The sequence below is a fragment of the Monodon monoceros genome, unplaced genomic scaffold (genome assembly GCF_005190385.1).
Source record: "Monodon monoceros isolate NGI ecotype Baffin Bay Population unplaced genomic scaffold, NGI_Narwhal_1 Super_Scaffold_18, whole genome shotgun sequence".
Classification (NCBI taxonomy): domain Eukaryota; kingdom Metazoa; phylum Chordata; class Mammalia; order Artiodactyla; family Monodontidae; genus Monodon; species Monodon monoceros.
In genome coordinates, this window is record NW_021703774.1 from 105158930 (window position 1) to 105379608 (window position 220679).

Genomic DNA, 220679 nt, shown 5'->3' on the forward strand with positions numbered 1-220679 from the left:
GGACTTAGTTTAGTAAGGTCACACGGCATTCAGTGCCAAAACTCCAGGCGGTGTCTGCTCCGCGGGCTCCCAGTCCCTGGCTACTCACCTTTGTAACAGTCGACATCTGAATGTGTGCATCTCTTCAAGGAACAGTGGGAGATAAAGCCTGAGCAAGAACAGACGTGTGTTTCATCACTGTTGGTGAGAGAAGGGTCCACAAGAGTGCATTCAAGGTAGAGATGCTAATGGCTTATTAGGAACTCGCAATTCTTACCACCTGGACGTTAATGGCTGCAATTAGTTATCCACCATGGCCTGACCCTCGGAAAATCTTTCAGGTGCTGTCCTGCCCTACAGAAACCACTTTGCTGCCAAAGAGAAAAGGCCATCCCTTGCCACTGAATTCATAGAGAGGGAAGCAATTCTTTCTAATAGGTCTGGAATCTGAACTTCCATAAAAGGCACCTTATCTCCCCGACTTTCTCATATGTCTCCATCTGTTCCATTGACTCTCTTTGATGGAATTTACCAGCAGGCACTGCAAAGTGCTTTTTAATACCTTAGTAAACAGTTGAGAGAAGAACCTCATTACAGATAAAGTGAGAAGGAAAGTTGGACAGCCCATTTATCTTACATGAAATAAGGGCTATTGTTCAATTAGGCTAAAATAAAATCTCTCATATTTCCTTCCTAATGTCTTGTTTGGGGACAGCGGTATGGGGGTGGGGGAAGTGAGTGGCAGAATGAGTGAGCTTCTGAAATATTGCCCAAGAATGTGACAACAGAAAAATATTCTCTTTTGAGGAGGAGTGATGGGCTTTGGAGGGAGGGGAACGGGCCTTGGCAGCTGCTCCTACAGAAGTTGCTTTGCTTTAGTTTCGGCCGGCGTGGCCAATTAGGAAGCAGGGGCGTGAGATAGTTAGGGAACCAGTGGGAGAGAGCCTGCTCAAGTCCTTCTTCAGTGTTGGCTGTGGAACTTTAATTAGCATGCCTCAGAGAGGAAGAGGGAGCAGCAGGGCGGATGGCCAAGGACTATTGTTGGGGCTTTAAGAAGGAGGACTTGAGAGTCTATTTGATCCTAACCTAAAATGTAAGAAGACTGTACATGTGTTCTCCTTTAGCCATTAACCATAGCAGCTTTTTTTTTTGCTGATTTTTAACGGGGATGCGGGGGGGAAAAGTGTTGGGGTGGAGGGTGGTGTGCAGGCACCAGGAAAGGATGAGAGTTGGAGAGAATTAAAGCTTGGCTTGTCGGCCACAGCTTGCACATGACTTTCTCAGCTGCTGTGCCGATTAAGAGAATGCTTTCCTTATCTTTTCCCCCTCAGATTCATGTTTATTCTCAAAAACTGGAGGAAAAATCCTATTTTTGCTTTCAGACTGTTTATCTGGTGGAAGGCTAAGATCACTGCTGGGATATACCTCTCCCACAACCCCACAATCCCCACTCCTGACTTTTTCTACTTTGCTCGAATCAGATCAAATCTAGTCTGAGGTATCTGTTACATAAAAAAAAAAAAAAAAGGCAGCCAGAATGAAGGTCCAAGTTCTGGGTCATTCATTGGATGTTTCAGACTTTCCAGGTACAAATATCCCCCTCCTGCCCTCAGCACTAATCTTGTTTTAATATGATATGCAGGGTCATAAATACCGGTATTCAATTAGCAGACATTTTGTCCCGTCCAAAATGTCCATGGGGGCATTTGGTCCACGCCAAAATGACTTTGATATTTGGTCCTGTCCAAAACCATCTGGCATGGACCAAATATGCTTATGGACATTTTGGATAGGACCAAATTTCAAAGACCTTTGGCATGTACCAAATGTATTATGGATCAAATGTCTTATGGACATTCGGACAGGACCAAATGTCCTGCAAGGCTGGTATTCTACTCTTTGTACTATGACTCCAGTGTTTTTTTGTTTTTTTTTAATTTATCTAGATAAAAAAATACAAACTGTTCAACCGTTTCTTCAAAATTTTCTTGTTAGCCTTAGAGAGTCACGCATGAATGTATTGCCAAATGGTGTTTTGATTCAGTTCCCGATTAGGTTCTTAAAATAAGAGGATTTCACTTCCTCAAGCCTTCCTCCCTTTCAAAGGGTAACCAAGCACCCCTGGTTGGAAGGACAGCAGCCTCCCTGTCAGCTGGCCCACAGGACAGTGAAAACAAAAGCAACTGTCACCACATCAAAACCCAAGTCCAGGTCACCTCCCTATCCCAGAAGCTCCAGAACCCTGTCCCAAAGCTGCCTCTCTCAAGTCTTCAGGAAAGACAAAATGCTTCAGAAATCACTTGGGATACTTTACTCATCATGTATAATAGAGGAGGATGAAAAATATGGACTTGGTTTATAGAATGGTAAAGAAATAGTAAGCTGTTTTCAGGATAGATTAGAGTTTAAGTTACCAGGAATGTGCTATGAAGTAACGCTAAGAGACAGCTGTGAAGTCCTTCAATGGAGTAATCACCTTTTGAAGGGAAAATTCAACTATTCGGCTGTTTGTTGGGGTGGGTAGACCTGGGCAAGAACCAGACAAGACCCAGAGAGTGAAGTCAAGTGGCCAACACACAGTGCCTCTTGAAAACCACTTTTAATTTTAGAAAATTTTACCACCTTGGGAAGGTGGGTAGAGTAGCAGCCATTATAACTGCAATTGTATGTATGGATCTCAGCCTTACCTACAAACTATGAGCTTCTTGACAGTAGAAATCCTGTCTCTTTCATTTATTTATTTAGTAGGTGCACAGAATGTAATAAATGTGGCTGAACTCACTGGATGGTTTGACATGTCCCACTGCTGTAGACTATAGCAGATACAGCACTTCCTACTTTTCTAGCAAGTCCAGTAGGAAAACTTCATAAAATGGAAGGCTGAAAATCACCCTGGAACAAGAAGCATATTTTCCCGTAAAGAGTCCTATCTCTATAGAGGGGCATATGGTCTGTGTTCCGGCAGCAAAAGTTACTCAGGCTTTTCCACACTGCATCAGATAACTTCAGATTCATCAGTTATTTGACCATCCTTCGTAAGGAAGACCACCCAACTACAACTTCAGTTTCCATGCTCACCAACTCACCCTTAGATTGCCAGGGTGGTTTTCCAGACAACTTTCAACCAGGAAGGAGATGCCCCCATGAGGATTTTCTTTTTCAAGGGGAGAAGAGGTGAAGCTAAAATAATGTTTCATCAGCTTTTTTTTTTTTTTGCGGTACACGGGCCTCTCACTGTTGTGGCCTCTCCTGTTTCGGAGCACAGGCTCCGGACGCGCAGGGTCAGCGGCCATGGCTCACGGGCCCAGCCGCTCCGCGGCATGGGGGATCTTCCCGGACCGGGTCACAAACCCGTGTCCCCTGCATCGGCAGGCGGACTCTCAACCACTGCACCGCCAGGGAAGCCCTCACCAGCTCTTTATTCAAGAAGTTTAGAGCTCCTTTCAGGAAACAAAATGAAAATAAGCCACAGTTAATGGGAAACAGAAAACCGAGGAATTAAGCATATAACCGGGAAAGTTTCCTAAAACTAAGATGTGGATAAGAAAGCTCTAATACGCCCAAGTTCATGTGTTGAATTAGACTTTGGGCCTCCTCGTAGAAACTCAGGATGGTGGCATACAACCCAGGAAATGCCTACCCATTGTAGAACAAGTGATTTTACATGAGGCCCTTAAATTAACTTTAAGGGTATCAATTTCTAGATCCTCAATTTCCAACTGTACTCTTTCCTAAAATTGACCTGCCGAGTCTGTGGTCTGCTGCTTCTTCTTACCTCTCCTTTTAAATCCCTTTCTTTAAATAAGGTCAAACCGCTCACTCATCCTAAATCTTACAAAAGTGCATTGCCTCAGGGCACCAAACACGGGGACCATTCCAGGATGCCTTGTTCTTGCAGGGAATCCTATGAGTGCCAGCAAGAAATATTGAAGGGAGCAGTCCCTTAGTTCATCTAAGAGACAAACTCCTGAATGAGACAAACTCAGAGCAAGGCTCCATCCATCCATCCATCCATCCATCCATCCATCTATCCATCCATCTTTTAGTTAGAATTCAAAAGTGAGATGGTTGTCACAGGAGTGAGCACTAACATGCTTATTTGAGTTGAAAAGTGAAGTGAGACCTTTTCTGACTGAAAGTGAGTCTGATTGGGATGATTGATTTGACAGTAAGAACTGAGTTTGCCAAGTTACGTGGTAGATACTGTCTACAAATTGAATCATATAAGTATGCAGCTTCAAGATTCTGACAAAAAAAATACATTCAGAGCCCACAGGCATCACAGAATATGTTGGAAGTTAAACATATGATGAAAATTTTTTGATATCAGCTCATACATGTTTTTCAAAAAATTGTAAGGAAATATGCAAGGAAATTTGAAGGCAACTGCTCCGGGGATTTAGTGGGGAATAGGCTAGGCTGGAGCCATCTGAGGAGGTTTGTTAAACTGGAACTGGGCTGGCTGTTAGAGTATGCTAGGATGGCTCAACGTCAAAAGCAGGGAAAGGATATCTGGTCATTTGTTCATTGTTGAGAGCATGTGCAAGGACTTCGAAGTTGTACTAACTGTGTCCAGGGGTGGGATGGTAATATGACCAGCCTCCACTTGAGGACAGGAACCAATGGAATGGCAGGGACAACAACTTTGGTCACCTGTCTCAGCCTGAAAATATTTAATATCTTTCTTGCTGGGGAGCAGAAGGAGAGTAGACCAGACAGGTGAATGGGCAATAAGGCAGTTTGGAAAAGGCTTTGAAAGCCTCATGAAGGAATCTGGATTTTAAGCCACATGAACAATGAAAGATTGAATCAATGTTCATCTCTCCACTTTTCTAAGCAGGGTATGTTGCTCTTCTGAATTCCCATAAAATGATTTCCATTCTCCTATTATATGATGTCTCCCTTGTCATGGCAATGGTTTGTTTACACATTGGTCTCCTTCATGATTAGTCTGTGAACTCTTAATAACATGGATTGTATCTTATGTATCTTGGTAACCCCAGTGCCTAACGCATCTTCCCTCAAGTGACAGGATCTTAGTAAACTGTTTTTTAAATAAATGAAATAATGCACAAAAGAAATCCAAAAGGAAAATGAAGAGGGATGAGAGAGGAGAAGAGGACTAATACTGCTATGTGGTCCTATATACTAGGGACTGTGCTCATTCTCCTAAATCCCACAGCTGGAAGTAAACACCTTCTCCTCTGAGCAGCTGTTGTGCTCTGTCCACAGCTTTGCACTTTTGACTTGATGCATGATCACTTATTTGTCCCTTATTACCACTGCGTTGCTGTATATATAAAGTCTAACATATGTAATTCACACATAGATGACATGAAGTAGTTAAAAAGCAACACTTTAAGGAAACAACTAACAGTTTAAAAACTTTTTCTTTTAACGATTGGGTCACTGCAGATGACAAAGAACATCTGAAAGCACAGTCCTAGAACTAATAATTTGTTTCTTTTATTTAGTACTTAAATTATTTCCATGCTAAGAGTCCATACTATCTATGAAATCTTTCATGATGGACACTATTTGTTGCATACCCAGTACCCACTCCTTGCTTCCTTGCTATGAGAACACTGCTTTTCTTTTCAGGTATCTACTCTTCCCCTACATTACTCAGCAGATTGCATCCTCAGCTTCTAGAAATATCTTACTGGATCCTAAGCTAATTACGATAATCCCATTCCACTCGCTGGTGCTTGGGTTATAAGTGACCGGAGAAAGTTGAAACAGAAGTGTCCTTGTAAAATGGGACTTACTGCAGAAATGATGGAATCTCTTTAATCTAAATACAATTTTAAGGGAAGGGAGAAGATCTTCTTTAGGGCACTGACCAGACATTAGGTAAAAGCAGAGATTTTTTTTTTTTTTAAGCCAGTGAGGTCAGCAAGGATCTTAATTTATTTCTCACGCTTTGCTTAGACAAGATAATGCACTTAGTACTGCTTGGTTGGTCTCAAATGCTTGGCTGGCTCTCAAAGAGCATTTGATTTGGGGAAAGGATAGAACAGGGCGTTCCCAGCCAGCCTTATCAGGACCAGACAGTACTTAGAACTGCAGCCCCAATTGTGTGTGTGCCCTTTTGTGAAACCTTTAAAAGGCTGGATCTGCTTACAGAGCCATTAACTACAGGGTCCCAAAAGTCACCTTACAGGGATGGCTGCTATCCCTCTCCTAAGTGTACACCAGTCATTAAGCAGGACCCTTTCATTCTTAACCATTTCCACCCTATAACATACTTAATAGATGTAGGGAGAGTTACCAAAACAGCATGGAAATTAAACGTTCTGTTAATTTTGCTAACATATTGTTAACCCTGAAATGGGATGGTCAGAGGAGGCAACTTAAAGGAAGTGAGAATTTTCATCCATTCATTCTCTCATGAACTCACATTTTCTCAACCAGGGTTCCTCATTTGAACCACAGCACACAAAAAGTGCTTTGAGTGACTGTTTTCTCAAATACTTTCTCATTCCAAGAATGGTACATAGCTAGTGCCATTCTTGATGCATGGGAGATAAATTAATTCATAGAGTGGATAGGGGGCCATTAGGATCTAATCCTCTTATGGAACTGCAGTTCATTTACTCAGTATATTAATTGTGTGCCTACTATGTGCCAAGTGTCGCTCTTATAGGTGTCGGTTATACAGCAGTGAACAAAGCAAAGTCCCTGCCCTCATGGAGCTTCCACTCTAGTGGAGGATTCAGATTCAGGATATATGTAGATATAGGTAGAGATATAGATATAGATATATAATGTATATGCTATATACCTGGGTCTTGAAAAAAAGATGAACTCTGAACAGTAGAAGGGAGGGGGAGGTCATTTTACATGGCCAGGGGAAGCCAGGCCATTTCGAAATGAGTTCAGCAATCTCTTCCTCCAAAAGAAAGGGCTAAAAAGGCAGGCTGTCCCCAACTCTGACCACTGAACCTCATAATTCTTAAGCCGCCTTGTCCTCAGGACCATGGTCAGACTGCACTTTTAAGGTGGCAGATGGTCCTGGAGTCCGGTGTCACTTAGGATCAATCCCTGCATAACTAAGACATACCCCTTTCTTTTTTTTGCTATATCACTAATAGCTTGGTTTCTTAATTTAAGTTTTTCCAAAAGCATAGCCCAAATCAAACATTAATAGAGAATTGTAGTTATTTGGGAAGTGATTCTAAATAATTCCCTGAGGGGACAGGGATTATGCACTGGGAGAAGGAAACAGTCAATAAAGTGTGCATTGTTGAAGTCACTGCTTTAGGCAACAGGGGCTCAACTCCACAGGGACCACGGAAGCCTACAGAATGGCTTCCAGAATTGTCCATCCATCAGATAGGAGGTTAGGATGGCTCCCATTCCCCTTTAGTTGAGAGTTGTCCCTGGGGTCTTAAACTACTCCTTCTTCCAGGAGAAACTGTGTGTGGGTTGAGTGGGCTCCTGTGGTTTTAGAGAAAGCCTTGAGATGGAAGAACAGAGAAAGGCAGGGGTACACCTGAGGTGAGACTACATCACAGGGGCAGCTGTGGCTTAGAGGATGTAATGCTATGGAGACACATTTCTATCACTTGCAACCCTGAGTTCTGACTAACCTAATAGTTTAGGATGAGTCAAGGGGCATGGGCTCCACAGTTTTAGTCTTGGCACTGTGTGATCTTGGGCAGGACCCTTCAGATCTCCTCCTTTGATGGATGAGAGAGGTGGACCACACAAGTTCTGAGGAGTCCCCTAGTGAATATTCTATGACTTGACCCCAACTTTCTATTTACCATGATAATACTGAGTATGAATTTCAGCATCACCCACATTGCTATCCACTCCCTCCCCTTTTTAAACAGCTCCTCAAAGGCCACACAGATGGTAAGGGTGGCCAGTCCTCTGCCCCTATTCTTCTATTTCTAGCTGGGGACTTAATATGGCAGGTCGTATTTTCCAAAGATAGCTGTAAAAGATCTCTCACTCCACTTGCTCTTCTTATAATGTGACTCTGACACTCCTCTCACTCCTCTCATCAAGAGTTGGAGACTTTGCTCCTTCCCTCTGAATCTGCGTGGGTTTATGACATTGGAAAAAATGATGTTATTTGACTTCTGAGGCTACGTCATAAGAGGTGATGCAGCAAGTAGGGACTCTGACAGATATCTGCACACCCATGTTCATACCAGCATTCTTCAAAATAGCCAGGAGGTGGGAACAACCCAAGTGTCCATCAACTAAGGAATGGATAAACAAAATGTGATACATTTACATTTATATGATGGAATATTATTCAGCCTTAAAAAGGAAGGACTTACATGAAGCACTTAGAATAATCAAATTCGTAGGATAGGTTGTCAGGGGCTGCAGGGAGGAGAAAATGGGGAATTCTTTTTTTTTTTTTTTTTTTAATGCAGTACACGGGCCTCTTACTGTTGGTGGCCTCTCCCGTTGTGGAGCACAGGCTCCAGACGCGCAGGCTCAGCGGCCATGGCTCACGGGCCCAGCCGCTCTGCGGCATGTGGTATCTTCCTGGACCGGGGCACGAACCCATGTCCCCTGCATCGGCAGGTGGACTCTCAACCACTGCGCCACCAGGGAAGCCCGAAAATGGGGAATTCTTTAATGAGTGTAGAGTTTTAGTTATGCAAGATGAAGATGTTCTGGAGATTGTTTGTACAGCAATGTGAATATACTTAACACTACTGAACTGTACACTCAAAAATGGTTAAGATGAAAGATTTTAATTTGTTTTTACTATAATTGAAAAGGTGATACAGCTTCTACTTTGCTTTCTGGAAAACTTGTACTAGAGTCCTGAGCCACCATGGAAGTGGTCCAACTGCCCTGAGGTCACCAAGCTGTGAGGAAGCCCAAACTTGTGTATGTAGAGGTACCACATGAACAAACGGGACACTACAGGAACAAAGAAAGTTACCTGGCCAGCCTCAGCTACTCTAGCCAGCCACCATCTGACTACAGTCTCATGAGAGATGCTGAATCAGATCTGCCTAGCCAGGCTCTCTCCAAATTCCTGACCCACACAGCCCGCTGCTGCCATCTTGAATTGAGGTGTGGAGCACGGCTTTTGCACATGGCCTACCCAACTGAGGTGTTGGCGCAGCGATTTTGCATCAGGAACTCTGGTCTGAAGTGTGAAGTGCAAGCCCTCTGCACACAGCCCTCTATGAGCAAGTGAAACTAGACTAAGCACAGAGGAAATAAAGGTACTATGCTAAGTGCTTGATGTGTATTACCTCAGAAAATCCATCCACAGGACATCTATATGAGAAAAGACATTGGTTCAAGATGGCAGAGTAGAAGGACGTGCACTCACTCCCTCTTGCAAGAGCACCAGAATCACAACTAACTTCTGAACAATCATTGACAGGAAGACACTGGAACTCACCAAAAAAGATACCCCACAGCCAAAGACAAAGGGGAAGCCACAATGAGACGGTAGGAGGGGCACAATCACAGTAAAATCAAATCCCATAACTGCTGGGTGGGTGACTCACAAACTGGAGAACACTTATACCGCAGAAGTCCACCCACTGGAGTGAAGGTTCTGAACCCCACGTCAGGCTTCCCAACCTGGGGGTCCAGCAATGGGAGGAGGAATTCCTAGAGAATCAGACGTTGAAGTCTAGCAGGATTTGATTGCAGGACTTCGACAAGACTGGGGAAAACAGAGACTCCACTCTTGGAGGGCACACACAAAGTAGTGTGCGCATCGGGACCCAGGGGAAGGAGCAGTGACCCCATAGGAGAATGAACCAGACCTACCTGCTAGTGTTGGAGGGTCTCCTGCAGAGGCAGGGGGCGGCTGTGGCTCACTGTGCGGACAAGGACACTGGCAGTGGAAGTTCTGGGAAGTACTCCTTGGCGTGAGCCCTCCCAGAGTCCACCATTAGCCCCAGCAAAGAGCCGGGTAGGCTCCAGTGTTGGGTCGCCTCAGGCCAAACAACCAACAGGGAGGGAACCCAGCCCCACCCATCAGCAGACATGCGGAGTAAAGTTTTACTGAGCTTTGCCCACCAGAGCAACACCCAGCTCTACCTACCACCAGTCCCTCCCATCAGGAAACTTGCACAAGCCTCTTAGATAGCCTCAACCACCAGAGGGCAGACAGCAGAAGCAAGAAGAGCTACAATCCGGCAGCCTGTGGAACAAAAACCACATTCACAGAAAGATAGACAAGATGAAAAGGCACAGGGCTATGTACCAGATGAAGGAACAAGATAAAACCCCAGAAAAACAACTAAATGAAGTGGAGATAGGAAACCTTCCAGAAAAAGAATTCAGAATAATGATAGAGAAGATGATCCAGGACCTCAGAAAAAGAATGGAGGCAAAGATCGAGAAGATGCAAGAAATGTTTAACAAAGACCTAGAAGAATTAAAGAACAAACACCTAGAAGAATTAAAGAACAAACAAACGGAAATGAACAATACAATAACTGAAATGAAAAATACACTAGAAGGAATCAATAGCAGAATAACTGAGGCAGAAGAATGGATAAGTGACCTGGAAGACAGAATGGTGGAATTCACTGCTATGGAACAGAATAAAGGAAAAAGAATGAAAAGAAATGAAGACAGCCTAAGAGACCTCTGGGACAACATGAAACACAACAACATTCGCATTATAGGGGTCCCAGAAGGAGAAGAGAGAGAGAAAGGACCCTAGAAAATATTTGAAAAGATTATAGTCGAGGGCTTCCCTGGTGGCGCAGTGGTTGAGAGTCCGCCTGCCGATGCAGGGGATATGGGTTCGTGCCCGGGTCCGGGAAGATCCCACATGCCGCGGAGCGGCTGGGCCCGTGAGCCATGGCCGCTGAGCCTGCACGTCCAGAGCATGTGCTCCGCAACGGGAGAGGCCACAACAGTGAGAGTCCCGCATAATGCAAAAAAAAAAAAAAAAAAAAGATTATAGTCGAAAACTTCCCTAACGTGGGAAAGGAAATAGCCACCCAAGTCCATGAAGCGCAGAGAGTCCCAGGCAGGATAAACCCAAGGAGAAACACACTGAGACACATAGTAATCAAACTGACAAAAATTAAAGACTAAGAAAAATTATTGAAAGCAGCAAGGGAAAAATGACAACATACAAGGGAACTCCCAGAAGGTTAACAGCTGATTTCTCAGCAGAAACTCTACAAGCTAGAAGGGAGTGGCCTGATATACTTAAAGTGATGAAAGGGAAGAAACTACAACCAAGATTACTCTACCTGGCAAGGATCTCATTCAGATTCGATGGAGAAATCAAAAGCTTTACAGACAAGCAAAAGCTAAGAGAATTCAGCACCACCAAACCAGCTCTAAAACAAATGCTAAAGGAACTTCTCTAAGTGGGAAACACAAGACAAGGAAAGGACCTACAAAAACAAATCCATAACAATTAAGAAAATGGTAATAGGAACATACATATCGATAATTACCTTAAATGTAAATGGATTAAATGCTCCAACCGAAAGACACAGGCTCGCTGAATGGTTACAAAACCACGACCCATCTATATGCTGTCTACAAATTCCTGACCCAAAGGAACCTTGAAAGAAAATAAAATAATTGCTCTTTTAAGCCACTAAATTTTGGCATAATTTGTTACACAGCAAGATCTAACTAGACTTCTTGCCTCAATCTCTCAATCTGACCACAGGCAGAAAGGGATAAAGGATCTCTAGCCCATTACTGTGCAATGGCTGATGGCATGGCATGCAGATTCAAAGCCCCTGTGAGTGAGGAGCGCCCTGTGTTCATCACTGTAGTAGTTATAGCCCCATTCCCCAGCACAGTGCTTAGTATATTTCATCTCACAAATATTTACGAAGTACCCACTCTATGCTAGGGACTGTGCTAGAACTAAATGTCTAAGGTATGCTTAGACATCATTGCTCTTGCTCTTAAGAAATGCAAGAAGAGACAAACATTAGACAAATAAATTGTGGTAAGTTCGATGAAGGAAAATAACCAGGTACATTTACGGAGAATTTAACAGAGGGACATAATTTAGATTGGAGGAGAGTCAGGGCAGGGGTCTCTGAGAAAGTGACATGTAAGTTGAGACTGGAAGGATGAGAAGGCATTAGCCTTCCACTGGAAGAACACAGGGAACAGCAATTCAGGCACAGGAGATAGCACCTGTGGAGGCCTTGAAGCCCCAAAGAACTTGCTATGAATAATATACTCACACACTGTTTGCCTGCCTCGTTTTGCTCAGTGCTGTAGGTGTGGTCCACCAGTCTCTCGGCCTGTTTGAACTAGTGCCACCCCGGCAGGCTCTCCTCCTGCTGCCTGGCAGAAAGCCCAACTGTGCAAACACATCACAGCCCCTGCTTACGTGCCTGCTAGCATCCCATTGGACAAAGCAGGTCACATGGTCAAGCCCAACTCAGTAAGGGTAGAGGAATACACTCCTCCCAAGGAGATGAGGGGAGGGGGTACACACACTTTTGGGAACAATCCTTTATGTCGGTCAAATGCCCTGTATCCTCAACTATTATGACTATTGCCTGGGCTCCCTCCTTTTATCTATGCTAGCACCATTGTAGATGGTACTGACACCAGCTAAACTGTTCTTCCTGACACTTTCAGCTCTTATATGCCCCCTCGCCTGTTCCCTCCAACCTTCCACATCCATCAACCGTCCCAACCCAATGCCTTGTTTGATTCTCCGTCCTCATCAGTCTGCCCCATTCCACAGCACTGAACTGCCTGTGCCAGCTGTATCCGGCTATGACAAGGAAATCTGATGAAAATGTAGGGTGCTGGCGAAAAACATTTCATGGAGATAAATTAAAATTGCCTAGGCTGATTAAAGCGCTGAAGAAGAATTGAATTGGAACGGGATAATAAAACTCATTTATAGAGATGCCATGAAGATTAGCTAGTCAGTATTCATGGTTTGAACACAAAAGAAAAATTAGCTAGTCAGTATTCATGGTTTGAACACAAAAGAAAAATTGTTATTGATTTACATATAACGTGTCCATTGTGTCTTCCAAAAGCCTCCTCAACTAATACATAACAGGGGATGGCAAAACCAAACGTTAAGTTTAGGATTCATCCATCTTGGCTTTACTTTATATATATATTTTTGCCAGTCAAAGAATAACATCCGTGGTGGCAAAGATAGCACCACCTCTCCCGGCAACAGGAAGGAAAGAAGCAGAAAGAGCTGGCTTTGGACCGAGACATTTTAAAGCATTGCAGGGTAGATCATAAAACACCATTGCATTCATGAAGTATGGTTCATTAGAGTTTTGATGGAACGCTTCAAAGGGCGTCTGTTTCCCCTTCTCTTCTCCCCCGCCCCCCGCCCCCAAGCCCATCACCATTAGAGACCGTTTCAGGGTAAATGGTGGCCTGTTCTCCAGTTGATTATTCCGGGCCTATTTGGCATGGCTGCCTTCTTCCTCCTGCCAACCGGCGTTCCTCCATCTCTCCGCTTCTTAAGCCCTGACCTCTGAGAGCACAGGGGCAGAAACAGAGAGGAGGGACTCAAGCCGATGTATTGTGCCTCTCGGCGGTGGTGCTGGTAGGAGATTAGCGGGGAAGGAGAGCGGAGTTCCGGCCCCCTTAGCAGAGGCGGGTCAGGGTGCAAGGGCCTGCAGCCGCTCAGCACCATGTCACGTTTAGGGACAAAACCTCCTTGCCCTCAAGCCTGCCTTTGCAATGTTACTGAGAAGGGCTTTCCAGTGGGTTTGGAGTTTTTTCAGAGTTAAACGATATCATGCTGTAATAATAATGGTCATAATCATAAGAGGATACGTTCAGTGAGAGCGTGCTAGGCACTGTGCAGAGTTCTTCGGTGAATGTTCTCATTTAATTTCCACAAAGATCCTAGAGGTGGGAACTGTTACAGTGCGTATTTTACAGAGCAGTAACGAACTTGCCCAGGGTCACGGCGCAGAGCAGGAGCAGACACTGTGGAGAGAAGAGCGACGTGTTCTCCGTCACCTCTTGGGGCTGCCGCACCGACCCCTCCTCCCCCGGGGCACAGAAGCTCGTGTGCTTGTCCTGACCACCCTCTTTCCCACCTCTGTGGAGGGATTCACCAGGGCTCCCAGCCAGTCACTCCCCACCTGCTTGCTTGTGCAGTTTCCCGGCGCCTATCATGGCAGCTGCCTACACAGCAGAGCTACGCTCAGCCTCTCTCCAGCCCTCAGACAGCAAATAAAGGGCCCCAAAGTAACACAGCGCACTGGTTAGTCACACTGGTTTTGGATCCACACTGTCTGCGCTCTGTTCTTGCTCCTATTGCTTATGTCCTCTGTGACCTTGGGAAGTCACTCAGCTTCTCTGTGCCTCAGTTTCTGGAGGCTAATAGTCATGCCTACTGTCTAAAGCCGCTGTGGAGGTCAAATGAGAAGATGCATTTGGAGCAGCGTTAAACACATGTTAAATGCTCAATAAATACTAGCTATTATCAGCCGCACAGCACAGGGAGGTCAGCTCGGTGCTTTGTGACCACCTAGAGGGGCGGGATAGGGAGGGTGGGAGGGAGACGCAAGAGGGAGGGGATATGGGGATATACATATGCATATAGCTGATTCACTTTGTTGTACGGCAGAAACTAACACAACGTTGTAAAGCAATTATACTCCAATAAAGATGTTAGAAAAAAATACTAGCTATTATTATTTCCTACTGCATACGTGCCACCGACCTGGGACTAAAGGGGCGCGAAAAAGCCCGGGATCAAAGAAATTTGGGGGTCTCCAGCAACCCTATACTGTTCTGGGATGCTCTAACCATCAATACTATTTCAGGCACGTATATTTAGGCTAAAGAGATTTTGGTGTGCTAACTTGGGACCCTCATCACCATTGACAACATATAATGTGTTCTGAGTTTCAAAGACCTTTTGGAAAGCCCAATTACTGAGGTGAGCTGAGTAGTCTGGGGACAGAATAGGAGAGGCACTCATTTCTTCCACTAATGATGAGACTAGCAAGGGCCCCTGCTTACCCTGAGAGAGGGGCTTTCTCAGCCCGTTGGAAGTACCGAGATGGTGGGCACCACATGAAGTTAAGGAACAGGAAGAAAGGGAAAGCATTCACTGGGCAGGAACCACCAAGCTGTGCTCGATTGTTTGTCCAGCTGCATTCGAGAAGTTGCATTCTATCTTGGTAAAACAATGGATAAGCCTCTGTTCCTATCCATTTAAAATATTGGTTAGGCTAAGTGGTGTCATAGTTCATTGGGGGAACACTCAGGGTGGAAATCGAGAGCAAGGCTTTTGGAATTAGGGAGCCCCAGGTGAAAGACCAGGCTCTGCCACTCTATCAGCTGTGTGATTTAAGAGCCTTCATTTCTCCTTCTGTAAAATGGAGATAAGAGTGGTACCTACCTCACAGGTTGTGAGAATGAGACATGGGTGTAAATCACTTTCGGCACAGTGCCTGGCATGCAGGAAGTCCTTAAATCATGACAGCTATTATTATATCAATTCTTGGTAAAGTTGCAAGGTCTCTGCTGACAGGACTTTTGGGAGAGAGGAAGCTGGGAGAGGGATGGGGAAGACCAGCAAAGCAAATCCACCTGCCCATGACCCTGGTTTATGTGATCAGTGATGTGAAGCTACCTCAATGAAGCAAGTGACTGCAAATGGAAAGGGGTCTTTCCACTGCAGCCAGGTGGGTTTCTAAGGTAAACACATGGGGACTTCCCTGGTGGTCCAGCGGTTAAGCCTCCATGCTTCTAATGCAGGGGTCACGGGTTCAATCCCTGGTCAGGGGACTAAGATCCCACATGCTGTGTGGTGCTGCCAAACAAACAAAAAATTTAGTAAGGTAGACACATGGCTGCTAAGAGCTGAACAAGTTTCTGAGTCAGTACCAATATTTGTCCATTACCAAACTAAGGGAAAATTTGTTTGCTTTTTTGCATTGAAATGTATGCACCATCAGTGGATATATATTCTCTATTTTAGGGAATTACAGACATGACCCGTCGTTCCTCCAACTCTGTAGTGAGCAGACAACTGAGCTACATCTTCAGCAAGCTCTGGAGTATAGCATTGTCACAGCAGTAAAGGGGTCACTGTTCTAACAAAACAATACACCAAGTTAACCCAACCCATTTAGTAATTTGCATGCCAGTTTTGCTATCTGGCAGTGAAGCAGCTATGATAAGCTGCATATACAAATGATCATACTTTTCCCGAGTTCCCTATTGACCAAAAATATTTTTAATTGTTCGCTTTGCCAGTTGTTTAGTATCCCTCTGTTCAGTATCACTGTTGACACATTTCCCCATGTTAAGTCATGCCTTCTCCTCCTGCCGTTCTTCCTTTCCCCACCGGGGAGGCGTGGGGCGGGGTGGTGGCATTCCTCACCCTCCAGCCCCCATGGGCCCTTAAGTCTCAGCAGCCCTCTTAGGTCAGCTGTCTGGGAGTTGGAGGGCTACGGTTTGCAGAAATTGGGCTTAAAATTAGCCACAGTGGGCACTGTGTGGGAGTTAAAGGAAAAGTGGGAATGGGCTGAGAAAGAAGGCCTAGGGCACTGGTTTCCTGTTTCTGACAGTCTTAGGAGTAAAGGAAAGGATCAGTGTTAGAGCAGAGGGAGAGGAAAAGGGGATACAGCTTAGGGAGTTTACTGTCTCTAGAGACTCCAGGACCTTAAAATGAGCATAGCAGGTTCAAAACTTTACCTAAGCTTTGGTTTTCCCATCTGCAGAGTGAAGACAACCATCTCCACCTCACAGTGTTGTTACAAGAGTGAAATTAGAGAATGTGTGTAAAATGCTCGATACAGTGACTGGCTTATTGTAAATGCTAATGAATGACACTTTTTTTTTTTTAATTGGTGTGCTCTTGTCCTGCCAAACAGGGTATATAAGCTCTTCAGAGGAAACCAAGACTCTGCTAGAAAGAACAATAAAGATTGTATAGATTTGTTACCTCGATAAGAGACACATTTGTAGAACATATTCCCTTATGGCTGAATTTTGGAATAAGCTTTTCCAATCCATGAGCTCTTTCCCCTATTCCTGGCAAAATGACACTCTAAACATTTTCACTTGTTCATCAAATTACTCATTAGTAATGGCCTACTTAACTGAAAAGAGTCAGTAAAATGGTATTGTATTTCAGCTTAATAGCTTGCAGTAATATTTTGAGGACTGTCATTATTCTTTTATTGTTACTACAGATGAGTCAGCTTTAAAGTGAAAGACAACAAGGTAGTTTTACTCTCTCTGCTTTATTTAAACATGCGCATCAGAATCACCTGGAGAGTTTGTTGAAGCACAAGATGGCTGGGTCCCACCTCCAGAGGTTCTGGGGGTTGCACTTTGAGAACTTATGTAAGTCAAGGCTGATTTCTCTGCACTTTCAGCTGTGACAGGTAGCAGGGCTGAAAGATTCCCCACTTGGCTTGCTAAACTTGGTAGATTTTTTTTTTTTAGTTGCTTAAGCAGTGATTTACAGCTACTTTATGTTAGGAACTTTTTTTTTTTTCTGCCCCAAGAAAAGTTACACAGAAGGAGTATAGGAAATAATGGGACATTGACCATATTTTCGGGGCACATATAAAAAAATGTGTGTTACACATGGATTAAGAGCTTGGGCTTTAGAGTTGGGAAGACAAGGAATCAGACCAGGCTCTGCCACTTTCTGGCTCGGTGGCTCTCTAAACTGTTTCCACATCTGTGAAATGGGGTAAAAAAATACCTATGTTCCTGCCAGGTTTAAAAAAGGAAATGCACATAAACTGCTTAATAAATGTTAGCAATTTTTTCCAAAGGGATGTAGAATCTCAATAATGCTTAAGACTGTGAGTGCCACTGTTCATATTTGTTCATTAGAACCCTTCAGAGAGTCTGAGCATAAGTGGATCATTTCCCTCTGAGGTCTAGGTCAGTTAGGTCTGTCAGTCCAGGTAGAGGGATTTCTAAAGGAATCTCTTACAAGTTTTCATTCAGTCTTTTCTAGAAAATTCAGACTGAAGAGTTTTGTTCTCTACAATTAAACAAACAACAAACTCATTGTCTACCTGCCAATAGACTGTGTGTGTCATTTAAGTTAACTAATAATTTGGGGTTTGTCATTAGTTACTATTAAAACACGAGCAACTTTGCCTTGTTTAGACCATCTTAGGATGCAAGAACTTGAAGGACTTTGGAGATCAGTTGGTTTAATCCTTTCATTTTACAGATAAGAAATCTGTGGGCTTTAGAGGTTAAGTGAATAATTTGCCTGAGGACATAACCACAAATTTAATTTCTACTGGACTTGCTATCTAAACGCTCTCAGAAAGAATGGCTTATGATGAACTATTCTAAAACAATTGTTTTAGTCTCCTGCAATATGTAATTGGTTTATATCTAAACACCCTACTGGAAGGTAAATTCATTTAGTTTCCAAGGGTTACATTATGAAACAAATTTCTCTTGAGGCACTCATCAAAAAGTTCCATGGAATAAAATTAGACATTTTATAAGTGCATGATTGAAACTGTTTCATAACCACAACACATAATTGGTAGCAAATGCTTTGAAAACTTTCAGGTCACAATGATCACGGAGTTTCAATGTCTCATTTCTCCATATATACGCATACACTGGACTGTTTTCTGAGGAAAATCTTGACCCTTTCTCCAAGTGCTCCTTTTTGCGGAGAGAGAGTCACTTTCTCTACAGATTTCAACTGGTTAATTTTTGGTAAAAATAATTTCAATTCATTTTTTATGTGATTGGTTAAAGTATAGGGATTTGTACTCCACATTCTCATCAGAGGACTTAACTTCTAGCCTTCAGCTGCCAACCTCTTATGAAAAGCTTGATAATGAGAAATATATATGGAACTTTGCCTGAAGGGTATGTAGTTCATTCATTACCTTAGAAATACTGATAGTGGTGATGATGATGGTGGTGGTGACAATAACAACAATAATGATAGAAACTAGATGTGCATCTTCTGATCTTGCTGTCCAAAGGTTGCAATGTTTCTTAGGGCAAACACACGTAACAGCACCAAGTCTGAATCATTAAAGATCGTTTGTAGAAATCAGAATGCTGTTAGCAGCTACGAGGGCTGCTGAAACTCAGCTTTAGGTGTGCTAAGAGTTAGGGGACACAAAGTCCCTGTCCTTGAGCTCAGCTAGGTTAGCAAGTAATTGCAATTGAAGGCAATACATGCCACAGTTGAGTTACATTTATATATGTGAATAATTAATTCTGCCTGAGGGAATCCAGAATATCTTCGTACCAGAGGGAGCTTTTGAACTTACTCTTAATAAGTGAGGGTCTTCAGGTAGAGCTGAGTAAACTATATACCAAAGGCAAACAAGTATCAAAGCATATGGTTGCTGGGGTTACCTATTATACCTTGTTTCATACGACTTCACTAGAAAATGGGACTGGGCAGAAACATGTACCCTTAACCCTAGGTCATCAGGCTTTCAGAAGAGTTGCTGAGAGTTGTAGCCCCTCTTCTTTCACCTCATAATTATTCATTTAATTTGTTTTGTTCTCACAAACCTAAAGCTTCCTGTATAGCCTTCCTTCCTTACATCCCCTATTTTAAGTTCTCTTACTACTCATTTTTTATTGGCTGAGTAGTTCTGAGTTATAATCAACAAACTAGATGCTAATTTCAATGTATCTGGTTCATCCAAATTTGAAAATGGGTTGGTCTCTGGGGAGCTGTCTGCTATGATTACTGGAGATGTTACCTCTGGGACATCTATCTTTTGGAAATACTGCTGAGCAACTTTTACAATTCAGATACTTCTCTAAATAAATTTACTTCATTATCAATGAATCAATTGTGTGTTCTCTCATCCTGGGGATGCTATTGAGACTTAACTGGTTATCACTACCTTTATTGAGCTGAGCCCTCCGTGTCAGGTTCTCACTGGTGGAAGGCAAGCCATCCAAAGTACAAAGATCAGCTGTAGGTCAAAGGTGGCGTTTCAGTCAGAAGGGGAAGTTTGGCATGGCTGACATGTCCAGCTCACCATTTTAGAATAATATGATTACCATTTTGATACACTGCCATAAAAGCATAGCAGTTGAAATGTTCCATTAGCTACCTGTCTGGGAGTTTTATCTGGTTAGGTTACTTGTGTGGAGAAAATGAGACACCCTTTAAAAACTAGATTTTGTAGGTAGGATGTACAAGGCAATGTTCATTTATTGTGACACCTTTCAAGGAAGATTCTATTTGGCAATGGCAGTGATATTTACTCCACTGAGGTAGATAATAGCAACTGCTCTAACATACTTAGGTGGAAATTCTATTAAGTTATTATCTACTAGGTGCCAGGCACTTTGCCCATAATATGATTAATTCTTTCAACCCTACAAGTTTATACTATTCTCATTTCTGCAGATGGGCAAACAGGCTCAAAGAGGTTGACTGACATAAAACTAGGCAACCAAGTGGGAGAGCCAATGTTCTGCCTACCTTCCAAAGTTTCTACTTTCCCCATGATGTCCATGCTCCCTAAATGCAACAGTAAGCCTGCATCAAAATTATCCAGTCCGTTTAGGATTGTTCTCCTACCATTTCGGCAAAAGTCAGAAAAGTCAGTGCTTCCAGGAGACTGAATAAAAGCAAGGGGAAAGCCAGTATTACAATCATTCCCAAAGTAACACAAAATACATAATAGAAGGTAGAACAGTAAATGATGTCATGTCAGAATAATTTAAGACTGATCTTGGTTTTAATTTTGCAGGGTCTTTTTATCTTCCTTTTACCCTTTATTTTTAAACTGAAGGTTCTAAGAACATTCAGTTGGAAGCCCTCCAAAAAGAAATAGTATACTTTCTTATACTGCCGATAAAGTGTAAGCCGATAAGTTTTCTAAGGGGCAAAGTGGCAGCGACAAAAGCTTTTATAAACTGGCATACTCTACACTAGCAATTCTACTTCCAAATATTCACCTTAAGGAAATATTAAGAACACATAAAAGAGTTAACACCACAATATTCTTTTAAGCAGTTTATTAGCGAAAAATTGGAAACAACCTGAAAACAGTAGTTTAATAAAATGTGGCACATAAGATGAAATACCATGCAGCCATTAAAAAAAGATATAGAAACATTTTTGACATGGCAGGATAGTCATGGTATTGTCAAGTGAAAAAGTTACAAAACAGTATGTACAACTTGATCCCACTTAAAACAATCTATAAAAGCACAGACGAATCTGGAAGTCTATGCACCTAAGTAACAGTAGCTCTCCCTGGATGGTGGAATTATAGGTGATTTTTATCTTTAAACTATATATTCTTTTTTTCCCTTTTTTACCAATGCATCTATGACTTGTAGTATTAAAAAAAAGCATTAACAATTCTTAAAAAGTCTCCTTTGAAGTAGAGAGAGTGGAGTTAGCAACCTGAGCACCGGGGTGTACACGTTAGTCTGATATAACTTTAATGGTTTGTCAGGGAGCTTTCATGTCAAATTGTGACTGTGCTGAGTGGAAATGTGGGTGGTGGTAGTGCTTACCCTTCTTCAGACTAAGGGATCCATCCCTAGAAACCCTCCACAGCAACCAAGTACTGGCATTCCAAGCAATATTTCCCTTTCTTACACTAAGCATACCTTATACCTTCACACCCACTTGTAATACAGCCCAGCAATGTTCCTCTACACTTGAGAGCAGTGTTGTTGGTATACAGAAGGCAGGGAGAATTTTCAAGCGATGTCAAATAGCACGTCTGAAGGTAAAAGGCACGATTTCTTTATTCTACTGAAGTGGGTCTCAAACTTGAGTGTAACAATCACCTAAATGGCTTGTAAAAACAGAATGCTGGGCCCTACCCCCAGAGTTTGATTCAGTAGAGCTTGGATAAGACTTAAGAATTGCATTTTTTCTTTCTTTGACAAATATTGAGTACATACTATATGCTAGGTCTCCTGCTAAGAGTTGGGAATTTAACTGTGATCAAAAGAATTAATAGTCTCAATCTCAGGGAGCCTACACTCTAGAGTGACAGATACATACTAAACAAATAAATTATTAAAAGTAACTATATAATTATGATTAGTGCTAGAACACAGTAAAGAGGATCAGAATTTAGTTTTTGTCTTGAAATATTTTAAAAAATGTTACATGGAAGAACTAAGACTAGTTTTATAGCCCCTTGAAGACAACAAATAAGTACAAAAAAAAAGGTTCTTGGAGATACGAATTAACATTTTTAACAAGTTCCTACGTGATGCTGACATTGCCTGTCTTGGGGGTCCCACACTGAGAACCACTGCCCTGCTGAGCTGACTTTCTCGTTAGGATAATGTGGGAGAAAGGGCAGTTCTGCTGTGGACGACCACCAGACAGACCCCCATTTGAGTCTCACCATGAGGTAAGAGCCACTTAATCATCTGGAGAAGGGGTTGAAGCAAAGCTGGCTGTAGGTCAAATTGCAAAGTCTCCTATCTATTATTATGGCTTCTCACCCAGACTTGAAGTGCCACATACTAGGGCAACATATTTCAAACTTTCGGGTGTTTGGGAGCTAGGGAAGATATTTTTAAGGAATACTGTCAACAAAGCATGAAAGTAAGCCAGGCCTCTCTGGGTAGACAAAGATGTTGATTTTTGTCCTGTGATCCTTCATCTTCTGCATGTCCTCCCAACACCAGCTCCTCCATTCTCATTCTGTTCCTTTGTTCTGGTGAGGATAACAGCAGACTATGAGGATAGACTCTAACCCACTAGTGACCCTGGACTCAGGTTTCTTATTTCTTACATTACTCAGAGTGAGGCTCATTCCCATTTCTGGGACCTAGTCTCCTACAATATGAATTTTTCTCATTAGCACCATAAAAAACAATTTAATGCAATGATCTTTTAGGTTAATTACCTTCAGGACAAACACAGAAACAATCCAATCACTTTTTTTCTGTTTGTAAAAGGAGCCTACAATTATTTCCAAGTTTACTACTTCATTCATAAATGCATCCTTCACATTACTATCCCTTTAGATTAAGCTCAGGGGCACAGAGATTATTTAAATAATTCTGAATTGCACCATGAATTAATAGGCTTCCAAAGCTCTTCTTCCATGCCTAAGAACCTATGGGCCTTTACCTGAGTAAAAATTAAACCTGTGACTTTATAAAATAAGCCCAAACCGAAATAAAACAAACGAAAAACCCCCCAACCAACCAAACAAAACCCCATTAAAATAAAAAACAATAAACATAAGAATAAGCCCACATATTGTGGCAAATTTGTGGTGGACAAAGGCACAAAATAACCTTTGAACCCTCACATTACTGAAGGCTACTGTACATTATTGGGTTACTATAATCAACATTCATTTGATGGAAAGCAGAAGGTTCTGATAAAAATGTACACTGGCTATGGTGAGGTTAAACCTAGATCTGGGTCTCATTTAAAGAGGGTGGAGGATAGAATTGATAAGGAGTAGAACAGCATTGCAACAGATGTCTGTCTGGTACATAGTCATAAACAAGGCCAACCGTCTGGATAGGTCAGGAAGCTACAGGGGCTAACAAGGGGAAACATATTCACAGCATGTTTCTACTGTGCCAAGCCTTTCCCTAAAAATTATCTAACATACAAGATAGTTAGAAATCTATAGTTACAGATTTTATAGTTATTTTATAACTGCTTTTAACACTATTTTTTGCTATAAAATCCTCACAATAACCTTAAAGTGGCATAACTGTTATCCCCATTTTGCTAACAAGGAAATGGCAGTTTATATGACATCTAAGTCGAAGCTCAAAGAGCACAGTATGTGAGGAAGACTGGATTTGAATCCAGGACAATTTCACTCCAGTACCCATACTCTTTCCCTTTTACTACTCTACTTCTCATAAACCTAATTTATAGTTGCTATTAAAGTTGACCTGATTTTTTTGTATGATCTTTTAAAGCCTAAATCTTGATTTATATAACATAACAGATGGTACTCTAGGCTGGCCACAGAGCTTCATTTCTGGGGGAAAAAGCTTCACTCAAGTGGTTCTAAGCTAACTAACCAGCTTGAGCAGCTTTGGGGGTTAACAGTATGGCAATTCACAGTGTGAATCAGAGCATCTTGTATAACTATAAAACTGCAGAGGAATTTGTCTCACAGCACAGAAATGTAACAACTACTGTTAAAATCTGAACTGTAAATTAAATTACCAACATGTTTACCAAGCTCTTATTAGGAACTCTTAAACACCATTTAAAAATATCCTTTTGTGCTACGTGTTCATTTTTTAAAGTACCAGAAAAATATCACTTTGACACATTAACACTTCCTGAAGAAATTAACTACACCTTTACACTTCATGCATAAGCCAGACTGAACTGCTTTTAGCTTTAAGAATGTGCTACATTCTCTTAGCTCCAGGCCTGTCACAACTTCTTCCTCTGCCTAGAACACTTCCTCTCCAAACCATCTCCCACTCCCAAAATCTGAATTAGGTGACTCCCAAAACTCTGAAACATACTAACCCTGTTATTTCTTCTATCATGACACCGATTCTGTTATATGACCATTGCTTACTTATTTTTCTGTCTCCACCACCAGTCTTTAAGATCTGTAGGGGGAAGAACTGTGTGCATCTTGTTCAGGGTCGTATTCCCAGTTGATCAGCATAGTGCATGGCCCCCAACAAATGTTTGACGAAAGAATGAATGAATGAAAATGAGAGCAGAAGTCCTGACATGGAAATAATCTGCTGATTCATAGCAGTGGTCTAAATAGCAATTTTCTGATTCCATGTATATCACCAATCATTTCATTAGTATGTGTTTCATAACTAGAGAGCCTGATCAAGATAACCTAAGTTCATTAGTAAATTTTCAACATTTTATTTGTAGGCTCAAAGTAACCAAAAGTGTATTCTGTTTGCATACAATTTACTCTATAAGGAACACAGTTGTGCTAATCCATTTTTATAAGGATTTGTTGTTCAATAAGAACAAATTCTCTTTACTGCAGTATCTTCTTAACAGATCCAATTCTGATTATGGATTAAACAGTACCAATTGAACAATCTTAAAAACATTATTTAGTGAACTGAATTTGTCCCAGATGTTTTAGAACCTTAAATGCAAATGTACTAGAGAAATACGGTAGTACTTCTCAAGGACTAGTTACGCTTAAAAGAAATCATTCAGTAGTGTTTAATAAAACAAAAAACCCTCAAAATAACTCACTGAACTAGAATATTGTAATCATTCCATGTCTGCTGGAAAACAAGGTAAAAACATGGTATAACTGCATTTCTGTTTATGAAAACATTCAGAAACATTATATTTTTTACAAAAGAGGTGTACGTCCTAGAGCTCTTTTTAAACCAACAGTTAAAAACAAATTTTAACTTTATTCTTTGGCTATTAATTATACCTAATAAATGAGTCACGTATCAATTCACAATAAATTTATTTTATGTAAAAGAAAAAGCTTGCCATTAATGAAAAATTCAGTAGAAAACAGTTATGCTTTAAGTTGGGGCTCAAAAGTAGAAGCTACTTATTAGTGAAACCTCAGTAGAAAGAGAATTTTGTAAGAAAACATTCTTGGCATGAAAGCTTTAACATAAATTCTGTAATGAAATATTTACCATGCAATTTTGTTGGCAGAAAGGCCAGTTTCTGATGGCTAGTATTTTCTTTTCAGTCTCTTAAGACATTAACATGAAAGATACTTAAACCTGCTTTATTAAGAGTTAATTGTATATAAATACGGTGTACCTTTTCATAGTCCACCTATTTAATTGAGCAGTTCTAAGTAGGTAATTGGCACCCTGCCCTTCTGGTTTCCCCTTTCCCCCATTAGCCAGTCTGAATCCATTCCAATGACACTGAAAACAGTGATTACCTACAAAATAAAACATTTCCAGTTATTAACTATGTTAATAAACACACAGAAAACTAATCAGACTTAATTTGTTTAAAGTATAAATTATTCACTATCAAAGAATTTAAACATTATCAATTTGGTGAAAAGATAAAGGATTTTATTAGAGACAGTTTTAGAAATCTAGTGATTTAGCAGTTAAAAGATTTAAATATTTGTGATGTTCTATTTTGTTAAAAAATAGTAGTTAAAAAATTATAAAATGTTAATATAACCAGCTGTAATCTATGAAAACATTCATAATAAACTATTTCCAAATAAGTATGAGGAATTTGCATTTTATTATACTGGAAGGTAAGTCAATCTATGATATAGTTTTCCTTTTATACCCACATTGCTCACCTCATCTGCCAGAAGTGATAATTCAGCACTGTTTGCAGCATCATAATCATACAGAACCCTGGCCTTCCTGCTGCCACTGCACTCCTTAGGGTCAGTGAGGTTGGAAGGAGAGGTGATTACTAGGCCACTTGTTGAAGTCAAGGCAGAAGAACCAATCACATTTGATGAAGCAGATGGTATAGGTGCCACAGAAGTCTGGTTGTTGTTACAATGATAAATGGATGGAAAACTGTTGAAAAGAAAATGGCCAATTATCTATTTGCAAGTGACCAAAGTTCCTGTATACCACCACTTGGGGGCAGTGTTTACCTTCTACCAACCTTCACTTTGGCTAAAGATTTGAGGATGCTAATATTTTAATGACAAAGTACGCTATCCAGCTCACCCCTCTAGGGTCAATTACACTAGAGAAAATGCAGGTTGTTTTTAAATATAAAATCTTTGAAAGTTTGTTTCAAAGTCATCTTTACAAGTATAAACTTTAAAAAGTTTTTAAAAAACACAATGGTTTTCTTTTTCCAGAAAAATGAGTTTATGATATTTCCAACAACCTTCTGTAAGTATGTTCCATTAATCTTTTCCTCCCTTTATGAATTGTTAAATAAAAATACCAATGAAAGACTTACTTAAATGTTAGATACTACTACAAGAGTGAAGTTTTCTCAAGTTAATTCTTTGAGAAATATTTGAGTAACTGAACTGTTTTTCATAAAATCGATCCAATCACATTTTCCTGTTCATTCAAGTACTTATTGAGTATCTACATGTCCAACATCACTACCACAAGCTGAGATATAAACATGAAACAATGCCATTCCTTTATGGACATGTAGATAAGTGAGGAGATGGACATTCAAATAATATGTTATGACTGATAATTAACATAATGAAGACTCAATGGGAGAATACGGAAAATGTCACAAGTTCATTTTGTCTTCTATTTTTTAGGGGAAAAATAAAAGTTTTATTAGGAATTAGTGAAATCCCTGTGATCAATGTGCTTATAAATAGTTTAAAGATAATTTTCAATTTATTGTAAGCCTACTGTTTCTCCAATAATACTCAACGGAAAACAGCATAAGATGGCTGGCCTATAATCATTCTAATCCAACCACTTCTAAGGTTGAAAAAAATCCTATGAAAATTCATATTTAAGTTTAAATAAATCCATTAGTTAAAATATAAAATGCTTCATCTGGTAGGGTAGGTGAAATTAATCCCTTCATAAAATAGTTTTCTTCTTTATGACTCCTGTGCCATCTGGAAATCAGTCAGCCAGCAGCAAAATTCCCTGTATCCTTAACCTCTTCTCTAACCCTTCCATTCACCTCCCGATGCTTGTGTTTAATCTCCCACACTCCCTTTATCATTGAGTCTAGAGGTGGATGTTGAAGGAGTTGCACGTTCCTCATTACCATTCCTATACTCCTTTCCCTAACCAATCCTACCTAATCTTTGAATTTCATGTTATTCAACTATATACTACCTACCATCTCTTGTTGCAATCATCTACAGGCATCTCATTCTTTTCCCTTTATTTCTGGATTTTAGCTCCTGGCTCACTAACAGTGGATCTTAATTCTCGGTGGTTCTAATAGCCATGTAGACAATTATTTGAACACTTTGGCCTGTCAGACCCGTGAGCTCTTCTCTTCCAGTGATTCTGTGACTGACCTAGTTCAGCCACCCACTCCCAATGCCTCATCTAGACCATATCAATTCCAAAAACTATAACCTTTACAATAATCAATTTCCAACATCCCATTCTCTGACCATCATCTTGTTTCCCCTAGTACTCTCATTTCAACAAGCCTATCCTGGATCTATAGTCCTCCACAGACCTACCATCTATCATCCTACCAACACGCCCTTCGTGTCCAAGGTAAATTATTATAATCACCTCCTTGCACATGCCTTCATATCCTTTGCCCTTTACTTCATACTACTCGTTTGGTATAAATCTAATTATCTACTCAGTATCCATGTATGTACTATGACAGTAAAAAACTACAAAACCATGTTGTCTGGTCTCACACTCAATGAATGAGTAGGAACCTAAAGTGGGTCCACAATGCTGCCTGGCAACTACACTACATTTCTCTAGTCTACCCACTTTTAACACTCTGCTCATGACTATTTCATACCCCTTCATCCATCCTCAAAATTCCAGCATTTCTCCCCTAACCTTTATAATCAGCTGCTAAGTTGTTTTCTTTTTTAACTGAGATGAGAAAAAAACAATCAGGAAACTTCCATGCTTGGGTCATCTCTCCTCCTACTACAGATGAGCTATCTATGCTCTTAAGATTAATTTTTTTAAGGTTAATTTTTCCACCTGTGTACAAAATCTCCTCTCAAGGATATCACACTACCAATTCTTCCCTTTCTTTCTAATATTATATTTTCTCCATTTACTGTGTCATTCTTATCAGAACACAATCATGCTCTTATTTCTCCTATCTTAAAAAAAACCCAAAAATGTGCTGGACTCCACTTTTTCCTCTGGCTAGTGCTTCATTTCTGTTTCTCTTTACACTAGAACTCCTTGAAAGACTTATCTAAACTTACTGTCACAGCTCCTCTCCTTCCATTCCCTTACAAACAAGCTTTTGCTCCTACTGTTCCACTAAAACTACCCGTCAAGGTCAGCAATGTTCAAAATCCAAAGGTCCACTAGCAGTTCTCTTTCACTTGACCTATCTAGTGGTCACAGTGGACCACTCCCCTCACTTTTTACAGCTTATTCCAAGGCCACACTTGGTTTACATCTTACCTCAGTGCTCATTCCTTACCATCCTCCTTAGCTGGTTCCTCAACTCTTTGTTGGAGTACTTCAGGGCTCAGCCCTTGGTTCTCTGTTTTTCTCTACCTGTACTTAACTCCCTTGGTAATTTCATCTAGTCTCACAGATTTGAATATCCTTGATATTGCTGACAACTCTCTAATTTATACCTCTAATTCACCCCCACCCCCAATTTCCAGACTTGTACACCCTAAAATTGGGTATCTCCACTCAGATGTTTCATAATCTCAAACTTAACATGTCTAAAACTGGGCTCCTGATATACCTCACATGCCTTCCCCACCCCAACCTGCTCCTCCTGGGGCATTCCCCATTTTAATTGACCAAAACTCCATTCTTTCAGTTGCTCAGGCCAAACACTTGCAGTAATTCTTGACACCTCTAAGCCTCATATACAGAAAGTTTGTCAGCAAACCCTGCTGGCTTTACCTTTAAAACACACCCAGGGTTTGAGCACTTCTACCACATCTATCACAATTACCCCGATCCAAGCCACTGTCACCTCCTGACTGGATTATTGACCGAGTTATTGCAGTAGGCTCCGAACAGGTCTGTCAGCTTATACTCATGACCTCTAACATCTATCCTCAACAGAGCAGCAGGAATGATCTTGTTAAAGGTTAAAATCAAATCATGTCACTCCTCAGCTCAAAATCCTCCAGACTTCATCATCTCTGAGTACAGCCCGAAGTCCAAAGAGTGGCTTCCAAAGCCCTACATATCTTCGCTCCCTGTTTCCTTGATTAATCTCCAGCCAAGCTCTCCTTGTTGTTGCCTGAACATGCAGCTATGTTCCTGCTTTAGAGTTTTTGTACTTTGTCTCTGGAGCATCTCTAAGATTCCTGCGTGCTTTGTTTCCTCACATCTTTCCAATCTGTCTTCCCTGACTACTGTAAACCTCTACTCTAACCAAGGTACTTCCCTGTTGTATTTTTCTCCATAGCATTTATCACCTTCTAATAGACTGCGTAACTCATAGACATTGATTTTCTACTCCCTTCTACCCCTAAATAGAATGCAGGATCCATGAAGGCAGGGATATGGTCTATTTTGTTTACACTGTATCCTTGATGCCTAGAATAGGGCATCTGTAAAAATTAAAAGCAAATGTTTCTCTGATGGGTAAAAGGGTTCTAATGATAAAAAGAAATAATTTCTAATTCAAGTTTCACTCTAAAGTTAAGAACACATTTCCTAGCATCCTTTCCTCAGTGAACTCGGCAGTGATTAAATATATACATTTCTGAAGAGAAAAAAAAAAGATAAGTTCTCTCTCCCTACATATGTGTGTGTACACACACACGATTTTTAAAGTCTTTAACCATGTACTTTACTTTCAAATTTACTAGTATAATTAGCTTTTGTTTAGCCACTGAGGTCTACCTATGTCAACTTTGGGAAATTAATGGTAAAAAGAAAAACAACAAAACACCAAACCAAACAAAAAAACCCTGAAAGGCCATCTTCAACTTCTAAGAACTTTTACTGATAACTTTAAAAAACTCTAGACTTCCTGCCACATAGCTCAATATGTTAAACTTTCCAATTATTTAAAAATAAAACACATTTACTAATCTTATAACTAGCTCTTCTGTTTCCTTATCTGTATGTGGATAATAATAATACCTACCTCAGCACATCAATGACTAGATTTTGTGTGAATGGCTGAGTTCCAAAGCATTTGTATGGCCTTAAGCAGAATTCAAGAATGAATGGTTTCAACAGCAACCCCTCTGCTGCACTGTGAGAGTATCAGGACAAAGTGAACAGGAAGTACTAAGGCTTCCTGGGCTTAAAATACTTTTAATGATGTGGGGATAGAGTAGTATTCTGATTTCAGATATTAATACCAGTAACAAAACTTCAAATATGTAAAAGTATAAATACTTTTGTAAATCCTATTAGAATAACCAGTGGTATTAGACTACAACTCATTTTTAAGATCTAAAATTGGTTTTGTGGATGTGCCTAATTTTGTTCTAGGTCTAGTTTTGAAGGATTAATATGCAGAAAGGAAGACCAAAGTGATGGGTTTTTTTTTTCTCCTTATTCGTTGAAATAACTTCTCTTGATATTCCTCCTTCAAATATTATATATCACTCCCCTGCTTTAATGGTTCCTCACTATGTAAATTCCAAACTCCTTATCATTACTTATTTTAAAGGGCATTCATGACATGACTTGGCTTCATTATTCTAGCCACATCTACTATCCCATTTTAAATTTGAACACTATGATCCAACCAGAATGAACTATTGTCAGTTTCCTGAACTTGCCACACTCTTTTTCCTCTGGCCCTTTCATATACATATTCCTCCTCTGCCTGGAATATTTGTCCCTGCCCCTTTCTTGTTCTAGATTATTCCTACTAAAATAATTTCATCTGTGAATCTTTGCTAGACTCACTTGAGTCACAGTTAGATGTCCCTTACAGTAATCTGAACTTCTCTTTCCACTTATCACATGGCCTGTCCACCTATGGCCTGTACTTCTACCTAGGCTTTAAGTGTTCGTTGTGAGAGCAGAGACCATGTTTGTCCTGTACATCTTTTATTTTCAGTGTCACCTTACAACGTTAGCTCCATAAAGGTAAGCAATTTTGCCTGTTCTGTTCGCTGATATAATCCCAGAGTATAGAACAGTGCTTGGATACGACAGGTGTTCAATAAATATTTGAGAACGAATGATTGAGCTGTGTTGCTTTACATGTGTGCTGTAAAGTATATTACCACACTCAAAATAATAACATCAATGGGCTTGAGGTCTTACAGAATATTCTAAAATCTTTTTAACAGTGAACAAGTAATGAATAAGTACAAATTAGTTTACCTCTAAGGGCAACTAAGTGTCAATATAACTATATCTTCCTCAACCACCTGCAAAGGTATTCAAGAGAAAAGTGATCTTCAAATGCTTTTTGAAGTTCTAAAAAGGTATTCACTTGAATTATCTAAAAAGCACTAAAAAGGTATTCACTTAAATTATCATCTCACCCCTGTTAACATTTTTCTCTGCCAGAAGAGCCCAAAATGTCTTTGTTACCACAAAAGTGTGATAATCACTTTCCTTAAAAAAAAAAAAATCTGATTCTAAGTAATCTAATAAAAGCCTTTAATTCTTCTATTTTTCACCTCTATTACTAGTTCATATGAAAAAATCTGAATTTCTTCTCTTATCAGGAGTTTCATGTATGAAAAGGAAATTGCCACCTTCCCAGTTGCTTTTGGAGGTCTAACATGTACTGGTAACATTGTGCGTAGTAAGTCATCTGGGCTTCTACAAAGTCATTCAGACAGCGGAGGTGATGGGCCTGTAAAGGAAAGTTACAGTCACTTCTTAGCTCTATAATCTACTTAAAGTGGCACACGCTAAGGGAAGACAGAGCACAACACTGTACTCGGGGTAAATCATCAGTATCTATCATTTTACTACAATTTACAACAACAAACTGTTTAGCCAAAAAAAACCAAAAAACAAAAAACATCAAATGGACTTGACGATGGTGGGAGAACTACCTCATCAGGTGATGAGGTGTAAACAAAAATTTAAAATATTTCTTCATGTATCTTGAAAAGTGCTACAATTTAAATATCTTGATAAATGACTGAAAAGGAAGCTCAGTTTTTCCTCCAAGAATTTCCCTAAGACTATCAAAGTCTTTTGTTCCAAATGAATTTCCAATGAATGAACACTCACATGTGTACTGCTGATTCCCTCTAGCAGAAGTCTGGTAATCTCTGCTTGACGGTCAAATTCACTTTGAGTTATTCTTAATTCCTGTTCAGACTTAAATTGGAACACAGTTTTAGAATCTCATTAGAAGACTTAGTCCATTTTATGTACATTCATTTAGACAGTTAAAAAATCCCCCAAACAGAAGCAGCCACATAGCACAGGGAGATCAGCTCAGTGCTTTGTGACCACCTAAAGGGGTGGGATAGGGAGGGCGGGAGGGAGACGCAAGAGGGAGGAGATATGGGGATATATGTATATGTATAGCTGACTCACTTTGTTATAAAGCAGAAATTAACACACCACTGTAAAGCAATTATACTCCAATAAAGATGTTAAAAAAAAAAATCCCCCAAACAAACCCCAAATGATAATCTGGCAATTCCCTGATTCTGCTTTGTATCTAAAGTGGTCCCTGGTTTCCAGAACTTAGCTTTTCTATGTTACTTAATCTAGACAGAACTGACTCCTTACTGGTACTTAACTCAAAAGAATCTATTAAAGCCAAAGCTTAATGACATAAACATAAAAGCCTAGGAAAACTACTATGGGACTGTCAATCTATTTTCATACATTTTCTAGTATCAATTTTGCTAATTTGTAACATTTTATGAAACCGTAAGATTACCAGTTTACTTGTATAAATTATTTCAAAAAATTCTCAATTATTACTGTAGCTACTTTACTTTGAAGTTATATAGGCTTCAATCTCAAATGAAAAAACTTCAGAGTGAAGCTAGGACTTTAACCTCATGGGTTTAGTTATCAAGCATACACTTGTTTCTAGGGACGTAGCTCTTAGGTTCCCTCAAAGGATTCTTTATCCTACATAAATGTCTTTTTTAGTTTTCTTTCCAAACTTTGCATAGAATATGTCTTAAGCAGAAATATTATCTATAAGATATGCTAGGGTTTTTCTGCAAGTTATGGGTGACCTTTAATCAATGGTGTGCTGGTAAACTGGCTCTCCAGGGGGAAAAAAGAGCTCCAATGTGCTGAGTTTCAATGGTATAAATACTCCTACCACAGCTGATTTCAAGCTACCAAGGTGAAGTTACTGACCTCAGAGCTAGAAAGACATGTGCATAATAGCACACCACTACTAGCTTCAACTATCTGATATAGGTTTAGTGCTGGGAAAAAACAGTTCACCGAAAAAAGAAAAAATCTAAAAATAGTTAAGTACTGGCAAAAAAAACATCCTCACAAACCTTTAGTCAGAGTTGCCTGGTAGTGAGGAGGAAAAAATAAAATCTCACAGGTCACTCAAAATAGTTAGCTTATCCCCCACTGGGAATTACTATTGGTGATAATATCACTATAATGATATTTCCCACTACCTCTCCAGGATAAATTGCTCCCCTGCCATCCAAATAATTACAGTATTTCCAAGACTGTAGTAAGTATATAAACAAGGTGTGAACTTTTTCCTTTCACACCCCATCTCCCTCTCCTTCACCCTTTGGTGGCAATAGCTAACCCAGTGAAATAGTCAACAATGAGGTAGCAGCAAAAGAGATAATCAGTTGCTATAATCATTCTCATACCATTGGCAAAAGATATGGCAGAGAGGGCTAAGACTTGACCACTAGACTGGATTTATGGAAATAAGCTTGAATTATTCAATAAGTCAAAAGTTAAAGTTAAATTTACTTGATCAAAATAAGAATACATGGTGTTTTGATAACAGGGCTTCATCTGGAATCTAGTATGCAGCAGAAAAAAGTCACAGGGGAATAAAACAATCAATGTTCTTCCTAAAAAAGTATTAAGGAAAACCAATCCAGTGTTACATTTGCACTATTTACTGTTCTGCTTGGTTGAAAGGTTCTGATTGATAGAAGTAACCATAGCAAACCAAAAATAAACGCATTCGGAAACAAATGAGGCTAATTCCATATAGGTTTGATTGTGAAAGTACAATTTGATTTAACAGCCTTTAGCAGAAATGGCAGGAAAGTCTACTAAATGGCAATATTTCTGTACAAGGTGTAAGTAAGCTAGGTAGCAGATTAAAAGTGACTAGGAAGCTTGAGACTGAAATAGAAATAATGTTTTTAAGCTAAAAACACTGAATAGCAACTAGCCCGTGCACCACAACTACTGAGCCTGAGCCTAGAGCTCGTGAGCCACAACTGCTGAGCCCTCGTGCCACAACTACTGAAGCCCGCGCGTCTAGAGCCCGTGCTCTGCAACGAGAAGCCACCGCAATAAGAAGCCCGTGCAACGCAATGAAGAGTAGCCCCAGCTCGCTGCAACTAGAGAAAGCCCGTGCGCAGCAACGAAGACACAACACAGCCCAAAATAAAAAATAAATAAATAAATAAATAAATTTGCTTCCATGTCCTTGCTATTGTAAACAGAGCTGCAATGAACACTGTGGTACATGACTTTGAATCATCAAAAAATCTACAAACAATAAATGCTGGAGAGGGTGTGGAGAAAAGGGAACCCTCCTCTTGCACTGTTGGTGGGAATCTAAACTGATACAGCCACTATGGAGAACACTATGGAGGTTCCTTAAAAAACTAAAAATAGAACTACCATGCGACCCAGCATGGGCATATATCCATAATTCAAAAAGAGCCATGTACTACAATGTTCACTGCAGCACTATTTACAATATCCAGGACATGGAATCAACCTAAATGTCCATCAACAGATGAATGGATAAAGATGTGGCACATATATACAATGGAATATTACTCAGCCATAAAGAGAAACGAAATTGAGTTATTTGTAGTGAGGTGGATGGACCTAGAGACTGTCCTACAGAGTGAAGTAAGTCAGAAAGAGAAAAATACCGTATGCTAACACATATATATGGAATCTAAAAAAAAGAAAAAAAAAGGTTTTGAAGAAGCTAGGGTCAGGACGGGAATAAAGACACAGACGTAGAGAATGGACTTGAGGATACAGGGATGGGGAAGGGTAAGCTGGGACAAAGTGACAGAGTGGCATGGATATATATACACTACCAAATGTAACATAGATAGCTAGTGGGAAGCAGCTGCATAGCACAGGGAAATCAGCTTGGGGCTTTGTGACCACCTAGAGGGGTGGGATAGGGAGGGTGGGAGGGAGATGCAAGATGGGGGAGATATGGTGATATATGTATATGTATAGTTGATTCACTTTGTTATAAAGCAGAGACTAACATACCATTGTAAAGCAATTATACTCCAATAAAGATGTTAAAAAATAAATTTATAAAAAAAACACTGAATAAAAAATGACCTCATAAAGGACAAAGGATCAGTCTTCTATGTTTGAGCAAAATTTAATTATTTAACTGTGAAGAAAGCACCATAATACAAAGCCTAGGAAGTCATTCTTTTGTACAATCTAGACTTTATATTTAGAAAAGGTAAATGACAGGAAGGAAACAAATCTTGTTTCTTGAACAAGTTTCAGTGTATGTTTGGGATGGCCACAAACAGTCTCATGTCCCAAACCACCTCTACTTCTGACACATGTAACTGATCATAATAATTAACCTGAGAGGCTGAGGTAACTGAAATTAGGTTCAGCATAATTAATTTCCTTAGGAAGAAAATAATCCATTTTAGAAAGATAAAAAGGGTTTAAAGAAAGACAATGAATTTAAAGAGTTTTTATTCTGTCCTCCAGAAGATCTCATTCCCCAACTTAATTTTACAATTAAGACAGAGTTCTAGGCAAAAGATCTTCTACTGCTTAGAACTACTGTTACTGGGCTAGCTGATCTGGAGCATAGCTTGGGTTAGAGAAGCAAGAAGAGTTCTTTTAGGATGTAAGCTGGAAAAAGGGCAAGAATGTGTTGGTTTGTTTTATCAGGACTGGGCAACTTATTTTAAGCCAGAAATTTTGGTCAAGCTTCTGAGGCATTTGCTATGACAATCTTGGTCAGTGTTACCTTTTTCTAGGGGCTTAAATCTTAAAATATTCCAGGAATATGCATTTTTTATTTATTTTTATTATTTATTTATTTATTTATTTTGTGGTACACGGGCCTCTCACTGTTGTGGCCTCTCCTGTTGCAGAGCACAGGCTCCTGACGCACAGGCTCAGCGGCCATGGCTCACAGGCCTAGCCGCTCTGCGGCATGTGGGATCTTCCCGGACCAGGGCACGAACCTGTGTCCCCTGCATCGACAGGCAGACTCTCAACCACTGCACCACCAGGGAAGCCCTGCAGTTTTTAAATTATACATTTTTAAATTATAAAAATGACAGAAGCGAGAATAGAGGAAAAATATATCCAGAAATCCATTTTGATATATTTTAAGCTTTTTTCACGTATACAAACATAATGTTTCATGAGTTTCTTGCCATTATATCAACTATTTCCAAAATTTGTAGAAACTGCAGAATCAAATCAGAAATTTTTTGGTGTACCTGTATGCTAACCAAAGTGGAAGAAACCCTGGCTTTCTTGATCAACCTATTTTCTCTTCTACGTTACTCTGCCCCCTTTTCACGCTAGACATTCAGGAAGAAATCAGAGGCCAGGGTGTAACCATAACTAAGTTGATGAATGGATTCCACAAAGGGGGGTGAGAGCATAAGTCAAGAATTTCACATTGGATTTCCAAGTTATGCTCCACAACCTATTCATGAAACAAGGCTGTATAGTTAGCAATCCTACAAAGTCAGAAAATAAGAAGTTGAAGTTTGTAAAACTACTTAATATTCAGGGGCCCAATTAATACCTGCCCTCAATCCCCAGCACTGTCCTCAACTCACGGTCAGATTCTGAACATGAGAAGTAAATTAAAAATGCTTCTGAAGACCTCAAATAGCACTTGAAACAAATCTGCACTAAAGTCATAATTTTATTCCTTATTCCTTGCTTTAGGTATTCTCCCAGCCAAGAACAGATTAGAAATGGTAGCACAGGCAGAGAGACTGGCAGTAGCAGTAATATGGACAGCTTCTAAAAGTGACAGTCTGACACTGAGGGAGGAGACAACATACTTCAAAAACAAAGGATCCAACGGTTGCACAGTACAATAACGGATATTCATAATAATGACTCTATAATGAAGTTAAATATATGCTATCCTGTATTTAATTTTTTACAAATATTTTCAACTAAAATGACAGAAATATTAGCTTTAGTGCTGTAGAGAACAAGCTTCAGTTACCTTGAAAATTCATTTGTGTGACATGATATATATTCACTTCTCTGAAGATACAGGACATTGTGTTAACTATATTTTATATAATTATCATATGAATAAACCAAGTATTATATGAAACTGTCTTCTGACAAGGCGTTGTAAGGATTACCACTTAATATAACAGCTATCTAGTATTTATTAGAGTGTATGCAAACCACATCTCTGCAGCATTGTTCTATTACTCTGTGGAACTACTACTAGCCAAACAGATCTAAGCTTTCCATAATAATTTTCAGATTTTATAAGATACAGTAACAAAGACTGTGATTGGCCCCATAGTTGTTGCCCAATAAAGATTTACTGAATAAATGACAATTAAATTCTTGTTTCATAATTCTGTAGTTTAATGATTTACTTACTTTTGTCACTTCCTCTGCCCAAATCTAGCCAGCATTAAAAATTAGAGAAAAATATAGAGCATGAAAGTTGGAATTTAACATTTTCTACAACTTACTATAGAAAAATGTAAATATTTTAATTTACATGGCATACTCTCTTTTTCCAGAATCACATTAACAGATTAAACACAGTAATAATTAAATCAGTAGAGCTTAATATACTGTGAAAGTATGCCTTCATATGTATCAATACTATTGATGTTTGAATCTTATACTAATTCTATAACTTAATAACAGTTTTCCAAAACTGGGAATATTTAATGCCTCAGTTCTAGTATTCTCATCAGTAAAATGAGAGGTTTAGAGTATATGATTTCTAATTTCTCATTTAGGTCCAAAATTCTGCAGTTTTAGTAAGTTATAATAAAGCAAGGATAAATGGACACTAAATGTTGATTTAGCCATGGTGGGGGGCACAATGAACTTGAGATATAATGAACTTAAAATTACCAGAGTTAAATACATCGTACTATAAGTAGATGGCCTAACTAGTAAAACAAATGCCTAATAAATGAAACAAAGTCTTGCTAACTGTTTAGGGTATTTTTACCTAAGATTAAAAAAAATATATGATTTATATGCTAAATTACCAATGACTGAAACAGTTTCACAATTCTCATTTACCTACATACAGATAGGACAATGGAAATAAATGAATGCATTCTCTTGCTATCTAAGGAAAGCTCTAATTTAGCCAGGGCTTCAATAATTATAGTAGTTTAAAAAAACAAATGCATTTTACATATTCTGTACAATAATCTTTTCTATTACATGTTTTTTTCCCCTCCTTTGAGTTCAGTGCTAATGAAATAAAAGTAGTCAATTGATTTAACAAATAAAAACTGTCAATTATTTATTACTTATACGGCAGAGTCTATGCTACTTCTATGGCAGTAATACACCCAGGAGTATTATACCAAACACTGTATCTATAAATCTTTATTGGCTAACATTTATGAATTTTGGGACTATGTTCAGATTTCTATCTTGTTAAAAAATTAAAAACACTTAACATCTCAAAAATTTCCTCAAATCAAGCTCAGTAATATACAAAAGATATTACAGAATAATTCTCATTCCCAATTCAAAGCTATCACTATTCTGCAACTCTCCTAAATGAATTAACACTGGACAGGCTTCCACACTACAGAAATACTTAAACTACTGGGGTTTGTCTTGGCCTGGAATCACAGAAGAAATTAATTCTATGCTGAATTTGGGTGAAAATTAAGGTAAACACTGAAGGTACTGTGAAGCAAAGTAAATCTGTACATCTTATACATTTCTTTAAGTTAAGTAAATTTTGTTAATTTTTTTTGCCAACAGTGAAAATATTAAGTGCCAGCTAAATTAACATCTTTTATTATGTATAAAAGGCACTATATATTTATGTGTAGTATAAATACATGTAAATATTTATGTATTTGTGTATATATTCAGACTCTAATTTGGCACAGCCGAATTTGGCAATTAGAACACAACTTCTTTTCTTCAAGTTCCAATATTTCTTCAGCTAGTATTCTCTGTATTTTTTGTTAGACTAATGAATGCATGGCTTCAACTACTTTAGACTTTATATGTAGATAATAGCAAGAGAAGGCACTTTATTCAAGATGTAGAAAACACGGTAGGCCAACAAACCTTCAGCCATTTTACATGCAGGAAGTTGAGCATGTAAGAGAAATTTACCATAATGTTATCTCCTTCAAGGCGTGCTGAGTTTAGTTGCTTAAGTGCATAGGTAAGAGACAAAGAACACATTATACCAATGAACACAGTAAAACAAGTTACTTCTGCACACTAAAGAACACACAAACAAGTATTAAGAACCGATAAAATGGTCTTCTACTTAAAAAAAAAATCCAACTACAGAATTTCATACAATGGTACCTGTTCAATTTTTTCAAAAGATTCAATTTTCAAAGATAAAAAACATGGTTGATGCTTGATTTTAAATTAGAATTATTTAGGGAAAATGCATCACTTTAAAAACTGCCACAATTTCCTAAATTTTTATTAAATTTTCACCTATGAAAGCCATTCTGCCTACCCACAATTTCTCTATTCAAAGATCATTTCTATTTTATTAATGTATGATGCCTTCAACCATGTTCTCTTTCAATCAGTCTCACAGGTCTTAGCATACCCTGAAGAGATATATGAAAGGCATGTCAATCCTTGTATTTTTAATAAACTTTAAATTCTAATATATGTACATTTAAGTTAAGGTTATATGATGGTGCTATAAATTCACTCAGTTTGCAGATTAAAGACATAGAATGCTGTGGAAATGCTTAAGCGGGCAGAGGGACATACTTGTTATGTTACTTGAAAATGTATTTTCCATCATGTTTGGATACCCAAAAGTAACAGACGTCTAAACCTCTCAATATCAGAGAGCTTTGAAACCAGCTTTGATTTTTTTCTTCACATTAACAACACTCTAAAATGATTTTTTAAAAAGTTTATATAGACTAAGTTAGGTTAACAAATGTCAGTGCTTTATAACTTAAATGCATAAGTTATATTTGTTTTTGCTTCTCTGATGTAAGTTTTATACTATTTTCAAAGCTGTACTTTATTCATTGTAAAATATTCAGGGAGGTTTTCTCTTTTCTGCTCAATTGGTATATTTTTGAGAAATGTCTTTGATGTTGCTTTACCATTCTTCAACACATTAACTAATAGAACAGATTAGTAAAGTAGCAATATTGAATATAGGCAGAAATATTTTACTGGTATGGCAAAATCACCAAAAAATTCAATCTACTATAGCAGATTGTAAACTGAGGGCAGCAGAGATTTTGCACTATTTATATATGAACTCCTTCTCAGCAAAGCACCTTGTACAAAATTAGCATTCAGTAAATCTAGAATTTAAAAACAGGTCACAAGAAACTAGTAAACAAATTTTTAAAAAAGTGCTGACATGCACAGGTCCCAAATCTTACAGAGGAACAACTAGTCACAAAACAATCCGAGGAAATTTACAAAGAACTAAAATCAAAGAAAGTCTGAGATTAGAGTAACCTCCTCAGCCACCAACTAGGAGCAGGAAATGTGTCAAAGAAGAAAAAAAAAAGGAAAAACAAACTCTTAGTGGTTTCAATTTTTCTGTATTCTTCAAGTAAACGGAAGAGAAATACAGAGAAAAAAAAATCACAAAATATAGGCATGCCTCAAGGCTTTATGTGATAACAAACTAAGAGGGCTTTTCCTTTCCAAAGTATTTCAGACTTACTGCTATAAAGTTTGAAGAAAAACAAGTTGGTTATCTAGAGGGAAAGAACACAACTAAAATCAGGAAATGTGAATTTTTGTCTAGACTAATATTTTTAATATTTGGCTACAGTTAAATTTTGTTTAATGCAATATATAAATTCTAGAAAAGCTGTGTACAAACATAATTGTTGAAAAATTCATTTGTATAAACTTTTATTTTTAAATGTAAATTCTCATGGAAAAAATTTTGTCCTCAATAACACACAGCACAGAAAATCTGTCAACATCTTTCCTGGATATATCAAAAGGAATTATCTCTCAAAATTTGTCTACTATTATATTTGGTTCCTACACATTTTAATAGCAGTGGTAAAATAATTTAGAATACATAGGACCTGGTATACTGTTAAATTTATGAACTCTCTGGCACTTTTCCAAGTAAAATGTAGACTATCATTATTCTGTAACAGTGTTTGTTAAAGAAAGTTTTGTATTCTTATTCCATAATCACTGGGCACATATAAACATTTCAAATAAAGATATTCTGTTCTAACATTTATTTCCAAATGATCCTTATTTAACATTTTTTCTGATTATGAAATTTGTATCTTAAAAACCAATTCATATTTTGCTATATAAGTTTATTGTTAGCAACTTAGAAATTCATATCCTAATTTAGAGTCTCTTGCCATCTATGGTATTCATCTGTAAAGTTCTAATTCTGCAAAAAGCTTGTTTAGGGAAGTTAAGCCGTTCTTTATGATGATGTCATCATAAATTCTGAGGTGAACTAGCCAGTGATTTTGAAATTAATGTCTTGTCAAAGACAGCTCTTCTCCAGCAGTTGCTAATACAGAATCTCCAAAAGGAGAACTGTCTAGAAGAAAATAATTTATTCTGCTCATATAAGGTGTTGGGTAATCTCATAAGACAACACTGTCCAACACCAAGTTACCAGTTTTAAATTTCACTCTAAACCAAGTCTCAACCTTTTCTTTCCCAAAACAAGAGAGCCACAATAGACTTCTACCAGCACCGTGGTAATATGCTCCTAAGGCAATGATTCTTGACGATAGTAGTGGTAGTGAGTTGGGAACAGAAGGCAGTGGGAATGTCACGTCTCTTAACAAAACATATCCCTTAGCTCAAGAATGAACTTGTTAGCTTCATCTAATAAATTCATACTTGTTTATATTGTACTATCTTAAAGGTGCTCCAATTCAAGCCTGATTAATCTCTTCAAACTTTGGAAAAGAGATATAAACTATATAAATATTACATTAAATCAGAAGCTTATAAATAAAATCTTTAAAGTTATTAAAGTTATATATATATCCTCACATATACATATATATAAAATCACTGAACTACTATATTTAATATATACCCACTTAGTCTTAAAAGACTACTCTGAGATTGATTTTTATAAAAAATATACCAGAACTTATTTATCCAAACAGGTTTCCTCCCCCTTCAAAATAGCCACCTGGGACTCCATGTTGCCGCTATCTGAATAGTTTTGGAACTATTCTTGGTGACAACTCCTTCAGTCAGTTTGAGTCCCATGTGGAAAGGGAGTCACATCTAATTTTTAAGCTACACATAAGCATTCTCAAACTTGATTCATTCTTATCTTAATTACTATCTGTTTTTCTATTTCAAATATAATAAATCTATTTCCAGAAGACTTATTTTCCATCACCGCTGAGGTTATTCAAAAAATATGACACAGCTTTAGGAGCTCTTATAAATTTTGTTTTTTAGCAACAAGTGTATCACTAAAATAAGAATATTGCCTCTTGATATGACTACTTTTCACTGATTTGAATGTATTAAGTTCTGAAAAGTTTGTTTAAAAACACAAAAACAATACCCTAAAGTCGTATTCTAGTCTTAATGATAGATTACAGCTTGCATGTTATATGAGTGAAACCTTTTACAAGTCTTAAAGTTATTAACCTCAAATACTCTTCTATTAAAAAAAAACACTACTTACTGATGCTCTAGTTTCTGCAGCTTTTGCCTTTTTTAGTCTGGTTTTTGCAGCATCCAAATCCAGTCTCTTATTTTGTAATAGTTTCCTTTCTTTCTATAAATATAGGAAAGAAAAAAAAAGCCTAATGATGCTAAAAATCCAGTAAGAGCATACACATTTAAGGTATTATTCTCCATTAAATATATGAATCATCTGATAAAGATCTATGATTACAAAATTGGCTATAAAGTGACGATTCAGGTATCTGACTCCATTTTCTCACTATTTCCAATTTTAAAATGATAGAGACATTCTAGATATCTGGGAAAGATGGCAGGTGATGGCAGATACAAAAGAATATTAGTTTTAATATTCTGTGATTTTGCCCCTCCAGGGAACATTTGGCAATATCTTCTTGGTTGTCACAATTGGGGGAGGGATGTTACTAGCATCTACTGGGTAGAAGCCAGGGATGCTGCTACACATCTTATAATGCAGTATTGCTCCCACAACAAAGAATTATTCAACAGATAATCTAGGAAGCGCCTATGGTGAAGAAGGTAGAGGGCCCAGGGCAAAGCTCCTTGAAACTCTGTGCCACAGCAACAAAAGCAACTCTATTACTACGAAAACAGAATTTCAAATTTATAGAATGAATAATGAACAAACATTAGTATGATATCTTAGAATTAGTACGATATCTTTGAATTCCTCATGGGAACATCAAGCTTCTTTATAACAGGTAAGTTTATAAGAATTCACTGTTTGCTTTATTAGTTCTTAGAATTCATATATCAAATATCATCCTATTGACAATCTAATATCTTTTCAATTGTATTTCATCTTTGTGGTTTTTCCTTTGTCTCAGGCCAAACACTTTTATTCACAAATTCATTGTAAACATATTGAGTTTCAATAATATTTTGTAATAAGAAATCTTCAAATTAAGTTTGAAGTAGTATTTACAATAAAGAGCAGTCTTGCAAGAATCTTAGGAAAAGGATATTCACCTAGAACTCCACTCTCTATCACTTAAAAAACAAATTAAACCAAAAAAAAATAGATTAACAGATTAGGTTTGGGAAAGTGATTTTTTTTTCTTTATTTCAGCAATAAAACACAGCTGTGTGAAAAGAAGATAATAGACTTCTAGGGATACAAAAAGACAGAAAGGCTAATAGCCAGAAATATAGCTTCCAGTAATTGGGATTCTGGCTCCCAGTTTAAATGAACAGCTATATGGCTATACTGTGGTGATAAATTGTGCCGTATTTTAATAATCATTCCAGGAACTTCTCTATAGATTTTAGTGCTGGTAACGAACAAGAATGGATGTAAAGACACCTCAGTAACACTACAGGGACACAAAAGTGGAGTCCGTATCATTAATAGTCCTTTATTTCGGTTAGTTTTGTGTTCTGCTGGAATATGCATCTAACTAGATTATTTAATTTTTCTAATCTGCTACATCTACAAAGTCATTAAGAGGGCAAATTATTCATTAAAAACTAAGTATATACCTAAATTATTTTACTAAAAAAATGAACATTTTCCAACTCACAGCAATTGTTTTGTAATCTCCTTCTATAAAGTTTCTTAAAGGAGTGAGAAAATTTAAGGCTGATGTTTGAATCAGCTCTCTGTCTGCTGTTCCAATTCGTTTTTGTGTTTCTCCACATTTAATAAGGGCATTACCTGCAAAGGAAAAAAGTTTGGTTTTTTTTTTTTTTTTTTTTTAACCATTGTCTGGTAATGTCAGAAAATCATGTTAAGATAAATCAGCAATTTGATCTGCCTTAAAGTTAGTTGTTACTTGTTTACTTAAGTAAAAATCAAATAAAATTAACTGTAGTTAAGGTAGTTTTATTTTGAAAGTAAATTTAAGATTATAAATATCAAAATGAAAATGACAAAGGTGAGCTCCTTATCATATCATAGTTAATTGTACCAACTCTACCAATGGGACAAAAGAGGACAGATACACTAAAAAATACTTACGGTCACAGCTCAAATAGTGTAGATATATTTATAAAAGTATAATTCTTAAAATATTTTAATAAGTAGATAAAGTCAAAATTCTTTTGTTTCTGTATTTATGCACTTACCTCGTGTCTATAAATAAGAGTATATACTTGTATCTTAAGTTAAAAAAAAAACAACCTATGTTTTGCAGCACATATACCCTAATATTTAAATAGGACAAATTCAGTAGAAAATAGAGAAAAAGAAAGAGAACCACAAGATTGGTTCTACTTCCAGTTCTATCTCTAATAAGCTTTAGTTCTGTGGATCTTAATTCCTTCATGCTCAGATAAAATTAGATCTGATTGATAAGGAAGGTAATAATATAATGTAGTTAAGAGCTCAATTTCTGGATACAGATCTACATTTGAATTACTAGCTGTGGATGAACTATGTAACCTCTCTAAGACTCAGTTTCCCTGTCTTTACACAGAGATAATAGAATTTACAAGTAGGATATAAGTGAGGATTTACCAATACATATATTGTACAGTGTTTAGCCCAATTCCTGAAATATTCAATTACTAATACTAATTTATTACTAATACTAACCATCTATTACTAATACTATTATCAATTATTAATAAATAGATTCACAAAGCCCAATTCAAATAATCAGGGTACATTCAATGGAATTATTAGAAGTGCAAACAGGTTAAGCAGGTTAAAAAGGAAAAAATTTAGAAGGTTTCTGAATGTTCATGCTCCACTAGGTCTTCAGCTTGGTGAAGGAAAGGGCTGGGTTTTCACGTACCTTTATGACCCCAACATCTAACTGAGTCTGGCACAAGAAGGCAATAACAAATCTGATCGATATATAAAGTTTTTGTAAAATTTATAGTTAAAATTTAGAAGTCAAAGTATAGAAATTTTAAGCATTTTCAGACTTCTGAAAGAATTATATTTTGAAGAACACAATGTAATAGTTTCAAAGTTGTACAGCTATAAGCCAGTTAATGGATTAATAGCATTCATTACACAGTACTTAGGTTATTTCCATCTGACATAAATACTACTAAAACTAAGTTAATTTAGTCCCAGAATTTATGTGCTATTTCATAAATCAGGACTATATACGTAGAAAATCACTTAATTTACCTATCATTTCATATCCAAATAAGGACAAATTTCTTGCAGAAGTCTTAATAAAAAGAATTATTAGCCATGAAAAACAGGAAAAAAGCTATAGAAATCTGAAATGGTCTTATGTTCTGAGAAAATTAGATTTGAGGGGTAATGATATATAACTGAGCTTCAGAGTTATACATTAAAAAAGTCACTACAGCAACTAAAAAAAGCTGGCATAACTGTGAAACGTAATAGAAAATTTAAAGTATATGAGGAAAATAGAAATAAAATGTCATCCAAACATCGAGAGATAACCACTGTTAACATTTTTGTGGTACTGACATTACTTGGGTAACGAAAGCACTAGTTCAAATACTTAGTATGTGCCAGGTACTTTATTATAGAAATAAATCCTCAAGAAAGCTTAAAAAAGAAAAATCAACTAGAGGAGACATATATAAACAGAGACTGCAATATATCACAAAAAGTACAACAGAGGTGCTGCAAGATTCAATGGGAATACCTATTTAGACATAAAAAGATGTGAATTCTCAGAATATATGCTTAAATATATTAAATACTAAGTTACACTGTATATATTTAGTGGTCACCTACATTTGTCACTGCATCCAAAATTTTAAGACAAAAAAATTGAAGTTAAAATTGATTCTACTAATATTAGGTAAATGTTAATGATGTCTCTAAGTAGTAAAAATCTAAGAGTAAAGATATCTCTTAGCAGACCTTTTGCCTTTCACTTACCATAAGCTGTTCCAGGGCCAAACTCAGTCCCTGCATCAATCATATATTGTCCCAAAAGTTCTGGGTTGTTTATACGACTTGGAGCTTTTCTATCCAGTTTCTCATAAACAAATTCTTCTATCCTGGCATCTAGGAAAAAGGTTTAAAATTACCAATGATTTCAAAAAGCTAAGCTATTTGAAAGATTGTTTTGTTCTCCTACTAGACATTTATTACCTTGTAAAATAAACATGAAATTAGTATGCTTTCAAGTATATATCTTAATATATAATTTTTCATTTGCATGTTAAGAGTATTACATAACTCTAAGAAACTTATATTTTAAAAATCTGATAAAATATTTTGGCACAAAAATATTTAAAATAAAGTAAAACTATTATGAGTATTTTATAGGATTTTAAGTTCCAGAAAGGGTTGGTATTCCTTTAATATCAAGTGAAGTTGCCTTTGCCCCATTCATATACTGTCTAACTTTTAACTTTGAATATACGTACACAATTTTAAAATCGGGGTTTCCAGCTATAAAAATATGGATATAAGGTACCTAGAAAAATCAAAGAATCACATACTTCTGCCACTATTATTTTGCTTTAGTTTGCTCATATGCTCAATCTCCCTCTTAGAGGCTAAATATTGGGAGTTTAAGGAATGGAACAACAGGATTTGGAATAGTCTACAGAGATCAGCAATATGATTCCTTGGCTTAATTTTATTTAATTATGTTTAAAGTATATAAATATCTGAGCACTCAAAAGATTTTATCATTAAAAATAAGTTTAAAATACAAAAGGTTAAAAGCAATAATAGGAATTAGCATAAATAAAAAGGAAAAAACATCTGTAAGATCTGAATAAACACTTGGCTATCATAATATTTAAGAAATTCACATTTACACACTGCTGCCCAACAGTGAGATATTTCAGAGACAAATAAGAAAAAAGTCAAAGTTCCAGACTTTTCAGAAACAATGATTAAACATAAAATTACAATCCAAAAAGAATCTCAGTTAAATAGGTTCCTTCTAAGCACCTCACATAATTCCTCCACAAGTGAAAGTGTCACACAGTACACTGAAAATTTCAAAAATAAGCTGAGGGCTTCCCTGGTGGCGCAGTGGTTGAGAGTCCACCTGCCGATGCAGGGGACACGGGTTCATGCCCCGGCCCGGGAAGATCCCACATGCCGCGCAGCGGCTGGGCCCTTGAGCCATGGCCTCTGAGCCTGCACGTCCGGAGCCTGTGCTCCGCAACGGGAGAGGCCACAACAGTGAGAAGCCCGCGTACCGTAAAAAAAAAAAAAAAAAAAAAAAAAAAGCTGAACCAGTAACAGAAACACTTCAGGAGTTGGCAAAAGTGCTAATTTTCATACATAAAACAGGCTGTTGGAACAATACTCGCTTTTGTGGTAGACTCTGGTGCAGCATCAGAAGAGTTTTTAAGCAGGAATTTAAAAACCTTTCAATTAGTTAAAATCAAAATGAGTCAGTTCAAAACATAGCCACTGAGAAGATATTAACTTAATCGCAGAACTTCATTTTCTGACGTGAGAGTGATTCTTATCTTTGCCATCTATCTATTTGGTCAAAAATTTAAAGTTGAATCCCATGTTGATTTCATTCAGTTAAAAAAAATTGGTATATTTTAAATAAATGTTTCATTTCAATAGGGCATTAAAAGGTCATCATAAAATCTTAACAAAAAATGCAGGCAATTCTGCTATAATACAATGTATATTTCTGAAAAATCCTAGGATCTGAAAAATCATGCACTAAAAGTAACATGGCTTACAGGAAAAAGAAGGTTGGGTCTGACTACTCAAAATCTGTGTAACTTTATAATGAGAGCATAAATAGAACACACAAAAAATTCTGTTACTACTTTAGACTTAAAACACTAATGTAAAACTGTATATGAGCCATTGTAACTCCCTTCTACCGACATCATTCCCGTTTACCAGTTGAGTGTGAGCTTATTTGCCAATCACAAAAACATGTTGTAGAACAGACTATATTATTTAAGGAACTATGGATAGAGCAAGAAACAAAAGGAAAAATGTCTACTACTTTCTTTTCTCTTTCTTTCTTTTTTTTTAAGATACCATGGTATATTATTTAAGTAGTCTTAAATGAATAAGAAATAACACATAGTGTCCAAAAACAACAGGCCTCACTCAAAGTGTAAAAGGACTATTTTAAAAAGTCACCACAATTTAACTAAAATAGCACAGTATTACTAATATTTTGTATAGTGCTTGAGGTTTACGTAATAGCAACAAAGTTTAAAGCTTGGAACTTTAAATTAGTAACAAAGTAAGTTTATGGCATTTCACAACATGGTCACAATAACACTGGGGAAAAGGGGAAGGAAAGCAGGCATTGTTATTGCTGTTTTTGTCCTTCAGTTTTGATCTGTAAAACTCAGGGTGTCAACACACCTGGTTCTAGTTCAAGTTCCACTTCTAATTAGCTATGCTACACTGAACAAAATGCTAACTTGTGAGTTTCAATTAAAACAATTATTATGCACCTTATTTGCCACATTATTCACTTAGGTGATCTGAAAAGCTTTATGGTGTTGTCTGAAAATCAAACGGAATAATTTATGTAAAAATGTAAAACTTAACATAAACATAAATAGTTGGTAACTACTTAAGTTTCTATATAATTTGCCCTTAATTACTAGGGACAATTCTCCCCTGGATGAGAAAGGAAGATTAATTTATCTACACAGGCTTTCATAACTCTTAAAATTCAAACTCACTGCCTGAAATTGAGTTTTCAAGAGGATTCTACAGAGGCCTGAAAAATGTTACTTGTCAGTTTGTTAGAGGGTATACAATGACATGTTTATCACCCTCTTCTTCACCAAAAGCACACACACAAAATAATTATAGACCCCAAAGCCATAACCAAAAAATGTTTTCCAAGAGCCATTAAAACTTTTTTTAAAAAACATTAAAAAAAACCTATTAACAGTACTTTTTAATAAAATTAGTCAATAATGGAGACAAAAGGTAAAAAATTTCTTACTTGGATTTGGCTGCAATAACACTTCAGTTTGTTTCATTATTTTTTCTGTCCACATTTTGGTACATTCAGCTTTGCTAAGGAGGTTCTCTAAGTGAGCATCCAATTCTGTCTTCTCTGCCTGGCCAAGCTTTTCTTCTGTGAACTGTTATTGATTATACAGTTAAAAAAAAAGTTAAATATACCCCCAACACATTTTAGGAATCTGTATTAAAAAGAAAACTCAAATCCAAACAATCCCGGGCATACAAATAATTGTCTGTAAACTGTTGTATATGAATGCTCCTTTTTGCCCCTCTGGTAATTTATCCATACCTCTTTTGTGGCACTTAGGATAATCCTATTCCATAGTTAACACATATCCTTAGTTCTGCTGAAATGTATGGTGTGAATGCTATAGAAAATCTAGCATACTGTCCTATATATAAAGTATATAAATATTTCTTACATTATAAAGGTAGGGTAACATAGTGGTAAGGAGTAAAAGTTTTGAGCCAGCTGGATCTGAATTCAAATCCTGACTGCACTGCTAACTGTGTGACCTGAGCAAGCTTTTGAATATTTTTTCCTTAGGTATCTTCCATCGCAAAAGAGACAATACATATATTACGGTGTTTTAAGAATTAAGTAAAGGTATGTATGTAAATCACTTTGTTCAGTGCCTGATAATTATTATTTTGAATTTAAAAAGGGCTATTTATGTTTAACGTGGCTTTGTATCATTGGCACTTTAATCGCACCTAGTGAGATAGGCTTTTATGGGATGTTCTGGGAAACTATCATTTTAAGTTGTTTCTTCAAAATATGTTCCAGCAACTGATTTATGGACTAACTTTTGGAACATATCCTATTCATACTACTGAAGCATCTTTTAAAGGTCATAAATGTAGTTAAATATACTCACAACATATCAGTTTTTATTATCCTTAGTGGTTTTTGAGGAAAGGCAGCATTGCCCATACAATAACAAAGAGGTAAAAGTATTTCTGTGTAGATTTTATAGAGACTTCTGGACACTTTTAATTAAATACTAGAAGCAATGACTCAGGCTGTTTATCATGCATAATTTTCCTCTAGAATATGTGGTTTCCCATCATAACACAGGTATATCACTAGCACTAATTCTATACTCATTAGTCATGACTTATTTCTGGAAAACAAAATAGAATGTTCACCTTTAAAATATCTTCTGCAGCTCCATTTTTCTGAACTTTATTATCTGTTTCTTTCAGCATCCTTCTTGGTCTAATACTTTCAATTGATTATCAGTTAGCACTTATAGCTTTCAGAATGTTTTTCTTAGACTTCTGGTACACCCCCACTAAAGGTTTTATTCAAGGCCTAGAAATAGCTTCAATAGCTTTTGTAAAGCTTTAGGTCTTTTAAAGACTGGCCTGGAGCCAAACCCTGACCCAATGGGTGGAACTGAGAATAGTAGTTCCAAAGCTATTGCCTAAGCCTGTAAACTTGCAGTGTACTGTAACCAAGGGCAGGAGAGGCATTGGGAAAAAGATCAAAACTCTGACCCCAAGGTCAGCTGGATAACTATGCAATCTAATTCTTAAGAGAGAATGCTGATATTCTTTACAGATCCCTGAAGATTCTAAGCTGTAGACCTGCCAAAGGTATACATTAGAATTTTAGAGGTTCCAAGTCTAACCTCCCTTGGTTAAATAGATTATTTCCCAGATAATGCGAGTAGTTCACCCAAGTGAACATCATCTATAAAGGATGATCTACCAGTAGAGAAAAATTCTCCACTTAGCTCCTTAGTAAGCAAGTATATCTATTTTGTTTGTTCATTCCATTCATTCCTTCAACAAATATTTATTAAGCACCTACATATGTGCTAGGCATTATTCTAAGCACATGGATTTCAGAAGCCAAAAAACAGACAAGGTTTCTGCTCTAAGGAAGCTTACATATTAATGGAGAAGACAGACAACAAACAAGTAATTTGACAATAAGGATACAAAGATAAAAAGATGGTGGACAGAGGACCAACACAGATGGTCCTATTGTTTCTTGATCCAGTGACTGAATGATTAACTGAGTGAATTTATGGAACCCTTAAGTATGAGTGAGATAGTTTGATTATAGAAAGCCTGTTCAGAAAACAGTTCTGTAGGAAGAACCACATGAGCAATTTATTTAAGTACCAGTAATAAATTCTGATGTTTACTTGCATTTTCTGAGAGTAAAAAACAATTGCTGTGCATTTTGTATCATGTACTCAAAAACATCTTGTTACACAGGTAAGAATCATAAATTTAGTGATGAAGCAATTGAGGCTCAGGATGGTTTAAAATTTTGCCCTAAGATGTCAGTGCTGGGATTCAATCTTGTATCTGTTTGAATCATAGTCTTATTATATACTATGCTATCCTTCCAGTAAAATACTTGCTGATTTCAAGCAATTAATATTTTCTATCACCATTACCTAAACACACCTTGTGCTTCTCTGTCCCTCTTTCTTTGTTCATAGCACTCTGATGAGCTGTATCCTATAGCCCACCTCTGCTTCCTACCTGATATTCAATCATTATCAAATTAAGGATAATAACTTCAATCCTACCTAAAATAAACAATAAAAGGGTGGGAGGGGACATAAGAACATTTCTAATGTTATATATTTAAGTTGAAATCATAAATTTAAATTTTATTATTTCAATGTGTAATTGTAAAAGATATATTTCCCATGATTTTATCACTATGGGGATTTAAAGATTTTTTCCATTGTTAATCACAAGGTATGATATATTAGGTTAACGAACTAGTACAACACTTAATACATAAATTTTCCTCTAAACTACAGAAATGATGAGTTATATCAACTAAATTAAGGAGAATTATTAATCAAAGATATTTGTGGAGAATACATACTTTTTCTTCAACTGTATGTGAGATATATATTTAGCATATGACATGGTTCTTGCCCTCAAGGATTTTATGATCTTAACAATATTGCTTAAACACAAACATAAAATTATGATATCTTTGTCAGAAGAACAAAAGACTTATTCTTTCTTTAAAAAAAAAGACCCCTTTCCTAATTGCCAAAAATTTTAAATTTTACCCTAAAAATTTTAGTTTTCAACATCTTTAAGTCCAAAATCATTACTGACTTTGTAGTCAATTAGTGCTGATAGTTGTTCATTATAAACTGCATTTGATTTTAAGCATATATATATATATTTTTTTTCTTTTTGCGGTACGCGGGCCTCTCACTGTTGTGGTCTCTCCGGTTGTGGAGCACAGGCTCCAGACGCGCAGGCTCAGCGGCCACGGCTCACGGGCCTAGCTGCTCTGCGGCATGTGGGATCTTCCCAGACCAGGGCACAAACCCGCGTCCCCTGCATCGGCAGGCAGACTCTCAACCACTGCGCCACCAGGTAAGCCCTTAAGCATGTATTTTAATGCATGTATAGCACTACCATTTAATAATTAAAAACTTCTGTGAAAACAAGCTACGATGAATGTCAGAATGCAAAGAAGTCATAGAAATCCAAACCCAATGTTCTCTAAAGTGTAATTTGATGTACTATTCTTTCATAATATTTCATTAGTAACCCAGTAAAATGACCTGAGAAAAGAAAGGTTAATCCACTCTTTATATATTTTCTCTAAACACTGCTTTAAGAAAAAGATTGTCTTTGAGTCAGCCACATTATGCCAGGCACTGCAATCCTTCCTTTACTACAGGATAGACATGCAGGCTACAGTATGAAATAAGAAGCCTGGATTCCATGCCCTGATTTACTAGAGAGAATAAAGGACTACAAGTAAAAAGTCTGTGTGATCAAAGACATCTATTTAATATAAACTCTAACCATCAATTCTTTGATTGGGTAAAGTAATAGTTTAAAAGTATTCTAAACTTCTTGGGGGCAAACGTATAACACAAACTCTGAATATATTAGTAAACTGTAAAGTAGATTCTCCTCAACTGGTTCTCAATTTTGGCTGCTCTTTGGAATTGGGGGAGCTTTCAAAAATACTGATGCTGAATCCAATTCCAAGGATTCTAATTTAACTGGACTGAGGTGCAGGCTGTAAAGATTCCTTGGGTAATTTTAAGTGTAGCTAAGACGAGAACTACTGTTCTAAGCTCATACACAATTATTTTAATATCAGGTTAACAAAACATGTTCTATCTAGCTGTTTACTAAATTAATGCCAACAGCACCAAAGGGTGTGAACACAGTTTTGGGTAACACTAAAGGTGAAGAGTTTTTACAGAATGAGAAAATGTATGGCCTTTGAATGGGATATATTTATTAGAATTTCAGAGACATGGTGAAGTTACTGCAATTTAAATTCTATAAAAGAAATGGAATTTCAGGAGGACCTGAGAGTGAGTGGAATTGCATCCAGACAGGATCCGACAGGAGCTGGTGGAGGCCAGCATCATAATTCATCTTTACATCTCCAGCTTAGATACACTATTGTGCTTGTTAAATTAAATGGGAAATAAAGGCCAAACCCGCAACTAAAGTTTAAAGACCTCTTCCCCCCCAGAAAATAGCTGGTGTTCATGAAGTTCATAGTGTAACTTTAGGAGTCAGTTCAAAGAAAATGTTAGAAAATTAAAATGAACCCCCTTCCCTCAGTAATTTAATTTGAAAATATTTTTTTAGAGACTATATATCATTTTAACAATGGTGAGCAAAGTTTTGCTTCAATATCAATTCTGAATTAAAAATGCGCCCACTTGAAAGATTTATCAAATGAAGAACAGTAATTCACAAAATGGCTATTTACTACAAAGAATATTTAATTATGATAAATTGAGAGTAGATTATGAAGTCCTTGAGGGCAGCAACTGGCTCTCATTCATTTTTGTATCCTTCAATACCAAGCACCTAGGAGATACTCAATAAATATAGGTTCAATTAACGAGTCTGTTTCAGACTAGCATTAATCAACTTCAAGGTCAGCAGATATAATGTTAGAAAAATACTAAAAAAATAATTATTTAACATGCTAAATGATTCAAAGAGTAAACTTTGCATACGGATACTACTTTCTTGGCTAAAATGACATAAAAATTAAAACAAAAACCAAACAGAAAACCATATTGGATATTGTGAGAGGGGAATAAGAAAGAGAGTTGGGGACTTCCCTGGTGCCACAGTGGTAGAGAATCCACCTGCCAATGCAGGGGACATAGGTTCGAGCCCTGGTCCGGGAAGATCTCACGTGCCTTGTAGCAACTAAGCTGTGCGCCACAACTTCTGAGCCTGTGCTCTAGAGCCCACAGGCCACAACTACTGAAGCCCGCGTGCCGAGAGCCCGTGCTCCACAACAAGAGAAGCCACCGCAGTGAGAAGCCCGCGCACTGCAAGGAAGAGTAGCTCCCACTCGCCGCAACTAGAGGAAGCCCACGCGCAGTGACGAAGACCCCAAACAGCCAAAAATAAATAAATAAATAATAAATTTATTAAAAAAGAGTTGATTCCTTTAGACATACAATCTTATTAATGATGCGAAAGCCACAGAGTGACAGAATTTCAGAGTTCTAAGAGACCTTACATAATAATTCATTACAAGAAAAATGCCACATGATCATACAAAATTGAAAAATGACACAGGAATTGACATAGGAATTGACATCAAGATTCTGTGGTCTGAGATGGACTTGAAGTTATATCTTGAGGTAAGGAAAGGCCACAGAAAGGGAGCAGAGAGCATTCAAGATGAGTTTAACTGTATGAACAAAAATCTAGAGTTAGAAAAGTACAAGATATTTTTGAAATTAAAAAAATAATTTGATAGGAATAAAGTATTTATATATGAGTAAGAGAAAAGACAAGGCTGGAAGGGAGTATTTAATTCTCAATTAAGGAATCTGGACTGAAAAGGTAGGATTTGAATGGTTTTTAAGACGTTAATAAAGTCAACAATTTATCAAGGATATATTACCTGATCCTTTTGTGTTCTACTGAAGGCATCACGAACAACAAAAACACCAAAATGGATTGTTAGGGAATGAATACTCCTATTCATTTATACATTTTACCTTAATATTCTTTTTAAAGTACCGAGGTATATAAACACATTTTAGAAGACTGAGAGTGGAGTAATGGGACACATTTATATGATTTAGTAGTTTGATTTTACTTTTTTTTAAAAAAGGGAACATGTTTAATTTTTAAGTAAAATGAAAAAATGTATAGCAGCTGTCTAACCAGAGTGGCCTATTCCTTAAGGTATAATTTGATTTGAATAGAATTATTTAGAAATATCAAAGCTAAATTCCATTCCTACTGTTTTTATTGCTTATAATGAGTAACTGGCATAGCTCTTACACTATTCTTAGCATGAAACTTGGCACTTTGGCACTACACTGATGTCAACTCAATTTAGAGTAGGAACTCAGTTATCGACTAAATACAGAAATGAGAAAGTGGTGTTCTGTTGAAAATTGCCACACAGCATTCCAAATTTCACATTACATTTTGGAACCATCCTTTTTTTCCTTACATATTTTATTTTAAAGAATTGTGGGGGCTTCCCTGGTGCCACAGTGGTTAAGAATCTGCCTGTCAATGCAGGGGACATGAGTTCGAGCCTTGGTCTGGGAAGATCCCACATGCCGCGGAGCAATTAAGCCTGTGCGCCACAACTACTGCCTGTGAGCCACAACTACGGAGCCCGTGTGCCACAACTGCTGAAGCCTGTGCGCCTAGAGTCCATGCTCCGCAACAAGAGAAGCCACCGCAATGAGAAGCCCCTGCTTGCCGCAACTAGAGAAAGCCCGGGCGCAGCAACGAAGACCCAATGCAGCCAAAAATAAAATAAAACAAACTTATTAAAAAAATTGTGGAAAATGTCAAACATAAAAGTATAATAGTATAATAAAACCTCATGAACCCATAACCCAGCATCGGCAAGTATCAACCTTCTGCCAATGTTGTTTCAACTACCCATCTTTATTTCTTCTAAAATATTTTAAAGCAATTCTCAGACATGATATAGTTTATACATAAATATTTCAAAATGTACCTCTAACAGATACAGATGTAATATAAAAAGTCACATTAAAGAGCCTGTTCATCCTGAAATTCTTCCCTTCTTAGTAAATGGCTCAAGCCAAAACCTCACAGTCATCCTTGACTCATCTTTCTCTCATACTCCAGAGCCAATATGACATGCAATACTGGTTAGATTCTGAACCTCCCCTGCTATGCTATCATTATTTAAGTCATAACACCTTTTGCCTGTCCTCTGGCCACAGCTCCCTAACTGGTCTCCCTAGCACCCCTGTAACCTCAGATTCTGCACTTGTTGCCTCTGCCTGAAATGCTTTCCCTCCAAAAAAAAACTGGGAACTGTCACTTCCTTGAGGTCTTTTCAAATTTGATCCTATTAGAAAGGCTTGCCCTTACCATCATGTCTATACAACATGGCCACAACCATCACCCCTGCCCTTAACCTATCCCCTTTGGCCGTCTTCTCCATCACCACCTGATGTATTTACTATTTTGTCTTATCCTGTTAGACTGTAAGCTTCAGGAGGGCACTGTGTTGATTTTATTCACTTTTGTATCACTTTGTATCACTAGTGTCCAAAATTGTAGTGACACACAGACATGGAGTAGGCACTTAAGTATTTAAGACTGAAAATTATTTGATAACTAACAGATTATAATTTTAAAACTTCTTCCTAGAGAATTTGAAACAATAATCGAAATTCATTTGGGAAGTACATCTTGGAGAGCTCTGTCTCAAGATTTTTTAAATCAAGTCTATCAATTATTTAAATCAATTTGTAATATATGTGTCCTATTTAAGCAGTGCAGATTATGCACCTTGAAAACATATCTAGATGTTTGTATGTATGTATTTATTTTTATTTATTTACTTATGGCCCCGCGGCGTGGCATGCGGGATCTTAGTTCCCCCACCAGGGATCCAACCCCTGCAGTGCAAGCCAGGAGTCTTAACCACTGGACCACCAGGTAAGTCCCTCTAGCTGTATTTAAAAGAGTGGCATTACTTAGTGTCAAATCTGCATTCAGCATCTAGAATCACATGGAATCAGCACTAAAACAACACCAAAGCTCACGATATAGGCAGCCATTATCTTGCTCTAGTTCTATGATTCTTTGCCAAAAATAGTGCAATGTAAGATCAATCAACTATGCCAATAAAACCGGGGTAAAGGAGATAAGGAAAGCAGTGATGCAATACAAATGATTTATTTCAGTATCAATTTGGTATGTTATATTAGAAAATTATTTTTGTTTTCTCTTTACAAAAGAGAATGTTGTTGCTACTATGTCTATGCCATCAACTTAAACACCAGACTGTTTACAACCCATGTTGTGGTGAAATTTACATCTGTTCGTAGATTTAACTGAGTTGGCATAATGTGGGTGATGACTGTAGAAAACTGTCCAAGTTCCCTAGTACTGACACTTCCTTGATTTCTGAATACCGCGAGACGGTCAACTTTTCCCCTTAAAGTGTATTTGAAAAATGTCCCTGTGACTATAAGCACAACATCAATCTTCCCTTTCTCTCGCACTGCCCTACTGTCAGTGCTTCCCATTTCCAAAATGAGTGGGAACCCCCCTAACTCAGTGGCCCCGGCAAAGTCTGGAAGCCAACTGGGGATCTCCATTTCTCCCGCGGACTGCCAAGCCCAGGGACCGGACGGGGTGAGAGAAGACTGCAGGGAACTGTGCTGGCAGCTCTCTGGGTTGAGGGGCAAGGAAAGGAAACTTCCTTCTTGGACTCGGCGAGGAGAGTGAGAAAGACGAAATGAAAGGGTGGGGGTGGTTCAACAACGGTCTGTTACGCCGCGGACTCGCAAGGCCTCCGCCAGCCCCGGGAGGGAGGTCACACGAGCACCGGCGTCGTGAGGTCAGAAAGGCGGGTGGTGCTGTGCCTCGGCCCGAAGCCAAAATCAAGACGACCTCCAGAGGAGGGAGGAAGCTCCGGGCCCCGTCCCCACTCCGCCTCGCTTCCCCGGGAGCGGCGGCTGGGCAGGAGCGGGGAGGAAAACGGCCGCCGGGCCCAGAGGGGCACCAGGCCGCGCCCATCACCCGGGCCTCCGGCCGCAGCAGGCCCGCCGGGCGGTCGGCGAAGCCCGGTGCGGAGGGCGCGGCCGCCTCGGGCGAACCCTCCCTGGCCCCTTCGGGAGTCGCCACCCCTTCTTCCCGCCGCGGTACCTGAACTGCACGACTGAGGAAGGTGCCCGCGTCGGCCGCCAGCTTCTTCACGTTGAAGTCCATGATGTTCATCCTGGGAGGAAGCCGGGCGGAGCTGCCGGCTGACCTAGCGGGGAGGCTGAGGCGCCGCGGCCGGGCTGGGGCGCCGGGCGAGTGGCGGGGTCAGACGTGGTAGGTGGAGGGAGGCGGCGCCAGTCCCGCCGCCGCAGCTGTCGTTTCCGTGAAGGGGGAGAGAGAGGGTGGGGCGAGGGGAGAGAACTAGCGCCTCGGAGCCGGTCGCGCGCCCAGGCGGCGGCGGCGGCGGCCGAGACACAGGGCCTGTCCTGCCCGGAGTGCTGCCACTAACGTCAGCAGGGGCCGCGGTGGGCCTGCCGAGGACTACCGGGCAACCCGGCCGTGAAAGTCCGGGTCCCGAACGTAGAAAAAGAGCGCGGGCCGCGGGGCGGAGCCTTTGTAGAGGTTCTCGCGGGAACAGCGACCCCTTCAGGATCGCCGCGGGGCGCGCCGGGAGCTTGGCCAGTTCCGCCTCGGGGAGGGTCGTGTTCGTTGTCAGGTGCGCGCCGGTGGGCGGCTGAGGCGCTGCGTGTTTGCAATTAAGCCCCTGAGAACCAAGAGCAGAGACAACCCAAATACCCCCTTTTTGTTTTAAGTGAAAATGTGGAAGTTGTAGCATAAAATTACAGTATCTGTGAAATTAGAACCACCAGCTCCCTGTCATCTTGTAGCACCCGCGCCCCGCTGGTCCCTGACGCCTGGATGGCACTTGGCGAACGTTTGCAGTATAGGGTCGAATTTAATGTCCCCACTGAGCCTGTTGTTCATTCATTCAGCATTATTGAATATCTGCCGTGTACCAGGATTGAATCATGTGCTGGAGATACCACGCTGAACAAGACTGTCCCTGCCCTCAGGAAGCTCTCAGTTTGGTTACTTGACAACCTTCAGAGACACCCCCTTCCCCCTGCTCCAGTTTTGTTTCTATTTGCTGCCACAAGGATTTTGTGACTGCCTAACGTGCTGGATTACAAGATCAACACTAGGTGCATACTTGGTGCGAAATACGGTGCCCAGGACACCAAGTGCCGGGTGGAGAACGTATAAGATGGTGAGTGAGATAGAATAACCCTTAACTATTCAGCGAGGCGAATTTTAATAACTAATGAAAATATGATGTGAATTTTAATAACTAATGAGAATATGATGTGAAATCTGTTCAAAACCCGGTAATTCCAAATGGCTTCTAAAGCAGTCTTCAGGATACAGCCTATGCTTGAACTAATTTAAAACAGGTGCAAGAACGGAGGGAGAGACATTAGTATTTCAAGAGTAAAAAAAAGCTGTATGTATTTTCTGTCTCTGTGCCTTTGTGTTACCATAGGACTGGAAAAATGCAGGCCCGGCAGGCAATGAAATGAGCTAACATTCATGCTTCAGTGTTGTACTGAAGCAGCGGTCACAGCAGTAGGAGCTATGTTAAAGGCACAAAGATTAGTTCCTAAGGGTATTATAAGGAACAGCAGATAACATAAATACTTGTGTTCTTTGTGATGGTGACAGAAGCAACCATTTCTTTCTAAGGTAACTACGAAAGGAAGAGTCGACTCCATCTTCTCATTTTTCCAGAAATATGGAAAAGGAAATATGTAATCAGTAATTTGTTCTTTACTGTCCATTTTAGATTTTTATGTGGAAAACATTTTATCTCCAGATGTCTGTCTTCACAAGTATATTTGTCATAATCTATGTCTGTTTCTACAAAAGGAACACAACAGCGCCGTCACCATTAGAGGAAAAAACTCTGGATCCTCTTCCTCAAACTTGTAGATCTCCTGATTTGAAAAAAAATCTTCACTTGTTCCTGTTGAGCCCTCTATAGCTGTAATACTGATTCTTTTGTTTCACTGACAAATTCATAAGACTAGTGTGTTGTCTCTATTTCCTTACCATCTTAGAATTTCCTGCCTAGTTTCATGCAGTTGATTTCCACTTCTGTAACTATACCTAAACAGCATTCCTGAGGTTGCCAGTTATCTTCCTGATAAATCAAACGGCCTTTTCTCAGACTTCCACAGTGACTCTACCCAGCTCCTTCCCACAACACACCTCTTTCCAGGGCCTTATTGTTTCCTGGTTTCCCTGCTACCTCCTGGACTTTCTCACTCTATTTTGCTGGCACTTCTGATGACTTTACTGTAAGTATTCCTTAAAGCTCAATGTTTAGTACTTATTTATTGTTGTTGTTTTCTTTGATTAGTTTCTTAATTGAAACTTCAGTTATACTACTTCATTCTTTCATTCATTCATTTAGTAAATATTTTTTGAACATCTGTGTGCCACATGGCATTGTTCTTATGACTGGGAATATAGCAGGCAACAAGACAGACAGCGCTTGCTCTCATGGGAGTTTATAACTAATCCCGTAAAACAGAAATTGAATAAGTAGTCATAAGTATGATAAAATGCCTAGGGGAGTCCAGAGTGCTCTTAAATGTTCACCTCCAGCCTGTACCTAGTAACCTGAATTTTAATTTGGAGGCTTGGTCTTTCTGTAAGTGTTCCAGATCACCTTTTAAGTCTTTCTTTTTCTGTCCGCCGTACTAACTTCTTATTCCAATAGTTCAAGGTATTAGGAAAGCAGTCTTTTAAAGTTCATATAAAGTGCTGAATATCTGAAATTATCCCCGAAGTTTTTAGCTTAAAAAATAAACAAAATTTTTATAAAAATGGCATTTTAGGTAGTATATATTTTAATGTTTTTTTTTTGTAGTGGCTGACAAAGTGTTCATTACCTTATGTTTAGACCAATGACATCGAAAGTGGAGGTATGTAAACTTCATGGGTGTGCAAGATGATGCACTGGGGCACATAAAGATATATTAGAAGTTTGGCTTGCGTTTACTTTTATCTAATAAATAGAAAAATTTGTTTCATTAATTTTTTAAAAATACGGATTGACACTGGTCTCCCCACCTTGTGTTTATCAGATATACACACATCACAAACAAACAGTAAATGAAGTATCCTAAGGGAAGAGTTGGAATTCCACAACTTGGAAGAGTTGAAATTAGTACTTTACTTTGATTATGTGCTTCAGCATATGGTTACATAATACATTGTGACTGGTTCCATGTCTTTGCAGATTATATTATCTATCTAGCTTTAACTGAATAAAACTTCACAGTAATGGACAGGTAGCCTAAAGAGTTTTCCCCAAATAAATCATCATTAAAAGTGTTGATACAAGCATAAGCAAACAAGAAATGCCAGAATCAATACTTCTACTTGCTGCATTTATCAGGAAGATTGTTGAAATATGGATTAAAAGATGATAATACTTGGTTCCAGCTTTCAGGGAACTCAGAATCTAGTAGGGGAAACAAACTTGTAAAGCAGTGTGTGAACAGTACCTGTAAAAGCTTGTTTAAGATTGGGCAAGGGTGAGAAAGTGTAGAGGAGGTGGGTATTAAGTTACCAGAATAGGGGAGGTGATAATTAGGACTTCTTGAGCTGACTTTTTTTTTTTAAACATCTTTATTGGCGTATAACTACTTTACAATGGTGTGTTAGTTTCTGCTTTATAACAAAGTGAATCAGTTATACATATACATATGTCCCATATCTCTTCCCTCTTGCATCTCCCTCCCTCCCACCCTCCCTATCCCACCCCTCTAGGTGGTCACAAAGCACCAAGCTGATCTCCCAGTCTTTTGATGGAGTTCATCTGGCAGATTGAGGCATGAGGGTGGGGAGAGATGATCACACTTCCAACTTAGAAATATCAGGTTTTGGGCAGTGTGGATAATGGGTTGGAGAGGGGCAAAGACAGGTAGCAAGAGTGATTAGGTATCTATTGCCATACTCACCCTGTACTCTGCTATCTTTAAATCTTGGATTTGGAAACTTAGTTTTGACCAAAATTCCCCCTCCTTTGATCTCTGACTTCTTTACTCATTTGAGTGTGTTTTCATCATCATCAAGGCCTGCAATCCCATGCCTTGTTTTTATTTGTCCTATTTTTAACTTTCACCAGCACTCTCAGTTCCCTTTATCCTTCTGACCTATCAACCTACCTTCCTGGTTGAATGTTTTCTCTGTGCGTACTCTCAAACTGGGAGAGTTGTACAAACTTGTAGATGGATGCTTGTACCAATGCATGATTGCTAACTTCCACTGAACCTTTACAACTACCTAAAATGCTTCTGCTTCTTCCTAATTAACTCTTTTTCACACACTCTGCAGAGCCTACTGCAAAATTTTGCCACTCTCCTAAGATGCCTGCCTTATTCTCATATACTCTTATTTTTAGCCTTTGATACTGTTTCTCTGCAGAGAAACTATGAATCATCAAGCTATATGGAGGGAGCTCCTTCAATAAAATTCTCTTATTTCTACCTCTTATCCTTCTCCACACTCCTCCCCCAAATACTGCCAAATATTTCAAAGGAAGTGTCCTAGGTGTTCTCTTCTGATTTGAGCTACTGCTTTCTTAATCTTGGCTGCATATTGGCATCACCTGGAGAGTTTAAGCATCCACTGATGCCTAGATCACAACCCCAGAGCATGGACCGGGCATTGGGGTGCTCAGAAGTTCCCACAGGTGATTCTAATCTGTGGCCAAGGTTGAGAATGTAAGTATCATCCTCTGAGAACTTGGTCTGCCAGTCTCTACCCTCTGCCTACAGATACATTACGTTTCTCATCTTCTGGGCAGCAACCATTTCTTGTTCATTTTTATATTTTTATGGTCTACGTTCCTGGCAACATAGTGGATTCTCAAATACTCTTGTTAAATGAATAAAGTAATCAAATAAAGCTGCATACAGTTCTTTTGTGACTCCCCAACCTAAATTTCCAACTACAGATTCAGTATTTCCAGTGCTAAGCCTGTTGTAGTTTACTCTTTCTGAAAGTTACTTTTCTTTTTGGGTTTCCTATAACTTTAAGTTGAATTATATGCACCAAGTCACCTAAGCTAGAAATCTGATCCCCTTTGATTATTTCCTCTTATTTCCCATGTCTCATTGATCGAGTCCTGGCAGTTTTTTTCCTCTGAACTGTTTCTTGTCTTTATCCTCTTTTTTAAAAAATTGAGGTATAATTGACATTTAACATTATATTAGTTTTAAGTGTACGATGTAAAGATTTGCTGTTTGTATACATGTGAAATGATCACCACGATTATTCTAGTTAACATTAGTCACCTTACGTAGTTAAAAAAATTTTTTTTCTTGTGATGAGAACTTCTAAGATCTACTCTCTTAGCAACTTTCAAATATTGAATACAGCATTAGTAACTATAGTCACTAGACTGTATATTACATCCCCAGGACGTGTTTATTTTATCACTGAAGGTTTATATATTTTGACTCCCGTCACCTATTTCTTCTTGTCTCTTTCCCCCTCTGGCAACCACCAATCAGTTCTTTGTATCTATGAGCTAGTTTCTTTTGTTTTTATTTCTGTTTAGATTCCACATATAAGTGAGATCATATACTATTTGTCTTTGTCTGACTTACTTCACTTAGCATAATACCCTCATGATCCATCCATGTTGTTGGAAATGGCAAGATTTCATTCTTTTTATGGCTACATAATAGTCCATTGTGTATATATACCACATTTTCTTTATCCTTTCATCCATTGATGGACACTTAGGTGGTTTCTATATCTTGGCTATGGTAAATAATGCTGTAATGAACATGGGGGTGCAGATATCTTTTTGAGTTAGTGTTTTTGTTTTCTTCAGATAAATACTGAGAAGTGGAATTGCTAGGTCATATGGTAATTCTATTTTTATGTTTTTGAGGAATCGCCTTACTGCTTTCCATAGTGACTGCACCAATTTACATTCCTACTAACAGTGCATGTCCCTTTTTTCCACGTCCTCACCAATACCTGCTATTTGTTGTCTTTTTGATAATAGCCATCCTGACATGTGTGAGGTAATATTTCACTGTGATTTTGATTTGAATTTCCCTGATGATTAGTGATGTTGAGCATCTTTTCATGTACCTGATGGCCATCTTTATGTCTTCTTTGGAAAAATGTCTATTCAGATCTTCAGCCCATTTAAAAAATTGGATTTTCTTTTTTTTTGCTGTTGAGTAGTATGAATTCTTTATATATTTCAGATATTAACCCCTCATCAGATATATTACCTGAAAGTATTTTCTCCCACTCAGTAGGTTGCCTTTTCACGTTGTTGGTGTGGTGGTTTCCTTTGCTGTGCAAATGATTTTTAGTTTTATGTAGTTCCATTTGTTTATTTTTGCTTTTGTTGCTTTTGCTTTTGGTGTCAGATTAAAAAAAAAATCTCTGGATATATGCCCAGTAGTGGGATTGCTGGGTCATATGGTAGTTCTATTTTTAGTTTTTTATGGAACCTCCATACTGTTCTCCATAGTGGCTGTATCGGTTTACATTCCCACCAACAGTGCAAGAGGGTTCCCTTTTCTCCACACCCTCTCCAGCATTTATTGTTTGTAGATTTTTTGATGATTCAAAGAGTCATGTACCACAATGTTCATTGAAGCTCTATTTACAATAGCCAGGACATGGAAGCAACCTAAGTGTCCATTGACAGATGAATGGATAAAGAAGATGTGGCACATATATACAATGGAATATTACTCAGCCATAAAAGGAAATTAAATTGAGTTATCTGTAGTGAGGTGGATGGACCTAGAGACTGGTAGTGAGGTGGATGGACCTAGAGACTGTCATAGAATGAAGTAAGTCAGAAAGAGAAAAACAAATACTGTATGCTACACACATATATGGAATCTAAAAAAAAGAAGATTCTGGAGAACCTAGAGGCAAGACAGGAGTAAAGACGCAGATGTAGAGAATGGACTTGAGGACACGGGGAGGGGAAAGGGTAAGCTGGGATGAAGTGAGAGAGTGGCATGGACATATATACACTACCAAATGTAAAATAGATAGCTAGTGGGAAGCAGCCGCATAACACAGGGAGATCAGCTCAGTGCTTTGTGTTCACCTAGAGGGGTGGGATAGGAAGGGTGGGAGGGAGACACAAGAGGGAGGAGATATGGGGATATATGTATATGTACAGCTGATTATAAAGCAGAAACTAGCACACCATTGTAAAGCAATTATACTCCAATAAAGACGTTAAAAAATAACATTTAAAAAATTAAAAAATTTTTAAAAATTAAAAAATCTCCAAGACTTACCTCAAAGAACTTACCACCTATGTGTTCTTGTTGGAGTTTTATGATTTCAGGCCTTATGTTCAAGTCTTTAATCGATTTTGAGTAAATTTTTGTATGTAGTATAAGATAATGGTCCAATTTCATTCTTTTGCATGTGACTGTCCAATTTTCCCATTACCATTTATTGAAAGAGACCATCTTTTCTCCATTGTATATTCTTGCTTCCTTTGTCATAAATTGACCATATAAATGTAGATTTATTTCTGGGTGGTCTGTTCTGTTTTATTGATATATGTGCCTGTTTTTATGCCAATACTACACTTAAAAAATTATTTTAGCCCTGTAATATAGTTTCAAATCAGGGAGCATGATGCCTCTAGCTTTGTTCTTCATTCTCAAGATTGCTTTGGCTGTTCAGGGTCTTTTATGGTTCCATACAAATTTTAGGATTGTTTGTTTTATTTATGTGAAAAATGTCATTGGAATTTTGATAGGGATTGTGTTGAATCTGTAGATTGCTTTGGGTAGAATGGACATTTTAATGATATTCATTCTTCCAATTCATGAGCATGACATATCTTTCCATTTATTTGTTCCTTCAGTTTTTTCCACTAATGTTTTGTAGTTTTAAATATACAGGTCTTTCACCTCCTTGATTAAATTTGTTCCTAGGAATTTTATTATTTTCAATGCTTTCTTCATTTCTCTTTCTGATAGTTCATTATTACTGCATATAAACAAAACAGATTTTTGTATATTGATTTTGTATCATGCAACTCTACTGACTTTATTTGTTCTAACAATTTGTTTTGGTGGAGTCTTTAGGGTTTTCTGTATCATGTGATCTGCAAATAGTGATAGTTTCCTTCTTCCTTTCTAACTTGGATGCCTTTTATTTCTCTCTTCTTGCCAAATTTCTCTGGCTAGGACTTCTAATACTATGTTGAATAAAGTGGAAAGAGTTGGCATCCTTGTCTTGTTCCTGATCTTAAGGGAAATGCTTTTAGCTTTTCATCTTTGAGTATGATGTTAGCTGTGGGCTTCTCATATATGGCCTTTGTTGTGTTGAGGTTTTTTTAAATAAGAAATGGGTGTTGGATATTGTCAAATGCTTTCTCTGCAACTATTGAGATGATCATATGATTTTTATCCTTCATTTTGTTAATGTGGTATATCACGTTGATTGATTTGTGGATATTGAACCATCCTTGCATCCCTGAATAAATCCCACTTGGTCATGGTATATGATCTTTTTAATATATTGTTGAACTCAGTTTGCTAGGATTATATTGAGGATTTTTGCATCTATGTTCACTAGGTATATTGGCTTCTAATTTTCTTTTCTCGTGGTATCCTTGTTGTGAGGTTTTTGATTACTGATTCAATCTCCTTCTAGTAATTAGTCAGTTCAGATTTTCTGTTTCTTCCTGATTCAGTATTGGTAGGTTGCATGTTTCTAGGAATGTGTCCATTTCTTCTAGGTTGTCAAATTTGTTGGCTTATAATTGTTCATAGTGCTCTTTTATGATCCTGTGTATTTCTGTGATATCAGTTGTAATAGCTCTTCTTTCATTTCTGATTTTTTTATTGAGTCCTCTCTTTTGCTTGGTGAGTCTAGCTAAAGGTTTGTGAATTTTATCTTTTCAAAGAACCAACTCTTAGGTTCATTGATCTTTTCTATTGTCTTTTTAGTCTCTATTTTATTTATTTCTGCTCTAATGTTTGTATTTCTTTCTTTTTACTAACTTTGTGCTTCATTTGTTCTTCTTTTTCTGATTCCTTTAAGTGTAAAGACAGTGTTTATTTGAGATTTTTCTTGTTCTTGAGATAGGCCTGTATCACTATGAACTTACTTCTTAGAACTGCTTTTGCTGCATCCCATAGATTTTGGAATGCTATATTTCTATTTTCATTTGTCTCAAGGTATTTTTAATTTTCCCTTTGATTTCTTTGTTGACCCATTTGTTGTTCAGTAGCATGTTGTTTAATCTCCACATATTTGTGATTTTCTAGTTTTCTTCTTGTAATTAATTTCTAGTATATTATTGTGGTTGGAAAAGATGCTTGATATGGTTTCAATCTTAAGTTTAAGATTTGTTTTGTGCTCTAACATATGATCTATCATGGAGAATCTTCCATGTGCACTTGAGAAGAATGTGTATTGTTTCAGGGTAGAATGTTCTGTATGTCTGTTATGTACATCTGGTCTAACATGTTATTTAAGGCTGATGTTTTTTAATTTTCAGTCTGGATGATCTATCCATTCATGTAAATGGGGTACTAAAGTCCCCTACCATTGTACTGCAGTCTATTTCTCTCTTTAGGTCTATTAATATTTGTTTTATATATTTAGGTGCTCCTACGTTGGGTGCATAAATGTTGACAAATGTTGTATCTTCTTTTTGGATTGACTTCTTTATCATTATGTAATGCTCTTTGTCTCTTATTATAGTCTTTGTTTTAAAGTCTATTTTGTCTAATATAAGTATGCTACTCTTTCTTTGGTTTTAATTTTCATAGAATATCTTTTTTCATCTTTTCATTTTCAGGCTGTGTGTGTCCTGACATCTGAAGTGAGTCTCTTGTAGGCAGCATGTATGGGTCTTGCTTTTTTTGGGTTTTTTTTTTTTTTTAACCCATTTATCCACTCTATGTCTTTTGATTGGAGAATTAAGTAATTTACATTTAAAGAAATTATTGAAAGGTATGTACTTATTGCCATTTTGTTAATCGTTTTCTGGTTGTTTTGTACTTCCTCTCTGTTCCTTTCTTCTTTGCTCTCTTCTTTTGTGGTTTCATGAGTTTTTAGTGGTATACTTATATTTCTTTCTCTATCTCTTTTGTGTATCTACTATTGATTTTGCTTTGTGGTTATCATGAGGCTTACATATAACAACTTATACCTATAACAGTCTTTCTTAAGTCAGTAACTTAAATTTGATTGCATCTAAAGTTCTCCATTTTTACTCTACTATTTCCCCATTTTATGTTTTTTTTAAATTTTAAACATTTTATTATGAAAATTTCAATCACACACATACTTAGTGAGAACAGTATAATAAATTCCCATATTCCATCACCCAGTGTCAATAATTATCATTTTAACAATCTTTCAACTTTTTTCAAAAATAAGAACTACTTGAGTCATATCTTACAGATATCCTATTCAGTTCCTTGCCTAGTCATTTCTATTCCTTATAGACTTTAAGACACCTCATGTTAATTTCACTAGATTTTCTTATCTCTTACTTCCCTGAGAAGATAGGCTATTCAGTTTGAGATCTGCCATTTTCCCTTCTCTACACTTCAAAATATCTCAGAATTCTGTTCTTCTTTTTTTCTCTATCATTTTTAAAATTTTATTTATTTCTTTATGCGACAGGTTCTTATTAGTCATCAATTTTATACACATCAGTATATATATGTCAATCCCAATCACCCAATTCATCACACCACCCCCCTCACCGCCCTGCTGCCTTCCCCCCTTGGTGTCCTTATGTTTGTTCTCTACATTTGTGTCTCAATTTCTGCCCTGCAGACCGGTTCATCTGTACCATTTTTCTAGGTTCCACATACATGTGTTAATGTACGATATGTGTTTTTCTCTTTCTGACTTACTTCACTCTGTATGACAGTCTCTAGATCCATCCATGTCTGAACAAATGACCCAGTTTTGTTCCTTCTTATGGCTGAGTAATATTCCATTGTATATATGTACCACATCTTCTTTATCCATTCATCTGTTGATGGGCATTCAGGTTGCTTCCATGACCTGGCTATTGTAAATAGTGCTGCAGTGAACATTGGGGTGCATGTGTCTTTTTGAATTATGGTTTTCTCGGGGTATATGCCCAGTAGTGGGATTGCTGGATAATATGGTAATTCTATTTTTAGTTTTTTAAGGAACCTCCATACTGTTCTCCATAGTGGCTGTATCAATTTACATTCCCACCAACACTGCAAGAGGGTTCCCTTTTTTCCACACCCTCTCCAGCATTTGTTGTTTGTAGATATTCTGGTGATGCCCATACTAACTGCTGTGAGGTGATACCTCATAGTTTTGATTTGCATTTCTCTAATAATTAGTGATGTTGAGCAGCTTTTCATGTGCTTCTTGGCCATCTGTATGTTTTCTTTGGAGAAATGTCTATTTAGATCTTCTGCCCATTTTTGGATTGGGTTGTTTGTTTTTTTAATATTGAGTTGCATGAGCTGTTTATATATTTTGGAGATTAATCCTTTGTCCATGGATTCATTTGCAAATATTTTCTCCTATTCTGAGTGTAGTCTTTTCATCTTGTTTATGGTTTCCTTTGCTGTGCAAAAGTTTTGAAGTTTCATTAGGCCTCATTTGTTTCTTTTTGTTTTTATTTCCATTACTCTAGGAAGTGGATCAAAAAAGATCTTGCTGTGATATATGTCAAAGAATGTTCTTTCTATGTTTTCCTCTAAGAGTTTTATAGTGTCTGGTCTTACATTTAGATTTCTAATTCATTTTGAGTTTATTTATGTGTATGGTGTTAGGGAGTGTTCTAATTTCATTCTCTTACATGTAGCTGTCCAGTTTTCCCAGCACCACTTACTGAAGAGACTGTCTTTTCTCCATTGTATATCCTTGCGTCCTTTGTCATAGATTAGTTGACCGTAGGTGCGTGGGTTTATCTCTGGGCTTTCTATCCTGTTCCATTGATGTATATTTCTGTTTTTGTGCCAGTACCTTATTGTCTTAATTACTGTAGCTTTGTGGTATAGTCTGAAGTCAGGGAGTCTGATTCCTCCAGCTCTGCTGTTTTCCCTCAAGACTGCTTTGGCTATTCGGGGTCTTTTTTGTCTCCATACAAATTTTAAGATTTGTTGTTCTACTTCTGTAAAAAATGCCGTTGGTAATTTGATAGGGATTGCATTGAATCTGTAGATTGCTTTGGGTAGTATAGTCATTTCCACAATACTGATTCTTCCAATCCAAGAACATGGTATGTCTCTCCACCTGTTGGTATCATCTTTCATTTCTTTCATCAGTGTCTTATAGTTTTCTGCATACAGGCCTATTGTCTCCCTAGGTAGGTTTATTCCTAGGTATTTTATTCTTTTTGTTGCAACTGTAAATGGGAGTGTTTCCTTAATTTCTCTTTCAGATTTTTCATCATTAGTGTATAGGAATGCCAGAGATTTCTGTGTGTTAATTTTATATCCTGCAACTTTACCAAATTCGTTGATTAGCTCTAGTAGTTTTCTGGTGGCATCTTTAGGATTCTCTGTGTATAGTATCCTGTCATCTGCAAACAGTGACAGTTTTACTTCTTCTTCTCCAATTTGTATTCCTTTTATTTCTTTCTCTTCTCTGATTGCCATGTCTAGGACTTCCAAAACTATGTTGAATAATAGTGGTGAGAGTGGGCATCCTTGTCTTGTTCCTGATCTTAGAGGAAATGCTTTCAGTTTTTCACCATTGAGAATGATGTTTGCTGTGGGTTTGTCATATAAGGCCTTTATTATGTTGAGGTAGGTTCCCTCTATCCCCACTTTCTAGAGAGTTTTTATCATAAATGGGTGTTGAATTTTGTCAAAAGCTTTTTCTGCATCTGTTGAGATGATCATATGGTTTTTATTCTTCAATTTGTTAATATGGTGTATCACATTGATTGATTTGCATATTTTGAAGAATCCTTGCATAGCTGGGATAAATCCCATTTGATCATGGTGTATGATCCTTTTAATGTGTTGTTGGATTCTGTTTGCTAGTATTTTCTTGAGGATTTTTGAATCTATATTCATCAGTGATATTGGTCTGTAATTTTCTTGTTTTGTAGTATCTTTGTGTGGTTTTGGTATCATGGGATGGTGGCCTCATAGAATGAGTTTGGGAGTGTTCCTTCCTCTGCAATTTTTGGGAAGACTTTGAGAAACATGGGTGTTAGCTCTTCTCTAAATATTTGATAGAATTCACTTGTGAAGCCATCTAGTCCTGGACTTTTGTGTGTTCGAAGATTTTTAATCATAGTTTCAACTTCATTACTTGTGATTGCTCTGTTCATATTTTCTGTTTCTTCCTGGTTCAGTCTTGGAAGGTTATACGTTTCTAAGAATTTGTCCATTTCTTCCAGGTTGTCCATTTAATTGGCATAGAATTGCTGGTAGTAGTCTCTTAGGAGGCTTTGTATTTCTGTGGTGTCTGTTGTAACTTCTTTTTCTTTTCTAATTTTATTGATTTGAGTCCTCTCCCTCTTTTTCTTGATGAGTTTGGCTAATGGTTTATCAATTTTGTTTATCTTCTCAAAGAGCCAGCTTTTAGTTTTATTGATCCTTGGTGTTGTTTTCTTTGTTTCTATTTCATTTATTTCTGCTCTGATCTTTATGATTTCTTTCCTTCTACTAACTTTGGGTTTTGTTTGTGCTTCTTCCTCTAGTTCCTTTAGGTGTAACGTTAGATTGTTTATTTGAGATTTTTCTTGTTTCTTGAGGTAGGCTTGTATAGCTATAAACTTCCCTCTTAGATGCTTTTGCTGCATCCCATAGGTTTTGGATCATCGTGTTTTCATTGTCATTTGTCTCTAGGTATTTTTTGATTTCCTCTTTGAATTCTTCAGTGATCTCTTGGTTATTTAGTAACGTATTGTTTAGCCTCCATGTGTTTGTGTATTTTATGTTTTTTTCCCTGTAATTCATTTCTAATCTCATAGCGTTGTGGTCAGAAAAGATGCTTGATATGATTTCAATTTTCTTAAATTTATTGAGGCTTGATTTGTGACCCAAGATGTGATCTGTCCTGGAGAATGTTCCTTTCACACTTGAGAAGAAAGTATAAAATGCTGTTTTTGGATGGAATGTCCTATAAATATCAATTAAATCTATCTGGTCTATTGTGTGATTTAAAGCTTCTGTTTCCTTATTTATTTTCACTTTGGATGATCTGTCCATTGGTGTAAGTGAGGTGTTGAAGTCCCCCACTATTTTTGTGTTACTGTCGATTTCCTCCTTTATAGATGTTAGCAGTTGCCTTATGTATTGAGGTGCTCCTATGTTGGGTGCATATATATTTATAATTGTTATATCTTCTTTTTGGATTGATCCCTTGATCATTATGTCATGTCCTTTCTTGTTTCTTGTAACAATCTTTATTTTAAAGTCTATTATATCTGATATGAGTATTGCCACTCCAGCTTTCTTTTGATTTCCATTTGCATGGAGTATTTTTTCCATCCCCTGACTTTCAGTCTGTATGTGTCCCTAGGTCTAAAGTGGGGTCTCTTGTAGACAGCATATATAAGGGTCTTGTTTTTGTATCCAGTCAGCAAGCCTGTGTCCTTTGGGTGGAGCATTTAATCCATTCACGTTTAAGGTAATTATCGATATGTATGTTCCTATGACCATTTTCTTAATTGCTTTGGGTTTGTTTGTGTAGGCCCTTTTCTTCTCTTGTGTTTCCCACTTAGAGAAATTCCTTTGCATTTGTTCTAGAGCTGGTTCGGTGGTGCTGAATTCTCTTAGCTTTTGCTTCTCTGTAAAACTTTTTATTTCTCCATCGAATCTGAATGGGATCCTTGCTGGGTAGAGTAATCTTGGTTGTAGGTTGTTCCCTTTCATCACTTTAAATATATCATGCCACTCCCTTCTGGCTTGTACAGTTTCTGCTGAGAAATCAGCTGTTAACCTTATGGGAGTTCCCTTGTATGTTATTTGTCGTTTTTCCCTTGCTGCTTTCAATAATTTTTCTTTGTCTTTAATTTTTGCCAATTTGATTACTATGAGTTTCGGCATGTTTCTCCTTGGGTTTATCCTGTATAGGACTCTCTGCACTTCCTGGAGTTGGGTGGCTATTTCCTTTCCCATGTTAAGGAAGCTTTCGAGTATAATCTCTGGAAATATTTTCTCAGGTGCTTTCTCTGTCTCTTCTCCTTCTGGGACCCCTATAATATGAATGTTGTTATGTTTCATGTTGTCCCAGAGGTCTCTTAGGCTGTCTTCATTTCTTTTCATTCTTTTTTCTTTATTCTGTTCTGTAGCAGTGAATTCCACCATTCTGTCTTCCAGGTCACTTATCCATTCTTCTGCCTCAGTTATTCTGCTATTAATTCCTTCTAGTATAGTTTTCATTTCAGTTATTGTATTGTTCATCTCTGTTTGTTTGTTCTTTAATTCTTCTAGGTCTTTGTTAAACATTTCTTGCATCTTCTCGATCTTTGCCTCCATTCTTTTTCCAAGGTCCTGGATCATCTTCACTGTCATTATTCTGAATTCTTTTTCTGTAAGGTTGCCTATGTCCACTTCATTTGGTTGTTTTTCTGGGGTTTTATCTTGTTCCTTCATCTGTTACATAGCCCTCTGCCTTTTCATCTTGTCTGACTTTCTGTGTATGTGGTTTTTGTTCCACAGGCTGCAGGATTGTAGTTCTTCTTGCTTCTGCTGTCTGCCCTCTGGTGGATCTAAGGGGCTTGTGCAAGTTTCATGACGGGAGGGGCTGGTGGTGGGTAGAGCTGGCTGTTGCTCTAGTGGGCAGAGCTTAGTAAAACTTTAATCCGCTTGACTGCTGATGGGTGGGACTGGGTTCCCTCCTTGTTGGTTGTTTGGCCTGAGGCAACCCAACACTGCAGCCTACCGAGGCTCTTTGGTGGGGCTAATGATGGACTCTGGGAGGGCTCACGCCAAGGAGTACTTCCCAGAACTTCTGCTGCTAGTGTCCTTGTCCTCACGGTGAGCCTCAGCCGCCCCCCACCTCTGCAGGAGACCCTCCAACACTAGCAGGTAGGTCTGATTCAGTCTCCCCTGGGGTCATTGCTCCTTCCCCTGGGTCCTGATGTGCACACTACTTTGTGTGTGCCCTCCAAGGGTGGAGTCTCTGTTTCCCCGAGTTCTGTCAGAGTCCTGCAATCAAATCCCCCTAGCCTTCAAAGTCTGATTCTCTAGGAATTCCTCCTCCTGTTGCCGGACCCCGAGGTTCGGAAGCCTGACGTGGGGCTCAGAACCTTCACTCCAGTGGGTAGACTTCTGTGGTATAAGTGTTCTCCAGTTTATGAGTCATGCATCCAGCAGTTATGGGATTTGACTTTACTGTGATTGTGCCCCTCCTACCATCTCATTGTGGCTTCTCCTTTGTCTTTGGATGTGGGGAGTCTTTTTTGGTGAGTTCTAGTGTCTTCCTTTCGATGACTGGTCAGCAGTTAGTTATGATTCTGGTGTTCTCACAAGAAGGTGTGAGAGAACATCCTTCCCCATTTTATGTTTTGGATGTCAAATTTCCATCTTTTTATTTTGTGTCTCCCTCAACTAATTATTTTAGTTATAGTTATTTTTCTTTTACTACTTTTGTCTTTTAATCTTCATACTAGCTTTATAATTAATCCACTACTTTACTGTATATTTACCTTTCTATTGAGATTTATTCTTTCATGTTTTCATGTTACTAATTAGTACCCTTTCTTTTCAGCTTAAAAAGGTCCCTTTAACATTTCATGTGAATTGCATTTAGTGATGATAGACTTTTTTAGCTTTCCCTTGTCTGATAAACTCTTTCTCTCTCCTTATCAATTATCATTCTGAATGATAATTTAGCTGGGTAGAGTATCCTTTTATTTTTTTTTTCGGTATGTGGGCCTCTCACTGTTGTGGCCTCTCCCGTTGCGGAGCACAGGCTCTGGACGGGCAAGTTCAGCGGCCATGGCTCACGGGCCCAGCCGCTCCGCGGCATGTGGGATCTTCCCACACCGGGTCATGAACCTGTGTCTCCTGCATCAGCAGGCGGACTCTCAACCACTGTGCAACCAGGGAAGCCCTGAGTAGAGTATTCTTGGTTGTTAGTTTTTCCTTTCAGCACTTTGAATGTATTATGCCACCCCGTTTGGCCTGCATAGTTTATACTGAAAAGTTTAATACTGCTCATAGTCTTATGGGGGTTACCTTGTGGGTAACAAGTTATTTTTGTACTGCTGTTTTTAAGATTCTCTCCTTGTCTTTAACTTTTAACATTTTAATTATAATGCCCCTTTGTGTTTGTCTCTTTGTATTCATCTTATTTGGAACTCTCTGGGTTTCCTAGGTCTGGATATCTGGTTCCTTCCCCAGGTTATGGAAGTTTTCAGTCATTATTTCTTCCAATAATTTTTTCTGCCCTTTTCTCTCTTCTTCTTCTTTTGGAACCCCTATGTGAGTGTTTATCTGCTTGATGTTGTCCCATAAGTTTCTTAAGCTATCTTCACCTTTATTCATTCTTTTTTCTTTCTTTTTATATTTTAACATTTTTATTGGAGTATAATTGCTTTACAGTGTTGTGTAAGTTTCTGCTGTATAACAAAGTAAATAAGTTACATGTATACATACATCCCCATATTCCCTCCCTCCTGTGCTTCACTCCCACCCTCCCTATCCCACCCCTCTAGGTGGTCACAAAGCACCAAGCTGATCTCCCTGTGCTATGCAGCTGCTTCCTACTAGGTATCTATTTTACATTTGGTAGTGTATATACGTCAATGCCACTCTCTCACTTCATCCCAGCTTACCCTTCCCCCTCCCTATGTCCTCAACTCCATTCTCTATTTCTGCATCTTTATTCCTGTCCTACCCCTAAGTTCATCAGAACCATTTATTTTTAGATTCCATATATATGTGTTAGCATATGGTATTTGTTTTTCTCTTTCTGATTTACTTCACTGTGTATGACAGATTGTAGGTCCATCCACTTCACTATAAATAACTCAATTTCATTTCTTTTTATTGCCAAGTAATATTCCATTGTATATATGTGCCACATCTTTATGCATTCATCTGTCAATGGACACTTAGGTTGCTTCCATGACCTGGCTATTGTAGATAGAGCTGCAGTGAACATTGTGGTATATGACTCTTTTTGAATTATGGTTTTCTCAGGGTATATGCCCAGTAGTGGGATTGCTGGGTTGTATGGTAGTTAAATTTTTAGTTTTTTAAGGAACCTCCATACTGTTTTCCATAGTGGCAGTATCAATTTGCATTCCCAACAACAGTGCAAGAGGGTTCCTTTTTCTCCACACCCTCTCCAGCATTTATTGTTTGTAGATTTTTTGATGATGGCCATTCTGACCAGTGTGAGGTGATATCTCATTGTAGTTTTGATTTGCATTTCTCTAATGATTAGTGATGTTGAGCATCCTTTCATGTGTTTGTTGGCAATCTGTATATCTTCTTTGGAGAAATGTCTGTTTAGGTCTTCTGCCCATTTTTGGATGGGCAATATAGTCATTTTGCTTTTTTGATACTGTGCTGTATAAGCTGCTTTTATTTTTTGGAGATTAATCCTTTGTCAGTTGCTTCGTTTGCAAATATTTTCTCCCATTCTGTGGGTTGTCTTTTCGTCTTTTTTATGGTTTCCTTTGCTGTGCAAAAGCTTTTAAGTTTCATTAGGTCCCATTTGTTTGTTTTTGTTTTTATTTCCATTACTCTAGGAGGTGGAGCAAAAAAGATCTTGCTGTGATTTATGTCGAAGAGTGTTCTGCCTATGTTTTCCTCTACGAGTTTGATAGTGTCTGGCCTTACATTTAGGTCTTGAATCCATTTTGAGCTTATTTTTGTGTATGGTGTTAGGGAGTGTTCTAATTTCATTCTTTTACATGTAGCTGTCCAGTTGTCCCAGAACCACTTATTGAAGAGGCTGTCTTTTCTCCATTGTACATTCTTGCCTCCTTTATCAAAGATAAGGTGACCGTATATGCGTGGGTTTATCTCTGGGCTTTCTATCCTGTTCCATTGATATATTTCTGTTTTTGTGCCAGTACCATACTGTCTTGATTACTGTAGCTTTGTAGTATAGTCTGAAGTCTGGGAGCCTGATTCCTCCAGCTCCATTTTTCTTTCTCAAGATTGCTTTGGCTATTCAGGGTATTTTGTGTTTCCATACAAATTGTGAAAATTTTTGTTCTAGTTCTGTGAAAAATGCCAGGGCAGTTTGATAGCGATTGCTTTGAACTGTAGATTGCTTTGGGTAATATAGTCACTTTCACAATGTTGCTTCTTCCAATCCAGGAGCATGGTATATCTCTCCATCTGTTTGTCTAATCTTTAATTTCTTTCATCAATGTCTTACAGTTTTCTGCATACAGGTCTTTTGTCTCCTTAGTTAGGTTTTTTTTTTTTTTTTTTTTGCGGTACGCTGGCCTCTCACTGTTGTGGCCTCTCCCATTGCGGAGCACAGGCTCCGGATGGGCAGGATCAGCGGTCATGGCCCAGCTGCTCCGTGGCATGTGGGATCCTCCCAGACCGGGACAGGAACCCATGTCCCCTGCATCGGCAGGTGGACTCTCAACCACTGCGCCACCAGGGAAGCCCTCTCCTAGGTATTTTATTCTTCTTGTTGCAATGGTAAATGGGAGTGTTTCCTTAATTTCTCTTACTGATTTTTCATTGTTAGTGTATAGGAATGCAAGAGATTTCTGTGCATTAATTTTGTATCCTGCTACTTTACCAGATTCATTGATAAGCTCTTGTAGTTTTCTGGTAGCATCTTTTGGATTCTCTATGTATACTATCATGTCATCTGCAAAGAGTGACAGTTTAATTTCTTCTTTTCAGATGTGGATTCCGTTTGTTTCTTTTTCTTCCCTGATTGCTGTGGCTAAAACTTCCAAAACTATGTTGAATAATAGTGGTGAGAGTGGGAAACCTTGTCTTTTTCCTTATCTTAGAGGAAATGGTTTCAGTTTTTCACCACTGAGAATAGTGTTGTCTGAGGTTTGTCACATTTGGCCTTTATTATGTCTCCACTTTCTGGAGAGTTTTTATCATAAATGGGTGTCGAATTTTGTCACAAGCTTTTTCTGCATCTATTGATATAATCATATGGTTTTTATTCTTCAATTTGTTAATATGGTGTATCACATTGATTGATTTTCATATATTGAAGAATCCCTTGCATTCTTGGGATAAACCCCACTTGATCATGGTGTATGATCCTTTTAATGTGCTGTTGGATTCTGTTTGGTAGTATTTTGTTGAGAATTTTTGTATTTATGTTCATCATTGATATTGACCTGTAGTTTTCTGTTTTTGTGACATCTTTGTCTTGCTTTGGTATCATGGTGATGGTACCCTTGTAGAATGAGTTTGGGAGTGTTCCTCCCTCTGCTGTATTTTGGAAGAGTTTGAGAGGATAGGTGTTAGCTCTTTACTAAATGTTTAATAGAATTCACCTGTAAAGCCATCTGGTCCTGGGCTTTTGTTTGTTGGAAGATTTTTAATCACAGTTTCAATTTCAGTGCTTGTGATTGCTCTGTTCATATTTTCTGTTTCTTCCTGTTTCAGTCTTGGAAGCTTATACGTTTCTAAGAATTTGTCCATTTCTTCTAGGTTGTCCATTTTATTGGCATATAGTTGCTTGTAGTAATATCTCATGATCCTTCGTATTTCTGCAGTGTCAGTTTTACTTCTCCTTTTTCATTTCTAATTCTGCTTTTTGAGTCTTCTTTTTTTTCTTGATGAGCCTGCGTAATGGTTTATGAATTTTGTTTATCTTCTCAAAGAACCAGCTTTTAATTTTATTGGTCTTTGGTATTTTTCTCTTCATTTCTTTTTCCTTTGTTTCTGATCTGATCTTTATGATTTCTTTCCTTCTGTTAACTTTGGTGTTTTTTTTTTGTTTTTCTTTCTCTAATTGCTTTAGGTGTAAGGTTAAGTTGTTTATTTGAAATGTTTCTTGTTTCTTGATGTAGGAGTGTATTGCTATAAACTTCCCTCTTAGAACTCTTTTTGCTGCATCCCACAGGTTTTGGGTCATCATGTTTTCATTGTCATTTGTTTCTAGGAATTTTTTCATTTCCTCTTTGATTTCCTCAGTGATCTCTTTGTTATTTAGTAACATATTGTTTAACCTCTATGTGTTTGTGTATTTTACATTTTTTTCCCTGTAATTCATTTCTAATCTCATAGCATTGTGGTCAGAAGAGATGCTTGATATGATTTCAATTTTGTTAAATTTACTGAGGCTTGATTTGTGACCCACAATATGATCTATCTTGGAGAATGTTCCTTTCACACTTGAGAAGAAAGTATAAAATGCTGTTTTCGGATGGAATGTCCTATAAATATCAATTAAATCTATCTGGTCTATTGTGTGATTTAAAGCTTCTGTTTCCTTATTTATTTTCACTTTGGATGATCTGTCCATTGGTGTAAGTGAGGTGTTGAAGTCCCCCACTATTTTTGTGTTACTGTCGATTTCTTCTTTTATAGCTGTTAGCAGTTGCCTTATGTATTGAGGTGCTCCTATGTTGGGTGCATATATATTTATAATTGTTATATCTTCTTTTTGGATTGATCCCTTTATCATTATGTCATGTCCTTTCTTGTTTCTTGTAACATTCTTTATTTTAAAGTCTATTATATCTGATATGAGTATTGCTACTCCAGCTTTCCTTTGATTTCCATTTGCAAGGCATATCTTTTTCCATCCCCTGACTTTCAGTCTGTATGTGTCCCTAGGTCTGAAGTGGGTCTCTTGTAGACAGCATATATATGGGTCTTGTTTTTGTATCCATTCAACCAGTCTGTGCCTTTTGTTTGGAGCATTTAATCCATTTACTTTCAGGTAGTTATCCATATGTATGTTCCTATTACCATTTTCTTAATTGTTTTGGGTTTTTTATGGTAGGTCTTTTCCTTCTCTTGTGTTTCCTGCCTAGAGAAGTTCCTTTCCTTTAGCATTTGCTGTAAAGCTTGTTTGGTGGTGCTGAACTCTCTTAGCTTTTGCTTGTCTGTAAAGGTTTTAATTTCTCTGTCGAATCTGAATGAGATCCCTGCTGGGTAGAGTAATCTTAGTTGTAGGATTTTCCCTTTCATCACTTTAAATATGTCCTGCCACTCCCTTCTGGCTTGCAGAGTTTTTGCTGAAAGATCAGCTGTTAACCTTATGGGGATTCCTTTGTATGTTATTTGTTTTTTTTCCCCTTGGTACTTTTATTTTTTTTCTTTGTGTTTAATTTTTGGTAGTTTGATTAATATGTGTTTTGGCATGTTCCTCCTTGGGTTTATCCTGTATGGGACTGTCTGCACTTCCTTGACTTGACTGACTCTTTCCTTTCCCATATTAGGGAAGTTTTCAAGTATAATCTCTTCAAATATTTTCTCAGTCCCTTTCTTTTTCTCTTCTTCTTCTGAGACCCCTGTAATTTGTTGTTGGTGCGTTTAATGTTGTCCCAGAAGTCTCTGAGACTTTCCTCAATTCTTTTTATTCTTTTTTTTTTATTCTGCTCTGCAGAAGTTATTTCCACTATTCTATCTTCCATGTCACTTATCTGTTCTTCTGCCTCAGTTATTCTGCTATTGATTCCCTCTAGAGTATTTTTAATTTCATTTATTGTGTTGTTCATCGTTGTTTGTTTCATCTTTAGTTCTTCTAGGTCCTTGTTAAACTTTTCTTGAATTTTCTCCATTCTGTTTCTGAGATTTTACATCATATTTACTATCATTGCTCTGAATTTTTTTTCAGGTAGACTGCCTATTTCCTCTTCATTTGTTTGGTGTGGTGGGTTTTTACCTTGTGCCTTCATCTGCTGCATATTCTTTGTCTTCTCATTTCGTTTAGCTTACTGCTTTTGGAGTCTCCTTTTCGCAGGCTGCAGGTTCATAGTTCCTGTTATTTTTGGTGTCTGTCCCCAGTGGGTGAGGTTCATTCAGTGGCTTGTGTAGGCTTCCTGGTGCAGTGGATTGATGCCTGGTGTTCTGGTGGTTAGGCCTATATCTTGTCGTTCTGGCAGGCAGGGCTTTGTCCAGTGTTGTGTTTTAGTGTGTCTGTGAATTTAGGATGACTTTAGGCAGCCTCTCTGCTAATGGGTGGGGTTGTGTTCCTGTCTTGCTAGTTGTTTGGCATGCGGTGTCTAGCACTGTAGCTTGCTGGCCATTGTGTGGAGCTCAGTCTTAGTGTTGAGACAGAGATATCTGGGAGAGCTTATGCTGATTAATATTATGTGGGGCCATGAGGTCTCTGGTGGTCTAATGTCCTGGACTCGCCTCTAGCACCTCAGAGGCTCAGGTCCGACACCTGGCCAGACCCTGCCAGCCACACGAGCCACACGGCTCAGAAGAAAAGGAAGAAAAACAAACAAACAAACAAATGAACAGATAGAACGCCAAAACAAATGGTAAAAGCAAAACTAAACTGACGTCACACAAAGAAACATACACGTACACAGTCATAAAAAGAAACAAACAAAAAAAAACAAAAAAAACCAAACAGACAGAATCCTAGGACAAATGGTAAAAGCAAACCTAAACAGACAAAATCACACAAAGAAACATACACATGCATGCTCACAAAAAGAGAAAAAAGCAAAAAAAAAAAAAAAAAGAAGGAAGAGCAACCAAACCAATAAAAAAAAAAAACCATCAGTGATAATAAGCACTAAAAACTAAACTAAGATAAACATAAAACCAAAAACGAATCAGATGCAGAAAGCAAACCCCAAGTCTACAGTCAATGTCCATTGACTCAATTTTGGGAACATTCATTGTCTATTCAGGTATTCCACAGATGCAGGGTTTATCAAGTTGATTGTGGGGATTTAATCCACTGCTCCGGAGGCTTCACAGAGAAATTTCCCTTTCTCTCCTTTGTTTGCACAGCTCCTGGGATTCAGCTTTCGTTTTGACCCCACCTCTGCGTATAGGCCACCTTCAGGTGCCTGTTTCCCACCCAGACAGAAGGGGGTTAACTCAGCAGCTGATTAGGGCTCTCTTGCTCACTCAGGCTGGGGAGAGGGAGGGGTACGGTAGTCATAATTGGAATACGGGGTGAGCCTGCGGAGGCCAGCATGACACTGTAACAGCCTGAGGCGCGCCGTGTGTTCTCCCGGGGAAGTTGTCCCTGGATCACGGGACCCTGGCAGTGATGTGCTGCACAGGCTCCCGGGGAGCTGTGGGTCATTACCTGCGCTTGCACACAGGATTCTTGGTGGCAGCGGCAGCAGCATTAGCAGTCCATGCCTATCTCTGCAGTCAGAGATGAGAGCTGTGACTCGTGCCCATCTCTGGAGCTCACTTAGGCAGTTCTGTGCTGTCTGTGGGAACACAGAGCAGGAATCCCCTCTCCTCACGCACCCCAAAACAATGGTTTCTTGCTTCTCCAGTAGGTCCAGACTTTTTCCTGGGCTCCCTCCCAGCTAGCTGTGGTGCGCTAGCCCCCTTTAAGCTGTCTTCATGCAGCCAGCCTCAGTCCTCTCCCTGGGGTCTGACCTCCAAAGCCCAAGCCTCAGCTCCCACCCCCCACCTGCCCTGGTGGGTGAACAGAAAAGCCTCTCAGGCTGGTGAGTGCTGGTCGGCACTGATCCTTTGTGTGGGAATCTCTCCACTTTGCCCTCTGCACCCTGTTGCTGTGCTCTCCTCTGTGGCTCCGAAGCTTCCCCCCCATCTCCCCTGTCCCCACTAGTGGAGGGGCTTCCTAGTGTGTGGAAACTTCCTCCTTCATAGGTCCCTCCCAGAGGTGTGGGTCCCATCCCTATTCATTTGTCTCTGTTTTTTCTTTTTTCTTTTGCCCTACCCAGGTACGTGGGGAGTTTCTTGCGTTTTGGGAAGTCTGAGGTCTTCTGCCAGCATTCAGTAGGTGTTCAGTAGGAGTTGTTCCACATGTAGAGGTATTTTTGATGTGTTTGTGGGGAGGAAGGTGATCTCCACATCTTACTTCTCTGCCATCTTGAAGGTCTCCTCTCTTCTTTTTTCTTTCTGATGCTCTGATGGGGTGAGTTCTTCTGATTGGGTGCCTTGTCTTCGAGTTGACTAGTCTTTCCTTCTGTTTCATCTAGCCTGCTGTTTAACCACTCTAGTGTATTTTTCAGTTCAGTTATTGTATTCTTCAACTCTGTGACTTCTGCTTGGTTCTTTCTTGTATTTTCTAATATTTTTTGAAGTCCTCACTGTGTTCATCCATTTTTCTCCTGAGTTTGGTGAGCATCTTTATGACCATCCTTTGAATGCTTTATCAGATAAATTACTTATCTCTATTTCATTAAAGTTTTTTTTCTGAGGTTTTATTTTGTTGTTTGTTTTGTTGTTTGTTAACTCTTTCTGTTGGTTTCTATGCATTTGATGAAATAACCACCTCTCCCATTCTAGAAATAGTGGCTTCATGTAAGAGATGAACTTTGTCATTCAACCCTGCCCTAGGTGTTGGTTGTCTCTCAAACCTTTGTGATTATCCAAGGAGCCTATTATATTTTAAATAGTTCTCAGTAGTCAAGGGTGTGCCAACACTTGTCAAAGTCCCAGAGGGGAGGATCTCAGTCAGCATGTAGGTTCAGGCTGATTGGAAGCCAGACCCTCAGACAGCAGCTTTTAAAATATGCAAATATACACAGTCCTGTGGGACCACAAGTGTATGCCCCGCTGGTCACCAGAACCAGGTAATCTGGAGGTCTCCCCTGGTGGCAGTCATAAAAATCAGGGCTCTAGACAAGTGTATAAGCTCTTTTCTGTGATACTGGTGAGACATAGCGAGGCAGAGGGAGACCACAAAGATGGCATCCTTTGGGCCATGTTCTCTGAGAGTAGCTGCATAGGCCCTTAGGTGTGTGCCAGACCTGAAGCTTGCCCATCTGGCCAAAGCTCCAGGACAAGAAAATAGGCCTCTTTCACAAAAAGCCTGGGAATGTCTGTCTGTTGTCTGTGTAGTACCTTGGGGATAGTAGCCTGTCAAGAGTTGTGTCTCTGATTGGTACATACAAGTCCCCTGCCACAAGAAGCAAGCAGTCAAGGGGTGTCACCTGGACAGTATCCTCAAAAACTGGGTACTAGACATAAAAACCAAGGGACCAGATATGTGTAAGATTTCCCCTCTAGGAGATACTAGCAGTCTGGTGCATAGCAGAGAGAGAGTGCGAAGATAGCAGTTGCCCTCTGAGGTCTGTGGCAGGGATTACAGTCAGCCCTTACATGTGTGTTTAACTAGAAGCCTGCTTCTAGGCTGCATGTATGATGATTAGCTAATAGGCCTCTTTCACAGAGACTGAACTTTGTTGCCTCTTTCTGTGCTCTGGGGGTGGTATCTGTTTAAGAACTCTTTTTCCGTTTATTACAGTCTTGTGTGACTTGCAAGCAGAAGCTCCACTGGCCACCAGAGCCAGGCCATGTAGAGGTGTCCTGTGTATAAACTGCAAAAATTGGGGTATATGACAAAGGTATATGTTCCTTTCTGGAAGATACTGGTGATTTGGAGTAAGGCAGAGGGACTGTGCAAAGATTCCATCCACCGGCCTGTATTCCCTGCGAGCACTTCCTTAGGCCACTAGATATGTGTCAAGGCAGAGGCGTGCACCTCAGGCTAAAGCTCCTGGACTAGCAAATAGACTCCTTTCACACACTTGGGGTTGTGTTTCAGTCTGCTGTCTGGACAGTGCACCAGGGTGGTAGCCTTCCTAGAACTGTCTCTCTGATTGTTACAGTCCCTTCAGGCCCAGGAACACAAACTCCCCTGGCCTCCAGAGTCAGCAATCAAGGGGCATCCCCTGGGCAGTAGCTGTACAAATCAGGCTTGCAGACATGTGTAAAAACTCCCTTCTGGGAGATACTGGTACTCTGGAGCACTGTAGAGGGACAGTGTGAAGATGGTGCCCACTGACTGTGGTGAGGCAGAGGGGGGAGAATAAAGATGGTACCCACTGGAAAAAGAAAAAAAAAGAGATTGTGGTGTCCCCTAGGGGGCTAGAGCAAGGCAGAGGGAGAGTATAAAGATGGCATCACCAGTCTCTGTCCCCAGGAAAGGTTTCAGCAGTCTCCTACATGTGTGAGTTAAATTAGATGCCTGCCCGTCAGGCTAATGCTTTAACATAAGTAGAGTGAGCCTCTTTCACTTTGTTATTGTCTGTCTCTGTGCTGGGCCCTGGGGAGGATGAGTCCTAGCACTCAAGCCTTTTAAAAGCCAATTCTGAGTCTTGTGGGTTCGGTGAATGCAAGCCTCATTGGTTTTCAAAACTAGATATTTTGGGGGCTCATCTCTCAAGTGCAGGTCTTAAAAGCTGGGGTGCTGGATGTGGGGTTCCAACCCTGCGCTCCTCAGCTCTGGGTTTGAATTCCCTCCTGATTCTGGATTGCATGCTGGGGGTGGAGTTTATGGTGAGATTGTGTCCCAGCCTCCCCTACCCATTTCAATGTGTTTTTCTTCTCATTTTCCTGATGTGTAGTCATTGTTCAGCCAGCCTTTAGGGCTTTTTTTTTTTTAAAGAGGAAATTGTTCCATATGTAGCTGTAGACTGTATGTCCATGGGAGGAGGTGAGTTCATGATCTTCTTATATTGCTGTGTTGAACCGTAACCCATCCTCTTTTTGAAAACATTTTTTAAAAATATTGAAACAGTTTCAAACTTACAAAAAATGTTGCAGTGACCAATTTTTATATGAATTTCTTTCTGGACTTAGAAGTTCTAAGATCATTCAGATATGGTAAATTTGAAACCCTATCAGTAGGAACACAAATCATGATTATAAATTCTCTTGGGAGACCTTTCTCTCCGCCCTTTTCAGAGCTTACTCCATGACAGAAAATCTTCCTTGTCATCTTGCTGTGGCAGGGATTGACTTTTTCGCTGAGGGTACAGAACTTCCCAGATCTTTCTATGGGGGGAGGGCATGAGGAGGGGCTCATAGTTTCTAATTTCTGCGTGCACCAAGGGCCCAAATTCTTATCTCCAGCTACCATATGAGTTTAAAGCTACCTTCCTCATCCAACCCCCTTCCCACTCAGGATAGGATCATACTGTGTGCTCAGAGTTCCAGTGTTCAGTTCTTTATTTCTGACACCTAAGTATTTCTCTCTTTTTTTGCAAACTCAAATATGTATTAAAAAATTTTTTTTTCACTCTACATAGCATTACTAGCTGTTTGTAATGGAAGAGCTTTCATGTTATCTGGTCTGACTGTATTAGTTAGGAATTGATTGTGTTCAGCTTAAGTTACAGAAACCTGGGTACAGTGACTTACTAAAATAGGGATTCATTTTTTCACCTGCTAAGAAGTTCAGAGGTTGGCAGCTTTCTATGTTTCTATTTTGCTATTTGTAGCATGAAGCTTTCATCCCCATATCTCAGGATGGTTCCTATACTTCTAGCCATTACATATGTCTTAAAGGCAGAAAAAAGATGAAAGGTGAAATCAAAAGGTACTTGCAACTGAGTCTGCTTTCTCTTTTTCTTTTTTTAAATCAAGAAAATAGCATTTTCATAAGCGCCACCTAGTAAACTTTTATTTGCATCTCTTTGACCAGACGTGGGTCATTTGATTCCTTCTAAAAGCAATAGAGTTTGATAAATGCAGTGTGCGCTGTTGAAAAATACCCATTTTTTTTTTAACAAGGCACATTGTCATGCTGAACAAGACGGGGGTACTGTTAGCAAAGAAGAAGTGGAGAAGAGTTATAGGACAAGCAACTATCAATATCTGCCATGCTTCTGTGCGGCAAGAACTGAACGTCTCCTGTGTTCTTTCTGCTGCACTGCAACTTCCTTTCAGTTTTTAGACTGAACAGGGTAGGCAACATAACTCGCAGGGCAGAGTACAAAATGGAAGTATAGAACTCCTTGTTCAAGAAATAGGAGAAAAGTGTCAAAGGTACAAAAGTAGAAAACTTTTTCCTTTCTTCTGTGGTCTCTCAACTTTCATAGTGTTTTTAATTTGCTACTTAATGTCATTCAAAGCAAAAAATAAATAAATAAAAATTTAGATTATTAGCATGAATTTTACCTTGCATCTTCATATTGTAAATGCCAGTTTTAAAACGCAAATATAAGACCATTTAACATGTATGCATAATCATTGAAATTACACAATTTGTAATTCTTAGTGTGTCCATACATTTCTATTTCATTCTTACCAAAGTAGTAGAAATGCTGTACAAATCTAATTCAGTTTTTAAAATTTCATTTCTTGATATATGCACATTCTACCAATATTCTGTACCTTTGGCTTAATGATGAATAAGGAAGGACTGAAAGGAAGATGAACTATAGATTGCCCTTTCCTTCTCTCATCATTTTCAGTGTCATTGGTTGGAAGCTTCCATATAAACTTACCTTATTCTCTCATTGGTCTGCTGGAATTCTTTATTCATGAAGTGTTGTTAACACTATGTGAATGTGGCAGCAAGGACTGGCAGTGAATATGTGTATCTGAAAGTGCTGATATGGAAAGATTTCTAAGATATAATAATAAAAAAAACAACATGCGGAACAGTGTGTGAGTCTGTGTAAATAAAAAATGAATGTGTTTGTTAAGTATATATAAGTACTTTGTATATGCAATAATTTTAAGAAACTTTTTTTCAGTGGTTATCTTTGGGGAAAAAGTACAGTGGGGCAAGGAGTGGGAAGGGTTGAAGTCTTTCACTTTTCATTTTGTATCTTTCTTTACCGCTTGGATTTTCAGCCTGTGTGTGTCTGTTTGCTTGTGTGTGTGTGTGTGTGTGTGTATACACGCTTATATATAACATTTCTTTCATATTTTAATTTTTTAGTTTTAGAGTACTCTAACAATTTTATTGATTTAATAAATATGATGCATGCTCATTAAAAATATTGAAATGGCAAAGCAATGGACAAGGAAGAAAGCAACCAGCAACCCAGAACCACCACCCAGAAATAGCCAGTGTAAACATTTGGTGAAAATCTCTTTCTATATAAATACAGATGAAGAATGAGTGAGAGACACAGAAGGAAAGATAAAAAAGAGAAAGGGACAGTTATAAAAGGCATTAAATTAAGTTTACTTGAATTTAACAGAAAAAAAAAACTAGAATGAAAAATGAATAGCTAAACTTCATTATTTTTTTCTGCAAGAGGTATTAGATCCTAAAGGACCCCTCTTGGAGTCATTGGAATCTTTTTGTATGAGTTTTTTTTCCCCCCCTCCTTTGACTACTGGTTTCAATCTTAGACATTGTCTATTAACTTATTATATGAAAGATGAGATAATGAGAACTCATATTTTTTTACCTTTCCTTTGTCTCCCTACAAACTTATACTGCTTTTATTATTTCTAATTTTCAGTAGAGAATTAAACAGAGAGTCAGGATTAATGTTCAGTGTCACTAGAGGATGTAGGAAAACAAGTACTCTCATATAGTGTTGAAGGAAGTTATACATTGATAAAGACATTTGGGATGATAATTATTTATCAGCATATGAAATGTATAAGGTCTTTGACCCAGCAATTCTACCTGTAGGAATCTATCCAAAGACATGTTTGTACAGAGATAAGTATACAAAGATACTTTTGTAACACTGTTTTAATACTAAAAAGTTGGAAACAACTTAAATATTAATCAGTAAGGAAATAGTTTTATGACTTATAGTGCATTCATAATTTGGAATAGTATACACTTGTTAAAAGAATGATGGAGATAAATATGTACTAAAATGGAAAAAAAGTCTCAATTATGTTGTTAAGAGAAAAAAAGCAAGTCATATATTATACCTACAGTGTGGTTCCATTTATTTATTATAAAAGAATATATATATTTATACATAAGCGTAAAATTTACATACCCACATTGGTACAGAATGGTACACGTAGAGAAAGAGACAAAGAGGAAGAGACTGGGTGGATAAAGAGGAACTTTAACATTTAACTGTATATACTTAAAAACTGCTTTAGTGTTTTACAATAGGAATGTATATGTTGTATAAAAGATAGAGAGGGGGCTTCCCTGGTGGCGCAGAGGTTGAGAGTCCGCCTACTGACGCAGGGGACACGGGTTCGTGCCCTGGTCCAGGAATATCCCACGTGCTGCGGAGTGGCTAGGCCCATGAGCCATGGCCGCTGAGCCTGTGCATCCGGAGCCTGTGCTCCACAATGGGAGAGGCCACAACAGTGAGAGGCCCGTGTACTGCAAAAAAAAAAAAAAGATAGGGAGGAGAAAAAAGAAAAAATAACTAGTTTCTTCTCAAAAATTTAATATTAATATGTGAGAGTAAGATACCTAATTAATTTTGTCTAGTAATTCATATTTAAGGATTAATATGATCATTAAATCTGCATTATATTTCAAGTGAAAAAAACAAAGCAGCTTCTGACACAATCCACATGACTTGCCATAGATATTGGCCAAAAAGTAAAAACTTTCCCTCATCTCAAAATGACATAATTTCTCTCCTGTTATGCTTAGGATCTTGGAATAATTTAATTTGCCACCTTCTTTGTTCCTGAGTAAAAGTGCTAGGTTAACAGCAATGTTATTCTCTTTCAAAGTATTTCTAGAAATATCTTGGTCTTTATGCCCAAGTTTTCACTGGAAGAACTGAATACTCATTCCACTCATTCTGCTTGATTATACTTTTGTTTTATACTTTAGTTAATGATACTACTTTGTGACTTGAGATGAAATCTAAAAGAAAGAGTAAAATAACAGGTTGACCCACATTGTTGTAATTTAGGTTAATATGACTCTTACTAGCAATAAACTTCCTATACTGAAAGGTACATATCAGTTATTCACTGATGCTTTGAAGTATGGGAATAAGGAGACAATATCATCAAATGCAGTGGTGTAAGTTTAAACTCTTAAGTTACCAAGGAAAATTTCAAAAAGACCCACTTACCTGTTGCTTACCAGTCAGATCAACTAACAGACACCTATTATGAGCAATCCCTAACAGACACCTATTATGAGCAATCCCTTTGGTAAATTCAATACAGTACACCAACCAATATAAGATTGCCCCTTCTATCAAAGGACAGACCCACATAAGATTTTATGGAAAGTCAAATCTAAGAAAGTCTAGTTTTGAATGCATTCTAGTGATTGTGCTGGAGTTAAGGATATCCACAAGTCTTACTCAGAAGCACAAAATGTGATCCTTGTGCTCCGAGGGCATATAATCTAGTTTTGTTCACATGCAAAGAAAACCTACACTGTGAGGTTGTGTGATGCCAAGTATTAATTGAACAGAACAGATAAGTGTTATAGAAAGTCACAGAAAGGACACATTATTACTCTACTACACATAGAGTAGTCAGGTAAACCCTAGAGCATGAGACAGGAGACATCTAATAATGTTTAGAAGGCAGTTGGAAATATGTAACTAAAGCTTGGGAAAGAACACCAGGTTAAAGGTACAATTGTTTGAGTATTTGCGTAGATGTGATAGATAAAATTTCCATCAGGAGATATACAGTGAGAAGGAAAGGAAGGTTAAAGCTTGAAGAAAAGAGTAAGACACTGTGAAAATAAGAAAAGACAGATTTTAAAAAATAGTAGAACATTTGGAAATTTAAAATACAGTCATTAAAATAAAAATCTTATGGACTGATTAATAGCTTATTAGATGCAGATGAAGAGATATTAGTAAATGAAGATAGTTCTGAGGAAATTATACAGAAAGGCAGCATGAAGAAATAAGGAATGAAAAGTATGAATTAAGAAAAATGATAGGGTGAGAAAGTTCAATATATTATCCAATAAGATTTCCAGAAAGCAAGATAAGAAAGGAGACAGACAAGTTTGATGAGATAATGGTTGATAATTTCAAAACTTTGAAAGAATTGATGAAATAATGTCTCAAGGTCAATAATCAGAAGTCTCAAGCAAAATAAAAAGAAGTATACTCTAGGCACATTGTAGCAAATTGGAATACTGCAAAAAAAAAGATAAAATCTAGAAAGGAATCAGATATAAAAGATAGGTTACTTGCAAAGAAATAACTATTGGATTAGCAATAGAGTAGCAACAGATTTCTCAAGAACAGTGGAAGCCAGAAGTTAATTAAACAGTATCTTCAAGGAGCTGAGGAAAAACCAATAAACTTAGAATTTAATACACAACTAAAGTATCGCTTAATAGTTCCAAATAATGACACTTTTCAGACAAAGATTGAGAAAATTTACCTCTCACAGATTGTCATTGAAAGACTAAAATATCCACATTAATTCTGTACATTGTTTAAAGATATATTCATATGTCTTACATATGTATCATATACAGTACATGTAAATGGTAAAATTATATAAACAAGCATATATGGGGATATATATATACGTATAGCTGATTCACTTTGTTATACAGCAGAAACTAACACAACATAGTAAAGCAATTATACTCCAATAAAGATGATATAAAAATAAATGAAAAATAAAATAAGGGAAAAAAATAATAAAAAAAATAAAAACAAGCATGGGAATGAAAAAACACCTAATTCAAAATAGTGTTTATCTGTGAGAGGAGAGAAGAGAATGGAATTAGAGCTTCATTTGTATTTTTTAAGCTAGTTATACAGGCATTCATTCTATTTTTTAAGGCATTTTTTGGTCTACTTGAAATATATTTAAAAAGGGAGTAGGGAGTTTTAAGAAAAGGAATGATCTACAATATCAAATATTGCATGAGAAAATGAGAACAGGAAATTCCACAGATTTGGATACTTAAAGCCCACTGAATACGCTCCAGAGAATTGTTTTCCTAGAGAAGGGAGAATGAAAACATCCATTCCAGTCTGCCTACATGTGTTCCTATCATTTCTCCCCTCCTGTTATAGTAAAAGAGATGTCCCTCTGCCCATCAAATATCAGTCCTTTCCCTGTGTGTTCTGGATCCTACCTCTCCCACCTTTTTAGGGTCCATATATTTACCCCTTTCTTTCCTATATTTTCATTTTCTCCCTTTCTACAAGTTCCTTTCCAATATTTAAACATGCTTAGGTCTCTCCTTTTTTTAAACTCCTCTTCCCCGATTGCTGCGAAACCAAATACTGCCTCTTTCCACTCTCACAGTCCTATTCCAACCACTGCCTTTTTTATCTCCTTCCCATGTCAAACATCTTAAAAGAATTATCTCCAATTAGTGTCTCAATGTCTGTACCTCCCATTTACCTCTGAAACCACTCTAATGTAACTCCTCCCCCGACCCCCATTCCACAAAAATTATTCTCCTTAAGGTCACCAGTGATTTCTCTGTCTTGACCTCTTACCATTACTTATTCCTCACTATTTCCTTCTTATCCATCATCATAATGCAGTATTTACTGAGCATTTACCATATGCCAGACACTGTTTTAAGCACTTTATGTGTATTATTTCCTTCTTGAAACCTCTCTTCCTTTGGCTTCTATGACATAACACCCCTCTGATTTTCCTTCTACTTCTCAAGTAGATACTCTTTGGTTTCTTTGCTCATCCTCATCTCTTCATCTTTAATAGATGAAGTTCCTCAAGGCATCATCCTTATTCCTCTATTCTTCTCACTTTATACCACAGATATTGCTTCCACTCATATATGTCTATATATACACAGATGACTTTCAATTTTATTTTCATTTCATCCACTAGTGTTTCAGTATGTAATTCTTTAAGAGATAAGAACTCTTTTTTTTTTTTTGGTTAAACGTAACCACAATACTATTATCATACCCAAAACAAAAGTAATAATAATTCCTTAATATTGGCAAATACTGGGTCAGTGGCAACTTTCCAATTGTCTCATAAATATCATAAAATTCAGATTCTAATCAAGTTACTTGATTGCAAACCTTTAGTGGTTTCTCAATATTCTTAGAATAAAGAACAAAATCTATAACCTGTCCTACAGATCTTGCATGATTTTTCCTTGTTTATCTAGTCAGCCAGATCAATAGAATTGAATCTAGAGACCTAAAATGTTATTTCACATCTATTATCTTGAGTTGACATCTAATTGATAATAATAAGTCAGAAAAAGGAACTGAAACACTCATGGTGAAATTTTTGTCTTTTGGAGTTTGTTTTGACGAAAACCAGGGAGTTGAGAAATACTCATTAGAGAAATGATGCAGGCCTGGCTCAGCTAAGGTAGAGATGCTAATGGAAGGGTCTTGATAGACATTACCCTTGGACAGCCTGCCACATATGCGTCACAGCAAACTCTCAGGGTTTGGGGAAAATCCAATACAATTTAAATTGTTTTTTTTGTTATCCCTGGACAACCTTCACAAGGACAGACTGCCTAGATGGACCTCTTTGCTGTCAGCTAATTAGTTTACCACTAAAGATGTGCAAACACAACTCAGTCTTCTGAGACTGCAGTTTTTTCCTCATAAGTACAGTTTTTGCCCTTGTTCCTGGATAGCAGTCTAATGACTGTATCCCTGTATGTTAAAAGTTTTGTTTGTAGGTAAATAACTAAATGTCTCTGAGTTGTTCTTTGATAATAAAAACTTAGTTGTACTTGCAAATTTGTTCTTTCTCTGCTCTTTCTCACCTTAATACCTCAACCAGCTCAGTTTTTCAAGATGGAAATCTGGGAATATTTTCAATGCTTTCTTGTCCCTCATGCCTGGTTCCTTCCCAATATCCAATTCATAACCAAGATCTGAATCTGCTTTCACAATACATCTTGACAGCAACCACTATAGTCTGAGCCCAAACCATGTATTGTTTGGGCTATTTAAATACTTTCCTAATTGGCCCTAATTGCTTTCCCTACATTCACATTCATCTCCTTCCATTTCACTTCCCCAGGGAGTCAGAATGTTCTTTTAAAACCATATATCTTATCACATATCTTTCCCTGTTTAAATACTTCAAATTGCTTCTATGATACCTATGATAAAATGATAAATCCTGAATTCGGTACATGGCCTATTCTTTCACAAGGCCCTGCTTGATCTGGCCCCCATATACACCTGTCTAATCTAATCTGGTACTGTTGTCTCCCTTACAACTATAGCTACACTGACCTTCTTTCAATTCTTTTGGCACTAAACCTTTTCCCACCTCAGGACCTGCACTCATGCTGTCCCTCTGTCTTAAATCTGTCATGGGAATATGTGAACCAACTTCTAAAGAATAAGAAGATGTCAGCCTAACCTAAAAAATTAATTGTTATGAACCTCAAGTATTGTGCATAACTCCAGTGTTCAGTTGAGCTGTTAGATGATTCCTATATATATATATATATATATATATATTTTTTTTTTTTTTTTTTTTTTGCGGTACACGGGCCTCTCACTGTTGTGGCTTCTCTCGTTGCGGAGCACAGGCTCCGGACATGCAGGCTCAGCGGCCATGGCTTACGGGCCCAGCTGCTCCGCGGCATGTGGGATCTTCCCGGACCAGGGCACGAACCCGTGTCCCCTGCATCGGCAGGCGGACTCTCAACCACTGCGCCACCAGGGAAGCCCGATACCCATATTTTTAAAGAATAAGAAGTTGGTTCACAAATCACTTCCTCAGAGGGTTAAGGATTCTCTTCTAATGTCCTTCATAGCTCTAAACACAATTTATAATTTTATTAATTTATATAATTGTTTGATAACTCATCCCTATTAGTCTGTGAACTCTAAAAGGAAAGGGATCATATCTACTTTTTAAAAATTCTGTATAATAATTGTCTAGCATATAGCAGATACCAAACACTTTGAACAAATGAGTGAGTGAGATGTTTGGGGAAGCATTTAGTTCAGTGCCTGGCAAACAATAATCAACTTGATTTTCCTTTTTCATTTTAAACATTTACATTAGATATTGGTCTTTTATTTAATGGAATGTTGCTAGGGGTTTTTTTTTTAAAGTATGTATTTTAAATCTTTCGGATGGCTACAGATGTCCACTAGATGTCAGCCTAACTGAAAAAATTAATTGCTATGAACTTCAAGTATTGTGCATGATTCCAGTGTTCCGTTGAGCTGTTAGATGATTCCTATATTTTTAATTAAATGAAGATATAATGTTTTCGTAAATACCTTTGAATTTGAGATGGTGGATGCTCCATGATTGTATATTGAGTACTGAGAATATAATTCTCTTGTGTTGTAAAACTCTATTAATAGTAAAATATTTATGAAATATAATAATAAGGTAATAAAAGCTGCTAATATTTATTTGGCTTCAACTACATGCCAGACACTTTGCTAAATGCTTAAATGTTTTATCTCATTTAATCTCAATTTATTTCTAAATTAAGACAGTAACTAAAACTATCTCAAATGATTAAAAAATCCTGTGAGATAAATAGTATTACTAACACCATTCAAAAACTGGAGTTTAAAGAGGTTAAGTAGCTGTTCTTAAAAACTCCAAAAGAGATAGCATAATGTATCATAATTACTTATTTATTAAAAATAAACACTTATTTATAAAAAATAAAAAATTTAAAAATACTTCTTTGGTCAAGAGGTTGTTATTTAATTTTATTTATTTTATTATTTATTTTGGCTGCACTGGGTCTTAGTTGCGGCACGTGGGATCTTTTAGTTGCAGCATGTGGACTTCTTAGTTGTGACATGCATGTGGGCTCTAGTTCCCCGACCAGGGATCGAACCTGGGCCCCCTGCATTGGGGCCCCCTGGAGTCTTACCCACTGGACCACCAGGGAAGTCCCAAATATGTTTTAATAAAGGGTGACTTGTCAACATTCATTCCCACTTGGAACTGAGGATTTTGTTTATATTACAGCTAAATAAATGATGCTGTTTAGTGGAAGAGATTAGGATGGTAGTGGAAAGAGCACAGATTTGGAATTACACAGACTTTGGTTTGCATCTCAGTATCACCATTTACTAGCTTTACTCTGATGTTGGGCAGGTTATTTCCTATCTTTGAGCCTCAGTTGCCTTGTCAGTTAAGAGGGGTTATAATGTAATGCCTGCTTTACAGTGCTGAAGTAAAGGTTAGATAGGAAAGTATATGGAAAGTGCCTACCACAGTGACTGGCATGTAATAAGTCATAGTTTTTATTATTTTTTTAATAAATGTCTCAATCTGAGAAAAATAGATATTAATTTTGTGGATACTATGGGTAAACAAACCCTCATATTTTTGTGATGGTAGATGAATATGCAAAATACCAATGCCAAGTTCATACCCAAATGACTTAAAATTCATCTATGCACAGTTACATACAAAAATTATTTAACTTGCAAAATTATTGATAATATTTTTATTGAGGAGCTAAGGATTAAGATCATATATTTTGTACTCAGTTGACATTTTTCAAGTACCTTTGGTGTTTGGGTATGATGATGAAGGAGGTAGAAATGAGATTCACTATCTTCTTTCCATGTTTATCACTACTTACCATTTACTAATATAGTACATTACTTCTTCCTTAGATTCCTTTAATAGCCTCCCAAATCATCTCTCCATTTCAGTTTCCTTTACACAAGTTGGAAAGATGGATACTCCCCAAATTACAGCTCAAACCATGTGACAGCTTGCTCAAGCATCTTCAGTCTCCATTGCCTACCAATGTAAGTATACACTAATCTTGGTTGGAGTCATATTGTAGACTGTTTCCCCATTTTTACTTTACGATATGCCCCGGTGTACATCCAGAGCCAGATCAGGATATATGAGCACAAAAACTAACAATTAAAAAAGTACTTTACTTATCTATGTTTATAAACAAATATAGTATGTTTTGTGTGGTTTTAATTTATGTACATGGTATCATACTGTGCCTATAATTCTGTAGTTTTCCTTACTCAATATTATATATATGAAATCTGTTTAATATTGATTAGAGGTAGGTAGACATGATCTATTTCTTTTGGCTGTTGTATAGACCCATCTTACGAATACACCACATTTTGTTTGTCCAGTCCGCTACAGGGGGATAGTTAGAGTGTTTCCAGTTTTCACTGTTAAAAATCATGCTGTAGTGAACATCTTCATGTATCCTAGAACACAAATATTAAGTTTCTTTAAGAGGTCTACATATAAGTGTCTGCATATTTTTTATTTTACTAACTACCACCAGTTGCCTTCAGCAGAAAGTTCCTATTTCCTCCCATTTTAACGAAAGCTTGATAGATATTATTGGGTGGAAATAGTATCTTCTGGGCTTTTTTTTTTTTCAAATGTGCATTTCTTTGGCTGACTTCAAGATTGAGACTCTTTTCCTAAAGTGATTGGCCTTTTAATTTTCCTTCCCTGTGCATTGACAATTTGTGTCCTTTGCCCATTTTGTTGTTGTTGTTGAATTGTTGACATTTTTTTCTTTTTTCCCCCCTCTTTTTTTTTACTGAATCTAAAAATATCTGCTTCTCATTTGTCATAAACCTTTAGTGTCTTTAAATTATTTTTTTTTACTATCTTAAATTTATATGTAATTAAAATTCAAAGAATTGAGTATTTTAGTACATGAATATGATGTATTTCTTCATTTTTTTCAGCTCTTTAATTACTATTATGAATTTATTTGCTTATAAATAGTAATATAATTAAATTTCATACATTGAATTCTTATATTCCTAGAGTTTTGGTTGCATCTCTCAGGATTTTCTATGAAAATGATTATGATTTTCAAATAATGACAATTTTGTCACTTTAAAATACTCATACTTATTCATTATCGTGCCTTTTTGCATTGGTTAGGGCCTCCAGTATAATACTGACTAGGAGCAATGCTAGCAGGTATCTTGGTGCATTCCTGACTTTAATCTGCATGCTTCTAATGTTTCCTATAAATTATGATGCTTGATATAGAATTGTCTAGATACTTGCTAAAGTTTCTTTTAAATCCCAGTTTTCCAGATTTTTGTTTCTTAAAAATCATGAATAAGTAGTTGAACGTATCAAATGCCTTTTCTGCATTTATTGAGATACTTATGTTTTTCTCCTTTAATCTGTTAATATGGTAAATTGCACTGTTTTTATTTTTTGTCATTATTATCAGTTTTGCTTTTTTATTATTCCAGTTTTTTATTATTATTAGTTCATTTCATTTGGAACTCAGATATATAATTTAATTAATAATTTTCCTCAGTTGATGATACTCTGTCATCATTTGACCATATCTCCTCTGCTGTATCATTTTACTTATTTCTATTTTCATTATCCACAACTCTGTTCCATTTCTTCTACCCACACTTTTACTTTAATGTGTTTGTTATATATCCTGATACAATAAAGTGTTTTTTTGTGTGTGTGTCTATGCATTAATTTATACAAATGTTATTGGTTTATAGCTATTGCTTTGTTTCAACTTTTTTTCACTCAACACTGTATGTTTAACTCTATTTTGTTGCTATCTATGCATCTGCTGTATTGTTTTTAAGTATAGTATAGTATATTAGTAATATATAGTATAATATTTCAGATTATGTACGCTTTGCATTTACTTATCTATTCCCCCAGAGATGGGCACCTAAAGTAACTTTCAACTTTCTGCAACTATAAAATAACACTGTGATAAATATCTTCATGTAAGTTGCTTTTTGATTTGTGCCCTGGTTTCTTTGATGCTTATACCCAGGTATGTGATTGTTGGAACATGAGATAATTTGTACATTGATTTTATTAAATTCCACCAGATTATTTTCCATAATACTGCCTCAGTTACACTCCTGCCAGTAGAGTAGGAGAAATCTTATTTCTCTACTTTCTTACCTACAATTGCTGTTATCTGATTTTTTTTTTTTTTTTTGTCTGCGTTGGGTCTTCGTTGCTGTGCTCAGGCTTTCTCTAGTTGCAGTGAGTGGGGTCTACTCTTCGTTGTGGTGTGCGTGCTTCTCATTGTGGTGGCTTCTCTTGTTGCAGAGCACAGGTTCTAGGCGCACGGGCTTCAGTAGTTGTGGCACATGGGCTCAGTAGTTGTGGCTTGCAGGCTCTAGAGCGTAGGCTCAGTAGTTGTGGCGCACGGGCTTAGTTGCTCCGCGGCATGTGGTATCTTCCCGGACCAGGGATCAAACGCATGTCCCCTGCATTGGCAGGCGGGTTCTTAACCACTGCACCACCAGGAAGTCCCTGATTTTTAATTTTTATTAATTTGATTAATGTTAAAGTATATATCAATGTTGAAATTGGCATTTCTCTGATTCTAGTGTGTTTCTCTGATTTCTATACTTACTTACCACTGAGCTTCCTTTTATTTTTATTTTTTTAAAGTTTTATTTATTTATTTTTGATGTGGACCATTTTTTAAAGTCTTTATTGAATTTGTTACTATATTGCTTCTATTTTATGTTTTGGTTTTTTGGCCATGAGGCATGTGGGATCTTAGCTCCCCAACCAGAGGTTGAACCTGCACTCCCTGCATTGGAAAGCGAAGTCTTAACCACTGGATTGCCATGGAATTCCCTGGGCTTCCTTTTAAATGATTCACCTACTTACGTCCTTTGCCTGTTTTTCTATTGAGGTTTCCTGTCTTTTTCTTATTCATTTGCAACTGTTTCTTATACATGCCATATATTAATTCCTTAGCAGGTTTTAAACACTAAAAATATTTTCTTTGGTCTGTCAACTGTCAGTTTTGCCTATGACGTCCTTGTGAGCAGAAGTTCTCAATTTCGATGTATATAAATCCATTTTTTAAAAATGTTTTGTGTTTTTAGGTCTTGCTTGAGAAGTCCTTTCAACCCTAAAATCACTCAGATATTTCCTTTTATTTTCTTCTGTTAGCTTTTAAAATTTGCCGTTTACACTTGAGACTTTATTCCAGATGGCATTCCCCTGTGTGTATGGCATAAATCAGGGAATACTACTTTATTCTTCTGGATATATTGAGCTAGTTTTCCTAACACTATCTGGAAAGTAATCTATTTTTTTCTATTGATTTATGGTGCTGCCTTTATCAGACATCAATTTCTGTTTCTGAACTTTCTATTCTGTTACATTGTGTATTTGTTTCTGTGTAATTGCATAGTACATTTATTACTATAGCTTTGTAGATTGTATTAATATCTGGGAAAGAAGTTCTTCCATTTTACTTATCTTTTTCAAAATTAGATTAGTTTTTCATGAACCTTTATTTCATGTAATTTCAATGATGTGATTGTTAAATCTTCTAGAAATTTTATTGAAATCTGAATTAGTTATCTATTGCTGTATAACTAATTACTCCATAACTTAGTGGCTAAAACAACAATAAATATTATCGCTCAGCTCTGTGGATCAGGAATTCAAAAATATCTTAATTGAATGGTTTCTGTCTTGAGGTCTCTCATGAGATTGTAACCAAGATGTCAACTGGGGCCACAGTCATCTAAAGGCTTGACTTGGTCTGGGGGATTCCTCTCCAGGTAGGTTCACTCACATGGCTGACAAGTTGATGTTGACAGTTGGCAGATCAGTTCCATGTCACATGAATCTTGTGACAGAGCTTCTTGAATATCCTTACAACATGGAGGCCGATGTATGCTAGAGCAAGTGATCCAGGAGATAGCAAGGTAGAAGCTGCAACGTTATTTATGACCTAGTCTCAAAAGTCACACTCCAACATTCCTGCAATATCCTATTGATTGCACAAGACAGCTCTCCTCAGTATGAGAGGTGACTACACCAGGAAGCAAGAATCACTGGGGGCCATCTTGGAGGCTGAGTACCTCAGTTCACCCTCTGGCTGCCAATAATTAATGTCGCTCTCACATGCAAAATAGACTCATCCTTCTCACAAGACTCCCCTAAATCTCACCCCACTACAGAATCAGCTTGAAGTCCAGAATCTCATCAAATAAGGTCCAGAGGTGATGAGGCTTCTTGGGTATAGTTCCTTAAGTACAGTTCTTTGAGTACAGTTTCTTTTGATCTGAAAACTTGTGGACTTAAGAGAGGGAACCAAACAATGCCATGTATATCAGGAGGCAAGAATCACTGGGGGCCAGTCTTAAAGGATGGCTACCACAAAATTTCATTTAACATTTCTTATAAGACAGGTCTATTGGAGACAAATTCCTTCAATCTTTGTTTAAGAAAGTATTTCTCCTTCACTTTTTTGTTTTGAATGAAAGATTCTTTAAATTCTGTGGTGCGTTACAATTTTCAAAAGTGTCACGTACATGATTTCATATAATCCCATAATAAACTTTCTTTAACACTCTACCACTATATTGCCTCATACCCTTTCCCTCTCCCCTCTAGTAACCACTAGTTTGTTCTCTATATCTGTGAGTTTGCTTCTTTTTATTTTTTATAATTTTTTTAAATTTATTTTTATTTTTTTTAAACATCTTTATTGGGGTACAATTGCTTTACAATGGTGTGTTAGTTTCTGGTCTATAACAAAGTGAATCAGTTATATATATACATATGTTCCCATATGTCCTCCCTCTTGTGTCTCCCTCCCTCCTACTCTCCCTATCCCACCCCTCCAGGCTGTCACAAAGCACCGAGCTAATATGCCTGTGCCATGCGGCTGCTTCCCACTAGCTATCTACCTTACTACGTTTGTTAGTGTGTGTATGTCCATGACTCTCTCTCGCACTGTCAAAGCTCACCCTTCCCCCTCCCCATATCCTCAAGTCTGTTCTCCAGTAGGTCTGCGTCTCTATTCCCGTCCCACCCCTAGGTTCTTCATGACATCCTTTTTTTTCTTAAATTCCATATATATGTGTTAGCATACGGTATTTGTCTTTTCCTTTCTGACTTACTTCACTCTGTATGACAGACTCTAGGTCTATCCATCTCATTACAAATAACTCAATTTCGTTTCTTTTTAAGGCTGAGTAATATTCCATTGTATATATGTGCCACATCTTCTTTATCCATTCATCTGATGATGGGCACTTAGGTTGTTTCCATCTCCGGGCTATTGTAAATAGAGCTGCAATGAACATTTTGGTACATGACTCTTTTTGAATTTTGGTTTTCTCAGGGTATATGCCCAGTAGTGGGATTGCTGGGTCATATGGTAATTCTATTTGTACTTTTTAAGGAACCTCCCTACTGTTCTCCATAGTGGCTGAACCAATTCACATTCCCACCAGCAGTGCAAGAGTGTTCCCTTTTCTCCACGCCCTCTCCAGAATTTATTGTTTCTAGATTTTTTGATGATGGCCATTCTGACTGGTGTGAGATGATATCTCATTGTAGTTTTGATTTGCATTTCTCTAATGATTAATGATGTTGAGCATTCCTTCATGTCTTTCTTGGCAGTCTGTATATCTTCTCTGGAGAAATGTCTATTTAGGTCTTCCACCCATTTTTGGATTGGGTTGTTTGGTTTTTTGTTATTGAGCTGCATGAGCTGCTTGTAAATTTTGGAGATTAATCCTTTGTCAGTTGCTTCATTTGCAAATATTTTCTCCCATTCTGAGGGTTGTCTTTTGGTCTTGTTTATGGTTTCCTTTGCTGTGCAAAAGCTTTGAAGTTTCATTAGGTCCCATTTGTTTATTTTTGTTTTTATTTCCATTACTCTAGGAGGTGGGTCAGAAAGGATCTTGCTGTGATTTATGTCATAGAGTGTCCTGCCTATGTTTTCCTCTAAGAGTTCGATAGTTTCTGGCCTTACATTTAGGTCTTTAATCCATTTTGAGCTTATTTTTGTGTATGGTGTTAGGGAGTGATCTAATCTCATACTTTTACATGTACCTGTCCAGTTTTCCCAGCACCGTTTATTGAAGAGGTTGTCCTTTCTCCACTGTACATTCCTGCCACCTTTATCAAAGATAAGGTGTCCATATGTGCGTGGGTTTATCTCTGGGCTTTCTATCCTGTTCCATTGATCTATCTTTCTGTTTTTGTGCCAGTACCATACTGTCTTGATTACTGTAGCTTTGTAGTATAGTCTGAAGTCAGGGAGCCTGATTCCTCCAGGTCCGTTTTTCGTTCTCAAGATCGCTTTGGCTATTCGGGGTCTTTTGTGTTTCCATACAAATTGCGAAATTTTTTGTTCTAATTCTGTGAAAAATGCCAGTGGTAGTTTGATAGGGATTGCATTGAATCTGTAGATTGCTTTGGGTAGCAGAATCATTTTCACAATGTTGATTCTTCCAATCCAAGAACATGGTATATCTCTCCATCTGTTTGTATCATCTTTAATTTCTTTCATCAGTGTCTTATAATTTTCTGCATACAGGTCTTTTGTCTCCTTAGGTAGGTTTATTCCTAGATATTTTATTCTTTTTGTTGCAATGGTAAATGGGAGTGTTTTCTTGATTTCACTTTCAGATTTTTCATCATTAGTATATAGGAATGCCAGAGATTTCTGTGCATTAATTTTGTATCCTGCTACTTTACCAAATTCATTGATTAGCTCTAGTAGTTTTCTGGTAGCATCTTTAGGATTCTCTATGTATAGTATCATGTCATCTGCAAACAGTGACAGCTTTACTTCTTCTTTTCCGATTTGGATTCCTTTTATTTCCTTTTCTTCTCTGATTGCTGTGGCTAAAACTTCCAAAACTATGTTGAATAAGAGTGGTGAGAGTGGGCAACCTTGTCTTGTTCCTGATCTTAGTGGAAATGCTTTCAGTTTTTCACCATTGAGGATGATGTTTGCTGTGGGCTTGTCATATATGGCCTTTATTATGTTGAGGAAAGTTCCCTCTATGCCTACTTTCTGCAGGGTTTTTATCATAAATGGGTGTTGAATTTTGTCGAAAGCTTTCTCTGCATCTATTGAGATGATCATATGGTTTTTCTCCTTCAATTTGTTAATATGGTTTATCACATTGATAGGTTTGCGTATATTGAAGAATCCTTGCATTGCTGGAATAAACCCCACTTGATCATGGTGTATGATACTTTTAATGTGCTGTTGGATTCTGTTTGCTAGTATTTTGTTGAGGATTTTTGCATCTATGTTCATCAGTGATATTGGCCTGTAGTTTTCTTTCTTTGTGACATCCTTGTCTGGTTTTGGTATCAGGGTGATGGTGGCCTCGTAGAAGGAATTTGGGAGTGTTCCTCCCTCTGCTATATTTTGGAAGAGTTTGAGAAGGACAGGTGTTAGCTCTTCTCTAAACGTTTGATAGAATTCACCTGTGAAGCCATCTGGTCCTGGGCTTTGGTTTGTTGGAAGATTTTTAATCACAGTTTCAATTTCAGTACTTGTAATTGGTCTGTTCATATTTTCTATTTCTTCCTGATTCAGTCTTGGCAGGTTGTGCATTTCTAAGAATTTGTCCATTTCTTCCAGATTGTCCATTTTATTGGCATAGAGTTGCTTGTAGTAATCTCTCATGATTTTTTTTATTTCTGCAGTGTCAGTTGTTACTTCTCCTTTTTCATTTCTAATTCTATTGATTTGAGTCTTCTCCCTTTTTTTCTTGATGAGTCTGGCTAGTGGTTTATCTATTTTGTGTATCTTCTCAAAGAACCAGCTTTTAGTTTTATTGATCTTTGCTATTGTTTCCTTCATTTCTTTTTCACTTATTTCTGATCAGATTTTTATGATTTCTTACCTTCTGCTAGCTTTGGGGTTTTTTTGTTCTTCTTTCTCTAATTGCTTGAGGTGCAAGGTTAGGTTGTTTATTCGAGATGTTTCCTGCTTCTTAAGGTGGGCTTGTATTGCTATAAACTTCCCCCTTAGAACTGCTTTTGCTGCATCCCATAGGTTTTGGGTCGTTGTGTCTCCACTATCATTAGTTTCTAGGTATTTTTTTATTTCCTCTTTGATTTCTTCAGTGATCACTTCATTATTAAGTAGTGTATTGTTTAGCCTCCATGTGTTTGTATTTTTTACAGATCTTTTCCTGTAATTGATATCTAGTCTCATGGCGTGGTGGTCAGAAAAGATACTTGATACAATTTCAATTTTCTTAAATTTACCAAGGCTTGATTTGTGACCCAAGATATGATCTATCCTGGAGAATGTTCCATGAGCACTTGAGAAAAATGTGTATTCTGTTGTTTTTGGATGGAGTGTCCTATAAATATCAATTAAGTCCATCTTGTTTAATGTATCATTTAAAGCTTGTGTTTCCTTATTTATTTTCATTTTGGATGATCTGTCCATGGGTGAAAGTGGGGTGTTAAAGTCCCCTACTATGAATGTGTTACTGTCGATCTCCCCTTTTATGGCTGTTAGTATTTGCCTTATGTATTGAGGTGCTCCTATGTTGGGTGCATAAATATTTACAATTGTTATATCTTCTTCTTGGATCGATCCCTTGATCATTCTGTAGTGTCCTTCTTTGTCTCTTTTAATAGTCCTTATTTTAAAGTCTATTTTGTCTGATATGAGAATTGCTACTCCAGCTCTCTTTTGGTTTCCATTTGCATGGAATATCTTTTTCCATCCCCTTACTTTCAGTCTGTATGTGTCTCTAGGTCTGAAGTGGGTCTCTTGTAGACAGCATATATAAGGGTCTTGTTTTTGTATCCATTCAGCCAGTCTGTGTCTTTTGGTGGGAGCATTTAGTCCATTTACATTTAAGGTAATTATCGATATGTATGTTCCTATTCCCATTTTCTAAATTGTTTTGGGTTCATTATTATAGGTCTTTTCCTTCTCTTGTGTTTCTTGTCTAGAGAAGTTCCTTTAGCATTTGTTGTAAAGCTGGTTTGGTGGTGCTGAACTCTCTCAGCTTTTGCTTGTCTGTAAAGGTTTTAATTTCTCCATCAAATCTGAATGATATCCTTGCTGGGTAGAGTAGTCTTGGTTGCAGGTTTTTCTGCTTCATCACTTTCAGTATGTCCTGCCACTCCCTTCTTGCTTGTATGGTTTCTGCTGAGAGATCAGCTGTTAACCTTATGGGGATTCCCTTGTGTGTTATTTGTTGTTTTTCCCTTGCTGCTTTTAATATGCTTTCTTTGTATTTAATTTTTGACAGTTTGATTAATATGTGTCTTGGCGTATTTCTCCTTGTATTTATCCTGTATGGGACTCTCTGTGCTTCCTGGACTTGATTAACTATTTCCTTTCCCATATTAGGGAAGTTTTCAACTATAATCTCTTCAAATATTTTCTCAGTCCCTTTCTTTTTCTCTTCTTCTTCTGGAACCCCTATAATTCGAATGTTGGTGCGTTTAATGTTGTCCCAGAGGTCTCTGAGACTGTCCTCAGTTCTTTTCATTCTTTTTTCTTTATTCTGCTCTGCAGTAGTTATTTCCACTACTTTATCTTCCAGGTCACTTATCCGTTCTTCTGCCTCAGTTATTCTGCTATTGATCCCATCTAGAGTATTTTTAATTTCATTTATTGCGTTGTTCATCGTTGCTTGTTTCATCTTTCGTTCTTCTAGGTCCTTGTTAACTGTTTCTTGCATTTTGTCCATTCTATTTCCAAGATTTTGGATCATCCTTACTATCATTATTCTGAATTCTTTTTCAGGTAGACTGCCTATTTCCTCTTCATTTGTTAGGTCTGGTGCATTTTTATCTTGCTCCTTCATCTGCTGTGTGTTTTTCTGTCTTCTCATTTTGCTTATCTTACTGTGTTTGGAGTCTCCTTTTTGCAGGCTGCAGGTTTGTAGTTCCCGTTGTTTTTGATGTCTGTCTCCAGTGGCTAAGGTTGTTTCAGTGGGTTGTGTAGGCTTCCTGGTGGAGGGGACTAGTGCCTGCGTTGTGGTGGATGAGGCTGGATCTTGTCTCTCTAGTGGGCAGGTTCACGTCTGGTGGTGTGTTTTGGGGTGTCTGTGGCCTTATTATGATTTTAGGCTGCCTCTCTGCTGATGGGTGGGGTTGTTTTCCTGTTTTGCTAGTTGTTTGGCATAGGTTGTCCAGCACTGTGGCTTGCTGGTCGTTGAGTGGAGCTGGGTGCTGGTGTTAAGATGGAGGTCTCTGGGAGATTTCCGCCGTTTAATATTATGTGGAGCTGGGAGGTCTCTTGTTGACCAGTGACTTGAAGTTGGCTCTCCTACCTCAGAGGCAGAGCCCTGACTCCTGGCTGGAGCACCAAGAGCCTTTCATCCACACGGCTCAGAATAAAAGGGAGAAAAAGTAGAGAGAATTAGTAGAAGTATGAGGAAAGAAAGAAGGAAAGGAGGAAAGGAAGGAAGGAAGAAAGAAGCAAAGAAGGAAATAAAGGAGGGAGGGAGGGAGGGAGGAAGGAAGGAAGGAGGGAAAGAAGGAAAAAAGACAGAAAGAAAGAAGATACAGTAAAAATAAAATAAAGTATAATATAGTTATTGAATTAAAAATATTTAGAAAAAAAAAGGGACGGATAGAACCTTAGGACAAATGTTGGAAGCAAAACTATACAGAGAAAATCTTACACAGAAGCATACACATACACCCTCATAAAAAGAGGTAAAGGGGGAAAAATCATAAATCTTGCTCTCAGAGACCACCTCCTCAATTTGGGGTGATTCGTTGTCTAAAGGAGGGAAGGAAGGAAGGAAAGAAAGAAAGAAAGAACGAAGGTAAAGTATAATAAAGTTATTACAATTAAAATTAATTATTAAGAAAAAATTTTTTAAAAAAACCATGGACGGATAGAGCCCTAGGACAAATGGTGGAAGCAAGACTATACAGACAAGATCTCACACAGAAGCATACACGTACACATTCACAAAAAGAGGAAAAGGGAAAAAAATCATAGATCTCGCTCCTAAAGTCCACCTCTTCAATTTGGGATCATTCCTTATCTATTCAGGTATTCCACAGATGCAGGGTATATCAAGTTGATTGTGGAGCTTTAATCCGCTGCTTCTGAGGCTGCTGGGAGAGATTTCCCTTTCTCTTCTTTGTTCTCACAGCTCACAGGAGCTCAGCTTTGGATTTGGCCCTGCCTCTGCGTGTAGGTCGCTGGAGGGCGTCTGTTTTTTGCTCAGACAGGACGGGGTTAAAGGAGCCGCTGATTTGGGGGCTCCAGCTCACTCAGGCCGGGGGTGGGGGGGGAGGGAGGGGCACTGCGTGCGGGGCGGGCCTGCGGCGGCAGAGGCCGGCATGACGTTGCTCCAGCCTGAGTCGCGCCGTGCGTTCTCCCGGGGAAGTTGTCCCTGGATCCCGGGAACCTGGCAGTGGCGGGCTGCACAGGCTCCGCGGAAGAGGGGTGTGGAGAGTGACCTGTGCTCGCACACAGGCCCCTTGGTGGCGGCAGCAGCAGCCTTAGCGTCTCCCGCCCGTCTCTGGGGTCCGCGCTTTTAGCCGCGGCTCGCGCCCGTCTCTGGGGTTCGCGTTTTTAGCCACGGCTCGCGCCTGTCTCTGGAGTTCCTTTAAGCAGCGCTCTTAAACCCCTCTCCTCGCGCACCAGGAAACAAAGAGGGAAGAAAAAGTCTCTTGCCTCTTCGGCAGGTGCAGACTTTTCCCCAGACTTCCTCCTGGCTAGCCGTGGTGCACTAATCCCTTCAGGCTATGTTCAAGCCGCCAACCCCAGTCCTCTCCCTGCGCTCCGTCCAAAACCGAAACCCGAGCCTCAGCTCGCAGCCCCGCCCGCCCCGGCGGGTGAGCAGACAAGCCGCTCGGGCTGGTGAGTGCCGGTCGGCACCAATCCTCTGTGCGGGAATCTCCCCGCTTTGCCCTCCGCACCCGTCGCTGTGCACTCCTCCGCGGTACCGAAGCTCCCCCCTCCGCCTCCCGCAGTCTCCGCCCGCGAAGGGGCTTCCTAGGGTGTGGAAACTTTTCCTCCTTCACAGCTCCCTCCCACTGGTGCAGGTGCCGTCCTTATTCTTTTGTCTCTGTTTTTTCTTTTTTTCTTTTGCCCTACCCAGGTACGTGGGGGGTTTCTTGCCTTTTGGGAGGTCTGAGATCTTCTGCCAGCCTGCAGTAGGTGTTCTGTAGGAGTTGTTCCACGTGTAGATGTATTTCTGGTGTATCCGTGGGGAGGAAGGCGATCTCCGCGTCTTACTCTTCCGCCATCTTCAAGCCGTCCTCCGAGTTTGCTTCATTTGTGTTTTATTCACTAGTTTGTTGTATTTTTATGATTCCATATATAAGTGATATCATACAGTATTTGTCTTTCTCTGTCTGACTTATTGCACATAGCATAATGTCCTACAAGTCCATCCATGTTGCTGCAAATGGCAAAATTTCAGTCTTTTTTATGGCTGAGTAGTATTCCATTGTAGGTGTATCTACCACATCTTCTTTATCCATCATCTGCTGATGGACACTTAGGTTGCTTCTATACGTTGGCAATTGTAAATAATAATGCTATGCGCATTGAGGTGCATGTATCTTTTTGAATTAGTGTTGTTGGTTTTTTTGGATATATACCCAGGAGTGGAATTGCTGTGTCATATGGTAGTTCTATTTTTAGTTTTTTGAGAAACCTCCTTACTGTTTTCCACAGTGCCTGCACCAATTTACATTCCCACAACAGTGTATGAGGGTTCCCTTTTCTCCACATCCTTGTCAACATTTGTTATTTGTGTTCTTTTTGATCATAGCCATTCTGATGTGTGTGGGGTGATATTTCATTGTCATTTTGATTTGTATTTCCCTGATGATTAGCGATGTTGAGCATCTTTCCATGTGCCTGTTGGCCATCTGCATTTTCTCTTTGGAGAAATGTCTATTCAGTTCTTCTGGCCATTTTTTAATTGAGTTTGTTTTTTTGATGTTGAGTTGTATGAGCTGTTTATATATGTTGCATGTTAACCCCTTATCAGTCATATCATTTGCAACTATCTTCTCCCATTCAGTAGGTTGTTTTTTTGTTTGTCGATGGTTTCCTTTGCTGTGCAAAAGCTTTTGAATTTAATTAGGTCCCATTTGACTATTTTTGCTTTTGTTTCCTTTGCTTTAGGAGACGGATCCAAAAAAACACTGCTTCAGTTTGTGTCTAAAAGTGTTCTGCATATGTTTTCCTCTAGAAGTTTTATAGTATCCAGTCTTACATTTAGGTCTTTAATCCATTTTGAGTTTATTTTTGGACAGCTACTTGTAAAAGAATAAAATTAGAACATTCTCTAATACCATATACAAAAATAATCTCCTTTGCTTTTGAAGAATAATTTGGCTGGATAGAGAATTCTAGGTCGGTGGTTTCTCTTTCAGCACTTTAAATGTATCACTCCACCCTCTTCTTGCTTGCAGGGTTTCTGAAGAGAATTCTTATCCTGTTCCTTTGTAGGTAAGGCGTTTTTTATTTCCAGCTTCTTTCAAGATTTTTTGTCTTTATTTTCTGCAATTTGAATATGATATGCCTAGGTATAGATTTTTTTGAATTTTATTATACTTGTTCTCTGAGTTTCCTTAATATGTGTTTGATATTTGTCATTAATTTTGGAAAATTCTCAGCCATTATTCATAATTTCTTTTCCTTTCTCTTTCTCCTTCTCCTGCTACTCCCATTGAATTTTTGTAATTGTCACATAGTTCTTGGATATTCTATTCCATTTTTTCTCTTCTTTTTTCTCTTTGCTTTTCAGATATTGACATATCTTCAAGCTTACTAATTCCTTTATTGGCCATGTCCAGTCTACTGATGAGTCCATCAAAGGCATTCTTCATTTCTTTTACAGTATTTCTGATTTTTAGCATTTAATTTTGATTCTTTATTAAGGCTTACATGTCTCTGCTTATATTACTTACCTGTTTTTACATGTTGTCGATTTTTTATATTAGAGCCCTAGGATATTTATCATAGTTATTTTAAATTCTTTTTTAAAATTTTTATTGGATTATAGTCGATTTACAATGTTGTGTTAGTTTCAGGTGTACAGTGAAGTAAATCAGTTATATATATATATATATATATATATATATATATATATCTCCACTCTTTTTTCGATTCTTTTCCTATATAGGTCATTACAGAGTACTGAGTAGAGTTCCCTGTGCTACACAGTAGATCCTTATTAGTTATCCATTTTATATATAGTAGTTTGTATATGTCAATCCCAATCTCCTAATTTATCCTTCTCCCCTTTTCCAGTTATTTTAAATTCTTGATCTGATGATTCCAAAACTTCTTCTCTATCTAAGTCTGGTACTGATGCTTTTGGTCTTTTCAGACTATTTTTTTTGCCTTTATCATGCCTTGTAATTTTTGGTTGAAAGCCACACATTGTGTATTGGGTGAAAGGAACTGAGGTAAATAGGCCTTTCATCTGAGGTTTTACACTATCTGGCTATTAGTTAGGGTATGCTTGCTGCTGTAGCTTTAGGTGTCAGAGACAAAAATTTCCTCTAGTGTCTATTTTTGTCTCCTTGGATGTTTTGGGCTTCCCTAGAGACTCCTTCTTAAATTGGTTCTGAGGCTTCCAGTTCTTCTATCTGTAATCCCCTGTTATTATACTGCAGCCTTATTCATGTGATGATGAGGTGTGAGGGAAGGGGAAGCATCTTATAGTCCTATAATTAGGTCTCATTTTTTTAGTGTGCTTGTCCTCTGTGCTGTGACCTTCACACATTTTATAGATTTTTTTTTCCTTTGATAAGACAGGAAAAACTAAATGGCTCTGGAGTTGGGTATTTCTCTTCCTCCATGTGGAAGGCTAGTGAGGGTTGGGTTTGGGTATTTTCCTCTCCCCACATGGAAGTCTAGGGGAGATTGGAGTTGAGTATTTCTCTTCCTCAAAGTTGACTGGGCTCTTGTAAAACCCAAGCTGTATGGTTAGGTAATATTGTTTCCCTTGAGGACAGCCTTTTGTTAAGGAGAACAGAATGCTCTGGGCATATTTCAAAATGATTACTTTTCCTTCTCCCCCTGCTAAAAATATGAAAGAAGTTTTCACCAGTTCTCACTTCTGAGAACCTGGTGGGGCTCCTGGAGCAAAAGCTCAGGAAAGTGTGGAGGTTCGTCTAAGGCCCCCTGGAGTTTTTAACTCTTAAGTTTAGCTGCACTGAGCCTCTTGCAGTTCATCATTTATAGTTTGTGTTCTGTTGGTGCTGGCTTCAGTGGCAATGTTCAGCTCCTGGGCTTCTGTTCTTGGTAAGCTGTGGTTCTCTATATTAATGGGGCAGCAGATAGTGATGTGGCCTTAATTCTTTGATGGATCTAAGAAGAATTGTTGATTTTCAGTTATTCAGCTTTTTTTCTTGGGAGGGTGGTAGTGATGACATCTAGCTCTTTATGTGTCAGACTGGTGCTATTGATTTTTATGAATTGATCTTGTGTCTGGTAACTTTACAGAGCTCTCTTACTAGTTTTAATTATTTGTTAATTCTGTTGGATTTTATATGTCACCTGAAAGTAATTACAGTTTTGTATCTTTCTTCCCAACTATTGTATCTTCTATTTTTTCTTTTAACTGCATAGGAATCTTACTTTTCTCAGTGACTGTTAAAGCTTTGTAAATCATTTCTCAGTACAGTGGCCAAGTAGATAGAATAAATTATTCCTTGACCCTTTGAAGACTTTCATAATCAACAGTAATTTTTTATGATTTATAGACTCTTAAGTGATTTGTTTTCCTCAGAATTTAGAATTCTTCCTCTTTTGTGTCTAATTTCTCATCCCTACTTGAAGATTTAATGCCCTCTTTTAAAATTTTTTTAATGATTAAGATTGGACATTAAAGTTCATAGTATCAGGTTAATAAAGTTTTCAAAGGTTTCATTTTTAATGAATAATGGTGGTTGAATTATAATATAATTTTATATGTGTATTGAAATGACAATATAGTTTCCCTTTTTAATCTATTAATGTGGTAAATTACATTGATTTTCTAATATTAAACCATCTTTGGATTCCTGGGATAAATTCAACTTGGTCATAAATTCAACTTGGTTATTATTTTTTATATATTCTTCTGGATTTGGTTTGCTAATGTCTTATAATTTTTTCCAACTTTTCCAGATGTATCATATAACTTCCTCCTTTCAGACATTCAAAGAGTTTTTGAAATATTCCTGCCTGTAAACAAAGTATTTTCCTCTAATATATCTGTTACTCTGTCTCTCTGTCTCTTTCTCCCTCAGAAAAAAATCACACTATTGCTATATTCATAGCTTAATTTACATTTTATTAGGTAGTTTATAAGTTCTATTGACATGATACAGTTAATTTCCTGAAATGCTATGTGTTGTTTCAGATCACTATTATTAAGTGGTTAGTTTTCATTATATCAAATCCTTACAATACCATGTGCACATGATATCTTGTGGATATTTTTTGATGTAATTGGTCAAATTTGAATTTCTTTGATGGTATGAAAATTTTCATTAGTTTGTTTTCATGAATATTTATTGAATATCTAGTATGTGTCAAGTACTATTCTAGATGCTGAGGATACAGCAGTCAAAAAAAGATCCCTGCCTTGATGGAACATCTTGGTGATATTCTTAGGACCTAATAATAATGGTCTCAGAATATAAATGGGACTTTAGTGATGTTCCACAATTCATACAAAAAAAATTATTCTTGTTGTCTAATGGTCATTTCATGCCTAGGGTCAAAGCTTTGATAGACCACTTTGTTTTTTTTTTAACATCTTTATTGGAGTATAATAGCTTTACAATGTTGTGTTAGTTTCTGCTGTATAACAAAGTGAATCACCTATATGCATATGTATATCCCCATATCCCCTCCCTCTTGCATCTCCCTCCCACCCTCTTTATCCCACCCCTCTAGGTCGCAAAGCAACGAGCTGATCTCCCTGTGCTATGCAGCTGCTTCCCATTAGCTATCTATTTTACACTTGTCACGTCAATGTTACCCTCTCACTTCGTCCCAGCTTACCCTTCCCCCTCCCCGTGTGATAGACCACTTTTAATCAATGATAAAAAACAAATTTGACCTTCTTACTGCTTTGGACCATATTTCATTGAAAAATTATACTCTTTTTGATTATAGTTTATATTAACATGAATTATTCATTCATAATAAAAATGAAACCTAAATAATTCTACCATAAAATTTTTTCTATTGTGGATTCATAAATATTTTTCAAATGGCTTGGATGAATTTTGATTTTGTTAATATACAATACCAAATGAATTTTTAGCACACTTTGAAAATGTTTCTTAAAAAGCCCGCAGGTAGGGAGTTCCCTAGTGGCTTAATGGTTAGGATTCAGCTCTCTGGCGTGGCCGGGGTTCAATCCCTGTTTGGGGAAATAAGATCCCACAAGCTGCAAGGTGCGGCCAAAAAAAAAAAAAAGCCAGCAAGTAAATCTGTATTTTATTTTATATTGAGTTAATAAATGGAATTTTTAAAAGATAGGAAATGGTATATTCATTTTGCTTACATTGAGACTAATTAGAACTATTAAACTCAAGTACTTAGGAAATTTACTACTTTTGTACATTCACTTGTATATTTCAAAGAGCTTTATAATAGACAATGAATATACCAAATTAAATTCTAAATAAACGTTTACCAAATATGTATAACATTGAATTTCAGTTCTGATACAATTCCTAGTTTAAAATACAGATAAAATCATAATACAAAATAATGTACAAACTAATACAAAAATTGCCAAGCTGATTGCAGAAATTTTGGTACCCAGAGCAGGGACACTGTCTTCTGACAGAGGAATAAGCTTGGCTATTTGTGCAACATTAGAAACCTCTGAGGTGATATTGGCTTCATTGATGACTTAGACTGCAATATAGGTAACATTTTCTATTTTAAAAGGTTCTGACTTAAATTCAAAATTTTCTATTGAGCTGGCCTCCTTAGGTATTAGACTAGAAGTATTCACTAAAGCAGCATTGTCAAAATCTTCTCGGAGATCCAGGAAACTCTTACTTATTCTTATAATGTACCTATTGGCTGGAAAACAAACAGATATTTCATGTATGTTAGAATCACTAAGATGCCTTATTGCTACCACATTGCCTTGCATTTAGGGGCCTATCAGAAATGCACACTGGGTTTTTTGTCTGGTTATTCCATATTCTTTATTTTAAGAAAAAATATGGGAACAGTTTTTTATCTAGTTATCTAATCACAAAGAATTAATTCAAAATTGTATAGGACAAAAAATGGAATCTCGATTTCATTTTAGAAATAGAAATATGAAGAACTGAGTCCACTTTTAATTTAGAACAAGGAACACAGTAATGTTTGAGTATAGTAAAGATATTCAGTACTCTATGCCTGTATTATTTCTCATTAAGCTGAGAGAGAGAGTAATGGGACGGGTGAGGAAGAGAGCAGATAAGTAGAGTGGGAGCCAGGGATAAGGATAAAGAGCAAAGGGAGGCAGAGAGCCTGGAATGTGTACCAATTAAACATGTTTAGGAGCTAGGCAGACTTTGATTAGCACCTTAGTTCTACTATTTTCTGGCTGTAACAAAGAAAAATTTATTTACTCCTTCTTACCTTTAGTTTTCTTATCTGTAAAATAGAGAATCGGTCATTCAGTTCATTCAACAAATATCTACGGAATGCTAGTGATGAGAATTATATGTGATAATGCATGAAAAGTATTTAGCACAATGGGAGTTAATAAATGTTTGAAATATTAGCTATTTTTACTGTTACTTTATCAAGAAAGGAAAGAAAGATGCTGACAAATGTTTCATTTCAAAATGGTTTTAGAATCTACAAGGGCCATCGATATAGAAATATATTCTCACATTATGAAATGCCATGAACAATAAAACATCAGATGTCTTTTTTGAAGTGAAGACTTTATTTTTTTCATGAAGTGTTGAAGATGTTTTAAGCATGTGGTGAATAACTTCAATTTAGTGTTTTTTTTTTTAAATTCAGGCCCTGTGCCTTAAAATTCTAGTCTTTCAATAAATAGGCCTTATTGATCTGACCTATTCCCCTACTCTTTACATCCTCTCTGCATTCCATTTACGTCGATCTATCTATCTATCCATCCATCACTTACTTTATTTTATTTTATTTTATTTTATTTTATTTTTTTTAACATCACTTACTTTAATTCAAATATTTCATTGTGAAATTTTGCTTTCTTGACTTTGATCATATTATTTAGTTCCTTTTTTCCCTGTCATGACTCCCTGGAATGTGCCTCCCTCTCCCTATCTATGCAAATTGTACTCATTCTTCAAGGTCCAACAGGAGGTCCAGTTTCTTCATGAAGTCCTGGTCATGTATTTCATCCCCTTATGACTCTCTTCCATGAACTCTTATTGCATGGAAAGGAGTTTTCCAGTTTTATAGAGGTTCAGTTTATCTTTTCAATTTGAACATATTATTCTTGAGAGCAAAAGTATGTTTTTGTATGAACTAGAGTATTCTTTTTGTATGAACTAGAGTATCTGATACTGTGTTGGGCATGTATTTGACCTCCTTAATTACTTCTAGGCCCCAACAGACACATGAAAAGATGCTCAACATCACCAATCATCAGGGAAATGCAAATCAAAACTACCTTGCACCTGTCAGAATGTATTTTATCAAAAAGACAACAAATAACAAGTGTTGGTGAGAATGTGGAGAAAAGGGAATCCTCTTGCACTGTTGGTGGGAATGTTGGTTGGTGCAGCCACTATGGAACATGGTATGGAGGTTACTAAAAGAATTAAAAATAGAACTACCATACAATCCAGCAATTCTACTTCTGGGTATTTTTCTGAAGAAAACAAAAACTCTAATTCAAAATGATATATGCACTTCGGTGTTCATTGCAGCATTATTTTCAATAGCCAAGATATGGAACAACCTAAGTGTCCATTGATAGATGAATGGTTAAAGAAGATGTGGTATATATACACAATGGAATATTACTCTGCCATAAAAAATAATGAAGTCTTGCCTTTTGTGACAACATGGATGGAACTAGAGGGTATTATGCTAAGTGAATTATGTCAGACAGAAAAGGACAAATACCACATGATTTCACTTATATGTGGAATCTAAAAAACAAAACAAACGAACAAACATAACAAAACAGAAATAGACTCATAGATACAGAGAACAAATAAGTATTTGCCAAAGGGGAGGGGAGTGGGGGGAATGAGTTAAATAGGTGAGGGAGATTAAGAGGTACAAACTTTAAAAAAATAGATTAGTCATGGGGATGAAATGTACAGCATGGGGAATATAGTCAATAATACTATAGTAATTTAGTATGGTGACAGATGGTAACTAGACTTAAAGTGGTGATCATTTTGTATTGTATAGATATATCAAATCACTATGTTATGCACCTGGAACTAACATAGTGTTGTAGGTCAATTATACCTTAATAAAAATATTACTTGTTGAACAACAATAGAGATATTCAGTTGATGCCCAAAATGACAAAATTACAGGATCATAAAATATTAGAATTACATCTACTTGTTTTAGTAATTCTAGGTCATCTAGTCTGATTTGCATATTTGACAGGTATGGAAATTGGGTCCCAGAAAATTTAAGGTTTTTATTCAAAAATATATAGATATTTATTTTTTGAGATACTTCTACTACCTCCTTTTGCAATGCCTAAGGGTAAAATTTGATAGCAACTACAGTATCTTCCTATTTGTCACAAGGAAAGAGGACGATCAGATCCCACCTATTTGAGGCATTTGAGGTTAAACACAGTGAAGTTTTTTTTGTTTTTTCTCTCCCAATGTACGTATGAAATACTTTCTTCCTTCTTTTAGTTCCTATAATCAGCATAAGGGACATTTATTATGAAGCCAATCATGAACTGAAGGCTTGGTCTTAACTGAATTCAATTCAGAATTAAACATTTGGTCAGATAATTTCATTTATGGCTTTTTCAGTGGAAGTTTCTTTTTAATTTCACCGTATTTTTAAGGGTCATAATGTATTTCAGAGCTGTCATGATAAGAATCTCAATATTGAAGTACAAAGAGCACTTCATGGGTATTTTATGTTTCATTTGGCTTTAGAATGATTTTTTTTCGTTGTGTAATAATGATAAAAAGAAATATAGCTACATGGGAAATGAAAGATTAAAAAGCATCATTTCTTTTCAGAGCATATAGTAAAGGGTTTATTATAACCCAGGAGAAATAGCATTGAAAGTGGCTTTTCAGCACTGACAACCTCTGAGATATGTGTCTATTGATATGCATATTGCTTTCATTTTACCACCTTAAAGGGAAAATAGCAAGATTGGCTTTACCCCATAAGAATCTACTAGTTTAGGGCTTCCCTGGTGGTACAGTAGTTAAGAATCCACCTGCCAATGCAAGGGACATGGGTTCGAGCCCGGGTCCAGGAAGATCCCACATGCCGTGGAGCAACTAAGCCTGTGAGCCACAACTACTAAGCCTGCTCTCTAGAGCCCCGAGCCACAACTACTGAGCCCACGTGCTGCAACAGCTGAAGCCCGCGAGCCTAGAGCCTGTGCTCCACAACAAGAGAAGCCACTGCAATGAGAAGCCCGCTCACCACAATGGCGAGTAGCCCCCACTCGCCGCAACTAGAGAAACTAGCGTGCAGCAACGAAGACCCAATGTAGCCAAAACTGAATTTAAAAAAAACCCAAAAGAATCTACTAGTCTAGCACAATACTGGAATATGGTACGCATTCAATAAATACTAATTTAATTTAGTTAAATTTAAAGCAAAGCTGAAAGTGATTTAAGCTTACTGGAATGATGGCAATTTATTCTAAGGAACTTGGAATGAATGAGATATTTTGGCCTTGAACTCTAATTCAAACTCCACAGCCAAATCTCTGCATGAGATCCTCTCTGTCTCTGGGAAATCTTCATTTAACTTGGCTAACTTCTCTCATTCTTCAAGCCTTAGGTCAGGGATAGTCTTCCCTGAAAAGCCTTTTAAGATATACCTTGTGATCTTAACCCTCAAGCAGAAGTGGCCGTCCAATGGCATATCTCATCATATTCTGTAAAATTATCTGTTTATTTGCATGAAGTATCTTCTGCACTCAACTAACTGTTGAGAGTAAGGATTATTTCTTAAGAACCTAATAGCCTTAGAGGAAAACATAGGAAGAACACTCTTTGACATAAATCACAGCAAGATCTTTTTTGATCCACCTCCTAGAGTAATGGAAATAAAAACAAAAAGAAACAAATGGGACCTAATGAAACTTAAAAGCTTTTGCAAAGCAAACTACAATCAAGACGAAAAGACAGCCCTCAGAATGGGAGAAAATATTTGCAAACAAATCCACGGACAAAGGATTAATCTCCAAAATATATAAACAGCTCATGCAGCTCAATATTAAAAAAACAAACAACCCAATCCAAAAATGGGCAGAAGACCTAAATAGACATTTCTACAAAGAAGACATACAGATGGCCAACAAGCACATGAAAAGCTGCTCAACATCACTAATTATTAGAGAAATGCAGATCAAAACTACAATGAGGTATCACCTCACACCAGTTAGAATGGGCATCATCAGAAAATCTACAAACAAATGCTGGAGAGGGTGTGGAGAAAAGGGAACCCTCCCCTCTTGCACTGTTGGTGGGAATGTAAATTGATACAGCCACTATGGAGCACAGTATGGAGGGTCCTTAAAAAACTAAAAATAGAATTACCATATGACCCAGCAATCTCACTACTGGGTGTAAACCCAGAGAAAACTATAATTCAAAAAGACACATGCATCCCAATGTTCATTGCAGCACTATTTGCAATAGCCTGGTCATGGAAGCAACCTAAATGCCCATCGACAGACGAATGGATAAAGAGGATGTGGTACATATATACAATGGAATGTTACTCAGCCATAAAAAGGAACACAACTGGGTCATTTGTAGAGATGTGGATGGATCTAGAGACTGTCATACGGAGTGAAGTAAGTCAGAAAGAGAAAAACAAATATCGTATATTAACGCATATATGTGGAATCTAGAAAAATGGTACAGATGAACCAGTTCGCAGGGCAGAAATACAGACACAGATGTAGAGCACAAACGTATGGACACCAAGGGGGGAAAGCAGCGGGGTGGTGGTGGTGGTGGTGTGATGAATTGGGTGATTGGGATTGACATGTATACCCTGATGTGTATAAAATTGATGACTAATAAGAGCCTGCTATATAAAAAAAAAAAGATTTGTGCACTCAACTAAGTGCAAGTTTTATCATTTTTAAAAATTTTAAATTTATTTTTTATACAAAACTTTTTATATTTATTTTCACTTTGGATGATCTGTCCATTGGTGTAAGTGAGGTGTTAAAGTCCCCCACTATTTTTGTGTTACTGTCGATTTCCTCTTTTAGACCTGTTAGCAGTTGCCTTATGTATTGAGGTGCTTCTATGTTGGGTGCATATATATTTATAATTGTTATATCTTCTTCTTGGATTGATCCCTTGATCATTATGTAGTGTCCTTCCTTGTCTCTTGTAACATTCTTTATCTTAAAGTCTATTTTATCTGATGTGAGTATTGCTAGTCCAGCTTTCTTTTGATTTTCCTTACATGGAATATCTTTTTCCATCCCCTCACTTTCAGTCTGTATGTGTCCCTAGGTCTAAAGTGGGGTCTCTTGTAGACAGCATATATATGGGTCTTGTTTTTGTATCCATTCAGCAAGCCTGTGTCCTTTGAGTGGAGCATTTAATCCATTCACGTTTAAGGTAATTATCGATATGTATGTTCCTATTACCATTTTCTTAATTGTTTTGGGTTTGTTTTTGTAGGTCCTTTTCTTCTCTTGTGTTTCCCACTTAGAGAAGTTCCTTTTGCATTTGTTCTAGAGCTGGTTTGGTGGTGCTGAATTCTCTTAGCTTTTGCTTCTCTGTAAAACTTTTTATTTCTCCATCGAATCTGAATGAGATCCTTGCCAGGTAGAGTAATCTTGGTTGTAGGTTTTTCCCTTTCATCACTTTAAGTATATCATGCCACTCCCTTCTGGATTGTAGAGTTTCTGCTGAGACATCAGCTGTTGACCTTATGGGAGTTCCCTTGTATGTTATTTGTCGTTTTTCCCTTGCTGCTTTCAATAATTTTTCTTTGTCTTTAAGTTTTGCCAGTTTGAGTACTATGTGTCTCAGTGTGTTTCTCCTTGGGTTTATCCTGCCTGGGACTCTCTGCGCTTCCTGGACTTGGGTGGCTATTTCCTTTCCCATGTTAGGGAAGTTTTCGACTATAATCTCTTCAAATATTTTCCGGGTCCTGTCTCTGTCTCTTCTCCTTCTGGGACCCCCATAATGCGAATGTTGTTGCGTTTCATGTTGTCCTAGAGGTCTCTTAGACTGTCTTCATTTCTTTTCATTCGTTTTTCTTTATTGTGTTCCACAGCAGTGAATTCCACCATTCTGTCTTCAGGTCACTTATCCATTCTTCTGCCTCAGTTATTCTGCTATTGGTTCTTTCTAGTGTAGTTTTCATTTCAGTTATTGTATTGTTCATCTCTGTTTGTTTAATTCTTCTAGGTCTTTGTTAAACATTTCTTGCATCTTCTCGATCTTTGCCTCCATTCTTTTTCCGAGGTCCTGGATCATCTTCCCTATCATTATTCTGAATTCTTTTTCTGGAAGGTTGCCTATGTCCACTTCATTTGGTTGTTTTTCTGGGGTTTTATCTTGTTCCTTCATCTGGTACATAGCCCTCTGCCTTTTCATCTTGTCTGACTTTCTGTGAATGTGGTTTTTGTTCCACAGGTGGCAGTATTGTGGTTTTTCTTGCTTCTGCTGTTTTCCCTCTGAGTGCACAAATCTTAAAAAAAAAAAGAACCTAATAGTATTTGAAAATTCAACAAAAGGTCAATCAATGAATGAAATTGTGCAAGTACAGAAATACTTAGAAAAAGTTTTCCCTGTTAGGGAGAAAGGGATGCAACAGAAAGCTCTTAAGTCAGTCTTCTCCAAGTAATTTCTAAGATGGTTCATACTGTGAGAGGCAGTTTGGCACAATAGAATCTGACGAGAGTGAGTTAGACTTATAATTTATTTAATGTGAAGTACTTTGGTCCAGTTCATTATCTCTTGCAGCTTAAGTTTTCACATATGAAAATAGGTGGCACATAGTAGACAATCTATACATATTATATATAAATAAGACATTAGAAAATTTTTAGCAAATGAAAACCAGTGGGATTTCTTTTAGTATATGATATTTTTAAATGTAATATGAAACTTACCGTTTTCTTTATCTAGGACATTGCTAGGGGCTGTCCATGAAAGTTGAATATGATCTTCTTTAAACTTAGCCTCAGGGTCTGTAATTTTAGCAGGTGAGAACATGTGAAGGTGATTACCAGGAGGAGGAGCTCCTGATACAGTAAACGACACTCTAGAGGTTAGTCTGCTAAAGTCCATTTCAGCTTTTGCCACGTCACCTTTGACTCCAGGTCTGGGCCGGTTCTGTATAATTTTACCTACCAAAAAAGCAATTTTGTAACTTTTCATATTGTGATACCTATTCTTTATTTCATAATCTCATTTGCAGCTGTAGAGGGTTAATATTGATTGATAGCAGCCATTGAAAAAGTAACAGCTTTTAGTGAAAAAAAAGCTTGTTTTATTGGTGTCATTTAAAGATTGATGAGGAGGGACTTCCCTGGTGGTCCAGTGGGTAAGAATCCGCCTCCAAAGTAGGGGACATGGGTGCGATCCCTGGTTTGGGAACTAATATTCCACATGCTGTGGGGCGACTAGGTCTACGCGCTCAAAAGCCCGTGTGCCACAACTAGAGAGCCCACTCACTGCTGCTACTGAGCCCACAGGGTCTAACTAGAGAGGAGCTTGTGCCCCAAAACGAAGAGCCTGCGCCGCAACAAAGAGCCCGCATGCCACAACAAAAGATCCCACATGCTGCAAATGAAGATCCTGCAACTGTGACCCAATGCAGCCAAATAAATATTTAAAAAATAAATAAATAAAATTGATTAGGAGACGTGCAATGTTAGTACTATCTTTTAACCTATCCATCTTTACTTCTTGACTGTAAATTCTTCAAGGACAAGGATGGCAACTTATTTATCTCTGTAGCTCCAGCATCTAGCAAAATGCTTGCCACCTAGGAGGTGCTGAGTAATTTTTTTTTCTCAATGTAAATGAACCGAAGGACATGTAAACAAAACATATTGGAAGCATAGTCCTATGCTAGGTCTGTTAACATAAATATGGTTTTGAAACATAAAGGTGATTATATAACTAGGTTTTCCATAGTACATTATAATTTAAATGCTTGCCACATATAATTTACCTAAATAAATGACACATTTCTATTTTAATGCCACTTACCATTTTCAACATAGCCTGGTATGTATAGAGCTTTGTTCTGTTGTTGTCTTAAACTTAGCTTAGCCATGTTGTTTCTTTCCTGGGCATGTCCTTTTAAACTGTATCTACCACTTCCATGACAATCTGTAAAATATCTTGAGTAGATGCCATCATTCTTGACAGTATCAGTACCTTGATATTGAAATGTAATATTAGACATACAACAAAGTAAAAATGACAATATCAACTTCATGAGCACTAGTGATGGAAGCTATTTTGGGCAATAGTATAGCACAATTTTTTAAGCACATGAACCCTAGAATCAAACTACTTGGGTTCAAAGCCTGGCTTGGCCACTTGCCAAACTTTGACTTTGGAAAAGTCTAATTCATGGTAAGCATTCAATTAATATTAGCTATTATTATTCCATAAGAGACTCCTAACAAAATAAGGAAAATATAACTAAACCTCAGAAAGCATATGCAAAACACCGACACTAATGAAAATAGAGAAAAACTGTACTCTTGTTACATGGAAAGGCAAAATTGTTCATAAAATTTAAAGAAGATAAATGTGCTCATGTTTATGCCTAGACAAGATAACTAATTGAAAAGTTAAAAAGTTTTAAAAACATTAAAATTAAATTCACTTAATATATGTTTCATTAGCATATATAGGAAATATTGACTTCTAAGTCATGTGATTATAGTAGGATTTTAAGTTCAGTGGAAGTTGACGCAGATTCTTATTACCTGCACCGTTGTCCCATAGCTCTAATGTTACTTGATGTCCATATTCGGTTTCTATAATGGCTGTTACATTGATTCCCAGTACAGGCAAAAACCCTTGACTGACTTGTGCATAAACAATCAGTGGGTTAGGGTAATGGGCTGTAGTTTGACTTGTGACCTGTTTCAATTACTGGGAGTGTAGTAGGACTTCTTGCTCGAGTAGTCACTGTCACCATTTGCATTTGAGGGCTGGCATGATTATTTAGAAGGCTGTAAGTCCAAGTACCTGTCTGAAAATTTTAAAAATAGCTATTTGAGAGCTTTTGTAATATCTTCCTACTCCTGTATATGATGTTATCTTCATTTTTTCCTCAAAATTGGTTGATAAAGCATGGAGAAAATTTAAAAAATATTCTTACTTCTGCAATACCTGGTATTCGAAGACAAGCAGATCAAATATTTAGCTTATCTTCTTTGAAATCTGAGGTTTTATATTTCTTTCCTTGTGGACCTTGGAGAAGAATTTCTGGCTTTTGTATTGTCCATGTGACAACAAAGAAAGTGGCATTTCCAATTGTACTGTCCATAGGCACTGTACCATTTATCCATTTCCTTCCTGTAATTGTCAAGGCTTTGCTTTCCAACTGTTACATAAATAAAAACAACAAACATGTGAAACTGATTTGTTATTACAGTTAGTAACATTTCAAAGTTTAGTCAGTTCAGAGTAATTCTAAATATACTTTTAAGATTTCAATTAAAATAACTAAGAATTATTTTGAAGAATTTTGCAAATAAAAAGCATTTATACTGATAAAAAATAGAAAAATCAAAAGAAAAAGTGACTATAAGTATCACAAAAAGCAAATTCAATAAGGATGTTACACCTGAAATGTTTTCAGGCAGAATAGTTATTTATTAGAGAAAGAAGTTACTATTTAGGATAATAAAAAGTTATTACAAGTGTAAAAAGGCAAAGAATTTTTTTAAAGATACTGACCTGAATAGCCTGCTGAGTGATGCTGCCACTTCTAGATGAAATTCTACTGAAAACATTAGTAAGGCCATTTATGTCTTTATTGGCATAAAAATGATGTCCTCCTAAAATGGAATTTTATTTACCTTTATAATACTAATTTTATTTTTTAAATTTTTATTGGAGTATAGTTGATTCACAATGTTGTGTTAGTTTCAGGTATACAGCAAAGTGAATCAGTTATACATATACATATATCCAATCTTTTTTAGATTCTCTTCCCTGTTGAGTAGAGTCCCCTGTGCTAAACAGTAGGTACTTATTAGTTATCTATTTTATATATAGTAGTGTGTATATGTCAATCCCAGTCTCCCAATTTATCCCTCCCACTGCTTTTGCCCCTGGTAACCATAAGTTTGTTTTCTACATCTGTGACTCCTTCTGTTTTGTAAATAAGTTTATTTGTACCATTTTTTTAGATTCCACTTATAAGCGATATCATATTATATTTGTCTTTCTCTGTCTGACTTGCTTCACTCAATATGACAACCTCTAGGTCCATCCTTGTTGCTGCAAATGGCATTATTTTGTTCTTTTTTATGGCTGAGTAATATTCCATATAATACTAATTTTAAATGGGAAAATCATGTTTGCTATTATACTCTTATCAATATACTATAAAATACATTAAAATTTTTATTTTTTAAACTTACAGAAGATGAATTTCCCAGACCTTAGGAACTTTTAATATATGAGTATCCTAGATGTAATCCTACAATAACTAAACCTTGCTCAAAATATGTTAGAACAAAGAAAAAAACTAGCCAAATATTATTTTTATATCAATCATTAGATTTAAGTGCTTTCCACATTAGTAAAGCTGATCTAATCACCAAATAACATTATGAAAATTAAAGACAATTTTTAAACTAGCTGCTTATTTTCTAATTATATCTAAGATATACCAAAACAATTAGAGAGTGACAGTTTAGAATAAAGTAAAAATTGATTAAGTGCAGAAAATAAGTGATACAGGAGTTAATGAAGAGGGAGATAACTTAGGTGTCAGGAGCTGGAAAAGAATGGATTTCAGAGAGCAAGACTCAGTAATCAGGTCTCTAACTCTAGCCTTGGGCAAATCATTTCTATTCTCTAGGTTTACATTTCTTCCTCAGTGAAATAGGGCTATCTGAATCTCTACTTTAAGATTGAGCAGGACAGATGCTGAGCCAGAATTTTGGAACTGCGGTTGAATGTCATTAGTAACCATGGAGAAAGAAGTTTCATTTTGGTGGTATTGGTAGAAAGTGGTGAGAAATGAATGAAGACAGAAAATGTTGACTAATATTAGAAAAAGTTAATATAGGTAGAAATGGAGAGAAGTGGGGGTGGGGAGAGGAAATATATTAACTTGAAGGACAAGGACAAGGAAAGGACAAAGATTAATTTTTTAGGATAGGAAAATTTTGAGCAGTTTGTAGTTTAAGGGGAAAGAGCCCCTGGAATGAGAGAAACTGAAAAAGTGTTTTCTATTCAAACTCTATTCCAAAGGTTTACCTGTCATATCTGACAGTGTCTCCAGTTCTTTGGCAGCAGAAGGTCCCAGAGCAATGGTGTGGATGATCGCACCACTTTGTTTTACCTCCTCAAAGCATAAGTTTATTTCATTATCTTCCCTATCAGTTAGTAATATGATTTCAGAACCAGAAGTGCTTTGGTTACTGTAGATAACTGCCTGATAGTAAAAAACCAGATTATTAATTATAGAATATAATATCTAAATAAATTAAACTAAGAATAAATCTGTTCTTTAGTCTTGGAGAAGTCTTTAGACCTATGCATCAGAATAGGCAAAAGGAAACTTTGTATTGTCATTCCAGGTTTTGTTGGTTTGGAAATGAGTGTAATGTAGAATGGTCTTGTAGGTTTCCAAAGGCAGAATGTTAACAGTGCTTTCACATATACTTAAGCTACCCAAGAGAGAAAGAATAAAACACTGAGAACAATGTCTAACCCATAGTAAGTACTCAATGAATGTTAGCTATTTTTATTATCCCAGGAGATACTTGGGGTAGAGGCAAATGACCCAGGCAGTTTGGAAGTTTGCACACTAGACAACATTTTTAAAGCCGTGACTGAAGGCAGGTGTTCAAAGTTAAATGATGTGACGTGCCTTTTAACGCATTTTAGTTGCTAATTGAAGAATCTCAGGATTTCCTGGAAAAAACATTGACCTGTCATGAAGAAAGAAGTTCCTGAATTTATCAAGTATTATAATTTTGGGGGTATTTTCCTGATTTTTACCAAAAGTAGTGGCTAAGACAATTTACTCAAACAAATTGAGAGTAAATTCTAGCTCCGCCATTTGCTAAATAGAATAGCTAGTGTTTAGTTTCTCTATCATTCATATATATGAATATATATTTATAATAGAGTTCTATAAATAGCTCACTGTAATGATTACCTTTTTGAACTTTGGAGTAAGAAAGAACAGATTTACCAATTACTCTATGATCTTGGGAAAGATATTTAATTACTCTGAACCTCAGTTTCTTTATGTGCAAAATGGGCATAAAAATAGTGCCTGACTAAAACATTAATGGTAACGATAAAGTAAGATCATGAATGTAAAGCATTTAACGTAGGCACTAATGCAGTATATGCTCAATAAATTTCAGATATTATTATGATTCTGTAAGTAAAAGCTTATATGTTGATATGGTTTCTTTACATGAGTAACAGAGGTTTTTTATATGTTTGAATGTAATTTGATATAATCTCTTCAGTAATAGACTCTGTGGTCAAAATGTCATAGATATATATCAAGACATATTAAGAAAAACATGTATGAACCAACATGCGCAAACATTATAACATATTCCCAAGATATAGTACTGTCATATTTTAGAAGTGAATAGACATATATGAGAATTATGATTTTTATAATAATAGCAATCCTTTCTTGAGCACTTGTTTATCTTTTTTATTGAATTATAGTTGATTTACAATGTTAAAAGTTTACAAAGTTTCAGGTGTACAACATAGTAATTTACTCTTTTTATGAATTTACAAAGTTTACAAGGTTTCAGGTGTACAACATAGTAATTCACTCTTTTTATGAATTATACTCTATTTAAAGTTATTACAAAATAATGGCTATATTTCCCAGTGCTATACAATATATCCTTGTTGCTTACTTATTTTATATGTAGTAGTTTTATCTCTTAATACCATACCCTAATCTTGCACCTTTCCCTTTCCTCTCCCCACTGGTAACCACTAGATTGTTCTCTATATCTGTGAGTCTGTTTCTGTTTTGTTCTATACATCCGTTTGTGTTATTTTCTAGATTCTACATATAATTGATAACAGAGTTTTTGTCTTTCTCTGTCTGACTTATTTTCCTAAGCATCATACCCTCTAGGTCCATCCACATTGTTGCAAATGGAAGAATTCCATTCTTTCTTATGGCTGAGTAATATTGCATTGTATATATGTATTATATATATATATACATACACCCTACATCTTCTTTATTCATTCATCTCTTGATGAACATTTGGATTGCTTCCATATCATGGCTATTGTAAATGATGCTGCTATGAACATTAGGGGAGGCTTATTTATCTGACATAGTTCCTATTAAATGAGATAGGTTCTGTTATTTTCCACATTTCATTAATTGAGGAAACTGAGACTTTCTTAGTTGAGTAACTCACCCACAGTCATTTAGCTAGGGCATAATAGAACCAGAATTCCAGGTTTGTCTGAACCTAGAACTTGTGTGTTTTCTTAAAGCAATATGATTTACAGGAAACAGATATCATGAGGAAAGCTAAGAGACGATATTAACTAGTGGCCAAAATGAGAATAACAGTCTCCACTTTGTAGCTGAGGCAATGAGAGAGTCAGTGAAATGAAACGGTTTTCCTTTCACTGAAAAAGAATATAAATAGGCTTAAATAGAGGCTGTCTTAGGTTGGAAGAAATTCAGATGAGTACTGAAGGTGTTTTAATATAGTTCACAATTTTTATTTCATTAAACTTCTATGTATCTGTCTTGAGTTTGGTACTATACTTGAGGAACTACCTCTATCTTTGTGATTTTTAAATGTCAATTTAACTTGATGAACTGAGGTTTTCTTTATCCGTAATATAAAAATATTAATAATCTCCCTCTTCCACAGTCCCCTTAACAGCATTATTTTCTCCTCATAGAAATTCAGACTATGGGAGTGATAAAGAAATGAGGAGCTCCTAACTAAGTAATGATGATTATGTGCACACAGGATTTTTCTTCCCTTTAACCACTCCTCAGCGCAACTCAGTTCCTCAGGAGCATGTGGGTGAAATAACCACACTCAGAGAGGATCCAGCTATGAACAATAGACAACAGAAGGTCTTTAAAAATTATTTAAGTGAGGGACCTCTAAGCTCATGACCCTTGTTCCAAGAGAGCTGGACAAAATTAAAAGCAATGATAAATGGCAAGTGATATTTAGAAAAGCATTCTTATCTTACCTGGAATCCTGCTTTGAGTCCCCTGCAAACTGAAGTTCCACCATCAGCTTGAGGCAGATTTCGGTAAACATTATCATCAGTTTTTTTGTTTTTTTTTGGTATGCGGGCCTCTCACTCTTGTGGCCTCTCCCGTTGCGGAGCACAGGCTCCGGACGCACAGGCTCAGCGGCCATGGCTAATGGGCCCAGCTGCTCCGCGGCATGTGGGATCTTCCCACACCGGGACACGAACCCGTGTCGCCTGCATCGGCAGGTGGACTCTCAACCACTGCGCCACCAGGGAAGTCCATCATCAGTTATTTTTGTTAGATGATTTTGGATTTCAGCAACACTGTCAAATGTAACCATCCCAACCAAGGATCCCTTTTTGATAATTTGAATCAAGTGTAGTTCTGCTGCTTGATTCATTCGAAAGAGACAGTCTTCCTGTAAGAAAAAGATGTCTGAACAATTCCTGAGTTTCCTCCAATCTTGACAGATTGGTGAAAGACAAAGTTCATGGGCCAGAGATCATAATAATAATTGATTACTGTATTTTAGAGTTTAACTTCTTCATTATATTAAAAAGAAATAATATTAAAGAAAAACTTTAAAAATCAGTCATATTATACTTGGAAAAGCCTTAAAATTTTATACCTTCTTCTTTAACAGTAAGGAAATAATTTAAAAATGCACACAAAAATGTTTGTTGCAACATAATTTTTGATAACAAGTTGAAAGTCACCAAAATGTCCAGTAATGGGGGTTATTTGACTAAATTATAATATGTGCATACCATATGACCAATAAAACTTGTGTCATGGAATCGTTTTTTTTCCTTGGGGAGTGTTTAAGGTATAGTAAGTAAAAAAAAATCATATTATAAAACGTTATATAAGATATAATCACATTTCTGAGGAGGAAAAACAAAATACATGAACAAGAAAAAGATAGGAATGACATATGCTCCGTAGAATTATGGATGATTTTCGTCTTTTCTTTTTGTTCAGTTATGTTATTTCTAGTTTGTTAGAACTAAAAGTTAAAGAATAAACATCATCTGTAATCCAATAACCTTAATATAACAATTATTTTTATTTCAGTATATTATCTTCTAGTGCTTGTCCATGTAAAATCACTGTACTAAAATTTATTAGAATAATAAAAATATTTTTTAGTTAGCTTAGTAGAACTAAACCTAAGATTAAATTATATTTCTATTAGCTTAAATACCTAATTTAGGAGAGCTAACAAATAAACGTCTTACTGAATTCATGCTTCCAGATTTATCAAGTAACGAACAGACTACCCGCTGTTTGGACTTGAGTAACGAAAATGTAGGATGAGTTGGTGGATTCATTTCTCTCATGGGAGATATATTCTGAAAGTCATCAGAGTCCATGATTACATCCCACGTGGTTCTGCCATTGCACATTTTGTTTTGTAGGTTTGGAGCTTCTGTATCGTGTGTTTTTTCTGTACAAAATTCAGTCACCTGGGAAAAATCAGTTGAAAGACAGTAGTACGGTAACTGATGAGGCATTACCTTCCTTTCCAAATATACAGTTGGCTGCCTTGTACATCCTCCACAGATTTTATCTCCTGACAATTAAAAATTATTTCATAATCTAACATTCTCACATCCATTTTGCATACTTGAATGGAGAAAAAGCAAATTAAAACCATCAATATGCACTGGAAATTTATTTGGTAATTCTTTTAGGTATAGGTAGATCATAGCACTGGGGGATGATGGTGGCTGACGCAACTGCTTAAGCTAACTTCTTACTTTCCCTTCTAGACTCTTGGGGGACTCAAGCCTTGAAATAAGTTTAATGGAAAAAGGGACAGGATTTGCAGTAATTTCTAGCTTCCCCCTAAAAGTGGAGTAAAGCAAATGGCCTTCTTTAATTGCCTAAGTATTTTCTATCTCTTTATAGTTTATTGAAAAACTTGAGAACAGATATTCTAACAATCTCAAATGTAATTGGCTCTGGTGAACTTAGACATAAATAAAATAATACTCCCGAAAAAGTAATGAAAATGTGGGAAGAAAATGAGGAAATGTGATTGCTTCTCTTTGAGTTGCAAATAGTGAGTTGTATCCAGTAATTCTGCCAAATGATATTTCATTACTATAGAATCTATGAAAATCCTCCAAGTTTTGAAACCTAGTAACTTGGAAAAACACTAGCATAAACTAGTAGCATTCAGGAAAGAATTCGTCTTGCAGTAAAGCCTCAGCTTTATAAATATCATTTTGTTTTTTTAAATGACCTCCTCATATAAATCTCTTGCTGTAAGCTCAGATTTAGAACTAAATTATTAAACCTGAATACCTTTTATTCAAGTTTTAAGAGTTTGTTTTCCTTCTGTTAAGTTTCTGATCTACATTTTTCAGAAGGGGTTATATTGGATGGGAGAAAAATATAGTTTTCAGTCAAAGCAGTGATTTATAATCAACTTGATGATATGAAATGCCTACCAAATGTGGCTCCTCTTGCTACTGTCACTGCCTTTATTCAGGGCCTTCAGGTCTCTTATCTGCCTACTGCCATGGCCCTCCAACTGGTCTCCCTGCCTCCACTATCTCACTTCCTTTTGTTTTTCACACTCAGTAGAATTATCATCCTGAAAGGATAAGCTGGTTACATCACTAGACTGAAGTTGATAAAATAAAATCCAAACACCTTAGTTTTGTAGGTTCCAATTTTGTGTTTCAATTTCATTTCTTGCTTCTTCCTCACCATGTATGCTTTGCTTATAGAACATTGAACTTTTTCCTGTCCTTAGAGTATGCCAGAAACTTTCACAAGGCTCTCGCTAATACAAATGGAAAAGGAAATTTGTGCAAATTAGAAAAAGGTGCCCTTTTCTCAAGTTCTTTTATTGCTGTCTACCTGAAAAGTGTTCTAATAAATATGAAAATCTTTAGTGACCATGATGCAAGTAATTTGGGCAATGCTCAACTTGTACAGTCATGTGTGGCATCCTGTATTTTTCTTATTTTTTAAAATCTTTTTTCTTTCTTTCTTTCTTTTTACATCTTTAGTGGAGTATAATTACTTTACAATGTTGTGTTAGTTTCTGCTGTATAACAAAGTGAATCAGCTATATGTATACATATTATCCCATTATCCCTTCCCTCTCATCCCTGTATTTTTCCATCTTTGTTTCTGTAAACCTGTTTCTTTGCCTAGAATACCCTTCCCCTTCCTGCTTTAGCAAGTTCATACTAATTTTATTTCCAAATCCCAGCTCAAAACTCATCTCATTAGACACAATTTTCTGACTTTCAGTTGGAGACATTTGCTGTACTCTCATGGCACTTAGTTTCTACTTCTTCCTACTTTGTATTCATATTTATTTTTCTTTTATCTCTACTTCTCTCACTAAATTGAGTTCTTCAAGAACAGTTATTTTTAATTATTTCTATATTTTTTCAGTTCCTAACATGGACATGAAGTGGGAATAATGAATTTTAAAGAAAGAAAATCATGGACTTGAGTATTCATTATTTCAGATCATGTTTCTCTTGAGTCTGAGCTTATGCCCTGGGTACAGATGCTATGCAATATATTTAGTCTATGTTACGATAATTAGAAGGTTGTGTTATTATGGACAAGATATATGGTTAAAGTACAGTATTTATCTCTGAGCCATATCTTATATAATTAGTTGCCCTCCATATTTCAGTTACATGATTTTCTTTCATTTTAATTTATTTTTCAGGTAGGCAGCATGAGTTATCTCCTCATAGTCAAATGCTTTTGGAATTTATAGTTTGGTACAGACAGTATATATTCCAATTATCCTCTTGCGTCACATGATCTGATATCTATTTGGATGCTGAACTTTGGCTGCCTTTGTGGATCCAGATTCAGCAGGTTAAAGTGAAACTTCTAGATTCATGTTTCAGATATTCCCAGGAGGGAGTTTTATTAGGCTGGAAAACAATTTCTACTTAAATATCTCACTGGATTCATTTAGGAGTTTTAGAAAAAAATATCGAGTCTATATTTTTACTCAGGTCCTTCATCATTAATGCCCTAGACCCCAAAACAATTTTAAATCTTATTGGAAATAATAGGCCTTTCCAAACCTCTACCCATAGAAGTCTATGTTGCTAGTAATTTGGTATACGAAAATTTGCTTCTTTCAAATGTTAGTTTACTATCTAGAGATAGTATACTTTATTTTGATTTGTTGTTTTTGATAACTTTCATATGTTTCATATTTTAAAGTCTTTTTTACATGTTTCGAAACTTTCATTAGGTAGCTATAATATGTTTGCATTAATTAAGGCTGGATTTATCCAGGGAAAGAGACAATTCCCTATTATCCAAATATTTTATAAATTAAAAAAATTAAAAATTTTAAGTTTATGTTATACTTACCTTGTGCTAAGCACTGTAATCGTACTTTATTTATATTAGCTCTTATAAAACTAACAGCAATAACACTGTAAAGTGAGTTTTATAATTCCTGTTTAAAAGACTAGAGAATTAAATCTCAGATTTAGCGGTTTGCTCAGAGTGACACAGCTCGAAAATTACAGACTGGGTTTTGACATCAGATCTGTCTGACTCCAAGTCACCTGTTCTTATCTACTGAGCTTTATACATTCAACCAAATATTTCAGGTCAAACATTAGCTTTGGAACTTGAATTATTGTGTTGTTATTTTTTAATTGGTCAGATTGGTGATTGTGAACCTCTCCTCTTTTGTTGTTCTGTAGAGATAGAGCCGTTTATGTTTTCACAATATCACTTTGCAAAACTTAGTGTGCTTTAGTGTGAAGATAATGGAAAGTAGAGACTGTCAGTACTTTCCCAAGCTGAATTTCCCAAATTCATTTTCCCAGAATGAATTACTTCGGAATAGTAATATGAATAACACTTAGAAGAAAGAATTAAAAGTAAGGTTGTAGTTCTAGACACAAGTCTACAGAAGTCAAATGAGGGAAGGGATGTAATAAGAAATTCTGTGATGCCAATGAGAAGGGTACAGTTCTACCTCTGAAGAAAAAAGAAAGCAGGCTAGTAAGAAAGGGTGGAATAATTTCCAGATACACCCTGACAAGACTGGACACACAGGACTGGATAAAATGGCTATTAATTAACTGTCTTAGTAATTTCCCTTATTTCTATTGGTATATATAATTTCATAGTAGAAAATCCAGCTTCCCTAATTAATTTTTCCTAAAGGGTTCCTTTGTGAGACTAGGAAAAGAAGGTACTTACAGAATGGAGACTTTGCATAAACATAATGGACTCCCTTGCAGTCTGGGATTTTTCTGGGATGAATATACATTTTGCTTCATACAGCCTTGTCTATGAGTCACGTCTGCATGGCCTTGTTATGCAGCTGCCTCCCTGGCATTTCTTGAAAACCACGTTTATACCAGTAATATGAATTGAACATCTGTGATGAAAGAATTAGATTATATTTGTACATGAAGGCCAGAGAAATTATGAATAAAGATTAACATCCTAAAATCATTCCCTCAGTGATAATTGCTCTAGACCACGTACCAACATTCCATTTTGACAAAAGTAGGCAGTGTCTTCCCCCTATTTACCATGATTTCAACAAGAACAATGATGTTAATTCATATTTCTTAATGTTTACTGCTCATTAATATGATTAATATATCTATTATCCTTGTGACCTTGAGTTTAAGATGATAATTCCTAATTCACAAGGATGTTGTGAAAATTGAGTTAAGAGATACAGAGGAGTTGCTTCCCAGCAGGGAGAGGAGAGTCAACATTATGCTTAAAACCCTCTTAAATTTCTTATGTATGGTACACATATACATATATATATACACACGTATACATATTGCTATATAGATGTATACATATATGCATGTATACCATACATACAAAACCATGTGTGGTTTTTGTGTTTACAGCATTTTACAATTTACATTTGAAAATCACTGAGCTAGACTGAAAGAAGAAATGAAAATAAACCCTGCATGGAAATGCTTGTGCATTCAAACCTTTTGGTCTTTATAATTGTCAAGGCCCTGGCAGAGAATGAGGTGGGGTGGGGTATGGGTAAAAGATAAAAAGAGTTCTTGTTTATCTGCAGGATTTACTCCCATTCTGTGTTAATATTAAACTTCAAAACATTAATCTATTTAAATAAATTTATTTGTATTGCAAGGATTAAAGGAGATGGTTAGTCATGTTTTCCAAGAGGGTTAGCTCTAGAGTAAAAGCCTGAAAACTAAACTTACACTGCCTCCAACAAAGTGCCTGGCACACAGTAGGAGCTCAATAAATGTTATTTTAGATACTTGTTTTTACTAATATATCTCTTTTTATGACTGATAAGGAAACTCATTTATTTTTCATTAATTTATTAAAAATTGGTTGTTTGATACATTCTTTGTTTAGCTTTTACTTTGTACCATGTCCAAGGCTAAGGGATTAAAAAAAAAAATCAGCCCTCAAGGATCTTAAAACACAGACAATTACTGCCCAGTGTGAGAGAAGCCCACGCACATTGCTTTGGGAACAGTGTCAAGGATGTCTAACCCCAAATGGAGGGAGAGGAAAGACACTTAGGGAAGAAGCATTTAAACTGAGTCTTGAAGGATGAACAAGCATTGTTTGAATAAGGGAGTCGGTGCTGGGAGGAGTTGCGTGGGAGGAGGTGACAGTAATGAGTGTCCTGGGTTGAAAGCCTCCTCTGTGGGAAAGATTCTAGGCAGCTTAAGAGAGATAAAGCAAACAACACAAAGGCATTTTTCTACCACACCTCTTTTCTCTAATATGTTTTTTATCCTAAAGACTTATTTTCTATTACACTGATTTCTGTTGTTCTTTAATACTCATTAACTACTCCACGTGCTTGACATTTTTAATTTAAATATCTCGTCTATTCATAAATAGGACCTGTCTAAATCTACCCAGAATTATACTTCTTAAAAAATCAATTTTCTCACTTATCCTTATGAAAAGTACTTCTTAAGCTCAAGATTAAATGAAAAATAAATATATTTAATATGAGGCTCTAACAGTTTAATTGATTTCAATGAAATAGATTCACCTTAAAAAGTTATGAATCAAACGGAATAAAAGATTGGGTAGGAACTTGAGCTCTAGCTCTCAGATATCTTAAGTTTTAGGGTACAACGTTTTTCTTTCTCTTTCCTTTGACAATAACATATTTTTAGTACAACTCCCATGAATACTGAAAATTTTCCCAAATTTTGATTGATCTTGATTCCAAGGTGTAATACCAGAAATTGTTGGACAGATATATAGTGGGGCAGGTTGGATATTGCAGTTAACTCTGAGCATTCAACCACTGAGGTAGCCTTTGTTTGCCTAGTACAGAAAATTAAAAAGTCATAAGTGAAAGGTTTTGAAAACAGATTTGTTCAATAGAATGATACATTGTTGCTTCAATAGTGTTTCTTCTGGAAATATAGAATGGCTGGTCCACATTATACTCATCAAATATTCCCCATCGGAGATGGGCCCACTCATGGACAAATACTCTGCATATGAGAGAATATTGCCACTTACAAATTTATGTTTACAATACATGTATCCCGGCTTTTTGAAAGTTCACGTTACACCACTTCACTTTTACGAAAAACCTTAGTACCTGTTTTTGCTAACAGAAAGAAGTTCGAAGAGGACTTTTGCTTTTATGAAAAAAAGCGAAAAGTAAAAATAGCAATCAGCATTTGTTTCGCAGCCAGCTGTTTTACAAACAGCACACACCCAGAGCAGGAAGAATAGCACCACCAAGCTCCTTCCCTGGGAATCACACTCAGCATCTCACCCTCAAACCCCATAGATTTGAACTGTGTTTGTGAGCATCTGTGCTTTATCTCGACATATTTTGTTCATCTGTTAACAAGATGTGTCCTAAGGTAATTGCTTCTTTGCTGTATACAATCTTGACTTATGAAAGGTTTCATAGAAATGCTTCTTTTGGATAGTGGGGGAAACCTGTATTTAGCTATTTTCCTTATATTTTAAGTCTCCCTTCCCCATATCCTCAACCTAACTGAGTCAAGGAAATCTAGAAATTGACAACTTTCATAAGGCCAAAGAAGTTAAAATGAGTTAGTATCAATAAATGGTTAATTTTATTATTAAACACACACAAAAAGAAATATAATTAGGTTGAACATAACTAGTAAATTTCCAAAGGTATTAACAACTATTTTTTCCTTTAAAATTTTTTAAAAAATACCATTAATCACAATGTTATATTTGTTTCCAGTGGAAATAAAAATAGAAGTATAAAATAGATATCCCTATCTCAGGACCCATAGATAGGCAAATTATTAGTCAACAAGAAGTTTGGAGTAAAATGTATATATTGTCCTTTTTCTCCACATTTTCCATGTTGAAGTGTATGGGGATCATCTCCATATTTTAGGTAAGAATTAGCAACTATGACATCTGCCTAAAAAGCAGAAGAACAAACAAGCCAAAACAGATCCCAAGAGCAATAGAAACAAGGAATTTTTCATCTAAATTAAGACCCATAATATTACTAATTTAAATACTAAAGTAGTCATCAGTAATTACTAAAAAAATTTGAGTATTAATTTTTTTAAATCACAGGGAGAAAGAAACAGTTTAGGAGCTAGATAAAATACCCTACCTGGTCATATGCTTCTTGTTTTGGCATTAAGTACTCAGATTTTGACTTCCAGGTCATTGGAATTAAAATGCTTACATTCCTGAAATAAACTCTTCGTTTGGTGGCATGAAACAGGTAAGTAGAAGCTTCAGTTACCATTTCCTGAAAAAATTAAAAATACCTTGTAGTAACAATTTCACAATGAAATGAAAATGTACAAACAAGAAGAAGCTAGGGGCTTCCCTGTTGGTGCAGTGGTTGAGAATCTGCCTGCTAATGCAGGGGCCACGGGTTCGAGCCCTGGTCTGGGAGGATCCCACATGCCGCGGAGCATCTAGGCCCGTGAGCCACAACTACTGAGCCTGCGCATCTGGAGCCTGTGCTCCGCAACAAGAGAGGCCGTGACAGTGAGAGGCCCGTGCACCGCAATGAAGAGTGGCCCCCGCTTGCCACAACTAGAGAAAGCCCTCGCACAGAAATGAAGATGCAACATAGCAAAAATAAATAAATAAATAAATAAATAAATAAACTCCTACCCCCAACATCATCTTTAAAAACAACAAAAAAAGTTAATTTAAGCCCCTCTCCCCAAGTATTTTGGCAAAGACTAACTGAAAAATAGGTTACATTTTACTATATTTCTCTAGTCTGGTAAATCAAATTTACCACTGAGCTTTTCATTCAAGGCAAGAGATGCCTGTAAACTCTCATTTTTATATACTTAGAAATCAATTCTTTATTTTTCACTTATCCAGACCTGCATTCAGCATTATGGGTTGGAGCAGGGAGTGAGGGTGCTAGGTGAGATATAAAGGTGATTAAGACTGGCAGTCTGTTGGCAAGTTGCTTATTGAATTGAACAGAGGTGCTTAAAATGGGATTGGGAGTTTAAAGTTTGGTAGATTTTATACTGTTGTTAATTGAAAAAAACACTTTGCTAGATTTATTTTGAGTTATCTTCTCATAAAGAATGTGTTCATAAAAGGCAAAGTTTTACCAAGCAGTGATTTTCTAAAAATATGTAGGTCATTGGCTTCAAATTCCAGTTTTGCTACTTATCATATGACTGTACAAATTACTTCTCTCAATTTATACAACAAGGGTAATTAATAATCTCTATTCTTGACCACCTCATAGGGATATTGAGAGGATCAAAGAAAACAGTATATATTAGAGTGCTATATATAGAATATTTTATTATAATGACTAACCCAGATAAAATTAGGAAGTAAGTCAACTTCAAAAACAAGTAATATTTTCTTTAAGATCAGATACCTAAGAATTTCAAAATTTTTAGAGTTGAACAATATGAACAACTGAAAAAAATGTATGATAATGAACCTCTGGGGCTTAAATGGAGGTTAGTTATTGAAACATTATAAAAGTAACTTCATAAAGATAAAATTTGAAAATAATTCTCCAGTAGCTCGAAGGTCTTTCTTTTAGCTTAATGAGTTGGACAAATATTAGTAGTTTGGCCTTTTAATAATTCATTTGGAGAATGACTAATGCTATTAATATATACTACATAATATTTAAACTAAGCAGATATTAATCTTGACAGTTTAGATACATGTTATGTAAATGACGAATACTGTCTAAGCAATTTTGGAAAGTTATAACTGTGTGAATGTGTGTATGTGCCTAGGTAACATGAGTTGAAAATACTCAATGAAATAAATATAAATGGATAATCAATTTTTCACTTACCTTTATGTTTTGAATGAGTTTCTCATCTTCTGGCACACTGGGGTTAATTGCAATGACAGTGCCATCATATCCATTGTTAATCAAATTTACCGTTGAGCTTTTCATTCCAGGCAAGAGATGCAAAGTTAGGAACAGAATAACATTCAGACTCTGCGCACCATTTTTTCACATGTTACAATAAACCTATTGGAAATGTAAGGAGAGTATTTATTTATCTGCTTAACTCAGAAATTTGACTCTAGACCCAAATATTTGCAAAAATATATTACTAAAATATATATATATAATTACTAAAATATTTTGATGAACTTCTTTATCTTATTCTAAAGAGTTCTTTAATTGTTAAGTAGCAATGGGGATTATGCTGAACATTTATCATACTTTCTAAGACAGCTAAGGTGTTAAATACTCATTGAATTGAGCAGTTCTTTTAGATTGTTTGTGTAGTAATCATCCTCATCATGATGATCATTCTTTGTCTTCATTGTCATCATCATCAAATAGTATTAGATATTTTCCAGTTCTGGGATCTATTTACAGAAAAGCGCTCTGTGGAAGGATGAGGAACTGAAATGAAAAGCACCAGGAAATAACAGATGAAAAAGGCTTGTTTAAAAAACAAAACAAACCAAAAATGAATAAAGAAACTAGAGTGGGAGTGGCAGTGAATTAGGATTTCTATTCTTTAGATGAGAGTCATATTATAAGCACAGTGGTTGGGAACAGCTATGGGTCAAGGGGAAATTTTTTTTTTTTGTTACTTTCTCTGATGACTTCTTGGGTATTTCAGTTTTCAAATAGCACTGAATGGTTTAAGGCCTTGTATAACTTGAAAACTTAAGATGCTTCAATTAGATTTCTGTTTTGGATTGAACACAAATCTGCCAATATTCCTTAGCTTGAAATAGTTGTACACATAGCATTGTAAGGTGGCTTTAGAGTCAGATGCATCTAAACCTGACCCTTGCCTTTGTCATTTAACAGTCATGTGATTCTTTTTAAAAATTGAGGTATAGTTGTACAATATTATGTTTCAGGTGTACAACATAGTGATTCACAATTTTTAAAGATTATATTACATTTACATTTATAAAATATTGGCTGTATTCCCTGTGTTGTACAGTATATCCTTGTAGCTTATTTTATGCATAGTAGTTTGTAACTCTTAGTCCCCTACCCCTATCTTGCCCGACCCTTCTTCCCTCTTCCCACTGGTAATCACTAGTTCTCTATATCTGTGAGCCTGTTTCCTTTTTGTTATGTTCACTGGTTTGTTGTATTCTTTATATTTCACATATAAATGAAATCATACAGTATTTGTCGTTCTCTGTCTGACTTATTTCACCTAGCATAATACCCTCTACATCCAACCATGTTGTCACAAATGGCAAGGTTTCATTCTTTTTTATGGGTAATAATTCATTACATATATATACTACATCTTCTTTGTCCATTCATCTATTGATGGGCACTTGGGTTACTTTCATTTCTTGGCATTTGTAAATAATGCTACAATGAACATAAGGATGCATATATCTTTTCTATTTCATGTTTTTCTTTTCTTTGGTTAAATATCGAGGAGTGTAATTGCTGGATCATATGGTAGTTCTGTTTTTCTTATTTTTTGAGAAATCTCCATACTGCTCAGTGTTCTGCTCTTTAGAGTACAGAAATAGTTAAACATAGGCACTGCCTATGAATCCAGTTCCAGAATCCATGTTTTGAAAGTATATGCAACATATACTACTTTTCAAAAGGGTGAATCAGTGAGTATCAGCCTAGAAAATTATTTTGAAAACAGTTTCTTTTTGTTTCTATTACAGACTAGTACTTAACAGTACAAGATCCAAGAGAATGTGGATTGCTATAATTAATTGCTATAAATCAATAGAATTTTTATTTTGTTTCAATTTTAGGTTGAATAATGGAATTTTCAAATGACTGTTTTGCCATGAAAACTTAAGTACAGGTCTTTCAGAATTCAATTATTCATTTTTTGATAATTTTGGTGACAGAAAACCTTTCAATAAACAATTCTTAATTTGTATCTGAAACTGAAATGGTCAACAGAGGTATAAAATCATATTGTCATAAAATTCCAAAAACTTAATCTCTAACCAAGTTTCTTTTCATGATCTTTACTAAAACTTATTTCTTTATTCTTTTCCTGTTGCCCCTTCCTCCTGAAAGATATTTTTCTGGATGCCTCACGGAAGTGTTGAGGTAATAGCAAATTATTTTTTATATATACTGCCTTTCAAAGAGTTACATAAAATGAATGAAAAGCAAATGCCATTCTTTGTAACGTGAGATATAAAGAAGGAAATGTTGAGATTTCACCTATGGGTATGGTGTACTGATTCAGAGATTTATGAAACATCACAACCTCACACACCCACTCATGCTACAGTCCAGCCATTCTTAGATGTCATAGTTAATTCCTGTAGAGATTATGCGGGATTTAACCAACTGTTACACAAACTTTAAATTGAAGAATACAGTGAATTGGTAGCTTAATCTCCTTGTAGATACTCCCTTAGAATTTTATTAGCCCTTCTTTTTTCTTTGCTTTTTTTTTTTTTTACATCTTTATTGGAGTATAATTGCTTTACAATGGTGTGTTAGTTTCTCCTTTATAACAAAGTGAATCAGTTATACATATACATATGTTCCCATATCTCTTCCCTCTTGCGTCTCCCTCCCTCCCACCCTCCCTATCCCACCCCTCCAGGCAGTCACAAAGCACCGAGCTGATCTCCCTGTGCTATGCGGCTGCTTCCCACTAGCTATCTACCTTACGTTTGGTAGTGTATATATGTCCATGCCTCTCTCGCGCTTTGTCACAGCTTACCCTTCCCACTCCCCATATCCTCAAATCCATTCTCTAGTAGGTCTGTGTCTTTATTCCTGTCTTACCCCTAGGTTCTTCAAGACATTTTTTTTCCCTTAAAATCCATATATATGTGGTAGCATACGGTATTTGTCTTTCTCTTTCTGACTTATTTCACTCTGTATGACAGACTCTAGGTCTATCCACCTCATTACAAACAGCTCAATTTCCTTTCTTTTTATGGCTGACTAATTCCATTGTATATATGTGCCACATCTTCTTTGTCCATTCATCCGATGATGGACATGTAGGTTGTTTCCATCTCCAGGCTATTGTAAATAGAGCTGCAATGAACATTTTGGTACATGACTCGTTTTGAATTATGATTTTCTCAGGGTATATGCCCAATAGTGGGATTGCTGGGTCATATGGTAGTTCTATTTGTAGATTTCTAAGGAACCTCCATACTGTTCTCCATAGTGGCTGTACCAATTCACATTCCCACCAGCAGTGCAAGAGTGTTCCCTTTTCTCCACACCCTCTCCAGCATTTATTGTTTCTAGATTTTTTGATGATGGCCATTCTGACTGGTGTGAGATGATATCTCATTGTAGTTTGTGTTTGTTTGTTTGTTTGTTTGTGGTACGCGGGCCTCTCACTGTTGCGGCCTCTCACATTGCAGAGCACAGGATCCGGAGGCGCAGGCTGAGCAGCCATGGCTCACGGGCCCAGCCGCTCCGCGGCATGTGGGATCTTCCCAGACCGGGGCATTAATCCGTGTCCACTGCATCGGCAGGCAGACTCCCAACCACTGCGCCACCAGGGAAGCCCTCACTGTAGTTTTGATTTGCATTTCTCTAATGATTAATGATGTTGAGCATTCTTTCATGTGTTTGTTGGCAGCCTGTGTATTTTCTTTGGAGAAATGTCTATTTAGGTCTTCTGCCCATTTTTGGATTGGGTTGTTTGTTTTTTTGTTATTGAGCTGCATGAGCTGCTTATAAATTTTGGAGATTAATCCTTTGTCAGTTGCTTCATTTGCAAATATTTTCTCCCATTCTGAGGGTTGTCTTTTGGTCTTGTTTATGGTTTCCTTTGCTATGCAAAAGCCTTGAAGTTTCATTAGGTCCCATTTGTTTATTTTTCTTTTTATTCCCATTTCTCTAGGAAGTGGGTCAAAAAGGATCTTGCTGTGATTTATGTCATAGAGTGTCCTGCCTATGTTTTTCTCTAAGAGTTTGATAGTTTCTGGCCCTACATTTAGGTCTTTAATCCATTTTGAGCTTATTTTTGTGTATGGTGTTAGGGAGTGATCTAATCTCATACTTTTACACGTACCTGTCCAGTTTTCACAGCACCACTTACTGAAGAGGCTGTCCTTTCTCCACTGTACATTCCTGCCTCCTTTATCAAAGATAAGGTGACCATATGTGCATGGGTTTATCTCTGGGTTTTCTATCCTGTTCCATTGATCTATCTTTCTGTTTTTGTGCCAGTACCATACTGTCTTGATTACTGTAGCTTTGTAGTATAGTCTGAAGTCAGGGAGCCTGATCCCTCCAGTTCCGTTTTTTGTTCTCAAGATTGCTTTGGCTATTCGGGGTCTTTTGTGTTTCCATACAAGTTGTGAAATTTTTTGTTCTAGTTCTGTGAAAAATGCCAGTGGTAGTTTGATAGGGATTGCGTTGAATCTGTAGATTGCTTTGGATAGTTTAGTCATTTTCACAATGTTGATTCTTCCAATCCAAGAACATGGTATATCTCTCCATCTATTTGTATCATCTTTAATTTTTTCCATCAGTGTCTTATAATACCGGTCTTTTGTCTCCTTAGGTAGGTTTATTCCTAGATATTTTATTCTTTTTGTTGTAATGGTAAATGGGAGTGTTTTCTTGATTTCACTTTCAGATTTTTCATCATTAGTGTATAGGAATGCCAGAGATTTCTGTGCATTAATTTTGTATCCTGCTGCTTTACCAAATTCATTGATTAGCTCTAGTAGTTTTCTGGTAGCATCTTTAGGATTCTCTATGTATAGTATCATGTCATCTGCAAACAGTGACAGCTTTACTTCTTCTTTTCTGATTTGGATTCCTTTTATTTCCTTTTCTTCTCTGATTGCTGTGGCTAAAACTTCCAAAACTATGTTGAATAAGAGTGGGCAACCTTGTCTTGTTCCTGATCTTAGTGAAAATGTTTTCAGTGTTTCACCATTGAGGACGATGTTGGCTGTGGGTTTGTCATATATGGCCTTTATTATGTTGAGGAAAGTTCCCTCTATGCCTACTTTCTGCAGGGTTTTTATCATAAATGGGTGTTGAATTTTGTCAAAAGCTTTCTCTGCACCTATCGAGATGATCATATGGTTTTTCTCCTTCAATTTGTTAATATGGTGTGTCACGTTGATTGATTTGCATATATTGAAGAATCCTTGCATTCCTGGAATAAACCCCACTTGATCATGGTGTATGATCCTTTTAATGTGCTGTTGGATTACGTTTGCTAGTATTTTGTTGAGGAGTTTTGCATCTATGTTCATCAGTGATATTGGCCTGTAGTTTTCTTTCTTTGTGACATCCTTGTCTGGTTTTGGTATCAAGGTGATGGTGGCCTTGTAGAATGAGTTTGGGAGTGTTCCTCTCTCTGCTATATTTTGGAAGAGTTTGAGAAGGATAGGTGTTAGCTCTTCTCTAAATGTTTGATAGAATTCACCTGGGAAGCCATCTGGTCCTGGGCTTTGGTTTGTTGGAAGATTTTTAATCACAGTTTCAATTTCAGTGCCTGTGATTGGTCTGTTCATATTTTCTATTTCTTCCTGATTCAGTCTTGGCATGTTGTGCCTTTCTAAGAATTTGTCCATTTCTTCCAGGTTGTCCATTTTATTGGAATAGAATTGCTTGTAGTAATCTCTCATGATCTTTTGTATTTCTGCAGTGTCAGTTGTTACTTCTCCTTTTTCATTTCTAATTCTATTGATCTGAGTCTTCTCCCTTTTTTTCTTGATGAGTCTGGCTAATGGTTTATCAATTTTGTTTATCTTCTCAAAGAAGCAGCTTTTAGTTTTATTGATCTTTACTATCATTTACTGCATTTCTTTTTCATTTATTTCTGATCTGATCTTTATGATTCCTTTCCTTCTGCTAACTTTGGGGTTTTCTTGTTCTTCTTTCTCTGATTGCTTTACGTGCAAGGTTAGGTTGTTTATTCGAGATGTTTCCTGTTTCTTAAGGTAGGATTGTATTGCTATAAACTTCCCTCTTAGAACTGCTTTTGCTGCATCCCAGAGGTTTTGGGTTGCTGTGTCTCCAGTGTCATTTGTTTCTAGGTTTTTTTGATTTAATATCTTGTCTCATAGCATTGTAGTCGGAAAACATAATTGATACAATTTCAATTTTCTTAAATTTACCAAGGCTTCATTTGTGACCCAAGATATGATTTATCCTGGAGAATGTTCCATGAGCACTTGAGAAAAATGTGTATTCTGTTGTTTTTGGATGGAATGTCCTATAAATATCAATTAAATCTGTCTTGTTTAATGTATCATTTAAAGTTTGTGTTTCCTTATTTATTTTCATTTTGGATCATCTGTCCATTGGTGCAAGTGGGATGTTAAAGTCCCCTACTATGAATGTGTTACTGTTGATTTCCCCTTTTATGGCTGTTAGTATTTGCCTTATGTATTGAGGTGCTCCTATGTTGGGTGCATAAATATTTACAATTGTTATATCTTCTTGGATTGATCCCTTGATCATTATGTAGTGTCCTTCATTGTCTCTTCTAATAGTCTTTATTTTAAAGTCTATTTTGTCTGATATGAGAATTGCTACTCCAGCTCTCTTTTGGTTTCCATTTGCATGGAATATCTTTTTCCATCCCCTTACTTTCAGTCTGTATGTGTCTCTAGGTCTGAAGTGGGTCTCTTGTAGACAGCATATATAAGGGTCTTGTTTTTGTATCCATTCAGCCAGTCTGTGTCTTTTGGTGGGAGCATTTAGTCCATTTACATTTAACGTAATTATCGATATGTATGTTCCTATTCCCATTTTCTTAATTGTTTTGGGTTTGTTATTGTAGGTCTTTTCCTTCTCTTGTGTTTCTTGCCTAGAGAAGTTCCTTTAGCATTTGTTGTAAAGCTGGTTTCATGGTGCTGAACTCTCTCAGCTTTTGCTTGTCTGTAAAGGTTTTAATTTCTCCATCAAATCTGAATGATATCCCTGCTGGGTAAAGTAATCTTGGTTGTAGGCTTCTCTCCTTCATCACTTTAAATATGTCCAGCCAGTCCCTTCTGTCTTGCAGAATTTCCGCTGAAACATCAGCTGTTAACCTTATGGGGATTCCCTTGTGTGTTATTTGTTGTTTTTCCCTTGCTGCTTTTAATATGTTTTCTTTGTATTTAATTTTTGACAGTTTGATTAATATGTGTCTTGGCATGTTTCTCCTTGTATTTATCCTGTATGGGACTCTCTGTGCTTCCTGGACTTGATTAACAATTTCCTTTCCCATATTAGGGAAATTTTCAACTATAATCTCTTCAAATATTTTCTCAGTCCCTTTCTTTTTCTCTTCTTCTTCTGGAACCCCTATAATTCGAATGTTGGTGTATTTAATATTGTCCCAGAGGTCTCTGAGACTGTCCTCAGTTCTTTTTATTCTTTTTTTTTTATTCTGCTCTGCAGTAGTTATTTCCACTATTTTATCTTCCAGGTCACTTATCCGTTCTTCTGCCTCAGTTATTCTGCTATTGATCCCATCTAGAGCATTTTTAATTTCATTTATTTTGTTGTTCATCGTTTGTTTCATCTTTAGTTCTTCTAGGTCCTTGTTAAATGTTTCTTGCATTTTGTCTATTCTATTTCCAAGATTTTGCATCATCTTTACTATCATTATTCTGAATTCTTTTTTAGGTAGACTGCCTATTTCCTCTTCATTTGTTAGGTCTGGTGCATTTTTATCTTGCTCCTTCATCTGCTGTGTGTTTTTCTGTCTTCTCATTTTGCTTATCTTACTGTGTTTGGGGTCTCCTTTTTGTAGGCAGCAGGTTCGTAGTTCCTGTTGTTTTTGGTGTCTGTCCCTAGTGGCCAAAGTTGGTTCAGTGGGTTGTGTAGGCTTCCTGGTGGAGGGGACTAGTGCCTGTGTTCTGGTGGATGAGGCTGGATCTTGTCTTTCTGGTGGGCAGGTCCACATCTGATGTTGTGTTTTGGGGTTTCTGTGGACTTATTATGACTTTAGGCAGCCTCTCTGCTAATGGGTGTGGTTGTGTTCCTGTCTTGCTAGTTGTTTGGCATATGGTGTCCAGCACTGTAGCTTGCTGGACATTGAGTGAAGCTGGGTCCTGCTGTTGAGATGGAGATCTCTGGGAGATTTTTGCCATTTGATATTATGTGGAGCTGGGAGGTCTCTTGTGGTCCAGTGTCCTGAAGTTGGCTCTCCCACCTCAGAGGCACAGCCCTGACTCCTGGCTGCAGCACCAAGAGCCTTTCATTCACACGGCTCAGAATAAAAGGGAGAAAAAATAGAAGAAAGAAAGAAGGAAAGAAAGAAAGAAAGGAAGAAAGAAAGAAAGCAAAAGAATGAAAGAAAATTTAAAATATTATAAAATAATTAAAATAATTATTAAGAAAATAATTTTTAAAAAGTTTAAAAAAAAAAGAAATGGACAGACAGAACCCTAGGACAAGTGGTGAAAGCAAAGCCATACAGACAAAATCTCACACAGAAGCATACACATACACACTCACAAAAAGGGGAAAAGCGGAAAAATAATATATCTTGCTCCTAAAGTCCACCTCCTCAATTTGGGATTCGTTGTCTATTCAGGTATTCCACGGATGCAGGGTACATCAAGTTGATTGTGGAGATTTAATCCGCTGCTCCTGAGGCTGCTGGGAGAGATTTCCCTTTCTCTTCTTTGTTCTCACAGCTCCCGGGGTTCAGCTCTGGATTTGGCCCAGCCTCTGCGTGTAGGTCGCCTGAGGGCATCCGTTCTTCGCTCAGACAGGACGGGGTTAAAGTAGCAGCTGTTTCGGGGGCTCTGGCTCACTCAGGCCGGGGGGAGGGAGGGGTACGGATGCGGGGAGAGCCTACGGCGACAGAGGCCAGTGTGACGTTGCACCAGCCTGATGCACACCATGCGTTCTCCTGGGGAAGTTGTCCCTGGATCAAGGGACCCTGGACGTGGCGGGCTGCACAGGCTCCCCGGAAGGGAGGTGTGGATAGTGACCTGTGCTCGCACACAGGCTTCTTGGTGGCGGCAGCAGCAGCCTTAGCGTCTCATGCCCGTCTCTGGGGTCAGTGCTGATAGCCGCAGCTCCCGCCCGTCTCTGGAGCTCCTTTAAGCAGCGCTCTGAAGCCCCTCTCCTCGCGTACCAGGAATCAAAGAGGGAAGAAAAAGTCTCTTGCCTCTTCGGCAGGTCCAGACCTTTTCCCGGACTCCCTCCCGGCTAGCTGTGGCGCACTAACCCCCTTCAGGTTGTGTTCGGGGAGCCAACCCCACCCCTCTCCCTGCAATCAGACCGAAGCCCGAGTCTCAGCTCCCAGCCCCCACCCGCCCCGGTGTGTGAGCAGACAAGCCTCTCGGGCTGGTGAGTGCTGGTAGGCACCGATCCTCTGTGCGGGAATCTCTCCGCTTTGCCCTCAGCACCCCTGTGGCTATGCTCTCCTCCACGGCTCAGACGCTTCCCCTCCGCCATCCGCAGTCTCCGCCCGCGACGGGGCTTCCTAGTGTGTGGAAACTTCCTCCTTCACAGATCCCTCCCACTGGTGCAGGTCCCGTCCCTATTCTTTTGTCTCTGTTTGTTCTTTTTTCTTTTGCCCTACCCAGGTACATGGGAGTTTTCTTGCCTTTTGGGAGGTCTGAGGCCTTCTGCCAGCATTCAGTAGGTGTTCTATAGGAGCTGTTCCACATGTAGATGTATTTCTGTTGTATTTGTGGAGAGGAAGGTGATCTCCATGTCTTACTCTTCCGCCATCTTCTCAAATCCCCCCAGGCTTGTTTTCTTTATGTTTAGAGATGTTTGACTTTTCATTTTCCCTTTATTTGCAGAAGATCTTTGAAGTCTTAATTTAAAAAGAGTCCCTCTAAAAAGGATTTATATTTGTGTCTTTCAGATATCTGGGTGCACTACTGGTCAGAGACCACTTTTTTTTTCTGAATTCAAATAGATTTCCTTCATGTGATGGTTAATGTAGTAACCAACAGCTTTTGTCTTTTGTCTTATTCCATCAGAGAAGTTAAAACAGTCTCAGAGAAAAAACTTGCTTGACCTAGCTTTGGCAAGATCCCAACAACCAAGCCAAGCAACTATGGCCAAGGATTGGGGTAATACGTTTCAGGACTCAAGATTGATCAATCAGTGGTTATGAGATGGCTGGTAGCTTCTAAGGGAGCAACATGTGTAAAATGATGGGTGAACAAACAAATAAATAGACTTCTGCTACATATGCTCTCTTTCCTATGATGTCCAAAAATTTGTACTACTTGGCTAACAATGGCCTAACACACACCTATTTTATTGTTCTAGTAGTTTTAGAAACTGAAACTTGTGACTTAAACATTCTGAAATACCTAGAAGGATGAAATTGAGCAGCTTACTAAACTTCTTTGGGCTTCTGCATCTGCATCTTGACAGTGAAAGTGTTAGAATCAATGGTCTCTAAAGACCCCAGTATGAAAGCATTATTATTTTAGGACTTACATATTCACTGATCAATGAATAAGAATTCACTCAACAGCCATGCATTTAATAGATGTTTGTGAATTCCTACTATGTACAATACATTACGCTAGGTATCATGAGAATGATTTTAATCAATTCTTTGTCAGGAAATTAATCTTTTCCCTTGAAATCTTGCCTATACTTCTAAAATGCATACTAAGTTTTATTAATACTGTAGTAAAGGCAAACTTTAGTACAATTCTGATTTTTTAAAATTCTTAAATTTTAAATTAGTGCTGTAATGTTTTTCTATACAGACATCACGCAATATTGAATTTTGAGGAAGAATCAACAGAAATGATGAAGGAAACTGTGATATTGTTAGACTTTGGAATCACAAAACATTAAATAATTGTGTTTACATAGTAAAGAGTTTGTTTTTATGCCATGTAAGATCCTATAAGATTCCACTGGGACTAACCTCACTCAAAAGCAGTTTACAATTTTTACATTTAGTAAAGAGTTTGACAAACTTTTCAGTTTTATATCCATATCTGATTACTCTTGTCAGATATGCTGTGACTACTAGAATCATTAAAAAAAAAAAAAAAAGAGCAACTAGGCCTAGAACCCAGCGCTTGCCTGTTAATTACTGTTATATGGCAAGATTTACGTAACTTTCTTAGTCATACGGTTAATGAACTTTGATTTAGAACTGGGTGACTTGGCAAATTTCCTGTAAAGATATAATAATACTTGGACTGTTAAGTGTAAATAAAGGCCTGAATGAATGTAAATTTACCATATTCACCTATACTAAACAACCTCTTATTCACCATATTTTTGAATATGAAGGTATGTAGAGAGGAGAACAAATTTTATATAATATTTTGTTAGCATGATTTATAACTTTTAAATATTTAAATATATGGTATTTGTTCCATACTGTACCATTAGTACATAGATGTCAGGGATGAACCCCTTGGCCGTATTTTCTGCCATGTTCTCTCCACTTTCTGCTGTAGTCCTTCATGGTTGCTTCCTGTTCCCCAGCATGCCCAGCTCTTTTTGTATACTGGAGTCTTTGCCCTTGTTGTTTCCCCTTCCTGGAATGCCTTTTCTCTTTTGCTGCCTGGTAGAATCTCTCCCATCCTTCAAAACTCAATTCAAATGTTTTTTCCCTTGGGAGCCTACCTGATCAGTTGATCTTTTCCTCTTCTGTGATCCCACAGACACTTTTAATTATATAGATTATATCACCTACAACAGTGAGATTTTGAAAACAAGCTCTGATTATGTTATTCCCATTTACTTTATGATAAAGTCCAAAATCCTTAGTGAGACTTGTAAGGTTCCCCACCCCATTAAAATCCACATACTTAATTCTTCAGCCACATCTCCCACTCTGATCAGACTAGTCTGCCTGAGAATCTCCTCCCCAACTTTATGCACATGTTGTTCTCTTTGCCTTGGACATTATTTTCTACCCTCTTGGTGAATCTCTACTCACCTCTTAAGTTTTAGCTAAAATTTTACTTTCTTAGAGAGACTTTCCATGACCCTTAGATTAGGTTAGTTCTCCATGATTTAAGTACCCAAAGCACTCTATACACTAAAATGGTGTATCTAATGCTGTCTTTTCCATTAGATTTCATGAATATGCTTACCTTGTTCAGTTATATTTCTGTTAATCAAGCATGTGTCAGGTATTTCAAAGGCATTTGCTAAATATTTCCTTTGATAGAATGAATGCAGGGATAAATTCAAGCCTTCATTTTGAGAGAAACTTTCTCACCCACCTCACTCTTTCTGTGTCTATATAATGCCAGACATGGAGTGGGCACTCAATGATATCATTATATTTCATTTTCATAAACATGTTTTCTTTATTTATAACTTATTTGCAATGGAATGCTCAGAATTTTTCAGGTAAAGTTATTCCAATTATATCCTTTTAAGTACTTGACTATTTTCTATAAATACCTTGTTGAATATTAAGAAAGTTTTTCAGACCTCCTGGTGAATCCTTCTCAAACACGTTTGTTTTTTCCTCCTACTGTGCCTGATCTACAAAATTTGGAGACTTCTCCCCATCTAGGCCTCTATTTAGCTCCTTTCTCTCCTTAAGGTGATTTCATCCAGTCTTGTTGGCTGATGACTCTCAGACTTGATGTGTATGTACTGGAAATTCCAGATTGATATGACCTAATTATCTTCTTGACATCCTTATTGGAATGGCTGTTAAGTATCTTAAACGTGACATGTCCTAAACAGAGTTTAAGTATTTTTTTATTTCTTGACAATAACACATTCTTATTCCCTTAGAAAGAAATGGATGATCTTTGGTCACAGTAAACAGTAACAGCAGATCAGATGTTATACCCATCCCAGTGGATCAGTGACAACTTTCTACTAGGACTTACACCTTTAAAAGCCAGCCCAGCAGCAACAGCCTAACTTCAATGACCATACTCTGGGCTATAGGTCAGTCAATCCCTAAATGCTCCCACTTGTGATATTCCACCATTTCCTGAACTACTTGATCTTGGAAACCCCAAATGATAGTGGTTTGTTTTCTTCAGAGGCTTCACCTGGAAACAAAGCTCTTTTTTGCTTAACAAACACGAGAGTCCAATTTTGCTTTCACTTGTTTAATGGAGGCCTCTTCATTTTACACCCTTCAATCATGATACTTTCCCAGTTTTCTTCATCCCATTATGGAATCATCATCTTTGATTCTTCTCTTTAGCTTGCATAGCACATCTTACATATCAGTAACTTCTGGCAACCGTACCTTCAAAATTTGTTCTGAATCTATCCAGTAGAGCATAATGGTTAAGTGTATGAATTGAAGCCAAACTACCAGCTTTTCTACTTACTACACAAGTCACTTAAGCTTTTTGTACTTTAACATCATAACAGTACCTAATAACAGTACCTACTTCATATGATTAGTGGGAGGATGAAATAAACCAATGCACACAAAGTACAGAGAACAGTGCCTGGCACATAATAAATGTCATATACACATTAGCTATTATCATTGTGATTACCACACTCATCCAAGCTACTATTATCTCTGCAATAACCTCTTAATTAGTGTACCTGCTTCCACCATTGTCTGGCCAAAATCCAATTTCCTCGTCGTAGCTAGAATGATCTATTTAGAAAATCAACTTTATTAAAGTATAATTTACATACAAAAATGTATCCATTTTCAGCATACATTTCTGTAAATTTTGAAAACTTATACACCCATGTAACTATAATCACAGTCAAGGTATAGAACATTTCCATTATGTCAAATAGTTCCCTAGTATCCCCTTTTAGTCAGTTCTCCTTTCCCAACCACATACCTGGGCAACCACTAATCTAATTTCTGCCAGTGTATTAGTTTATACTTACTAGAATTTCAAAAATGGAATTGTACATTATGTTTTTTGGTGTTTTGTTTGTTTTGTTTTTGGTGTCTGGTTCCTTTCAGTCAGCATGTTTTTGAGATTCATCCATATTGTTGCATATTGTTCACTACTATTTATTGTTGAATAGAATTTCACTGGATGAATAAACTACAATTTGCTTATCCATTTACCAGTAGAAGAACATTTATTTTTTCCTCCTACTTTTTGGTTATTATGAATAAGACTGCAATAAACATTTGTGTAAACTCTGAGTGGACAATAAAAAAATTGTTTAAAGTATTTGACTTTTATTAATAACACATTTTTAACAAGTCTTTTAGTGCACATGTGCACATATTATTTTGGGGTATATAATTAGGAATGGCATTTCTGGGTCATTGGGTATACATATGTTCAACTAGAGTAGATAATGCTCAAGGTTTTTTTGAAGTTTATTGCCCATATTTGATGAAAGATATGAATCTACATATCCAAGAAGATCAAACCTTAAATAGAATAAATTCAGAGATTTATGCTGAGAAACATACAAGAAATTTTTCAATAAGATTAAGAGCTGATTTCTCATCAGAAACCACAAAAGCCAGAAGGCAGTGGGATGATTTAATCAAAATGATGAAAGAAGAAAACCTGCTGATTAAGAATTCTATGTATCAGCAGTCCCCAACCTTTTTGGCACCAGGGACTGGTTTTGTGGAAGACAAGTTTTCCACAGACAGTGGGAGGGGATGGTTCAGGCAGTAATGTGAGCAATGGTTCAGGCTGTAATGTGAGCGAGGGGTGTGTAGCAGATGAAGCTTTGCTTCCTCACCTCCTGCTGTGCAGCCCAGTTCCTAACAGGATGAGGACGAGTACCAGTCCATGGCCCAGGGGTTGGGGACCCCTGATATATAGGGCAAAAGTATCCTGAGGAAGTGGAAACAACCCAGATGTCCATCAACTGATGAATAGATAAACAAAATGTGATTTAGCCACACAGTGGAATATTATTCAGCCATAAAAAGTAATGAAGTACTGTTATATGCTATAACATAAATGAACTTTAAAACCACTATGCCAAGTTAAAGAATCTAGACACAAAGGCCATGTATTTTATGATTCCATTTATATGAAATGTCTAGCATAAGTAAAACCATGGTGATAGAAAGTAGCCTAGTCATTACCAGGGGCTTAGGGGAGGGAGAAGAAATAGAAAGTGATTACTTAATGGGTGTAGGATTTCTTTCTGGGGTGATGAAATGTTCTAGTGTTAGATAATGATGATGGTTGCACAACATTGTGAATGTACTAAAAGACATTGAATTGGATTAGTTGCATTCTACATTATAAAGAATCAATTGAAAAGAATATGTCTTCAGTGGTAGGATTTTTAAGACCATGGCACCTGGAGTTAATTCTAGCAACAAAGTTTTTCTAATCTCAAATATTACCACATGGCTGCCTACTTAACGTATAGTTAAGGCTTTACACTTTAAAATATTTAAACTGGTAAATTTATATTATGTGAATTTTAACTCAATTTTTTAAATTAATGATAGTATTCAATTATAAATTAAAGAATAAAATAAATATTTCTGAGTCCATGTGATATGAATAAAAATAGGGGGAAAGGAGAAAGGATAAATCTTATTTAAAGCATTGCAATGAATAAATATAGAAAGAATGAAAAAATGGAAATCACCATTAGAACATCATGGTAATATTATTGCAGGCAAACCTGTCTTTTCACGTGCTTATTTACACCTGTATATCTTCTTTGGTGATCTATTTCTGAATAGATCTGTTCAGATTCTATTGCTCACTTTTTACTGAGTTGTTTATATTTTTAATGTTGAGTTATAAGTTCTTTATTGGATATGTTAAAATATTTTTTTCCCCAGGGTATCTTTTTCAGAGCAAAATTTTTCATTTTTTTAAAGTTGAGTATCAAATTTTTTTAATAGATCATGCTTTCGGTTCATATCTAAAAACTCATCTCCAAACCAAAAGCATATAGATTTTCTAATTGCTTTTCTACTAGAAATTTTATAGTTTTATGTTTTATATTTAGATCTATGATCCATTTTTGAGAATTTTTGTATGAGGTCTTAGATATGTATTACAAATATTATTACTTTTTTTGCCTATGGACGTCCAATTTTTTCAGCATTATTTGTTGAATTGGTACTTTCTCATTTAAATTGCCTTTTCATTTTTTGTCAAAAATCAGTTGACTATATTTGTGTAGGCCTATTTCTGGACCCTTTATTCTGTTACACTTATCTATGTGTCTATCTTTTTCCCAATACCACACACTCCTTTGATTACTGTAGTTTTATTGATTGATTGGTTGACTGTGGATCAGTTCCTTTTCTCCCTCTAGCTTTATTGAGGCATGATTGGCAAACAGAGTTGTAAGAGATATTCATTTAAAAAATCTAAAATCTAAATATATTGTATATATAAATTTAAATTGTGTAATTTAATATATATATGTTAATTAGATATATTTATATATTGTAACCTGATTGCCATTGTAGCAATAATTAGCACCTCTATTATGTTATATAATTATTCTTTGTCTTTAGTAGTTGGAATAATTAAATTCTAGACTCTTAGCAAGTTTGATGATTATAATACAATATTCACTATACTGCATATTAGATCTCTGGGGTTTATTTACTACTTGTTTTAAGTTTTTACCCTTAAACAACATCTGTCCTGTCCCCCTAACACCACCCCTTAATAACCACAATTTTATTCTCTGTTTTTACAGTTTTGGCTTGTTTAAATTCCACATATAAGTGATATCATACAGTACTTGTCATTCTCTGATTTATCTCACTTAGCATAATATTCTCATGGTCCATCCATGTTGTTACAAATGACAAGATAGTTCTAGTTTTATTTTTTTGAGGAAATTCCCTTTTCTCCACAACCTTGCCAACAGTTATTATTTGTATACTTTTTGCTGATAGTCATTCTGACAGGTGTGAGGTGATATCTCATAGTGGTTTTGATTTGCATTTTTCCAGTGATTAGCAGTGTTGGTCATCTTTTCATGTGCCTGTTGACCACTTGAATATATTCTTTGGAAAACATGTCTATTCAGGTTTTATGCCCATTTTTAAATTGGATTGTTTTTTTGATATTGAGTTGTAGAGCTGTTTATATATTTTGGTTATTAACTCCTCATTGGTCATATCACTTGCAAATATTTTTCTCTCATTCAGTAGGTTGTCTTTTCATTTGGTGAGGAGTTTCTTTTGCTGTGCAAAAGCTTTTAAGCTTAGTTAGGTCCCATTTGTTTACTTTTGCTTTTTTTGCTTTTTTTAGGAGACAGATCTAAAAAAAAATAATTGCTGCAATTTTTGTCAAAGAGTGTTCTGCCTCTATTCTCTTCTAGGAGTTTCATAGTTTCAGGCTTTATTACATTCAGATCTTTAATCCATTTTGAGTTTATTTTTGGATATGATGTTCTAATCTCATTCTTTTACAGATAGCTGTCCAGTTTTCCCATCACCACTTATTGAAGAGATTGTCTTTTCTCCACTGTATATTCTTGTCTCCTTTGTTATAGATTAATTGACCATAAGTGTGTGGGTTTATTTTGGGGCTCTCTATTATGTTCCATTGATCTATGTGTCTGTTTTTGTGCAATACCATTCTGTTTTGATTACTGTAGCTTTGTAGTATAGTCAGAAGTAAGGGAGCATGATACCTCCAGCTTTGTTCTCTTTTCTCAAGATTTCTTTGAAATTTCAGGGTCTTTTGTGGTTCCATATAAATTTTAGGATTATTTGTTCTAGTTCTGTGAAAAATATCGTGGTATTTTGATAGGGATTGCATTAAACCTGTATATGCTTTGAGTAGTATGGACATTTTAACGGTGCTAATACTTCCAATCCATGAACACAGGATATCATCTTCAATTTCCTTCATCAGTGTTTAATAGTTTTCAGAGTATTAGTCTTTCACCTCCTTGATTAAATTTACTTCTAAATATTCTATTCTTTAAAAAAATTTTTATTGAAGTATAGTTGATTTACAATGTTGTGTTTCTATTCTTCTTGATGCAATTTTAAATGGGATTTTTTTTTTGCTTTCTTTTTCTAAGGATAATTTTCTTTATTTCTTCTTCAGATGTTTCATTCTTAGTGTATAGAAATGCAACTGATTTCTGTATGTTTATTTTGTATCCTGCAACTTGACTGAAATTTTTGATTAGTGCCAACAGTTTTTGGTTGAGTCTTTGGGATTTTCTATGTACAGAATCATATCATCTGCAAATAACAACAGTTTTACTTCTTTCTTCCTGATTTTGATACATTTTATTTATTTTGTCAAATTGCTCTAGCTAAGACTTCCAGTAAAATATTGAATAGGAGTGGGCATCCTTGTTTTGTTCTTGATCTTAGGGGAAAAGCTTCCCATTTTTCTCCATTGAGTATAAATATTAGGTGTAGGTTTCTCATACATGGCCTTATTATATTGAGGTATGTTCCTTCTATACTCAGTCTGCCGAGGGTTTTTATCGTGAAAGAATGTTGTATTTTGTCAAATGCTTTTTCTGCATCTATTGAGATAATCATGTGATTTTTATCTTTCATTTTACCAATGTGATATATTACATTTATTGATTAATGTGTGTTAAACCATCCTTGTATACCAGGGATAGATCTCACTTTGTCGTGATTAATAATCCTTTTTATGTGTTCTTGAATTGGGTTTGCTAATATTTGGGGAATTTTTGCAATCTATATTAATCAGGGATATTGGTCTGTAGTTTTCATTTCTTGTGATGTCCTTATCTGTCTTTGGTGTCAGCATAATGCTGGCCTCATAGAGTGAGTTTGGAAGTATTCCCTCTTCCTCAATTTTTTGGAAGAGTTTGAGAAGGATTGGTGTTAATTCTTCTTTGAATGTTTGGAAGAATTAATCAGTGAAGCCATCTGGTCCTGGAGTTTTCTGTGTTGGGAGGTTGATTACTGATTTAATCTTTTTACTAGTTATCATTCTGTTCAAATTTTCTATTTCTTCCTGATTCAGTCTTGGCAGGTTATGTGCTTTTAGAATTTTATCTAATTTGGTGGCATATAATTGTTCATAATAGTCTCTTTGAGCCTATGAATTTCTATAGTATCAGTTTTCATGTTTTCTTTTTCATTTCTAATTTTATATGTGTTTTCTCTCTCTTTTTTTCTCAGTCTAGCTAAAGGTTTGTCAATTTTGTTTATCTTTTTGAAGAACAAGCTCTTGCTTTTATTAATCCTTTCTATTGTTTTACTGGTCTCTCATTTATTTCCATTCTGATCTTTATGACTTCCTTTTTTTCTGCTAATGTTGGGCTTAATTTGTTCTTCTTTTTCTTGTTCCTTGAAGTGTAAAGTTAGGTTGTTTATTTGAGATCTTTCTAATTCTTAATATTATATGTATTTATTGCTATAAACTTTCCTTTCAGAATTGCTTTTGCTGCATCTCATAATTTTGATATGTTTTATTTCCATTTTCATTTGTTTTGAGATAATTTTTTATTTCTCTATTGATTTCTTCTTTTACCCATTGGTTGTTCAGAAGGGTATTGTTTAATTTCCACATATTTGTGGGTTTTCCAGCTTTCCTCTTGTTGATAACTTCTAGTTTCATACCATTGTGGTCAGAAAATATAGTTGGTATGATTTCAGTCTTCTTAAATTTACAAAGATTTGTTTTGTGTTCTATCACATGTTCTATCTTGACAATGTTCTGTGTGCACTCAAGGAGAATGTATCAATATATTCTACTGCTGTTGGGTGGAATGTTCTATATATGTCTGTTAAGTCCATTTGTTCTGGAGTATGGTTCAATTTCAATGTTTCTTTGTTCATTTTCTGTTTGGATGGTCTATTCATTGCTGACAGTGGGGTTTTGAAGTGTCCTACTATTGTATTGTCCTATTATTGTATTGTTGTCTCTTTCTCCCTTTAGATCTGTTAGTATTTTCTTAATATCTTTTAGTACTCTGATACTGGGTGCATATATATTTACAATTCTTGTATTTCATGATGTTTTGACCCTTTTATTATTGTATAATGACCTTCTTTGTTTCTTATTACCATTTTTGGCTTGAAGTCTATTTTGTCTGATATAATTTTGGCTATACTCACCTTCATTTTGCTTGCACTTTAAAAGATATCCTCTTTTATCTCTTCACTTTAAGCCTATAAGTATCTTTAGAGCTGAAATGAGTCTCTTGGAGGCAGCATATAGTTGGTCTTATTTTTTGTGTCTTATTATTATTCTGTGCCTTTTGATTGGTGAATTCAATCCACTTATATTTAGAGTGATTATTGATATGTAAGGACTTACTACTGTGATTATGTTGCTTCTGATTTTGTAAAATTGTGATATATGATATATCATGATGATTTAAAATATGTATGTTTTGTGAAAGAATTCCCCTCATCTAGTTAATTAACACATCCATTACCTCATATACTTATCTTTTTGTGTGTGAGAAATTTATGTTGTACACTCTTAGCAAATTCCAATTACACAACAGTGTTATTTATTATATTTATAATGTTATATATTAGATCCTCAGACCCTACTCATTTTATAGCTGAAAATTTGTACCCTTCTACCTGCCTTTCCATATTTACCACACTTCCCACCCCCCCACCAGCTCCTGGCAACCACTTTTCTACTCTCTGTTTCTATGACTTTGACTTTTAAAAATTTAGATTCCACATACAAGTAATACCATGCAGTATTTGTCTTTCTCTGGCTGGCTTATTTCACTTAGCATAATGCCCTCAGGGTCCATCTGTGTTGTCACAAATGACAGCATTTCATCCTTTCTTATGACTGAATACTATCCATTGTACATACCTTCCACATCTTCTTTATCCATTCATCTGTTGACACACACGTTGTTTATATATCTTGGTTATTATGAATAATGCTGCAATGAACATGGTGGTACATATATCTTTTTGAGTTAATGTTTTCATTTCCTTTGGATAAATACCCAGAAGTGGAATTGCTGGATCATATGACAATTCTATATTTAATTTTTTGAGGAAACTCCATACTGGTTCCATAGTGTCTGCACCACCCTCAACAGTTCACAAGGGCTCCCTTTTATCCATATCACTGCCAACACTTCTTATCCCTTGTCTTTTTGATGATAGCATTCTAACAGGTATGGGATGTTATCTTATTGTGGTTTTGATTTGCATTTCCCTGGTAGTTAGTGATGTTGAGCACTTTTTCACGTACCTGTTGGTCATTCGTATGTCTTCTTTTGAAAATGTCTATTCAGTTCCTCTACTCATTTTTAAATTGAATTTTTTCTGTTGATCTATATGGCTTATTTATATATTTTGGATGTTAACCCCTTATCAAATATATGATTTACAAATATTTTCTCCCACTCAGTAGTTTTTTTTTTTGTTTTTTTCCACTCAGTAGTTTGACCTTTCATTTTGCTGATGGTTTCCTTTGCTCTGCAGAGACTTTTTGGTTTGACATAGTTCCACTTGTTTATTTTTGCTTTTGCTGCCTTTGCTTTTGGTGTCAAATCCAAAACATCACTACAAATACCAATATTAAAGAACTTCCTATATTTTATTCTGGTTTTATAGTTTCAGGTTTTAATTTAAGTCTTTAATTTATTTTGTGTTGATTTTTATGTATGGTGAAAGATAGTCATCCAGTTTCATTCTTTTGCATGTGGCTGTCCAGTTTTCCCAACACCATTTATTGAAGAGACTATCCTCTCCCCATTTTATATTCTTGGCCTCATTGTCATAAATTAATTGAACATATATCCATGGGTTTATTTGGAGTCCTTCTATTCATTGCTTTGATCTATGTGTCTGTTTTTATGCCAATGCCAAACTGTTTTGATTACTATAGCTTTGAATGTAGTTTGAAGTCAGAAAATGTGATGTCTCCAGCTTTGTTCTTCTTTCTCAAGATTGCTTTGGTTATTTGGGGTCTCTTTGTGGTTCATACAAATTGTAGAACTTTCCCCTCCTATTTCTGGTAAAAAAAAAATGCCACTGGAATTTTGATAGGGATTGTACTGAATTGCTTTGGGTAGTATGAACATTTTAACTATATTAATTCTTCCAGTCCATTAACATGGAATATTTTTCCATTTATTTGTGTCTTCTTCAATTTCATCAATGTCTTATAGTTTTCAGTCTACTGTTGTTTTATATTGTAGTAGGTCTTGAAATCAGACAATGTGAGTCCTCCAACTTTCTTATTTTTTAGAAAAAAGAAATTGGTTACTCTAGTTACTTGCAATTTCCACGTAAGTTTTAGGATTTTCTTCTCACTTTCTACCAAAAAACCTGGTGAGATTTTGTCAAACTTACTGGTAATTTTTAGGAAAATTATCATCTTAGCAATATTGAGTCTTCTGGCATAAATATGATTTAGTGCTCTATTTATTTAGGTCTTCTCTAACTTCTCGTAGCATGTTTTGTAGTTTGCAGTGTACAGGTTTTTTTTACAGTTGTTATATTATTTCTGTATTTCATATTTTTATATTGTTATAAATGGCATTTTAAAAGTTTTTCAATTTTTTTGCTAGTGTATAGAAGTATGATTGATATTTTTGAAAATTGTTATTGTATAATGCAACCTTGCTAAAATCACATATTAGTTTTATAGCTGTTTTGTAGAAGAGGTTGGATTTTCCACATAGATGATCATGTCATTTGCAAACAAGGAGACTTTTACTTCTTTTCTAGTCTCAATGACTTTTATTTCTTTTCTCAGGTTATTGCACTACTAGAATCTCCAGAGGAACATTGAATAGAAGAGGGAAGGTTGATTTGAATTGCCAAATCAACATTACTATAAGTGAAAATCCATACTGATGTTTTTATAAACCTTCCAGATGATTTTAATATTTACCCAGTATGGAGATATATTAACATACACAAAATTTCATTACTGTTGAGATATACTAATCTGCTTCACTGTCTCCTCATGCACTTGGTTTCAGTTCCTTGGACATGCCAAGTTTATTACCATATTAGAAATAGGGGTAATGTTTGATATAGGGAGCCACAAGATGAGCAGGAATCACGCTCTGTTTCTTGCTTTTGTTTCTGTCATCATGTTAGCATCCATCTTCCAGACTGACTTTCTCCACAAATCAAGAACCTTGGCTGCTGACAGTTCTAGGCTCATGTCTTTCCAGCTTCACCACCTGAGAAAAAAGAGCTTATTATCACCTACCTCAGCTTAAACAAACATGGCAAGGGACTCTGGTTGCATTGGCTTAAGCCATGTGCTCACCCGCTGAACCAATCTGTGTGGCCAGGGTGTTAGGACTTTGTGACTGGCATGTCCAGTGTTAGGTGCCATGGCAAGGGAGGAAAGGTCCTAAATCACTCGTTTAGGCTACATGTTAGAGTAGGGAATGAGGCAAGGGGAGCAATGGTGCTCCATAAGGAAGGTCAGTGATAACAACATGGCCAAGTGTTAAATCACTGGGAACTTAGGCATTTCCTTGGTTTATGTCTTATACAGTTCTCAAGAGGTTCTTTCATGATGTTTCATGTATGAGATGTTAATACTTATTATTTTGAGGATATGAAGTAGAATAAGCTCAAAAGAAGTGTTATACTGTTCAGTACTCAGTCATGTCCATCCCTGCCAGGCCTTTCTTGTCAGCTTAACACACCTTCCTTGGTTGAGTGTACTGGCACTGCTGGACCTCTGCTGATGGTCTCTCTTTTAGCATCTTTTATAGGTTTCCCTACCTCATGGAGGGCTAAGAACTTTGCTTCCACACAAGGAATATTTGAAATGTTAGATTCCAGAGGATATGCACACAATAGCACTTAATAAATATTTGTCATATTGAATTGAACCTGAAGAAATGAGTTTACCAATGGGAAGTAGATAATGAAGGAGGCGAAGAGGGAGTCCAAGGTAAGCCATAGGGGAGCTTTGCACAGGCAGGTAAGCTTGAACACAGTGTTCTAAAAATCACTTCAAGTAAATAGCTGCTTTACACCTGAATGAACCTGCAAGAGATTTTCTATGACAGCAACCAGGTGAAGAGTTTATTAGCATCTCCCCTACACTGGGCCACATTCTGTTGCCAAGAATACTGATGCTACCCTCCACTTGAACTGTAGTAAACAACAGTTTACCACTCATATTTTAGGAATGTGAATGTTGCAACAACAAAATACTCATTGACAGACATTAATCACTTTCTGAGCCAAGAAGGATAAAAACTACACAGAAATGGGCTTCCCTGGTGGTGCAGTGGTTGAGAGCCCACCTGCCGATGCAGGGGACACGGGTTCGTGCCCCGGTCCGGGAAGGTCCCACATGCCGCGGAGCGGCTGGGCCCGTGAGCCATGGCTGCTGAGTCTGCGCGTCCGGAGCCTGTGCTCTCCAACGGGAGAGGCCACAACAGTGAGAGGCCCATGTACCAAAAAAAAAAAAAACCAAAAACCAAAAAACAAAACAAAAAAAACCTACACAGAAACAATAGAACCCAAATAACAGATGGGACTGAGGGGTGTTCAGGACCTCATTGAGACACCTGTGATCATGCTGTAGACAGGCTTTCCTAATTAATTTCTCAAAGTAAACTAAAGCAAGCACATATAACCTTTGTATTCCTAGTGCCTAACACTGCATTGGCAGAGTTAAAAGCTGATTTGGTAACGAAGGCTTTCTTCTTACCATCTGATTGTAATTAAATGACTAATTTGTCTTTCCCTCAACACCAGATTATAAATTCTGTGAGGGCCGGGATCACATTTGACTTGTTTACCCTCATTGCTCAAGGTCCAGTGCACATAAGTAGATGCTTAGCAAATATTGTTGACATGAAAATGAAATGATAGGAAATCAGGAGAGAACAGAATGATTGAGCTTCTACTGTGTGCGACGCATTTTGATAGGTGCTTATGCATTACAGTAGGTACCTCACTTTTATTCCCCATGACAACTCTGGTAGATATAAATTAATATCATAATTTTACAGTTAAAACTGGGAAGGACAGGGCTTCCCTGGTGGCGCAGTGGTTGGGAGTCCGCCTGCGGATGCAGGGGGTGCGGGTTCGTGCCCCGGTCCGGGGGGATCCCGCGTGCCGCGGAGCGGCTGGGCCCGTGGGCCGTGGCCGTTGGGCCTGCGCGTCCGGAGCCTGTGCTCCGCAGTGGGAGAGGCCGCAGCGGTGAGAGGCCCGCGTACAGAAAAAAAAAAAAAAAAAAAAAAAAAACTGGGAAGGACAACTTAGAGTGTTGAGTATTAACTATTTGCTGGGCCCTACGCTAGGAAATTTACATATATTATCCATATGTAGATCTTCAAAATACCCTGGAGTATTTTTCTCCATATCTTACAAATTTACAGAAAAAAACTGGCATGTAGTTAATAAAAGTGATGCTAATATTTAGATCCATATCTTCTGATTACAAATTGAGTACAAATAATTAAATGTTCACTGAATGAATTAAGGGATTAGTGGTTCTTATTAATTAATTTATTGATTCATAGATATTTATTTGCCCATAAAACTCTTATGAAAAGCAACTTTGCCAGTAGCACTTATTGTAAACAAAAATAATTTTAAGATCATTTTTCACCTGAAAAATCAAAATTTGTGCTTGAAAATCTCTTCTAAAATTTACTTCATCCTCTACTTATAGCTTGTATCACATTTAAATTATCTCTGACATAATTATTAAATCATAATCCAAGAAAACTCTTCATAAGATCTTTAAATAATACACTCAAGTATTTAAGAAGTCTCATTTTTATATATATCTTGTTGAAACTCATTTTATCTCCTTTTTTAATGGAAAATGCAATAAAAAGATTTTTAATATCTTATCCCTTATTTTACTGAATAGAATCCTGCCTTTATGTTCAGTGTTATTCTGTAAATAAATCTGGACTTTTAAAGACTAATTTTAATAGCAACAATACTATTTGTAACATACTTTTTCTTTTCTTGGCCTTAGGAAAATATTCTAATAATTTAACTATGAAATTACATACCCGTTCATTTCCCAGATCCACACCCTAAAGCCTTCCTTATTTTTTATTTATCTCACCAGTTAGCCTCCTTTAGTGACATTTACTGACAGCTCATTCCTTTTCCTACTTTTCTGTTATAAGGTCTTACTTTTCAGTGGAGGTCACAGTTTTGAAAGCTGTGGCCACAAATGCTTTTACGGTCCTTTGGATGAGCTAAATCAAAAGGGTAATGAAAGGGACACCTTTTGCAACCAGATGGCTCTGTAATCCACAATTAATTTTCTAATTTCTGCATGAAAATTAAAAAGATATAGTTTGATTACAGAATGTATTTCATATATATGCAAGCACTTAAAACCTTTCTAATTATGTATGCAAGGCCTAAACCAATCTCAAGAATTAATGTCAGATTCAGAGCAGAATCTTAAAATATTGCTAATCCATTTTAAAATGTAAATGAATTAGTCATTTGGAGAATGCAAATTAAAATGGCAAAATACCACTACATACCCATTAAAATAACTCAGTGAAACAGACAATTTTCTAGGAAAATACAAATTATCACAATAGAATCAGTCATAGGAAACCTGAATAGACCAAGAATTAACTTTTACTCAATTAATCAATAAGAAAAAGGTACTCCACGTGAGAAAATGAGTTAATGACATACTTTTTTGTCAGGTTGACAAAAATTTTAAGAGGACAGTAATATCTACTTTTGGTGATAGCTTAGGGAGGCAAATACTGTCATATACAGTTGATAATAAAAAGAGTTGCTAATACTTTCTTATGAATAAATTGCCAATGTTAATCAAAAAAGGGAAAATGTTTTTTCTTTTGGTCTCTGAAAATTTTCTTTTAGAAATTCTTCCTAACCAACTAAAGGTGTAAATTAGGATTTTGCTATAGGTGTGTTAATCATAAAGAACATTATTTTAAAAGAGTGAAAAATTGGAAAGATTCTAGATTTCCTTGTATAAATTTTATTACATTAATATATGATCATTAAAAATGAACTGATATTTCAATATGTTAATGATAGAATGTTGAACTTAAAAGCTCTTATTATACTCTAAGGAATCAACAAAATACAACTACACACAACAATATAGAGGGTTCTCACAAAGATATTTCACTAAAAGAAGTCAATCACAAAAAAATATGTATTATATTATTCCACTTATATAAAGTACATAAACAGGTAAAAACAATTTATGCTGTTAGAAATCAAGATAATGTTTAACTTTTGGGGAGATAATGACTGGAGGAGAACAGAAAGGGGTCCCTGGGGATGATAGTAATGTTCTTTTCTGAATATTGGTCCTGATTGCATGGGTGTGTTTGTGAAAATTCTTCTAGCAAATGACAGAAGCCAAGGTTTTCATGTACTAAGCTCTAAAGAGGAACCAGAAAAGATATAAATAAGATATTATGTAACATAAATACTTTAAATAACCCTCCTTGGCCTGATTCTAAATCCTCATACAAAAGGATATTGATAAAATAACCAGTTCATTCTTCCCTTATCTCTTCATTCATTCAACAGTTAATTATTGAGAATTTCCTGTGTGCCAAGTCCGCTTCTAGTTAATGAAGTGAGGAAAACCATTAGGTCACTGGTCTCATGGAATTTATATTCCAGCTGGGAAGATAAACAATAAACATTGTAACATTCCATTGAAAATTAATATGTATCACTTAGTGTTAAAAGCTATACAGAGATTAATCCTTTGTCAGTTGCTTCATTTGCAAATATTTTCTCCCATTTTGAGGGTTGTCTTTTCATCTTGATTATGGTTTCCTTGGCTGTATAAAAGCTTTTAAGTTTCATTACGTCCATTTGTTTATTTTTATTTTTATTTCCATTACTCTAGGAGGTGGGTCAGAAAGGATCTTGCTGTGATTTATGTCAAAGAGTGTTTTTCCTATGTTTTCCTCTAAGAGTTTTATAGTGTCTGGCCTTACATTTAGGTGTTTAATCCATTTTGAGTTTATTTTTGTGTATGGTGTTAGGGAGTGTCCTAATTTCATTCTTTTACATGTAGCTGCCCAGTTTTCCCAGCACCACTTATTGAAGAGGCTGTCTCTTCTCCATTGTATGTTCTTGCCTCCTTTGTAAAGCAGCCCATGCAGCTCTTTATCAAAAAAAAACAAACAACCCAATCCGAAAATGGGCAGAAGATCTAAATAGACATTTCTCCAAAGAAGACATACAGATGGCCAACAAATACATGAAAAGATGCTCAACATCACTAAGCATTAGAGAAATGCAAATCAAAACCATAATGAGGTATCACCTCACACCAGTCAAAATGGCCATCATCAAAAAATCTAGAAACAGCAGAAACCGGTTGGAACCTGCGAGGTCTTGTAGTTGTCTGAAGATCCTTCAATCACTATGTCAAGCGACACAGATGATTCTCTTTCTTCATATGATGAAGATCACGGATCTAAACTTATCCGAAAAGCTAGAGAGGCATCATTTGTCCCCACTGGAATGGCAGGTTTTGCAACAATCGTTGCATATAGATTATATAAATTGAAGAGCAGGGGAAATACTAAAATGTCTGTTCACCTGATCCACATGTGCATGGCAGCCCAAGGCTTTGTTGTGGGAACAATGACTCTTGGTATGGGCGATTCCATGTATCGAGAATTCTGGGCAAAACCTAAACCTATGAAAGGAGACGTTGTCTTGGTCTCATTGGTGGTGCTTGCTTTAGTTAGACATCTCATATTGAAGTTATATGTTTATGTTGAAAATAAATTCTTTGGGTCGGACAATAACATGGTAATTTGAATACTGGCTTCCTTTCTTGCAGGCTTGATTTGCCTGGTGACCAGGTTACTGGTGACTAGTTCACTAGCTAGGTCATTCAGGGGAGGCAGATTAGCACAAAAACATGTCATTTTTAAATGCTCTTGATAGTGGTACAATGTCCACCTTCTTAAGCTCTTCTGATGAAATTAGTTTTAAAGAGGACAACATGCCAATCCTGGTAATGCTCCCAGTTGCTGCAGAATATCATATGCTTTTGATGTAATATAGGAATCCTATTTACCCCAGTTAATTTAACTCTTTCTGACTGCCTTGTGGACTGAGTACTGTTTTAAGGGCTGGTTGGCTCTAGAGGAACCCTTTCAGAACAGTGCACAGAATACAACATTATAAACCTCCTGGCAACTATATGTGTGTTTTTAAGCCAAACCTAAAAAGCTGGTAAGAGAGCTGCTTTGAAGTAGTATTTATTTCAGAATCATAGTTGTAAACATGAGAATAACTTAACTGTAGATCCCCATTTAGCTCTTTTGTAATTGCAGAATTATATTTTGCTGCTGTTACATTAGAATAATTTTTGTGTCATTTTGAAATAGAAATATGAATTTTAAGTGCTAATGCAAGGGTAAATGAAAAACACTTTTTAAATGTGTGCAGTATGTTTATTTTCTCTGTAAAAATCATAAATGTTAAACTAAATAAATTGCCTATAATGGAAGTGATTTATGAGCAAGCTGGTTTGGTCAGACATTATACAAACTTTGGTATACTACAGAATGCTTTGTTGTACTTGTGAAATTCTCTTGTCTAACCTGAGTTTACATTCCATGATGATAACATGGTAAATGTAGTGTTATTAAAGTAAGTGAACACATAAAAAAAAAATCTAGAAACAATAAATGCTGGAGAGGTTGTGGAGAAAAGGGGACCCTCCTGCACTGTTGGTGGGAATGTAAATTGATACAGCCACTATGGAGAACAGTATGGAGGTTCCTTAAAAAACTACAAATAGAACTACCATATGACCCAGCAATCCCACTACTGGGCATATACCCTGAGAAAACCATAATTCAAAAAGAGTCATGTACGAAAATGTTCATTGCAGCTCTATTTACAATAGCCAGGACATGGAAGCAACCTAAGTGTCCATCAACAGATGAATGGATAAAGAAGATGTGGCACATATATACAATGGAATATTACTCAGCCATAAAAAGGAACAAAATTGAGTCATTTGTAGTGAGGTGGTAGGACCTAGAGTATGTCATACGGAGTGAAGTAAGTCAGAAAGAGAAAAACAAATACTGTGTGCTAACGCATATATATGGAATCTAAAAAATAAGCACTGATGAACCTAGTGGCAGGGCAGGAATAAAGACACAGATGTAGAGAATGGACTTGAGGACACGGGGTGGGGGGAGGGGAAGCTGGGATGAAGTGAGAGAGTAGCACTGACATATATACACTACCAAATGTAAAATGGATGGCTAGTGGGAAGCTGCTGCATAGCACAGGCAGATCAACTCCATGCTTTGTGACGATTTAGAGGGATGGGATAGGGAGGGTGGGAGGGAGACTCAATAGGGAAGGGATATGGGGATATGTGTATACATATAGCTGATTCAATTTGTTGCACAGCAGAAACTAACACAACATTGTAAAGCAATTATACTCCAATAAAGATGTGAAAAAAAAGATTTGGTACAAAAATGGAGAAAATAAGTAAAAGCTATACAGAGAATTTTAAAACGAAAGATAGGATGGTGACTGAGTTGCTGCTTAGGACTGGGTTGACAGAGATGGCCTAGCCAAAGAGATATTTAAACAGAGATGTGCAAAGAAAGAGCCAGTGATGAAAAATCAGGTATAAGGAACAGCATTTCAAAGAAAAAATGACTTCTGCATTTGACCTCAGGCAGCTGGGTGGGTCAGTGTTGCTGTTTATGTAGGAGTATGGGAAGGGCGGCCAGCTGATATAGGAGAGTGGAGAGGGGCTGCATTTCTCAAGTGTGAAATACGTTTTTAGCTACTTTTGAATGAGTCTGGGCCTTAAAATATTTGAAATTAATTTGAAGGACTAAAGTAAAATCCTGGTCAGGTGTAAACAGGGTCATAGAAGCAGCTGGGGTTGGAGGAAGGTATTAGGCAGAACTATATTTATATCAACAATTTGAATGAACCTAAATAGAAGATGAAGGCTAGTTGGGAGATTCATTAAGAGAAAACGTTAAGCCAAAGTTTGTTATTCCATTAACAATGAGGATATAATTCAAGATACTTTTATTAGATGGGGTGACTTAGCATTACTGTCCAGAGGTATAACATTGTCTTCCTATAGTGTAAACTTATAGAGTAAGGTGGTTACTGGTTTCTCTTATTGTACTTTTGTCAGCTCTGGGATTGATTCATTACAACTGATACTCTGGATAAGACAGATTCCATGCTTTCCTTTAACAAATATTTTCTGAGCATAGTGATAGGTGTAGAGGATATAATGTTAATAAGAGATTGTTTTCTGCCCTCAAAACGATCACCATCTGGAAAGAAATAAGGGAGAAGTAAATTGTCAATTAAGACATAAAATGTTAAGTGTTATTCCGGGGGCGAGAATGAGGTGATGTGAGAGGAATTTAACCCAGTCAGAAGGGGAATTGGAGAAGTTGGGGAATGCTTCCCAGGGGAGTGATATCTATTCTAAGACTCGTCAGATGAGCATGAGTCATTCATGTGACAGCAGAATGTGGAAGTGGATGGGTGATGGAGAGGGGGATGGAGATGTAGCCTGGGGATACAGAGAAGGTGGGTGGAGCTCAGTATATACAAGTACAGTGTGAGGTGTGAGAACTGTGACTGGAGTGGTAAACCAGAGGTGGAACATGAAAGACATTATCAATCATATAATGGGGCTTGAACTTCACACTGAGTACAAAGGAGAGTCGTTAGAAGGTTTTAAATAGGACAGTAAAAGCATCAGATTGATACTTTAGAAAGATTCTGGCTCTATGGTGAAGAATAGTTGAAACAGGGCTGCATTGCTAGCACATATGTTGCGTGATTTAGAAAAACAACTTGTGAATTAGAAAAATGTGGCCCCTCTGGGCAGAGAAATGATCAAATAGTGCCCCCTCGACTTTAGTCTTGGGAGCTGAGTTTGGACTGTATTTCACCCCTACTCTCCTTGCCCCTGACAAGGCTGGGTGCTTTGAAGCAGAGCACAACCTACACAATGGTTCACTGTGGCTCTTTTTGCAAAGGGTTATGTAGGAATCCAAGTGAGTGATGCTGGGGACATGAACTAAGGATAGAGACAGGTGGAGGACTTTTCAAGATATTCAGAATTGACAGGATTTGGTAACTGGTTGCAAGAGGGTAAGGAAAGGGAGTGGAAGAGTTTCTGTATGTGTATGTGTGTTCAAATATTCATTACTTCATCCTTCCCTCACTCCTCTTTTTTTCTCTCTTCCCAGGATGCAGTCCTGTCTCCAAAGAACTCACTGTACAGTTGAGGGGTGTTAGGGAGGTGTATGTCAAATATGTAAAGAAGTAAATGCATTGGGAAGTTAGATTGTATATGAAGAGTGGAGAGTTGGACACAAAAGAAAGAGTGCTCTATTCTGCTTGAGAGTGGGGGAGACAGTCAGGAAAGGCAGTAGGGGTGGGGTTTTGAAAGGAGGCATATGGTCAGAAGGCAGAAAAGGGAGGCTGAATATGGTAGGATTAGAAATGGAGAAGGATGAAAGGGGTATGGTGTTCCTGATAAAGACCCAAAGACATAAAACAGTGTGTACTTTTGGGAAAACTGAAAGTCCTTGACTGATTAGATGTGTGACAACAGTGAGACGGTACAGTAAGAGATAGGGAAGTGGAAGCAAGGGCCTCAGGGTGTCAGACCTGGCACTCATTCATTTGACACATATTTTGGTCCTTTTGTCCTTGGTGCCTGGAAAAAGTGATGTAGAGTCATAGTCTCTGCCTTTGTGGCATTAGTCTTTATTTTTAAAATAGTTTAAGAATTATTTTGGTTTTGCACATTACTTTGGGGGCGATGTGGCAGACATATTGGGGAGGGTAGAATGAAGACACAGAGTTTATTTTTGTGTATAGTGTTAAAGAATGTTCTAATTTCATTTTTTTACTTGTAGCTGTCCACTTTTCCCACCATTTATTGATGAGAGTGTCTTTCCTCCATTGTATAGTCTTGCCTCCTTTGTTATAGACTAATTGACCATAGGTGTGTGGATTTATTTCTGGGTTTTCTATCCTGTTCCATTGATCTATATTTGTTTTAGGTTAACACCATACACAAAAACAAACTCAAAATGGATTAAAGACCTAAAAGTAGAACCAGACACTACAAAAATCTTAGAGGAAAACATAGGCAGAATATTCTTTGGCATAAATTGCAGCAATATCTTTTTCGAGCTGTCTCCTAGAGTAATGGAAATTTAAAAAAAAAAAAAAAAGGGGGACCTAATTAAACTCAAGAGCGTTTGCACAGTAAAGGAAACCATAAACAGAAAAAAGACAACCCACAGAATGGGAGAAAATATTTGCAAACGACGCAACTCACAATCAATTAATTCCAAAATTTACCAACAATTCATGCAGCTCAGTAGCAAAAAAGAACTCAATTTAAAAAAATGGGCAGAATGGGGGAGACCTTCAAGATGGCGGAGGAGTAAGACGTGCAGATCAACTTTCTCCCCACAAATACATCAGAAATACATCTACATGTGGAACACCTCCTACCGAACGCCTACTGAACACTGGCAGAAGATCTCAGACTTCCCAAAAGGCAAGAAACTCCCCATGTACCTGGGTAGGGCAAAAGAAAGAAAAACCAGAGACAAAAGAATAGGGACAGGACCTGCACCTCTGGGAGGGAGCTGTGAAGGAGGAAAAGTTTCCACACACTAGGAAGCCCCTTCACAGGTGGATATGGGGGGTGGTGAGGTGAAACTTCAGAGCCACAGAGGAAAGCACAGCAACAGGGGTGCAGAGGGCAAAGCGGAGAGATTCCCACGCAGAGGATCAGTGCCGACCAGCACTCACCAGCCCAAGAGGCTTGTCTGCTCACCTGCCGGGGCGGGTGGGGGCTGGGAGCTGAGGCTCGGGCTTCGGAGGCCGGATCCCAGGGAGAGGGCTGGGGTTGGCTGCGTGAACACAGCCTGAAGGGGGCTAGTGCACCACAGCTAGCTGGGAAGGAGTCTGAGAGCAAGTCTGGACCTGCCTAAGAGGGAAGAGACATTTAGGGGTGTGCAAGGAGAGGGTATTCAGAGCACCACCCAAACGAGCTCCAGAGACGGGTGTGAGCCACGGCTATCAGTGCGGACGTCAGAGACGGGCCTGAAACGCTAAGGCTGCTGCTGCAGCCACCAAAAAGCCTGTGTGCGAGCACAGGTCACTATCCACACTTCCCCTCCCAGGAGCCTGTGCAGCCCGCCACTGCCAATGTCCCGTGATACAGGGACAAATTCCCCGGGAGAACACACGGCACGGACTCAGGCTCTTGCAATGTCACACCGGCCTCTGCCGCTGCAGGCTCGCCCCACGTTCCATACCTCTCCCTTACCCCGGCCTGAGTGAGCTGGAGCCCCTGAATCAGCTACTACTTTAACTCTGTCCTGTCTGGGCGGGGAACAGATGGCCTCAGGCGACCTACATGCAGAGGCGTGGCCAAATCCAAAGCTGAACCCCAGGAGCTGTGCGAACAAAGAACAGAAAGGGAAATTTCCCCCAGCAGTCTCAGGAGCAACGGATTAAATCTCCACAATCAACCTGGTGTATCCTGAATCTCTGGAATACCTGAATAGACAACAAATCATCCCAAAATTGAGGTGTTAGACTTTGGGAGCTACTGTAGAGTTGGGGTTTCCTTTCTGCATCTAATTTTGTTTCTGGTTTTATGTTTATCGTAGTTTAGTATTTACAGTTTATTATCATTGGTAGGTTTGTTTATTGATTTGGTTGCTCTCTTTCTCCTTTTTTTAAATATATATATATATATTTTTTTTCCTTTTTCTCTTTTTGTGAGTGTGTATGTGTATGCTTCTTTGTGTGATTTTGTCTGTATAGCTTTGCTTTTACCATTTGTCCTAGGGTTCTGTCTATCTGTTTTTCTTTGTTTTTTTTTGGTTTTTTTTTTATATAGTTTTTAGTGCTTGTTATCATTGGTAGATTTGTTTTCTGGTTTATTTGCTCTCTTCTTTCCTTTTTTATTATTAAAAATTTTTTTAAATAATTTTTAAAAATTTTGTAATAGCTTTATTTCATGTTTTTCTTTCTTTTTTTCTCCCTTTTCTTCTGAGCCAATGTGGCTGACAGGGCCTTGGGGCTCTGGCCAGGTGTCAGGCCTGTGCCTTTGAAGTGGGAGAGCTGAGTTCAGAACACTGGTCCACCAGAGACCTCCCGGCTCCACATAATATCAAATGGCAAAAGCTATCCCAGAGATCTCCATCTCAACGCTAATACCCAGCTCCACTCAATGACCAACAAGCTACAGTGCTGGAACTCTATGCCAAACAACTAGCAAAACAGGAACACAACCCCACCCATTAGCAGAGAGGCTGCCTAAAATCATAATAAGGTCACAGACACCACAAAACACACCACAGGATGCCATCCTGCCCACCAGAAAGACAATATCCAGCCTCATCCACCAGAGCACAGGCACCAGTCCCCTCCACCAAGAAACCTACACAACCCACAGAACCAACCTTAGCCACTAGGGGCAGACACCAAAAACAATGGGCACTACAAACCTGCAGCCTGAGAAAAGGAGACCCCAAACACAGTAAGTTAAACAAAATGAGAAGACAGAGAAACACACAACAGATGAAGGAGCAAGGTAAAAACCCACCAGACCAAATAAATGAAGAGGAAATAGGCAGTCTACCTGAAAAAGAATTCAGAGTAATCATAGTAAAGATGATCCAAAATCTTGGAAATACAATGGACAAAATGCAAGAAACATTTAACAAGGACCTAAAAGAACTAAAGAGCAAACAGACAATGATGAACAACACAATAAATGAAATGAAAAGTTCTCTAGAAGGAATCAATAGCAGAATAACTGAGGCAGAAGAACGGATAAGTGACCTGGAAGATAAAATAGTGGACATAACTACTGCAGAGCAGAATATAGAAAAAAGAATGAAAAGACTTGAGGACAGTCTCAGAGACCTCTGGGGCAATATTAAATGCACCAACATTCGAATTATAGGGTCCCAGAAGAAGTAGAGAAAAAGAAAGGGACGAGAAGATATTTGAAGAGATTATAGTTGAAAACTTCCCTAATATGGGAAAGAAAATAGTTAATCAAGTCCAGGAAGCAAAGAGAGTCCCATACAGGATAAATCCAAGGAGAAACACACCAAGAGACATATTAATCAAACTATCAAAAATTAAATACAAAGAAAATATATTAAAAGCAGCAAGGGAAAAACAACAAATAACACACAAGGGAATCCCCGTAAGGTTAACAGCTGATCTTTCAGCAGAAAATCTGCAAGCCAGAAGGGAGTGGCAGGACATATTTAAAGGGAAAATCCTACAACCAACATTACTCTACCCAGCAAGGATCTCATTCAGATTTGACAGAGAAATTAAAACCTTTACAGGCAAGCAAAAGCTAAGAGAATTCAGCACCACCAAACCAGCTTTACAACAAATGCTAAAGGAACTTTTCTAGGTAGGAAACACAAGAAAAGGAAAAGACCTACCATAAAAAACCCAAAACAATTAAGAAAATGGTAATAGGAACATACATATGGATAACTATCTGAAAGTAAATGGATTAAATGCTCCAACCAATACGCACAGACTGGCTGAATGGATACAAAAACAAGACCCATATATCTGCTGTCTATAAGAGACCCACTTCAGACCTAGGGACACATACAGACTGAAAGTAAGGGGATGGAAAAAGATATTCCATGCAAATGGAAATCAAAAGAAAGCTGGAGTAGCAATTCTCATATCAGACAAAATAGACTTTAGAATAAAGACTATTGTAAGAGACAAAGAACGACACTACATAATGACCAAGGGATCAATCCAAGAACAAGATATAACAATTGTAAATATTTATGTACCCAACATAGGAGCATCTCAATACATAAGGCAAATGCTAACAGCCATAAAAGGGAAATTGACAGTAACATAATCATAGTAGGGGACTTTAATTCCCCACTTTCACCAATGGACAGATCATCCAAAATGAAAATGAATAAGGAAACACAATCTTTAAATGATACATTAAACAAGGTGAACTTAATTGATATTTATAGGATATTCCATCCAGAAGCAACAGAATACACTTTCTACTCTTGTTCTAATGGAATATTCTCCAGGATAGATCATATCTTGGGTCACAAATTAAGCGTTGGAAAATTTAAGAGTATTGAAATCATATCAAGTATTTCCAGCCACAACGCTATGAGACTAGATATCAATTGCAGGGAAAAAAATCTGTAAAAAATACAAACACATGGAGGCTAAACAATACACTACTAAATAACCAAGAGATCACTGAGGAAATCAAAGAGGAAATCAAACAATTCCTAGCAACAAATGACAATGAAAACACAATGACCAAAAACCTATAGGATGCAGCAAAAACAGTTACAAGAGGGAAGTTTATAGCAATACACTCCTATGTCAAGGAACAAGAAACATCTCAAATAAACAACTTAACCTTACACCTAAAGCAATTAGGGAAAGAAGAACAAAAAAACCCTAAAGTTAACAGAAGGAAAGAAATCATAAAGAACAGATCAGAAATAAATGAAAGCAAAAAGGAGACCCCAAACACAGTAAGATAAGCAAAATGAGAAGACAGAAAAACACACAGCAGATGAAGGAGCAAGATAAAAACCCACCAGACCTAACAATTGAAGAGGAAATAGGCAGTCTACCTGAAAAAGAATTCAGAATAATGATAGTAAAGATGATCCAAAATCTTGGAAATAGAATGGAGAAAATACAAGAAACATTTAACAAGGACCTAGAAGAACTAAACAGCAAACAAACAATGATGAACAACACAATAAATGAAATGAAAAATACTCTACATGGGATCAATAGCAGAATAACTGAGGCAGAAGAATGGATAAGTGATCTGGAAGATAAAATAGTGGAAATAACTACTGCAGAGCAGAATAAAGAAAAAAGAATGAAAAGAACTGAGGACAGTCTCAGAGACCTCTGGGACAACATTAAACGCACCAACATTCAAATTATAGGGGTTCCAGAAGAAGAAGAGAAAAAGAAAGGGACTGAGAAAATATTTGAAGAGATTATAGTTGAAAACTTCCCTAATGTGGGAAAGGAAATAGTTAATCAAGTCCAGGAAGCACAGAGAGTCCCATACAGGATGAATCCAAGGAGAAATACGCCAAGACACATATTAATCAAACTGTCAAAAATTAAATACAAAGAAAGCATATTAAAAGCAGCAAGGGAAAAACAACAAATAACACACAAGGGAATCCCCATAAGGTTAACAGCTGATCTCTCAGCAGAAACTCTGCAGGCCAGAAGGGACTGGCAGGACATACTGAAAGTGATGAAGGAGAAAAACCTGCAACCAAGATTACTCTACCCAGCAAGAATCTAATTCAGATTTGATGGAGAAATTAAAACCTTTACCAACAAGCAAAAGCTGAGAGAGCTCAGCACCATGAAACCAGCTTTATAACGAATGCTAAAGGAACTTCTCTAGACAAGAAACACAAGAGAAGGAAAAAACCTATAATAATGAACCCAAAACAATTTAGAAAATGGGAATAGGAATATACATATTGATAATTACCTTAAACGTAAATGGACTAAATGCTCCCACCAAAAGACACAGACTGGCTGAATGGATACAAAAACAAGACCCATATATATGCCATCTACAAGAGACCCACTTCAGACCTAGAGACACATACAGACTGAAAGTAAGGGGATGGAAAAAGATATTCCATGCAAACGGAAACCAAAAGAGAGCTGCAGTAGTAATTCTGTTATCAGACAAAATAGACTTTAAAATAAAGACTACTAGAAGAGACAAAGGAGGACACTACATAATGATCAAGGGATCGATCCAAGAAGAAGATATAACAATTGTAAATATTTATGCACCCAACATAGGAGCACCTCAATACATAAGGCAAATACTAACAGCCATAAAAGGGGTAATAGACAGTAACACATTCATAGTAAGGGACTTTAACACCCCACATTCACCAATGGACAGATCATCCAAAATGAAAATAAATAAGGAAACACAAGCTTTAAATGATACATTAAACAAGGCAGACTTAATTGATATTTATAGGACACTCCATTTAAAAACAACAGAATACACATTTTACTCAAGTGCTCATGGAATATTCTCCAGGATAGATCATATCTTGGGTCACAAATCAAGCCTTGGTAAATTTAAGAAAATTGAAATTGTATCAAGTATCTTTTCCAACCACAACACCATGAGACTAGATATCAATTACAGGAAAAGATCTGTAAAATATACAAACACATGGAGGCTAAACAATACACTACTTAATAATGAAGTGATCACTGAAGAAATCAAAGAGGAAATTAAAAAAATACCTAGAAACAAATGACAATGGAGCCATGACGACCCAAAACCTATGGGATGCAGCAAAAACAGTTCTAAGAGGGAAGTTTATAGCAATACAAACCCACCTTAAGAAACAGGAAACATCTCGAATAAACAACCTAACCTTGCAACTAAAGCAATTAGAGAAAGAAGAACAAAAAAACCCCAAAGTTAGCAGAAGGAAAAAAATCAGATCAGAAATAAATGAAAAACAAGTGAAGGAAACAATAGCAAAGATCAATAAAACTAAAAGCTGGTTCTTTGAGAAGATAAACAAAATAGATAAACCATTGGCCAGACTCATCAAGGAAAAAAAGGAGAAGACTCAAATCAATAGAATTAGAAATGAAAAAGAAGAAGTAACAACTGACACTGCAGAAATTCAAAAGATCATGAGAGATTACTGCAAGCAACTCTATGCCAATAAAATGACAACCTGGAAGAAATGGAGAATTCTTAGAAATGCGCAACCTGCCAAGACTGAATCAGGAAGAAATAGAAAATATGAACGGACAAATCACAAGCACTGAAATTGAAACTGTGATTAAAAATCTTCCAACAAACCAAAGCCCAGGACCAGATGGCTTCCCAGGTGAATTCTATCAAACATTTAGAGAAAAGCTAACACCTGCCCTTCTCAAACTCTTCCAAAATATAGCAGAGGGAGGAACACTCCCAAATTCTTTCTACGAGGACACCATCACCTTGATACCAAAACCAGACAAGGATGTCACAAAGAAAGAAAACTACAGGCCAATATCACTGATGAACATAGATGCAAAAATCCTCAACAAAATACTAGCAAACAGAATCCAACAGCACATTAAAAGCATCATACACCATGATCAAGTGGGGTTTATTCCAGCAATGCAAGGATTCTTCAATATATGCAAATCAATCAATGTGATAAACCATATTAACAAATTGAGGGAGAAAAACCATATGATCATCTCGATAGGTGCAGAGAAAGCTTTTGACAAAATTCAACACCCATTTATGATAAAAACCCTGCAGAAAGTAGGCATAGAGGGAACTTTCCTCAACATAATAAAGGCCATATATGACAAGCCCACAGCAAACATCATCCTCAATGGTGAAAAACTGAAAGCATTTCCACTAAGATCAGGAACAAGACAAGGTTGCCCACTCTCACCACTCTTATTCAACATAGTTTTGGAAGTTTTAGCCACAGCAATCAGAGAAGAAAAGGAAATAAAAGGAATCCAAATCGGAAAAGAAGAAGTAAAGCTGTCACTGTTTGCAGATGACATGATACTATACATAGAGAATCCTAAAGATGCTACCAGAAAACTACTAGAGCTAATCAATGAATTTGGTAAAGTAGCAGGATACAAAATTAATGCACAGAAATCTCTGGCATTCCTATATACTAATGATGAAAAATCTGAAAGTGAAATCAAGAAAACACTCCCATTTACCACTGCAACAAAAAGAATAAAATATCTAGGAATAAACGCACCTAAGGAGACAAAAGACCTGTATGCAGAAAATTATAAGACACTGATGAAAGAAATTAAAAATGATACAGATAGATGGAGAGATATACCATGTCCTTGGATTGGAAGAATCAACATTGTGAAAATGACTCTACTACCCAAAGCAATCTACAGATTCAACGCAATCCCTATCAAACTACCACTGGCATTTTTCACAGAACTAGAGCAAAAAATTTCAAAATTTGTATGGAAACACAAAAGACCCCGAATAGCCAAAGCAATCTTGAGAAAGAAAAACAGAGCTGGAGGAATCAGGCTCCCTGACTTCAGACTATACTACAAAGCTACAGTAATCAAGACAGTATGGTACTGGCACAAAAACAGAAAGATAGATCAATGGAACAGGATAGAAAGCCCAGAGATAAAGCCACGCACGTATGGTCACCTTATCTTTGATAAAGGAGGCAGGAATGTACAGTGGAGAAAGGACAGCCTCTTCAATAAGTGGTGCTGGGAAAACTGGACAGGTACATGTAAAAGTATGAGATTAGATCACTCGCTAACACCATACACAAAAATAAGCTCAAAATGGATTAAAGACCTAAATGTAAGGCCAGAAACTATCGAACTCTTAGAGGAAAACATAGGCAGGACACTCTATGACATAAATCACAGCAAGATCCTTTTTGACCCACTTCCTAGAGAAATGGAAATAAAAACAAACATAAACAAATGGGACCTAATGAAACTTAAAAGCTTTTGCACAGCAAAGGAAACCATAAACAGGACCAAAAGACAACCCTCAGAATGGGAGAAAATATTTGCAAATGAAGCAACTGACAAAGGACTAATTTCCAAAATTTACAAGCAGCTCATGCAGCTCAATAACAAAAAACCAAACAACCCAATCCAAAAATGGGCAGAAGACCTAAATAGACATTTCTCCAGAGAAGATATACAGACTGCCAACAAAGACATGAAGGAATGCTCAACATCATTAATCATTAGGGAAGTGCAAATCAAAACTACAATGAGATATCATCTCACACCAGTCAGAATGGCCATCATCAAAAAATCTAGAAACAATAAATTCTGGAGAGGGCGTGGAGAAAAGGGAACACTCTTGCACTGTTGGTGGGAATGTGAATTGGTACAGCCACTATGGAGAACGGTATGGAGGTTCCTTAAAAAACTACACATAGAACTACCATATGACCCAGCAATTCCACTACTGGGCATATACCCTGAGAAAACCATAATTCAAAAAGAGTCATGTACCAAAATGTTCATTGCAGCTCTATTTACAATAGCCCGGAGATGGAAACAACCTACATGTCCATCATCGGATGAATGGACAAAGAAGATGTGGCACATATATAGAATGCAATATTACTCAGCCATAAAAAGAAACAAAATTCAGCTATTTGTAATGAGGTGGATAGACCTAGAGTCTGTCATACAGAGTGAAGTAAGTCAGAAAGAGAAAGACAAATACCGTATGCTAACACATATATATGGAATTTAAGTAAAAAAAATGTCATGAAGAACCTAGGGGTAAGACAGGAATAAAGACACAGACCTACTGGAGAACGGACTTGAGGATATGGGGAGGGGTAAGGGTGAGCTGTGACAAAGCGAGAGAGAGGCATGGACATATATACACTACCAAACATAAGGTAAATAGCTAGTGGGAAGAAGCCGCATAGCACAGGTATATCAGCTCGGTGCTTTGTGACCACCTGGAGGGGTGGGATAGGGAGGGTGGGAGGGCGGGAGATGCAAGAGGGAAGAGATATGGGAACATTATTTATATGTATAACTGATTCACTTTATTATAAAGCAGAAACTAACACACCATTGTAAAGCAATTATACCCCAATAAAGATGTTAAAAAAAAAGAAATAAATGAAAAAGAAATGAAGGAAATGATAGCAAAGATCAATAAAACCAGAAGCTGGTTCTTTGAGAAGATAAACAAAATTGATAAACCGTTAGCCAGACTCATCAAGAAAAAGAGGGAGAAGACTCAAACCAACAGAAGTAGAAATGAAAAAGGAGAAATAACAATTGACCCTGCAGAAATACAAAGGATCTTGAGAGATTACTACAAGCAACTATATGCCAATAAAGTGGACAACCTGGAAGAAATGGACAAATTCTTAGAAAAGCCTAACCTTCTGAGACTGAACCAGGAAGAAATAGAAATTATAAACTGACCAATCACAAGCACTGAAATTGAGACTGTGATTAAAAATCTTTGAACAAACAAAAGTCTAGGACCAGATGGCTTCACAGGCAAATTTGTTAAAACATTTAGAGAAGAGCTAGCACCTATCCTTCTCAAACTCTTCCAAAATATAGCATAGGGAGGAATACCCCAAACTCATTCTATGAGGCGACCATCACCCTGATACCAAAACCAGACAAAGATGTCACAAAGAAAGAAAACTACAGGCCAATATCACTGATGAACATAGATGCAAAAATGCTCAACAAAACACTAGCAAACAGAATACAGCAGCACATTAATAGGATCATACACCATGATCAAGTGGAGTTTATTCCAGAAATGCAAGGATTCTTCAATATATGCAAATCAATCAATGTGATACACCATATTAACAAATTGAAGGAGAAAAAACATTTGATCATCTCAATAGATGCAGAAAAAGTTTTTGACCAAGTTCAACACCCATTTATGATAAAAACCTTCCAGAAAGTAGGCATGGGGGGAACTTACCTCAACATAATAAAGGCCTTATATGACAAACCCACAGCCAACATCGTTCTCAATGGTGAAAAACTGAAACCATTTCCACTAAGATCAGGAACAAGACAAGGTTTTGAATGACTGAATGAAATTTCAGACCACTTTGAAAACTTGTAAATATTTATGTCTTGTGATTTGTTTAATATCTGTCTTTCTGCTAGAGTCTAACCTCCATGAGGACTTAGAGCAGTATTTTCATTCATCATTCTATCCACAGCACTTAGCTGCAAAGTGTTGATAAATAGTAGGAGTTTGATATCCTGACTGACTGACTGATGAACAGTTGGCACTCAGTGCTAAGATCCCTGAGTTTGGGGTACAACAGTACAAAGCTTCTCAGCATGAAAGCTGCTATGAATTGAACACTAAGTATGTGCAGGAATGAGGCCAAGGATCTGTCATTATCTAATGAGATTTATACAACACTTGGACTGGGTATTAGTATACCATTTTTACAGGTGAGAAAACTAAGGCATAACTTCTGTTATTTACCAATGTTGCTATTTACCAATGTCTAATTACAAAGAATTGTGTAAAAGTTTTAATTTTTATCAGTTCAGTATATAGAGTTTAAAATATAAAATAGTTCTATAACATTTCCAAAAAAACTTTACAATTGTACTACAAATTAAGTCTCTTTGCACCACATATTACTTTTCCCAATTTCTACTCCTTCTCTACACTCTACTTCCAAGTTAAGATTCTTGAAAGAATTGTGTACACACAGTTTTTCTATTTATTCACTACCCATTTTTTTCTTTAGCAAGATTTCTCTTATTAAGGTCACTAATAACTGTATTGCTATATTCATTAGCCACATTTCAGCAGTAACCAGAAACGGTTGACTGCTCCTTCCTTCTTGAATCATTCTTTTCTTGATCTCACACACTTGAGTTTTCTCATTTGTTGCTGCACATGGCATTGGTTCATTCTTTTTTATGGCTGAGTAGTATTCCATTGTATATATGTACCACATCTTCTTTATCCATTCATCTGTTGATGGACAGTTAGGTTGTTTCCATGTCTTGGCTATTGTGAAAAGTGCTGCTATGAACATAGGGGTGCACGTGTCTTTTTGAATTATAGTTTTGTCTGGATATATGGGTAGGGCCCCACTTCTAAAGCTTTTTTCCCTCTAGCCTGGTTTATTTTCCAGGAATTATAGTAGGAGTTCTGGACATTACATCAGTATTTTATAAACACCTAGGCAGGGCAGTATAAAACTGTTTTCTTTTTATATGTATTGTTTTACTTTTTATAAAATAGAACAGAAGGGGATCAAATAAAAAGGACATATCTTCACCTGTTGCCATAGGTGCTCATTGGAGATGACTGCTCTTTGGTACATCAGCCTAGTAAATTTAGGCGTGCATTAGTGTGTATGTGTATGTATCTGTAGCTCTACATTTGTTTTTTACACAAATGGATCGTTTCACACACACTGTTCTATCCTTTGGTTTTTTTACACTTATTAATGTATCTTGGAGATTTTTCCCTGTTGGACATCTAGATCTACTACACTCCTGTTAGGATGACCAGATGCTGTTCTAAGGGGTAGATGTCAGTGCTTTATTTGAGTCCTTCACTGACAGACGTTTAATTTGATTGTGGTTGTTATATATGATGCTATAATAAACATCTTTGGACACACACACACACACGCACACACACACACACACAAAAGCTGTCTCTATTTTTTTTTCATGGCAGTTCCTTCTCTTCTATTCAATATCAAAACTATTTTTATCATTTGGAAATTGGTAAGGTCTCTTAAATTGTTTTCACTTGGGTTTATTGCTGAGTCAGCAAACAAGCAGTATAAAAGGCTTACAAGATATGGATGTAAGTGGATAAATGGGCACAGTTTAACATGCCTCCACAGTTCCTCATGGGAGTGGGCCAGAAGTTCTGTAGTCAATGCAGCCAATGTGGAGGAAGTAATCTACCAGGTCACAGGAGCTCATAGCTTCCTGTTTGCTTACATTTTTATTATTACGTTAGGGACAGGGTCCACTTACTACGACATAAGGAAATTCCTTGCTGTGCAACAAGTCATCATTACATGCTTCCATGTTTGAATTGGCTTTGCTGAAGCAACTTAGAAAAAATAGAAATACATTTCACAGAAACTGTGAGGTTTTGGGTTAGAGCTGGTGAAAAGAGATATTTGATTTAAATTGGGAAGGCAGATGTAAGACAGCTGCCATAACTGCCTGAAGGGAGGGTTGATAGGAGGCAGTAAGAAACATGGAGATGGGCTGGTGTCCTTACTCTTCCCTACTCCATGTCTAACGCTTCTTCTTGAATGCTGGCTTTGCTGACCTATCATGATGATCCTAGACCCATAACAAGATACTTGGCAACAATCTCACAGAGCTTGTAGATATGCAGAGGCAACAAACTTCCATAGACTTCTACCCTCATGGTCCCACTCTAGTTCCTGGCCTTACTTAGCTTCCAACATCCAACACCAAAAGCTAACTCCAGTATTTCAGGGAGGCTTGTTAGTAACTTTTTTCTGATCCTCTGGTTCTTTCTTCAGTTCTTTACTGTCCCAGTTAACCCCTATAATAAATTCTCAATTCTGCAATGTTCACAGTGGTTTTGATTCCCAGATGGAACACTGAATAATACGGTTACTGGTTGTTTCAGTAATCTGGAGCTATGGACCAAACCATTTTAAAACTTGGCAGCTTAAAACAACCACCAGCTTATCTCCTCCATAATTCTATTGGTTTACTGGGCTTAAATGGGAGGTTCTTTTGCTGGTCATGTTTGGAGCCTAATAACTGCAAATAAGATCATCTTGAGGCTTGACTGGGAAGCAGGGATTGTGAGGCCTCTTTCATTCTCAGTATAGTCTTGGAACCTCTGCAGGGGTCTCTCTGTCACTGTAGCTGAATTTTGTAAATGACATCTCAGAGTTCCCAAGAACACAAAAATGCCCATCATTTCTGCTGCTTTCTATTAATTAAATAAGTCAGTGGGGCCATCCCATACCCTAATGTGGGAGGCAACTACATAAGCCCATGAACAATAGGAGTTGTGGATCTTTAGAAATCCTTCTGGAGACTAGCTACCATACTTTACTGTTAGACCTGCAGCAGGCCTGGCTCACTTCACAGTTACTTTGAGCTATGCTCTTCTGAGCCCCATTTCATGCTAGTGTCATAGTGTACGTTCATCAGACACTGTGGTTTGGGTCTCACCGTTTACACATGCTCTGTTAGGTCACTCTGACCTGCAACACCAGCCAACACCAAGGAGCATGAGTAAGAGCATGGGAAAATGGTTCCCTCAGTCCTGGCTGAGCAGCTGAGGTTGTAATGTATACCACCCCTCAGGCCTAAAGCTTGGCTAGACCCCTGCAGGCAGATGTTTAGTTCGGGACACCGACAACTGCCCACCTCTAGGGGCAGCAACTAGTTGATTGGCTGCTGGTGTGAATGGGGTTTTTTTGGCAAGTTTTTATTTTATTTATTTATTTTTAACATCTTTATTGGAGTATAATTCCTTTACAATGTGTTAGTTTCTGCTGTATAACAAAGTGAATCAGCTATATGTATACATATATCCGCATATCCCCTCCCTCCGTGTCTCCCTTCCACCCTCCCTATCCCACCCCTCTAGATGGTCACTGCTGAACCTAGGGGCAGGGCAGGAATAAAGACACAGACGTAAAGAATGGACTTGTGGACACGGGGAGGGGGAAGGGTAAGCTGGGACGAAGTGAGAGAGTGGCATGGACGTTTACACACTACCAAATGTAAAATAGATAGCGAGTGGGAAGCAGCTGCATAGCACAGGGAGATCAGCTTGGTCTGGGGTTTTTTTTTCCCTTCAGGAATCCTGCAGTCATTTGAATCTCTGAGGTTGATAAGGGGCCGTTCTCCCCCACTTAGGGCTGCCTCTCTTCCTTTACTGGGATAGCTTAGATTTTTTTTCCTGTAGCTAGATTCTCTGCCAGAGGTGATGGCCCCAAAGTTTGATAACTACATCAACTATTAGATCATGAATGATGCTATAGGACTGTACTGGAAGTCCCATGCAGAGCCTTTATACTGCAGGTGTTCTCACTAGTTTAGCCTGGACTGTAGGGACATGCAAAAGCACATTTGCATGGTGCTTCATGCTTAGAAGGTCCCTGTACTTAGTTTAATGCTTTGCTGTTGCCATCTTGAAATCCTCATTAATTTTTGAACAGGGGCTCCTCATTTTCATTTTTTACTGAGTCCTATGAATTTTGTAACTTATTCAGACTACAACAATGGTAATCATTCAGTTATTTTTCTGATTCTTACTAATTCACAATTAGCTGTTTGATGCAGTCCTGGAAATAAGTCTAAACCAAGGCCTGACCTGGAAGGGGAAAGCCTTCAACTGAGACCCATCTGAGCAAATCTATTGCACCAGAGCATCAGGGACAGTACTAACCAGACTAGCAGGCTTTACCTCCAGAGTTATGGGGTTGGTGGGTGGGAAGGACACAGGGAAAGTCTGGCTGTTGTGTATTATTTCTGTCACTATCATAGAATTTCAGGCTTTTATTCCCCTCCCAGTAAAAGGCCTATTGTCCTACACTTACGCTTTCCTACATTTTCTCCATGTTCACCTGTACGTGCATAGCTTTTAGCAATGCCTGAGTAGGTGCCAGCCCACTAGAGGAACTAATTGTGCTAATAGACCTTCTGCCTCAATAGCACAGTCCCCAAATGCCCTACTACACAGCTCATTTTCCAATGAATACTATGAGAGTAAAACCAGCATTCCCATTTATCAGGTGTTTCCCACTTATTTCCTCTTCCCTACCTTTTTTAACATTATCTTCCATATCAATGAAGTGCAGTAAACATGTCCTTATTTATATTGTATATAGTAGTATATAATCGAAGACCTTCAGTGAATAAAATAAAATCAATTTATACCGAAAAATACTGAGACCAAATTCATTTTTCTCAAATATTGTTTATTTGTCTTCTTACACTTGCATTTTGACCACTCCAATAGACAGTTTTAACTTCTTGATGAAATTTGAATCTTTATAGGGAACTTTTGTGTCAGATAATATACAGCCAGGTATGAATATGAAAAAGGATCTTTATCACCTTTTGTGATAAAACAATGAATAAATAAAATTATTTAATTTAATACTGATTCACAATTTTTCAGACACCTCTTCATGTTTATATGTAGTCAAACTATCCCTTCTAAAACTCTTAAAATTATTTGTATGAGTTCATGATCACACATGATAAATTTAAAAATTGAGAAACATCCTTTACTTTTGTCGTTGATGTTTTTTAAAACCCTGTTCTAGGTCTGCTAGAATTTCTTTTCCTGCTTAAGACACAAATGGTGATACTCAAAATCAGACTGACAATTATCACAGTGCCAACCACTAACACCACCAAAGTAGAAATGCTGAGTCCGGACTTAGGGGGATTTTTATCAGGAGTAGGATCTGGATGAATTTCATCAGGTATGTACTCTGCTTGAGGAACAAACAAAGCTGCTTGTGCAATGTTAGATACCCTTGATGTCAAATTGCTTTTATCCACACTTTGAATGGCAATGCATATGTGGGTTGCATTTTCTTCTGAGATATTTCCTGGTTTGAATGTAAAGGTTTCCTTGGAGTTGGCCTCATTTGGTAACAGATAAGTAGTGTTTACTTGCAGTGCATCATCAAAATTATCCCTTAGATCCAGGATACTTCCGCTTATTCTTATGATATACTTTCGAACTAAGAAAAAAAAAAGTTACATACAGTTTAGAAACTAGAGCATACCATATTAAATTTCTTTTTATTCATTCTCCTCAAAGATGTCATTTAGTCATGCCAAGCTTATACTCATATCCAAAGCCTTATTTATTTTTCCATAAAAGCTGAATTCTGATTTTTAAACTCTGCCAAATGCTACCTTCTTTATGAAAAGTGATAGCAGGTTGAAATGTGTCACAGTTGATGATTCAAAACATGAGATTATAAAATTAATACTTTGCTGAGCTATTAATTATAAATTGTTTTCCTCTCACACAACCTTACACCCTTGCTTTTGCAACAAGCAACTTTCACTTAATCAACACTGCATGACACTTCGTCCTTACCTTTTCCAACATCAAAATCATCTCCTGGTGCTGTCCATGTTAGACTGATCTCATCCTCGTCTGATGTGGCTTTAAGGTCTGTGATTTGAGTTGGTGGGAAGACGTCAGTTGAGGAGGGAAGATTTGGAACATCTGAAACCACAAATGCACCTCCAGATGCTATTCTGGTGAAACTCTCCAAGTTTGTCTGAGTGTTCTCATCAATTTCAGGTCTTGGTGGATTCCCTTTAATGTTCCCTGCATTAAAAAATCCTGGTATTTAATGGGCAGATCTGCACTAATATTTTCAGAACTCAACAAATTGTATTTCCTATCCCACATCTTTCCCTTTTTTCTCATATACACAGTTACATTTTACTAATTTTGGTGACAAAGTCATAAGCATGCAATTGGTGGAAGAATTCTTTCATTAGTATCCTGACCAGAGTATTGTAGGGTAGAACTGGATAAATAAATGGCTTTGGCATTAAGGCTGCACTGAATGGGAATATTGTTGTATAATTCAACATATGCCTTTTAAAAAAAAAGGAAATGCTTTATTTCTCAAATTATCTTCAAGATGGGAATAAACCTGGGGAAATTACTACTGGTTCCCTCCCAACCACTTGTGCTGGGCTCCTTACTTCCTCCCTGTTGCAAGTGTTAGGGAATAATACTTCGGGTTATATTCCAATTGCCAACAGAAAGCCCCTAAAAGTCACAAGCGACAAAACAAAAGAAAGCTAACAAAAATGCATTTTTAATCCTTATCATCACCTTCCTCTACACATTTTTCCTTTTGACTCAGTAAAAACTTTCCAAATAAATGTTTACTCACGTATCTTTTAACAGCATATGTAATCGGAAGGATAAATTCTACCACTGGTTTGTACTTAGGTACATAACCCATTAGCCTGTTTGCTTCATCCTGAACTGAAAATGTGGCATATTATTGTTGATATAGGTAAGATGCTCCAAACTAATATAATAATGGGTGACATTTATCAAGATGCCAGACACTGTACCAAACCTTATGTTAATTTGGAGGCACACTGTAGTATGACTGAGAACTTCATTCCAGAAATGGGAAAAGCTATACTCTGAAGTTGTAAACTATTTGCAGCCTTAATCATATCAACTCACAATTATTCAAGCCGTCACTGGGTTTCAGTGACGGCTTGAATAATATTATGAGGTACTCACCATCCACTACCCAGCCTGGTATATATGCAGCTCTATTCAGTGGGTGCCATAAGTTTCGCATGACAGCATTTTCTCCTCCATGAGCCCGTACTTTCAAGCTATATCTGTCATTTTCTTTATAAGTTGTAAAATATCTGGAGTAGACTCCATCATTCTTAAAAGAATCAGCACCTTATTATAGAAGTGAAAGAATAAATTACTACTGTAAAGAAAAAGAGAAATGTATGCATTTTCTAAACCAAGCATATGGCCTTTATAAGCATATTGCCTTGATTGGGCTCCCTATTCTGTCATTGACCCCTTGGGGAATATTTCCATTTTGCTCTGCCAACTAGTATCACGTTGAATTGATATCCTTGTGTTACTTTGTGTGTGTGTGTGTGTGTGTGTGTGTATACACACAAGGATCCCCACTAAAGAAAAATTGTCTTTGCATAAGATTTAATTATCACTCCAGTCACATACAAATTACCTATTTTGACTTATCTTCAAACACTCCTTTTTATTTTTATTTTATTTTTTATGTCAAGATTTCCTTAGCTAATTTATTAATTTTAAAAGATTTCTTTTACATCTTTATTGGAGTATAATTGCTTTACAATGTTGTGTTAGTTTCCACTATATAAAAAACTATATATAGTTTCCGCTACATAGTGAATCAGCTATATGAATACGTATATCCCCATATCCCTTCCCTCTTGTGCGTCCCTCCCACCCTCCCTATCCCACCCCTCTAGGTGGTCACAAAGCACCGAGTTGATCTCCCTGTGCTATGCGACTGCTTCCCACTAGCTATCTATTTTACATTTGGTAGTGTATATATGTCCGTGCTACTCTCTCACTTCATCCCAGCTTACCCTTCCCCCTGCCTGTGCCCTCAAATCCATTCTCTACATCTGCATCTTTATTCCTGCCCTGCCCCTAGGTTTTTCAGAACCATTTTTTTTCCTTTAGATTCCATATATATGTGTTAGCATACGGTATTTGTTTTTCTCTTTCTGACCTACTTCACTCTGTATGACAGACTCTAGGTCCATCCACCTCACTACAAATAACTCAATTTCGTTTCTTTTTATGGCTGAGTAATATTCCATTGTATATATGTGCCACATGTTCTTTATCCATTCATCTGTCGATGGACACTTAGGTTGCTTCCATGTCCTGGCTATTGTAAATAGCGCTGCAAAGAATGTTGGGGTGCATGTGTCCTTTTGAATTATGGTTTTCTCAGGGTATATGCCCAGTAGTGGAATTGCTGGGTCATGTGGTAGTTCTATTTTTAGTTTTTTAAGGAACCCCTATACTGTTCTCCATAGTGGCTGTATCAATTTACATTCCCACCAACAGTGCAAGAGGGTTCTCTTTTCTCCACACTCTCTCCAGCATTTATTGTTTGTAGTTTTTTTTTTTTTTTTTTTGTGGTATGCGGGCCTCTCACTGCTGTGGCCTCTCCCGTTGCGGAGCACAGGCTCCGGACGCGCAGGCCCAGCGGCCACGGCCCACGAGCCCACCCGCCCCATGGCACGTGGGATCCTCCCAGACCGGGGCACGAACCTGCGGCTCCCGCATCGGCAGGTGGACTCTCAACCACTGCGCCACCTGGGAAGCCCTGTTTGTAGATTTTTTGATGGCCATTCTGACCAGTGTGAGGTGATACCTCATTGTGGTTTTGATTTGCATTTCTCTAACGATTAGTGATGTTGAGTATCCTTTCATGTGTTTGTTGGCAATCTGTATATCTTCTTTGGAGAAATGTCTATTTAGGTCTTCCACCCATTTTTGGATTGGGTTATTTGGTTTTTTTGATATTGAGCTGCATGAGCTGCTTGTATAATTTTGGAGATTAATCCTTTGTCAGTTGCTTCGTTTGCAAATATTTTCTCCCATTCTGAGGGTTGTCTTTTCATCTTGTTTATGGTTTCCTTTGCTGTGCAAAAGCTTTTAAGTTTCAGTAGATCTCATTTGTTTATTTTTGTTTTTATTTCCATTACTCTAGAAGGTGGGTCGAAAAGGATCTTGTTGTGACTTATGTCATAGAGTGTTCTGCCTATGTTTTCCTCTAAGAGTTTTATAGTGTCTGGCCTTACACTTAGGTCTTTAATACATTTTGAGTTTATTTTTGTATATGGTGTTAGGAAGTATTCTAATTTCATTCTTTATCATGTAGCTGTCCAGTTTTCCCAGCACCACTTATTGAAGAGGCTGTCCTTTCTCCATTGTATATTCTTGCCTCCTTCGTCAAAGATAAGGTGACCATATGTGCGTGGGTTTATCTCTAGGCTCTCCTTTTTATTTTTAATCCTTACCTCTTACACTATGATCCATTAACTTTCTGGTCTAACAGTGGAAAATCCATCTATTATTAGAACAAACATTTGGGGGAGCTCAGGAATACTGTATCATAAGGATATTTCTTCATATCACCGGTACTAGAGTTATTTGTTAAATTGCAAACACATTTCTCAGGGAGGTTATGACTCTAGGAGAGAGGTTCTTAAAATGAGGTCCTTGGACCAACAGCATCTGCGTTTCTCTGGATCATATTAGGAATGCAAATTTCTTAATTTGCACTCCTAGGGAAGGCTCCAACATTCGTATTCTGTTTTAACAAGCCCTTCAGGTGATTCCCTTTCATGCTGAAGTTTGAGAACCCCTGCTCTAAGTCATTGTTAATCACCAATACCTTCTTAGGTAAAGGTGTCCCAAATTAGTTAAGTAGTCATTGGGTTTCACCTGAGAAATGAAACAAGATACACGAGTTTTAATGTAGCATGGAAGGGGTTGGGGAAAAGGAAAGAGTCACTGGACAGTTTAGGAAAATATTATCATATTAGATGAAGACACTGAGGTGAACCAAGGAACAATTTTGCCTTCTAGATTTTTCACAGGGCCAACTCTAGTTGATGGTAGGATTATAAATTGACTGATTTAATTACACTGAAAAGAAGTTGATAGAAAATTCTGACAATTTAAAAGTTTACTGATGCGGTAATTTCTTTACTAAATGATCTGTCAAAAGAAGTTTCAGTTCCCAGAATAATTCAGAGTCTGGGAAAAAGGTCTTTAAGTACCACTCACCCACATAGACCAAGGAGATAGAGCATGACCAACACTCTATTTTGTTTTCTCCCAGTCAGATCTGGTATCTGATGATGCTCCAGTGATGTTCCCTCCTCTGTTATGGCAGATCTACCTTCCCTTGTGCCTCAGTTCCTGAGAGTATATGTGAACTTTTATCTAGCTGTTGGGAATTACTCTTGCCTGTCACCCTCTCCCTGCCAAGCGCCCAAATTCTACTTAATTTCATACTACTGCTTGAGTTTCACTGTCTCTCACCAGCCTTTCTTGATTATATGCCCCTTAGAAACACTTATTAAGAATTCTTGATTCAGTCCTCAATCTCTCCAATGAGACTTTCCTATCTGTTGGTAAACACTGGTTGTCTAGATGACAAACAATAATGACAGTAAATAAAATTCATTGAGTGTTTACCATGTGTAAGACACTTGCAAATAACTCTGTAGATGTTACCTGGATAGAATTTCATGCTGGTCCAGCTGTTCATCCAAAATCTGCATCAATTCTTCTGGTGCCTATCCCTCTGCCCCACACTGCCGCAGGGACATAACATATCCTGAGTTATGAAAATATAGGCTTGTTCAGAGAAACCTGTGAATTACCTGCACCATTATCCAAAAGTTCCAAAACTTCTGTTTTCCCAGTATTCGATTCAATGAAAGCAGTCACATTGGCTCCAAGAATGGGTATATACCCTTGTAGAATTTCTGCATAAACAATCATTGGGCTGGGGAAGCTGTTTGTATCTTTATTCATTTTAGCATTCACTGTGATTGGAGGCACAGAAGAATTTGCCACTCAAGAATTTACTGTTATAGTTAATGTCTCCTCTTTTGCATTTGCTTGAAGACTGTAAGCCCAAACACCCACCTAAAAATTCAATGGAAATGGAGTAAGTGTCCAAGAGCAAGTTATTTTCTGTTTCCATTATCTAACTCTAAAATAAATTGTATAAGTATGTTGCAGAATAAACAGGGTTTTGAGAATTTTGGGGGTTTTGAGGGTAAAATGATGAGAGTTGAGGCAGTTTGGATAGGACATCCTGGCTATTGTAATGCCTGATGTCCAAAATTTATGAAATCTCTGTAAAAATAAGCTTTGGAAAGTTTGCCTTGACCTTATCCTTTGATCTCAAAGTCCACAGATTCTATAATCTGGTAGTACTAAGAAATGGCTCTGTAGCTATCTACACAGCAAGCTGCACAGACTCTTACTACATTGCCTCCTCAAAGTTATTCTTAGCCTACCTAATTTTTTCCCTTCTCTTCCTTCCTCCTAATGTTTAAGTTCTTTCTTTTTCCTATCACCAAAAGTTTCAGGACCATACAGGCATAGAAAGTACATTCTATTTTATCTTAATTTTGAAATGATACAAGTATTGGCACCCATATTTATGATATTAAACAATGTATTTTCACCTGTAGAATAAATTTGCGAGGAAGTCCAAAAGTTAATTGTTTACCTTTGTAGTTCCTGGAATACTGAGATAGGCCATTTTGGAAGGTGGATCCACTGTAAAATTTCCCACTGAGTTTCCAGTGGGATCCAAGAGAGAAATAACGGGAAGCTCTTGGTTCCATGTGATGAGAAAGAATGTGTCCTTTCCCACAGTGCTATCAATTATTACAGTGCCGTTCATCCAGTCAGTACTGTCGAGTTTTAATCCCTTACTTTCAAGCTGTTTAAATATATCAAAAAATTAATGACTGGAGAGGAGGGTAATTTTATGCTTTTTTACATATTTTAAAATTTCTGCCCTGAGAACAAACTTAAATATGGCATACCACCTTAGGCTTGTGATCTCTCTGAAAGCTGATTGGGATGTGACTGTTGTCAGTCAAAAAGTGTGGAAATATAGGGACTGAGGACAGCACAGGGTATAATAAAAGCATTAGAGTAGGAGAATGGGGTTTACAGCTGGAGATATGGCCCTGTTATTATTTTCCCAGTTGTCTTGGCAAACACCCACCCTAGGATTTAGCATTAAAGGGTACAACTACCCCTGAGAAGATTAGCTGTGTGTGTGTGTGTGTGTGTGTGTGTGTGTGTGTGTGTTGCCCTCAGTTTACCATTTTCTTGATAACCTAAAATAAAATAATGCTGGTGGCTAGAGTGTTTGAGTAGAGGAGACACAGTAAGTGGTGGAGTTCAAGAGAGAAAATCAGAACTAGCAAATAATGAGACAAACAGGGATATTTTTCTGATGTGAAATCTTGAAATAATTTTTCACACACTATAGAGCATTAACATTGGACAGTAATCATGCCCAACAAGAGTGGAAAGAGGGCAAACTGATGTCTATGGAGTCTGAAATCCTGAGGAGAGAAGAAGTGAAAGATAGGACCTTTCTCTAAGAGGGGCTTAAAGGAAAGTTTTTCAAGTCTTTGTGGACAACTCTCAGTCAAGGAGAGCCAACTTTATCCATTGACCAAGAAGGTACTTCCTTCAGATATGTCATTTCAGGAATGATGGGAAATGTCACTTCTACTCCATCACAGTCCTAAACTGCAGATACCTTCACACCAACGCTGATAGAAGGATATGAATTCTACCATTGAAACACGATGGCCATGACAAATATCTTAGTCCTATGTTAAATGGACATGTCTTTGAGAGGACAAATATTATTGAGTTAAATTTGAATGTAAGTAACTTTTTAAGCCTCCCCATCAGGAAAGTCTAGGAAAGTTATTAGACCTTGCCTACATAGTAGTATTATGGCAAAATAACTAATTAAAGAGAGGAATGCAAACTTTTCTCTGTATTCCAGCTCCACCATCCAAATCCAAGTTTCCATCCACTCAGATAACATACCTCTACCTTGTCACTATTTTCTCCCAAGATTTACCCATCATGTATGTCAATCCAGTTTAACCGTTCAAAAATTTGTTTTCTTTTTGTTATTTCTCTATTTAAGAACCTATAGGCATTTCAAGTGAGGGGAACAAAACTTTACTCCTCCCCCTTTCATACTGTTTAAAAAGTCCATCCCCCAAACTTTGAGCACCTCCTGCACGCAAATGTCTCATTTGCAGCTGATTTCCCAATTTCTGCTCTTATATTTTAAAGTTCTTTTGGTATATTCCACTCTGATATACCATCATCCACACAGAACAAGCATAAAATGATATCCTCAAAATTAGTTCTCTCACCTTATTTGTCAATTTTAGACAATTGTGTCATCATTCTCTGTCAACAAGACTGAAACCCTCAGAAATGAGCTTTATTCTCCTTCAGTTTATTCTTTGTACACTGCCAAGCTAGATATCAGACCTGTTCTTAATTTAGGTTCAGGCTGAACTGCAAACCAGATCTCCAAACCAATCTGCAATATTATCCTAACCTTACATCCTATACTTCTGTCCTCCTCATTGTTGGAGAGTAGAGGAAAATAGGTTTAGATGAATATGTCAAGTTTTAAAGTAGGCAATGAGGTGAATTGGAAGATGGTAGATGGATGACTTGGCATAAAGTGACGTGATATAGACTTAGTGGGAATGGATGTGGAGAGAAACAGAATTTTGTAAATTATATTTTGAAGTAAACAGGCTCTGTTAACATTTTTCATGGGGCATGAACAAAGAAGAATCAATTTACTCCAAGTTTTTAAATGTAAGTAACAGAAAACGGTGGTGTTATTGAAACACAGAAGAGAAACAGAGTTGAGGCAAACAAAGAGAAGAGAGGTGAATAACATAAAAAGACAGTGAAAAAAGTGCTTTAAGAGGTAAGAGAAGCCCTAGACTTGTAGATATGCTCTGTTTATTCACTCTCTTTCTCCTGACAAATTTATTTCCAAGATATAATCCATTTCCAATCCACATTCTTGAGTTCATTTATCTAAATTAAATATATTTCATAGCAGTGAAGGTTGGGTAAATCTTGGAAGCATGAGGGTTTTTTTGTTTTTTGGGGTTTTTTTTTGCAGTACGCGGGCCTCTCACTGTTGTGGCCTCTCCCGTTGTGGAGCACAGGCTCCAGACGCGCAGGCCAAGCGGCCATGGCTCACGGGCCCAGCCGCTCCGCGGCATGTGGGATCTTCCCAGACCGGGGCACGAACCCGCGTCCCCTGCATCGGCAGGCGGACTCTTAACCACTGTGCCACCAGGGAAGCCCATGAGGTATTTTTAATGCATTCATAGAAAAACGGATGCTATACTATTAGACAAAGTCTATTTTTGGTGGAAAATTTAACAGCATTAGGTTTTGATGTTATCCCTTAACCAAACCCCATGGGAAAAGGAAAAAAAATACACCTGCTATTTCAATACTTCAACACTTAATTTGGTCATATCTAAAGGATAATTTCTATTTCAGATTGATTTTTTTAATTAAAATTTTATTTGAGAAAGATATAGAACTCAAAACTTATAACAACCAAATTATTTGTCTTGGTTATGGCTAAATGCAGACATAAAAACCCAAGGACTGGGAACTCTGACCTGAAGAGATTGCTGGGAGGCATCGGTGTTTCCTGATGCAAGGGCCGCGAAAGCATCAATGAGGCCATTGTTCTGGGCTTCATCTGAAGCATAAAAATGTTCTCCTCCTAAGGGGTAAATACATTAACTCGGTTGCTTTCCAGAAAATAAATATTTTCACATTTTAGTGATTAATTAGATATCAGGTAAACAAAGCCATAGTTTCAGTTTGTATTGTTAAAATAGACCAAAATCAGATAGGTGTAATGCTTAACTCTGAAATGTTAACTTAAAAATGTCATAACTGGGAGGTAAGCTACCTTTAAACCCCACTTATAGAAATCTTCCTGGCTTAAATGCATGAAATAATCAAAGAATATGAAAAATGTTACAATTTCATGTACTAAAGTTCACAGAGTTCACATAACCTTTTAGGAGAATTATTCACTTTAATTATCATTTAAGATACAGTTCTAACAATGTAAGCTTTCAAGTTTTCCAGCCAGAGTGGATCAGAATCAGAAAATTAGAAAAGTTAAAGAGCTTTCATATTGAGATATTCTGACAATAGTTGGCAATGAGGAGATAAAAAAAATGGTAAACAATAGAGACAAGTCCAAAAAAGACACTACTTTGGGGGGAATACTTGGGACAGAAATATTTTACAATGGCTGTAAAAGTACTTTGAAATGATGGGAGTTTGTACAATTAAGCATTAAAGAACAAGTATATGTTTGGTAGCCTTAGAGGTCAATTCAATGCAATAATTGATATTCATAACGTTATAGATTGTGTTCTCTACTATGTTTAAGAAGACACTGAAAACATGTAGTCCATTTTCATTACATGTCTCTGTATCTAAGATAATAGCTATTGTATATTTAATCAGAAACCTTGTTATTATATTTATACAGCCTGAGCTATTCCTTAACCTCCAGTCTAGACTCTGGTCTCATGTATTTCCCACTGTCCCTCAATGTGGCTTGCATTGTCATCCCAACATGATTTTTTTCCCTCTCATCACTTTTTCTTCCAGAGAAAGCAAACAACTTGATAAATGTCCAGCTCCAATGTCACCTTGTCTCTCATGCCTTCTTTCCCTGACTCTGTTCAACCCTGGGAAAATCAATGGCTCCCTCTGTCCACATAGTGCTTGACTCCTATGTATGTCTCCTGTTATGGAAGAATGTTATTTGATTATGCTATCTGATTACTACTTTTATTTGTCTCTCCTGCCAGCATGACTGTGAGCACCTTGAGATCAGGTCTGGTGTTAAACCAGAGTTAATCTAGTCCCAGGCTCCTAGCACAGCACCTGCACAGCAGGAGCTTAAGAGAAGTTGTCGAATTGTCAGCCTCTACATTTATGCATTGTTATCAAAGGACTAGAATGTATGTCATATTTTACCTGTTACATTGCTCATCTTTATGACTGCTTTATCGGCATTTGGTCCCAGAGCAATAAAGTGAATTATGGCCCCACTTTGTTTCACTTCATCAATACAGGTGTTTGCAGAGCTATCCTCCCCATCAGTCAGCAGCACTATTTCAGATCCATCTATTTGGGAGTAATTCTTTCTAATTACCTACAAATATAATCAGAGCATTATTACAGGTGTTCCTAGATCAAATGGATATAGAAAATAAAGTGTGCAGAAAAGAGGAGATAGCTTCTTTTTTAAAATCATAGGATCTGCAGTCAACAACTGCTAGGGGAACTTAAACATGACTTTATATTTTCTGTCCACCTGCTGTAGGGAATGTTTGCTCAGATGAAGTTTGTGTGGGAGCAGGGGTGTGGAAAATCCTACTTGGGTTAAATGACTATGACATCTCAGTCTGGGGAACTCAGGACAACTAGACACCAAAAATATAATGGCAGAATGTGGCATTAAATATTTTTCTGTTTTCTTTGACCAGCGCGTCCTCTGACAGGCCTTCGGTGTATAAAGTCTGTTGTATATGCAGCTAGATGCATTAAGAGTTTACCTCAACATTATTAAAAAAGTTAATGACTCCAAATTAGGGAACCCTCAGTATGCTTATAAAGAAAAGTTATGGAAAGTTCTAAGCAGGTCAAGGTTAGAGATCTTGTTATATAATTTTGATTTTACCTCTCATAGTCACAAGCACAAAACTAAGCATATTGGTGGTGTAAGAGAATACATGACTTATTGAGATTGTGTTCTATTTGTGGCTTGAACCGACTGAGAGTTTTGAATCTAGACACCTATAAGAAAGAAAGAGAATTTATCCCAGGATAGCAACCGTATTTCATCTTTGACAGCTTTATTGGTAATGGCTTCTTGACACACCATTTTGAGAACTTGTGTCCAGTCCAAGAGGGAAAAAATGACAGGTTATCAGTGGCTTTCATGAACTTGCAGTGGAGGTGTGTGTAGATTTACAAAGGAGGGTTTAGAATGTAGAAATTCTTAATAATGCTGGTGTCAGGGGACAAAGTGACCCGTCTCATTTCAAATTTTGCATGTTTTGAGGCAAAGAATGACTATTATGTACGTTTTATAATATATGTGAAATATGGTGTGATATGCAGGAACCAAACTAAAATATAGGAAATGCGTTGATACATTACAGCATTTATACAGCATCCCCACCACATTCCCCCTACACAGTCGAGAACAAATGAAGATTCAGACATTAAGCATGGTTCTCTGTCCTTCACATCTCCCTTTCTTGTATTAGTTTATTCACTGTACTGGTTCCTGGGGATTCAGCAGGAACTACATGGTTTTTTGCATTCATGGAAAGAATTAAATTTAAAGATATTTATTGAGATTTGGGTGATAAGCTGAGGAAATATAGAGAAGAGTGACAAATACACAACTAATATATTCAGTAAAGAGAAACAATATAATAGTGCTACCATTTACTGAAATTTGCTAAGTGTTAAATGTGTTTTACACATTGTGTAATTTAATCCAACTCCAAACTCCCAACCTGTCCCTAGATTACTACCCTACTACCACTCTTACTCCCTACATTTTATTTTAAATCAGGCAACCAGAGTCATCTTCCTAAAACATGAATTAATTATCAGTCTCTGATACTTGAAAGCCTTCTGTTGTGTTTAAAATACAAACCTCTTATATTTTTTGAGGATTTGAAGGATCTAACCATTGTCTACCTGGCAATCATATTTCATACCCCTTCATTTGCCAAATTCCAGTGCCAATAGCTTCTATCATTTCTTAGAATAATTTAGTTTTTTTTCACCTCTTTCCCAAGGGACTTTGCCCTTTTCTTTCCGCCTGAACCACTGGCTCCTTCTCATCTTTCAAATCTTAGCTTAACCATCACCCTTCAGAAAGCGCCTCAATGGCCTCTCTACCTAAAGTAGGCTGTGCCCCTCTTTTCCCTGTTACTTAATCACATTACCTTTGTTTGGTCCCTTCACAACACTATCTCCACAACCTTCAATTATTGTTTTTAAAATAAATTAATTGATTGATTTATCTATGTATTATCTGTTCCCCACTGAATTAACATGCAAGATTTGCTTCTTACATAAATAAATATGTGTTGAATTAATTAAAATATGTTATGTTTACTCCCTGCTCCCTACAATATGTTGAATAAATTAAACATGAACAACCCTATGTGCTAGCTTTCATTACCCTATTGATGAGGTAATTGAAGGCTAGTGAGGTGAAGGGTCAGGCTTAGGGTCAGAAAGCTGATAAGTGATCATTGGAGTTTGAACCCAGACTTCATGGTAGAAAGCTACACTAAAAATGCTATTCTATTTATAAAAGAGGGATATTCAATAGAGTTGGGAGTAGCAGGAAAAGCTACATAAAGGAGCAAGGATTTTGAAGAATTGGTACAATTTTAACATGCAAAGATGGAAAAGAAGCATTTTAGGCAGAGGGATTACATGGGCAAATATATGGAGGCTGTTAGTACATAGTGGGCTTGGAGAACAATGTGTAGAGTAAGTTGGTTGGAGCATAGAGCATTGGGAAGGGAGAACTGAGAAAATACTGGCAAGAGAGGTGAGGGCAGGTTTATCAGAGGCTGAGAAGCTTTTAAATAACATCAGACTGAGAAATTCAGACTTAATTTTATAGACTGTGAGGGGACAGGATTTCTAAGCAGGAAAATGACACAAATGATATTGTGAGTTCAAGATGACCATTTGTATAAAAATAAGATTCATAATAATAATTATTGTGAATTATATGTTCACTATGTAATATAATAAATATTGTTCTAAGTATGAACATGTATCATTTTGCTCATAATAATCCTATGAGATAGGCATTCTTATTTTCCTGTATTTTATAGATAAGGCATTGAGAATCCAAAGAGACTGAAAACTTTGCCTAGATCACATGGCTTGTAAGTAGCAGAGCCAGTACTCTGATGTCAAAACTCATGTTCTGACCAGTATTCCTTACCCTAAGTATGACTAACAGTTCCTGCTACATCTGGAATTTTGACAGATAAACATTAGTTTCCCTAACTGAACGTCACAGAAACTAAAATGAAGATTGGCCTGAAGTGGAATCATACCATCTGACTTGCTTCTTTGCCTTAAAATTTGATGACTCTTGCTGCTCAAGAACTCTTATTTATTTAATTAACATTAATTGAGCATTGACTACTGCATGGTAATAAGACAAAGTCTCTGACCTCATTGGGCTTATACTCCAGTGGAATTTTAATGGTCATTTATTTACGCATTACTTTACTCATTGATTTACTGATCCATTAAAATATGGACAAGTGATTTTTTCTATGTGATTAGTTCTATGCTTCTTAGAATTAGTTATGTTAAAATTAGGGAGGAAGTATGTGAAGCAGCACTTAACATAAAAATGTCCTAATAATAAACAAACTATATTTGAAGTACAATTTTCACCTGAAATCCTGATTTAATTCCACTGCAGATGGAAGTTCCTCCACTAGCAACTGTAGGTAAACTCTTCAAGAGCTGTCTTCTTTCATTGCTGCTTATTATTTGGATTAGATTACTTTTGGTGTCGGCACGATTGTCAAAGTGCACCATCCCCACCCAGGATCCATTTTCAACGGTCTGAAGCAGGAAATGTTTTGCTGCTTGATTCATTCGATTTAGGCGATTAGAACCCTGAATAAAAAAGGTTAGGAAAAACAACCAAGTAATTTTTGACTGGAAAATAATAGCAGATCACATAAAATGAGTGAATAGAATTTGTTTTTAAAGATTTTATGTCAATAGTAGTTGATGTTATTAAAGAAAACATTTTTTCAATTGATAAAATTAAAAAATACATTTTTATTATGTAATACATATGTATAGTATAGTAAGGAACCCAGGCTTTTAACCAGAGCTGATTCTTGGCTTCTAAGAACCTAAATTAGAGGTGTAGAGTAGGGTGGGCGTTGGGCTGGAGCTGGGGGGGTGATGACATCTTAGAGACTGCTTAATTACTCCTGGGATCCTCTGTTCCAGTTGTATCAAGATGAAACTCCTCCCCAGGTCCCACAGTTTCAAACCAGACTATCATGGGCTCCAGCTAGAAACTGAAATCTCTCAATCCACTGGCCACCAGACTACCCAAAAGATGAAACTTACTCTAAATTCTGAGAGACCCCATTCCTACCCCACCCATTTCCTCTTCTGCTCCTAACCTCTCCCCACCACATTTCCACTAGGGATTAACTGGAATTGGTTCTTTGGTAACCCGTTAGGACTCATATCCTTATATCCTAGGTGAATACCCAGGATATATACCTTTCCATGTGTTTGTCCTTTTTCAGTCCCTGAATACCAATTGACCTGTGGTACTTCTTCCTAACACATGCCCAAATTTCCTTCTGAACTCCCCGGAACGAAATCATGGTGAAGAACTTTTTCTACATCCCCATCTTAGCAGGTTTTCTCTACCACTTTGCTTTACCTTTAAACGTGGCTCTGCCTGCACCCTGTCTAGGGGAGGCTGCTCATCTTCTTCCAATTAAGAACCTCACCTCTCCCCAGCGACACTTCCTAGAACACTTCTGTGTGCTGGTATCTACCACTCTGATGCTCTTTCAGAAACCCTGTGCTATTGTGGATTATTTCACCCAGCTGTATCATCCTCTGCCCTTTCCACTACCACCCAACCCCCATTTGTTGAATACATTATTCCTGATCTTCAGCATGCTCTGTTCTGCCTCAAATGTGCCGTCCTTCTGGGTACCTTATCACATTACATCTGCTCATTTGTAGTCCATTCATTTCAACAATTATTTATTGAGTGCCTACATGTGATAAACCCTATTCTAGACAAAAGGGATACAAAGATGAATAAGACTGCTTCAAGTCCTAGGGAGCCTGGTTCCTAGAGAACATGATTTCAAGCCCTAGAGGAGTTCACAGTATAGTAGGAGAGAAATGTGTAGTTTCAATATAATATATAGTAAAAGAGGTTTGTACAGGTCATTGTGGAAGATCTGCTGAAGGGCCCTTAGCCCAGCCTGGAAAACCGGCCCACGTCCTGGACAAAGTGGGTACCTACATCAAATTTTGAAGGGTAAGGTAAGTATGAGTTAACTCATGATGCAGAAGAGAGAATTTTGTCTCTTCAACTATGAACTGTTCAAGGATATGGATCTCTAATCCTAAAGCCTAGTACCATTCACTTAATGAGGGTAGAAGGAATGAATGGCTGAATCTGGTCCTATCTTCTTTATGGTGATGCTTTTTGTCTGTGTCTTTGAGCATAAGGAGGTCATTCATATAGGTGATGCAAATAAGATAAAGCCATGTTAAGAATTCTCGTGGTTGATCTTTCACTCTCTCCTCATTCCTGTCAAGTATTTACAGTAGATAGAGGGAGCAAGGTAGGAAACTTTTACATATTTCAGTCTCCAGTTCTGATCTTCTAACAAAAGCTTTACTAAAGGACCTAAAAGTCCTCCTCCATAAACTCTCCATTTTCTGGAAAAAAACAGTTTCTTGGATTAGGTCCTTCTAACTCTATTGCCATCCTTCTCTTTCATTATAATGTTCATTGCCCCTCTTGAGGTCAAGATCACAGGAAGTGATGGTACTTATGCCACCGTGCAGTTTAGAAGAATCCAGGTGCAGGTAGCAGTCAGAGTGTCCTTAAGCATTCAGTCACTGCCCTGTCCCTACATCCAGGAAAAATGGGTGCATGAACTTACAGCCATGCTTCCAGACTTATGAAGGACTAAGCACACAATTCTTTCACTGATCTTTAGCAATGAGAAGACAGGCGGAGGGGGTGGTGCCACCATAACCACTGTGTTTCTAAAATCCTCAGAATTGCTGATCACCTCCCATGTGCTTCTGAAATTGCACATTTTGTTTTGTAGGCTTGGAGCTTCACGGTTATGGGTTTTGTTATTACAGAATTCAGCGACCTAAAACGTTAACAAAATGAAAAGAAATTTTATATATGATGAATTTTTTTTTTATATGATGCATTTAAAAACTCAACTACAAATCTGAAAAGTATTAAAAACCTCTTCTCTAAAAATGTTGTTTATTGAATGAAATATGATTCAGGGAGGAAACATATAATAGTAAGGCAGATTTTCAATAATAATAATAATAATAGGTGACACTAGATGAGTGCTTACTATGTGCCAGCCAATGTTCGAAGAACTCTATAATAATACATCTAATCCCTGAACAGATATTTTATAAACATGATAACAAGTCCTCTGATTATAAATATACAGTCTGAAGTAATGATTGGTGTACTTACAGAATCAATACCTTGCATAAACATTATGGATGTCTTTTCAGTTTGATATGTATCAGGGAAGAACTGACAATCTTTTTCATACAGATTTGTCTTGGAATCAGTTTTGCATCTCTTAGTTACACAGCTGTTTCCTTGACACTTATACACTCTGTTTATACCAGTAATGCCTGTGGAACACCTGAAAATGTGTGACAGTTAGTCTTTGAGGCAACCTAATCATTAAAATTTTTATAAAACCTTAAGTGGTCTTCTTATCAAGGTTTTCAATAATGATCTTTATCAAGGTTTTTATTGTTATTTGAATACCACATACATCCTATTTTGACAGCAAAGTTTCAGGGTTCCTACCAGAGCACTTATCTGTTTTTCAAGAAATTTTTGAGGGAAATTTTAAGTAGGATCTCCAGTCTGTGCAAAGGGTGAGTTCTCTTCTGGAATTAAATCTCCTGCTCTCCTGCTTATACTAGTGACTGTAGGCTCCCCTTTTCCAAACATCTCTCCTAGTACCCTTGTGATGGTAAATGCACTGCAGGCATCTGGAAAAGGCATCTTATGAAATCATTTACTCTTGGTACCACTTTAGCCTAAGGCTGTTTGTATATTTCTTATTCAAAGAAATTATCTTCAAGAGAATGAAATGTCGCATAGCTACAAGTATTTTGATTATTCAAGGAATATTTTTATCCAAAGTGAAATGTGGCTAGAAGGAAAGACTGGGATACTGCCAAGGACAGTAAAGAATAGTAGAGGGATTTTTAGACATATGTTTTATTGCATGGAATTTGCCATAAGTGGTAGTGATTGTAACAAATATGCTGGAATGTGAAATGTAGCTCATCTTTTCAGTATATTCCAGTTCAAATTAGAAAAGCAAAGACTAGATTTTATTTAGTAATTCAGGGAGTTTTCTAAATATGTCTGTGCCTCTATTGCCCCAAAACTCAGCAAACATAATGGTGTTATCTATGTTAACAACCATGATGAATAGTATGCATAGACTTAGACATTTAGGGGAATATGATATAAACAAATGTAATCACATAATAGTCTTTAAAATACTCATCCTAAAACTTGGTGCTATGGTGCTGAGGAAGGACCTACACTGAAATCTGTACATTTTTGATAAGTCCCCTCCCCCAGCAGGGCATCTAAGATTGATTAAGCTGATGATGCCCAATTTTACATTGATTACCCCACCCATTCTGCTCTCTTGATCTCAGAATCAAGAGGATTGTCCATTATTAACTGTGATGTTAGATTTGTATTTTAACATGAACGTTATAAATCCCAGGAAATTTCTGTTTGGCTCTTTGAAGCTGGTTGATTTCCTACTCATCCGCATTGACCACTACTTATTTTTTTCATTCTTTTGTAGAGTAAATAATTTTGACCTCCTAGCACATAGTACAACCCTTTACAGAGAGCACTCACTTCAGCAAAAATGAGTTCTGGCAGCTATGGTAGAGAGGTATAAAAATATGTGAACTTGACTACCAAATGCTCTGGAAGTTATGTGTATTTTAAATGAACAACCAGCTTCAGGACTTCCCTGGTGGCACAGTGGTTAAGACTCCGTGCTCCCAATGCAGGGGCCCTGGGTTCCAACCCTTGTCAGGTAACTAGATCCCATATGCATGCCACAGCTAAGAGTTTGCATGCCACAACTAAGGAGCCAGCAAGATGCAGCTAAGGAGCCCGCCTGCCGCAACTAAGACCCAGCACAACCAAATAAATAAATAAGTTTTTTAAATGGATAAATAAATAAATGGACAATCAGCTTCTTTGAGATACATTTTCTTAAAAAACCAAAAAGCACTGTTTTGTGATATAGTATCTGTTACCTGCATTGGGACAAAAATGAAAGAAAGGCTTTTGAAAGAAATCAGTCAAAGGAAAATGAGAAGTTACTGCCTGCAGTAATTTAAGACAGTTTAAATAGTCATGCCTTGTTGCTTCAATTTTCTTTGTGTTCGCGCTGTAGAAAGGCTCATCATCATTGTACTCATCAAACACTCCCCAGCGGTGATGGGCCCACTCATGGACAAACAGTCTACCTGTGGGAAAATATTTCAAATACATGATTATATTTCAAATGACATAATCCATCCCTCATATATTTTAAGAAAATTTTTTAAAATCCAGAATGTTTAGGCTTTAAATAACTGCTAGCATTTATATTTTTGTTTATAAAAAGCATACTGAATTACATTTCATTTTATTAATTACATAGTTTTTAGCATATTATTTTTTATTCCACATTTGTTAAGTCAATGAAACATTTATTATGTGTATGCCATGGGCAGAACAGATTGAACTTTGAGTTTTGGTTCTTGGGGGGCAAAATGTCTTAGATATTACAGTGGTTTTTGGCTCTACAAAACTCACTCCTACCAACAACATAAACATATGTATAACACATCTGTGGTATTAAAATTTCACAAAGGTACAATTTAAAAATGTCTATATATGCTCCGTAGGAGATTGATAATGAAAGAAAAAGATTGAAAAACACTGCTATAGACAAAATATAATTTGAGCGGGTGTCTAAATAAGGTGATTAATTTATAGTACTTGGCACATATAAGCATTAATGAAATGAAAACATTATTTTTAATTATATATATTCAGCACTATACTAGATTCTAGGAAATATACATATGAGTAAGATATAATCCTTGACTAGGATAAGGTTAGAGAGAGGGAGTCAGAATTAAAATTTTTCTTCCCTAAGAATTTCAGGGTGAATAGAAGAATAAAGAATTTCATCCTTGAAATGCAGGATGAAAAAATAAGTACATTTTTTGTTTTAGCAATATTAGGAAAAACTTCAGCAGAAATAGATATGGAGAAGTAGAAGTTGGAAATATAGTCTGGTCCACTACAATGTGTGTTTCTCCAACTCAGATTACCTCATGAGATCTGAAAATTGGAGGACAGTGTCAGTATTATGAAGAAGTCATGTTTCTTCTTTAAGTCATTGCTGCTCAAAATGTGTTCCTTGCACCAGCAGTGTCAGCATCACATGGGAGCTGACAAGAAATGCAGAATCTTGCGTCTACTCTAGACCTATTGACTCAGAATCTGCTTATTAACAAGATCCCTAAATTATTCCTCTACACATTAAAGTTTAAAAACACTGTTTTTAGGTTCCTAGGCAAATGGGGCCAGATGAGTGAACATGAATTATATACATCCTTCAGTGTGGGAGGAAAAAGCTCTCATATCAGCTACAGTGATTGGAATTTGGTGAATTTTAAGAAAATTTAAATCTGCCTGAACCTGTGGTTCCTTTTTTTAGAAGAGTCCACTCTCAGACTGGCTTTCTTTGCAGCTTATGACTGGTTGCCTGGCTCCCATGCCCTCCTCAGTTTGCTGAAAGAAGAGAATTCAGGTGATCTGACCACACATACAAAAAGGTAACTGTGTGAGGAGATGATATGTTAATTAGCTCAACTGTAGTAATCATTTCACTATGTACATGTATAGCAAATCATCATGTTGTACATCTTAATTATATATAATTTTTATTAAAAAAGCAGCACCTCTAACTTAGAATTCCATTCCTATCTCAATCATTGTCTCAGTTCCTACTAGCCCTGTTCTCACTTCCAACAGCATTTCTGTGTGTGTGTGTGTCTATGTGTCTGTGTGTGTCTGTACTTTTAATATCTTCTGTGGAGGCAGCTTGCAGCCACACTGAACTGCTGCTTGGATGGTCCAAAAGATCTTTCCAGGGACCTGTTGTTTTTGTTATCATTTTTATTACAAATACATAGATTTTGAGGAGTTTCTTCTTCATCTTATTTCCCCCCAAAGCCTTGTTGTTTTTAAGGCATTGTTTTGCAGAGTGTGAGTTTTCCCACAAACACATGTATCACATTATGGCAGAAACACTTGTCTAAGAAAGAAGAGGGGAAACTGTCAGTTATGGGATAAGGGCTGAGGTGAGGGGTATGGGAAAAGAATAAGAACTCCAGTAGGGACATTGGCTTTAGACACTGAAGAAAATCTTCCTCTTCTAAGACAGGTGGAAGTGGAGGGAAATGAAGGTGGACATGAGTTTGGGAGTAGAAAGGAAGAAGGAAGGGACCTCTACTTTCTCAATCAAGGCATCCGTTAACTCATGATCACTGGCTAGTGATCTTAAGAAAAGTGGTAGAAGTTTAGAACAGCTGCTATGGGGAATGAGAAAGTGAGAGAAGAGAAGGCAAGTCCAATCATTGTTGAGTAGATTTGAGGACTTCACTGAGCTTGGAAAATGTGTTTTTTTTAAATATACCAATTAGGTTTATAATTTCCTTTCACAATCTTGGAAACATATTAACAAGAGTCAAAAAAAAAAGACTGGAAATTCTGTAGACAATTGGCAAGTTGAATAAAACATAAGGATAAGAATGGTGAGGGAGTTGTGCTATTGATACTTGTAGCTGACATGACTGACTGCTGGATATGTCAGGTAGAAAAGAAAGTATATCTAGAAGGGCACAAAGGATTAGAGGTGGCAAGTACAACAAACATGGTTAGACTAAGGTATGGGGGAGAGGTAAGATTGGGATGGGATAGGATGATGGAGCTTTTAGGATTGGGTCCAGGCAATGTTGAGGACCGTGACTAGCTGACTGTTTGACAGAGATAAGAGACTTAATGAATGTTCGCTGAAGGGGCAGTGGAAGAGGAAGAAGTGGTTCTGGGGTGTGCAGATTCAGGAAGGCTTTCATTGAGTAGTGACGTATGAGTTGGACTCTCCTTTGACAATAATTTTCGTTTTCGTCTGAAAAATATTGTGCTTTAGTTCATTTGAAACAATGATCTTAACTCTTAGATTGAACCAGATGAAATTGCCATTTTCATAGGTAAAAATGATGACTTATAGACAAGTTCATCTGGTTCAAAGAATGGGTTGAATAATAGTATCAGCAATTAACAGCCTGTGAGCGTTTTCTCTTGGCCAGGAACTGTCATCTTGGCCCTTTTCAGCTTGCCACGAATCTGCCTTCCATGGAGGTGGCAGGTGATTGATTAATATCCAGCAGTGGAGAACTGAAAAATTAAAACCTAAAAAGTGTTCCTAAAGCAAAACATTTACTATGGCCATCCCATGTTCAAATTTCTGTAGAGACCGTACTGAGTACAATTACAAGGATGACCTAGTTTAATATTCCCAACATTTCTGTAAGTTGGAGCTCCTCTATTCACCATTTTTTAGGAAATAAGCACAGAGAGGCTGGGTTGCTTGTCCAAGGTCACCCATAGCTGTAGGGGAGTCAGGATTTGACCCTAGGGACTCTGGCTCCAAGGCTTGTATACTGAACATGGATATAAAGCTGCATGTTGGAATCATGGCAAAACATTTGTTTTAACCAAAATTCCTACTTGATGGTCCAAATTCATTTTGTTTTTTTCCAAGTACAAAGTCAGGGGTGAAGTGAATGTATTCTCCTTTTTCTTCACAGGCTGTGAACTGCTTGGTATATGGTTCATCTCTACCTGGGAGGGTAGGTGGTGAGACTAAAACATCAGGCTGAAAATGTTTAAAAAGGTGTTTAAAACGTCAGAATAGGAATGATAACATTTGTGTGAAAAACTCTGAAATGATTAATTTAGGTCAAAATTGACAAGCAGCAGAGAAAATATTTTTAAGAGAAGATTTTTTAGTCTCACATGTTTGTAACTTTCATGCTTTGGCCTCTTGTACTGAGTGATGTTCTTCCAATTCTCTGGAATTAATATTGATACATTTTTGAAAAAAATCTTTTTTCTGTGGCTTCAAACAGATAAGTAGATGCTGCAGTCACCATGTCCTATTATTATAGGAAAAAAGAGAAGTGAGGATGGCCAAGGTAGAGAAGGCTAGACGAACAGGCATTCATCACAGGCAATTCTCACCTTTAGTCATTAATACAAAAAGCAACTGACTGGTGAGTAAGGTTTCTGATTCAAAATTTGAAATCTGTCACCTGTCAATCCAAAACTGTGGCTTAATTCTGCACATTTAACAGCTTTCAGTCTTCTATAATCCTACATCAAAAGTCAAATACTTATGTTTGGCATTACAAGGAATTGCTTAATATGATAAAGGGCATGGACTTTGGAAGCATCTAGACTTGGTTCCAATACTAGCTTAATACTCTGGCTTAGACCTTGGCTAGTTTATATGACTGCTTTGAATCTCAGTCTCCTTGTCTCCTTAATATACTATTACAACCTATCTTTAAGGTTGCCACAAACATGAAATTAGTTATAAACTACACATAGGCAGTCATAAAACTCACTGATATCATTACTATTATAATTCCTAGTAGGGAACAGCCTTACCTGATGCAAGCTGAGGAAAACAGTTTATGGTGATGGCCCATAGAAGAGATTTTCCCTGTATTCCCACCTCCCAGCAGAGGCAGCTGGGTTGGGAGCACAGCAAGTGGAGTAGTGGAAAAATTCATAGGAGAGGCAGAGCTTTTTGATCATAGGCAGAGCTTCTTGCTCTGCCATCAAGCTGAAAATAATATCACCTTATATTGTTTAGTATCCCGAACCCCAAAATGTTATGATTAATGAGAGAAATTGTTCCTCCAAAGAGCTTATTATCTAGTGGAGTAAATAGATGGATTAAATGTTCTTTGGTAATCTCTTCTGCATTATCAAATCCACTGAATAACTGAGGAATACTGGGTGCTGGATGACGGTGTCAACCTCTTCATGTTGCTGGCACCACCACAGTCTACAGTATTGTTTATGTCAAAGTAGATCCTCCTCTCAATTCTTCCTGACCTAACATAAGACCACAATAAAATTATTCTTCTTCAGGAATTTCAGGACATTCTTTCCTGTTCTCTGGAAGATGGTCTAGTGTGCTCTTAGTGTATTGAAGAGATCATTAAACTGACGAGGCTCAGGGCAGGGATCAGCCAGAAGCCAGAGTGCAGAGGACTGAGACCCAGATGACCAGCTCTTGTTAGGAAAAGGGCTTCAGAGAGCTCCCAAAGTAGGTTGGAGGTTACTTCTCAATTGATGATAATTATATTTTTCCAAGTGTTCAGGCCAAAACCGCTGAAGTTTTTTTTGTCTCCTACTTTCCCTCCACCCCTCCTCTACTCCACACACCTATCAACAAATTTCTCTATAACACTCTTAGAATTTGTCCAGAATCACACCACAGTAATGATCTCTACCACAATATCCCTGCCTCTATTCAACATTACTTCTCACCCTTGAAGCCTTCTGTGACTTCTATTTTTACCTCCTCCCCTCCGCTACCCCACACAACTAAACCATCAGCAAATTTGCTTATGATAACCTCACAGACAAAGAACATGTTCAGAATCACACCACATTAATGATCTCTACCGCAATATCCCTGTTCCAAGTCACCAGCACTTCTCACTTGCAACAGCTTCTGGCCCAGTGTCCCTCTGTACCTCTATGCTGCAACAGAGCTTATACAGGATGAAGGGACAAAGGAAGGCCCTCTACAGTTTTTCCTCAAACTGCCGACAGAGTGACTCCAGAACAAGCACAAGAGAACGCACCTCTTCTCTTCTATGGATTCTGATTTCACTCAGAGTAAAAGCCCAAGTCTTTCCGATGGTCTGGGCCCTGCTACCTCTCCACCTTCAGCTCTCCCCCACCCTTCTTCCTGCTCATTCACAGTTGTTTCCTTGGCCACATCAGACATGCTGTCACCTCCAAGCCACTGCACCTGCTGTTCCCTCCCCCAGGTTTTCAGCTGGCTCTTCTAGGCCTCCGCCCCGATGTAACATCAACAGTGAGACCTTCCCTGACTACACTGCATGAAACAGTAACCCACATTCTCTCCCTACCCCAGTCCTGCCAACACTGCCTATCCCCCTTTGCTGATTTATTGTACTGCATAGCAACTTACTACCGTTGGCCTGCTCTACGTTGACATGTTTTTATTATCTATATCATCTGAAAATAATATATACTGCAGGAGATCGGGAGCTTTAAAAAATTTCACTGCTCTCTCTCCTGGCATGCCATAAGCAAGCATTCAATAAATAACTGTTTAAAGAACAGACAAGTCCAAGCGATTGTCTTCCCAGTTCAGTTCACCCTGCTGCTGCTTCTCACCAGAAGGATGGGAGGTAATTTCCCCTTTTCGGTTCGTAACATTTGATACCAACGGACTTAAAACAAAGATTCTCTTTCTTTGATCCCCTTTTCTTTCCTCCAAAGCAAAGATTCTCTTTCTTTGATCCCCTTTTCTTTCCCTCCTGCAGTGTGAAAAGAGATTGTGTTTGTCAAAATAAATGGCACAGGGACTATAAACATTCCCTGTACTCCAGACATTTTCTGAGGCTGAATTTAAGCAGTAAAGATGTACTGCAGTGAAGTTGTGTGCTGAGGACCACCCTGCAAACTGTGTTTGAGAGACATTAATGAGTTGTATGTAGGCCTGGAAATATGCTAAATATTCAGAAAACGTTATAGTATATCTGAAATAAAAGTAAACTTTCATCCAAAAAAAAGAACAGATAAATCCAGTTGCTAATTTACAGATTAAGAAACTGAGGATCAGGGATACCCCATGCCTTGTCTTTGGTCTTATGGTGAGACAGGGTAGAATGCTGTCTAGAACCTTCAATTTCCACTGCCCATTGCAGCATTGTTTTTTACTTCACCATGCTGCTTTTAAACTTCCTAGAGTGCTGAGAAGTTTCCATTGCAATTATTAACTACTATATATTTTTTCTCATCAGTTCAAACAGAAGAAACCCCATTTCTTTCTTACCTTTATCTGTTGAATTAGTGTTTCATCTTCTGGCACAGCAGGGTCTATAGCAATGATAATGCCCTCGTAGCCATTGTTATCCAGCCGAACAAGGGAAGTATTGGACCCCTGCAGCAGGTATAGGGCCAAGAGGAAGACAAAACTTCTGAATAACCCCATTGTTCCTCTTGAGTTGTTCCCAGCCCCAATGTTGTTCAAGAAGCTTTTCTTTCACCTTTAATCTCTCTCTCTATATATATACTCTTAAACATTGTCAGCGTTGGCTGATTATGCAACATTGACTGTATAAAGGTCAAAGTTACACATGTGGGAAAATATTTGGCTTCAGTTTACACAATCGTTTTATTGTATATTATTGTAAAACTGATCTGAATCATAGAAGAGTTCAGATCTTTTAATAAAATACATTGCACATATTCCTTTGGGGACATATTTTCTACACTTTTTAATTCTAGCTAATTTCCTCTGTATAGACATATATTTTGTATTTTCTGAAGAGTGCAATGTGAAAATAAACAAAATTTCATAATAATATTAATAGAAACAATACTACTAATTTTGTTATTCAGTTTTACAGAGTGATTTAATTATTATTTACTAACAGTATAAATAATAGAAGAGAATGTAAGATTACTAAATGTAAATAATGCCAAATTAGGTAAGATGGCTTTGAACCCTAATTTAAATATTTTTAAGACTGATAAATTAAGGCAGATTCGATAAAGTTATTAGAGTAAATCTTCAAAAATCCTGTCCAGTAAAGAATGAGTAGAATTTGTTTTTAATCAAGTATATCAAAAAAGAATGCTATGTGTTGGTTATTATTGAGGCAGAGTGAATCATATTAATAGTTAATATTTATTCGGTACTTACCAGGGCAGAGATTCTCTCACTTAATCCTCACTGCAACTCTGTAACATAAGTACGAATATTATCTTCATTTTATACTTGGGGAAACTGAGGCACACAGTTTCAGTAACTCGCCAAGATTACATAGCTAGTAAATGGCAGAGTCAGTATTTGAACCCAATAGTTTTACTCCAGAGCCCATAGATTTTATCACTTCACAATAAGGCAATATTGTTTTATAAGGCAAATAATATAATATGGTTAGGTGTGTTTTTTGTTTTTTGTTTTTTTTGCGGTACGCGGGCCTCTCACTGTTGTGGCCTCTCCCGTTGCGGAGTACAAGCTCCGGACACGCAGGCTTAGCGGCCATGGCTCACGGGCCTAGCCGCTCCGCGGCATGTGGGATCTTCCCGGACCGGGGCACGAACCCGTGTCCCCTGCATCGGCAGGCGGACTCTCAACCACTGCGCCACCAAGGAAGCTCACCCAATAAGGTTTTTTAAAAATGAAAAAAGGGGGTCAGGATTGGAGTTATAATATTGACTTAAGAATGTCTAATCCTAAAGGAAAGGAGCTGGGACTCATCAGAAACCCAAAAGAGAACTAAAAATAAAATAGTAAAAAATATCTTTAAATTAAGAGCTTAAGTAGTAGGATACCTGTGTTGCATTCTGAACAAGCAAGAGATTTTATCAAGGTAGAAATTTTATCATTTAACATTCCATCCCAAATTCTCCTCTTCTCTGGGAATTTAGGTGAACAATGCTGAATTCCCCAGGGAGAGTCAGACTTCTGATTACCATGGTGACACAGAGGTCTCCTGTCGTGGGACTTTTAAATCTTGGGTCAATCACATGGTAAGACAGTAACAGCCAGGTTTTTTCCTTAAGAGAAGAGGATTTGGATTGTTATTATTGAGGCAGGCATATAGTCTGTGATTTCACTTTTGATTTCCTGGAAGGAATGATATTTGTAATATCTTCATTTAAAAAAAAAATGAAAAGAGCTTCTTTCTGAGTTGTAAAGCTGAGTTACTTACCCTTATGTAATGTCCTGAAGGCAAAATTGTATTTCTATTAATATGAGTTATTCACTATTAACACAGAACTTAGGGTATAAATAGGTTGGAATTCCTCCTTTGATACTGTTTCTTCCTCCTTTTTTGGATCTCCCTATCCACAGTGTGTGTATTCTGTTCTAGATTCCTTGTGCTAAGCACACATTCATCAGAATCCTTTCCTGCCCTCTAGAGCCAGATCTGGAAACCAGTCTCTCTTTCCCCACTACTAGTGCCCAATTTATGTGAGGTTGTGGTTCCCTCTGTACCTAGTTAGGTAAGTATCTGCTTTGCAGACAGTGTTTTGGGGATAGTGGAGGAAGTATCCTTCTGAGTTCAGACTTGGAGAGAAGTATTAGAAATCGCAGCTGTGGCTTCAGGTCAAGTCATATTTCTTAGTCCAGTTTCACCACTGATCTAGCCAATATTTCGATTATCTGTCTGACTCCTATCTATTAGTTCCAACCTCTGAAAAGGAAATGGCTGGGTTTTTGTATGTGTGTGTGTGTGTGTGTGATTTTAAAGCCCCAAACATTAAATAGGGAACAATATAAAATCACATATTTGTATATGTTCTTGGAACATCCCTCCATTAAGGGGTTCTTATTGGCCCTTCTTCCTACTTAGTGACTAGCTTTCCCCTTTCTTTCCTCACTCTCCGCTTCTCACTCGTTCCTTTCAAGATTATAAATTCCTGGAACTCCAAATACTTTTTCTCTATTCTACAAAGTAGTATATTAGCTCTCTCCTGCTTCTGCTCCCACACTTGTACATTTAAACCTGTTAAAGCGAGATATTTATGGTTATAAAGAGCTATGTAATCTTACATAAACAAAAGGAAGTCTGCCTTGCTACAGGTTCTCCACGTGGGGATGGACAGTCAGAGATGATTTCATTTTCTCTCATTGTGAGAGAAACTATGCCCTGTTCAACTAATCTCTTTACAGTGCTAACCATATGGTATAAAGCCCTCAATTCTTTGAAAATTTTTTCATCTCATAATAAGCAGTTTGGTAGCCTTCTTACAGAATTCTTAGCCACCAGATTTTCCAGCTCCAATTCCTCTTGCACATCACCAAATTATCTCATGTACAATGCCATCTTTCCCTTCTCTAATTCTTCAAGAGAGTATCATTACCTTCAGGTTGGCACGATCCTTTACTTGCTATTCAGAATGCATCACAATCTGGTCAATTTATATCAATAGTTTCCATTTTATCTTCCAGTACTGCCTAGAATAAATCTTTCCCTCTAATCCACAAGATCTACTCATATTTTGTGAAAAATTACTTTTACTTTCTATTATGATATCCTTGACCCCATTCATTTTTCGAATAATTCAATATCTAGCTCAAATTCTGTTTCCTATGAAGGTTTCCCTGACCAATCCCTCCTGTCATTTCCCTTCTCTGAACTTCTGTACGCTTTGAATAATAACACGGTTTCCTACACAGGAAATCCTCCAAATTTCAGAATTTAGGGGTTGAGGTTTTGAATATCCTCATAATGGAATTTTAGTGCTGGAAGGTACCTGAGACACCATCTAGTTCAACCACTGATATTATGGATGACAATACATGTCCTAGGAAGGTGACTTAGTGACAAAACTCCAACCAGAACAGCTGAGTTTTGCCCAGTGTGACCTCTTCTCATGGCTTCCTGCTTACCAACACTGAACCAGTCTTTCCTTACTCTCCCTGGCTGCTGCTGCTGTTGCTATTTGTTACACCAGCTATACTCTGAGCTCAAGGTACCCATTTCTTTTTAGGAGTCATAAAGTTAGCAGATGCTACAGAAATATTGTAACATATGACTCCTAAATTAAAGAATTTCTCACTGTGTAATCAGAAGAATTGGAAGAGCCATAAGGAGAAAAAAATCCTTTGAACAAAATTGCTTGAAACAGAAAGTTTGTCCAAAGAATTTTATGCCAGGAGCAAGTACTCACAGATTCATCTATACATAGTGATCTCTATAATCCATTCTTTTATACATATGGAATCCTATAAGGATCAGGGAGAACTAATATTTACTGAGCACCCATGTCAGATACTCTTATTGTTACTTTACATTATTAACTCATTTAGTCTTCATGATCACGCTTTTTAAATTTTTATTTTTATTTTTAAAAAAAATTTATTGGAGTATAGTTGATTTAAAATATTGCGTTAGTTTCTGCTGTACAGCAAAGTGAGTCATGAGATAGGTATTATCTTCCTCCTTCTACAAATGGTGAAACAGAGACCAGAGGTGTTAATATAGCATGATGTCTACATCATGCTATGGGTAGTTATATTTTGCCTGGTTGGTTACACATTGGGGTATGGTAGTGGACACTGTTAGTGCTCTACTCCGACTTCCTCATATCTCTTTACTATTCCTGTATACCTCTTCCCTCTGTGCCAGGAGACTTTCTCAGTGGCTCACACTGGCAACTCTTCTCTGGAGGATCGCACTCAGGCTACATGAGCTGCTTTGTCTGTTTATGCAAAGGGGCAGTGGTAGTTTACATCACACCAGGTGGTCCTTAGTCAATGACTGACAAGTGCAGGGATGTGAAATCTTAGTGCCTTTGCTTCAGGTTGGGACAAGTTCTGAAGTGTAACTTATACATTAGAGCTTCCTGTGGGAATCAACCTGAAACAACCACCAAGGGACTCTACCTGTAATCAACACCCCACTTGGCTTCTTTTCTTTCCTTGTTCTGGTTCTCTCCTCCCTTGCCATTTTTTCTTTGAGAACTTCCTTAATAAATTGCTTGTGCATAAATCCTTGTCTCAGGGTTTGCTTTTGGTGAATCCATTCTAAGATACAGTGTCATGTCTTAAATTCTCAAATAATATTTATTAAGCGCTTACTATATGCCAAACACTATGTGACATTCTTTAAATCTATTAACTCATTGAATCCTCACAAGAACCCCATGAGTAGATACCATTTCTCATTTTACAAATGAGAAAACTGAGCCTTAATAGCTTCCTCAAAGTCACCCTGCCAGTAAGTGTCAGAACCAAGCTGAAACCCTCGTCTGACCCCAAGCCATATTCATAACCCCTATGCTGTACTCCTCGAGGACACATCACTTCACCTGGTAAGGAAGCCAACTCATAGTCAACCCCACCATCTGTGGAAGAATACAAAAACAAATGATAAAAATTCTAGTGCAAAAACCAAATTATCGCATATTTTATAATTTTCTTTTCCTAATCAAGAAGATCTAGATTTCTGTAACTGGGGAGAGCAAGAAATCTTGTATGGCCAAAAAATATTATATAACATGTCATATAGTCTTTAGACTAGTCCCTTGAATATTTATGGAGTATGCTTTGTGATAAGCTCAGAAGGT

At 37.2% G+C, this 220679-nt stretch overlaps 3 protein-coding genes and 1 pseudogene across 5 annotated transcripts; 1 reads left to right on the forward strand and 3 right to left on the reverse strand.

Annotated features, from left to right (window-relative positions):
• Positions 1 to 20905: 20905 nt before the first annotated feature.
• Positions 20906 to 59772, reverse strand: SH3GLB1 (SH3 domain containing GRB2 like, endophilin B1). Of its 3 annotated transcripts, none has more exons than XM_029227760.1 (10): positions 59480 to 59772; positions 50307 to 50448; positions 47279 to 47407; positions 44988 to 45121; positions 43448 to 43540; positions 32635 to 32724; positions 32148 to 32248; positions 26136 to 26364; positions 25628 to 25754; positions 20906 to 22580 (listed from the first exon to the last, which is right to left on the reverse strand). In XM_029227760.1, the coding sequence occupies exons 1-9, from the start codon at positions 59549 to 59551 to the stop codon at positions 25647 to 25649; spliced, it is 1098 nt and encodes a 365-aa protein (XP_029083593.1). In that variant the 5' UTR covers positions 59552 to 59772; the 3' UTR covers positions 20906 to 22580; positions 25628 to 25646. The 3 variants fall into 3 exon arrangements, with proteins under 3 accessions (XP_029083593.1, XP_029083595.1, XP_029083594.1); XM_029227762.1 differs by adding an exon at positions 39871 to 39957 and having other exon boundaries at positions 20906 to 25754; XM_029227761.1 differs by lacking the exon at positions 20906 to 22580 and having other exon boundaries at positions 25300 to 25754; positions 59480 to 59716.
• Positions 59586 to 160704, reverse strand: LOC114897945 (calcium-activated chloride channel regulator 1-like). Its single transcript, XM_029226985.1, is given in 18 exon segments — positions 59586 to 60080; positions 115518 to 115822; positions 123051 to 123287; positions 124156 to 124326; positions 124887 to 125038; positions 125040 to 125155; positions 125285 to 125509; positions 125866 to 125966; positions 127399 to 127576; positions 130363 to 130439; positions 130643 to 130787; positions 131608 to 131835; positions 135584 to 135764; positions 137752 to 137860; positions 138632 to 138779; positions 138981 to 139121; positions 140670 to 140819; positions 160699 to 160704. Coding segments are annotated over 18 exon segments (3165 nt in total).
• An 8250-nt stretch (positions 160705 to 168954) lies between these two features.
• On the forward strand, positions 168955 to 169529 carry LOC114898375 (annotated as a pseudogene).
• Positions 169530 to 189468: 19939 nt separating this feature from the next.
• On the reverse strand, positions 189469 to 215586 carry CLCA4 (chloride channel accessory 4). The gene is given in 15 exon segments (XM_029227751.1): positions 189469 to 189911; positions 190277 to 190513; positions 191459 to 191629; positions 195139 to 195406; positions 195999 to 196214; positions 198979 to 199085; positions 200366 to 200543; positions 203843 to 204070; positions 206113 to 206331; positions 206679 to 206856; positions 208624 to 208732; positions 212052 to 212199; positions 212340 to 212428; positions 212431 to 212479; positions 215428 to 215586. Coding segments are annotated over 15 exon segments (2799 nt in total).
• Between the last annotated feature and the right edge of the window lie 5093 nt (positions 215587 to 220679).

What these genes read in the sequence shown, in the direction of transcription:
- SH3GLB1 (XM_029227762.1), bottom strand. Translation starts at nt 59,551, where the DNA reads ATGAACATCATGGACTTCAACGTGAAGAAGCTGGCGGCCGACGCGGGC. An exon ending in TCCTCAGTCGTGCAGTTCAG is followed by an intron (nt 50,449 to 59,479) that starts GTACCGCGGCGG and finishes AATCAATAACAG; the next exon opens with TTCACAGAAGAAAAGCTTGG. An exon ending in TGGCCCTGGAACAGCTTATG is followed by an intron (nt 45,122 to 47,278) that starts GTAAGTGAAAGG and finishes TTTCCTTTGCAG; the next exon opens with GTAATGCCCTTATTAAATGT.